Source organism: Copadichromis virginalis, linkage group LG3 (genome assembly GCF_057382275.1).
Source record: "Copadichromis virginalis isolate Kocher_CV1m ecotype Utaka linkage group LG3, C_Virginalis_male_GT1.1, whole genome shotgun sequence".
NCBI classification, from domain to species: Eukaryota; Metazoa; Chordata; class Actinopteri; order Cichliformes; family Cichlidae; genus Copadichromis; species Copadichromis virginalis.
The window spans coordinates 22956292-23202753 of NC_140620.1; the positions used below are offsets into that span (position 1 = coordinate 22956292).

The following is a 246462-nucleotide window of genomic DNA, read 5'->3' on the forward strand; positions in this document are numbered from 1 at the left end:
CCCCTTCTCACTGTCTCTTCTCCCCTTTGGTTTTCTTTTTCTCTCTCCCTCTCTTTCTTTCATTCTTTCCCCCTGTCCTATCCCACAGTCATATCTGTCCCGTTTGTAGCAACTGAAAATAAAATAAATTCATAATTATAATAAAGGTCAATATGGCAAGGCCATGATGATCCACTTGGTAAAATAAATCCGCTTGGCATCTTTCTTGGCCTCAAGACAACAATTCTGATGGCTAAAGATCCAAACGGGACAAAAAAAAAAAAAAAAAAAAAAATGAATACCACCTTTTTAAACGGTAACTGTAACGGAATACAGTTACTCATATTTTGTATTTTAAATACGTAACGGCGGTACATGTATTCCGTTACTCCCCAACACTGCTCCTACTGCACAGCTCACCACTGTCACTGCCATTTTCATATGTCCAGCCCCAGGCTCAGCTGGTTCCCTTTCATGCCTGCTTTGCTCATGCAATAACAGAGTTCTTGTCTTGGGACACTATCATATGATTTCTTCAGACACACAAAGATTGCAACACCTTCTGACCTTCTCTATACTTCTCCATCAACACTCTCAAGGAAATCATTGTATTGATAATGTTTTTCTTAGCATGGAGAGATGGTGATTGTCACCTCTGTTCTCAACCTCTTAACGTAGTATTTAGATTATGATGATTGTAGATTTGTCAGATTACAACCATATTGAAATCAAATAGTGACTGATATTGAAGAATGTGGATTTTCATGTGAGAATGACCTGATGAGAAATCTAATTCAAGTGAAGGTACACTCTCAGAAATAGAGGTACGAGAGAATAACATTTTTGTACCTATAGGTACATTTTTTTAAAATGTTCCCTTAAAAGTACAATACTGGTCTTTAAAAGTCCAGAAATGCCCCTTTAAAGGTTCAATTTGAAATAAAGTACAAATCTGTACCATTTTGACCTGTACTGCAGTGGCAGAATGTGGTAATGGGTCAGCATGGGAAAATCTGGATGGGCCTGGTTAATTGTAAAATTCATATGAGATGTGAGTGTGCTCATAAAAGCTACATGTTATAATCAAATCTGTTGGTCCTCTCCTCTGTACGTAAATTATCCTATGATGCAAAGAATATCTGTAACCTACCTTTGTGTAAGTTATGTTAAATTATATTTAAAAAAAAAACCACACACACAATGACATGCAGGCACAACCAAATGATGTTAAAAAAAACTGGTCCATTTCCATTTTATTAAGTTCCAGTTATAATTTTTTAATGTTTTAAATCTTTCAAAAACGTGAAATCATTTTACTGTTATGTTTGGACTTTACTTTTTTGCTTTAACTACATCCTAGAATTGTTCATTAATTGTGAGGTTTTTATGGAATTTGCAACATCAAGTTAAACCGAGGTTCTTTGGAAGTTAAAATGTCAAGCAGATTTTTATGTTACGGTGACTACATTTTGTAAGTTACAAATATAGTTCGCCAAGACAGCATAACGGTTTCTAAACAACTGCGCATTAATACCACAATGTTGTATTTTCATGTGTCAAGTTCGCAACGCGCATTAATCCCAAAGGCCGAAAAGGCAGCAGTGATGAGTGCTCCGCCTCCGCGCTGACTAGCGTTGACACAGAAAATGACTCTCAGGGGGTTATCCACGGAGGAGCTCCTTAAAAGGTTGATGGAAGAAGGCATTGATATGTCAGACGACGAGGCGCAAAGATTTAGAGGTAAGTCGGGTGTGATTTTGTGTTTTTATAAAAATTACAACGTGTAATTTTACAGTAGAGTTAGCAAAAGTCCGAAGAGCTAGATTTAACATGGGCGAAAGCTAGCAGTTAGCTAAGTTTTAAACAAAGAAAGGTACAAATGTGGACTATTTAGACTGTTGGTGGAATGTTCAACGTCTGTCTGCCCGCCGTATTCGAGTGTTTTATCAATAAATAGTGTCGAACCGTGTACAAAAATGTAAAAAAAATCAATAATTTCTCAAAACATGCTAGTATGTAAATATAGCTATTAACAAAATCGTTTTCTAAGCAAAATTTATCCCATCTAACTTGTTTCCCGCTCAAAGGGATTTTAAACAATGGAAGGTACACATTTGTACCATTCCACCTACTTAGTGGGATTTTCGAATATGAGAGCTGTAAGCTCTGTGCAGGGACACGTACACTTACTTACATTTTTATATTACCAGTTAATTTATATTAACAATTAATCAAGAGAATTAATTGTAACTTCCTTTTGGGGAATATAGACAGATTCACAATGATAGCTTATTGTTATTATTATGTTATTAAGTTTGGGAGAGATGTGGCTGTTTGTCCACGCCCATTTTTAAAAAATTAAAATCAACTTTAGCTACATTGATTTGACATTGGTCTACAACATACTATTTACGGTAATAACAATATGATTAGAAGAATTGAAGAACAGAAAAGCCCCCAGGAAAGGATAAGAGTAATCAGTGCACTGTGGGTTGTCTTTCTTATGTTTGAAACAGGTACCCAACCCCAGAGGCGGAGCCAGACATTTGAAACACCCGGGGCTTAGCCCAAAGAGTAGTATGCATGTGGGATTTTTTTTTTTTTTTTTTTTTGGGGGGGGGGGGGGGGTGTAGAAATGACTAAAAGATTAATAGGCTCTGTTCAAAAAAGAATGACTTCATATAGGGAAAAATATATATCACATGTGCAGGACACCTTAAACTAGTTTTTTAATTAAGCAGCAAGGCAGAACAAGGTCAGGGCTGTATCAAGACACGAGGACTAAACCCCAATTCAACCAGACCCAGAACTGATCCAGAATTAAAACAGGACTACAACAGTTCAAAATCAGGACTACTGAGGACTTAACCAAGACAGAACCAGAATCAGAACTAGATGATAGTAGCACTAAAAATCATCATAGACCTGCACTACACTTATTTTTTAATTCTACCAAAGTACAATATTTAGATTGAGAAAAGTTTATATAATTATTTAGCCTTGTTGTGCAAACAAGCCTGCAGAACTTAATAAATACAGAATTTGAAAAATAACAAACCTAAAAAGAAACACTAGGTACAAGATACATGAGGACCTATGATACGGTGATACTTTTGGTAAACAACCATTTGACTAACATGTGTGTCTCACCTGCTCTTGTTCATCTGTTCTGTCCTCGTTCTCCTCTCTCTCCCTCTTTGTGCTGACAATCATCAAATATACAGTTGAAACCAGATATTTACAAACTCTTCAGATCAAAACACAAACACTTTTTTAATTGTAACATCAAATCAGACTAAATGTTTATTTTTTTTAGATTGATAAATATAAAAACATATTTGTTAACTTTAAGAGTAAAGAGAGAAACTATCTGTATTTCTTAATTGCAAATGGCACCAAATTGTATTCAAACTTGAGCCACATTTATGGAGCTCCACAGTTCTTTTCCTGGTGTTTTGGTTGATATCTCTTGATTTTCCCATGTCAAAGAAACAGGCTCTGTGTTTTGCCTTATATGCATCCACAGCTGTGCCACCAGTTTACTCACATGGACTCTACTAACCTATCAGAAGCTTCTTCAGCTCAGAATGGAATCGTCTGGAGTTTTCTTATTAATTAACAATAAATTTAGTGTACATGTACTCCTAAATTTGATGAAAGTGATAAAAATAGCTCTGTCTCTCTTTATTCTGAAATTTAACTAATTCAAAATATATTTCAATATTTATCTAAAACAAAAATTTACTCTAAATTGATGTTGTACAGTAAAAATATTTTATGTTTTCTCCCTAAAGTGTAAATATCTGGTTACAAATGTAAATATCCTGCTGTGTCCTGAAATCCCTCTTGTTTTGCATAGAAATATACTGAACAACATACAAAGCATAATATATAAAATAACATTTACCTGAGTTTTTTCTTTGAAAGAACCCTCGAATGTCCATTCTTATGTTTCAGTACATAACTGAAACCGATTTAGTCGGGGAGGGTAAGAACTGAAAATATGAAATAAACACACGTAAGCTAAGACTCTCTAAAAAAAAATAGCATTTGTTCGGCTTTTCATTTTGCCATTTGTTGATTCACTTGAAGAGCAAGTAACGTATTATTGGTCAAGTGATCAGTTTGATATCAATCTTTCGTGATGCACCGTCATATTTACATTATTTGTACGGTACGAATGATTTGCTTTGGTACCTGGTCAAACTTAAGCTCTCCTTAGTATGGCTGGCTCCGTCTCTCCAACAGCGCACTCACGGGCAGCAGCTGCCCCGCCCCCTCGCTCAGTCGCTTAGTGCCTGAGCTTGGATCATACCAATATCAGGGGGGGATTCACGCACAGTCGTAAATTCCCACAGTGTGCACTATGTGCTTCGAATATTGTGTGTACTTTTTGTTTTATACAGTTGTCAGCCAGGCATCTAACTATGAAAAAATTACACTCCAAAATACCCCGGGCTTCTGACAAAACAACCCGGGCTTAAGCCCCGTAAGCCACCCCCACGCTCCGCCCCTGCCCAACCCACTCAGACTACATCCAGGTCATCAAAGCCCTGATTGTGAAGTATCCTTTAAGAGATGTACAATGAAATGGTTATGTGAGTACCTCTCCTTTTTTGTTTCTTTTATAGATTATATTAATATAAAGTAAGCATAATTAACTACTTATATACATTTGAAACAACTAGGACACCTGGCACAGCCAACTCAAGAGAAAGTTCAAAGCAGAACGGGCTCCCCTAATCAGCAACGAAGAAGTGAACCGGGTTAAAGAAAAGTTTGGACGCACGCAGAAACATCGGACCACAGAGGAATCCAGCAGCTCCTGTCTGAAGAGACTGAAGCCCTCTCTCGTAAGTCCTCACACCCTCAGCCTTTAAGAGCTAAGGTAACATATGTAGTCTTATTATGTTCACTGTAAAGCTAAAAGTAAACATTAATTGAAAGAAACATGTTAACAGATAACATTAACATAGAAAAAGGAACTTCACAGTTGATTTAACAAAAGTCAGCTCAACTTGCAATTCCTATTCAACATTTTTGCATTTTTTTCAAAGCATTTGGTGTACAAATTACCGCATTTCGAGTAACATTAACTTATCAGATTTTACTTATGATAATACTGATATCTGTTTTGACAAAGGATTCGTGCTTTGTGGGGGAAGATGCAGCCTCCGTTGATGCTCATATCAAGGTGCTAAATGATCAGCACAAGAAGCTACATCCTGACACAGCACTGGTGAAAGACCGCATGACAAAAACCTTTGCATGGAGACGTCGAGAGGTAGCTGAAGGAATGTGTACTGTGGACCTATTAAAGAGATATCCATTCCTGGGGACATCTGCAGGGGTAAGAATTGTTAAGATGATTGGGGAAACAGCTAATGATTTTTTTTGTCTCTAAATCTGATTATTATTTTCTGTACTAACTGATTAATCAATCTGTTCATTATCTTTAGAATTTTTGTTCAAGGGTTAAAGCACTTTACATTTATCTCCAGTCTGTCTTTAAACATGTCAAAAGTTTAAATCCTCAATGTAAAATGTCATTCTTTTGTCTATTCTGCTCTTTTCATTTCCAGTTGTGTTATGAGGTTGATTTAATGCATCCCTGCCAAGACAACATCTGTCGCCGCTTTAGCGAAAACTTCACTGCTGTTCTTCAAAATGTTCTTCAAATGACCAAGGATTTGCCACTGAAGAAGGTCTCGCTGGATGAGGCCTACATCTCAGCATTCTCCACCTTCTTCATGTTCAACATGACCTACCCTGCATACTTCAAGAAAACACTTGTCTTTCTTCAGAACTGCATTGTCAACATAGGAGACCAGGGAGACAAACCCCTGCCAGTAAGTGTCACCAGGGTACTTAACCAACTCTATTAAATATGCCCCCACTCCACAAATGTTCAAAATGTTCAAAAAGGGCATTTACTCTGAGGAAGTTGATTATACATGTTGGGTTAGTACACGCACATGAGCCTCATTTCAGCATCACTTGTGGAATAAATGACTGCCAGGCAGCTTTTTCCAAGTATCACTCTTTTCGACGCCATGTGTATCGCAAACACAAACCCTCTGTTTTGAATAGCCTTGAGGTAGTTGAAGATGGATTTGAAAACCATGCACACAAAGAGGTTGAAGACCCACACACACACAGTTCAGACGAGACGCACACAGTTCAGCAGCCCACACCACCTAGTATGGACAGTTTGCTTGATAATTTAGGAGATCATTTATTTAGCTTTATTCTCAAATGTACTGAAAAAAATAACCTTCCACACTCTGTTCAGCAAGACATCGTTGATGATCTTAGTTTTCTTTTGTGTTTTTTTAAAGAAAACTACGACTCGTTTATTCGTTATCATTTGGATAAACATGGTTTCCGCCTCAGTGATTGTCCAGAACTTGAGCAGGTTTTGTCTACTTCAGATTTTTTCCAGAAAGCATGTGATTCAATTCGTTCACCATTTTTGATAAAAGAACACTGCAAATCAAAAATGAACATGACAGAACCTATCAGTTACACAGTAAGAGACCATTCTGGTGTGAAAATTGGTAGTTATTCGTATGTTCCAATCCTACAGGTATTAAACAAATACTGTCAGGTGGAGGATGTGTGGGAACAAATTGTTCTGGATAACCACAGAAATCAAGATGATGATGTTTTGACTGATTACAAAGATGGCATGTATTTTAAAGACCACTCATTTTTCAAAGACCATCCTCAAGCTCTAAGACTTCATTTTTATGAAGATGAATTTGAAATTGTGAACCCACTTGGTGCAAAACGAATTAAATACAAAATCTGTGCATTTTATTATACTATAGGAAACATAAGTGGAAAACATCGCTCAAAGTTGAGTCACATTCATTTAGCCTTACTGGTTCGCCATTCACATTTAAAAGAGTGTGGGCTTGAAACTATACTTCAGCCCTTGATAACTGACTTGAAGATGCTGTCCACAGAGGGTTTCACTATCTGTGTCGATGAAGTAGAGCACACAGTTCATGCTGCTCTTGCTACCATTTCATGCGACAACCTTTCTGCTCATATGATTGGGCGTTTCTCAATGTCTTTCAATACAGGCAGAATATGCCGATTTTGTATGGCATCGCACTCGGAGATACAACAGCACTTTTGTGAGGACCATTTTGTTATTAGAACAACCAAAGTACATGAGTACCACATAAACTGTGTGGAAAACAACCCAGAGAGTGCTGCTTTGTACGGTGTGTATGGTAACTGTACATTTGATGCACTGCCTTATTTTGATGTGACCCAGTCTCTTCCCCCAGATGTAATGCACGACTTGCTGGAGGGGGTTATTCCTTTGGTAATGAACTTGGTTATTTGTAAAGCTCACAGGGAAAAGCACATCACCATATATGAAATCAATGATGAGCTGAAAAATGTGAAGTTTGGGAGGAATGACAAGCCGAACAGACCAGTGCCACTGACGGAAAAGATGCTTCGAAATTCTAACATAGTTGGATCAGCCAGTCAAAAATGGTGCCTTTTCAGGCTCTTGCCTTTTTTAATGGCTCCCCATGTTCCACCTGGCACTCCATATTGGCATGTGTTCTTATTATGTTCAGAAATCGTAGATCGTGTAATGGCTACAAATGTGAGAAAAGATGAGCTTGCTCATTTAAACCTGCTTATTCAAGAATTTCTTGAAATGACTACAAAAGTCTTTGGAAATGTTTTAACACCCAAGTGTCACTACCTTATTCACTACCCAAGGCTGATTTTGATGTATGGTCCTCTTCGCCCTTTATGGTGTATGAGATATGAAAGCAAGCATCAATATTTCAAAAATATAGCGAGTAAATGCAAAAACTTTGTAAACATCACTGCAACTCTTAGCAATCGTCATCAAATGAAACAGTGCTGGGAGTTTTCTTCAGGTAGGTTGCTTGTTGACTTTGAACATTCACTCAGCACAAGTGTCAGTGTGCCATTTTCATCTCTGCCAGGTGACTTACAGAATGCTCTGGAAATGAACAAAAGTTTTACAGATGTGCATTTTCAGGATAAAGTGCTTCAGCGTGTGTCTGCTATATCTGTCAGCAGTGTCAAATATGAACTTGAGGATGTTTTTGTAGTTGGCCATGTACACACTGAAGCCATACCTATATTCTTTAAAATCAAGTATATTTTGAATGTTGATACTTGTTGGGTATTGTGTGGGAAAATGTTACTTCCTCGCACTTATGAATGTCATTTCCATGCTTACCAAGTGGCAGTTGACAATGACTGGATCCTGTTCAATCCAGGAAATGAATTAGATTTTCAAGCTCTAGACACCTATTTAGTTGATGATAGACTGTTTGTGTCCTTGAGGTATTCTGTGTGACGTGATTGCAAGAACATTTTCCACTTTGTCTATATATATGACATATATATATTCTGGCTTGATGAAGTAGAGCAAAACATTTGTGTGGACAGTTTTTTAAATACATGACATCTCTGTGATCCGTCAAAACATTGTGTTCAGGTGTTTAATGTCTTTATGTGATTGTTTACTTTTTTTAAATGAATGTATTTTTCTTAACATGTCCTATGGCAATGTATGAATGTAATCAAGGATGTATTCCTGTGGTTGTTTAAATGCTTTGATGTGATTCTATTATCGAAAATAAATGGTTAAATAACCAAATATTTTGGACTATTGGGGGTACATTTTTGTCTCTTTAGGTACGAAATAGGTTGTCGCTGGGGGGGTACCCTCATAGGTACCCTATTGTACCCTTTTCAAGGGAACATTTCTGTACTATAGTTTGAAGGTACATTTATGTCTTAGGAAAGTACATGATTGTACTTCAGATGGTACAACTTTATAAGGTACAAAAATGTACCAAGCCTAAAGGGTACAGAAATGTCCTTCAAAAAGGAACACCCCCAGCGACAAGCATTTGTACCCTTTTTGGTACACTTTGGTACCCCTATTTCTGAGAGTGTATATAATATGAGTGAACCATGAAATGGTTCGTGTTAGTTTTATTATTTATTACCACCACCAAGTAAACTCCTTAGTTTTATGTAAAACTTAAAACGAAGTCTGCTTTTGTTCAGTGAAACACTAGGAATGAACCATTACTTCATCTAAAGATTATAGACAACTATCACCACTTGGGGTCACAACTGTTCTAAAAATGTGTTGACACTGACCTGGTGCTGAGTTATGAATAGGTGAATAGGACATTGTTTTTCATAAAAAATGGAAAAACCTTGCTGTGAATCTCACGGTAATACTACAGACAAGGAAAAAAGAAGGGCCAGGAATATTTTTTTTTTCAGGGAGATCAAAAGCCCCATAAACAGGCGACTGTGTCTTCACTTCATGTATGTGACATAAAATTAATGATTCCTGGCGAGTAATTGGCCTAATTTGAATGGGCCAATAGGTGGACGTTATACCTGAAAGACAAGAGAAACAGAAGAGCAACATTGCCACTTATTGTGACATACAACACATAACATATTTAATCTGTTACATGTACAAGGTGTCCTGCATAGCTATCAGCCCAGCCAAAAGCCCAGCAGCTAATTATAGTCTATGTTCTCCAGACAATCAGTCACACGAGCGTCTGTTATGTGACTGTGAAATAGTAAGCAGCAACATGGCTGCAGCACCTGGATGCAATGGAAGGTAAAATATGCATTTCTGCCTTTGTTTCTTTGGAAAGAATAGTTTAAGAAGCAAATCTAACAAAATTGCAAAGTCATACAGAGTGTTATAAGGTCAAAGTCTAGTTGAGCAACTAGTTGTTTTTGTCACTTCCACAGACATTATCTCACTTGTGTGACTAGGCAAGATGAATCACTTATTCCCCAAAACCATGGGTCAGAGTCAGGTTCTTCCTGAGACAGTTCCTTAACACAGCAATGTGTTTAAGGAACTTTTGAAAGGGAGTATGCACTTGGAGCAAATCGACTACTGAACTTTCAAACATGATTTTACTTTTGTTAGACAGTCGTGAGACCACATTCACAACTGCCTGACAAAACTCATTTCCTGCTCTCTGCGTGTGCATCTAGAGTCTCACTCATCATAGTGAAACCATTGAAATGATTTGAGAAACAAAACAAAAACACTGTGAGGTTAATTAATAATAACCTAATATCTCAGTCAGTTTTGCTGTGCTCTTACACTGTTTGTAAAGACAGAAGAGGAAGGACAATCTATCTATCTGTATGTATAACTATTATAAGAGCATAAATGTCAGATCACTTGAAATCAACAAGCCTCTTATGTGCTTTTATTCATGTAGAAACATTTACTCATTTGACTGACATAACAAAACAGCCAAGCATGAATCACTTGACAGTGACAAATTGGCTAGGTGTCATTTTCATCAATAAAGTGAAACTTGGCATCAGGTCAGCAATCATCCATCAGGTCAACAGTCCCTGAATCCCCACCTGTTCATAGTCAGTAAGAAACACACACTGTAGAACCACGTGTAAATTTTCCAAATGGTTACCTTGATTTGAATTGACCACATACCAGTCTTTGTTTCCAGGGAATTTGAATCCTGTCAAACAACAACATGAGTCACTCTCAATAATGACCTACCTAACCACTGCATCATGATCTGATTGAACATAATATGAATACATTTTTAATGGCACAATGGAAACCTGGGGCGTGCAAAGTTCCTGTCCTGCAAACGGTAGGATGTGTCTTTGTTTGCCAACAAAAAGATTAGACATTGTGTAATGAAGTTTAATAAATCCTATATTGCTGTTTGGATGGTTGTTTTTGCCTGCATCTTGACCTGTCCTTAATAAACAAAATACTAAAAACACTGTTGCTCTGATGCATCCAGTTGTGTCTGTGAATAGTTCATTAAAAGTTATTTGACAAAAAAAAAAGTAACTTTACAGACTAGGTGAATGGACTGATTCTTTATATTGATTTTTCCTCTCCTGGAACACACAAATCAATTAATACAACATCCGTGATTCACATGCGCAGATAAGTGCTTTCCATCTAACCTTCACAGTTGGGGTTAGTATCTTGTGCAAGACAGACAGATCAACTGGGAGTTGAACAACCAACCTTGCTATCAGTTGATGCACTGCTGTTCCTCCTGAGCTACAGCCACTCCAACGTCTGAAAGAGGGTGAATGAGGCTTGTAGTAAAGAAGTGCTTTGAGTTTTTAATTTGTGAAGAAAAGTGCTCTATAAACAATAGTCAGTTTATCCTTTTACATAATTTCATTTTTGGAAGTGCAATCAGACCTATTGTGATTCACTTGACAAATAGCACAGTAGCCATAGTTACACTTGGCTGAAAACACTAAAAATGCAAAATAACAATTTGCTTATTATTTTATTCTTAACAGCCAGTATAATAAACACACTATGTAAACATTCCAGTGAAAGCTAGTACTTGCTTCCAGGTTATTTGAATCCTGTTAAACAACAACAATACGTTCCACTAGCAGTGAGACTCATTAGCAGCTGACCCTGTGCTCCAACCTACCAATTGACGCATAGTGTGAAACTACAATTTGCATTCCTAACTTAAGACCATAGGTTAATGCAAACTCAATCATTTGTTTGACTGCAAACAACAAGGCACCGTTGTGCAGGAGTCCACCTTTTCACCACACTTAGACATAAAAACATTTATGTCGATTTTTATGTTAATGAAGACAAGTTGGTGATTTTGGATTTCCAGGAGATTTAAATCAAACACCACAAAAGACAAGGTGGGGGTCATTTAGCTTCATAAAGTATTTCAGTTAATATTTGTACTTTTCCATTATGGTAACTGAACTATGTGCTAATTTTCCACAGACTATTATCTGAAGCTGGCGATACTAAAATGTTTAGCATTGGCCTACAGAGCATTTCAGACAATATTTTCTTTGAACTGTCTTCATTTCTTTTGTGAACTACGAAGGTGGACATAAAATGTTCTTCTGTTCATTACTGTCACAACTGCAGGAGTTGTTTAGCATTTTTTTCTTTGAACTGACATTAAATGGGAATGTCAATGTCAAACAAACAAAAGAAGTGCTAAAAAACAGTTCATTACTGTCACAGCAGCAGGAGTGAACTGTAACATCTATATCTAAACACAAAGAAAGACATAAATGGGATTTTTGTTGAAGTATTGTGGCCTCACTTCTTGTTTATTTCTCAGGGCAGAAGAAGCTGAGCTCAAAGCTACAAGAAGCATGTCAGACAACACTTCTTCGTTTACCTTTGACTTCTATAGCTCAAGTGCATCGTATATTGTCACCACCTTCTTTGTCACCAAGACGTTTATCATTCTCCCAATCTCCATCATCGTCTTGTACCTGGGGTACCAACGATGGCAGCGGCAGCAGCGTTCCTTTGCAGCAATGAGTCACTCTGACATATTTACCTATAATGTCACCATAGTTGAGCTAATATTTGTATTGGGGGCCACACTTGTCATATTTGGCTGGTGGTCTAATAACTTTGTGGCGGTTTTCATGGGTATGTCTGCAATCACTATCAGCTACCCTGGAGAGATGTTCTTTAACACTGTGACATGTGTGGAGCGTTACTTGGCTGTAGTTCACCCCATCACCTATCTGGGGCTGAAACAATCAGGTGGTGTCAGGATCAGAAATATCTGCATTGGGTTTGTCTGGTTGTTGTGCTTTGGGTGCGTTGGTCTAGCAGTTTCCTACTACCCTAATGTCCCATATATTCCATATTTCTGTATGATTCTGGTCTCCTTAGTTATAGTGTCTTTTTGTAGCTTCTCTGTTCTCTGTGTTCTCGTTCGTCCAGGGCCAGGGGAAATGGGAGGAGACAGGCAGCAGATGAATCGGTCAAAACAGAAAGCTTTCCGTACCATCACAGCCATAATGGCAGCTCTCCTTATGTCTTGCCTAGGAACACTTTTTACAGTTGCTCTGGGTACCACAAATCTGCTGAGTGATATAGACAGGTGTGCGATTCTAATGTTTTCATCCTGGGTTTCTCTGCCCGTCAGCCTGATTTTGCCTCTGCTGTTTTTACACAGAGCAGGAAAACTCTCACTTTGCCTTTTCAGCAATAAGTAAATGCGGCTATCCATGTAAATATTATTTTCTACTTGTACATTTATTTTCGGTGCAATTTTCATCACCTGTTATGTCATCAAATCTTTATTGTATTTGTATTGTAATTTTTGCATTGCTGTGAATACACACAATTAGACTCGACACCTCACCACTGTCGTGCCATTTTCATATGTCCAGCCCCAGGCTCAGCTAGTTCCCTTTCACGCCTGACTTGCTCATGCAATAACAGAGTTCTTGTCTTGGGACACTATCATATGATTTCTTTAGACACACAAAGGAAGATTGCAACACCTTCTGACCTTCTCTATACTTCTCCATCAACACTCTCAAGGAAATCATTGTATTGATAATGTTTTTCTTAGCATGGAGAGATGGTGATTGTCACCTCTGTTCTCAACCTCTTAACGTAGTATTTAGATTATGATGATTGTAGTCTTGTCAGATTACAACTATATTTAAATCAAATAGTGGTTGATGTTGAAGAATGTGGATTTTCATGTGAGAATGACCTGCTGAGAAATCTGCTTCAAGTGAAAGTAAAATGAGTGAACCATGAAGTGAAGTATAGAATTAAAAACATGTTATTTTAAAGTACAACATAGAAAAGAAGAACATGTATCAATGTGGTTTTAAAGTTTAGAGTTAAAATTTTGTTTTCAATCATATATGCAAAAAACATCAGTGTATGTGTGGCTGGACATCGAGTAATTGTAAGTTCACGATATGAATTGGATGTCCAGACAGGGGGAGGCAAAGGGAAAATGAGTATAAAAGAGGGTGCCAAGGAACATTCAGGGTTACTTGCTCTAGTTCTTGCAAGTTGCAGAAAAAAAATATGAACATGATACCCAGGGAGTCTATAGTTAGACATTATAGCAAGTAACGCCAGAGGAGCAGCCTTTGCCCCAAACCTTTCTGTTAGCTCATTTTTGACATGTTAGAAAATTAATTCAGAAAAATTTGGATATTCATGTTTTCCTGCTGCATCGGTGGGAAGCACATTTCTCTTCTGCAAACTCTCTCCTCCCAGATATTCGAACAAAATCAGCATTAAGTCAGAGTCGGGTAATTAGATAAGAATAATTAGAGTGATCTGATCACATTTGGACACAAAAAAAGTAACCAGAACTGAACAATACTATGATTTCTCTGTACCTTCAGGGAAAACTGCTGTCTAGATGGTAAACACAGAGGCACATTAAAATGAGAACAGGTGGATACTTCATTTAACAAACTGCAGAGAATTATAAAAAGAGAGAGAGAGAAGAGAGACTTATTGGAAAATTTTTAAAATGCTAATTCATGTTAATGCTCAGTTGATCTTTAAATTGTTAATTGATAAGCCTGAAATAATAACCCTGTTATAGGGCAGGGATAGCTCAGTAGGTAGAGTGGTGGCCCCATGATTGGAAGGTCGGGGGTTCGATTCCCCTTAACAGCTACCCTGAGGTACCCCTGAGCAAGGTACTGTCCCTACACACTGCTCCCTGGGCGCCCAATGGCTGCCCACTGCTTCACTGAGTGAATAGGTTAAAAGCAGAGAGGAATTTTCCCAACAGGGATCAATAAAGTATACTTTCTTTCTTATTTATAAATAACAGTTTAACAGTTTAACATATTAAAAAATATTTCAAGGTTTTGTTTTTGTTTTTCTTTGTTGTACTACAAATCACTGATATTAGTATCACACCCACAATGGCGATCCAAGAAACAGATAACCTCACATGTGCACGTTACAAGTCAGAATTGCTGCTGTTTCAAACAAACATTTTCAGTGCTATAAATCAGCGGTCCCCAACCTTTTTTGCGCCACGGACTGGTTTATGCCCCACAATATTTTCACGGACCGTCCTATAAGGTGTCGTGGATAAATACAACAAAATAAAACTAGTACCGGTACTGAAAAAAAGAAGATTTATTCATAACACATGTGAAAAGACCCAGGAAAACCGAGTTAACAATAAAAAACAATAACAAAACAACGCTAAAAAACGATAAAAACCCTGAAAACCATACATTTCACACCCCAGCCTCAACTCTCGCCACCCTGAACCAAACGACTCATGGACCGGTACTGGTCCATGGCCCGGGGATTGGGGACCTCTGCTATAAATCACACACTTTAACAGCTTGGTTCCAATGATTTAAAAAAACAAAACACACACACTTCTTAATTGCCCCGTGGGTTTAAATAAAGTATTGTGCATTTAAATTGAAAGTATTAAATAGTGTTAGCTCTGCCTTGAAATGTCAATATAAACTTATGTAACTGCAAAGAAAACACTAGAGAGTAGTGCTACTAGTACTACAGGTTGCACAGTTGGGACTTTTTCTTTAAAAGAAGGGATTCAATGAGCCCCTTCTCAAGATTTCTGGACAGAATTGGACAGACATGGACTAAAATTATCATAAAACATAACTTTAAATAGGATAATTTTATTAAGAATTGTAAAAAATGTCTGACGTGATTTCAGACAACCGATAACAAAAATGCAACATAACCCAGTATTTACTGTTCTGGAAACAGGGTGAATACTATTTAACAACATTTAGAACTGTAAGTAAAAACCTTTTAGAAACAGCTTCTTCTTTTTGACATTTGACATACCTTATCCCAAAATGGTTATATATAACTTCAGTAAAACTGTTTGACCTAGAGTACATATTTGACATTTCAGAGCTCATTTCGATCTTGATTTCTAGCCAACTCCTCGTGTGCAGCGTTGTTGATGTTTTTAGCTGCTCTAATAGCTGATTTCATAGATGTCTCAATCCAAGCATGAGGGAAAGCTGTGTGCTCCCCAGCAAAGTGGACCCTGCCTTCACTTCTGAAGAGCTCCTTTGCGTACTCTATGTGTTGGTATGGCGCGAAGAAAGCAAAGCCACCCAAGCTGTATGGATCAATGCCCCACCTTTTCACCACCACCCCAATGCAGAGGTCCCACACCTGCTCACCATGAATCTTCGCTAAATCTCTCAATGCTAGCTCTTTAAGGTCTTCATCGGTCGCACCTTGTAAAAACTGGGCGTCATCAGCCCAGGTGTAGGAAGCCAAGAGGACACCAATTGTTTGATTTCTTGGGAAACTGTGGCTGGGGTAGTAGATGTAACGAGAGGGCCGGTCTGTGACACTCTTTCCTCCATGGATGCCATCGTCCACCCAGAACTTCCTCTTGAAGGTGAGGATGATTTTAGTGGAGCATTCATAGTGGACAGCCCTCAATGCCTCCATTTTCTGGGTGGAGAGAGGTGGGTTGAAATCCAGGAAGAGGGCAGCTTTGGCTGTGGTTGTTACTAAGACGGCATCGCCAGTAATGTATGTCAAAGCTGACTCGCCCTTTCTTCTATATGACACAGTTACACCCTCATTTGACTGGCTGATGAATTTGACTTTGGAGTTGAAGAGGATGGGGCCATTAATGAAAGAGAGAAAAGCTTTGGGGAGGAGATCTGTCCCACCAGTTATTTCATCATACCTTAAAAAACAAACAAACACAAAAACACGAATGTCAGCCTGAGCTTTTGTACAGAATCAGTGCAAAGACCTTAGGACCATGCAGTGGTGACATAAACAGTTGAATTTAAGAGGAAATTAGTTAGTAGTCAGCATTTAGGAATAGGGGAACATTTCGCTACCTAGACGTGTAAGTAAATTATATTTACCATCACATTTCTTCGTTATTTACTTACTTTGATGTTACCCTATTCATGTTCAATTTTACAGCTGTAGTATTTTGTGGTGGGTGTATGACAGAGACATGGTTATAACCTCATATTTGTTTCCAGCTTGTTTGTTTTTAGTCTCAAATGTTACATATACAGCAAACTGGTTGCTTCCTTTGTGATTAAATGTTACAACATTAAACTAAGCGAGTAGCTGATATGAGTATAATTTTCAACAGGAATTATGAGAGATTCCCTAAGAATTTGCTTATAAGTAAATCCAATCAAGGAAATCCAACTACAACGTTGTACTGGGTCAGGATTGTGAACAAAACAAGAACAAAAATAAGATTTGATTATTCTTTCTTTGCATTGTTCACGACTACCATCACTTCCTTTTTAAGTCTAATAATCTTACGTTGTGCTATCGCTGACATCATTCTCGACGTAGAGCATCTCAGTCAGAGCCAGATGCATCATGCTCTGTTCATTCAGTAACTCTGCAATCATAACCACTGCCTCTGGACTTAAACCACCTTCCTCTTTCAGATACTCCTATAAAAAAAGAAGGTTGTACATGGTCTTTTAGTAAATTTATTTTTTTTACATTGTCCAATGAAGACCTAATATCATAACAGGCACTATTTCAGAAGATGATTCTGCACTTTACCTTCACTGAATAATGGTCATATTTCTTAAATGCAGCTTTGCATCCATGGGCTTTAATTTCGTCTCTCACCTTGAAAGAAAAGATACATACAAAAGTTATTTCCAGTGGTTCTGTATGCAAAGTCAGAGCACAGCTCATTTAGTATTGCAATTTTGTATTGCAATATTAATAACACCTCATCCAATAGAGTCGTTACAGGAATGGAGTCTGTTCCAGTTGAGTCTTGGTAAAACACTGGTACACCATTAGGAGCCTACAACACCTACAATTTTATTAAATATTTAATACCTACAAACATGAAGACAAAGCATTGCCCATTTGAATCTTAAAAAACTCAACAGCTCACATGTTAAGATTTGCATTTAATTGGTCCTTGAAAACTGTCAATTTGGTACATTTTCTTTGGCTTCTTGTGCATTTTAACCTTTAAGAAACTTAAAAAAAAATCTTTTGAGCTTTTTTGCCTTTATTTGAGAGTATGAAGTGACAAGAAATTGTTAACTTTAATTTTCAGTAACAGTGGGATAACCATGTGGAGTGTGTGTCTGCATGAATAAGTCAACACTTGGATTTAAGGCTTAGAGTCCATGGAGTGCATAAATGCATTAAATTAATATTTTATAGGACAACTGCTGAATCTGTTGTATTTTTAATAGACAGCTCTGCTATGGTATCACTCTGTATAAAAAGTGCCATGAATTCCTCCTACATCTTTACCTACCTTCTGCAAAGCCTGCCACAACAGGTCGTCAGCTGATTTCCCCCTCTCCCTCTCTGGCAGTTTATAATTCAGGATGTCGGGGTTTGCTGTCACTGCGTATGTCCTCGTCCTGTTCCGTTCATTAACCAAGTAAAAAGTGTTGGAGTCATACATGATGAATGGATTCAGCTTGAGCCCCATTTCTTTGATGTACCAGCGGATGATCCTGTTAAAGCATGAGGTCATTCGCTTGTTAATGTTTATAATGCAGTACAAAAACTGGTCCTTTGAGAGCAAAACTTGACAATGTTTGACATTCTTTTACTCACTGGTGGTTACTCGGTATCCTCATTGCACCCAAATCAGCATACCAGCCATTTTCTTCATCCCTGTAGGTCTCCACCCTTCCTCCCACACGAGGACTAGCTTCTATGATGGTTACCTTAATCAAACAGTTCAAGAGAAAAAGCAATAAACAAAAATATTGTGGAAAATATATACTTTTGCTGTTCTATCTTGGAACATCTAGAAACATACCATATTGTTATAAATCCAGAGAATTAGACACTTGTAATGCTCCTGGAGTGTTGTACATAAGCCATTAGGACTTTATTTATAATGAGTTTAAATGAAAGCTAAAAAAATATGAGAAAGGTTGATAGGTAATTGTGTTTGTTCTTGTCTGCAATCACTCTCAAATCACATTCTGATCTCAGAAGAATCTTAAAAATGCCTCATCCATGCCATTTCACTACTGTGCACCTTTTTGTTTTACAGAAACATGAAGTCCAAAGACGTTTGTATCAAATTCAGACATGAAATTACTTCTACTAGGGCCCAAAACACAACTTATGTGATTGATAACGTTTGTATGATTGTTAGCAGGCTCTTAAAAAATATATTTAAAGAGAATATTTACAAGAACTTTTTACCAGAGCCTTTCGGACCACTGCAAGACCGGACAAAATTTAAAATATTTATATATAATATAAATAGCAGATATAAGAATTCATTGTCTCAAGAAAATATTACAAACTATTCTTCTTATCCTTCTGGATCCAGAATCTCATAGTGTGAAGTGAGCAAAATTACAAAATTCTTGGGATTTGTGTTTTGGGGTTGGAGATGATTTTCATATAAAAGAAAATTGCATTGACTGGATACAATAATTAGGCATGAATAAAAAAAATGTGTTAAATGTTTTTGTCCTTTTAAAAGTAAGGGAAGATTTTTAAACACTTTTAAATATAAAATGATGTCATTGGAACAGATGTATTCTACTTTAAAAAGAAAACATTTTCTTGCACCATTTTTTAACCTGCAGATGGCAGTGTTTGCATTCACTGGATGGACAACATAACTAGGCATACACATATTCAAATCTTGCATGTACCTTGTGTCCTGCACCTTCCAATAGCTTGGCAGCCGTCAGCCCAGCGATCCCAGCCCCAACAATAATAACATGATGAGACTTCTTGATCTGAGGAAGGCCAGTCTTCACTGTGTCCATGAGCTGATAATTATCGTCATCTTCCAGACATTTAGCCAGCTCTTCATTCATGCTGGCAACAGCAGCAGTGGGATACAAAGCCAACAGCAGCACACTGATGGCAAATGAATGGACTGAAGATAAAAAGAGATTTTAAAACATTTATGTTATGAATAACACATAACATACATATTATACGTATTATATTACATTACATATTACATAATCCATATAAGTAAATTTAAGTTTGTGGAGTTACAATTTCAGTTACTAATAACTTTGAGCTATAATATATGATGAATGTGCAAAAAACTTATTAAAACTAAAAACTTAAAGTATTTCTATTTCCCAATTCTCAAATTGCATAGAACAATATTCTTGTATGAATCGGTGTGACTAGGTGAATGAGGTAAATCCAGTAAAAAGCTTTAAGTACTCAGGTAGAGTAAAAAAGCACTATATAAGAATCACTCCATTTACCATTTTGATAGTCATATTGACTTCCTGGGATTATAGAATGTCAACACCAAGTGTTTCAGGACAGCACGTGGTACGCACATTTTAATGATGATCACAAACTCAACAAAGAACAGCAAACTATGCAAGAAGAGCTCTGGAGCTCGGAATCATTACACATTAAAAAAAAAAAAACAAACATTACAAGAGTTTTTACATTTTCAAGACCAAAATTAAAGATTGCACCAGAATTACTCACAAAATTTCCACTTGGCAAATTGTGGCTTCATCTCACTTTGCTCAATGGTTTTCCTTATGCCTTTGGCAGCAAGTAAAGAACAAGACGAAAAACAGAATTAGAATGAGAAATAGAAACTGGGATCTCGATACAGTACCTTTCATCTTCATATTTGTGAATTTCAAAAAGAGGAAGCATTTATATCCCAAAATTTTACCACAGCAGCTGTAGTTTTACTTTCACTTCTGCCAGTGCTTTGTAATACCGCTGATTTTTTTATTCTATTATCAGAGAAAATTCATTAACACTATTTACAAAGAAATGTTGTGTTCTCTTTTCTTTCTAAGGACAGGAGAACACAACTATTCATATCCTATATGATATCCATCAACATAAACCCACATACATGCTCAAATCCTGAAAGAACAGACGGGAGTGCAGCAGATAACTCTAACCCTTGGAAAAATTCCTCAAATACTTTCACTTTTCTAACTGCTTTATTGTTTTTTTTTATCTATCTATACAAACTGATACATTTGGTGCTGCATTTATCTAATCCCTATAAACATTTTGTTTTACTTTGTAATAAAAAAGTCTAGAAAGTCATTTGTAGTCATCTTTTAAAAAGCATAAAAAATATGAAAAACCTGCACACATATAATACAAGTATTATTTTTACCAAGCAGAAATAAAACTATATTACCGTTTAAAAGAACTTGCTAATCCGATGTAACTCGTGTCTCCTCCTTGTCGTTCACTTCAGTTCACTCCTGTTTATACTACTCACCTGACTGCCCCATCCTAAAGGACAGGCTTGCCCCGCCTCTTTTGAAAATGAGGCTTCAGTTTTGGTTTCAGTTTTTCCCTGTCTCGTGCGGTCAGATGATATACATCCACTGTTTGGGTCCTATGATGAGAAAAATGTAACTTCCTTTAAATCTTTTATCATTCTGTCATTTGCTAAACAAACGTCTTTCCAGAAGTCACGTGTTTTCAGTGGCACCACATGCAGGACGTATATCTTTGAGCAGGTTTGATTATTACAAAGAAAAAAATGAGACTATAGACATTAACTTTGTATAACATTGCCACTTTATTGTGTGAAAATGCTACATCACAAAAAGTCTTTGATACAGATGCAGTTTTTAATAATATATCTCTATCACCACTAATTTACCAAGGCCTTTTATATGAAAAGTGAGTAGTACAGCACAAAAAAGAGATCAATTAACAAAAGGATAAAAAGCTGTAAACTCTGAAACAATAATATTTAGTATTGTTACTTAGCTAATTCATGGAAAAGATTGGTTTGTAATAAGTAGATAAGTGGTTTAAGGATCCTTCTTTTGAAGATTGTTGAAGACTAAATATGTCAGACCCTAGAGTTCATCTCTTTTTCGACATTTAGCTGACTCTGAATTCAGCAGCACAGCTCTGTTAATGTTTTTAGCTGCCCTTACTGCAGATTTCATGGACGTCTCAATCCAAGCATGAGGGAAGGCTGTGTGTTCACCAGCAAAGTGGACACTGCCTTCACTTTTAAAGAGCTCCTGAGCATACTCTAAGTGTTGGTAGGGTGTGAACAGAGCGAAGGCACCAAGGCTGTAAGGATCCATGCTCCACTTTTTCACCACCACCCCAGTGCAGAAATCCCAGACCTGCTCACCATGAATCTTTGCCAAATCGCTCAGAGCCAGCTCTTTGAGGGCTTCATCACTTGCACCTAGGAAGAGTAGTGAATCATCACCCCAGGTGTAGGAAGCCAGGAGGACACCGATGGTCTTATTTTTTTGGAAACTGTGGCCTGGATAGTAGATAAAACGAGTAGGCCCGTCTGTGATGCTCTTTCCTCCTCGGATACCGTCGTTCTCCCAGAACTTGTTGTTAAAGGTGAGGAGGATTTTAGTGGAGCTGTCATAATGGACAGCCCTCAGTGCCTCCATCTTTTTGGGGGACAGAGGTGGGATGAAATCCATAAATAGAGCTGCTTTTGTTGTGGTTGTTACTAGGACAACATCAGCCTGAAGATCAGTAAGAGAGGACTGTTGTCCGGTTTGGTATGATACAATGACTCCTTTGTGTGAGTGACTGATACGCTTGACTCTAGAGTTCAGGAGAATAGGGATATCAAGGACAGTAAGGAAAGCTTTGGGGAGAAGATCAGACCCACCAACAACTTCAAAGTACCTATAAAAAAAGAGCCATAAAAATAACATTTTATTATTATTGCAGTTAATATCTGTAGAAAATTATTTACATGTACAGTTTCTACAATTCCATTTTTAGGTTCTAATGAACTGCTCAGAGCAGGCAGAAGCAAACTTTATTGCGTGTGTGTGGCTGTTGGATCACATTAAATGTTTGCATCTCTTCTGCTGCATGTTCGAACAAGTTCAGTCATCACAATGTTATGGTATCGTGCTTCGTGATGATAAGTGCTCCATACCTTGCGGCAAAGGTAAGGCCCTCATGATAAACATAGTGAAGCGCTTACGTAAAAAAAGCAGGATATATCAAAACAAGTCGTGCCAAATGACTGTTTAACTGCTCTGTGTTTTCTGGATGTTACCATTGTTTATTGATATGCTTGCATGCACTGAAAACTCATAGATACTTTTTTATATTCTACATAAAGACATGAAAAATTGCAGTTGCTGTTTGCAAACACATAACATATATTTTATATTTGAAGCCTTTGCTGCTATATTAAATGGCTCAAATGATTAAAAAGCACATTTAAGCTATTATATATTATTACATTAGTTTTTTCTTGGATTAATCATGTGTGTGACGGTCTCTTTTTGTGACCAAATGGTAGAAAAGCACTCTTAATTTTGTTTAAGCTCTACTTGGGTGATAATAAAGACATTTTAATTATGTTTTTGCACATAAATGTAAACATGAAGAAGGTTTGAGGAGTTGTCAGGCCCTACTTGGTGCTGTCACTGATGTCAGTTTGGTCATAGATCATCTCACTAAGTGCAGTGTACATAAGACTCTGTTCGTTGAGCAGCTCTCCAATCATTCTCAACGCTTCGGGGCTCAGATCTCCTTCTTCTTTCAGGTACTCCTATTTGCAACAAACATTTACATTTTGTGAACTAAGGATGTACATTAATATCATCTGATTAAATGTTTTTGCTAGTTTTACTTGCACTGACACACATTTGTGCTGTAACAATTACAACCACCTCTTTCAGTTTTGTGGTTCATGGTGAAAAAGTAAAATGACGTAAGTAATTTTTTATTAAAATAAATATTTACTAATGTGTTTTTACTAGTTTATGTTATCCATATACCCTTATTTGTAATAAAATGTGGTAATCATTTAAATGTTTAACATTTAGAAATGCCAATGCAAGTACTCTGATTCTTCAGAATGTATCCTCATGATTCACTTAGTCAACAAGGACTGTTCTCATTTTACTATTCATTATCTCATTATGATTTATACCTTCACGGAATAATGGTCATATTTTTTCAGTGCAGCCCAGCAGCCATGAGCCTCCACCTCATCCTTTACCTACCAAAAAAGGAGAAAGAACAGTTGTTTATATGGAAAAAGTCCAGAACCTTACTTATTGCATTGATTCTTTTTGCAATGAGCAGTCAGAAATGTCCATATTAGTCTACAATATACTTTCATGACTGAAGGAGCAGGTGCAGTTGGTGAAATCAATTTTAATTTCTTGCTTTGACTTTTCAGAATATCTTCAGTCAAAGCATTTGTCATGTTACATAGTGTTGAGTAGACAATGGTAAATGGCCTGTATTTGTATAGCGCTTTTCTAGTCCATAGGACCCCAAAGCGCTTCACACTACATTCAGTCATTCACCCATTCACACACACATTCACACACTGGCGATGGCAAGCTACATTGTAGCCACAGCTGCCCTGGGGCGCACTGACAGAGGCGAGGCTGCCGGACACAGGCGCCACCAGGCCCTCTGACCACCACCAGTAGGCAACGGGTGAAGTGTCTTGCCCAAGGACACAACGACCGAGACTGTCCAAGCCGGGGCTCGAACCGGCAATCTTCCGATTACAAGGCGAACTCCCAACTCTTGAGCCACGATCGCCCACATAACAACAATGTTTAAATGCATTTGAGTGTGCTTAATTTAGTTTAACTGCTTTAATGATTTGAACAGTTTAAAATTCAAGGAAACATACATGTTGCAGTCATCACAAAAAACTCTAAGATTCACTTTTTTGTGCTAGTGGTCAGAGTTATATGGTCAATAATGATCTTTGAGAAAATGGAACAAAAGGGTTCCATTTTTGCAAAAGTTGTAAATTGAATAACTGGAGGAATTAGCTACTGTATGTTTCTCCATCCAACTCTTTTATGCCAGAGACATTTGACTCGCTTCCTTTTTTCTCACCTTCTGTAAAGCTTGCTGAAGGAGTTCATCTGCTGACTTCCCTTTCTCACTTGGCCACACATTGTACCCAAGAACATCAGGATTTGCTTGTGCTGCAAATGTTCTTTTCCGCTTTCCATTAACATGGTAAAAGGTATTAGGGTTATCCATGATGAATTCATTCAATTTGACCCCTAGGTCATCAGCAAACCATTGCACAATTCTGTAGAAAGACAAAGTCAGTGGTAGCAGAGTTAGATATATATGATCCCAGATGTTAAAGATAAGGAAAACACATGTTTGCGAGGTTTTCCTTTTGATTTAATGCACGCCTTCAGTGGATTTAATCTGTATAGTTAAAACTTACCGGTGAAAACTTGGGATCCTCATGGCCCCCAGTTCAGCATACCACCCATCTTTTTCATTTCTGTAGGTTTCAACCCGTCCACCAACGCGACCACTTGCTTCTACAATAGTTACCTTGACAACCACATGATTTAGAATTAGAAACACAATAGTACCACTAGAATAATGAGTGCAATGCAAATGTTTATCCATCATAACAGATGGACTTTAAGATGAATTGTTATGGTTGTTATGCATATGTTTTATCGGTTAAGTATATGTTTACACATTTGTGTAACAGATGAAATTCCTGGTTAGTTTTCAGAAGGAGTAACAAACCCTTTGGAAAATAACAAGCAAATGAATGATAAAAACAGCCAAACACTTGTGGAGAAAAAAGGATGGTGTTGTAGTGTTTAGGAAATATCAGTATTAATGGTATTTAGGAAATATTAATAACAATATTGTTACTGCTTCTGCTGGTACAGCTATTGTTAATGTCTTGATGCATGCTCACACATGTATGTAAATCTCAAAAGGTTGATTCTGTTTATAAGATTGGGCAAACCTGAAGTCAGCTGAGACTGAAGAAGTCACTTGGATGAGTGATGAAATGTTTCTTCCACTGAAAATGCTACGTCCAGATGAACAGAATCAACCTTTTGGGAACTATTGTTAATGTTTTTGCTGCTTGTTATGTGTCATTGCTTTCATTATATTAATCATACTGATAATGCAGTCATCTTTGTAGCCTCTATTCTAAATACACTTGCTAATGTTTGTTTTATTATTTACCATTTATTTACCATTAAATATTTACCATTACCATTTACCATACCACAAGTTTTTTCAAAAAGGTCTCAAAGACTTTAGAGTCAGACCTGTTACAGATCGTCAACTTTTCTTTAATGTCAGGTGTGTTTCCAGAATCACTAAAAACTGCTGTAATAAAACCCATACTGAAAAAGGACAATCTTGACAAGACACAAATGAACAACTACAGGCCGATCTCAAATCTCCCATTTTTAAGTAAGATCATTAAAAAAGCAGTTTCTCAACAGCTCAATTAGTTCTTAAAACAGAATAACTGCTACGATGCCTTCCAGTCAGGTTTTAGACAGAACCACAGCACTGAAACCGCTCTGACCAAAGTGTTTAATGACATATGTCTGAATACAGACAGTGGAAAAATGTCAGTCTTAGTTTTACTGGATCTCAGTGCAGCATTTGATACAGTTGACCACAACATATTACTCAAACAACTGGAGAACTGGACAGGTCTTTCAGGAACTGTACTAAACTGGTTCAAAACATACTTAGAAAACAGGAAATACTTTGTATCAATACGTAACTTCATATCTGAGCAGACAAGTATCACATGTGGAGTTCCCCAAGATTCCATCTTGGGACCCCCTCTGTTTAACATTTACATGCTCCCACTGGCACAGATTATAAAGAACAACAAAATAAACTATCACAGATATGCAGATGACACACAAATATATATCACACTGTCACCAGGAGACCTAGACCTAAACTTAGAAAAACACATTAAGACAATAACAAAATCAGTTTACTATCACCTCAAGAATATTTCAAGGAAAAAAGATCTGACGTCTCAACAGGACCTGGAAAAACTAGTCCATGCATTCATCTTTAGTAGGCTTGATTACTGTAACAGCATCTTTACAGGTCTACCTAAAAAATCAGTCAGACAACTACAGCTCATTCAGAACTCTGCTGCTCGAGTCCTCACTAAGACCAAAAAAGTGGACCACATTAGTCCAGCTCTAAGGTCTTTACGCTGGCTGCCTGTCCATCAGAGGATAGTGTTGGGTCTAAACTCAGACCCCGCTGTATCCAGGACTTATTTCCGTGAAAGAAAAACAAGGCAACAGCGATCGATCGATTTACTTGCAAGGGAGGCCTCGTCGGTATCTCAGCTCATTACGAATGACCCCGACGATGGCCTCCTCTCGGTGCCTTTTTTTGAAAAAGCTCCCACAATAAACAACAGTTTACAACAGGTACCTCCCCTCGTAACTAGGGATGGGTACCGGTATCCAGTGACATTATGGCACCGGTTCTGACATAAACGGTAGTAACCATACCGAAAAGCAGCGCACATTTTGGTGCTTTTTTTTCCTTAAATGTCATACACTTTGGATTCTAGCCAATCATATTACCTTTGTGAGCGTAGTAGGCAGGCCCAGGTACATATGTTCTTTTAGAGCAGAGCTACAGATTAAAAATGCCCAAGGCGAAGTGGTCAAAAGTCTGGCTGTACTTCACAGCAAAAGATGCAAACTGAGCAGCCTGCAACAAGGCACACACTTTGCAAACCTGTAGCTACAATCCACTGCACAGCACTCATTTTGCAGAACTGTAAACAAAACTCACTGCTTTACACTCAATTTCCAAATGATCAACGCACTGCTGGGAGAGGAGGACGAGGAGGGGGGAGAGGAGGACGAGGAGGGGGAGAGGAAGGGTAAGAAGAGTAAGAAATAGAATTGCTGATTACATCAGAGCTACAATAGTGGACCATGTAATCAACCGTGGAATGACCCTGAGGGAAGCTGGCCAACGGGTCCAGCCTAACTCGAGCCGCTACACTGTAGCAAGCATCATAAGAACATTTTGAATTGAGAATCAGTTAGTACAGTCACTTTGCACTTTGCCAATATGGCGATTGCAAATAATTAATAAATAAATAAATAAATAATAAATAAATAATAATAATAATAAAATAAATAATACTTGTAAATAAACACTTGTGTTTGTTTTGATGTGTGTGAATAAACACAAGTACTTGAAGTTTGGATCCCTCTGTGCTTACGGATCTATGACAAAAGTTTGAGCTCAAACTGACATGGCCTACCTTGTGCACAGTGTTGTGATATTTTGATACCATGGTAGCATTTACAGGATATTGTTTTGTAGTGATATTATACAGGAGAACTGTTACTCAATAAGGCCCATTTACTAGTTGTTTTTCTCTTTCTCTGTGACCCAAGAATTAATGTGTAAGACTCACAGGCTGGTACCTCAAGGTCGAAAACACCACAGAGATCACTTCCTTACTCCCATCCTCCCTTCTTTATCTCCTAGAAAAGAGCTCGTTAAAGGCCAGGTGGTTTGTTTCAGAATTCACTAATGAAAGAACTCTGTATTCTATGTCTAGGAGTGTATTTTGCTGGGATGATCATAAATTGTAACTGAAGAGATAAACTACACAAAGGATACTTCTTTGCTCACAAGGCAGGAAGACGTTTCCTTATTTGGTCTGTACCGGTTTGAACTGAGAACCTGCTGACACACGAACCTTTTTTTCCTCTATATAAGCTGTTTTGTACTAAATAAACCTTTGAGTTGGTTTGGGAAGGCAACCTGAAGCAGTCTGTGTTTCCTTGTTCTCCCAAGCTACTCCCGGCGCTGTAACTAACCCGCTGAACGGCATACCTGAGTGTTACTTTGAATAATTAGGAATCTTATAAGGAAAGGACAAAACTCTGCTTATCGGTGCTCACGCCTTGGAGGGAAACCGGGACGGAGATTTTCTCTTCAATTTGGTGTCAAGAAGTGGGATCGCTGACGAAGGTAAATATGCGTCTTTCATATTTATATAAAGACCGTATTATACCTCTCTCAGTGATCACCCATAAAAACTGGATATGCTGATGCAAGTTTCACTTAGTGATCCAGAGAGATACACTGACGACTTCTTTAGTCCCCGAATAAAGTAAATTAAAAGCAGAAAGACACAGGAAGTTGCCTGTTGTATTGCGAGAAGTTGCTCGTTAAGTGAGAAGTTGCTCGTTAAGTGAGACGTTGCTCACCCAAACAAAAATTGCTAGCAATAAATTTAAAGTAACCTCAGCTGTGCCACAGCAAAATACTAACATAAATCCTTCAAAGCGTGTAAACCCCTCTGGAAATCACTGAACATGGGTCAGAATAATTCAAAGACCACAGACAGGTCCGAGAAAAAATCGAAATCAACTGTAAAACCAAAAAAAATAAAATAAAATATAAAGTTTCAAATAACGGCTCAGTACGCCTCCCACTTCCGGTCACGTGCAACTCACGTCCGCGAATCGGTGAAGACTTCCATGATTACGTAACCAGAACATGCGGAAGTACTTACGTGACTGACTTTGTTTACAACTTAAAAACTGTAAGTTCAATGCATTCTAATTTATTTCCGGAGCCCTATCCCGAACGATTATCGCCAGAAAACAGGTCAGTAAAACCGAAGGCCAGTGCAGATACTACCACGAAAGCTAAAAGTGTTAAGATAATGTTGAATTTTGATGTTGAAGGCTCAGAGGAAAGTGAAAAAAATGATGTATGCAGGATCACCTGCTCCAGCGCAGCAGGGAGATTTCAGAAGGAAAGATAAGAGTAGAGATGTGTGTTTTTATTGTGGAAAAATAGGACACTGGTTTCGTGAGTATCGATTTGCAGTCTCCGGCAAAGCACGCACGCCTCGACCACAGAACGCAGTACAAGTTCCGGCCACTAGGTGTCAGCGGAGCTCTTCCAGTCAAGGTAACTGGCAACAACGGGAAGCACGCAATACTGGCTCCACATCTAAGCAGCCTTACAATCCACAAGGTAGACAAGCTAGAGGTGCAAATTTAGCTCAGTTTTCCAGCAGCCGCAGACACCCAGAGCAAAAATGAATTTGTGTATTTAATTTAACACAAAGTGTGAAATGTTTGCTGACACTGATAACAGCTTATGTTTTCTCTGCCCTTTGCATCGACATGATGGAGAAGGAACAGACTCTGTGTCAGCTGGACGCCTCAGCAGAGAATGAACTCAACACCTTTTTGTCTGGTATTCCACGACACACAATGTGCCAAAGACGTGTTCAAAAACCACTGCCAGGTAATCCCATATCTGGGAGCCACACTTTTGTTTCTCTCACACTGTTCAACAACATGATAACTGCTCACACAAGTGAAGGTCAAACAGTGGTTTTGTCACATAACTCAGACATAGGTTACGATAACTAAACCATGTCGACACATAGATCTACCTTATACCTTATATTGGCTTTATACCTAATCACGCACAGCTCATGAAAAACAACAAGCCAGTATATGTCAAGCAATGTCCCATTTCCACCGAAAAAGCCGCAGCTCTAGATGTCATCATAGGAGATTTATTGACTACAGGAGTAACAAAGCCCACACTCCTGTCAATTCTGTGCCAAAGCCTAACAAACCTGGCGTATGGCGTTTCACACAAAATTTAAGGCAAATTAATGCAGTCATTATGCCTTCCTGTCGTTCCAGACTTCGCAGGATATTGACATACATTTCCATCCACATTTTACTGTGGTGGATTTGTGTTCCGCCTTTTTCTCAGTACCTGTGCATGAAGACACAGCTGTTATTTGCATTTACACATAGAAATAAGCAGTACACTTGGACTCGTTTGCCCTAAGGCATGATGGACAGCTCTGCTGGCAGTGGCTACCGTCCAGTAGCCTTCTATTCAAGGTGCTGTCCGTGGTTGTTCAGGAATGCCGGCCTGCCTGAGGGCAGTAGCAGCTTGCTCTATCATGATAAGGGACTGCGAGAAGCTCACACTCTCACATGACACTATTCTACACACCAATCACCAGGTCACGACCATTCTAGCAAACATAACTACACAACATGTGCAAATCTCACTATAAAAGCAAGCAGCACACCTGATTCGCCAGCACATTTATTGATCCTATGCTGTGTTCTTCTGACCGACAGGATGGCTCAGACAGGCTTGATGTTCATGACTGCATGACGCGTATACAGGAATCCACAGCACCACATCCAGATTTAGAGCAAACACTTATTTCAGACTCAGCCACGGTTTATGTGGACGGGTCCTGTTCAAGGCCAAATGACAACTCATTTCTTTGTGGCTATTCAGTGGTGACATTGCCTGACATCATACTAGAGGCTCACTCATTACCATTTCACTCAGCACAAAAAGCAGAGCTCATGGCTTTAATACGTGCCTGTGAGCTACATTTGGATAAGCATGTGACAATTTACACAGACAGCCGCTATGCGTTTGGCGTTGTACATGACTTTGGCACATTGTGGAGACAAAGAGGATCTGGATCTGCTGATGGAAAACCGATTGCTAATTCTGATCTTGTGCAAAGACTTTTGCAGGCTATACAGCTGCCATCGGCCATTGCAGTTGTGAAAACGAAAGGACACAGTACAGCTGACACAGACGAAGCAACAGGTAATGCCCTAGCAGACGTGACAGCCAAGGCTGCAGCTGCATCACAGCTCCCACCTCCACAGGAAGTATTATCTGTGCCCGTACAGCTGCCACTTGTTACACTCCCAGACTATTTAGACACAAATGTTGATTTAAAATTCATACAAGAACAGGCCTCTGCATGTGATTACACCTATTGGGAGAATAATGACTGTACCTTAGATGACAAGGATGGCCTATACAAAATCTTGAGGGTTTGATTGCCCTCCCATCTTCCCTGCTGCCAGTCCTTGTCCGACATTTTCACGGTGAGTCATGTCGGACAAAGAGGGGTAATAGGGGCAATAAAATCAAGATCAAGATTTGTAAAATCAAGATTTATTTGTAAAATCAAGATTTGTAATTGAGAAAACATTGCATGCAGTAAAAAGCATATTAGCAACTTGTTTAACATGTGCACGAACTAATGTAGGAAAACCAAAAGCAGAACATCAGCATTTACCACAACCAGATTTTCCATTTCATACATTACAAATTGATTTTACACACATGCCAGCGCAAGGAAGCATCAAGTACTTACTGGTAATAGTGGATCAATTTAGTAAATTAGTAGAAGCTTATCCAACCTCAAAAGAAACTGCAGAAGTAGTCTATCAAAAGTTGAGCAATGAAATAATACCCAGATTTGGAATACCTCACCAAATTAACAGTGATAGAGGACCTTCATTCACATCAGAAGTAATTCAAAAGTGTGCTAAAACTTTAATGACCTGGATCAAATTACTTCCTCAAGTCCTCTGTCAGATTAGAATGACTCCATCTGCAGTAACCAAATTATCTCCATTTGAAATAAGACTATTTCCAACACCATGGTCAGCTTCCAGAGGGGCACCGCTATTAGAAGGTGATGTAGATATTGCATTGTCCGACTATGTCCACAATCTGGTAGAAACACTGAATAATAACTATCAGAAAGTTTGTCTCTCCCAGCCTCTCCCCTCCACAGTTCCACCAGTGGAGACCAGGAGATGCGGTGTTGGAGAAATCACTAAAACCAAGGACACTCTGGGAGGCCGCGCGTTTTCCAGCCCCCAGGCTGTACTGGCAGTGACGAAGAACCAGCATCCTCACAGACGGACAACCTCAGTGGATTCATGCCAGCAGGGTTAAGACCAGCCCAATCGGACCATCTCAGGCGTCGGATCAAGTAGACGACATCTCCGGCGGGCCAGCGCCCGGATCCAATGTACATACACACACGCAATTACTGATTAACACACAACGCCTGAAAGAGCCAAGACTCAGAGCTCTTTGATCCTTCACGTGAACAAGAACAAGGTACTCAACATCCAGCAGGAACAGAAAGCCGAGAGTACCACATGATGTCTAATCTGATAAAGCTAGACTCATTCCATCCTGATAATGGAGAAAATGAAATGCCCATTGTCATCATACGACGCTTATACAATGTCTCTCGAACCTGGGACCAGGCCAGGAGACGACTGAAGAACTGTGTTTTTTCTTATATATTTTCTTATATATTTAGGTTATTTATCATATCTATCGCATTAACTTTAGGATTTTTCTTTGCTATTTTGTTACGTTCCCTAAAATTAGTAAATGGCAACATAGACGCCACTAATAAACCATTTTATGCACCCCCGAGAGCAGGAGCTAACGCCTGGTATGAAAATGCCAGAATAGCCGCTCGTGACTTAGGAAACAGTAACTGTTATGTCTGTTCAAAAGGTAACCCAGAACAGGTTATAGTAGGATACCCCATATCCGGTTTCCCCCTCACTGAGGGACTAGAGAAAATCGGCGGAGATAATGCTCTCCTTAAAGACACTTTACAGTTGACTCTGAGCCCTCTCGACTGCCTACTTAGACACACACACACACCAACTAACCCTGAGACTCCATTAGGCGAATTATTGAAGTTATCTAATGACACCGCAGGGACCTGCGCCCCAATGAAACGCCCTAAGAATAGGTTAAAACCACTGGTGTGCACAGATAGAGACGAGGTGGTGCTGAAGCACTTGCCCTTTTGCCCTCAGTCCAAAAAAGTGCCCTTTTGAAAGACGTGATTTTTTTTTTTTTTTAAAGCTGCGCGATTTAAAAAGGTGTGAAAATAATGGCTTGATTTGTGCCCCTTCTTCAAAGACACCCGAACCCTGTCGCTTTTTCACTGTCACCGTGTCGCGTGAACACGCTTGCAGTTCATTTGTTGTGAGGCGTGTAGCAGCGGCATGACATAGGACTACTTGGAGTAGGCATAGTAGGCTAACTATAGCGACTGGGAGCCACGGCGGACAACACGGCAGCTCTTTCCCTTCCCAACCAGTCAGGTAACCCATGAATCGAGTGAAATTATTCTGTTTGCCCTCTAAGACCAACCTGCAATTGTTTTGTTGTGAAGTAGCCTGTCAGAAACTGCACATGACAAACTTTGCCAGCTTGCCCCCTCCATCCATCCATATGGATAAACAAAAAAACGACACATTTAAAATGTAACCTAAACCATTTAGGCAACCACTCTCCATCAATTCCGACCTTTTTGCATACACTATTGAAAATATCACGTTATGCTATAGGCTACATGCCGTTAGGCAGAGGGCTCTTTTGAGCCCATTTTTCGTTACAAATTTTAGGATGATCTCACAGAAATCTGTGAATAAATACAAAGTTTTCAAACTGAAGTCAGTGGCGGGAAGACATCACACTTTTTAGAGATGGAACTGCAGAAAAACCTAAAACCTTGACATGATTATGAATAATAGAATTATGGACGTTTCTCCATTTTTGTGGATTAGCCTTTCCATAACTAACGTCAACTACTGTCCTACTTTGGTAAGATTGAAATTAATGTCTTTGACTGTCTTTAGTAGGTGTCTCCTGTGAGAAAGTTAGAACACCGTCCAACTGTCTAAAGATGCAGTCTTTAGCCTAACTGGTTGTTACTGACTCAGCGATGCTCGCAGACATTTACGCACTGTGTTGTGACCTGATTGTGACAGAACAGTGACGTTGTTATTGGTAGTTTGAAGGGTACGGTGTTGGGGGTGGTGCATGTTAAAAGTTTTGAGAAGCACTGGTTAGACATGTTAATTTTTTTTGGTGTAACATATTGGCAACATTAACACATTAATTTGCTAAAGGAAAAATAGGCAGTTCCCAATTGCCTGTGAAAACGACCATTCTGCCCTGTTATTGTAATGACCACAGTCAGTCTTATTCGTTCTCATACATTTTGGTCTATTTATTTACGAATTTCAGCAAGCATAAGGCCTAGGAAAGAGAGGCTGAGAAAGGAGAAAGAAAGGGATCTACAACAGGCAGCCCAGGGAAGCAGTTCTCTGCTCTCCTGGATGAAAGCAAAGGAAAATGAAGATGAAAGGTCAGAGTCAAGGGCAGAGTCAGGTTCTATTTTAATGTTTTAATGTAACCTGCTCCTTGCAGTTAATTCTATTGGAAAATCTTAAAAGCTGTTCACACTTAGTTTTTAATGAACTTAATCAGCAGGCATTGAGCTAACTATTATTTTGTACCTACGAAAGTTATTTCTATGTTACAAGACTTGCAGTATGGGTTATTATTAAAACTATCTGTTTAAGCTTATTATTATGATAAATAATAATACTATTATTATTATTATTGTTCCATTGTAGTCAGTCACAGCAGGGAAGCAGCTCTATGCCATCTACCAGCATAGCAGAAGAGGGAGATATAGAAACAGATGAAGCCGCGACCAATGCAGCAACAGGTTCAGTTAGGCCTACAGACACTGATGTAGTGCTCTCTGAAGACCACAATGAGGAAGAACAGATCGATCACATAATGTCAAAGTTAGCAGCTTTACAATACCCAACAGATCCAACACACATCCATACATTTAAAATAAAGCGCAATGACAGATACGTTTCAATGTGCTGCAATGTGGGCCCATGTCAGCCTGATATACCTTACCCAAAAACTGAGGGGAGATCATTCCAGAAACAGTGGTTTTCTACTAATGTGTGGCTGGAATACTCACCCACTGCTAATTCAATGCATTGTTTTAGTTGTCGGCTTTTCCTCTCGGATGAAAAATATAAAAGCAGAACAGCCTGGACAACTGATGGCATCAGAAAGTGGAGTACTGCTCTTGAAAAAATCAAACAACACTCCAGCGCAGAGATGCACATGACAAGCATGGTTAGATGGATCAATTTCCAGAAAAAGGCCCTTCAGTCTGCATTTGATGTTTCAGACGTAAAAGGGGTGGAAGTTAGAGAGCGAGAGAGGCAGACAAACAAAGAAATCCTGACAAGATTAATTGACCTAACAGTGTATCTTGCACGTCAGGGACAAGCATTCCGAGGTCATGATGAGAGTGAGTCCAGTGATAACCGTGGCAATTTTCGTGAATTAGTCAATGTATTTTCCCGCTACGATAGTGTGCTGAAAATGCATTTGGAAAAAATTGCCACAGTTAAAGCCACCAAGACAAGGCCACATGTGTCACTGCTTTCCAACAGAAGTCAAAATGACATCATTGCAGCACTAGGAACTTACATCAGGAAGGAGATACAACGTGAAATAAAAGAGGCTGAAATGTATTCCATTCTACTTGATGAAACCTCTGATGTTTCACACAAAGAGCAAGTGTCATTTGTTGTGCAATATTTTCATCATATGCAAATAAAGGAGAGATTCATCGAAGTGTGCAATGTTGATACAACTACAGGCCAGGAGCTGGAGAATACAGTGTTCTTGCTTCTGCAAAAGAATGGCCTAGAGATGAAGAACATGTATGGTCAAGGCTATGATGGAGCAGCCAACATGAGTGGCATGTATAAAGGTCTCCAAGCTAGAATCCGTGCACACAATGAGAAGGCCCTCTATGTGCACTGCAAAGCCCATTGCCTCAATTTGGTACTAGTGGAGGCATCAAAGTCCAGCAAGCATTTTGTGACATTTTTCAACTTGGTGGAGAAATTGTATGCCTTTTGCTCAGGCTCCCCAAAGCGTCATGCTGCCTTGGTCAAATTTCAGGAGTCTCTCTTTCCTGGACAACGTGTTATGGAGCTCCAGCAGCTGTCAGATACTCGATGGGCTTGCAGGGAAAAAGCACTGAAGGCACTTCAGAGAAATTTGAAAGCCATTTTGATGCTCCTTGATGACATCAGTGACAGTGACCCACCTAACCTGGCCCAAGGTGATGCTCAGATGTACAGAAATGCCATTAATTTTATGTTCATTCTTTGCATGGAAATCACCACACCAGTATTCGAAGTCACTGCTTTGGCATCAGATTCTCTGCAGGAAGAAGGGTTGGACCATTCCACTGCCTACAAGGTAATTGATGGTGTGCTTCACACATTGCAAACCATGAGGTCTGAGGAGAAATTTGGAGAGATATTTAGATGTGCATCAGAGAAGGCAGAGAGTTTCAACATTCCAGTACCTACCGTGGTGCCTGGTCAGGAGAGAAAGCGGAAAGTTCCAGTGCGTTTCCAACACAGCACCACAGTGTCTCAAGTAGGTGCTCAGTTTGAGTCAGTGGAGGCATATTTCAGGAGTGGTGTATATTTCACCTTTCTGGACATCATGACTGGGGAACTGAACAGGAGGTTCAAAGGGGACAATACTGGAAGCCCAACGGCCAGAATCATTCAGTCCTTCCAGCCCTTAACTGTGCATGCTAACTGGGTAGGCCCACCAAACCCAGAAGCCATTGAAGCTGTCCACATCCTCTGTGAATTCTATGGAGAAGATGAGGACCAGCTCAAAACAGAATTAAAGGTCTTCCACTCCAGCTTTAGTTCAAAAGACCTCAGAGAAATATTTCTGATACTGAGGGAAAACAATGGCCAGCTGATCTTTCCTGCCTTTGTCAAAATGATTCAGATCTACGCAACACTACCAGTGACAACTGCGACAGTTGAAAGATCCTTTTCAAAGCTAAAAATAATCAAAAATAAACTAAGAAGTTTGTGTGGAGAAGAAAGGTTGTCTGATCTCCTCTTGTTGGCCATTGAGAAAGATGTGGAGATCAATTACAATGAGGTCATCAACATCTACAAAGACATGGCACCAAGAAGGATGCTTCTTTAGAGCAGTACACTCCATTTAATGGACACTTGAGAATATGTATGTATATAGTTTAGAGTTGGATACAGATTTTATCTTTTTGTGGTGTGATTTTTGATTTTTAGAGAATGTTTTGAAATAAAAGTCAAATTGCATTTAACCTGTGCGATTTTTTTATTATAAAAAGAAAAGGTTTTCCACATATGCAAAAAGTGCCCTTTTTTCCCCCTGGAGCATTTGCCCCCCAAAATGTCTGTGCACGCCACTGGTTAAAACCCTCACTGCCCTTAGGACAGATCCCTCTCCATTTTAACACTAGTATGATATGTCTGCGCAGACTAAAGTTAACTGGCCCAGACACCCATATAGATTATACAAAGGATAACTATACATTTTTCTCTGACTCCCCAGGTGCACGCTGTAATGAGACATGGCTAGCTGTCTCTGTGGCTGAAGTTTTATCATATCTGGAGGAACATACACACAGTTCAAGTTCGAGCGGAGAATCGATCATTGTTCCCCCAGAAGGTGTCTTAAATGATACTGACTGGGGGGAGTTAGTTAAATCACACATGGTCACGCGCCTAACTAGAGCAATCCCTAACGGTTATTGGTTGTGCAACAATACTCTTAGATTAGCTCTACCTGTTAATTGGACCGGTACCTGTGGTCTAGTAACCGTTGATGTATGCTGTACTTTCATTCCCAATAATACCGCCCCTAATGGTTCATTCACACAAGCTATGAATAGACTTGAAGCATTGCAGATAGAACTAATTGCCAATACAGGCCACGGTCAGTGGCTAGATAAGTGGCTACAGGACATGTTTGGAAAATGGAAGGAACTAATTGTAGCCTTTGTAACCTTGCAGCATGTTTTCGATGATTATTGTCTGTTGTGTGATACCATGTATACGCTCTCAGGATTTTTTGATATTAAGCTTGCTCGAAGGACCAGTTACATTTATGACTTGTTTTATGTTTATGATTTGTCTTTATATTATGTTATTACGTTCTGTCTTTATACTATGTTATCATTTCATGATAAAAGGGGGGAACTGTTGTGATATTTTGATACCATGGTAGCATTTACAGGATATTGTTTTATAGTGATATTATACAGGAGAACTGTTACTCAATAAGGCCCATTTACTAGTTGTTTTTCTCTTTCTCTGTGACCCAAGAATTAATGTGTAAGACTCACAGGCTGGTACCTCAAGGTCGAAAACACCACAGAGACGAGACCACTTCCTTACTCCCATCCTCCCTTCTTTATCTCCTAGAAAAGAGCTTGTTAAAGGCCAGGTGGTTTGTTTCAGAATTCACTAATGAAAGAACTCTGTATTCTATGTCTAGGAGTGTATTTTGCTGGGATGATCATAAATTGTAACTGAAGAGATAAACTACACAAAGGATACTTCTTTGCTCACAAGGCAGGAAGACGTTTCCTTATTTGGTCTGTACCGGTTTGAACTGAGAACCTGCTGACACACGAACCTTTTTTTCCTCTATATAAGCTGTTTTGTACTAAATAAACCTTTGAGTTGGTTTGGGAAGGCAACCTGAAGCAGTCTGTGTTTCCTTGTTCTCCCAAGCTACTCCCGGCGCTGTAACTAACCCGCTGAACGGCATACCTGAGTGTTACTTTGAATAATTAGGAATCTTATAAGGAAAGGACAAAACTCTGCTTATCGGTGCTCACGCCTTGGAGGGAAACCGGGACGGAGATTTTCTCTTCACACAGAGAAAGCAAAAGCCAGATATGGAGATGACTTTTACACACATTTCTACACTCCTCTCTGTGTGCGTGACTTCCTAATCACAACGGTTTCTATCAACATCCTGGTAGTCTCCCCCACACCCAATGTATGGTTTACCATAGATAACAAAGTGAAGCCATACAAAGGGCGGGAAGCTTACCAAACATCAAACAGACCTTCACAAGGATGTGCTTGTGATAAAACACTACAGCCCCCACTCAGAACCTCGAGAATCTGGGGAGGGGGACAAAATAATTCCTTTCATCACAGAGTTAAAACAATGTAGAGATGGTAAGCATAAAAATGACAAACATTTAACAATTCACTTTAACAGATAGACTTTAAAGTTCTGATACTGGTCTATAAAGCTCTGAATGGTTTAGGACCAAAATATACCAGTGACCTCCTGACCCAGTATGAACCTTCCAGATCCCTCAGGTCATCTGGATCCGGTTTTTTATCAGTTCCCAGATTCAGAACCATAAAGCTGCATTCAGCCTTTATGCTCCATATATCTGGAACAAACTCCCAGAAAGCCTCATATCAGCTGAAACACTCAGTTTATTCAAATCCAGGTTGAAGACTCACCTATTCTCAGCTGCATTTGAATAAAACATCAAATCCACTCTTTTAAGCTTAAATTTCAAAACTTACATTTTAACTACTGATTTTATCTACTGTTTTTTAATCAATTCTAATCATGCTTTTTATTTGTTTTAGTTTTTAATGTCTCTGTAAAGCACTTTGAATCACCTTGTTGTTGAATTGTGCTATATAAGTAAACTTGCCTTGCCTTACCATTTATCTTTTATTGATCTACTTTATTTGTACTACAACTACCAAGTTTTATGCAAAGCTTAAAAACATGGGCTGCTTTTTTTGCTCCTCCTGAGTGGAACATTAGCAACTAATGAACTATTACTTTATCCAAAAAAATAGAAAAAGAGATTTGGAGAATTGAAGTGCCCAATGTTATATTAAGGCTTTGACACTGATGGTGGTCGTCAGCCATGGATGGTTATTGTGAATATTGTTTTTGATGAAAACCTTTGCTGTGAATCTCATGGAAATAGTACAGAAAAAAGAAAATGGGGAAGTAAAGAATCATGATACCAATTCATGATACCAAAATCCCCATAAAGGTGATGAAGGTGTTTTTTTTAAAATGTCATAATTTTACACTGTTAGAAAAACGTAACTTATGTGGGATTTGCACTTTTTTTTGTTTTCTTACAGGTTGTAAATCTTCAGAAATCTCTTTGATTTGACAGCTAACATTGCATTTAGATTGTCATTATATTATATTATTCTTATTATCAGGATATATGTGTGATACATGTACCTTGTGTCCTGCATCTTGCAGTAACTTGGCAGCTGTCAACCCAGCCATTCCAGCTCCAACAATAACAACATGATGAGATGTATTTATGTGTGGAAGACCAGCCTTTGCTGTCAGCAGCAGTTCATTATAGTCTTTGTCCTCCAGACAATCAGCCAGATGTTCCTTCAGCCTGGCAGCTGCTGTGTGACTGTGGTACACAGTGAACAGTAACACAGTGACAGCACCTGGAAACACAGTGAAAGGTCAAATATTTCTTTCCTTCTTTTAAAACAAGAGGAAAGAAATTTTTTAAGCAACAGACAAAATTGCTAAATACTATCGAATCAAAGTCTAGTTGAGTAACTATTTGATTGCATCACAGACATTGTCTCATTATGTCAGTAGGCTAGAATAACCATTTTTTAACCCCAAAAGAATGGGTAAGGTTCCTCCTGTCACAGTGTCACATGTGTTTTATGGAAAGTCCAGAAAATGACTTCTGCTGAAGTAAGAATGGAGTGATTAATGTGAATGAAACCCAGAAAAAAACAGAAGTAGAATACTTTTCAATCATTGCCGCAGACAGGAATGTGTTTGAGGAACTGAAGAAGGGAATGTGCACGTTCAGCAGATTGAGTATTGTACTTTCCAACATATACTTTACAAGACAGATACCGGGATTCACAACTGCCTAACAGAACAGGTTTCTTGCTGTTGAGCAGCCACAGCCTCAGTCAGGTAAGCGATCACAATGAATTCAAATGAAATGAAGCAATAAAGGAAAAAAAATGTGAGGTTAATTTAGTACTCACCTAAGTTCCATTGGACTTTATCCATCTTAGTTATTGTTGCTATGTTCTTACGCTATTTGAAAAGACAGAAGAGGAAGAGAAAAACACAATGAAAGCTTGTAGCACTACTTTCAGTCTTGGAAAGTACTGAGTTCTCTTTCAAATGAAATAAATCATTCCCCCACCTAATCCCCTGCTTTCCCCTGAAACAATGCATAATAGCTTCAATATCTGAATTTGATTTAAACAAATGTCATCTATCTATTTATCTGTCACAGTCCTCAAGTGTGTCGCGACAATTTTCCTCCCGCCACTTTGTTTTCTCTCGCTCTTCCTTTTCATCAGTGTGCTTGCTGCTGTGTGTGGGTGTGTCTACATACCTTACAGGGGCAGGATCCTGCTGGGATATCAGCCCTATCCTGGATGCACCTGGTTCAGTCAAGCACTTGTGCTCTAACTGCGGAGTGTGCGTCACTTGGTGGAGATGAGAGATTCTTTTCAGGAGAAGCAGAGGACTCTGATTCATGGGACCTCCCTTCTGTTGAATTTCTAAATAATGGACTTTTTAACTGACAACCTCAGAAAGATTTTGTAAATAGCACATCACACTTACACTGTAAATAAACTCACTAAACTAAACTTGCATCTTTGAGTCATGAATTTGAGTCAGATGATTCATGACTCTATGTATCAAGTAAGTATACTAAATTCTTACCTGTTAGGAGCATAAACATTACATGCACAGCTGGAGTCACTTGAGGTGAACAAGCATCTTATGCAGTGTTGGTCAAGTTACTTGATAAAAGTAATCAGTAACTAATTACTGATTACTTCCCCAAAAAAGTAATCCCGTTACTTTACTGATTACTTATTTTCAAAATTAATTAATTACTTAGTTACTTAGTTACTTAGTTACTTTTTAAAAACACGATTTACAACATGAACAGGTGATAAAGTGATAGATCTCTCAGCCCAATTCTACTTTTTCTACATAACCCATCATACAAAATGTAATCAAATGGAAAAGTCTCTTTTTTTAACTTGTTTTATTAGTTTTAATCTTTTAACTTTATGCATCAAGCAAAAATTTAATTATATGCAACATTCTCTGACTTGAATAAATTAGTTTAACATTTAAACCTATTTTCTGCACATTCCAGCACAAAAATTAAAATATTTTTTGTGTTTACACTCACTCTTTCAAATAGATGCAAGTAAAACACAGCAAAAAATAAATAAAGTCAAATACTAGCGGTCCTTTTGCTCTATTTTCACCTGTAAAGCAGGACTAGGGTAGGCGGAGGTTTACCCTGGTGCAGGTGTGCCGCGGTCAGTTGAAGAATCCACGAGTGTCTCTGTGAGTTTCCCATTACATCGTTGCACACTCGGTGCTTGCTTGGAAGTTTAGGGTTTTTTTTCGCTGTAAAAAGAAGTTTTCTTCCCACGCACGATGGACGCTAATGTTTTTGTCACTTTTTATGGAATCAAACTCAAAGTAAGGTCAGTACTTCCACGCTTTAAACGCTGCACGCTCATACTCTCTCCCGCACTCGATATATGATCCATTGTTGATCTGCACACAGCTGTTGTCGCTAATGGCGCACTCGCTTACGTCATTGTCGTGAGACATTCTCGCAAAAAATCACGGTTTTAGTAATGCCGTAACGCAGCGTTCCTACGGGAAAGTAACGGTAATCTAATTACCGTTTTTGCAATAGTAATCCCTTATTTTACTCATTATTTGAAAAAAGTAATCAGATTACAGTAACGCGTTACAAGTAACCCGTTACTGCCCATCTCTGATCTTATGTGCTTTCATTCATCTGGAAACGTTTACCTATTTGATTGCACAACTGACACAAATCAGTTGGGCTTGACAAACTGGTTAGACCAAGTCATCGAGTAAACAATCATCCATCAGATCAACGGTCATTTAAAGTCAAAAGAACTGTGCCACAAATGGAGTGAAAGTAAAACAAACCTATATTTCTTTGATTGTTTAATCCAGGATTTTATGTGCTATATGGTTGTCATTCACTGTGACACATGTGCTGTGGTTTCCAGATGAAGGCATGACAAGTATATTTTTATATATCTTTATTTCTGCGCCATTTTGTAATTTCCAGTGGAATTTTCAAATTTTCTTTCATGGTGAGATTTGAAGGCAAACTTACAAAATAAAATTTTTTAAAAATATATCACCCAAATAAAATTTAAAAAAAAAAATAGAAACTGCTCCACAAAAAAGGGCATCAGGTTGCAATAAAAAGTAGAGGATGCATAAAACAGAGGACTAAACTTTATTACCATATGAAAAAGGCATTTGGTTAATGCAGGACACATTACCTACTCACTATACTTATAAACAAGACTAAATAGTGGGCGTGTTTCACCTGAACTTTGATATAAAGCTTATAAGGTTCAAGGTTCTTTATTTGTCACATGCATAGTTAAACAAGTATAACACACAGTGAAATGTAACCTGAAAAATTAGCCAAAACTAATTGGCCAAAACTGGTTGCAATCCACAGTTGTTTCATTCGGGCAGTGTGCTTATTGAAATTTATGGCCTGAACTCCACTCCATTCCTAAATCATGCACCAACACCAAAATGTATTTTAGCTGATGGAGGACATGTTTTTTTAAATATCAAACAAAAGTTAGCCTCTACAGTGTGGTGGTGTAAGCACTTTTATGTTCTTACATCGTACATGTACCAAATACATACCAGATGATCTTACTTTCCGAACCTACTAACTGTGACAACAGTGCTTTCTGAGCTGTGTTAGCTCTCGAACACACACGGTATGGGTGAAAATAAAAATGGGTTCTTTACCTCTGAATCAGTCCTGGCCCTCTAAAAGCTCAATCAGGAGAAATATTAGCAGTCACACTTTGCAGGTATTGCACAGGGAACAAAGATTAGAAGTGTCACATCTCATTATTAACTCCTCAAGTGAGTACATAATGCAGATGAACTGTTATGATCAGTAGGAGAGTGATTTAATGGAAAAACAACTAGGCAAAAGTCACTAATAATAAATTTTGATAACATATACTGTGCTAACCTGGGATGGTGACGTGCCACTTAGATGCAATTTCCTATACCAGGGTGCAATTTTGTTCTGCTTATTCAATTCAGGGTCAACTTATCCAGTTGTCATAGGGCAAAAAGCAGAGGGTAGTCCATACAGGCTGTCATCTTGCCATATAGAGCAAACACTCAATGAAGAATTGTTAATTAACATAACTTTATGTGTGGAGAAAGACTGCAGAGGGAGGTCATGCAGACATGGGAAAAAACATGTAAAAGCCATACAAACAGACTCAGCCAGGATTTGAACCCAGGACCCAAGTGCTACACACCATGAGAATTCTTGGGGTTTCGAGGGTTTCGATATCTTACGCATGTGAAAACGAAAAACTCTGAAACTATCATTTTAGGTTGTGTGTGGTTGGTGTGGATGGTTAAGGATCACAGGATCTTCCATAAAACCATTTTTTCACTTCCATTTTCAATATCACTAAAATAGTTATGCACTGATGTAAATTTTTCTTCTGTCAGGTTTCATTGGTGATCAAGCTAGGATTTTTATTTTTAACTCTGCCAAAAGCAAAAACAATCAAAACTACAATATGCAAGTTTTTGATACAATTAACAAAGACACACCTTTATACACAGGTAACACAGGTAATCATGAAGCCATTGTTGTACACTACACAACTATATAAATGACAGATCAATCAAAATCACTGATTTGCAGTGACTTAATACATTAATTCTTATAATATATATTAATATATTTTCTTTAGCTGTTGAGTAGTCCTTTATATTTAGGCATGTCATGTGCAGATGCCTTATGAGAAGCTGCTTCTGTCTTTGCTGAAACCCACAGAACAAAACCCACTGTGAGACCAGCCATTTTCATGTCTTACGTCTGAGAAACAGGATATAAAACACTCACATGCTGACACGACACCTTCATCTGTAAGGGCACATCTGAAAAAAAAAATCATGATCTAAGCAGTTGGTGCAAGTAGGATTTTTTTTTTGCCATCTACCCTTTTTGTACAGACCAAATGACCCACAGTGCTTTCATTAAAATGTCAATCTGTTGAATCAAGTTTTACTTTCTCTTTCCCAGCTGCTAAACCTCAACTATATCTTGTTCACACTATCTTTTGCTTCTTTTATATGCCACTACACCCCATTAATCTACAACACTGAAACCACAGACAAGTTCAGTGAGTTACTTAGATACCTGGAATAACATCATAACGTTATATAACGGGATTCATGTGGATGGTACTTTGACACCTACCAATTATGTTAACACTGCAGACTATGCACAAGGCATTGCTAATAGGGAAACAGCCAAGCATACAAGAGGTTTCTGCCTTACTAGAGCGCAAAACAGGTTGATGAAACACAAAGAGCCCAAGGTGTTCACCCACCCTCCAAGCTCTGCAGAAAACCACTGTGGAAAATATTTAATTCATTGAAGCATCAATCTCCAATGTACACAATCTAAAGGATCCTCTGCTGACATGTGGCAGCCACCATAGAAGTTCCTTGTTCAGGCCCCAGTGGGTGTGACCTGATCATCTTAGTTATAGTTAGATCATGTGACCCTGAATCATCCCTTAGTTATGTTGCAATAGGTGTAGGCTGCAGGGGAACTCCCATGATGCCTTGTGTTTCTTCATCAGTGAACATTTTCACTCACTATGTATTAATAGACCTCTCTGCATTCAATCATGTCTGTTATTAATCTCTGTCTCTCTTCCACAGCATGTCTTTATTCTGTTTTCCTTCTCTCACCTCAACCGGTCACAGCAGATGGCCGCCCCTCCCTGAGCCTGGTTCTGCCGGAGGTTTCTTCCTGTTAAAAGGGTGTTTTTCCTTCCCACTGTCACCAAAGTTCCTGCTCATAGGGCGTCATATGATTGATGTTTTTTTTTCTGTATGTATTATTGTCTACCTTCCAATATAAAGTGCCACGTCTTAATACCTCTACTCATTATCAAGAACAGCACACTAGCAGACACTGTAACGTCCTGGAGAAGCCACAAAAAGACACAATTTAACTTACATTTGGAACTCAAGGTTTGGCATCTATTCTCTGTTTTCTTCCTGTGGGTTGAGGCATATCCATCCATCTTCAACCGCTTTATCCAAGGCCGGGTCGCGGGGGCAGCAGCCTAAGCAGAGAGGCCCAGACAGGGAGGAAGAAACGCTCCTTCTTGCATCTAGGATGCAGCAGTCTGTCACTGAAGAAGCTCTGCAGTCCAGCAACAAACTATTCAAACAGCTGTGTAAGTATCTACAAACTTGGTCAGCCAGACACCCACAGATGCAGGAGTTTTAAAGAGAAGTCTGCAGATGATGTGGCATTTTCCTCTTGCGCTGAAGAATTTCAGTAATTCTTCTCATCATCTGCAGCAATGTCAGTGGTAAACACTAGATGGCAGCATAGGAGAAGCTTCTTCACTCCGTGACGATCTGTGGTCATCAACTGAACAGCATGATGTTGATGTTTTATTTCTTCCTCAAACACATATTTTGAGTTAAAGTTTATGAATGGATAATAAAATTCTTCTAGCACAAACTGGCTTTATTTTGTTATAGGTGCAAATCCAGAAGAAAGCAGAGTTGTACTCATGTTCATAAAACATTATAATCAAACATTAAGTTTGAAGTACTGTACTTCTACTGTACAATATAAAGCATCCTGAGGCAACTTTTGTTGTCATTTGGTGCTATATAAATAAGATTGAATTGAAGTAAGTACAACCTGTTGACATACAACATGCTCTAAAATTTTAAAATTTCCTGTTTCAGAACAGTAAACCGATTATTTTATGCTCACGGAAATCATTCACGGCAGCACGGTGACACGGTCATTAGCACTGTTGCTGCACAACAAGAAGGTCCTGAGTTCAGTTCCAACATCAGGCCGGGGTCTCCGCCCGCCATCCAAAGACATGGAGCTTGTGGGGATAGGTTAATTGGAAAATCCAAATTGCCACTCTGTCAGTCTGCCCCAGGGCAGCTGTGGCTACAACTGTAGCTGCCTTCACCAGTGTGTGAATGTGAGAGTGAATGAATAATGGTATTGTAAAGCTTTGAGGGCCCTGAAAAGTGCTACATAAATGCAATCCATTATTATTATTATTATTATTATTACTAGGTGTGAATGTGAGTGCGAATGGTTGTCTGTCCCTGTGTGTTGGCCCTGGCGACCCGCCTCTCGCCCTATGACAGCTTGGATAGGCTCCAGCTCCCCCCGCGACCCTGAAAAGGAGAAGTGGAAGCGAATGGATGGATGAAATCATTCACACATCCTGACTTCTTCACTTTTCTTGTTAAGCATGTGCACACAAATGTTTCTGTCCCATCATGCTTTGCAGGAATGTCATTTTTTCAGTATAAGCAGTCTAAAAAAAGTACCCTGTGGGTTTTACTTTAGTGGAACCAGGTACAGTCACAGTACATCAAAGTAGTGCATGACTTCAGAGACTGTCGTGGTCCTGAGTCTGGTGACTCAGGGTTTTGTGTTTTTTTATTATGATCTTGTTTATTCTGATTGTGTTCTCCATTAAGATTTAACATCTGTTAGGTTTCTGTTCTGTGCCTGTCCTGGTCTCTCTTCTCTGTGTTCCCTCTGTCTGTCTATGATGTCATTATGTCTGCTCGTGAGTCTGTGTCTGTTTACTTCTGTGTCACGTCTGGGTCTCTGTGTCTGTCGTGTACTTCCTGTTTTACTTTGTAGGTCTGTGCCTTATGTTAGTGCATTCAGCTATGTGCTCTCCCTGTCTCGTCAGTGTGATCAGCGTCAGCCGTGTCTTCCAGCTGTTTCCTCGTTGCTCTGTTCACCTCTTGTATTATTTAGTGTCTGCATCTTCCCCTGCTGGTTGTTCCATCATACCCTCACTTTCACTGTGTGTTCTGTTTGCCAGCCTGTTTAGTTTGTTCTGTGTTCCCAGTTTAGTTAGTTGTTTTTTTTGTTTTGTTCAGTTTCTTTCCAGCAGTAAAGCTGAGCATTTTGAGTTACTTCTGCCTCCGTGAGTCCTGCGTTTTAGGTCCTCTCTTCCTGCCTGCCTGCACACATTCATGACATTAACCTTGGAAAACAAAACTCTTAATAATAATAATTATAATTTCCACATTTTTAGACTGTGCATCACTGTTTCAGTGATGCATTTTCTTTTTCTTACTTCCAACAACTAAGTTACATATGGTCTGTATGTCTTTCAGTTTCATATTGTTTTGTGATATTTGGCTGACAAAATGAAGTTTAAAAATTTTTTCTCTGACATAAAATGCACTTTTGGACATCCTGTATTTTACACACACATTTCAATTATCTACTACTTCTTTAAATGCACACATTATAAATGTAATTGAATTTATTTAATTACTTCCCTCTTTGTATATTGAGATTCATATCACTAAACATGATAGAAACATATTATTTTTAGATTTAGATAAGACACAGGAGGACAGACGCTTTTTATCACCTTTAAAAATCACCTTTAAACCTTATTTTTAGGAAGTAGTTTGGTGGTATTTAGGCTTGTTTCCTGTTCATCTTTCACATCGACTGCAAAGGTTCCACTCAATATTACCCCACTCTACCCTTTAGATTTTTGTTTTTTCTGTCGCATGCAAATCATGGCATGGAGGCATCACCAGGGCTCAGCTGGTGAAATGTTACAGCATGTACCATTTACAGCAAGGTGCAGCACAGTACAAACAAACAAATGTGGAAAGTCAACTCCATTCATTTGTACTTTATTTACAGCATGGTACACGCTTACACTTATGCTAGTACGTACGGTAGTAGACCGTGAGTACTACATTTCAGTTAGACACCTGCTCATTATACCAGTTCACAATTTTATTTCTCTGCTGACCACAAACAAGGTGTGTAGGCTTAAAAGTCATGTGGCATTTCATATTAGCAGCCGAGTTCTCCTTATAAGCATTCAGCAGCTCTTTTTCATGAACAGCATTTATAAACATGTAAAAGAACAAGGCAAATGGAAAAATTTAGTTTTACTTTCAATCCCTAAATAACATTTGTTAACTTTTGTTAGCATAGAAAGTTATAAGTACTCTCAGCTGTGTGGGTCAGACTGCACCTAACTGAACCTATGCAAGATGTAACAATTTAAAGACATGCACAGTATACCTATCTAAAATAACCTGTCTTTCTTCATTGTTTTCACTCAGACATAAGCAGACATCAGCGTGCCGTTTAACGATTTAACGATCCTCCTACTGTTAGCTCTTTCTCTCTGCAACCTGCAAAGCACACAGGAAGTAGAGAACATATAGAAGACCTTCTGGCTATTTAAAAAAAAAAGCATAGAAATTCATTGCAGTGGTTCATGTTAAAGCTTCAAATACTGACATCATCCAACAGTTTCCAAATGAGACTGAGTATAAGAGAGCCCGCCACGAACTGCAGAAGTCCATCAGAGCAGCAAAGAGGCCCCACTCGTAAAAACTTGATGGCTATTACCTCAACAACAACACGTGCAGCATGTGGCAGGGAATTCAAACAAAGGGGAACCTTTGGGAACAAAGGGCGCACTGACAGAGGCGAGGCTGCCAGACACTGGCGCCACCAGGCCCTCTGACCACCACCAGTAGGCAACGGGTGAAGTGTCTTGCCCGAGGACACAACGACCGAGACTGTCCAAGCCGGGGATCAAACCGGTAACCTTCTGATTATGAGGCGAACTCCCAACTTTTGAGCCACGATCACCCCATAATAAATGTGGCGTTATAAGTTGTTGCCCTTCTAAATCATTTGCTGTAATAAGTTTTGTTCATTTATGAAATGCAATTATGAAAAACATAATGTATCAAATTTAAAACAGTTACCGTATTTCCCGGACTACAAAGCGCACCTGAATATTAGCCGCACAAGCTAAAATCAGGGGAAAATCCTGTTTTGTACATACATTAGCCGCACCTGACTAAAAGCCGCAGGTGTTTCAATGTTGACTTATCATATGTAAGAGAATATGCACAAAGCAAATTGTCAGGAAAGAGATGGCTGTTTGGAGACACATCACTTTTATTAATATTTTGAAAAATAAGTTATGGGTACATATTTGCACAACTTTTTAGGTATATGTACAAGTAGCGGTAATTACAAGTACGAAACATGTGCTGTGCTTCATAAACGAGTAACAAATGTAGCACATAACAATAACCTACAGCACACCAGAAAAATAGATTCAGACTACCTTTTAGGCTCAGGTGGATGGATGGATGTTTTCACACTTTTCCACGCTGTCAGATTCCACCGGTGGAGTTGAGCATAACTTGCTTTTCGCAAGTTTATTGCTGCACACCATCCACGACTCCCGCTGAACGCGTAGCGCTACTTTGAAGTTTGTTTTTCGTGCTACTTGTACGGCACTATGTTGCCTGGCGGATGGACATGTGACCAACATACCACTCTTGAACACCGATACTGTGTGTCTGATCACATGCCCTTCCGCCAGGCAACGTAGTGCCGTACAACAGCGGAACAAACAAAACAAATCGTCTTACGATATGACAAAAATCAGGGACAATCCATAGAAAAGCCGCACCTGACTAAAAGCCGCAGGGTTCAAAGCTTGTGGAAAAAGTAGCGGCTTATAGCCCGACAATTACGGTATGTGTCCTGTTTGCTACTGTTGGTTTATATATTTTAAATATCCCACTCACGTGCAAACACACTGCTTGAGCTGTCAAGTAGCTGACCATGTGACCACCAGTTAAAAATAAATCTGAGGTGCACAATGCCACATAGCATTTTCATTATGCAAAACACCTTGAGCTCCTATATGTTGAACTGAAGGTGGTCAGCTGCATACATTTTTGTCTCTGGGTTTCAAGTGTGGTTATTGTCAGAGATGTTAAAAAGGAAGCTGGTTACGTGTGTCTTTCTGTCTGTGAGAACATCTTCAGCTGCTGAAACACAGTGTAACAATGACTAAATAATGACAAGACTTTCGAAAATGCTCCAAAACCTCAGATATATTTAAGTCTTACTCACTAATTTCTGTCTGTAGCACTTAAGTGATGGACTCCTCAACACATTTTCTTTTTCTTTGATTATTATTATTATTTTTATTCCACTAGCCTTTTAAGCAGCTAGGGATGTTATATTTTCAATATGTTCACATTTTAGGTAGAATACCTTTCATCATTCTAGGTTTTGTGATCGGTGTAATCATCACCTGATGAAAATTGTTTCCTCAGCTTCACTAGCACACATCAAGAACAATCTCAAAGTGCAGAGAGTGTAAAAAAAAAAAAGCATTTGTAACATTATGTATTATGTAAATATTTTGTAAGTATTATGAGGTTACTGTGTTGCATACCAGTCAATATGATCCAATTTGTAATGTTTCTGCTCCTAGAACTTCTTCGGTAATTTCATGACAGCAACATGTAATATTTATTCACAACCCCAACTATAAAAATTATATTATGACATTATCATTTTAAGTAGTAACCACCTAAGAACAGACTAAAATTACAGACTGAAAACATTGTAGCATGGGCATGTATTAATTAGTTTTCAGAATATGCTAAAGAGATGTGCAAGTCTGCATTTCTCCTCTGGATTGACATTGGAAAGGACAGGGAAACTAGTGCTTATTATTATTATTTGTTTTAAAGGCTAAAAAAAAAGTTCCATAATGACATACCGCATGGTTTTAAATTGTCGATAAAATATGTGATCCCATAATATACAATGTGACCTAGAATGTGACCCCATAAACGACTTCCCTAAACCGGCTGGTCTGGGACTCCAGCAGTTCATCTAAACAAAAGGCACTTAGACTAAAACAGATATACTTGTGTTTGCTATACCATAAAACAATAAAAGAAGGTACAACCTCTTCTTGTGACCCCAGGATGTGAGTGTGTATGTGTGTATGCCAGAAGGCATACAGAGCCTTTGCAGACTACTAAGGATCAGACCCCTATCAATATGACATCGATTATAAACTCTAAGCACATATGAGTAAATATTTCTAAGCATTTAGAAATGCTGAGGTGACTCAATAGTCAAAAGACTGTTGAGTCACCTCAGCATTCTTTTCCGCCCTGTTTGACATTTATGCTAGAAATGTTCCCAGTTCTGAACACCTTTTTTTTTTTTTTTTTTTTTGCCTGTCCCGTTTGGCTCTTTTGCCATCAGAATTATTGTCTAAAGGCGAAGAAAGATGCCCAACGGATTTACTTTACCAAATTGACCATCCCAGCCTTGCCGTAATGGTCCATTTGATTCACCTTTTATTGTTTATTTTATTTTCACTTGCTGAATACGGGACAGACTTGACTGGGGGAAAGAAGGGGAGAAAGAAAGAGAAAGAGCTGAGAAGAGGGACAGGGGAGAAGGGCAAAAAAACAAAAACCAACAGAATGGGCAGAAAAAGAAAAAAAATGCATATATCGATCACCTGGATCACCTGTTGAGAAAGAAAAAGGAAAACAAGCAGAAGAAAACAAGAGTAATAGAATAAACAACATCACAATGATATATGGGAATATGACAGTAAATACTAAATATTAAACATTATTGTGCAGCACATAAGATCAACAGAACACAGTGTGCTTTGAGGTAGGAGCCAAAAAGGGTGTAGTTTGTGGGTGTGATCACCCGTGTGTACACCTGTGAGCATGGATGCACTTGTTTTTTTAAACGGTTCCTTCATGTAATGATCTGCTAGAGGGTGTGGGGGGGCCACAGCCCCGTCCTCCAGGGCATGAAGCAGGTATGGAGGAGATCAAAACTCCAGACATCCAGAGGCCCCCAGAACACAAGAGACCAAGGAAGACCAACAGAGGGGCAGCTGCACCACTGTCCCAGAAAGAGCTGAGGAGTCCCAGATGAGGGCTCATTCAGCAGCCGCAGAGCAGAAGCCAGGGGGAGTTGCAGTGACGCGCCCGTGAGCTCCGTCGGCAGCCAGCTGTGCCTGAGTGACCGAGCCCCAGGCCGAGAGGCCGGGGGCACCCCACCTCCGAAGTGGCCCGAGCGAGCCCCAGGCTCCAGGCCCCGATAAGCGGCCGCCAAGGAGTGAGCCGGTGTGTACCCGGACGCCCATCCCTAGAACACCTTATTTCTGACAGGTTCACTGCAAAGATTTTTATACTCAGCATCTGTTAATCACCCTAAATTAGTGTAGGAGTACACAGTTGACAAATGTATTAACAGTCATCGTATTCCTCATTGATCTCATTCAATGGTAAACTGCATCCTACGAGCAAACAAATGAACTGTTAACAGTCAAAAGAGAAATTAACATTTTCAAAATCATTCCAGTTTTGCGGTGATCACACTTCTTCTGTGCAGAATGGTTTGAGTTAGGCAGGGCATCATAAATGTCTCTTCCAGTTCCTTCCATCACTGTCCATAGGACTAGAGTCCAAATGTATGTAGAATAGGAATTCAAACATACCAGGTGGTTTTGTTGTTTGGCGACATGGCTTTCAGCTATCTTCAAAGCTGCAGGCCTCATCAGCACTCCTGTTTTAAGGCCTCTTTCAACCCCCATCACCTCACTTCAGGCCTTCGTCCTTTTGGGGATACTTATAACTCCTCTATTGTCCATTCATCTCTGCAGAAAACCCCTTTGTGGAAAGGAAATTGGATCCAGTCTTCTTATTGCTGTTATGATCCCACCTGTTGAGTCATCTCAGCAGTCTTGTAGAAGTGGTCATGATGCAAATGACAACAGCAATGACACAAAGGAAGACCCTCTTCAGAGTGTCACTGCATGTATAGCACAGTGACACAGCATTAGGTGATGTTGTGATGCCCTCACAGTCTGTTCTCTAAAACCTAAAAGAGAATTATGGATTTGATCAACTGGTCTCTGAATGCAATTGACACCTCTTCTCAACGAGAAGTTTGGGCTCGGGTGAGCCTGACTGCTGAAGATATCTACCTATTCGGAACCGTGATAACAGGGTTCTTGCTGATCTGAGCTGGCTTGGCCCTGACTTATCGAAGAATTAAGGAAGCGGAACGGGCTGTTCAAACTCCCACAAGGCTGCCCGCTGGGATTGAAATGATGGGACGAGGCGTGAGTTTCTCAAAATGGGCTCATTGAGTGCAGCACGGAGAAGATCTTGGAGAACGCACGGCTGCCGTGAATACTCAGAACAAGACCTCTGAGTGAAAAACTGGATTACATCTGGAGAGGCTAGCTCAAACAACACCTTTGAGCGCAAATTCGATCACATCTTGGGGAAGTGCACTGCGGTCGTGAGTTCTCAGAACCTGCTCTTTGAGCAAAAAGAACGACAACATCACGGAACGTAAGTTTTTAGAAAGATCACGGCTCTCCAACGGGAGATTGAGAGACCAGTGTTGGACTGTTAGAACAGCTTTGAAATTCATATGAGCTGTTCGAACTAAAGTAAAAACCATCATCAATTCGGCGCCAGCTGCGGCCTCAAGGGTGGAGCTGAACAAAACACCCTGATAACGACTGTGTTTAGACTGTTCCCCCCATTCCATGCAAGGCCACCTGGGTTGGCTGGAAGACTGTTTACTTAGCCTGGCAGGGCGAAGGACACTGTCTCAGCTGAACTCTGGACACACACATGCACACATACACTGATATGCACACACTGATCCCCCCTCCCTTTCCAAACGCCTTCGATGCTTGTCCCCTCCCGGGGAAGATGGCAGTTGACTGGACCAGCGCAAACATGCTGCAGGACCAGATGCGCTGTCTACACCGGCTCTCTCTTACCCTTTACCCGCCCCTGTTGCTTGTCTTGTGTTTCTATGGTGTATTGATAGTCACGTGCTTTTTGTGCTGAGGTGTTTTTTCTGTTATCAAACTGTTCTCCCACTAGGAGCTCAGTCTGAGTGGAGATTTTTTTCTCCTCCTTTTACCTCATGTTATGTATTTTTGTTGTTTTTTTCCTATCAGCCTACCTTTCTGACATGTCTCCCCAATGTGATGTTTGTGTAAAGTTGGTCAGAAGGTTCCTTTGTAAGTGCGCATGCGCCATTAGCGTGCTGCCTGCTGTAACCCTAATTTCCTTCGGGATTAATTAAGTATCCTGATTCTGATTGTGCAAGGCCATGAAACCAATCATGATTTAATTAACATAGGAAAAAAACACTTCTTGCAACAGCATACTGAGGGGAGTGAGTTCACTCTTTGCCATTCTGATGGGACCAGGTGGAGTAAGGAGGACTTGCACAAGGAATACACAACCGTTTCTGATATTACACTGTGGCAGCAAGGACGGACCACACTTCAACACTTTTCAGCATCTTTATGACAGTTGCTTGTTTAGACGACTCCTGGCTGCAGCTTTTCAGCTCACAGATATTCGTACACATGGCTTCATCTTAAGCTGAACCCTCAATGCAGCTTTCCAACGTGGCTGACACTCTTGTAGTCATAGTACTCTCTTGTAGTCACTTGTCAGTCCACGACACAAGTTTGTCCACTTAAAACATCGCTCTTTCAGATATTTTTTGATGAACTGCCAAAGAGCCAATTTTACCCCCCAGTACAGAAGACTCTGCATGTGGATCTGATCCAGCACATGTCAGGAGAGCGCACAAATGATTGTGAAGAAGCTACGGACATTTGATAGCAGGTCTTAGATAATCGTGAGTTATTGTGTCTGATGGTGAAAAGCACAAAGATTTTGGAAGAGCCATACAGGCACTGTGGAAACAGTAAAGATGTGCATGTTCTCCAAAACTGTTTTGTGAGATCTTTTTTATTTCTTGTTTTTTAAAATGTGACACATTTAATGTGATCTTCAAAGAACATTATTTTAATAAAACTTTTATTCCTAATCTTTGAAAGTATCTCAGATTTTGTCAAATCGATTTTTATGAATAAAGTGATATCAATTCATTAAATCCTGGATCCATTTTTTAAAATAAATGCATTTTGCCAGGAATACCAGAATCTCATATCAGAACCTCACAAAACTATTTCAGCAACCACCAAACAGCTAACACATAAATAGAATAGAATAGAATAGAATAGAATTCAACTTTATTGTCATTGCACATGCACAGGTACAGGGCAACGAAATGCAGTTTGCATCCATCCAGAAGTGCTTTAGTGATATAGATATATTACAATATATATTAGCAATAATATAGATATGTGAGTATATTACAGAAATGGGTCTATTATGGTATGTTATAATGTACACGGTATGAAGTATGTTGTGAATATTCTATAACTATAAGTATGTACAGGCTGTAGTGAGTACAAGCTATGTACAGGATATGAACAGGATATAAATATGAAAAACTATACAGAATATGAAATAAATAACTTTACAGAATCTGGGATATACAGCTATACAGAAATGGGAACTATGCAAGTTGTAAACAGTTGTAGGATTAAAGATTATCGAATGTACAGAATGATTATTTACACAGAGCTATACAGTAGTGCAGTTAAGATAAGTGAGGGTGTAGATAGTTTCTACAGAGGCTATATAAAGTGCTAGTGGTTGTGAGTGGTGGTTCAGTCCATGTTATTATTGTGTTTGAGGGTACAGTTGTCCATTGTGGGTGTGTGTATGTTCAGTCCATGAGTTTAACGTGGGTCAGATGTCAGGAGGCAGAGTTCAGGAGTCTGACAGCTGTGGGGAAGAAGCTGTTCCGGTACCTGGTGGTCTTAGTCCGGAGGCTCCTGTGGCGCCTCCCAGAGGGCAGGAGGGTGAAGAGTCCATGTGATGGGTGACTGGGGTCTTTGATGATTTTCCCAGCCCTTTTCAGACACCGCTTCCTGTAGATGTCTTTTATGGCAGGAAGTGGTGCTCCGGCGATGCGCTGGGCAGTTTTCACGACCCTCTGCAACGCCTTCCGGTCCGAGGCAGAGCAGTTCCCGTACCAGACTGTTATACAGTTGGTCAGGATGCTCTCGATGGTGCAGCGATAGAAGTTCACCAGGATGTCTGAGGACAGGTGGTTCTTCCTCAGAGTCCTCAAGAAGAAGAGGCGCTGGTGAGCCTTCTTGACCAGCTTGGAGCAGTTGGTCGTCCAGGTGAGATCCTCGGAGATGTGGACTCCCAGGAACTTGAAGCTGCTCACACGCTCCACAGCCGTCCCCTTAATGTGGATGGGTGGATGTGGGTCAGCATTCCTCCTGTAGTCCACGATGAGCTCCTTGGTCTTCTCGGTGTTAAGCAGCAGGTTGTTTCTGTCGCACCACTCAGCCAGACGATCCACCTCCTCCCTGTTGGTGGCCTCATCGTTGTCACTGATGAGGCCAATCACCGTGGTGTCATCTGCAAACTTAATGATGGTGTTGGAACCATCAGCAGGTCTGCAGTCGTGGGTGAAGAGGGAGTAGAGGAAAGGGCTCATCACACAGCCTTGTGGTACACCGGTGTTCATTGTGATGGTAGATGAGCAGCGGTTATCCAGCCGGACATGTTGGGGGCGGTTGGTCAGGAAGTCCAGTAACCATTTGCAGATGAGGGAACTGATACCCAGGTCTGTCAGTTTCCTGATGAGTTGTGAGGGGTGGATTGTATTGAATGCTGAACTGAAGTCTATAAACAGCATTCTGGCGTAGGTGTTGTTGTTGTCCAGGTGTGAGAGGACAGAGTGCATTGCGATGGAGACTGCATCCTCTGTGCTCCTGTTCCGGCGGTATGCGAATTGGTGGGGGTCCAGGGTGGGGGGGAGACAGGATTTGAAGTGTGCTAGGACCAGTCGCTCTAAGCACTTAGTGATGATGGGGGTGAGTGCTACTAATCATTGAGGCAAGATGGGTTGGAGTTTTTGGGTATCGGGACGATGGAGGTGGATTTGAAGCAGGCCGGTACCACAGCGTGGGCCAAGGACAGATTGAATATGTCTGTGAGCACTCCTGCAAGCTCCCCAGAACACGCTCTGAGAACACGCCCGGGGATGCCATCAGGGCCTGCAGCCTTGTGGACATTGATCCTGCTCAGCACCGCTCCTACATCGGTGGGGGAGAGAGTCATAGGTTGGTGGTCTGGCGTCATGTCTGCTTTGGTTGTGGTTGTGGGGTTCCCTCGCTCAAAACGAGCATAAAAGTTGTTGAGCTCGTTGAGGAAGGAGACATCAGAGGATGCGGGGGAGGGTTTGGTGGTCCTGTAGTCTGTGATGGTCTGGAGTCCTTGCCACATGCGTCGGGGGTTGGAGTTGGAGAAGTGTTCTTCTACCTTCTTTTTGTAATGGTGTTTGGCTTTTTTGATGCCCTTCTTTAGATTAGCCCTGGCTGTACTGTAGGCGTGTGCATCTCCTGACCTAAAGGCAGTGTTGCGGGCCTTCAGGAGGAGACGAACATCCCGGTTCATCCAAGGCTTCTGGTTGGGGTACATGGTGATCCGTTTCTGGGTGGTGACACTGTCTGTGGTTTTGGAGATGTAATCCAGTACAGATGAGGCGTACTGGTCCAGGTCTGTGTGGGTGAACATATTCCAGTCTGTGTTTTTAAATCTGTCCTGGAGCACTGCGTCTGTCCCCTCTGGCCACACTTTAATTGTCCTCACAGCAGGTTTCACACGTTGGATGAGTGTGAGGAACAGGGAGAGATGGTCCGATTGTCCAATGTGGGGGAGGGGTGTGGCTTTGTAGGCTCCAGCCAGGTTGGAATACACATGGTCTAAAGTCTTGTCTCCTCTGGTGTGGCAGGAGACATGTTGGTGGAATCTGGGGAGGACTGTCTTTAAGTTGGTGTGGTTGAAGTCGCCAGCAACAATAAAAGCAGCCTCGGGGTGTTTATTCTGGTGTTTGTTAATGGCTGCAGAAAGTTCTTTCATGGCCAACCTAGCATTAGCGTCGGGGGGTATATACACGGCAGTGAGTATGATCGAAGTGAATTCTCTGGGGAGATAATAAGGTCTGCATTTGACCATTAAAAACTCCGCATTAGGTGAGCAGTGACTCTCAGTAGTAGTGGAGTTCATGCACCAAGCATTGTTAATATAAATGCACAAACCTCCACCTCTGGTCTTGCCGGAGTCATCTGCTAGCCTGTCGGCTCGGTGTGTGTGGCGTCCTGCTAACTCGATAGCATTGTCCGGGCAGCTGTTGTTCAGCCATGTTTCGGTGAAAAACATGACATTTGAGTCCATAATCCGTCTGTTGTTAGTGATGGAGAGCCGTATCTCATCCATTTTGTTTGCCAGAGAACGGACATTGGCGAGAAAAATACTGGGTAAAGGCAGCTGGTGTGGTGTTAGCTTTAGCTTAGCCTGTAGCCCTCCGCGCCTACCTCGCCTTTGTTTACGATCTCGGCGCCGTCTGCGTGCACTTCCGCCCAGCCGGGGAGAGTGGGCAGCCTCCGGTGTTCTGGAGATCTCTGGGATGAGTCGGAGATCGGCGATAAAACTGTTGGAGTTGTGAGTCCAGATGTCCAGAAGCTCTTGTCTGCTGTAGGTCAGCAACGCACAGCAATTCTGGACGAATAATCCGGTTAAAAGTAGATAAAAAACCGCTAAATAGCAGATTCTGGAGAGACACGCGCCGCCATCTTGGATCTGAAAAAAAAAATAAAGCATGGACCCGATGAGAATCTGCGAGATGTTGGGTTTCTCGCTTAATGGCACGTACCTGGACGCGCCGTTGGGGCTGAAAGCTCACTGATTCCGAAGCTGCAGGTTTTTGTTTCTCTCTAACTCGACCCCAAGACCCAAGCAGCCACAAGAAACAAATCCGTTAGATACAAGGTGATTTATTTACAATGTGAAATAAAGGAACCAAAACGGGAGCGTCAACACTTCAGGGTGAGCCAAGGCCAAAACAATAAACAAAACAAATCTACACAAATCCATCAAAGTCAAAAATAAAGACAGAGTCTGACCTCCTTAACTAACTCAAAACAGGAGAAAACGGGTGATCAAAAGAAACGGCAGCTCACCCCTACCCACTCCACTTCCACAACTTTTAAGTGCACTGCAGCCAGCGGCTGCCACAGAAATACTGCTGGGCCGTGAGGGGAAACGCGAGGACCTCCACCGCTGTAGCACTACAGCCTCCTTTTAATGGGTGGGTCCTCCAGCTGGAACCAGTCACGTCGGGGCAGTGTATCCACGCACCAATCGGAGCAGGGGCCTGGCACAGCTAAATTAACATAAAAAGACACAACACCTGCACAAAACAAACACATGGACATGCAAGTTCGTAACACTAACCAAAATTAGTTTTTAAAAAAGAACTTACTTCAAGATATTTCTTTAGGTTTGAGGTGGAGTCTTATGATGCTGGCAGCAGCTTGGTTGCTGGCAAACAGGGTGTGCATTTAACAGTCAAATTCCGATCCACTGCAACCCCCTCTGGCCTCTGCTCTGTAGCTGCTGGGTGACATCTCATTTGGGGCTCTACTCAGCTCTTCCCAGGAGGGTGGCACGGTTTCTCCCCCTTTTTGTGGTCCTCCTCGGGTCCTCGTACTCTGGGGCCTCTGGATGTCTGGGGCCTGGATCTCCTCCATACCTGCTTCATGCCCTGGGGGACGGGGCTATGGCTCCCCACACTCCCTAGCAGATCGTTACATGGGGAAACCTTTGGAATACAAGCATGCTGATCCACACAGGTATGCACACAGGTGTTCACAGACGCAAACTACACCTTTCTTGGTTGCTGCCTCAAAGCACATTGTGCACTGTTTATCTTGCATGCTGCACAATATCGTTTGATATTTAGTATCTACTGTTATCTACTGCTAGCTAGTTTATTGTGATGGTGCTGTATTTATTATGTTGCTCTTTTTTGTTTGTTTTCTCTTCTGTTTTTTTTCTCCATACAGGTGACCCAGGTGTTTTGTTTGTTTTTCTTTCTTTCTTCCCCCCTTTCTCATCGTCTCTTCTCCCCTCTGTTTTTCTTTCTCTCCCTCTCTTTCTTTCATTCTTTCTCCCTGTCCTATCCCCCAGTCAAGTCTGTCCCGTTAAATAAAATAAAATAAATACATAATTATAATAAAGGTCAATCAAGTGGACCAATATGGCAAGGCCATGATGATCCACTTGGTAAAATAAATCCGCTTGGCATCTTTCTTGGCCTTAAGACAACAATTCTGATGGCTATAGATCCAAACGGGACACCAAAAAAAAACAAAAAAACAGTCAAATTCCGTGCATCCCTTCCTTCTTTAAATGTAAGTTTCCAAGTAAGAAATGAATCCCTGTATGTGCACTGCTGGTTCTGTTGTGCTGGCTCCATCGTTTAACTGACCATCATTAACAGAATGCTGGAACCCCTTATTGTGTGTTTTGTTTGGGTGTTGCAATGCGTTTAATTACACATTTAGAACGGGGGCAGAGAGGGGATAGCCTAACATATCAGAATCAGAATCAGAATCAGAATACTTTATTCATCCCGAAGGAAATTAGGGTTACAGCAGGCAGCACGCTAATGGCGCATGCGCACTCACAAAGGAACCTTCTGACCGGTATGAAACCGGAAAAGGCGCCATGTAATCCATTTATTTCAACAAAGTATCTATGTTTGGTCACTGTAACTAAATAAAGCTACTCATATTTTGTATTTTAAATGTGTTTATTTGTAGCATACTGGCATATACATGGTGGAAGTGGAAGAGATGTTTTTTAACATGAAAAACACAAATTTCCGTAATGTCTAAATTTCAAGAGTTAATGTTTTTAAAATGTGGAATGTTAATCCTTTGCATATTTATGTTTTTTTGCTATGACTTAAATATGCTTGATAAATTAGTACCTTGTTACAATCCATATTGCAGTTCATCATGAAATGTAATGAAGCTTTGTAACTTTAAAAGAAAACTTGAAGCCACAGAGTTGTGTTTACTTCCCTGGTTTGTGGGGGGGAAGTGATTAAATGATGGCTCAATTTTATCCTTATATTTATTCTTGGCTTATCAAGTATAAGCTTAATATAAATAATTAAAGTAAAGCACAAAAGAGCTGAGCATCACCTCTCAGCATCTTAATCATATCCTCTTCACACTTCTCAAGGCACACAGTCTGACCTAAAAACAATTGGTTAGTTTTCTTTGACTTTAGTGAACAGTTTCTGCTGACAAGCCACAACTTATTCAGTCTGTGCACTAGACCACACTGCACACAGAGTCATGCCCAGTAAACTTGTAGGTATAGGTGTATTTCACTGCTCTGTTTTAGAAAATAAAGAAATGCGACACATTTACATTAGTGGTTGACCACAGTGAGTGCCTGCTGTTGAAAAGAAATGAGCTGCATCCGCTTTTTTCTTTTGAGAAGCATTCATGCACAAGCAAAAAGAGCAGAAGCAACAACAGGCTTAATTTTAACTTCTACATAAGAGACAGAAGTGTTTGTCAGCATGCGAACTTTGTGAGTACTTATGATCAGCCCCATCTGGCAGCCAGCTATTTCTGAATATACACAAGACATGACATTTTACACACTGACATTCACACCAAGCCCAGCAGATGATGTACAGCTTGTTCAATTGCGATAAATGTCTTCACTTTCACTCAGATGTGATTTTGTCTTTGTCTTTTTTTTGAGACCTTTCAAATATACAAGAAGTACAGAACAAAAAATGTGCTTATTTTTTTTAAAGCATAGAAAAATGCTATTGTTCATATTACAGTTCTTCTTGATTACTTAAACACCCAAAACAGTAAAAACAAATACATTTAATATTTACGACCCATCACATATTACATTTTATCTGAATGCAACACATAAGGAATCATAGTAAAAGGCCCTAGAACATAACATGTCGTCATCTAGTGATGAGATACAGCCATAATCAAATCAAATCAAATCAAATCAAAATTTATTTATATAGCACATATTAAAAACAACAGTGTTGACCATAGTGCTTCACAGTCAATAAAAACATGAGACAGTTAAAACAAGCAATAAAAGAGGACAACAACAATAGGTAACAACGCAACAAGCTAAAACAGCCAACTAGACAGAATCAAAAGCCAAAGTAAAAAAATAAGTTTTAAGACGTAATTTAAAAGACTGGATAGACTCGGCAGTGCGAATATGAACGGGGAGGTTATTCCAGAGTCTGGGTGCCACGGATGCAAAGGCCCGGTCGCCTCTCGACTTCATTCGAGTCCTAGGTTGTGCTAGGAGCCTATGGTTGGATGATCTAAGTGCCCCGTTGGGATTGTATGAATGGAGTAAATCAGAAAGATAACTGGGCGCTAAATTATTCAAAATATTAAAAGTGAACAGAAGAATTTTAAAATCTATACGATATTTAACAGGGAGCCAATGTAATTTGGCTAAGATTGGAGTTATGTGTTCATGAATTCTCGTACCTGTTAAAAGACGCGCAGCTGCATTTTGAATTAACTGGAGTCGGCAAAGAGAGGAGTGTTGAAGGCCCGAGTAGAGGGAGTTACAGTAGTCCAATCTGGATGTAATAAATGCGTGGATAAGCTTTTCAAGGTCCTTTAAAGGAAGGAACGGCTTTGCTTTGGAAATCTGACGCAACTGGTAAAAGCTGTTTTTTACCACAGTGGACACCTGTTTCTCGAGTTTAAAAGAGCCATCCAGGAACACTCCGAGGTTTCTTACAGTGGACGAAAGATGGCTAGCGAGAGGGCCTAGGGCATCAGCTAACTGGTCTAGTGGAGTGTGGCTACCAAAGAATATGATTTCGGTCTTATTCTCGTTCAATGTAAGGAAATTATATGATAACCAAATTTTAACTTCATGCAAACAGTTGAACAGAGGTTGCAAAGAAGCAGTCACATCGGATTTCAAAGGTAAATAAATCTGGATATCATCAGCATAACAGTGAAAGGAGATGTTGTATTTACTAAAAATTAATCCCAAGGGCAACATGTACAAAGAGAAAAGAGCAACAACAATAATGAGAGGGCAGACAACGGCAGTAACATCAGTGATGATAAAGACTATTTGCTATTCACTGTATTCATTAGGTCTAATTTGAAATCTTGGTAAAGTCTGACAATCGGAAGAAAACAATGTCACTCTTACATCAGAATATTTTTTTTCTGCAGTTTGATCTTAATGACATAAATATTAGCTGCTCCAAACAGCTTCTTGATTTTTATCCTACATTTCATTGACATAGCTAGTTAAGTTTTAGCGTTGCTTTCCTAGCATAAAAGATATGAGGAATAAATAAAAAATTATACTTCACAAATATATGTATTTTTCTCAAAACTGAGATATGTAAAAAGTTTTTGGCTATTTTTCTTTTGAGCCTCTGCACTTTGCAAAGCAACAAGTTACTTTGCATGTTGTAATTGATCACAAAACATGACAAAGCTTTGTAACTTTATAAAATGACTTGTAAAGTGACAAAGTTTTTGTGGATTAAAAAACAGAAAAAGGGAAGTCACTCTTTTTTAGCCATCTTTTAAGAAGCAGCTCGATAAGGTTTATTCTGACCATTCTGACATTAGGGAACTGATATATAGCCTATCAAGTATGTTGTCTAAAAACAGTTAGAAATGAGCTGAGCACCACCTCTCAGCATCTAAATCCAATTTAGATGCTGAAATAACAGCGTTACACTTATTCAGCTTCTGAGTTCTGCTTTCACAAAGTCTCACAAAAAACATGTAAAATAAGACAAAATCAGCTTATTTTGGGTGACTCAACTGAACAGCTACTGTGACAGCATGAGATAAGCCACAACTTATTCATCTATATAACTTTTTACGTGTAGACATTCTGAGGATAAAACTGTGCAGTTATATTTCACTGCTTGCCACAAATGTGGTTCATCTGTTTTGAAAAACAAAGTGACACATTTACATTAGTGGTGAAAAGAAATGAGCTGCAGCAGCTTTTTTCTTTTGAGAAGCATTCATGCACAAGCAAAAAGAGCAGAAGCAACAAGTGCTTTAAATTCAACTTCTACATAACAGACAGAAGCATTTGTTAGCATGTGAACTTTATGAGTACTTATGATCAGCCACATCTGGCAGCCAGTTGTTTTTGAATATACACAAGACATGACATTTTACACAATGACATTCAGATCAAACCCAGCAGATGATGTACAGCTTGTACAATTGCAAAAAAAAAAAGTGATAAATGTGGATTTATGCAGTGGACTTCACTTTCACTCAGATGTGATTTTGTCTTCAGTCAGCTCTCTTTCTGCGACCTGTCAGATGTACAAGAAGTAAAGAACTAAAACAGTATTTTTTAAAGGGGGATTCATATTTCACACCAACATTAACTTCACAGGACATCAGCAAAACAACCATGAACCATTAGTTATCTTAATATTATAGTTTGTATTTAATATTTACCACCACAGATTAAATATTATTTGAATGCAATACATAAATCAAAGTTGCTCTCACCCTTGAGTTTAGTCTCATCCGGCCGTACGGTGGTGTAAATGGCTCTAGAAGATAACATGTCATCATCTAACGGAGAGATACAGCCAGAGTGAGAGGACTGACAGCCACAGTAACATCAGTGATGATCAACACTATTTTCTATTCACTGAATTCATTATATCTAATTTAAAATCTTAGGAAAGTCTGACAATCAGTGGAAAAAAAATGTCACTCTTACATTAGCCCATTATTTTTCTGCAGTTTCATCTTAATGACATAAACATCAGCTGCTCTAAACAGCTTTTTGATTTACACCTAATAGCTTGGTAGCATAGCTAGTTAAACTTTAGCATGGTTTTCCTTTTCCTAATATAGCTTTTATTTAATATTTAAAACCCATCATATTTAAATACAGCACAGTCTCATTCAGGCTTAGGGTGTAGTAAATGACGACAGAAGACAATATGAGCAGGAGTGAGAGGACAGTTATCCACAGTAACATTAGTTACAATAAATAGTATTTGCTATTCACTTTATTCTGGTAGTTTTATTTTGATGACAAGCTGTTCTGATGAACTTCTTGATTTTTAAAATACAGTGGTACCTCGAGTTGCATTCCAAAAATAATCCGAGACAGGTATAATCCTCGTAATAGCGAGGGACCACTGTAAAACAGAACAGCTTTATTGCCATTGTAAATCAGAGGTCTCGAAGTCCTCGAGGTCCGGTGTCCTGAAACTTTTCCATGTGTTGCTGTTGCAACACACCTGAATAAAATTAGTAGGTTATTAGCAAACGTATAGAACTTGATTGCATACTGAAGTGGTAACCACTAACCCTATTCTAGTAAATTTAATTAAATGTAAGTGTTTGGAAAAATGTACATACTTTTTTACATACTTTTAAATTTAAGTACTTTAATTGCACCGTGTTCATTCACTCATGAGCTGCTATACAATTAATCCAATGGCTACCTCAGCATACGGACAAGTTCTATAGAACTTGGGACACATGGGAAAGTTTCAGTTTCAGCCCTGAAGGACTGGATAGCGAGACAAAAGAACCATACAATTAAAAGTGTCAACACACTAGGTTAAAAAACGTCATTTGTTTCACATTAGTTACATGCGATTAATATTCCCAAAAAAGATTATTATGCCTGATATATTTTGACATCTGCATGTTGACTAATAACAACTAGAGATGGACCGATCCGATATTATGTATCGGTACCAGTCTGATACTGACTTTAATTACTGGATCGGAGTGAAATAGAAAATGTAATCCGATTCATTAAATATCAAAAAAGCATCTCACAAAACTTGCGACACGGCATAACTCGGCTCATAACCGTAGCACATCGGAGCAGCATGCGTCACGTGATAGAGCAGCTGTGGCGTGCAAGACGGTCGGGTCTGGTTGAGCATTTGGAGCCTGGCTACCAACCCGGCATTTCATCTCCGAGAAAGTTATCCCAGAAAGAAGTAAAGCAAGTGAGTAAGTTCATCTCTGAATGTTTGTAAAGCATTCCCGCGTTAAGCTTAACAACCGATATATGGAGCGACTCCCTCTCCTGCTGCTACTTCAATCATGAAACTGATCAATGATCAGCTGATCGTCTCTCTTGTTTGGTTTTGGCCCACTTTGCACCAGAAAGAGGAAACCAGCGGCTGAAAAACAGCAGCACGTTTAAGCTTGATAAGCTTTTGTTAGAATTTATTTAATATTACTTTCTACACCAGGATCTTTTTCTATGCAGCTGACGGCTGATAACTGTGCAGAGGCGGATCTAGCAAAGTTTAGCCAGGGGGGCCGATAGGGCATGAACAGGGAAAAGGGGGCACAAAGACATACTTTTCTTTCTTATTCTCATTTAAAATGTCTAGCTTTTAATAAATAATTATCTGAATCTTACAACCAAAATTTTAATCTGATGTAAAATGTATAGAAGTCCATTACTGTATATAGTAACTATTAAGTCTAATATACCCTAGTAAGCTATAGTACTTTTTCCTTTGGGAAGGTACCATCTGTGCAGTCAGCAGTTCTGTTGAAGAAAGATGTTAAATCTATTTAATTATTCTTGAAAACAAATGTATTTCTGTGCATTTTTTTTCCACACTGCATCGAATTAAAGTTGATTACATTGATTTAGCATCATGAGGTGGAGGGTGGTTCCCCCTTTTTTATATGCTGGGAGTTTGCAACCCTGTTAGTTAGGTTGCTTAATATTTCTGCTAAGTACTCTTTAAAATACCAGAATATGGAGGATGGAGTAGGTTTAAGTTTATTAGATTGATCAGTATTGCTGAACTATGAAATATTTTGGGTGCAGTGTATTTTTTGCATGCAGGTATAACAGAATAGCTTTAGTGTTTTGTTTTAAACTTGAGTATGAACTTATACAAAATGCAGCAAGATATTAAAAAAACTGTTTTATTGATTAAAAAACACACTATATCGGATTCATATCGGTATCGGCAGATATCCAAATTTATGATATCGGTATCAGACATAAAAAGTGGTATCGTGCCATCTCTAATGACAACTAGTGTTAATTTAATTGACCAGTCTTGCTTGCATAGTAAGGTTAGACTCAGAAACAATACAGCAGAGTGGGAGGTAGATCTAGCTCTCATGCTCCCTGTTTCTCATGAAAATGTGACAAAATCTTAAGAGCAGATATCAACACTGAAAAAAGCTGCCGAGGGACTAAAATCACAGACCAAACAATAACATAACAAGGAATATCCTAGTGTATATAATCTACTAAAGGACTGTGTTTCTACTTTGGATTTCTGTGATGCTGTAGATTTAAAGTTCATGTTTTTTTTTTTTATTCTTAAAGAGATGTTGGCTTTCTTGACCTGTTTGTGCAGAAGAGGGAGACTGGGAGGAAGCAGTAGAATTTTTGGCACCTGCTTATGAAAAAGACAAAATAAACAAGAAAAAAAGTTATTTGATGACAGCCACCAGGAATCATTGAGCATGCTTATTGTTATAAAATAAAAGTTCATGTTTTGATGAGCCAACTGTCAGCATACTTGTTTTCAAAGAAGTTTCTTCTGAGTGACTTCTGATGGTTTGTTGATGTTTATTACATTGAATCAGTCCTGCCAGTATGAGCAGAATGACCACCAATAAAACACCCAAACCAATGCACAGCCCCAGGTAGCGCTCTACGTAATGCACTGTAGGATGACCTGCAAGAAAGATAATTGCACTGTGTATTAGAAATAATTAAAATGATGTTGTAATTTACTCTAAATATTTTTATATTTATTTCATGTAAACACTCAGATAAATCCCATTCAATACAATTATGTACACCCAATGTTTAAAAAAAGGTGTTGTTGAAAAAACGGCCACATTTGGACTACACATAGCCTGTGCACAGAAGTCTGATGGACGTCAACACCAGACGTTCAGTAGAGATTGAATAAAAAGTCCTTGCCTTATGTTACAAAACAACCTCTTCAGTGGACCAAAACTGAACGTCCAAAAAATGAAAAATAGATCATCACTCTGACATCGCTTTGCGCAATGGCTATGTTCATCATAGACCATATACTGTTTCCCACTTACACACTTTTTAATGAAATGTTAAAATTTATTTAGTTAGAAAATATTGATGCATCTTACCTTCAACACTAAGCCAGCTCTCTGGTGATTCTCCAGCATCAGCAATACTACATTTGTAGAGTCCTTCATCAGATTTGGATACAGTGGGAATCATTATGTTTCCTGATGAGCTGCTCCCAGTGGACACGCCATTTTTATAGAATTTTGCAGTGTAGTTGGAGTTTGCATCCTTTTTTCTACAATGCAAGGTCACATTTTCTCCCTCCATCACAGGTTGGACAGGAATCTCCAGGATCACATGACTCTCTAAATCTAGATGGCAGAAGATATGACAGTTACCCACATGGAACAGGTATATCTAAATCTTATAAAGTTTTTATCTATCTTGTGTGAAACGTGTATGAAAAGCATATAAGAGTGAAAACAGATATAAGATCCCTTGAAAAATTATATAAATGTTTTGACTAAAACAATATATGAAAGGAATGAGAAAGTGGACACCTTCATGAGTAAATCATGTCTTATATGATTCACTATATGAAGCAAGCCAAATCTGATGCAAGTCTTTTATACCTTTTTTCTATTTCTTTTCAATATGGGTAACTTGTGTAAAATGTGATTTTTGTTAAAATTATACAAACATAGAAATCATTAATTATGACAGATGATAGCTCACAAGGTTTGCTCAAGTTGCAGTAAATATATGTTATTAAGTTATTATATTTAGCATATATGTTATTTTATTATGATTGTGATGCATTTTATCAAGAAAAAACATACCTTACAGCCAATGAAAACTACAGTACCAAATATGACACTATGCATTGCTGTAAGTGATGTACTAAACAGAAAAAATGGTGAATGGACTAAATATGTTAACACATAATTGCTTTTCTATGTACATACCAGTTACAGTGATGTTGACAGAGTTGCTTTTTTGTATTCCTCCATGTTCACACCAGTATTCTCCACTGTCAGCTGATGGGTATGCATTAATAATTTTGCAAGGTCCAATCGATGTTTCCCAGTTTGAAGCACATGGTCTAACACCTCCATTTATCTTTTTCATCACTCTCCATCCAGTCAGCCCATTTAGCCGTTCACAGCTGATAGTGACACCCTCTGATTGAAAGAACTGCTGCCTGTTTGGAACAACTTGAGGAAAACCTGAATCTGAGACAGAAAGTCAAATAAGTTTTCAAAGCATGTAAGCTTTCAAATGATAAAGATTTATACAAGCATATTTACTGTAATAGTGAATATACATATGCATGTGGTTATTTGAGAAGTGTTTTACAGGTTTATGTTGTAGCTAAACCTCTAAAACTGGAGAATAACAACTGCAGAAGTTTCAGAAACTTTGTATTGTTAAGAGATATATCAAAACTATTACACACACTATTATACACTTAAAAATACAAGCCCGCCCCCCCCCCCCACCAATATTTAAAAACTTACTATGTGTTTGAGAATCATCAGCTACTGTAACCAACAGCAACAGAACATTCAGCACTGAAAAGATTGAGAATGACAGTTTTAATATTTAACATGTTTTTAATGTTTTTGCAGTAATAAGTCCTTTGCATTTGTTAGTGAGTTACAAATATCCAAAATGAATACATGCAAATATATGGGTGCATTTTGTACATATTAATTTCCCTTGCGTACATTTCCTCTGTTACAGACTTAATATCTGTTTTATAAAAAGACAAGGTCAGTACTCACAGAGTCTGATGGTGGCAAATCTGACCTCCATGTCATCTTACTGCTGACTGCGTGAGTGTTAGACTGAACTGAAGATATATTTTTTGTAAGAACCTCCTCTTCCTGTGTTTCTGTGGTGACTGAGGCCCAACAGGGTTCGACTTCAGTCACTATGATTTCTTTTATGCCCTTTTTAATTGAATTGAATGTTTTATTAATTCTAAACTAGATACATACATACATACATATATGTATTTTTATATATATATATATATATATATATATATATATATATATATATATATATATAATGATAGGGAAGGCTTAGCCTTTCAGGCCACTTATACCAACCGTCCCTGGCATGTAAGCTCATTTGGCCATCTGCTCTTTTTTGTACAGAGCAAATGATTGTTTAAAATGTCAATCGGTTTCTTAAATCAAGTTTTATTGTTTCTTTTCGAGCTGCTAAAACTAAACTAAATCTTGTTTACACTGTCTTTTTTTATACCACTACATGCCAATAGTTCGCAAAACTGAAAGGATGGATAAGTTGTCACGGCCCATGGCTCAGCATCCAGGGAGCCGTGGGAGGCTGCGGTGGCCACACCCTCGGGCTGGGCCGCCTCCAAACCACCTGCGTCCCATCTGAGGCAATCACCGGAGGAGTACTTTAGCCAACTCTGACGGCTTCTCTTCGCCAGTCCGTAAGTTTCCTCCCAGTGTGACCAGCGTTCGGCATGGAAGCCTGTGACCTGCCTGTCCTCCTGCCTGCCTCCCTGGCTGCCTCCCTCCCTACGATTCTCTTGACGGGCACCTCTCCCCTCCAATCTCCACGGTCCTGCTCTACCTGTAAGCCTCGGCGATTTATGAAGTCTAGCTGTTTCTCTCCTGGCAACCTGCGTGCTGTTAACTGTGTCTCACCTTTTGTTGCAGTTTCCCCACGATCCCGATTATGGCGCTCCTGAGCTCCACACTCTTCGTTCCCCCTTTCTTATAGAAAAAAAGAAGAACAACATATTGCTTTCTTTACCTGCACACCTTTGTGGTCTTGCTACCTAATTCTGCTGTGCAAGGAACTGTACAATGACAATAAAAAAGGTTCATGGTAATTCTGGTGAATAGGAGTAGATGTTAAGTTTGTTTAATTTGAGCAATGGCTCTTAAAATAAAATTTCTTAAAATACAGATCTCTCAAGGCTTATCTTCACTGTAATGACTGCAGAGTACAAACTTTACTAACTGCATAAGTATGTACAAACCTGCTCAGCCGGACACCCACAGATGCTGGAGTTTTAAAAATAAGTCTGCAGACGATGTGGCATTTTCCTCTTGCGCTGAAGAATTTCAGTAATTCTTCTCATCATCTGCAGCAATGTCAGTGGTAAACACTAGATGGCAGCATAAAAGAAACCTCGTCACTATGTGATGATCCGTGGTCATCAACTGAACAGCGCAATTTTTTCTTCCTCAAACACATATTCTGACTTAAAGCCACTTTGTTTAGAATGGTATTGGTCGTTCATATGTGGATCTTTGTGACTTAAACATAAACTTTGTTTATGAAGGGATAATAAAATTATTCTAGCAAAAACTGGATTTATTTTATTACAGGTGCATATCCAGACCAAAGCAGCATTGCAGTCTGCTCATAAAACATTTATAATCAAATGCTAAGTTTGAAGTTAGTGCAACTAATTTAAATGAAGTCATCAAGTGAGTACACAATGCAGATGAACTGTTATGATCAGTAGGAGAGAGATTTAATGGAAAAACGACTAGGCAAAAGTCTCCAATGACTTATAATAACATATACTGTGGTAACTCTGGATGGTGACGTGCCACTGAGATGCAATTTCCTATACCAGGGTGCAATGTTGTTCTGCTTATCCAATTTATGGTCAAATTATCCAGTTGTCATAGGGCAAAAAAGCAGGGGGTAGTCCATACAGGCTGTCATCTTGCTGTAGAGCAAACACTCAAGAAAAATTGTTAAAGAAAGCACTGTGCGTAATTTAGTCTGCACAAAAATGGTAAAAAAAATCCTACTTGCACCAACTGGTTAGATCATGATTTTTTTTTTTTCAGATGTGCCCTTACAGATGAAGGTGTCGTGTCAGCATGTGATTGTTTTATATCCTGTTTCTCAGACATAAGACATGAAAATGGCTGGTCTCACAGTGGGTTTTGTTCTGTGGGTTTCAGCAAAGACAGAAGCAGCTTCTCATAAGGCATCTGCACATGACATGCCTAAATATAAAGGACTACTCAACAGCTAAAGCTTGGAGCAAAGGAGTTTGCAAAAATATATTAATTCACTGCAAATCTGTGATTATGATTGATCTGTCATTTATATAGTTGTGTAGTGTACAACAATGGCTTCATGAGTACCTGTGTTACCTGTGAATAAATTTGTGTGTATTTATAGTATCAAAAACTTGCATACTGCAGTTTTGAATGTTTTTGTTTTTGGCAGAAGGAGAGTTAAAAATATAAAGAAAGAAAAATTAAATCAATACATAAAGCTCTGTAAATTATCTGGTGAATCTAAAAATTTTACTAATTGATATTACATGGAGCAGTGGGTGGTGTGAGGTGTTGGTATTAAGCCTGTTTTGGGCTAAACACAATGGCTGTTTCACTGGATCAACCTTACCAAGAGAAAAACAGAAAAAATGATGTTGAAAATGGATTTGGAAAAAAAAAATGGTTTTATGGAAGATGTTGTGATCCTTAACCATCCAGTGGATGGTTTTTCGTTTTCACATGTGTAAGATATCGAAACCCTCAAAATCTCAACAGAAGGAGTTTTTAGTTTCTCAGCTTTAAGTTTAAGTTCAAGTTTAATTACTTTAAATTACTAGTCTTATTTGGAGTATTTTTTATCAGTTAAAAATTCTCATGGTGTGTAGCACTTGGGTCCTGGGTTCAAATCCTGGCTGGGTCTTTTTGTATGGCTTTTACATGTTTTTCCCATGTCTGCATGACCTCCCTCTGCAGTCTTGCTCCATGCATGAAACTGTCTTACTTAAAATGTCAATCAGTTTGTTGAATCAAGTTTTATTTTCTCTTTCCCAGCTGCTAAACCTGAACTAAATCTTGTTCACATTATCTTTTGTTTCCACTACACCCCGTTGATCTACAACACTGAAAGCAGTTCAGTGAGTTACTTAGATACCTGGAATAACATCATAACGTCCTTCTAGGAAACCTTGGATTATGGTATTCATTTGAATGGTACTTTGACACCTACCAATTATTTTAACACTGCAGACTATGCATAAAACATTGCTAAAAGGGTGTGGCGGAGGTGTGGTCCCTGGCGTAGCTGCAGGGGAGGGGTGGAGCGGTGAGCTCATGGGGGTGGTACCGGGAGGCAGGTGAGCTACAGGTGGTGGCGATTGTGTCATGAGTGCTTAAAGAGAAGTCTGCAGATAATGTGGCATTTTCCTGTTGTGCTGAACAATTTCGGTAATTCTCCTCATCATCTGCAGCAATGTCAGTGGTAAACACTAGATGGCAGCATAGGAGAAGCTTCTTCACTCTGTGACGATCTGTGGTCATCAACTGAACAGCATGATGTTGTTTTATTTCTTCCTCAAACACATATTTTGAGTTAAAGTTTATGAATGGATAATAAAATTCTTCTAGCACAAACTGGCTTTATTTTGTTATAGGTGCAAATCCAGAAGAAAGCAGAGTTGTACTCATGTTCATAAAACATTATAATCAAACATTACGTTTGAAGTACTGTACTTCTACTGTACAATATAAAGCGGACTATATAAATAAAATTGAATTGAATTGAATTGAAGTAAGTACAACCTGTTTAGATACAACATGCTCTGAAGTTTTACAATTTTCTGTATCAGAACAGTAAACCGATTATTTTATGCTCACTGAAATCATTCACACATCCTGACTTCTTCACTTTTCTTGTTAAGCATGTGCACACAAATGTTTCTGTCCCATCATGCTTTGCAGGAATGTCATTTTTTCAGTATAAGCAGTCTAAAAAAAGTACCCTGTGGGTTTTACTTTAGTGGAACCAGGTAGAGTCTCAGTACATCAAAGTAGTCCATGACTTCAGAGACAGCTCAAACTTCATACCAGGATACTTCGTTATGCGTCCATGCTGGTGTGCAGGGCCTCAATAGGGGATGTATGGTGAGGCTCTTGATATCTCTCTCTATATACTTTTTAACTGTCGTGGTCCTGAGTCTGGTGACTCAGGGTTTTGTGTTTCTTTAATATGATCTTGTTTATTCTGATTATGTTCTCCATTAAGATTTAACATCTGTTAGGTTTCTGTTCTGTGCCTGTCCTGGTCTCTCTTCTCTGTGTTCCCTCTGTCTGTCTATGATGTCATTATGTCTGCTCGTGAGTCTGTGTCTGTTTAGTCCTGTGTCACGTCTGGGTCTCTGTGTCTGTCGTGTACTTCCTGTTTTACTTTGTAGGTCTGTGCCTTATGTTAGTGCATTCAGCTATGTGCTCTCCCTGGCTGTATCCCAATTCAGGGTCTGCAGCCTTAAAGGCCGCATTTTAAGGCCGATTACGTCACAGTGGCACTCCGAAGGCTGTCCCAATTCAAAGGCTGCTCGAAATGCGGCGCTCAAATGCGTCCTTCATTTCCCTGAATTTTAACGCTGTGGCAGTGTAGACTTCGTGGCCCAACATATCCCACAATTCATAGCGCGGCAGTCGGTGTGGATAATTTTGCCGCAGACGGCAGAAGCGGAGCAGCCGAAGAGTAAACTGTGAAAAGTAAGTACTGAATATTATTTCACTTATTTATGTGAAATGTTTAATAATGAGGAACAATAAAACATTACTGTTGGCCACATGTCGGCAAAGTTATGTGACATTAGCGATGTTTGTACGCTCAGCTTTTACTTGCCTTTAAAGCCTTTAAAATATAATAATACAATAGTCGACCTTAATCTTACAGAGAATATGATGATTTTGTGGATAATTAAAGTCAGTCATTTATCCACAAACACAACAAGCTGAAAGTCAGTGATGCTGCTCGGTTTGCAGTCCTGAATATCACGGCACAAGCAGGATTCACTGCACTGTTAATGTTAGCTATGTTATATTGCTGCCTCTGTTCGGTGGTGTCGAGCCAAACGGACTTTAACGTGTGTTTGAACGAGCTGACGGTTCACTCGTTAAGCTGAAAGAAAGATGCTTTAATCACAGGAGTCACACATGTGTCCACTGTACCATCTGGGAACTCTTCTTGTTTCGTAATAACACAAACACTAAATCCTCCTATTTGTAGCAGTGTATACACCTGAGACTGTCACCTGTCTGTCCTGCACTCTTTCTCTGTTTCTTTCTCTCTGATTGTGTAATAAAAGTATGAACATGTGTTTATAAGTTACACTTGTGTTTGAATCCTGCAGCTTATCACACATTTGATTTCCATGTGTGACATCTGCAAGTGTCCAGAGTGAGGACAGACTGAGGGACACACTGCTGCACATCATCTGCTTGGAGTCATTTTTGACCAGGACATGTCCTTCAACGCACATATTAAACAAATATGTAAGACTGCTTTCTTCCATTTGCGCAACATCTCTAAAATTAGAAATATCCTGTCTCAGAGTGACGCTGAAAAACTAGTTCATGCATTTATTATTTCCAGGCTGGACGACTGTAATTCATTATTATCAGGATGTCCAAAAACTCACTGAAAAGCCTTCAACTAATCCAAAATGCTGCAGCAAGAGTCCTGACAGGGACTAGAAAGAGAGAGCATATTTATCCTGTTTTGGCTTCCTGTTAAATCCAGAAGTGAATTCAAATCCTGCTCCTCACATACAAGGTCCTAAATAATCAGGTCCCATCTTATCTTAATGACCTTATAGTACCATATCACCCTATTAGAGCGCTTCGCTCTCGCTCTGCAGGCATACTTGTTGTTCCTAGAGTATTTAAAAGTAGAATGCGAGGGAGAGCCTTCAGTTTTCAGGCCCCTCTTCTGTGGAAGCAGCTTCCAGTTTGGATTCGGGAGACAGACACTATCTCTACTTTTAAGATTAGGCTTAAAACTTTCCTTTTTGCTAAAGCATATAGTTAGGGCTGGACCAGGTGACCCTGAATCCTCCCTTAGTTATGCTGCAATAGACGTAGGATGCCGGGGGATTCCCATGATGCACTGAGTTTTTCCTTTCCAGTCACCTTTCTCACTCACTATGTATTAATAGACCTCTCTGCATTGAATCATATCTGTTATTAACCTCTGTCTCTCTTCCACATCATTCCAGTGTTTTCAGTGTGGGAGAAAGTACTCAGGGCCTTCAAGTTACACACTATGAAAGGCAGCAACAAGTGTAATATTCAGAAACCTAAAGTATGTATCAGCAGCAGAATGGACCTAAAAATAAATGTTTGTTTCAGTTCTATGAAGCTTTGAGTATTTTGGATCAGTAGCACTGCTGTGTTTGTTGCATCATATTGCTGTAATTGTTTATATGCTTTAAATATTCTGAGGTAAGTTGATCTATAGTGTTACATCATACTGTATACTTTCTGCCCAGTTTGATCCATTTAGCAGACGTCAGCCTGTTTAAGGCTCTGATGTCTATTCTGTATGACTTAAAGCAGTTATGACATGGTCTGATTTTCTCACCCAATAAAGGAATATTTCATATATCAGTCTACTCTTCATTCTATCAGAAACAATTATCACAGCTCGTACATTTTCTTTTTACACATATATGTAAGCATTGAGCCAAATTTAGTAATGCCAACATACTGAAGGAACAACATTTGTCTCTTATATATGATACACCTATATATGCACTGTCAAAGATACTTGTCTTTGAGTGAAGATTTTGAGGTGATAAGACATATAAATAGCTGCAAATTGAATCTTTACTGAAGCAAAGTATTTGACACAGAGTTCACTCACATGTGCTGTACCAGTGTACCTGCACATGTGATGTGACAATAGAAGTGATTTGATTTGAGAGTTCAAACTCACTGCTGTAATAACTAATAATGATTAATAAAATAATTATAATATTGGCCATATCATATTTACACTGACTTTAGTCTCATGAACAACATTAACTATTTGTTATTTACTAGTACAGAAATGAAGCCCAAAAATCATGTTTTACAGTCCTGTAGTCTCAGCCTCAGATACTTATTAAATCACACAAAGCTCATGTAGAAACAAACAAACAAAATATATTCTCCTTCATTTCTTTCAACCACACGTTTCCCGCTATCATGGTTGGTTGGCAACCTGGGCAGCGCGACGGAGGCTAGACCGTCCCATTTCACAAGCCTCACACTTCCGGCCTTAGCGGTCTTTGAGTATGCGGCCCTTGAGGACCATTGAGGCTGCGTACTAAGGCTGCAGACCCTGAATTGGGATACAGCCCCTGTCTCGTCAGTGTACTCAGCGTCAGCCGTGTTTCCCAGCTGTTTCCTCGTTGCTCTGTTCACCTCTTGTATTATTTAGTGTCTGCATCTTCCCCTGCTGGTTGTTCCATCATACCCTCACTTTCACTGTGTGTTCTGTTTGCCAGCCTGTTTAGTTTGTTCTGTGTTCCCAGTTTAGTTAGTTGTTTTTTTTGTTTTGTTCAGTTTCTTTCCAGCAGTAAAGCTGAGCATTTTGAGTTACTTCTGCCTCCGTGAGTCCTGCATTTTAGGTCCTATCTTCCTGCCTGCCTGCACACATTCATGACATTAACCTTGGAAAACAGAACTTATGTCTTGATAATAATTATAATTTCCACATTTTTAGAATGTGCATTACTGTTTCAGTGATGCATTTTCTTTACTTACTTCCAACAACTAAGTTACATATGGTCTCTATGTCTTTCAGTTTCATATTGCTTTGTGATATTTGGCTGACAAAATGAAGTTTAAAATTTTTTTCTCTGACATAAAATACACTTTTGGACATCATGTATTTTACACACACATTTCTTTAAATGCACACATTATAAATGTAATTGAATTTACTTAATTACTTCCCTCTTTGCATATTGAGATTCATATCACTAAACATGATAGAAACATATTATTTTTAAATTTAGATAAGACACAGGAGGACAGACGCTTTTTATCACCTTTAAAAATCACCTTTAAACCTTATTTTTAGGAAGTAGTTTGGTGGTATTTAGGCTTGTTTCCTGTTCATCTTTCACTACTATGGAAGAAATATAGTATCATCAGAATTCAAGTATTTTTAGACATTGAATTTATGACACTGAATTTTTATCCTCCAAATTTCCCTGCAAAAATATTCACCTGCAAAAATTCACGTGCAAAAAATTCACCTGCAAAAATTCACCTGAAAAAAATTCACCTGCAAAAATTCACCTGCAAAAATTCAACTGCAAAAGTGATGAACTTTAATGACCCAAGCCAGAGCAATCAGCACCAGATCGAGTCGAGTGGCTCTCAGCCAATTAAATTACGCTGTTTGATCACATGACACCGTTAGCCAGCAGTGTGTCTCCTGAAAGAGAGCTGTTTAAAGGTGAGTGATTAAGTTTTTCTCCTAAATAGAGATCATTACAGAACGCCTAGTCCTACTTAAAATCCCATTTATTTATTTTTTATCATCTACTGGAACTAAGGAAAACGTTTGACTAACTCAAAGACAATTTCCACGCCTCCCCTGCCTGACTGCAGAGGCAGTTTTGAATTTAGGAGCAGCAAGATGGAAGCGGCAAACCCTGGCGATTCTCCGGTAAGTATATTGTTTTTTTATCTTCAAGTTTGTCTTTTGAAACGTTAATGTTATTAAAATCTGTTGCTCACGTATAAAGTACACAGACGGTGTCTTTGCTCAACTCGTCTGAGGCGTGTCTCACTAAGCGCTACATGCTAGCATCCTGCTAACCGAGCTACCCTTTACATGCTGGGCTTTAGAAAATAGGATACTCGTTAAAAAAATACTCCGCAGATATTGATAGATAGACGAACACTGCAAATATAATGTTGTAAACGAAAACGGCCTTTGGTGAAGTGGTAAAATACACCATGAATAAAGCCATAGAGTGACTTGGCTGCCATGGTTGCAGAACGGCCTGATTTAATGACAAGAATGGGGAAGAGTGAGGCGAAGTGAACCAAAGCCACAAAACACGGTCAGACAAGGCGGCAAAAGGGCAGTGATCTGTCCGTCAGTATGAAGTTGGTGTGTGCTTTGGTGAACAAAAACTCCAGACTGGTAGCAGGAAGATGGGAGACTCGTGTTTCACTGGAATAGTGGTGAATTAAAACATCCTTTGTTGGGGACATTTCGGTGTAAATGCATCCATACAGGTGAGACAGAGGCAGACCAGACAGTGAAGAAAACAAGGCAAACATTAGAAATATTAAAACGGAAATATAGGATTAATATAACATACAATTTGGGAAAATGTAAGGAACGCAATGTAAATGATATTGTAAAGTCATTAAAACAGCATACTCTGATTAAAAGAAACATGTAATTGGGTAGGATAATAATGTTAAAAAAACATGTACAAGATGGGTATGTATACTTGTAGCCAGAATTTAACAACTATAAAGTTGTAGCATGTCAGTACCTTACCCCATCCATTATATCCCCACTTTCAGAAAAGGATATGGTCAATATCTTTACAAATACTATCTAAACTTAAACTGGATATTCCCTCTGCTTCTTCTGCTTCTCGTATACACCCTCAGGGTTTGTGATCAGCTAGCGGCTGATATGATCATTAATCCTGTAAAATAATATTTTCGGTTTATGAATCTGTTAGCATGGATTTCTTAATCAGTTTCCACTGTTAGCAGAAGTTGTGCATGCAGTTTTGGTGTGCTGCTCTCCAAGACTACAAGCTGCGTTAAAGTTGGAAGTAACTGCCCGATGTTCCACTGTTGAAGATCAGCTGTGCCCATTTGTTGCACATTGTGGGTATGGAGAAGTTGAGGCCCTTGCAGGCTACCCACAATTTCCCCAAACTGAGCGATTATACATCTTGCTTCCATATTTGTATCTTGTGTCACTAAAAATACATTTTATTTTGGTTTTATACATTGATTAATGACCTGCAGAATCTCCTTATCATATTAAGTGATTCATAATTGTCACTTTATGCTTTCTCCATCTTGAAAGTGATGACATCCTTGCATTACATCCTTTAGGTTCATTTTCTGCAGGCAGGTTTCTGACAGAACAGGCAGATTTGCACTATAACCTGCAGCAATGGACACATAAAGAAATGAAAAATTACATGTATGTGCTAACTTTCTAAACACTGCTACATTAATGATTAAGTAGATAAAACATTTATGTCAGCCTTGGCTCATAGTTCATTTAAAGACAAGAACTTTGTGTGTGTTTCAGGTCCTGCACTCTCAAAGACTGAATGAACCAGCATTGCAGCCATGGGTCACTGTGAGCATCACAGGGAAGGTTGAAGCCGCCCACTGCAGCTGTAAGGCCGGAGTCACGGAGACCTGCACCCACGTCACTGCTCTTCTGTTTAATGTTGAAGCAACAGTGTTGATCCGTGGCACAAGGACTGTTACAGATGAACCTGCATACTGGGTTTTGCTGGGTAATATGACCAAGATACAGTCAGTGGTTGGCCATAGCATAGACTTCTCCTCTTCAGCTGCCCAAAAAAAGGCTCTTGATCAAAACATAAACAGACCATCTGTAGTGACAGGTAAAAGGAGCAGTCCTCAAAAAAGAAATCCCACCTGCTACTGTGGAGGAGTTGTCACTGCTATAATGCCATCATGTTTTATCTAGGGGTCTAGATTTATGTCTATAGTGCACTGCCGTGTAAATAATTTGCATTTACTGAATGAGTATCACTGTTCAAAAATTGAATAAAGAAACAAACTAATTTTTGCCTTTTTATTTTATTAAAACCACTTTATAGAACATCACATCAGTTACAATGTAGAATCCATGTCACTGGAGAATTTTGATTCAATAAACAGTAAAAAGGTGAGCTGTGAAGACCAAGGACAAGTGCAGTTCACAGGTTTTCTATCCAAGGAATCCCAGAAGATTGCATGGTGTCATTGCCCAACAGTTGTTTGCAGGACATATGGACTCAACCTCAACAATCCCTCACACTGAGCAGCATGAAGTGACAGTGCAGAGGAAAAACTCCCCTTTAACAAGAAGAAACCTCCAGCAGAACCAGAACCCGGTTGAGTACCAGCAGCCATCTGGGTTTGGAGGAGAGAGACAGAGACACAGAACTACCAAAAGTATAATTTTTTTATGTGATTGACTGTTGTTGTAATTCAAGCCCTGAGTGTAGAGCAGGTAAGATATAAAGTTGCATCCTAAATTCCATGCTCATGCAGAGTGTTTAGTTTATGACTTTTTCACCTGGTCATTTCTTAATGAACAGATGGTCTTTTAGGGTTGACCAAGCTGGTACCTTGACTCTGTTCTCTGCAAGATGTTGCAAAAAACAAAATCATATGGAGACAATATTGGACACAAAAAATATATAACAATTTAGTTAAATGTAGCATTAACTCATAAGTCTTGCTAAAGTAAACCTTGTATTCTGATTCATCACAGCAGCAGTTAAGTTGGATGATGTCAGCAACTGCAGCAAGTGTCTTGCTGACTGAATAATTTCATCTTGCATAATCTGAAACAAAGACAGAAACAATTTATAAATTAACGTTCGATAAAATCTAAAAATTAATCATTTATTAGATACCAATATGAATATGTCTACCATAAAACTTGTGTGGAGTGAAGTTACATTCAATCAAGATGGTCTGGCATGCTACAACTTTGTAGTTGTTAAATTCTGGCTACAAGTATACATTGTGTTCTGGGGGCCTCTGGATGTCTGGAGTTTTGATCTCCTCCATACCTGCTTGATACCATAAAGGACGGGGCTGTGGCTCCCCACACTCCCTAGCAGATCATTACATGGAGAAACCTTTGGAATGCAAGCATGCTGATCCACACAGGTATGCACACAGGTGTACACATGGGTATTCACAGACGCGGACTACAGCTTTCTTGGCTGCTGCCTCAAAGCACACTGTGCGCTGTCTATCTTGCGTGTTGCACAATATCGTTTATTATTTAGTAACTATTGATATCTATGGCTAGCTAGTTTATTGTGATGGTGCTTTTTTTTTTCTATTATTATGTTGCTCTTTGTTGTTTGCTGTCTCCTCTGTTTTTTTCTCCATACAGGTGACCCAGGAGTTGTTTTTTTTTGTTTGTTTGTTTTTCTCTCTTCCCCCCCTTCTCACCGTCTCTTCCCCCCTTTGGTTTTCTTTCTTTCTCTCCCCCTCTTTCTTTCATTCTTTCCCCCTGTCCTATCCCACAGTCATGTCTGTCCCGTTTGCAACTGAAAATAAAATAAATTCATAATTATAATAAAGGTCAATCAAATGGACCAATATGGCAAGGCCATGATGATCCACTTGGTAAAATAAATCCGCTTGGCATCTTTCTTGGCCTCAAGACAACAATTCTGATGGCTGAAGATCCAAACGGGACAAAAAAAAAAAAAAAAAAAAGTATACATACCCATCTTGTACATGTTTTTTTAACATTATTATCCTACCCAATTACATGTTTCTTTTAATCAGAGTATGCTGTTTTAATGACTTTACAATATCATTTACATTGCGTTCCTTACATTTTCCCAAATTGTATGTTATATTAATCCTATATTTCCGTTTTAATATTTCTAATGTTTGCCTTGTTTTCTTCACTGTCTGGTCTGCCTCTGTCTCACCTGTATGGATGCATTTACACCGAAATGTCCCCAACAAAGGATGTTTTAATTCACCACTATTCCAGTGAAACACGAGTCTCCCATCTTCCTGCTACCAGTCTGGAGTTTTTGTTCACCAAAGCACACACCAACTTCATACTGACGGACAGATCACTGCCCTTTTGCCGCCTTGTCTGACCGTGTTTTGTGGCTGTGGTTCACTTCACCTCACTCTTCCCCATTCTTGTCATTAAATCAGGCCGTTCTGCAACCATGGCAGCCAAGTCACTCTATGGCTTTATTCATGGTGTATTTTACCACTTCACCAAAGGCCGTTTTCGTTTACAACATTATATTTGCAGTGTTCGTCTATCTATCAATATCTGCGGAGTATTTTTTTAACGAGTATCCTATTTTCTAAAGCCCAGCATGTAAAGGGTAGCTCGGTTAGCAGGATGCTAGCATGTAGCGCTTAGTGAGACACGCCTCAGACGAGTTGAGCAAAGACACCGTCTGTGTACTTTATACGTGAGCAACAGATTTTAATAACATTAACGTTTCAAAAGACAAACTTGAAGATAAAAAAACAATATACTTACCGGAGAATCGCCAGGGTTTGCCGCTTCCATCTTGCTGCTCCTAAATTCAAAACTGCCTCTGCAGTCAGGCAGGGGAGGCGTGGAAATTGTCTTTGAGTTAGTCAAACGTTTTCCTTAGTTCCAGTAGATGATAAAAAATAAATAAATGGGATTTTAAGTAGGACTAGGCGTTCTGTAATGATCTCTATTTAGGAGAAAAACTTAATCACTCACCTTTAAACAGCTCTCTTTTAGGAGACACACTGCTGGCTAACGGTGTCATGTGATCAAACAGCGTAATTTAATTGGCTGAGAGCCACTCGACTCGATCTGGTGCTGATTGCTCTGGCTTGGGTCATTAAAGTTCATCACTTTTGCAGTTGAATTTTTGCAGGTGAATTTTTGCAGGTGAATTTTTTTCAGGTGAATTTTTTGCACGTGAATTTTTGCAGGTGAATTTTTGCAGGTGAATATTTTTGCAGGGAAATTTGGAGGATAAAAATTCAGTGTCATAAATTCAATGTCTAAAAATACTTGAATTCTGATGATACTATATTTCTTCCATAACTTCCTTCCATGGACTCTTGTTGAGCCGCAAATCTTAAAATTTGTTCAAACTTTGCTCAGGTTAGAAGGAGTTGATTTCTGTGTCCAGATGCCAATTAAAATCTAAAACTCAAAGATCACAGGAGAAGAGCAGAGTTCTTTGCCAGTTGGTTTATTGAACGGTCAAGTCCTGTCACGGTCCAGCAGATCTGCCAGAGAAAAATTCTGCTATTGTGTTTTCTCTCTTTCCCCTCTCCCCCTCTCACTCTCTCTCTGTCGCCTGGGCGGAGTTCAATGTGGGCTCCCGCCTATGGCCTACATACCTGGGAGATGAGTAACACCTGCGTCTTATTAAGCAGCTTCTACGTAAGGGAAGAAGCGAGACAGCTCTTCGCTGGATCGTTGCTTGGCCTGTGTCAGTGAAATCCTGGCTAGGACACTGCTAATCTAGTTCCCTTGGTTTTTCTGCTTGTGTTAACATGTCGTTTCCTTGTGTACAGACACCCTAGATCTGCCCTTGTTCCTTACAGAGATTGTGGTGCGAGAGAGGAGTGAAAGACTGATGAGACACCAGAACAGACAGATGAGGAGTAAGGGTGTTCCCCTGCTTTCCCCTGTGGATTCCCTGGAGCCCTGATCCCTGCACCCTTGTATATAGCACTTTGTCACTGTCACACATTTCACCTGGTGTTTGTGAATAACCCCTCTGTTCTTCCTTTGAACAAACAAGTCCTGCGTTTGAGTCCTTCCTGTTACCGTAACAAGTTCAGCAAAACATAGGAAAAGCAAAAAAGTTCCCCTATGGTGCTCACCGTGAGACATGCAGATCAAAAACCAACACAAACAGACAAATAACAAAATCCATCCGGGTGCATCTGACCCATCTTTGTTAGTGTCAGTGACCCCTGCTTCTGCTGGTGGGTATTTTTCCATTGTAATATGTAATATTAATTACATATTAATATGTAATATGTTTTCAATACTTTCCCCCAATCAGCTGTCAATTTGCACAAAACTACAAATATCAAACATATTGCAAAGAGAAAACAATTAATCCTTCTGACAGCTTTGTCAGGTTAGCAGCCAGTGGTGAGTGGTGACGCTTCACATTTGATAAATATTGTCATGCTATTTATCAGGCTCACCATCCATCCAGCTCACCGTCTGCTCAGACACAAAAGCTGTACGTACAGTCTAAGACACAACAGAGTGGACAGCATCATCACACACAGAACAAGGTTTTTCAACAGCTCTTCACCGCAACTGTCAGACTGATGGCAAAACAAAACAAAAAACAACTGAAAACCTAAAGTAACACAGCACTACCTCACCCACTTCGAATGTACAACAGGATTAAATCACTGACTAATGTGCAATATCATGTGTGCCAATACTAGAAAGTGTATTACCACCCTCTCTGTGCACTGTTTTTGTATATAGTAAATACTATGATTGCTCCATTCTTTGTTTTATTTCTATTTTCCTTTTTATTTTGTTGATTTGTCGTTATCCTGTAAAAAATGTAACTGACCCTGAGAGCTCTGCACAAGAATTCCCGTGTGGATGGACTGTTGGTCCTTTGCACAAATGGCAAATAAAAATCTTGAAATTTGAACTAAAACACTAGTTTTTTAAAGGATAGAAAAGAAAAACTGCTATTGTTCGTAATACATACCAATACTAACATCACAGGGCAGTTATGGGAAGTTCTCCAACAGGCATGGGAAAAACTTTCCAAGGAATATTTTGATGTTTTTGTAGAAAGAATGTTTTATGTTTTTTATGTTTTTTCAGGTGTTATAGCTACCAAATGTGGCTACTTCGATGATAAATTTCTGTCTATAATTTTGTTTTTAACTCCAATTGCTTATTTGTACTATATTTTCATTTAAGAGTGCAACGAGACAGTAAACTGGATCTTTTTCAATTTAAAAATGAAAAATTAGGGAACAGTATTGTGTATAGTTTTTCTGTACTCACTCAGTGTCATCATGCAGAACATCAAACATCACATGGGAGGAATGTAATCCTGTTTTACACACAGTAGAGTTAATCAGTCACCACACTACACTATCCAAAAGCAGCTTCCCTGTGATCTTCGTGAAACATACATGTCTGGTGAAGTCACGTGACTGATTTTTGTTATTGTGAATGGATGAAAATGAATGATCAAGCGTTAATAGAGATAACATGACACAATACAGTTTTAACCTCAGCCCTGAGATTCATTTTAAATGAAAAAATTAAAATATTTTCTCTTTTAAATTATAGCAGGTAGCCGGCTTTGCAAAGTGACATAACGACCATCTTGTGGAGGAAATGATGATTCCTTATTGTCTGGTTGTTTACTTCTAACTAAAATACTTTGTGGGTTAGTGGTTAACATCTTAAAGTTTGAAATATGATATAATTGCTAGAAAACATTTATTCTTTTTGAAAATGTAGAATTTATACATCGACAAACATTTGACATACTTGCTGTTCGTAGCATTTTCAGTGGGAGAAAGCTCCAGCCGATCCAGGAGAGAAGGACAACTGCTGACTAAGTGAAAACCTGTAGTGATCCCATATGTGTCAGGAGTACCGGAACAGCTGAGACACATTTTTCTAAACACCGTGTCTCTGTGGCTTTTAAACCCCAAAGCACACTGCGCCAAAATCGTGGACAGGGAGGAACGCTAGCTTGAGCGCAGAGTCAAGGAGGCCATTTACATGAAAAGGGAAAGACCATCTCTGAATCGAGGAGGGTTCCTAAGGGTACATCGCCATCTTGCAATGCTGTGATTGCAGCCATTCCCCAACTCTCTGTGAATGGTACTCATGGCCATTGGTCAGTGGTTGTTGTTCAATGGTCATGAGAATTTGCATAATTAAGATTAAGGAACTGACCTCCCAGCCCATTATTCCTTCAGTGGGCTGGTTTCAGTCATTATGCAAATGTACTGTTTATAAGATTTGGGGAAACCTGCAGTCAGCTGGTTTTATTTTTCCTACATCTGGCTTTTTTTTTTTTTTTTCAAATTGATTAAAAATGTATTTTGCAATTTATTTAGATTTTTCAAGGGAAAAAATACAACCGATGACATGTCTTAAAAACTCAAAACAAAGAAACGGTTTGTATCAAAAATGACACAAAGGGGTTAATGCATTAGCTTTGCAAGAACAAGAACTTTATTAATAAAATATATGTGGGGTATTTTGTGGCAATATATTTATAAACCTTTTTCTCATACTGTACATATACTGAAAGCAAAAGTCATGTTACATACATTTATTTTAGAATTATATTCCCCCAAATTCAATATTCCATATAAGACAAGTCTTGTGTTGACAACATTATTCAGAAACACCATTTTTACCATAAATGAACATTGTGTTGATGGCTTATGACATTATAGCTTCATGTTTAAGCTAGATTTGTCACATTGTGTTGCCACAGACGCCACAGTGAATATATTTTTAAAAATTGCAACAGCACTCTCATACCTGCAATGCGGTTTATGGTTCAATTTTAACACACTGCTACATTTTAAATTAGAAGTGATGATGTGAGGTTGGTCGAGGTCATTTTTATTTCATGCAAACTGATAACGTTTCATCAATTATAAATTAACACAATCACTCTTTATATAAAAGTAAGTAGCCTGTACAACCTAAAACATTAAAATCATGTTAATAACCTGATAAATATTCATTGCCTTCTGTCTAAATGTAACTCTTTTCACAGTTCTTTTCCATAGCTCTCATAGCTTCAGTAACATTAAAACTGGAGACTAGTATATCCTTCATTTGTGACTTTGGATTGTACAGTAGAAGTGATCCAAATCCTCTTCTTCCTCTGCTACCTGCACAAACTGTTTCCATTCAGCTGGCTACTGCCGATTCAGTTTTAAATACAAATTACATTTCAAAATACACATTTGTTATTTTAAATGAAAGCTGAATCATTCTGGGAATTACACTTGCAACAACAAATAATTTATAAATGGTAAATGGCTTCACTAGTCCCTAAGGACCCCAAAGCGCTTTGCACATCCATTCACACATCCATTCACACAACAATTCACACGAATTCGCACACTGGTGATGGCAGCTACATTGTAGTCACAGCCACCCTGGGGCGCACTGACAGGGGCGAGGCTGCCGGACACTGGCGCCTCTGACCACCACCAGTAGGCAATGGGTGAAGTGTCTTGCCCAAGGACACAACGACTATAAATTGTTGCCCTTGTAAATAATTTACTGTAATAAGTTTTGTTCAGTTATGAAATGCAATTATGAAAAACATAATGTATCAAATTTAAAACAGTTATGTGTCCTGTTTGCTACTGTTGGTTTATATATTTTAAATATCCCACTCACGTGCAAACACACTGCTTGAGCTGTCAAGTAGCTGACCATGTGACCACCAGTTAAAAATAAATCTGAGGTGCACAATGCCACATAGCATTTTCATTATGCAAGTGTGGTTATTGTCAGAGATGTTAAAAAGGAAGCTGGTTACGTGTGTCTTTCTGTCTGTGAGAACATCTTCAGCTGCGGAAACACAGTGTAACAATGACTAAATAATGACAAGACTTTCGAAAATGCTGCAAAACCTCAGATATATTTAAGTCTTACTCACTAATTTCTGTCTGTAGCACTTAAGTGATGGACTCCTCAACACATTTTCTTTTTCTTTGATTATTATTATTATTTTTATTCCACTAGCCTTTTAAGCAGCTAGGGATGTTATATTTTCAATATGTTCACATTTTAGGCAAAATACATACATACGAAATACATTTCATCATTGTTGGTTTTGTGATCAGGGTAATATGTCTGTGAAGGTTCTCAGGCATCCTTCACAGACATATTACCTGGGCAGGGTAATCATCACCTGATGAAAATTGTTTTCTCAGCTTCACTAGCACGCATGAAAAACAATCTCAAAGTGCAGAGAGTGTAAAAAAAAAAAGCACTTGTGACGTTATGTATTATGTAAATATTTTGTAAGTATTATGAGGTTACTGTGTTGCGTACCAATCAATATGATCCAATTTGTAATGTTTCTGCTCCTAGAACTTCTTCGGTAATTTCATGACAGCAACATGTAATATTTATTCACAACCCCAACTATAAAAATTATATTATGACATTATCATTTTAAGTAGTAACCACCTAAGAACAGACTAAAATTACAGACTGAAAACATTGTAGCATGGGCATGTATTAATTAGTTTTCAGAATATGCTAAAGAGATGTGTAAGTCTGCATTTCCCCTCTGGATTGACATTGGAAAGGACAGGGAAACTAGTGCTTATTATTATTATTTGTTTTAAAAGGTAAAATAAAGTTCCGTAATGACAAACCACGTAGTCTTAAATTGTTGATAAAACGTATCTCCAACAGCTAGACAGCTCTTTAGTGATTTTTTTTTTTTTTTTGTCTTTGAGATGTTACATTTTTCAAGCCCTTCACCAGACTTGGAAACTATGAGGCTCTAGCTTTAGCTTCCTTTTGTAGCTCTATTTTAGTCCAAAAATAAGTGCAATAGTGGCCGAACCTTTCAAGTTATCTTGAGATAATATTTAAACTATTATATTTTTGTTAGAAATACATAAATATACATTTTTAACTACTTTCTATGTGTTTGAGTCACTGAATTCAGCTACTGTAACCATCATCTACAGCACATTAATCACTGTAAGGATTAAAGATGACAGCTTTTTAAATTATATTTTCCTCATCATAAGTGTTGAGTCCTGTAACTCACCAACAGGTTTTGGTCTTCCTGAGAGAGAGAAGGGTGGTCTGTGTTTAAAAAAAACATCTATTTTGTAAAGTATATAATCTGGCAACACTGCCTAGTAAGTTTCTTCTTTATATAGTGTTTTACTAATATACTATTAATAATACTAGTTGTATACTGTAAGTTTACTATGTAAGTTTTGACAGTGGTAGCTACATGATGTGAATCAACACTTAGTCTGCTAAACTAGTTGTTACTCTACAAAAGGTAAAAGGCAAAATGTATTTTTTTTCTGTTGTCATTTAAATCTGTCACTGGTGGTTACTTTGGTTAGCCATAGGTGTATGTGTGACCATGCATACAGCCGAGGCCAACGCCATAGCATATGTCCGTATCATGATGGGCGCAACATTTGACTGAATTCTTATCGAAGTAGAGGTGTGTTTCCCCTAGACTGTGTTCGGTGAGTTAACTAAGCACTGAGTTCTAAATAGGTGAATCGCAAGTTCCGGGTCCAAACTACTCTGCATTTATTAAGGCTGTTGTGTTTTTAAATTGTTTTAATGCTTTATATCTTGTTCTATGTAATCTGAACAAGCCCCTAAAACAGTCAGTGATCACTGTCAGCCTCTCTCTTTTATCGAGTGGAAAAAAGTTAGCATTCATCCTCCAGATTCACTGTGTTTATGTTAACATATAACATATGCTAACATAGCTGCGTAGCTAGCCACCACAGAGCACATCATTATATACAAGCTAGCCCAACTTCAGTAACCCTACAAACATCACTGTTGTTCAGTTGTCTGTCTTCATTTATGTCGTTAGTGAAAGCAGAGCTGTACGTTTTAATTTTTGCTGTGGATGTTAAGCTGTGGATTTTTGGCTTCACACGTGGTTCGTGCACGTCGAAGCTCAGTTTGCGCTTCATGCCGTTTCAGCCGCCGACACGAAATACCATCATGCAGTGGCCTCACTGGATCTGCTGTCCACCCACCGTGTGATGACTCTCCTCCGGGATCCCCCCACCCAAGGGAAATAGACCGCTTTCATAAATAAAGAAAATTGAATTGAATTGAAAAAGCCAGCCCAAGGGTAATGTCTCTTAATTACAAACCTGTGCCGTGAAACAAATGTGAATTAGACTGTAGTTTCAGTTGTGCCTCTTCTTATGTTTTATTATGCATTCATACATGAGTGTAGTTTTGAGAGTTCATAATACATATAAGACTTTGGACTGTTGCGTTGTTGAACATTAAAATATTTTGTCATTTCCTTGATTCTGTAATATTTACCAAGTTGATAAGTTAAAGTTTAACATAATAAGCAGATTTGCAAAAAACAATTGCATTTTAGAAGGGCATGGCTTAAAATTATTGTAATTTGGAAGACTTTATATATTTATTGACCACTTTATTTAATATGCCTTTACAAATCTTTATAATGGTTCTCAAAGTCGGTAATCAGGCCCCACTGCTCTGCTTGTTTCCCAGCTATTAATACACTATACTCTGTTGATTGCCTGGTGTGTTCAGTCTTGCAGAATTAGAAGACTCCATTGTAGAGTGAGGAAAACAGTGAATTGGTATGTTTTAGCTTCTGATTCACTAAATGTGCCTTGTCCAGGTAATGAACATGCTACATTTTCTTTTGTTACTGACGTTGTTTGTGGAGGGATTGTAATGAAATACATTATTGTTTTGCCCACTCATTCATAATTCAATGGCTGCTGTAATGTTTGATTTATGTTCTATGACACAGAAGTGCATTACTTGGAAAATGTCTTGCATTGTTTGTTTTTTCTTATTTTTGCAGAAAAGTTACTCAATATTACCAGAAAATCTAAATTAACATTAGGTTGCTTAAACGTAACTATGCTTTTAGATCTCAAAGTAAATAATACTGGTTGGTTTAACCAGCTGAGTTAGCCAAAGCTGAAAAATAATAGCTGGATTTACTTAATAATATACAACGCTTATTACTTAAAAGCTGATTGTAAATTGTTGCAACAAATTTTTAAAATTGAGCTGACAAAACATTTTTTAGAGTGTGAGATGATATAATAATCATGTATACAATAATTAAAACAAAATTTAAACATAACTATGTAGCCTGTGTTAACTTTTATCCTTTTGATCCACTGAGTTATGAAAAACAGATACATATATAAATGATTATTGCTTTACTAATGCACTTACCTAACAATATTTCCATTTATTCACTGTAAAATTTAATTAGTTCCCAGAACTACAAAAAACAAAAAAACAAAACTATGCAAACTCATTGCCTCAAACAAAATTGAGTAACGCTTACTTGAGATGACAGTTAGGCAACTTTTTCTTTGCAAGTATGCAGTATTAAGAATAACTTGATGTTTCAGACTGGTCAATACTAATTGTTTACCCACTGACAAACACTCAAAGTTCTACTAAATTAGAAACAATTTGTGATTCAAAAAGAATAATTAACAACACTTCTTGTAATTGTGTTAAAATCAGTCCAACTTTCATTTTCAAATGCAAAAAAGTATATCAGCCAACATACTGGACACTGTTCTGCTGAACAACAAAAAATTATATTGTTACAATCTTACAGTGAAACAAAGTCTCATATTTAATTATTCTGAAACTAAGCTTAGGCTTTACACAACTTTGTTTTGCAAGTTACATTACTTACATAATCAAAATAAAATATACTTATTGTTCTGTCACAAGTGCAGTCTCTGGTTTAAACAAGACATTTGTTTTGCATTCAAACACAGAAGCTGGTATGTTGTAATATTTTAAGAATGGATTGTTTCCAGTCCTGGTATTAATGCCGGAATGACTGTCATGGGTTTAGGCGATCCAAATGTAAGCGCAGAAGAAAGTCTTTAACTTCCCTTAAGTACAGTGGCACTGAATGTGAGTTGGAGATCCAATGAGCTGTAACCTGCAGGTGACCATTTTCACTTACCACACCATCTGTGATGGAGGACTCATCTCTCCTGGTGCCCTGCAAGCAAATAATCATATTTTGGCATGTTGGGGGAGCAGCTAGTTATTTCCCATCATGCCTTGGGACATGTTCTTGTTTTACTGTTTACGGTTACATGACTTTTAACTGTTCTCTTAACTGTTCTGCTTATACTGCGTTACAAAGTCACTGACAGTTAATCATAATGAATACAAAGTTTTATTTGGCTATCTGTCATTCAGTCAGTGTTTTCTTCTGCTTGTACATGATCCCTGAAAAAGAAATTAATAGAATGAAATGAAATGGAGGGATTTGTGTGTACCAGGGATCCCAGGGTCTATGATGTCTTTCAGGCTGCCCCGAACTGATTCTGGTAAGCCATCAGGAAGGGAAAGTGGTGGTAAACCCACATGTGTATAGTGCAGGTGGAGTGCTGCTGATGCCCAACTAAGGATATTGTCAGGGGGTGGGAGGAATACTTGAGGCCCTCCTAAAGTTCAATGATCTGTCTTCTATAGAGCACAGTATGGAAATAAGGTAGATGACTCATCCACTCTGGGGTGAGGTCACACAGGCAGTACACAAATCCTTGATGGCAGAGCCTTTGGTCTGGATTAGACTCGCACAGTGTTCCTGAATGCTCTGTAGAGGCGTGTCAACCAAGACAGCTCTACAACATCCAATGTTCCATGGAAATCGGGCGGTACCTCTGGATTGGCAGATCAGGCCAGGCTGCTGGAAAAGAGAATTAGTCCATTAATTGAATCTCAGATACAAGAGGAACAATGCAGTTTTCATCCCAATCGCAGAACATTGGACCAGCTCTTTACCCTTTAGAGGATATGTGAGTGTGCATGAAGGTTAGCCCAACTAGTCTACATATGCTTTGTGAACTTGGAGAAGCCATTCGACTGTGTCGCTTGTAGTTTTCTGTAGGAGGTGCTTCAGTCTGGGTTTTCTGGCCCGTTACAGTACGAGACATTCGGTCCTTATAAAACCATTGCAAAAGCTTGGACCACATTGTCAGCAATAAGTTGAACTCATTCCCAGTGGGTGGTGGATTCCTCTGGGACTAGACCTTGTCAGTGATTCTGTGTATATTTTTAAGGACAGAATTTTGAGGCCTAAACAAATGGCAGAAGACTTCGACTTGGTTGGTCTCAGGATCTCGCATTTGATTTTTGCAGATACAGTGGTCCCTCTCTAAAACATGGCTCGCCTATCGTGGCTGTTTCGTGGATTTTTTTTTAGTGCAATTTTGCATGCCCTATTTTTTTATTTTATTTTTAAAGCGCATTGTGTTCTGCGTCCTGATTGGCTGTAAACCATGGTCAATCAATCTCCTCTGTGCCGTGTCTCCTGTACAGAACAGAATGCGTGAAATTTACATAAAACTTCAATTGTTAGAAGTGTGACTCTGAAGTGCACAACTGTATGTTTGTAAGTTTTCTGCCCAACAAAAATAATATCGACTAAATTTTTTGCACAGTCAAAGGCACCTGTGGTAGCCCTAAAAGGCAGAGGAGGATGCTAACCATCGCACAAAAAGTTGGACTTCTGGGACACCGGATTATAAGGCGCATTAAGCGAAACAAAACAGTCAGATAAGTCAAATCTCACTCAACTCATTCTTCTTGCTTTCTTTACTTCCATACCATTGAGTCTGCCACCTGGCTGTAGCTCAGGTGGCAGAGCAGGTCAGCCACTAATCAGAAGGTCGGTGGTTCGATCCCAGGCTGCCTCCTGGCTGCATGTTAGTATCTGGCTTGCGCAAGATACTAACCCCGTGTTTGCCTACTGGTGGTGGTCAGAGGGCCCGGTGGCGCCAGTGTCCGGCAGCCTCGCCTCTGTCAGTGTGCCCCAGGGCAGCTGCCAGTGTGTGAATGAATGGGTGAATGACTGAATGTAGTGTGAAGCGCTTTGGGGTTCTTAAGGACTAGAAAAAGCGCTATACAAATGCAGGCCATTTACCATTCATTATGTTGAATTCTCTCGCAGCTGCTCTATTCCCATGTTCTGGACCTGAAAACAGGGTCTGGACTTATTTTTCTACGGAGGTCTGACATGTGAGTGTGTTTAAACAAGGGAGAAAATTTTCAATTGTCTGTCTGAGAAAAGTGTATGAAGTGTGTAGTGAGGGGTTTTACAGCTTATAGCCTTAAAATACAATAATAATTAAAATAATAATAATTAAAAAATAAAGCTTGCTACTTGGCCACGCAGATTTCACCTATCGCGGGTTATTTTTAAAACTCCCGCGATAAATGAGGGACCACTGTAATGTGGTTCTGTTGGCTTCATCATGTGGTCGTCTCCAGTTCGTGCTGGAGTAGTTAGCAGCCAAGTGTGAAGCAGCGGGAATTATAATCAGACATCCAATGAGTTTAAGTATCTTTTGGTTCATGAGTGAGGGAAGAGGAGAGCGGGAGATTGGTAGACTGAGACAAATTGGTGCTGTGACTGCAGCTTTGTAGTGAAAAGAGAGCTGAGTGTAAAAGTGAAGCTCTCGATTTGCTGCTCACTCTACACCCCACCTTTGGTGATGAGTTCTGGGTAGTGACCAAAAGAGCAAGATCACGGATACACGAGCTTTCATGGAAGGGTGGTTGGCTTCTTCCAAGTTAGGATAAGGACTTAAATCATCCAGGATTGGCTCAGAGTAGAGCCACTACTCCTTCATATTGAAAGGAGCCAGTTCAAGTGGATGAGGCATCTGACAAGGATGCCTCTTGTGGAGGTGTCCTGACATGCCCCACCCAGAGGACGCTCTGGGGCAGAACCAGGAGAGACTGTATAATCTGTCACTAGTCTGAGAATGCCTTGGTGTTCCCATGGTCAAGCTAGAGAAGGTGGCTTGGTAGAAGGAGGTCTGGGCTTCTCTGATTAGGCTGCTGCTCTTACAAAAAGTTTCCTGAATAAAGTGTAACAAAATAAAATAATCAGACATCTACAAAAACTCACATTAGCTTATATAACTTTTCAGGAGCATTTGTAGAAAAATGTTTTTCAAACAGTTAAGATCTGCATGCTGGTTCAAAATGTAAAAATAATTGTCTTTCTCTTCTTTAAGTTGAGAAAGACAGGAACGACACAGGAAATCTTTCCTGCCTGTGGCCATCTCCCTGTACCACAGCACTTTACAGGAAGGGCCAGAGTCGTCTCTATTTTTTGAGGCGACTGAGGTCCTTCAACATCTGCCAGAAAATGCTGAGGATTTTCTATGAGTCTGTGGTGGCCAGTGCGATCCTCTATGCTGTTGCATGCTGGGGGAGCAGGCTGAGGGTCGCAGATGCCAACAGACTTAATAAACTGATCCGTAAGGCCAGCAATGTTGTGGGGATGGAGCTGGACTCCCTCAAGGTGGTGTCGGAGAGGCGGATGCTGTCCAAGATAAAGACAATGTTGGATAACACCTCCCACCCACTCCATGACATGTTGGTCAGTCACAGGAGCACGTTCAGTGAGAGACTGAGATTACTGAAAAGCACCACTGAACGACACAGGAAATCTTTCCTGCCTGTGGCCATCTCCCTGTACAACGCATCCACTTAACACACTGTTTGCTGCTACAACTACACATGTTTCTTTTCCAAATATTTATTTATAAGTGACTTATGTATGTATGTATGTATATATATGTATATATTGTACTATTCTTAGTTAGCGTATTGTCTGTCTTGTCTTAATGTTGGTTTAAAATGGAGCACTGTAACAAAAAATAATTTCCCCCAGGGATCAATAAAGTATTCTGATTCTGATTCTGATTCTGATTATGTATGTATATATATGTATATATTGTACTATTCTTAGTTAGTGTCTTGTCTGTCTTGTCTTAATGTTGGTTTAAAATGCAGCACTGTAACAAAAAATAATTTCCCCCAGGGATCAATAAAGTATTCTGATTCTGAATTAAGTTCTAAAGACAAGTCAGTGACATACTGGAAACATCCACTAGGGAACTGCCCTAGTGAATTATAGCTTTCACCCTCAAATTAAAAGTTGTGCCTTAATTTTTAACTTACCAGTTTATTGTTTCTACAAATTACACTTCATGATGTCTAGTCACAACGCATTAATTTTTTTTATTAATTATTGTTTGTTTGTTTTTTGTGTGTTGATAATGTAATAACTAGAATTTAGATTGCATTGGCTTGATCTAGCATTCATATGTTTGATTTTGTTATTTTAGATTTATACACAAATGTATAAAATGATTCAGTTTTCTGTCAAATTTATTAACGATTTAGATAGACAAACTGTTTCACACCAGAGAGCATTCAAGCAACATGTGAAAAAGCAAAGGTTCAAATGCAGTCTTCCATTTTATATATGCCATTATTTATAAAATGACCATCTTACATAATTAGTAAAGACTTTGCTAGCTTAGATGGTGTAACATTGTTGTTGAGGGATTCATGTTGTCATTTTTATCTGTGCATTTCTAGGTCTGATTCTAAAATGCTTATGAACACTTGTATTCTCTCAGAAGACACTCTCCGACAATCTTAAAAGGAACAAACATTAAAACATGTTCTACAAAACCATTTTCTGGTTTTCACATTAGAGCAGTCTGATCATCAGGATTAACAGAAACTATAACTGAGAGGAGATGTGATTTAATGTTTAGTTCTATGTACAGTGGTCCCTCGCTATAACGTGTTTCACCTCTCGCGGCCTTGCTGTTTCGCAAATTTTTTGTGTGCAATTTCCAACAAAAACTATGTCGATGAAACCTTTTGCACCCAAAAGGCAGAGGAAGATGCTGACCATTGCACAAAAAAGTTGGACTTCGGGAAAGACTAAAGGAAGGTCAAAGCCGCAGTATTTTTCGGACCATAAGGCACACCGAATTATAAGGTGCATTAAACGAACCAAAACAGTCAGATAAGTAAAACTGTACTCAACTCATTGTTCTTGCTTCCTCTACTTCTGTACCATTGATTCATTGATGTTGAATTCTCTGGCAGCTGCTCTATTCCCATGTTCTGGACCTGAAAACAGGGTTTGATCTTTGGTTTCATTCTATAATACTGGACTTATTTTTCTACAAAGGTTTGAACTTTGAGAGTTTTTAAACAAGAGGAAAAAGTGTGAAAATGTTCATGCCTTTGTAAGAAAAGTGTACAGCCTTACAACATCTATAATAATTGTAAAAAATAAAGTTGAATTGCATATGGTGTCTGTGGAGACAATGAAAAAAGTGTTAATCATTGTTGTTGGTTGGTTATGAACATTGACAATTATGAGGTAGATATCAATAAAGTTTTCCCTAAAGTAACTAATTAAGCAGTAAAACAGAAATTTTGTCAAAAAAAAGTTAGTTGTGGATGTACTAGCACTGTGTCAAGGTTATTAACGAAGGATGTCTGTTATAACTGAACAGTTAAAATGTAAATGTAAAATTTATAAAACTTTATTTTTCTGTTTGAGTACCTCTAATGACAGTTTATGTTTCCAATATCGTGGCAGTCCCACCGACAGAAGACAAGTCACCAACAAACACATGAGACCAAGGGAGCGCAGCACAATAAGTCCGGTGGGTTGAGAAAGCCCATGTCCTTGAAATGAAATGTGATTCTTATTCAACAGTTGAATCAAATATATTTTCATTTACAATATTCTAAAGGTTACGTAAACCACATTAACAATTAAAACCAGCTAGGAAAAACCAACAGTCAATATCACATTAAAAAAATATGTTTTTCTTTACAAAATCTGACTTTAGAAAGCCTTGAGTCTCAAAATGCTACAGTTGTAGGTATTATCAGGTGTCTGATAATTAGTTTCAGCTAAAACAAAATTAAAACAAAAGTATCACAGGTATAGCGCACCTTTGATGTTAAGCCAGCTCTCTGGTGAGTCTCCAGTATCGACAATACTACATTTGTAGAGTCCTCCATCAGATTTGGATACAGTCGGAATCATTATGTTTCCTGATGAGCTGCTCCCAATGGAGATGCTATTTTTATAGAATTTTGCAGTGTAGTTGGAGGTTGAATCCTTTTTTCTACAATGCAAGGCCACATTTTCTCCCTCGATCACAGGATAGACAGGACTTTCCAGAATTACATGACCCTCTAAATTTAAATGGCAGGAAATACGACAGTTATTTTGTCTGTAAAAGTGTTTTCTGTTTAAATTATACATACATATATATACATACATATATATATATATGTGTGTGTGTGTGTGTTATTTTATTAAGGTTACGATGCATTTTCTGAAGAAAAATTATCACTTACTGCCAATGAAAACCTAGAATACAAATGGACTAAATAAGTTTTTTTATGTGCATACCAGTTACAGTGATGTTGACAGAGTTGCTTTTTTGTATTTCTCCATGTTCACACCAGTATTCTCCACTGTCTGTTGATGTATATGCATTAATAATATTGCAAGGTCCAGTGGGTGTTTTCCAGAATGAAGCACATCTTCTAACATCTCCTTTTGTCTTTTTCATCACTCTCCATCCAGTCAGCCCATTTAGCCCTTCACAGCTGATAGTGATAGGCTCTGTTTGAAAGAACTGCTGTCTGTTCGGAACAACTTGAGGAAAACCTGAATCTGAGACACAAAATCCAATAAAGACTCATTTTTCAATTTGAACAAAATAGTCTTAAACTTAAGGTTAATGCACATGTGCGCCTTCTTATTGTTGTTGTTTTTTACTTTTTCAGACAAAGACAAAAGTATACACATTAAGCATGTAAGCTTTCAAATGATAAACATTTATGCATATATATATTTACTGTTATGGTAAATATAGATATGCAACTGTTTCAGAGGTTTATGTAGTATCTCTATTTTTATCTAGAAAATAATAACTGCAGTAATTTACAATAATTTCAGATTGTTAACAGATATATTAAATCTATTACACACACTATTATACAAACATGCAGCCACACACCTAAAAATCCACACAAATTTTTTTTAAAAGAAACTTACAGTATGTTTGAGAATCACTGTATTCGACTACCATAACCAACAGAGTCAGAACATTCCTCACTGAAAAGATTGAGAATGACAGTTTTAATGTTTAACATGTTTTCATTTTTTCTCCATCAGTAGTAATAGGTCCTATGCATTTATTAGTGAGCAGTTACAAATGTGCAAAATGAATACATTGAAATATATGGGTGCATTTTGGATATATTAATTTCCCTTGTGTTCATTTTCTCTGTTGCTGACTCAATATCTTTTTTTTTTATAAACAGACAAGGTCAGTACTCACAGAGTCTGATGGTGGGAAATCTGACCTCCATGTTGCCTTGCTGCTGACTGTGTGAGTGTCAGACTGAACTGAAGATATATATTTTTTGTCAGAACTTCCTCTTCCTCTGTTTCTGTGGTGACTGAGGCCCAACAGGGTTCCACTTCAGTCACAAGTGGTAGCGTCTCTCTGCAGCCTACTATTTGTTTTAGCCCTTTCTCACACACACACACACACACACACACACACACACACACACACACACACACACATATATATATATATATATATATATATATATATATATATATATATATATATATATATATATATATATATATATATATATATATAAGAATATATATATATAAAAGAATATAAAAGAATAGACAGGAATATATAAGAATATAAAAGAATACATTTAAAAAAAGAAATGAAATCAATATTTATATCAATACACACACACACACACATATACATATATATATACATATATATATATACATATATATATATATATGTGTGTGTGTGTATTGATATAAATATTGATTTCATTTCTTTTTTTGTGGTGCCCAAATTTCTGCACCTGCCTGATTTTGTTGAAACAATTATTGGACACTTTCTGTAAATCCAATAAACTTCATTTCACTTCTCAAATATCACTGTGTGTGTGTCTCCTTTATCATATCAAAACTGACATTTTTTTTATTGTAACAACCAACGATTTATACAGGAAAATCATGATTATTAACAAGGTTGCCCAAACTTTTGCATCCCACTGTATATATATATATATGGTGCATGGAGGCCAAGATAAAGGTAGCATCAGAGCTATTGAAGCTGCAGAAAGTTGCACAAGTAAAGACTCACTTGAAGAGACACACCAGAGAGACAAAGGGCAGGAGAATAAACCAGCTGGTCTCCACAGAACCATCCAAGGTGTACTCTCAGTGGCAAGGGGGCAACATGAGGACAGCATCACCAAGGCTGGAGACGGCCTGGAAGAGCATATAGGAGAAGGATGCAACCCATAACAGCAATGTTCAGTAGCTAGGATGGCTTTTCTATGAAGATGAATAGTAGATGAATACAACACTGAAATCACAGACAAGTTCAGTGAGTTACTTAGATCCCTGGAATAACATCATAACATTCTTGTGACATCTACCAATTATGTGAACACGGCAGACTATGCACAAGGCATTGCCAACCATGCAAGAGATTTCCCCCATATCATATTGCAAAACTGCTTGATGAAGCACAACAAAGCACCGAAGGTGTTCACCGACCCTTCAAGCACTGCAGAAATCCACTGTGGAAAACACTTAATGCACTGAAGCCCCACTGCGTAATGCACAGAACCCAAATGATCCTGATAACTCCTGGTGGCACACACCATAGAAGTCCCCTGTTTAGGCCCCAGTGGGTTTGACCTGATGGACACCCTCTAGAAACATGTTAACTGATGTATCACCTTTGTTTACTTTAACATCCATTTAAGCAGGAAGGTAGGCCAGTTGAGTGAGTATATACCAGTCTTTATTGGGCAACTTGACATTTTGGTAAGCAACAGTTTCAGTGTAATGCAAATTAAGAGTGTGAGCAGACCTCCCCCGTACAATCATTCTCTCACTGCTATTGATTATGTTGCTGCCATTTCCTGTGCAATATTTTGGCAGATTTGCAACTTCCATCCCTATCTTCAATGACCATAGCCCTTCCAGCCTTATTTATTATTTATTATATGTACACATGCCCTTGTACACCCACACAATGCTTCCTGTAACTCACAAATTGTGTATATAGTGTTCTTATATTGTTCTTCCTTTTTTGTATATTGTTTTCTTTATTTGTGCACCTCTGTGGTGCAACCTAATTTTGCTGTGTAAGCAAATGTTCAATAACAATTCAAAAGTTCAAAGTTCTAATGTAATTATGATAATTCTGATGAATAAGAGTAAATCCTAAGTTTTGCAAAAGCTTAAGTTTTGCCAGATTTGCAGAGTAACTTTACCAACAGCTACATGAGTATGTACAAACTTGCTCACTCAGGCACCCACAGACGGTGGAGTTTTAAGAAGTCTGCAGTTGTTGTGGCATTTTCTGGTTGCACTAAACAATTTGTTCATTCTCCTCATCACCTGCAGCAATGTCAGCGGTAAACACTAGATGGCAGCATAGGAGAAGCTTCTTCACTATGGTCTGTGGTCATCAACTGAACTGGAATTTGTATTTGTTAATTACCCACTCAAACACATATTTTGAGCTAAAACCACTTTGTTTATGAATGGATAATACAATTCTTCTAGCACAAACTGGATTTATTTTATTATAGGTGCAAATCCAGAACAAAGCAGAGTTGCACTCCTGTTAATACAACGTTTATAATCAAACATTAAGTTTGAAGTAACTACAACATTCGTAAATACAACTTTTTATTTTATGCTCACTGAAATCATTCACAGACCCTGACTTGTTCAGTTTTCTTTTTAAGCATGTGCACACAAATGTTTCTATCCCATCATGCTTTGCAGGAATGTCTGTTTTTAGTATAAGCAGTCTTAAAAAAGTCCCCTGAGGGTTGTACTTTAGTGGAGCCAGGTACAGTGTCAGTACATCAAAGTAGTCCATGTCTTCAGAGACAGCTCAAACTTGATATCGTGATACTCAGCTATGCCTTTATGCTGGTATGCAGGGCCTCAATAGGGGATGTATGGTGAGGCTCTTAATATACCTCTCTATCTCTCCTTGTAGCTGGCACTTATATACTTTTTGACCTCAGAAAACAGAACTTATGTCTAAATAATAATTATAATATCCACATTTTAAGATTGAATTCATTATTTTGATTTGATTTGATATACCTTTATTAGTCCCACAAGGCGAAATTTCATAATTTCATAAGGCTGCTGACCTGTTGCACGCAATGGCGGCGCCATCTTACCCTCCAACCATACATATATGACACAAAACATCACATGGGGAAGACAGGTCAGAGAGGTATAACAATGGAAAATGCACCACATGAGGAAAGAGAAGGAGAAAAAAATAACTCCCCCCAGACTGAGCTCCAACAGGGAGATCAGTTTGAGAACAGAAAAAAACACCTCTGCACATAGCACACGAAAAAACTTAATACACCAAAGAAACACATGACAAGCAACAGGGGTGGGTAAAGGGTGAGAGACAGCCGATTTAGACAGTACATCCGGGCCTGCAGCCTGTGTGCTGGTCTCCTTGATCCACCGTCAGCATCGGAAGGGAATAAGCGTCGAAGGCGTTTGGAAAGGGAGGGGGGATGAGTGTGTGCATATCAGTGTATATGTATGTGTGTGCGTGTCCAGAGTTCAGCTGAGACAGTGTCCTTTGCCCTGCTAGGCTAAGTAAACAGTCTTCCAGCCAACCCAGGTGGCCTTGCATGGAATGGGAAGAACAGTCTAAACACAGTTGTTATCAGGGTGTTTTGTTCAGCTCCAGCCTTGAGGCCGCAGCTGGCGCCAAGAGGGTATCTGCATGAAGTGATGGTGCTTTTTACTTTAGTTCGAACAGCTCATATGAATTTCAAAGCTGTTCTAATAGTCCAACACTGGTCTCTCAATCTCCCGTTGGAGAGCCGTGAGCTTTCTATGATGTTATCCAAACTTACGTTCCGTGATGTTGTCGTTCTTTTTGCTCAAAGAGCAGGTTCTGAGAACTCACGACCGCAGTGCACTTCCCCAAGATGTGATCTAATTTGCGCTCAAAGGTGTTATTCGAGCTAGCCCCTCCAGATGTAATCCAGTTTTTCACTCAGAGGTCTTGTTCTGAGTATTCACGGCAGCCGTGCGTTCTCCAAGATCTTCTCCGTGCTGCACTCAATGAGCCCATTTTGAGAAACTCACGCCTCGTCCCATCATTTCAATCCCAGCGGGCAGCCTTGTGGGGGTTTGAACAGCTGGTTCCGCTTCCTTCATTCTTCGATAAGCCAGGGCCAAGCCAGCTCCGATCAGCAAGAACCCTGTTATCACGGTTCCGAATAGGTAGATATCTTCAGCAGTCAGGCTCACCAAAGCCCAGACTTCTCGTTGAGAAGGGGTGTCAATTGCATTCAGAGACCAGTTGATCAAATCCATAATTCCTCTTTTAGGTTTTAGAGAACAGACTGTGAGAGAGTGTTCCAGGGAAAAGTAATACAAAAAACACAAGACTAGACAAGGACATAAGAGGCTAAGCAGGGAAGCTACGGGAGAGGAGGAGGAGGAGAGGAGAAAAGTGCGACCGCCTTCATCAAGAGCAAGAGCAGAGATTATTTTCTTTACTTACTTTCAACACACTAAGGCACATATTACATACTGTCTTTCGGGTTCACATAGTTGTGTGATATTTGGCTTAAAGTTTCATAAAACAGTTTATTCTGTCCCCTGCGTGCGTGGTTCTGGTACACGAAGTGACAGATAGCTAAACATATGCAGGCACTGAAAGTGTTGAATGATGAGTCAGACGTGAAATAAAGTTGAGGGCTGTTTACTTGTTTGTCTTCACCAATGTATATCTTACAGTGCTTTCCCAGAACTTGTGAAACTACAAAAAAGAAATATGCTCAACAAAAATAAAGAATTATGCATTTGCATAATGTACATATAGGCATGTATATACAAATACTTTTGATTTTACCTCTATATTTCACCTTTAAAATATGTTTTTCTTGCCTTGTTTGATATCATTATTTTCAGCACAACCTCAAATATCTGAAATTTGAGTTATTTTTTCATTTTAGTATACTATATTAGCACAGTTGACCTAAATTCAGACAAAGAATTCAAAATCCGAGTAGAAAACAGTTATATTTCTTACTGTAAAACCCACAAACATGTTTAATGAATCATTTTCACAACTTGAAATGCAAATAGAAATTGTACATTTCTAAAAATTATGCACAAGTTTTGCAAACAACAAAGTTATATGGTACTATTTACCTGGAAATGCAGCCAAGGCCTCAGGCCTTTATATAGCCATTTAAATCTATTTACAGAACAATCAGGTGTGCTGCATCAAATAAGAAGGCACACAAATTATTTGTGCCAGTCCAGAAAAATAGTTTGTGTTCAGTATAAGACAGAGGAGAACACCACAGGCCTAAACCCTGCAGGTCTGACAGCAGGAGGTGCATCAGTCCAGTTTTCCATGTGGGAACAGCGTTTACACTGGAATCTGCCTTTGACGGCTTTTTTTGGAGAAAATGTGAAATTCAGCAGTATAACTGACACACAATACAAAACAATAATTGCACAACACACTAACTACAGCCTCCAAACACGCTAAACGTCACTAATGTCTCACATATGAAAACTCGCTCTCTCTCTGTTTCGCTGGCCTGCTTTCCTTTGCGGGTGTCACTCCTAAAAACTTCCCCCTCTCCCTAAACAACCAAATGTCACATGTTGCCATATCATTTTTTTTGATTGGCTGACATGGTAAACTCACACCAATAGGGAAGGGGTGTTTTTTCTTTTTCTTTTTTCACTCGCCGGCGGAGACAGTGTTGCCAACTTAGCGAGTTTTCAGACCCCTTAGCGACTTTTTTTCTAAAGAAAGTTGCTAAAAAAAGACGTGAAAGCGCATATCGCTTTTACTCTCAACAAGCAGCGGGTGCTGTAACGCAGTCAGTTCTTCTTTTACTCTTATGCTGTTTTGTGGATCACAAGGTTTAAAACTACTTATAAACACACACACACACACAAAGTAACTCCACCAGAGCGCCTATTTCGGGTCACTTGCCGGTCCAAGCCCGGGTAAAGGAGCAGGGTTGGAACTGTTACATTAAAAAAAACCAATAATTGCTGTGCAGAAGAACTGAGATGCAGCAGCTCTTTTCTTTTGAACGGCGTTCAGAAAAAAGATTACAAGAAACAAATAGTTTCATTTAGAATCCTACATAACAGACAGCATGTGAACTTTATTGGTACTTTACACATTCGTTATAAACTGTGACACAGATACCTGTGACAAACAGATACAGGCTGCGAGACAAAGACAGAGATCAATTTCATGTTAGGAGTGATAACAAATATATCAAAGCTAAATGTTTTAATCTATTTTCTGTAACTTTTCTGAATAGCTGCTGCTGCAGTATGACATCAGCCACAGCTTATGTAGCCTGTGCACTATATAAGATTTTATGTAGAGACATGCTCAGTACCAAATTGTGCAGTTATACATACTTCACTGCTTACCATAAATTTGGTTCATCTGTTTCAGAAAACAAAGCAATGCGACACATATACATTTATGGTTGACCACAGTGAGTACCTGCTGTTTAAAAGGAAAGAGCTTCATCAGCTGTTTGTTTTTTTATAACGCCATTCATGCACAAGCAAAAAGAGCAGAAGCAACAAGTGTTTTAAATTAAACATGTAAATAACAGACAGAAGTTTTTGTTAGCATGTGAACTTTATAAGTACATCAGCCACATTTGACAGCTAGCTATTTCTGAATATACATTGGACATTACATTGTACACACTGACATTCACACCAAACCCAGCAGATGATATACAACTTGTTAAATTGCAATAATATGTGATGAATTTGGATTACTTCATCAACTTCACTTTCACTCAGATGTGATTTTGTCTTCAGTCAGCTCTCTTTTTGTGACCTGTGAGATACACAATTAGTTGTTCATATTACACACCAATGTTAACGTCACAGGGCAGCTACTAAACAACCATGAACCTTTTGCCATTAACCATTATATATGTTTTGTATTTAATATTTACCACACATCACATATTACAGATTATCTGAATGCAACAGTTAAAGATTTATTAATCAAAGTTAATCTCACCTTTGAGTTCAGTCTCACCCGGGCGTAAGGTGGTGTAAATGGCTTTAGAATATAATGTGTCATCATCTAATGGAGAGATACAGCCGGAGTGAGAGGACAGATGACCACAGCAACATCAGTGATGATGAACAATATTTGCTATTCACTGTAATTTTTAGGTCTAATTTAAAATCTTAGGAAAATCTGACAATCAGAAGAAAATAATGTCACTCTTACATCAGAATATTATTTTTCTGCAGTTTCATCTTATTTATTTGTCATATTTACATAAATCTTCGACTGGTAGCAGTGTGACTCTGAAGTGAGGGGTTTTATAGCCTTAAAACATCTATAATAATTGTAAAAAATAAATTTGGCTACTTTGCGGATCTCACCTATAGCAGATTATTTTTGGAACTTAACTCACGCGATAAACAAGGGAACACTAAATAACAGAATTAAAACTGTCAATGCCATCAGTGTGCACTGGGGAAAAAAAGTCTAAAATGTCATTAATAATAATTTAAAAAATTAAGACGTTCAAGCGATAGACACATACATTTTGTCCTGTTGTATTGCACCCATCCCTAATTGAACATACTCATGTTATTGAGTATTAAAGCACTTTCTCTATATGATAATAATCTCAAAGTGAAGATAGGTAAATGAAAGAGAAATAGCAAAACTGAAATGATAATGAAAATGTTTTGTTGTTGTTTTTTGGTCAATAAGTTGAAAAAGCTTTAAATTGAATCTTACTAAAATAACCAAACTTAACACATATATTACTTAGATCTTACGACTCTGAAGGTTTTTATCTCTATCAGTTACTACAAATATTATCATGTTGCGGGCTAACATTAGGGGAAGGGAACATTATTTACTAAAGGGCTGTGTTTCAGATTTCCATGATCCTGCAGATTTGAAGTAAATGGTTTTTATTCTTAAACAGATGTTGGCCTTCCTCACCTGTTTGTGCAGAAGAGGGATGGCCACCAGAAATCACTAAGCAATCTTATTGTTATAAAATAAAAGTTCATCTTTTGATGTCAGCATACCTGGTGTCAAAGACATTTCTTTCGTGTGACTTCTGATGGTTTGTTGATGTTTATGATGTTGAAACAGTCCTGCCAGTATGAGCAGAATAACCACCAATAAAAGACTTAAACCAGTGTAGAGCACCAGATAGAACTTGAAGTAAGGCACTGTAGGATGACCTGCCAGAAAGATAATTGCACTGTGTATTAGAAATTATTAAAGAGATGTTGTCAATCTTTCAGTCAAGTTTCCTGTAGACTCCTGGTGAAACATACAGCAGAAATGATGTTGTAATTTAATCTAAATATTTATATATTTATTTCATGTAAAAACGCAAACAAATCCTATTCAGTACAATTATGTACACCCAATATGATTTAGTCCTCTTTGGGAAGGTGCACGCTGTTCCAGATAATTTTCCAAAGATTTGGCTGAGCTGCAGATGATAACTGGAGATGCATACAAAGGTGTAAACAAATCTAAATAAAACTTAACCTAAGCTAATAAAAAAGACAAAACAGGGACTACAGAAGGGGTATAAAAGCAATTTTAAAAAAAGATGTTGCAGAAAAGATGTCTACAACGACCACATTTGGACTACAAATAGCCTATGCACAGAAGTCCTATGGATGTCAACACCAGATGTTTAGTAGATGTCGAAAAAAAGATCTTGCCTTGTGTTACAAAACAACTTCTCAGTGGACAAAAACTGGATGTCCAAAAATGACAAATGAAAGTACCACTCTGATGTCACTTTGCACAGTGGATATGTTCATGTTTATCTATCTATATATATATTTGTATTTATATATATCAGTGTTCGGGAGTAACGGAATACATGTACCGCCGTTACGTATTTAAAATACAAAATATGAGTAACTGTATTCCGTTACAGTTACCGTTTAAAAAGGTGATATTCAGAATACAGTTACTTTGTTGAAATAAATGGATTACACAACGTCATTTCCTGTTTAATATGTTAGGCTATGCCCTATCCTGGTAATTCCATGCCGGTGGAAACCCAAACAAAACACTTTAAGAGGCTCTAATGTCTGTGTTTCAATCTTGCGGCCCATGTCAGCTCTACTTGCAGCGTTATGTGTCTGTGAGCGCGAGGGAGGGAGAAAAAGGAGAGTCGAAGTTTGCGAGTTATCACCAACCAGAAACCGGAAATGGAAGCATCTAAATATGATAATAACCACTGCAGCCAAAAAGAGTGCCCAAGTGTCTAGTTGTAAGTAAGCTATTAAGACTCGATTGTACACTGTGTTCGTATTTTCCTCCTGTTTTCCACCCTTTCAACGCCTCTCTCTGTCTCTCGCTAGCAAAGTTGACGCAGACAACAAAGTAAAGCTAGTTTTCAGCTACAAGCCTGACACAGAACCCGAAGTTTTAGCCAGAGTTCCCTTTACTACAGTTCAGAGCCGCTAACCTGTTTTAAATACGCGCAGAATAGTTTTCTATACGAGATCGCAGCAAAAAGTGCAGCCTTACCGAATGTCCACCTACTGTTACACATTTTATATTAAGATTTTAAATAGTTACTGTATGTGATAAACCAAACAGATTTGATTGACTAAATATATAGTAATATGTAATATAACGCATATTTTTTCCCATGTACATACCAGATACAGTGATGTTGACAGAGTTGCTTTTTTGTATTTCTCCATGTTCACACCAGTATTCTCCACTGTCAGTTGAAGGATATGCATTACAAATATTGCAAGATCCAATCAATGTTTCCCAGGTTGAAGCACATATTCTAATATCTCCATTTATCTTTTTCATCACTCTCCATCCAGTCCGCCCATTTAGCCCTTCACAGCTGATAGTGATAGGTTCTCCTTGAAAGAACTGCTGTCTGTTTGGAAGAACTTGAGGAAAACCTAAATCTGAGACACAAAATCCAATAAAGACTCTTTTTTTTTTAAATTGAATCTCTTCTATTTAAAAAATAACAATTTTAAAGACAAGGTTCTTGCACATGTGCTTCTTTTTATTATTGTTTTTAGTTTTTTTTGACAAACACCAATATATACACATTAAGCACTAAAGCTTTCAAATGATATCGATTTATACATATACAGTTAATTTAGCAGTAGCATCAGTCTAACATCACTTTGCATAGGGGATATCGTCATCGTAGACCATACAAACTTTGTTAGGACAATTTTAAATCTTTTTAGTTAGAAAATATTGATGCATCTTACCTGCAACACTAAGCCAGCTCTCTGGTGATTCTCCAGCATCAGCAATACTACATTTGTAAAGTCCTTCATCAGATTTGGATACAGTGGGAGCCATTATGTTTCCTGATGAGCTGCTCCCAATGGAGATGCCATTTTTATAGAATTTTGCAGTGTAGCTGGAGTTTGCATCCTTTTTTCTACAATGTAAGCTCACATTTTCTCCCTGCATCACAGGATAGACAGGAATCTCCAGGATCACATGACTCTCTAAATCTAAATGGCAGAAAATATGGCAGTTATTTTGTGTAAAAAGGGAATTTTACACAATAGTCATGGTCAACAGTCATGACATAATAGCTCACATCATTTTTAAGTAAACATCTGTGTCAAATATATGCTTTTTCTGCTTATTACAATGCACTTGCAGCTTGTGTGTGTGTGTGTGTGTGTGTGTGTGTGTGTGTGTGTGATATTAAAACTACCATGGTACAACAGTACCAAATATGACACCATCTATTGCTGTAAGTGATGTACTGAACAGAATTTTTAAAAAAAATTGTTGATGGAATAAATGTCAACTTATAATTTAGGATTTTTTTCTATGTACATACCAGTTACAGTGATGTTGACAGAGTTGCTTTTTTGTATTCCTCGATGTTCACACCAGTATTCTCCACTGTCAGTTGATGGATATGCATTAATAATTTTGCAAGGTCCAATCGTTGTTTCCCAGGTTGAAGCACATGTTCTAACATCTCCATTTATCTTTTTCATCACTCTCCATCCAGTCAGCCCATTTAGCCGTTCACAGCTGATAGTGACAGCCTCTGATTGAAAGAACTGCTGCCTGTTTGGAACAACTTGAGGAAAACCTGAATCTGAGACAGAAAATCAAATAAAGACTCTTTTTGAAAATATCTAGCAGCAGGAAATCTCTCTCTCTCTCTCTCTCTCTCTCTCTCTCTCTATACATTTTCTGTGCTTAAATAATGAATTGGAGAAAGTGAAGTGGCTTCAGTTAATTTCAAAATAATAATTTCAACAAAATAGTAAATAAACATATGCAAGTGGTTATTTCAGAAGTGTTTTAGAGCTGTATTATAGCTCTATTTTAGCTGGAAAATAACAACTGCAGTAGTTTCAGAAACTAAATATTGTTAAAAGATATATAAAATTTATTACACACCTACACACACAAACACACACAGAGTTAAAAATACGTAAAAAAGACTTAAACTTACTATATGCTTGAGAATCACTGGATTCAGCTACTATAACCAGCAGCAACAGAACATTCATCACTGAACAGATTGAGAATAACAGTTTTAATATTTAACATGTTTTTTGGCCATCATTACTAATAAGTCCTATGCATTTATTAGTGAGCATTTTCACATGTCCAAAATGAGTACATGCAAATATGTGGGTGCATTTTGGATATATTAATTTCCCTTGCATGCACTTTCTCTGTTGCAGACTCAATATCTTTTTTTTATAAACAGACAAGGTCAGTACTCACAGAGTCTGATGGTGGGAAATCTGACCTCCATGTTGTCTTGGTGCTGAGTGCATGAGCATCAGACTGAACTGAGGATATATCCTCTTGTAAGAACTTCCTCTTCCTGTGGTGACTGAGGCCCAACAGGGTTCCATTTCAGTCACATGTGATTGCATCTTCCTGTAGCCTGCTTTATGCCGTTGTATTTATTGAATTTCATTTTTTATCAATTATATATAATCGGGGTGCAACAATACATGTATCGGTATTGAACCGTTCGATACAGTGCTTTCGGTTCGGTACGCATATGTATCAAAAATACAACTTTTTTTAAATTTATTGTATCAACTTTTCTTCTGACGAGGCTGTCTGTGTTGAGAGCTCCCTGCGTTCGACTTATCCGCCTAGGCTGCACTGTCGAGCAGTGTTGCCAATTTAGCGACTTTGTCGCTATATTTAGCGAGTTTTCAGACCCCCTTAGCGACTTTTTTTTTAAAAAGCGACTAGCGACAAATCTGGTGACTTTTTCTGGTATTATTGGAGACTTATTTATGACAACTTTTTGACGTGATAGCGCGTATCGCTCTTACTCTCAACAAGCAGCGGCGCTGCCGTGGGCACTTCGCCCGTGCCAAAGCGCTCAGAGGCGGAGGATGGTCCTCCCCCAGCTGCTATGAGGGCAGGAGATGTGCACACCTATGTGTTCAAACTGCAAATGAATCGCGCATGAAGCCGCTGCTCCCGCACTGACTGTAACGCAGTCAGTTCTTCTTTTACTGTTGTTGCTGTTTTGTGGATCACAAGGTTTAAAACTACTTATAAACACACACACACACACAAAGTAACTCCACCAGAGCGCCTATTTCGGGTCACTTTTACCGGTCCAGCCCTGGTTAAAGGAGCAGGGTTGGAATTGTGACATTAAAAAACAATAATTGCTAAAATAAATTTAATTTGTAGTTCTAAATAAATTCTAACTGCATTTAGTACATTTTTGACTCACTTTATGTCTCTTCCACGATGTTATTTCTCTCTCCAACAATGTAGGTTACAATTACATTAGCATGACCAATTATGCAAATTAGGCGATGATGTCATTTAGCAACTTCTAGCGACTTTTAGGACAGCCAATAGCGATTTTCCTTACTGAGGAGTTGGCAACACTGCTGTCGAGCGCAGATCCACTGAGGGCAGCGCAAGCTAGCGAGACAGATAGTGACGGAATTTCCAGCTCTTTTTAGAGAACCGGCTCTTTCGGATTGTTTTATTGCTTTAATTAATTTATTATTAACAATAATATAAAATTATGCACAAAATGAATTACTAATGGAAAAAAGTGGTTATATTTATATATGTTTATATATAAATATATGTGGTGGCCCCTAAAGACAAAGCACGTACAAACTCCATCAATCCTGAAATATCGATTCCTCTGATACCAATCATTTATGTTCTAGAATCGATTCTCACATTAAAATATCGATATTTTAGTAATTTAGAGTAAATTTGTAGTTTATCATTAACAGGAACACTGAAAGAAACTATAACGTTCGGATTGTCTACATTCAAAGGAACTACTTCCTCTTCCGCCTTTCATAGTGTTAGGAAATCAGTTTTACCCCGGTTCTTTTTATTCTTCGAGCATCCAGAGATGGCACCGGACTCAGTAGTCATTTTCACAAAATCTTTATTCATCTTTATTCATCTTCATTTAAGCATGCACTTCTAGAAGGGAAGACGAGGCCGGTGTCCCTCTGCAAAAATTTTCACCCCTTTGTTCGTTACAGCCAGCTTTATAGAGGCGTCCCCATCATAAAACCCCCATGGTGTGCTGCAAACTCTGTGTCTGTGTCTATGTGCACGAGCACATGAATGCCTACATGTGCGCGTTCCCATGTGTCTATGTGAGTGCTCGTGTGTGACTGTGTACGCATACCTGTGTGTATGTGTGAGTGCACATGAGTGAGTGTGCGTGTGGATGTGTGTGTGTAACAGTTAAAACACTGTGGGTGTAGGTAACTCCCTAGAGGTCATAAAACCCCTCTCACTTCCAGACCACAGTTACAAATGTTGAGACCCCCACCCTAAAACATCCTCTGGGGAATTTCCACTCAGTGGGGGAGAGGCCTCCTACAATCTACTCCTAAGTTCTCGACACAGTGAGCCTTTATTACTTTAAGGGCAGTGTCTCTACAATAGTTCTACATTCTATGTTAACACATTTCTAAACTCTAAAATCAGCTAAACATTTTACAATAGTCATGTGCGAAATACGGCTGTATAACATGACCTTTTCTTATTAGTAACTGTAATGGTGTTGTAAGGATAGAAATAGTAATTAGTTAGATTATTCATAACTGAAAAAAGTAACGCCGTTAGTAATGCTGTTACTTGTAACGCAGTTATTCCCATCACTGCTAATCGCAAATTGAAAAGGAGGGTTTGGCTAGTGTGTGGGCCTGCGAGAAGTTTGACAAGTATCCATGTGGCTTAGATTGCTTCAGGCTTGAGATTAATAACAAAAAATTTATCAATAGTTGTTTTCAACCTTTCTTATTACCCACAGCTACATCCACTTCTCTCGGGTCTAGGCTACTCACTAGGGCAGGGTATCATCACTGATTTCTATAATCCATTTGATTCTGATTCACGAGATTTGATTGAATTTTGCCTCAGACAGTCAGAAATACTATAACTGAGGATAAAACACAGAAAAACATGAAGGAGATTTTCCTGGCCTGGCTTTTTATAGCAGATAACCTTAAAAATGTTCTGCAATATTGCATAATTTTAAAAAGTATACATTTCTTCAGTATTGAACAGCAGAAATTAGGCTTTGTTGTCTGAGGACATTCAAGTAAAAAAAAAAAAAAAAGACAATGGTAGACTGGAGGGTAGCAAGTGAATGATGAATAATGCTGAAAACAAAGATTTGATATGGGACACAGAGAGAGAGCTTGAAGTGCATGAAGTGTGATTTTATCGTGGTGGAAGCAAAACAGCAAAATTAAGAGGGAATTAATGACGACATTTATCAAATGTGAAGCGTAGTTTGCAACTTATTTTGCTGCTGGTTCAGTGAATTTTGGTTGGAGGGAGACAAAACTTGCAGCTCAGAATCTTGTGCAAAAAGACGTGAACACAAAGCGCGGACCCGACGCATCAGAATCCCTGTACGTGCCAAACTGGAGAATGCACAGAGAGGGGATAGTCTAACATATGAAACAGGAAATGACCGTTGTGCATTCTATTTATTTCAACAAACCGTATTCTGATTACCACTTCTAAACAGTAACTGTAACGGAATATAGTTACTCATATTTTGTACTTTAAATGCGTAACACCGGTACATGTATTCCGTTACTCCCCAACACTGCCTGTACCGCTCCAACTCTTAACTACATTAGCTCTTAAATGGTAAATATATTATAGCATCAACACAAACAAAGGCAAAATACAACTCAGGTTAATACTCACTTATCATTCACACACACATCACATCCCACAGGAATCACCAACACTGATCATTTGACACTAAAGCGGCCCACCTTACTAACTGGATGAAGTGACCAGACAGTGGGCTGGCTCAAACTAACAGAAGGTTAACTACTAAATGAACAGTATATAAACTTATATAAACTTACAAACACCTGTGTCAGAACTCAAAAAGAATTGTCCTATGAACTTTGGGGCCTTTTATAAATTTATTGTCTTTCCCAGCTGCTAAACCTGTAAAGACAGTGTCAACCTTGTTTACACTGTCTTTTGTTTCTTTTTGATACCACTACATGCCAATAATTCACAACACTGAAAGCACAGAGAAGTTCAGTGAGTTACTTAGTTACCTGAAATAACATCAGTGTGTGAATGTGTGTGTGAATGGGTGGATGACTGGATATGTAAAGCGCTTTGGGGTCCTTAGGGACTAGTAAAGCGCTATATAAATACAGGCCATTTTTTTTTTTTTTACCATCATAACGCCCTTGTGGAAAACCTTAGATTATGGTATTCATGATTATGTGACAACTACCAATTATGTGACCACTGCAGACTATACGCAAAGCATTGCTAATAGGGCAACACCCAACCATGCAAGAGATTTCTGCCATACTACAGTGCAAAACTGCTTGAACAACAAACACCAAAGAGCCCAAGGATGTTCACCCACCCTCCAAGCTTTACAGAAAACCATTTTGGAAAAAAACTTAATCCACTGAAGCACCACCCTGCAAAGCGCAGAACCCAATGATCCTCTGATAACTCCAGGTGGCAGACACCACAGAAGTCCCCTGTTCAGGCCCCAGTGGGTGTGACCTGATCAACACTCTATAAAAACATCTTAACACCTCTTCTCATTAACAAGACACAGCACACTAGTTGACATTAACATCCTGGAGAAGCCACAAAAAAGACACAATTTTGCTTGGGCTGGGAACTCAAGGTTTGGCATCTGTTCTCTGTTTTCTTCCCGTGGGCTGATGGATTACCTTTATTAAGTTCAGCATCCCTTTAGGGAAGGAAGTGAAGCTAGTAAAGTGGGTATATACCACTCTTTATTGGCCAACTTAACATTTTACTAAGCAACAGTTTAATACTAAATAACAGTAGATTTTAATTTTGTTTAATGTGAGCAAAAATTTCTTAAAGCCAGATCCGTCATGGCTTTTCTTACTGTAATGACTACAGAGTACAAACTTTACCAACAGCTAGATAAGTATGTAAAAACATGCTGAGCCAGACACCCACAGATGGGTTTTAAAGAGAAGAAGATGTGGTATTTTCCTGTTGCACTGAACAATTAACGGGTGTCAGAATCCATGGGCTGTATTCTCCTGAGGCCACATTTGTAGACCGATTACGTCGTTGTGTCGCTGTGTCCAGATTCGCAGACTCCTCCAAATGCAGCTGGCAAAGGTATCATCCTTTTTCCTGAATTGGGTCGGGTGTATCCTTTGTGGCCCACCATATCCCAGAATTCATAGTGCTGCCCAGACAATTCCAGTTTTCAACAATGGCTGTCGCTACTAAGTTTTAATATTACTCTTATTACTCTTTCTGTGTTTCTGGTAAATAAACTTTTAAGATATTTTTAGGCGAGAATGTAGTTGTTTAAACTTCACATATCTGCTCGGTTTATCAAGACATCACATATTTGCAAAAGTGCTCCGATGTTTTCGGCGATATCTGCTACCCACCAGCTCGATAGGCAGCCAGGGCGGTGACGCAAAACTGAAGTCCAATTTCAAATCCGCTTACTTCCGGCCTTCAGAGGTCCCGGCAGATTTCCTATCAAAATTGCTTAATAAACATTTATTTTGTTTATTTTTATTTTATTAGCATTTTCCTTAAATGTGTTAAATATATATTTTCTCATCTAAATGTCCACTGAGCTGTGAGCCAGGGGGCGGTAATGCACCTTAATGAGTAAATCACCTGTTCTGAGGAGCTTGCAGGAGTGCTCACAGACATATTCAATCTGTCCTTGGCCCACGCTGTGGTACCGGCCTGCTTCAAATCCACCTCCATCGTCCCGATACCCAAAAACTCCAACCCATCTTGCCTCAATGATTAGTAGCACTCACCCCCATCATCACTAAGTGCTTAGAGCGACTGGTCCTAGCACACTTCAAATCCTGTCTCCCCCCCACCCTGGACCCCCACCAATTCGCATACCGCCGGAACAGGAGCACAGAGGATGCAGTCTCCATCGCAATGCACTCTGTCCTCTCACACCTGGACAACAACAACACCTACGCCAGAATGCTGTTTATAGACTTCAGTTCAGCATACAATACAATCCACCCCTCACAACTCATCAGGAAACTGACAGACCTGGGCATCAGTTCCCTCATCTGCAAATGGTTACTGGACTTCCTGACCAACCGCCCCCAAAATGTCCGGTTGGATAACCACTGCTCATCTACCATCACAATGAACACCGGTGTACCACAAGGCTGTGTGATGAGCCCTTTCCTCTACTCCCTCTTCACCCACGACTGCAGACCTGCTGATGGTTCCAACACCATCATTAAGTTTGCAGATGACACCACGGTGATTGGCCTCATCAGTGACAACGATGAGGCCGCCTACAGGGAGGAGGTGGATCGTCTGGCTGAGTGGTGCGACACAAACAACCTGCTGCTTAACACCGAGAAGACCAAGGAGCTCATCGTGGACTACAGGAGGAATGCTGACCCACATCCACCCATCCACATTAAGGGGACGGCTGTGGAGCGTGTGAGCAGCTTCAAGTTCCTGGGAGTCCACATCTCCGAGGATCTCATCTGGACGACCAACTGCTCCAAGCTGGTCAAGAAGGCTCACCAGCGCCTCTTCTTCTTGAGGACTCTGAGGAAGAACCACCTGTCCTCAGACATCCTGGTGAACTTCTATCGTTGCACCATCGAGAGCATCCTGACAAACTGTATAACAGTCTGGTACGGGAACTGCTCTGCCTCGGACCGGAAGGCGTTGCAGAGGGTCGTGAAAACTGCCCAGCGCATCACCGAAGCACCACTTCCTGCCATAAAAGACATCTACAGGAAGCGGTGTCTGAAAAGGGCTGGGAAAATCATCAAAGACCCCAGTCACCCATCACATGGACTCTTCACCCTCCTGCCCTCTGGGAGGCGCTACAGGAGCCTCCGGACTAAGACCACCAGGTACCGGAACAGCTTCTTCCCCACAGCTGTCAGACTCCTGAACGCTGCCTCCTGACATCTGACCCAGGTTAAAACATGGACTGAACATACACACACCCACAATGGACAACTGTACCCTCAAACACACAATAATAACATGGACTGAACCACCACTCACAACCACTAGCACTTTATATAGCCTCTGTAGAATTATCCACATATCTCACTTATCTTAACTGCACTACTGTATAGCTCTGTAATAATCATTCTGTACATACGATAACTTTTAACCCTACAACTGTTTACAACTTGCACAGTTCCCATTTCTGTATAGCTGTATATCTCAGATTCTGTAAAGTTATTTATTTCATATTCTGTATAGTTTTTCATATTTATATCCTGTTCATAGCCTGTACATAGCTTGTACTCACTACAGCCTGTACATACTTATAGTTATACAATATTCACAACATACTTCATACCGTGTACATTATAACATTCCATAATAGACCCACTTCTGTAATATATTTACATATCTATATTATTGCTAATATTTATTGTAATATATCTATATCACTAAAGCACTTCTGGATGGATGCAAACTGCATTTGGTTGCCCTGTACCTGTGCATGTGCAATGACAAGAAAGTTGAATTCTATTCTATTCTATTCTATCAACATTGGTTGCCAACCAAGAAGAAGAAGAAGCTGTGAGCCAGGAGGGAGGGGGTGAGTGATTCGTTCGCGCTACGATTCAGCACAGGAAGGGAGGGGGTGAGTAGCTCAAATGTGCTGTTAGCATGTTAGCGGAGCGATGCTACTGTGAACCGAGGAGTTATTTTCTTGATGTGAGCTTCTACTCAGGGTTTTTTCTTCCAGTTCAGAGCAGAAATTTTTTTGTTAAGATACTGGATGTTGTGTTTTTCTCCACAATTTTAATTATAAGCTAGATATATTCCTGTTAACAGCAACAGGGATGAGTCAGTTGGCCTTGTCAGTAAAGTGATTCTCGAGTATTGAACGATTCGTTCATGATTCGCGCATCACTAATCTGCAGCAATGTCAGCAGTAAACACTAGAAGGCAACATACCAGAAGCTTCGTCATTATGTGATGATCTGTGGTCATCAAGTGAACAGTATGTTGTTGTTGTTTATATTTCTTCCTAAAAAAAAACATATTTTGAGTTAAAGCCACTTTGTTCATGAATGGACAATAAAATTCTTGTAGCACAAACTGGATTTATTTAATTATAAAATATTTATAATCAATCATTAAGTTTGAAGTAAGTGCAACTCATTTAAATATAGCATCATCTAAAATCTTACCATTTTCTATTTCAGAACAGTAAATTGATTATTTTATGCTCAGTGAAATCATTCACAGACCCTGACTTGTTTTTTTTTTTCATCTTATGCATGTTCACACAAATATTTCTGTCCCATCATGCTTTGCAGGAATGTCTTTTTTCACTAGAAACAGTCTCCTTAGTAGGGATGGGTACCGGTATACGGTGCCATGATGGCACCGGTTCTGACATAAACGGTAGTAACCAGACCGAAAAGCAGCGCACAGTTTTTTCCTGAGCTGTGATACACTTTAGATTCTAGACAATCATTTTACGTTTCCGAGGATAGTAGGCGGGGTCAGGTACGTACGTTCTTTTAGAGCAGAGCTACAAATTAAAAATGACCAAGGCAAAGCGGTCAAAAGTCTGGCTGTACTTCACAGCAAAATATGCAAACTCAGCAGCCTGCAACAAGTGCTTTAACCCTGATGCACCCGCCAGGGGGAGAGCGGCGGGGTCGGGGGATGCGGGTCCCCCGCGGAAGGAGAGAGGGAGGGAGGGAGGAGGTCGGGGTCGCGAGATCCCCCAAGGGGATGGGATGGGATGGGAGGGCGGGGTCGGGGGATGAGGGTCCCCCGCCGAGGGAGGGAGGGAGGAGGTCGGGGTCGCGAGATCCCCCGAGGGGATGGGATGGGATGGGAGGGCGGGGTCGGGGGATGAGGGTCCCCCGCCGAGGGAGGGAGGGAGGAGGTTGGGGTCGCGAGATCCCCCGAAGGGATGGGGCGGGATGGGATGGGATGGGAGGGCGGGGTCGGGGGATGCGAGTCCCCCGCCGAAGGAGGGAGGAGGTTGGGGTCGCGAGATCCCCCGAGGGTATGGGATGGGATGAGATGGGAGAGAGAGAGAGAGAGAGAGAGAGAGAGAGATATGAGTTTGACAGAGAACACACGTGCAAGCGTGGACGATAAAGTCTTGTAAAAGGTGGTCGAGAAACACCCCGGAGAAAGCACAGCGCGTCGCGCGGCGAGATGATAAGAGCGTGGATGGCGGGTACTAAGCGTGTCGGGGTTACAGGTTACAGAGGCGGTGTCCGGGCGCGTGCTGTACAACAACAACAACAACAACAACAACAAGGTGCCAACGAGAAAGAAGAAGACGAAGAAGACAATGTCACGCACTAGACCGTGGGAGCCAAAGAGCACTAAGGTCGGTACAGGCGGATCGCAATCGCCGGCGGTGTCATCGTCGTCCTCCTCCTCCTCCCGCTCACCATCGCCATCGCCGTCGCAATCGCCATCATCATCACCATCACCGTCGCCAGCGCGTTTGGTGTACGCGGCGGGGTCGGCTCCGGTGGCTCCGTTGTTGCGACCGGCCACGTTTCGCTATCGAGGGCTAGGGGTCGAGGGAGACCAAGAGCAGCAGCAGCAGCAGCAGCAGCAGCGGCGGCAGCAGCAGCAGCTACAGGAGAACTTGAAGGAGGACGAGAGCGAGGAAGAGGAGCAGGAGGCCGAGGGGGACAACGACGACCCGACGGCCCGAACGCTCGCAGACGAGGAGCGCTACTCGGAGGAGCAGGAGGACGAGAGCGAGGAAGAGGAGCAAGAGGCCGAGGGGGACGACGACGACCCGACGGCCCGAACGCTCGCAGACGAGGAGCGCTACTCAGAGGAGCAGGAGGACGAAAGCGAGGAAGAGGAGCAAGAGGCCGAGGGGGACGACGACGACCCGACGGCCCGAATGCTCGCAGACGAGGAGCGCTACTCGGAGGATCAGGAGGACGAAAACGATGGGGTGGCGGACCATAGGTATTTCGCGGAAGAGGATCACGGTTACGAAATAGCGTTGCAACTCTGCCAGGATAGCGGCTCGCAAGGCGAGTCGAACCGCCGAGAGGGAGAGGAAGAAGCAGGCGCCGAACCGGGGCGGCGGACTTCGGAGGTTTGGCGAGAGGACGACGCCGACCGTGCTGCAGTTGGCGTTCATGATCTTGGGCGCATACGTGGTGCGTGTGTGTGTGTGTGTGTGTGTGTGTGTTGTGTGCGTGCGTGACTGGGGGAAGAGAGGAGGAATAGGAGCGGGAACGGCGAAAACACTCTAGCTCGCTTTGTTGTATACTCGTGTTGGGTTCCGCGTGTGTGCTTTCGCATGACTCTTTATGTCTTCCACGCTTGCAAGCGCGTTCTCTGTCAAACTCACGTCTCTTCTCCTTGCGTTTCTGCCCCAATCTCCCCCACACTTTCCCACATCGCTCTGGGCGACGAGAGGAGGAATAGGAGCGGGAACGGCGAAAACACGTTAGCTCGCTTTGTTGTATATTCGTGTTGGGTTCTGCGTGTGTGCTTTCGCATGACTGTATATCTTCCACGATTGCAAGCGCGTTCTCTGTCAAACTCACGTCTCTTCTCCTTGCGTTTCTGCCCCAATCTCTCCCACACTTTCCCACCTCTCTCTCTCTCTCTGTCTCTCTCTCTCTCTCTCTCTCTCTGTCTCTGTCTCTCTCTGTCTCTCTCTCTCTCTCTGTCTCTCTCTGTCTCTCTCTGTCTCTCTCTCTCTCTCTCTCTCTCTCTCTGTCTCTCTCCATCAGGACGGTGTCCGTTCAGACAGTACATGCCCAGCAAACCGGCCAGGTACGGGATCAAGATATGGGTGGCGTGCGACGCGCGTTCCAGCTACGCGTGGAAGATGCAAGTGTACACCGGCAAGCCCGACAAGCGCGGCCCTCCCAAAAAGCACCTGGCCACTCGAGTGGTCGTGGACCTCACCGAGGGATTGACGCCGGGACGCAACGTCACGTGCGACAACTTTTTCACCTCGCGCGAGCTTGCCGACAGGCTCTATCGCGAGAGAGGCCACACCGTGCTGGGCACTCTGTGATCGAACAGACCCGAGATCCCCAGAGAGCTGCGCTGCGTCAAGGGCAGGGCCGTGGGCTACGTCGAATCGGTAGTACTCGGCGGCTCCGCAGGACGAGGGGGAGGAGGAGGAGGAAGACGAGGGCCCGACACGATCATCCTCTCCTACGTGGCCAAGAAGAACAAGAACGTGCTGCTCCTCACCACCGCTCCTCGCTACCACCATCGCTCCGGCCCCGAGCCCCGGCCTAGCCGCCGCATCAGCAACATCATCATCAGCAGCAGCGGCAGCAACAGAAGCAGCGGCAGCAACAGAAGCAGCGGCAGCAACAGAAGCAGCAACAGAAGCAGCAACAGAAGCAGCGCAAAACCGCCCTTGGTGCTGCATTACAACCGCACCAAGGGAGGCGTAGACAACCTGGACAAGGTCGTGAGCACGTACAGCTGCAGGAGAAAGACCCGCAGGTGGCCCGTGGCCCTTTTCCACAACATGGTCGACGTCGCGGACTACAACGCGTTCGTGCTGTGGAGGGAAATTCACCCCGACTGGATGGCGGGCAAGCTCAACAAGCGAAGGCTCTTCCTCGAGCGACTGGTCAAAGCGCTCGCGCGCCCCATGCTCGAAGCCAGGGCGTTAGCGCAAGGAGGAGGAGGAGGAGGAGGCAGAGTCGCGGCCCGAGGCACTACCGCCGAGGCCGACGGTGCCGATGAGCGAGATGCTCGTGCCGCCGCCTCTAACGCTACGCCACGCGACTCCTCTCCGGTCAAGAGGCGAAGGTGCCGCGTGTGTCCCAGGAGCAAAGACGTCAAGACCAAGATCCTGTGCCGCGAGTGCCGAGTGCACGTGTGCACCAACTGCGCCGTCACATACTGTCCCAACTGCGCCGCTTCTTCCCGCGCCGCTGCTCCCCAGACGCCACCGACGCCGTAATAACACTAGCGCCCCGCGGGGGTCCTAGCGACCCCCACCCTAATCACCATAACACACATATGCCCCGAGGGGGTCCTAGCGACCCCCACCCTATCATCATCATCATCATCATCATCACATATGCCCCGTGGGGGTCCTAGCGACCCCAAACCTATCATCATCATCATCATCATCATCACATATGCCCCGTGGGGGTCCTAGCGACCCCAAACCTATCATCATCATCATCAGCATCATCATCATCACATATGCCCGAGGGGGGGTCCTAGCGACCCCCACCCTAATCACCATAAAACACACATATGCCCCCCCCCCCCCCCCCCCCCCCCCCAGGGGGGTTACCAAGACCCCCCATCACCATCACCATCATCATCATCATCACCACCACCACCATCATCATCATCATCATCATCATCATCAATACCATCCTAATAACAACACACACGCCCCTCGGGGGGTCACCACGACCCACGCCCCGAGAACAGGCGGGCGCACAAGGGTTAAGCTGATACTGTGATACTGTCAAAGGAGGTAACACCTCAAATACGATGAAACACCTGGCTACGCATAGCGTTTTTTTTAAAAGCCGAGAAATGCGCCGTATTTGATAGCTTGCTGCGAGACCTCACACCGAGCACATCTACTGCGGGTGTGGTGCCTGTTATCGGACCTGGTCCTGGCCCCTAGCCCTGCCAGTGTAGCAGAAATGATGACGGATGATGACGGCAGCAGCAGCCGTTCTTCTCTGCGTGAGTAGCTTAATGTTGTTCGTGTGTAATTTACGTTGAGTAGGCTAACCACGTTTATTACATTAATGCATTGTTGAAATCTCAGTTCTTTGAATCTTTGGGCTGAAGGAAGGACAATACTCGGTGTATAAATGCTCAATCAACAATCATTTATTTCCATACAATTCAACACATAAGAGCATTACAACGTCCGGACGGGAGAGATGTCAGCCGAGGGTCAGCCACATGTCTCAAAATGGTGACAGGTTGCTCAGCTTTTTATAGTCTCTAGTGGCCCCCCTCCTAGTCATAAAAGTCTAAACATTCACATTCTTTCTCTCTTACTAAATTATGACCTCGGCTCCCTGTCTTCTCTGCTCCCTGCAAAGGTGGGGCTATGGAATGTTGTCTATCTCCCTAGACACCAAGTCTCCTGCTTACAACCTTCTCTTGATGATTCAGCAGTAAAACATGTCAAGAAACAATGTAATACATTCAACAGTGTTGAGTAATACAGGTCAATCCAATAGATCGAATAATTTTCACACTCTTTTAAGTCAGAAGTATAATGCAAACTAAAACTACATACTAATCACACACTCTATGTTAAAGGGTATAATATGATCTACAGCAGTTAACATAATTCAACTATTTTGATTACATATATAAGGTAACATATAATAACAGAATAATCTCACAATACCCCCTTTTGATCTCTTAAAAAAGAGATCACTTACTACATACACTCCAGCATTACAAGGTCCAGGTCTTCTTGATCCTGAGGCCCTCTGTCCCCCTTTAACGGGTGGACCATCTGTGGGATGACCTCTGTGTTCACGCAGTTCAGATGCAAGCAAAGTTAGATTTACAACCATACCATCAGTTACAGATGACACTCCCATCACTCCCCAATTTTCCCACAGCTTTATTTTGGTGCTCCAGTTTTCCACCCCCTTGATGCCACCTAATAGCTTTCAAATGTACTTAGACTAGAACCTCTGTCTAAGGAGCTTTTAACTTTTATTTTTATTGCTGCAGCTACCAGTGTCTTCCAGTTGGGTGATTCTCAGCTTCTTTCTTCGACCTCGGGGTTAGACCACCCTTTAGTCGTTGCACAATTCTGGGGATTATTCTGCCCCGATTTCAAACAAAGATCTATGTGTTTGGGGTCACCGCCGTGTCCCCCTTTTTCCCAAGAGCTTCTCGAACCTCGTTGGTCTGGTGTTCCTGGTTTCCGCCAACCCCTTCATGGTTATTGCTGTGTTCATGGGATCCATCTTCTCAAGGAGCCCAAACGTCATGACACTTGACCTCAGTTCCTGTCTCGGCCGTCCCTACATCTGCCTCTGCTGTGAAGGGTCCTCATAACTCCGTGTCCCCGTCTGGTGTCTGTTCCTTTCGCTGCAAGAGACAGAAAAACAAAACACCTCTCTCCCTAGCCTTGATAATCTAATATTGTTATCCATTGTTCTTCTAATGATTCAAATTTGGTTTAAAATATTATGTTCAGGACTTATTCTAATCATAATCTATGTGTGTGTAAAAGAAATCAAAAATCAATGAACCATTTCTAAGTCTAACACATTATAAGCTTAAGTTTTACCATAGCTAAATTATTAAACACACAAATAAACTCATGTAAATTTTCATATCACCAGTGTTTGATGTTCAAACTCAAATTCCACTTTTATTAGTATTCCTCCCTCCAATATTTGCAATTCCCCTCCTTTCCTGTGAAACCTTTTGGTGTGGTCAAGTGGGTGCTATAAAAAACAAAAGCTCCGGACAGAACAGTTTTCAGTCATGTGCTTCATACAAAATTGGCATATCTCTATTTTGAATATGGCAAGTCTACCATTCCCCTGTTATTCATAAACATTGTTAAGGTTTTGGCGATTTTCCTCTATAAACTTTAACTGACTTTTTTTTTACAGTGACCTTCTATGGTCAATAGTAACATATTCCAATCATGAGTGATATCAAAAGTTTTTCCACTGTAGCATTTGGCATTCCCAATAATATAACATGATACCTTAATCAAAACAAAGCTAATATAGCACAGTTTTTCTTAATGCAAACATCAGTAACTCAAAATTAACAACCAACGGTTTAAATCTGCAGTTCCACACTTGCCTGTGAAGCTACAGTCTCCTCCTCCAGTCTCTCTTATCCTCCTGCTCCTGCAAAAACAAAACAAAACAAAGCGAAGCATCCACCCTTCTCTTGCCGGCTGGGTGAATTGTTTGTTGGCATTTACTAATCCTAAAGTTGGTCCAGTCATTGTCTCAGTATCAAGTCAGTCAAAACTTTTAGTCCGTCCATCACAGTCCAGTCACATGCATTCATTCACACACATTCATACCAGATGTTGCTGATAATGGAATCTCACGCGCAACCTATTCGAGCCTCCATCACCAGCAAGATGACGTCATCATTTTAAAAGGAAAACAATTCCTTGTTTTTTCTTTTTGGACCGGATTGACTCGCTGCAATCCTTTTAGACTGAGTACAGTGTCCCCTATAAGTGAATTTCTCCCAAGCCAATTACAATCATGGAGAAGCACACTTTGCAACTGTTTACAGTAATAATATTTTATAGCGCTTTAAATCTCAATCTTTCAGGCCTGGTTTAAAGAGCTGATTGTTAAATCATGAACTCACAAAATATCACCACATCACCACCGGTGGATCACACCTCTCATTTGTCTTTTCCTCAGTGCACTGTAACAAAAACAAAAACAGACCTAACAAACAAAACACTAATAAAAGTAACACAAACTAGGGCCCGTTGCAGACATGTCCAAGCATAAAACTATCCTCTCTCGCTTACGAGAAAGAACACAAGCCAAAGCTCACTGATAAAATCAAGCTAGCGCTAGGCCAAACCAAAAAATCAACCAGAAATTCACAGGAACGTTTTGCTTCCTGCCAGGACAATATTGTGTGGGAATGAGAACTTCCGGTGCCGTAACACCTTTTGTTCCTCTTTGAATTAAATCTCAATCACAGAAAATGCCGTACTCCTAAAACTTACACCACTAATTCATCATCTTCACTCTGTGCCACTGTTCCTCCTCAGTGCTGTGTGAAGCACAGCAAAGAATTCAGTCAAGGCCTTGAGCCATAAACAGACATCACGCACAGACATTGTTTTCATAACCAAACCGTTTTAGACCTTATTCCTACCTAAATGCCCTCTAGGTGTCATGTAACACATTCTAAGTAATCAATGGTAATCAATGGCTCCTCATAAAAATTATGTATTGGGATGTTTGTGTGCAGCATTTTGCATATCAGCATAAGCAAAGCGTTCTTCATTGCATCAGCGTGTATGTGTGTGTGTGTGTGTGGATCACTTCTCAGTGAATCAGCATTCCAATGTGTGTGTGTGTGTGTGTGTGTGTGTGTGTGTGTGTGTGTGTGTGTCATTTCTCACTCAATCAACGAGTGCACATGTGTTCATGTGTGTATTTTACTTCATTCTGAATCTGTGTGTGTGTGTGTGTGTGTGTGTGTGTGTGTTCATCACTTCCCTGTTCTGGTGTTCTGGGTAAACCACGGCCTGAAGCATGCCCTGGGGTCCTGCCCTCCTCCTTTTCAGTTCGTTTGCGACCAGTGCTGCTGCTGCTGCTCAAAGTTCTGTCCGTCCTGGTTCTGACCCCAATTAAGGCAGTCCATTTCTCCAGTGTCCATGCTCACCGCAGGTGAAACCTGCATCTTCTTCTGTGTTTTTTGTCCATTCTGAGGTGCCTTCTGACCTCAGTTACTCCTCCTTTCTCGGTCACGCCCTTTTTGCTGCCCGATCATCCGTGTTGGTCCATCACTGTCCTGCACAGTGTTAATGCAGAGTTATCAAGGTCAGCATTCTTTTGCTCGGCCTTACTTTTCATTCGGGCTTGGTGGGCGTCTCGTCACCGCTCTGTCAGCTGAAGCTGACTGAGAATCTTCCCCCGTGTAGTGAAACGGGCCTTGGGTTTAGTGCTCTCCGTTTCTGCTGCATGAGATCGCATTCCTGCAGCACTGTTGACATTTTCCGGTCGTTGTTGTGGGTCCAGCTTTTGCAGCATTTGGTCAGGGTCACGTAGAGGGGAGAGCAGGAGTCCAGTTCAGCCTCGGCTTTCAGGGCCGCAAAGCAGCCTGTAATTAAATATGTATAGAAAAAACAAAAACAAAACAAAACAAAAACAAACGGAAAACAAAAACAAACGAACAGGAAAATGATGTTGTGTTGGCTGTGTTATTCAGAGGGGGAAACAACGGGACCAGGCCCTGTGTCAGCCTTCTCTCCCCCTTTTTTTGTTTTGTTTTTTCTCACCATATAATCCACTCATGACCCACCAAGCTGACAGGACAACACAGGTACATATTAAAATTCTTAAGATCATGTTCAAAAGCCCAAAAATGGACTTCTCTTTCATTCAGAAATCACTTGTATTAATCAATCAGCAGAAAACATGTCACAATTTGACTCTTTTTACCACTAAATTTGTTGTGTCTTGCCTGGTTGGTTAGACCAGTGCTTCTTTTTTTTTTTGTTAAATTGTTGTCCTGCAACCCAGAGGGTTTCTTTGTCAGTCATGTATAGACTTCATCATTTAAGTATGTTAAATTTTTCTTTAACTTTGCTGGAAAATCTTCACGTATTCATGAGTTTAAGCTGTTTCTTCATTGCGTGTATGTGCGTTTGTAGGCAAGCAGGTTAATTTTAACTTTTTCTCAAACTAGGCGTTACCTTAAAAGGAGCCTTTCTCTCACACTTCTCTGCTTGTGTGTGTTTTTGTTTCACCTTTTGTTGTGATGCTCCGGACGCCTTCCCAACCTCCACAAGTCCGTTGGCCCCAAAATTCAACCCAATTTCATGTGCTCTTAAAACCTTCATTTCTCCTCTAATTCTCTCCTCGCTGCTGTCTGTTTCACAGCTGCTGATTCGTGCTGGGTGTGGTTCCCATTACCTATAATTTCGCTTCGGCTGCTGTGCTTGTGGGGGCAGTTGGTCCAGGTCCGCAGCTTCCTGTATTAACACACTAAGAGATTTATTTAATTTCATTTTCATCACTGTTAAACAGATAAGCAGGCAACACGCCTACCTTGACAGCGTAAACTGCACGCCAGTCTCCCAACACATTCCTCTCTCTGCTCCTCCATAATTCTCCACTACACACCTCTTAGTATCTCTCCTTTTTATTTTTATTACACCACAGAGTAATACACCCAATTATGCCCGTCTATCTCTATGTGGCTCCAAATTCCCTCTTTATTTAATTTCACACTCGTCAGGGGACAGGCACACAACAATTTCAACCACTGAAACGAGGAATTCAACCTTTTTTATTTCTTTACTAATCTAGACTCAACCTTTGTTCGCAAAATGTGTCTTGTTCTAGTCCGGAATAAATGTGAACCCGTGATTACGCTGCGGTTCCAGTGTTATTCCGTAGCTAAGCGGGAGTCCTCAGTTCCCAAGTCGCCACCTCGGCACTTAACCTGCCTGCACGTCTACAGACAGGGGGGTTGCCAAACCATGAACAAAATTAGTTTCCACAGGTACACTAGGCATCAACCTTTGATCCTAAAATGTGTCTTTGCTCTAATGTCCTCCTATTCAAACACATCAACCGCCACTGTGACTGTGTTCACACTTCACACTCACAAAAACACTCTCAGAGCGCGCCTCACTCCCACTCAAAACAGCACCTGGAGCGCGCTTTACACACAAAACAGCACCCAGAGCGCGCTTTACACACAAAGCAGCACCCAGAGCGCGCCTTGCACACACTCACCCACAGTGAGACACACAGAGAGCGCTCCTCATCAGCAGAAATTTGCACAGAAACCTCTGAGCTCAACTGTTAAAATTCCTTTGAAACACAACAACAAAAGATCAAAATACCCCTTTCTCTGCGTTTATGGCCACCACAACAGGGCAAAATCGCATCATAAAAGTGATGCCTGCGTCCCCAGAAGTTATACCAGACACCATAAACCAGGTTTTGCTCTATGTACTTCTTGGCAAGTAAAATTTTACTTTATTTTATGACCGCAGCCCTTAAACTCGACAGACACCATAAACCACCGTCAAACCTCTATTCAATGTACTGAAACCAGCACCAACCACTACTGCACTTCACGGCCGTACCACCGGAACACGGCCGTATCATAAACCAAAACTACGGACGTGTTGCGCTTTCGGCGTTGCCAGCGTTCAACTGCACCATGAGCCAGTATCTGCTTTTCCTTAAATCAACTTCTATTTCATAGCCGGCAAAGAGCAAGGGCTTAACAGACACCATAAACAAACTTCAAAACCTCGACTTCAATGTACTGAACTTATGGCCGCGTCACCAGAAGAAATTCTAATGTATTATTGCTACAGAAGCCAGTTTTAGACAAAATTAAATGTGGAAGGTAAAGTGGGCTGCAACTAGACCAACGTAGTATGTTATTAGTATCTCGGTAGAAGCAGTTTACTCAACACACTGGAATTTAGCCTCAACTTATGTTGTTAGTATCTTGCGCTAAAAACCAGACACCGACAATTTAATGTGACAATACGTGTAACTCAGTGAACAGATTAATTTGGAAAGCCCAATATGCACATTTGGTATTTATAATACAACAGGCTGTGCTTACCTTTCTGTTTTAGGCCGGCCCTCTGTTCGCCTCGCCTCACGATCTCACCAAAGGCCAAATCTACACCTCCTCAGCACGCCAAAGATCTGGGTCACACGGCACCAAGTTGTTGAAATCTCAGTTCTTTGAATCTTTGGGCTGAAGGAAGGACAATACTCGGTGTATAAATGCTCAATCAACAATCATTTATTTCCATACAATTCAACACATAAGAGCATTACAACGTCCGGACGGGAGAGATGCTACCAGAGGGTCAGGCACATGTCTCAAAATGGTGACGGGTTGCTCAGCTTTTTATAGTCTCTAGTGGCCCCCCTCCTAGTCATAAAAGTCTAAACATTCACATTCTTTCTCTCTTACTAAATTATGACCTCGGCTCCCTGTCTTCTCTGCTCCCTGCAAAGGTGGGGCTATGGAATGTTGTCTATCTCCCTAGACACCAAGTCTCCTGCTTACAACCTTCTCTTGATGATTCAGCAGTAAAACATGTCAAGAAACAATGTAATACATTCAACAGTGTTGAGTAATACAGGTCAATCCAATAGATCGAATAATTTTCACACTCTTTTAAGTCAGAAGTATAATGCAAACTAAAACTACATACTAATCACACACTCTATGTTAAAGGGTATAATATGATCTACAGCAGTTAACATAATTCAACTATTTTGATTACATATATAAGGTAACATATAATAACAGAATAATCTCACAGCATGTAAGGTGAACTAGCAAACATCATCATAGCTACATGCGGCTGTCTTCTTGTTTGATGGCAGATACTCCCTTCACCCTGGCCAAAAAGGCTAAAATGACCAAAGAAAAAGTGGAAAACAGTTAAACATGAGAGGTTTTTGGACAAAGTTTGTGTTTTTTCCATTGTTTAAGCACTGCTTCCAGCCAAGAGTGATGCCATAAATCCCCTATAGCTGCAGAAAAGGCTAACATTGTTATCTTTTTACAAAAAAACAGCTGAACATGAGAGGTTTTTGGACCAATTTTGTGTTCTCCATTCTTTAAGCACCGGTTCGAGCACCGTTTGAGCACCGGCACCGTTTCAAAAGTACCGGTTTGGCACCGGTAGCGGATAAAACCTAAACGATACCCATCCCTACTCCTTAGTGGAACAAGGTACAGTGTCAGCATATTAAAGTATGGAGGACCACAAGAGCCACACGCATCGAAAAAGATGCGTGACAACTAAGAATTCTGTGCTTAAGTAATGAATTGTAGAATAAATTATGCATTTGTCAATCCTTTTGCTAACATGTTGTCATATCTATGTCGGGCAGAGTGTAAATCCCGAGGCTGAACGGCCTTTGTACAAGCACACACGCTTCTTAGCGGGTCAAAGCTATGAGCTGATTTTGTCTCTATCTGTCATTCTGCAATTCATTTCTTTTTTTTTCTTTTTTTTTAATTTTCTTACATTTTTTTATTCATGAAGAATTCATGGCTCCTTTTTTTTTTTTTTTGCCTGTCCCGTTTGGCTCTTTTGCCATCAGAATTATTGTCTAAAGGCGAAGAAAGATGCCCAACGGATTTACTTTACCAAATTGACCTTCCCAGCCTTGCCATAATGGTCCATTTGATTCACCTTTTATTGTTTATTTTATTTTCACTTGCTGAATACGGGACAGACTTGACTGGGGGAAAGAAGGGGAGAAAGAAAGAGGGAAAGAGAAACAGCTGAGAAGAGGGACGGGGGAGAAGGGCAAAAAACAAAAACCAACAGAATGGGCAGAAAAAAAAAAGAAAAAAAAATGCATATATCGATCACCTGGATCACCTGTTGAGAAAGAAAAAAGAAAACGAGCAGAAGAGAACAAGAGTAATAGAATAAACAACATCACAATGATATATGGGAATATGACAGTGAATACTAAATATTAAACATTATTGTGCAGCTCATAAGATCAACAGAACACAGTGTGCTTTGAGGTTGGAGCCAAAAAGGGTGTAGTTTGTGGGAGTGATCACCCGTGTGTACACCTGTGAGCATGGACGCGCTTGTTTTTTTAAAAGGTTCCTTCATGTAATGATCTGCTAGAGGGTGTGGGGGGTCCACTGCCCCGTCCTCCAGGGCATGAAGCAGGTATGGAGGAGATCAAAACTCCAGACATCCAGAGGCCCCCAGAACACAAGAGACCAAGGAAGACCAACAGAGGGGCAGCCGTGCCACTGTCCCAGAAAGAGCTGAGGAGAGTCCCAGATGAGGGCTCACTCAGCAGCCGTGGAGCAGAAGCCAGGGGGGGTTGCAGTGATGCGCCCGTGAGCTCCGCCGCAATTCATTTCATGTAAACTATAACATGGCGCACAGAACGAGGTGAAAAAAGGCACATACCTTTGACTTTGCGTGACGAACTCTGTATTCCTCGTCCACACATAGTCTTAAAAAAACCTGAATTTTCGGTGGTTCGGCGCACCGTTTACGTGTGGATGAAAGGCCCAAACGCATAGAAACAGCTGCGTTTTCAAAAATACACTTGTAGGTGTGGACGTAGCGTAAAAGAGTTAGTAGTTTATTTTATTACTACCTTTAATTTATTGCAGATTACTTGTATTTGCTTAATTGTTTACTAAATGTTTGAGGTGTGAAATAAACCGCAATGTGGCTGGAGGATATGTTTGTGCGCGCAGGGGGCCTAGCAAAAAACGGTTGGGAACCACTGATCTAATTGAACATATGCAAGACAACAATTTATAGACATGCACACTAAACCTATCTAAAGTAACCTGTGTTACTTTTTCACTCATGAAAACAAGTAACACGTGAGTGTGCTGTTTAACGCTCCTCCTTCATCAACTCTTTCTCTCTGCACCCTGCAAAGCACACAGGAAGTACAGAACAAATATAGATACAAGACCTTATGATTAAATCAAAACTGAACTTGAAATTGAACTTTTCCACATTTTGTCACATTACAGCCACAAACATGAATCAATTTTATTGGAATTCCACGTGAAAGACCGACACAAAGTGGTGCACACGTGAGAAGTGGAACGAAAATCATACATGATTCCAAACATTTTTTACAAATAGATAACTGCAAGCCATTGTGTGTGTAGTGAGACCTCTTATGTCATTTGATACGGCCAAATGGATTTGGACTCACTAAAAAAGTGAAATGAGTAATGGGTCCAGAGGTGGACCCATTTTACAAAAACTCTTTAAATGCTTGCAACTTCATTGCCATTTGAGCCAGACAGAAAATACAAAGGCCACTTTACAGGGCATCTACAATGTAACACAGACATCATAACAATCAGATGATCAGGATAATGGCTTATCACCACTCTAAGATGATCAGTAGTGAAACAGGCTGGCCTTCTCTGAACTGCTGCCTATTTGCTTCTGGTCCTTCTGATGAGCAGCAGGATCATGGGTGGTGGACTGGATTTGCAGCAGTTTCTCAGTTTTTCCCGTTCCAGGCAATTTCTTTTTGCAAAGTACAATCTTACTGGTTTATCCATAACCATGGCTTACTGCACACAAAGAGATGGAATTAGTTAGAATTAGCATCTTTAAGTGGCAGGCAATTTCAAATGCAGCGTTTCTATCAGCCCAGCAAACACACAAACTGTTTTTGTTTTTGTGGGGTTTTTTTTTTCAAATGTCCTAATGAGGAGCTACTTTTTACTTTATTTTTAAATACATTTCCAAGCCTGTACTTTCAGTAAAATAACTTCAGTAAAATAAGTTGCCAACATTAAAAGTACTTTTTGAAAAGTAATAATCTATTGAAATCTGTATTAACTGTCCACTCTTTAGTATCCATCACATATTATCTGCAATATAACACCACTGCCTCAGTCTTACCTCTTGTAATACAGAATAAAAAGCGTCATCTGGCACAAGTTGATAGACATGTGACGAAGTTCTTCTTGCAGTGGACTTTTCTGGTTCTGTTTTGACAACAGAATTAAATCAGTCGATAGCAACAATTTCTACTCAATAAAACACTTATATTGCCTTACATTATTATAAGTTAATTGATAATGTATTTAATAGTGGTTGATCTGAATACAAATGGCTTTTAACAAGTCATAACAAGTCTCACCTTCATTTACTTCAGCGTACTCCTGTTCTACGAGGTAGTAACAGGGTCCAGAAGACAATCCATCTTCATCTAAAGGAGACACAGAGTGAGAGTAAAGAGAGGATATCAATATGTTGAAAACAATGAAGTCGAATTTGACATTTTCGAAATGCCTAATATACATATAAGGCAATACCTGCAGTTTTATACATTTTTATGCTACATGCATTGTTTTTGTCATTTCCAAATGAGTAAGATGATTGAATATTGATTATATCATGTTCCTATTCTTGTTTTGTTTAATTTATAGTTTATTATATAAACTTAATACAAAATTTCAATACAAAACTTTTAGTTTTGAGCTGTACAAAGCAAATTCACACTTCTCACTCTAGATGCGCGTCTAAAATACATGCTTGAACTGTATTAGCACTGTGGTTTTTATTTGAAGCACAAGTCCAGGAAACTCATGTTCTCACCACCGCCTACACATTTAGCAATAACAGATACACATCACAAGAAAGGGTAAGGCAATACCAGACAAACAAGTCTTGTTTGACTTCATAAATCAAATTTGCGACAAACGTTATATCAACTTAAATTCTGTTAGTGTAAACTTAATAAGTTATTTTTTAACAGGAGATAACTATAATTTACATGACATTACCTGTTTTTTTCCTGTTTTTATTTACAGTAGCATATGTTGCTCTGCTTGCAATAGGTGCACTGGCCTCTGTGATTAAAAAAACAACAACATAAAACATCACAACAGTAGTCTTGAGACAAAATAGTCTAAACAGAGTTTTTTTTATGTCAGGACATTTAGCTTCTGTTTTTCACAATTAAAAATCTTTTAATGTATATTACTTTAACCAAGTATTTATTTCATGTTGGTCAAGAGGACACAAGTTTTTATTTATTAATACAATAACAATTAAGAGCACATCCTAATAAATAGTTCTTGTCTTTCCTGTGTGGTGACTGTTAATGCTTGGTTTAAAGTACTTTATAGGTTCCAAGTTAAATTATGTTTGCATAGTTAAGTCTTTTGCAGGATGCCATACACATGGGTAATTAAACAGTGTTTGTGTTCTGACCTGTTTGACGCTCTGTTGAATCTGAAGTACGCACCTTAGTTGACAGATAGAGCAGTGCTATAGTACAAGGAAGAAAAACAACGTCACCAGTGAACAACATGGAAAAAATAAAGGTATTTTTTAAAACTTTAGAGAACAACAGTGCTATGAAAAAGTTATGAGCCACTGCTATTTCTTTGTATTTTGTTAAAAGAATGAGCACAAAATTCTACATGAAATGTAATGTTTGTTATTTTCTTTACCTCTGTCCCAGTAATCTTTCCCAAAGCGACGCAGTGCCCCCACCACCAACACAACACTCAATAAAACAGTGACAATAATCCAAGGTGTGGCAGGATGGCTTTCCTTTTCGGAACTATCTGTAAATATTTTTAAATATATTTGTAAATATGAATAAAGTCGTTTAATTTATGTTTTGAAAAAAATGGAAAAAAAGCAAAAAAAAAGGTCAAACAGGAAGATGAAAATAAGTCAGAGGGTATGTAAAAGTTTAGTACACCTGTTCCATTTCCTTAAAGTGTACCTTTAATACTGCACACTGGAAATTCCACAGTATTTCAAAAAGCTACAGATTTGAATGACAGCAATCAAATGTATCTATGGGATTTATTTTAAAACTTTGTTGTTTCTCACCTGTGTTCTGACCTGTGACATTCAGCCAGCTCACTGGTGACTCTCCAGCTCCTGAAATGCTGCATTTGTAACATCCTTCATGAGAATTTAAAACTCTGCCGATGGTCATGTATCCTGTGGAGCTCTTCCTGATGAGGAGTCCATCTTTGTAGAACTCAGCTGTGAAGTTGGAGGAAGTTGTCTTGTTCCTGCAGCTCAGAGTCACAGCTTCTCCCTCCATCACAGGAACAGCAGGACTCTCCAGGATCACAGGACCAGCTGAAAACCAACATGTATAAATCTATTCAATGATGTGTTTGATTATGACAACATATTGCTTACTAAATGGAAACTTACCAGTAACAGTGATGTTGATAATGTTGCTTTTCTCCCCTCCTCCAGTCTCACATATGAACTCTCCACTGTCTTCTGTATAAACATTTTTTATAGAGCAGGACAATCCTGTTGCTGTTTTCTCATTAGTGTAGCCGCATGATTTCATTTTCCCTCTCAGCTTATGTACAATATTATAATGAGAGACGCGCTCACAGTAAAAAGTTACTGACTCATATTCAAAGAACTGTGATCTGTTTGGAACAACACGAAGAAAAACTGCACCTGAGATAAGGAAAAGGAGAAATTCAGTTCAGTTTTATTGTTTAATAAAAATGTTGTCAAACTATACAGAACAAAATAACAACAGATAAAAATAACGGCAAATATGTATCAAATATACATGAGGGATGAACACATGTCCTACATCTAATTTCTAAATTATCTACTTCTCCATCAAACAATTGCAAAAAAATAAATAAATACTGATATCAGTGAGCAGGTAGCTGGGACTCACCAACGTTGTCATCATGTGCACACAGCAGGATCTTGACAGTTATCACTGAAGAGAATTAAAGAGCTATTAAAATAAATACTTTATTATGATCTTAATAATTACTGACATTTTGACAGCATCAGTACCTTTAACCTTTATATTGCTTAGTTTTATTGCGGATGTAAGACCGTACTCACACAGCTTGATGCAGGTAGCTCTGAACACCATGATGTCGTGCTGCAGACTGAATACTAAGTGTGAAAACTGAGAGCAGGGGCGTCTTCTTGTTTGTCTTCCTGTTCCTAAAGCAGTTTTACTACCACTACTACTTTCTACTATTTCTGTTACAACTCAATGCTAATTAATGTAATCATTTAACTTTACTAAAGTAGTTTCCACAGTAACCAAGTTGATCTTGTGTCAACTTAGGAAACTGAAACACTGAAGCTTATCTGTGGGTGGAACAAGGAACTGCTTCAGTGTCTGAAAAATGGTGGTTAGACTCCAATGGCCCATCACAGCATAATGGATTCCTATCAGTGATAGGGATTAGGAAACCCCTGGTGGTTGTGGTGGTGGTGGAGCCCGAGTGACATAGGAGGGGTGATGATGGGGAGGAGGTGGGTTACACAAAGGTGTCTGCAAGAGAAAGTCTTAGGTGTGAAGGAGTAAAAAAAGTGCCAAGTAAAGACCGATTGGCCAGCTAGATGATTTGAACCAGACCAGTGATGTTACAGTCGGCCTGACAGTGTTGTAACCACTTTAGATATACTTTATAGTCTTTAGTGATACTTGTCAACAATCAGGAGTCCTATTTTAAAATGTCTTAGTAGTTTCAAAACACATGAACCAAAGCAAGGCAAGGCATTTAAATATGATCGATATATTATTGAAGCGGAAGCAATACTCCAAAAACAACCACACAACCAGGTAAAAAACAGAAAGACAAAATTAGGGAAGCACATCAGAGAAAAGTTACCACAACACAGCTACAGAGATGCTTCTGCAAAAATAAAGGGGAATACTGGGCTATGTACACTGAGGAACTGAATGGAGGTGTAAGTAATCTCCAAACACAGAGACATGACGGATAAAACTCATGCTAAACACGACAAACATGACACAGACTACACAAAAATACTCAGTCTGAGGCAGGATCAAAACTCCATATTACTAGACCTGAAAACCAGTAAATCAGCCTCTGTGTCACAATCAGCAGGGCTGGGGCTGTGTGTAGCGTGAAAGGTGGACCCAAATGCAGATACCAAATGTACTCAGAGCACTAGGTCAGAGACCCAACCTGTGATACTTTGCAGTAACGTCGGTTAACAACTGTAAAACTCTGATCCCTGCGATTCATTACCCAGCAGTCATTTCATTCAGTTTTTTTCTTATCACAAATAAAGTTTTTCTTTATTATTTCAAATATATTTATTTCAACTACATAAAACGCAAAGCGACCTTAAACCCAACAAGTGATAGGAGAAATACACATTTCAATAAAGAGAAAATAACCACATAATCTATGAGTGTAGAAATAACAATGCTGTGGTTGGGTTGCACATCTCATACATGCACACGTTTGAGATCAGCAAGTTAGAGGTGAGGCGTGTGATTGGACTGACACATGGTTTAAGCTGGGAGAAAATTAGGTCAGGTTGAGAGATGAGGTCAGGCAGGAGTTTCGGTAGATGATGACTTTCACAAACCACAGTGTGATCGGCAGTAGAGCTGATGTTTATCACGTATGTTCAAAGTGACAAAAAGGAGTATAAAAAAGTTTTTTGTAGAAACAACAGATCAACCAGTTCATTTCTTGAGACAGTCACTATTACCAGCAAAATTAATGAATCAGTAAGTTATTCATTAACTACAAGAAGTATGATGGGATAATTGGTTTTATTGCTCTATTTTTCACAATTGCTTGGACTATTATCCGCTTCATGGCAATTACACTAACACATAGGTGAACACGAGTTAGTTGGTCTAGCTTTGACTTTCTATCAGTGAAGAACAGCAGCAGAACCACAATCACAACTATGAAAAGTGTCTATAAGATGAGGTGACCGCTGTGCTCTGAGGCATGATCTCACTCAATGTGTCTGCAGAGATTATTTATCATGTATAAAGGACACGGGCAGATTTAAATGTGTTTTTCTGATCAAAATATATTAAACATATTTGTTTTTAAATTATGTAATAATATTGGATGTGTTAAATCTGCCCCCTGCAGTAAATCAACCAGCATTACAACACTGGCAGAAATAAAAGTTACACACAGTTTGACTTTGAGTTGATTTCAATATTTCTTCAGTGGAGGTTTTACTTAGTGCAGTGTCAGTGCCAGCAGCTCTTAATGGCAGAGAAAGTTGAGTCTTTAACTCATCTGACTCAGGTACAGCCTCAGGCTGGCATTGAGGGCTTCACCATATAGAGTATCGTAACTTGTAGCATACTGGAACATACATGGTGGAATTAGAAGGGGATGTTTTTTGTAACATGAACAACACACATTTCTGTAATGTCTAAATTCCAAGAGATAATTGATTTAAAAAAGTAATGGTAATACTTTGCATACTGATATGACTTAAATATTTTAAATATGCTTGATAAATTATCCATATTGCAGTTCACCATAAAACATGATGAAGCTTTGTATCTTTTAAGAAGACTTATCACTCACTCACAAGATTCTATTTACTTCCCTGCTTTGTGGATGTTTTTTTAAAGAAGACAGAAAGATTAAATAAAGGCTAATTTTTATCCTTCTTAGTAGTAGTAGCTCAGAAAGTGACCTTTTGAGGCCCATCATATATACTACAAACAATTAAGGTCAAGCTGAAACAAGCTGAGCTCCACCTCAGCATCACATCCTCTTCTCACTTCTGCTTTTACAAAGTCTAACAAATAAAACAAACAAACAAAAAAAAAAAAACCCAGCTTATTTTCTTTACTTTACTGAACAGCTGCTGCTACAACATGAAATAAGCCACCAGATATTTAGTCTGTGCACTAGACCACAATTCACATAGAGACATGCCCAGTAAACGTTGCAGGTGTATTTCACTGCTTACCACAAATTTGGTTCATCTGTTTTGGAAAACAAAGCAATGCAACACATTTACATTAGCGGTTACCACGGTGACAACCTGCTGTCTAGAAGAAATGAGCTGCAGTTGTTCTTTTCTTTTAAACAACATTCACACACAAGCAAAAAGAACACAAGAAACAAGTGGTTTAATTTTAACTTCTACACAAGAGCCAGATACATTTGTTACTATGTGAACATTATCTGTTCTTATAACCATGTGAGTCTGACAGCTGTTTCTAGCTGAAGAGGCACATAACAGTTTGTTGACTTTCACACCAAACGCAGCAGATGATGTACAGCTTGTTCAATTGCACTATTAATAATACGTGATAAATGTCTTCACTTTCACTCAGATGTTATTTTGTCTTCATTCCGCTCTTTTTTTGAGACCTGTCAAGAAGTACAGAACAAAAAAATATTTATATATTTATTTTGTTTAAAGGATGGAAAACATGCTGTTGTTAGTATTAACTTCACACCAATATTAACTTCACAGGGCAGCTACTAAACAAGCATTAACATTTTGTCATGGACTATTAGTGTTCTTAGTATTGCTAGAATTTGGGCGACCGTGGCTCAGGGGATTGGGAAGCTCATCTGTAACCGGACGGTTGCCGGTTTGATCCCCCTGCTCTCTTTGTCCTGGTCGTTGTGTCCTTGGGCAAGACACTTTACCCTACCGCCTACTGGTGTTGGCCAGAGGGGCCGATGGCGCGATATGGCAGCCTCGCTTCTGTCAGTCTGCCCCAGGGCAGCTGTGGCTACAACTGTAGCTTGTCTCCACCAGTGTGTGAATGTGAGAGTGAATGAATAGTGGAATTGTAAAGCGCTTTGGGTGCCTAGAAAAGCGCTATGTAATTTAATTTAATATTTACCACACATCACATATTACATGTTATCTGAATGCAACACATAAGGAATGATTAATAACGGTTAATCTTACCTTTGAGTTCAGTCTCACCCGGGTGTAAGGTGTAATAAATGGTTCTAGAATATAACGTGTCATCATCTAAAGGAGGGATGCAGCCAGAGTGAGAGGACAGACAACCACAGTAACATCAGTGATAACACTATTTTCTATTCACTGAATTCATTTGAAATCTTAGGAAAATCTGGTAATGACAAGAAAATAATATCACCTTTTTTTCAGATACTTATAAGGCACCACTAAAACGACAATGCACTATAATCTTTAACCAAGTCTGGGGCTTCATCTTGATACAAACAGTATCATCTGCTTTGAACAATTTCTTAAATATCTGCACTATATTTCATTAATCTAGCTACTGAAGCTTTAATGTTGCTTTGCTAGCATCATAGAGTTAATTACAACACGCAAAAGCAGATTTGTGTGTGTGTGTTTTACTGTTTTAAAATGCATTAGAAAAATGTATTCCTTTCCTGCAAAAATAAAATTAAATAAATAAGAGAAATAATAGCATGCAAAGAAGAGAAGTCACTGAGTAGCCATAGTTTATTTCTTAATTTAAGTTATTTAGCTCAGCAGTCCCAGACCTTTTTTGCCCCACGGACCGGTTTAATATCAGACAGTATTTTCACAGACCAGCCTTTGCCGATAAAGCCAACAAAATAAAATGATATGAGAGACAAAAACTGTGGAATTTTGTAAATATAATAGTAAACACGAATTCACTGTGTAACTGTGTAACTTTCTTAGCAGCGTCATCCTGAAATGTGCCAACAATATTGAGAGTAACATCCTCCTCTGTGCCCCTTAATGCTCTCTGGTCACTATTGTAACGCGTAAATATTTCTTTCAAAGACCCAGTGAAACCTAGTTATCTGATTCTGAATGATAAAAACCCTGAAACCCATACATTTCACACCTGAGCCTCCACTCCCGAGGCCCGGTGCCAAGCGACTCACATGCCAGTACCGATCCGTGGCCTGGGGTTTGGGGACCACTGATTTAGCTTACAGCAATTACCTTTCTTCTTAAACTTTGAAAAAAAAATTACAGCATTGCCAAAATTTCCTTGTGAAATTTGTCTCATAATAGGTAATATTGTGTTTCTATTTCCAAGTTTGATAACAATTAATAGGAAATATTGGCACAACATTCATGTTCTGACTTGTCGACAGACAGAGTAATGCTGCAGCACAGGAGTTCCATTTAAAAATACTTGTGGTGCAATGATTTAATAAAGCATGATGAGAACGCAATGAACACAAAGATGTGCAAAAAATATTACTTTGTACTTTCTTTTACCTCTGTCCCACGAATCGTTGCCAAGGTACACTCCAAATGTCAGCACCACAGCGCTCAAGAAAGCAATGGCAATAAGCCAAGGTGTGTCCTCAGAAGAGAAAAGGTTCGGCTCTTTGGTATGATCTGGATTAAATGTTGTATCTAAAAAAATTCAAAGGGAAGAGAAAGCTAAAATACATCTTGCACATGCATTAAAAAACTGTCTTTGATATTGTGTAACTGTGATTAACTTATATCAGTCAGTACAACAACAAAAAATTGCATACTACTTAAACCTACTGGACTGTATTTTTTTTTATGAAAGAAACAAAAGACTAAATAAAATAAACAAACAAAACAAAAGAAAAACTGCATCACAACTCCTCTGATCATTAAGAAATGGACAGAGAACCTATTTCCCACTTTTTTTTCTTGAATTGTTTGCTCCTCCAAATTGGAAAATGAAGTTCATATACGAATATAGCTGGCACTCACCAACTCTCTGACCTTGAACCCCCAGTAGTAACATAATCGTCATCACTGAAGAGATAAAAAAGCTGCAGATTTATGAAGGGACTTACAGCTAACAGTAACGCATGTCAAAACTCTCAGAAAAAAATCAGAAAAATGCAGTTCTTTCACTTCTCACAAAAAAATGGCACATTTCCTTTTTAACTTTGATTAAAAATTATTATTTATTTTTGTATAATTTTATGTTGTTATTCTTTAAATATGAAAAATACTTACAGAGTTTGGTGCCGAAAGCTTTGACTTCCATTGTTTTGCTGTTGTTTCACTGCTAACTGAAGACTGAAGTGTTACAGCAGTGAGCACAGGTGTCTTACTGCTGCTTAAACAGTTTTAATATCAAATATTTTTAAAACTTCATGCAATTAAACAAAGTAGTTTTACAAAATTAGCTTCCACTGAGTCTGATTTGCTTTTGTGACAAGTCAGTCCTCAGTGATTAAGTTCACTATCAGTGGGTGGAACAAGTAACCACTTATGTCTAACGCTGCATTTGACGTAACTAGCAGGCTGGTTCATGTTTTCTGTTGTTAGTTTGAAGTTTATCATGTTAATACAGTACAACTGATGGTAGTGTCATCAAAGAAGTACAAGACACACTTAAATATTTATTTTGTCCATAGTTTACGGTCCATAGACTTTACAGAGTGTAAACTATACCGAATTCTTATTTAATGAGATACTTCAATGAGATATATGCCTAAATGTACTTATTTTGTTGTCATGTGACCAGCTTACAAGGTGTTTGCATTGTGGATTTTTTTAAGAGAATATCCACTTTGACCTTTTAAGTCTGATTTGTGTGGAAAGTATTAATATCATTATTATTATTATCATTATTATTGTGACCTTTGACCCATTTAGCATGACCTATTTTTTATTAAAATAGCAATAGATTTAAAAATGTAGTTTAATGTAGGGATGGACCGATCCGATATTACATATCGGTATTGGCACAACACCATTAATGAGCACATGTGAATGAAAGTACAATACTTCAGATTCTTTTGCTGGTTTTTCACACCAAAGACCAAAGAATCAAGTTTTATGAATACTTGTAATGGTGTCTAGGGTAGATTCAAGTCGTTGAGTAAGTGTTATGTGAAAACAGCAAATCATGCATTTCTTAAATTTAAAAAATTGCATAAATATCAGGATTATTATATAGGCCACATATGTAGTTTTATAACTTGTTTTCTTTGAATTTTGTATTTTGCAAGAGTTGCTGTGATATCTGCCCTTTGCAACAGGGGGTGCTGCAGCACCTTTACTTCACTGTGCCTTGCTCTGATGTGTCATCGACATGGTCCTCTACCTCTAAAACATCACACAATTTTGACAACGTAATTTTAACAAACTCTGTAGTTTAGTTCTTTTTTTTATATGGAAATGGAGACAAAGCTCTCAGAGTCTGATGCAGAAAGCTTAACAGTCTCAACAGTCTCTTCCTGTGTAGGTTTATCCTGGCACTGAAGCAATACTTAATATCCAAAAATAGCTTCAGGGTTCATTTCTCTATCAGAGGGTAAAAAGACACAGTTTAATTTTGATGCATTTTAATAAACCAATATTAGTTTATTACCACTAAGCCCAGAGTAAAGATCTGGATGGTGGGAAAGTCATTATTATTATCAACGTCAGGGCACAACTTCATTACAAGCAACTCTTGAGTTAAAGAGAAATTTAACTTTTGAGTAAGTCCTAACTACTAAAAATTTAAATTCTTGTTAACAAGTAATATAGCCACACAACTGTAACGAATGCCTGTACACTTATCAGTTTTAAAGCTTAACTTGAAGATAAGAACAACAAGGATACACAACTGGTTATGGAGATGTAAGTATATCAAAAAAGGCACAAATTCAAACCAATACTTCAGAGTTGGCTGTAATTTAGACATTTTTTTTACACACTAAATAAACATGTTTACATGTGTACTTGTTTTACAGCTTTGCCCAGATATACTACAAATAGTACATATTATTGACACAATACAAATGCAAGAAAAAGTATTCAGTACTTTTCAAAAGGATTAGTTTAACAGACTGTGAATACTGAATAGTAACATTATGAATAAGAATAAGAAATGAGCATGAATAAATAAAAAAATACACAAGGTGGCAGAATGAAATTTTTCAGCTCAATTAAACTAACATGTTTGTCCAAGCACACCCAAGTAATAAATTGGTCAGAGCATGCTTACCTTACATCCGTAAACAGCTCAGCTCTGAAGAGTCAGTGAATGTGATGAGAGAATCTGTTTAATCACACAAAGCTAGAGATTGAAGTGAGCTGTAATCTTTGGACTAGAATTTCTGACTTTGTGTGAAAGACTGGAAACTCAGTTACGAGTCATTACACGATGCAGTCGTAATACTGCTGCCATTACAAAAGGGAAAACACAAAAGGAAATGATAAACACTTCTTCAGGGTATCACACGTGACAGTCAGCCAGCTCTCTGGTGATTCAGCTCCTGCTGCACTTGTAAAGTCCTTTATCTGCCTTCAAAACTCTATGAATGATCATGCTTCCTGTGAAGACATTCTGAATTTCGGTTGTCTTTTGCACTGTAAATAAACGCACTGTCTTCATTCAAAGAGTCTCCTGCTCCTGTATCTGCAATTCTGACATCAGGTCCTTTATTCAGGTAGAAATTTGCCTTTGTGTATGCTAAATCTGAGTCTCATTGTCCTTATTATAGCCTCATCAACAGTTACTTGGCTAGCGACTTCAGCTTTTACACAATCTGGCCAAACAAGTGTTGAAAGTTAGCTCATTTCCTTTTTTTCTCAAACACCTAAAACAAGCTACAGTACTGTGATTTGAATACATTCATGGTCTCTGGCTCTAGGAACTACATATAGCCAATGTTGGGAAGGTTACTTTTAAAATATAATCCACTACAGATTACAGAATACATGTCCCAAAATGTATTTTGTAATGTATTCCATTATGTAACATATTCTGAATACTTTGGATTACTTAATATATTATCTAGCTTTTTAAAACTAAGTGACTGTACTATTGCTGTGTGATTTATTACTATTGCTGAAGGGTACTCGCAAAACAAATACCAACTAAATTTTTAAATCTTATTATAAAATGAGTAACAGTAGGGTGGACATCATGTAAGGCTGCACTTATTGCAGCGATCTCGTATAGAAAACTATTCAGCGCATATATAAAACAGGTCTGCGGCTCCGAACCGTAGTAAAGGGACCTCTGGCTAATATGTCGGGTTCGTGTCGGGCTCGTAGCCGAAAACTAGCTTTACTTTGTTGTCTGGGTCACACGGCAGTAAATGTTACTATAGCTAAAGTAATGCCATCCTGAGATCAGATTGAAAAAATTGTAATGATAAAAATACTGAATGTCTTAATCTTTATAAAAAACAGAGGAAAGGTAATGAGATAAAAATATAACAAAAATAATAAAATATAGAAAACCATGAAATTTCTTTGAAATTATATCAACAAAACAATACCTCATTGTGCCTAAATATGGTTAAAAGTTAATAGAAACTTTTCTCGTTAACCTCTCTCCCCTTATTCTCATGCAAAGCTCTGTAGTGCCTGAGCATGGATGAGGTGTTGTTGTTATAGCCCAGCTCCCTGGCACATAGCAAACACTTCACCTTGTACAAAAGTACAGACAGCTTAACATAAATTGTATTGCACCATCAGTATTATGAAAATACATCTTCTGTAGAAATTCACATACCTTGTTGGGAGGAATGAAATCAAAATGTTCCCACACAGGGGAGGACATCCTCCTCTTCTTAGCTGGCTCCATTCTCTCCTGACTTTCTCTCCTCACTCTCATAAACCTCCAAACTGTCTCCAAACTCTCACTAACCGCAACTCTCCATCAAACACTCACATTTTGAATGAAGTCTGAGGGGTTTATATCTGTCATAGCCAGTGTTGGGACTAACGCGTTATTAAGTAACGCGTTACAGTAACTACGTTATTATTGTGGTAACGAGCACGGTAAATAGTTATTATGCCAAAATCAGGAACGCGTTAGTCGTTACTGGGATTTAGATAGGGTCGTTACTCGTTACTTCGTGTGGTGGCTATCGCGGAGCTTCCACAGATTCAGTAACATTAGCAAGTGGTGGAGGCCAGCAGGTGGATGAGAGAAAGCAACACGTTCTCGGGCTGGAGAAAGGGGACGCAGAAGGAAAAGAGACCCGAGGCGGCCGCCGGTCCAAGTGTGAACTGAACTTCAGGTAAGAAGTTATGACCTGCAGTCTCTCTGGGTCAGATATGAACCGAGTTTAGGTGGAGTTTATTTTCGTTATGCTGACTTTTTCCGTACTGCGTGCTAGCTAGCATGACGGAGTTTCTATACAGCTGGGTGGGTGCTATGAAGTTAATGATGTTGAACTTTATTTTGTTCATAAGTTATTAGAGTTGTCAACCGTCCTGTGTGGTATTCAGAGAAAATATTACGCGTTTCTTATTGAGGTGAAAAGGAACAGTTTGTCCCGTAATTCAGCTACAATGAAAAAGACACAAAGCTGGAGTTATTCTGTGTCTTTGCTGTACAGCTGCCTCTTCTTCTCTCATTCTCCCCCCTCCCTCTCCCGTTTCTACTTCAATCATGAAAACTGATCAATGATCAGCTGATCGGCTCTCTTGTTTGTTTATCGCCCACTTTGCGCCGAAAGAGGAAACCAGCCGATGTCGCGCTAAACAACAGCAGCACGTTTAAGCTTCATCAGCTGTTGTTAGAATTTATTTAATATTAATTTCTAGTATCAGCTGATGTTTGCTGGAGCCACAGCTGCAAAAAAGCTGCTGGTCATGATATGGTTTGGTTATCTGGTGAGAGGGAAACATGAAGATGAAACCAGGAGATGTCCTTACTGGATCATCAGAGCTGAACAGGTGATGGAGAAACAGGTTTACCTTTTAGGTGACATGAATGAGTTGAAGGGAAGTTATGAACTGTTTCTGAGAGACAAATAACACCAGGATCCTTTTTTAGGTAGCTGACAGCTGGTAACTGTGCAGGGGCGGGTCTAGCAAAGTTTTGCCAGGGGGGCCAGGTAGGGCATTAACAGGGAGAGGTGGGCACAAAGAAATACTTTTCTATCTTATTCTCATTTAAAATGTCTCGCTTTTAAAAAATAATTATCTGAATCTTACAACAAGCGATTGATAGATTGATGCATATATACCATCAAAACAGTGTACATCACTGTCACAACAGCGTTTGTTTTCATTCAAAGGCTTTATGATTTTTCCTATAATGGTGGGCCAGTCTCTAGTCAAAATGCCCGGGACAATTTTTTTGTCCCAGTCCAGCCCTGTATGCAGCTCATCTGCAGTCTGGTGTTACCTACATCTTCCTATTCAGAAGGCAGAATTTCCGAGTTCTGAGTACAATCGAAAGCACCACGACTGCAGTTTTTGTGTTGGATGTAAAAGGCGCACATGACGCTGTGACGTAGGCTAGAATCATGGCAGCAGTCAATGACAGTCCAGGCGTGGGATTTCTCTCGTGGAAATATGCACATTATCTTTTCCTTTCTATTGGTAGGTGGCACAGTGCACTTGTGGCAAGTAAACAAGCTAGAAGACTGGCAAAGTTATGGAAGCAACACATTAACAAGAGAATTCTGAGTAAAACCAAAGTTACTTTCCCTAGTAACTAGTTACTTTGAAAGTAACGAGTAACTTGAAGTAACTGAGTTACTTTTGAGAGAAGTAACTAGTAATGTAACTAAGTTACTATTTTAAAGTAACTTACCCAACACTGGTCATAGCTCGCGGCAAAGTTCGAATCATTTCATGAACCAGTCACGTGGTACAGCGGGGCAGCGAGGCTTCGGACGTCATCATTTTCAGCTCCTCCCATAAATGAAGAAAGGCCTCGATACGCGCATCGCGGAAACGCCCCCTCAATTACTCGACACAAGCTTTGAAGTCTCGATACAGAACGTCACATCACTACTATACACTGGCTGCAGGTTTTAAACTGTTAGACACACTAGGTTATGCAGTTGATGCCACTTTTGTATGTTTTCACTAACCTTTTGTCTAGTAGCTAGATAGGCCTTTTGTTTTGCGTTTTTGTTTCAGTTAGGCCCTGGAAGCTATCGACCTCTTTTTGTTTTATTAATTTCTTTGATTTGGCTCAACGACCCAGTCCTCCTCCCCCACCTTTTGTTTGTTAAGTTTGACTATCAAGGCAAGCAACCAATAAATCCTGCCTGATTCTTAACTGTCCTGTTGTCTCCTCCTTCATCGTGGCTCAAAAGTTGGGAGGTCACCTTGTAATCGGAAGGTTGCAGGTTCGATCCCCGGCTTGGACAGTCTCGGTCGTTGTGTTCTTGGGCAAGACACTTCACCTGTTGCCTACTGGTGGTGGTCAGAGGGCCCGGTGGCGCCAGTGTCCGGCAGCCTCGCCTCTGTCAGTGCGCCCCAGGGTGGCTGTGGCTACAATGTAGCTTGCCATCACCAGTGTGTGAATGTGTGTGTGAATGGGTGGATGACTGGATATGTAAAGCGCTTTGGGGTCCTTAGGGACTAGTTAAGCGCTATATAAATACAGGCCATTTACCATTTCATTGATTGTGGTTGTCCGGTGTTGCTGTCTCCTTCCTACCTTTGCCTCCACCATGATGGTGGGTGGTGGTGGGGGGGACGTAACACCTGGTAATGAACTAATGATTTTATTCAGGTGTATTGACCCAGGGTGATATCTAAAACCTGCAAGACACCGGCCCTCGAGGCCTTGAATTTGACACCACTGCCACTGCCTTAATGAATACTTTAACCTCCTAAGACCTGAACTCTTCCATCGCATGCATTTTTAATTTCTCTCTGATATTTGGGCTGATTGACACCTGATAAATGTAAATACAAAGAATTTTTTTTAATCTAATTTTTGTTTCTGAGAAAAATGAGATCCACATGTGAGCATATTTGTTTAAAATTTCAATAGAACAGTGGCAGTATGATGTCCTCGTAAGTGGATATCAGGCCCTTGTAGAGCAAAATGCAGCATTTTGGTATAGACAATGTGATGTCCACATCTGTGGACCCCAGGTCCCATGAGGTTAAGTTTAGGTTACTCACACCTTAATTAATAAACATGAAGAAAAGGCTTCACAAGGGTGGAATGGACTCAGTTGAATTTAGAATCAAAGTCACAAGTTAAATTGCAATCACACCAGGTGAAATTATATACAGTGCACGGGACTGGAGTTTCCAGGAATCCAGGGATGGAAGGAGAACGGGTCCAAAACACACTCCACACTCCACACGTCCACTTTAATAATCCTTTTCAGCACTCATGCTAACATCCTTTTCACACCTCACTGCCATACTCAGGGGAACAGATCAGGAAACAGGGACGGGTCAAGGAATTTCTATACTAGGAAACGCAGTAAGAACAGACTGGAACTTCACATGGAAAACAGAGGTTAATAGAGCTGTACTGACTAGAGTTACTCAACAATCCAGCAAAGAAGCATTCTGAGCCATCATCTTAATTAAATAGCAGCTCAGGCAGATTCCCAGCAGGTGAGTGATTACAACAGGTGCATGGGCCAAGGGCGGGAGCCCAGCTTAGCTCAGGTCAGGCAGATAGGAGACACAGGAGAGTTAGGAGTGTGGTTAGTGTGTGTGTCATCTCTCTGCTAATTGAAGAGATCCAACAACTCACCTGTCACAGACAGTAACTAATTACTGATTACTTCCCCCCAAAAAGTAATCCCGTTACTTTACTGGTTACTTATTTTCAAAAGTAATTAATTATTTAGTTACTTTTTAAAAACACGATTTACAACCTGAAGAGGTGATAAAGTGATAGATCTTTCAGCCCAATTCTACTTTTTCTGCATAATCCATCATACAAAATGTAATCAAATGGAAAGGTCCCTTTTTTTTAACTTGTTTTATCAGTTTTAATCTTTTAACTTTAATCATCAAGCAAAAATTTAATTATATGCAACATTCTCTGATTGATATAAATTAGTTTAACATTTAAACCTATTTTCTGCACATTCCAGCACATAAAATAAAATATTTTTTGTGTTTACACTCAGTCTTTCAAATAAATGGAAGTGGAACACAGCAGAAAATAAATAAAATCAAAGACTCAGCGATCCTGTTGCTCTATTTTCACCTGTATAGCAGGAGGAGGTTTGCCCTGGTGCAGGTGTGCCGTAGCGGTCAGTGGAAGAAGCCGCGAGTTTGTCTGTGAATTTCCCATTAGGTGGTAACGTACACGGTGCTTGCTCGGAAGTTAAGGGGTTTTTTTCGCTGTAAAAAGAAGTTTTCTTCCCACGCAGTGAACAGCGGACACTAACAGCGGTCACTTTTTACGGAATCAAACTCAAAGTAAGGTCAGTACTTCCACGCTTTAAACGCTGCACTCTCATACTCTCTCCCACACTCCATATATTATCCATTGTTGATCTGCACACAGCTTTTGCCACGAATGTCGCACTCGCTTACGTCATTGTCATGAGACACTCTCGCAACAAATCACGGTTTTAGTAGCGCAGTAACGCAGCGTGCTTACGGGAAAGTTCGTAACTCCGTTGCATCACTGTGATGTAATCGTCCCACAAATGTGGCCTTAGAAGGATGCAGCCCATGAATTTGGACATCCCTATTGTGTAAAACTAATGGCATAGGGAGAGGAAATTCTGCTGAAATAAATCATATAGTCACTGACCTTATTTAGCCTCTCAAAATATAATCTACTGTAACCTATTGAGGCCAAGCCCACAGGAGTTGAGCACTTCCTCCCTCACTCAGCTCCTGACTTCTGCTTTTCACACAGTCTGACCAAACAAAAGTAGAAATTCACATAATTTCTTTGGCTTTATTGAAGAGAAATTGCAGAATGAAATAAGACACCACTTTTTTGTTTCGGTACTAGACCACACTTAAAGTCAGTTAAAGTCATTCTCAGTATCAAACATGGCAGTTATATTTGATTGCTGACCACAAACTCAGTGCATCTGTTTTGGAAGAAAGTAATGTGACACTTATTAGATTAGAGGTTGACCTCAGTGAAAAGCTGCAAAAGCTCTTTCCGTGTAACAGCATTCATACATGTCTAAAAACAGAAAGAAGATCAAACAAGTTGGCTAAGCTTCAACGTCTGTATTTCAGGCAGGTGCCTTTGCTTGTGTTCAAACTTTATATATACTTATAACCAAATAGGAATGGCAAATAGTTGTATCTGACTAATTAAAGAAAAGCTATAACTGTCCATACACTTGTACATCAAACCCAGTTGACAATAACAAAAACAATATATGATAAAACCGGGTTACTTCTTTGTTTTCGCTCTCACTCAGAGGTGATGATGTCTTCAGACAGCTCTCTCACTCTGAAAACCTGTAAGACACACAAAAGAAGAGTAGAAGATAAAACAGAATAGAAAAAGTTAACAATAGTTTAATAATAAAGTAGTAATAAGATAAGCTAAGACAATTTTTTTTGTCAATGTAAAGTCATAATTAGCACAATAGCACAAAGATATTGGAAGGTATAGTAGCGCAACAACGCAGAAACAAAAACATAACAATGTTCTAAGTATTACCACCCAATTCCCAAAGTAGTAACCACTTAATGTCCAATTAATATCATAGTACAATGGAGCTATACTACATTAAAAATGCTTCTTGATCTTGTAATGAAGAAGGACAGTGGGAGTGATGGGAATAATAACCACATCAACATTGGTGATGATGGTCTCTGTCTGTTATTCAATCTGTTTCTTAGGCTTGATTTAAAATTTTAGGAAAATCTGATATTGAGGGCTACAAAAAAATCATTCCTACATCACCCCATTTTGTAAGACTGCTAACAGAACAGTGAGCTAATGAAAACCTTACATTTCTAAATGAATTTTTGCTGTTTGCCTGATAACTCTCCATCAGTCACAAGAATATCAGCTATTCATAACTGTTTGTTGTATTTAATGTTGCCTTTGTACGAAACTAATAATAATAATAATGGATTGGATTTATATAGCGCTTTTCAAGGCACGCAAAGCGCTTTACAATGCCACTATTCATTCACTCTCAAATTCATACACTGGTGGAGTCAAGCTACAGTATTTGTATTAGATTTACTGTACAACATATCCTCTATGCCCTAGAAATCTCAGTTCTAATATATTTAACTTTTTTTAAAATATATGACGACCTCTACATCATATATTTTTTTGTTTTATGGGTGGTCCAATGGTAAAATTCTTAATTGTATTCTATTTTTTTTTTTCTTCTGTAGTAGAACGATTTGCTACTCACTGAATATTATTATTTAAAAGTTATTGGGTTCAATTTAAAGTGAATTTTAAAACTGAATGCATGTTTGAAGTTGTACTTCATGCCACATGTAACTACTGTATCTTGAGCTGTCTGAGATACAGTATGTGTCTAAAATAAGAGCTTTAAAATTGCATTTATAGTATTTATTTATAGTTGTGTGGTTTTCATTTACGGTCTACATTTTGGAAACTCAAATTATCACTCGCATCTATACATAATAAATACATAAAAGTCAAACAAAGCTACAGACAACATCACATGAGAAAACAAATGCAATCCTTTTCTTCACAGAAGTATTTTTGTGATATTGTTGCTCAGTAAAATACCTCCTGTCTTTCCTTACCTATTATTTCTTACAGCTTTCACTTTTATTTTAAAAACCTTTGGGAAAGAAAATCAGACACAGTATCTGCCTTACAGGCTAATTTTTAATATAATGATTATAATAATAATAATAATAATAATAATTTTAATTACCTCTCTTCCAGTAGCCTTTGCCAATGTGATACAGGCCCGCTGTCACCAACAGAGCACTGACTAAAATGGTGGAAATTATCCGTGTGGCAGGAGAGGAGGAATGGCTCCCCTGTTTCTCTGGATTGGTTGTGTAATTTAAATTTTGAGAATCTGAATGATGGTTAGCAAAATAACAAAGGTTTAAATGAGGCAAGAATGGTAAACCATGAAATGTTAATTTCAACTTCTTCATAAAGACATTACACAACAGCTTTGCATAAAGAGGATCAACTTTTATTCATATTACAATTATAAATAAACCTTATTTTAAAACATCCCAGTGTCTCACCTGTGATGTTCAGCCAGCTCACTGGTGATTCTCCAGCTCCTGAGATAACACACTTGTAAAGTCCTTCATCTGACTTGGAAACTCTCGGGATGGTCATGTTTCCTGTGGAGCTTCTGTGGATGAGATATCCATTTTCGTAGAAATCAGCTTTGAAGTTGGAGGATGGAATTTGGTTTCTGCAGCTCAGTGTCACAGTTTCTTCCATTAACACAGGAACAGCAGGACTCTCCAAGATCACAGGACCAGCTAAATGAGATGCATTTATCAATTAAATACAGGAAATTAAATGTAATTATAATATATCATAAAATATTGTCCTTCTTTAAAAGTAGGCTACCAGTGACAGAGAGGTTGATAATGTTGCTCCTTGTCCCTCCTTCAGTCTCATACCAGTACTCTCCACTGTGGTCTGTATAAACAATTTGAATGGAGCAGGATGATCCTGTTGGTGTCCTCTTGTTAGCTTTACTACATGATTCTACTTTCCCATTAATTTTATGCACAACTTCACAATAATTGACTCCTTCACAGTGAAATGTCACTGGTTCATATTCGAAGAATTGCAATCTGTTTGGAACAACACGAAGAGAAACTGCATCTGAAACAAAGAAAAAAGTAAGACTGTTGAGAGTTTCAGTACTAAAACTGGCATACTGCACTTAAACATTGAACAAATAAAAAGGTCAAAACAAGTAAAGTTCCTCCCTCATCCGCAACATGTATTAATGCAAGCAAAACCATTGGTACTCACCAACTTTATGATCCAGTACACACAACAGAATCATGATGGTAATCACTGAAGAGAGATAAAAGAGTGGAGTACTGTATAATTACTAAATATACTAAAATTAAAGTATTACTACATCTTATACATAGTCCATAAAAAAACCATAGCCTACTTTTCTTACCTAAAACATAAGAAATAAAACTGTCATGTTTTTAATCAGAATGAATGACCTAAATTTTATAATGATGTAGAAATAGAGCAACTACTCACACTGTCTGATGCAGAGAGCTCTGATCTCCATGTCGTCTTGATGTAGATGGAAGACTTAACAATAGTGAGCACAGGTGTCTCTTTCCTACTAAAAGTATTTTTAAAATAATTAAATATTTTTCAGACGTAATGCTATTATATAGTTTTACAAAAGAAGCGTTCCCAAAGAAGCTGAGCTGTTTTTGTGTCAAGTCAAGCCTCACTGTTTCAGTTCACTGTCGGTGGGCGGAACAACAAACCAGTTCAAGATTAATACTGTGTTTGATGCAGCTTGTTGACTGGTTTATGTTTCCTGTGCTCAGTTTGGTGTACGGTGCTGAGATATAGCACAAAAGTAGAAATCTCGTCTAGATGTACTCAGCCCACTCAGGGAATCACCAAAGTCATTAAAGTTATTTTCAATCACAGGATAGCAAATGTTACTATAGTGTGTGATTGGATGGATAGATAAAACAGCAGCCATTGCATTCTCCATCCCAAGACCAAATAAACAGATGTATGGTTTTGCCATGTTATTGGTTGAATAGTTATTTGCATTAATGAGAAGCTGAACAAGTGCGAAGTAGCTGATAAATGTTTATATAAATATCGTTAGGGTGGCATAAAGAATTTCCATCTGATTTGTTACTTGTTGCTAAAGTGAATAGTGTATGTAATATTTATATAAAATGTTAAATGTTGTACCAAATAAATAAATAAAAATAAAAATAATGGCTTCCATCTTTCAAACAATAGCTGTTCGTGATTTAGTATCTTTCTCATCTTTAAAACTGATTACTTTTACTTTTCTCATTCTGATAAGATCCTGTCAGGTTCTTTAAGGAGCCAACATTTCCTTCTGCCAATCAACTTCATAAATAATATGTAAAATGTTTCACAGTCAAAAAACTTGTTTTTAAAATGTAACTTTACATTTTCTTGATTATGTTCAAGTAAAGAAAGAACTGCAGCCCTGAAACTGAAAGTAAAATCAATGACACTTTTATAACTATTTTGCAATCATGTGAAATAAACTGACAAATGAAATTATAATAGAAGACAATTCACCAAAATGCAACAAATACAGGTTTTAAACAGCTGGTTTTGCAGATTGTTGTTTACTGGGAACATTTACAAATCGTGTTGTGTTCTAGAGCAGGTTGATCAAACTCACTCACAAATTTAGTTTTAAAATTATCTACCCTCAAGTCCAACGTGGTATGTGTGTGTTTGATATCCACCTTGTATTGTATGAGTAATCCTTAAAATATATAATAAAATCTTTGTTTTTTGTATTTATTATTTCAGTAATATAAAATACAATCAGATAAAAGTATATATCAATATATACAAAATCATAGGTCACACGGTGTTCACAGATGTTTCCAGATGTTTGTCAGAATTATGTTTGTTTTAAAAATTGCACTTACAAATATGACTTTTATTTATTTATTTATTTTTTAAATATTGTCATTTCTTAACACAGTCACAGAACATGAAGCATCTGCTTCTAGAAGCTTAAAAAGACAGAACACAAAGTAATGAGTATCTGGATGAAACATGATGGGATACTAACTATTTAGCTTTCATGTTTCCATTTGTCATCATTAGCTGAATCATGTTCTCTCATCATCTCTCATCTGTAGATTTGATTTTCCCAAAGTGAAGACATCCCAACAAAAGCAGAAGCAAAGCCAACATCATGATAGTGAGGGCAGTTCATAAGATGAGGTAAATATGGCAGCTGCGTTTTTTCTGTCTCTGTGTGAGGGGATTCAGAGATGATAGAAATAATTTGTGAGACACAATTAGCTTTCAGTGTGTTGTATACATTTTGTATAAAGGTCTGGATACAGCAATATTTAGTAGACAGAAATGCATAATATGATTGTCTTTTTTCACCCTGGTTAATTATGGACTGTCCTCATTTATAAATTGTTGTATATGCACCACTGGAAAAACTGACTGCTAAAAAAGTAAGCTCGAGTTTCAAAGGGTCTCTCTAACTTTCACAGAATGATCACAGAATTGGCAGAATAAACCTGTTATTCACAGGTTGGTGTAGCGACATGAGTTTAATATAATTTTTTGGCATTTAATAAATACTATTATTAGGTTTAATAAATCAGTTGTAGTTTAGTTTTTATGTGGAAACAGACACGTGCACAGTTTGATACACAGAGCTCTGACCTCCATGATGCTGTGGTGCTGACTGCGTGGACAGATGTAAAAGAAGTAAGCATGGGCTTGGCCCTTCTCTTCTTAGCAGTTACCAACCAATCTGAAAATTGCTGTTCAATGGTAAGATTTTAGAAAGCGTTATACCCAGTGGCGTGCACAGACATTTTGGGGGGCAAATGCTCCAGGGGGAAAAAAGGGCACTTTTTGCATATGTGGAAAACCTTTTCTTTTTATAATAAAAAAATCGCACAGGTTAAATGCAATTTGACTTTTATTTCAAAACATTCTCTAAAAATCAAAAATCACACCACAAAAAGATAAAATCTGTATCCAACTCTAAACTATATACATACATATTCTCAAGTGTCCATTAAATGGAGTGTACTGCTCTAAAGAAGCATCCTTCTTGGTGCCATGTCTTTGTAGATGTTGATGACCTCATTGTAATTGATCTCCACATCTTTCTCAATGGCCAACAAGAGGAGATCAGACAACCTTTCTTCTCCACACAAACTTCTTAGTTTATTTTTGATTATTTTTAGCTTTGAAAAGGATCTTTCAACTGTCGCAGTTGTCACTGGTAGTGTTGCGTAGATCTGAATCATTTTGACAAAGGCAGGAAAGATCAGCTGGCCATTGTTTTCCCTCAGTATCAGAAATATTTCTCTGAGGTCTTTTGAACTAAAGCTGGAGTGGAAGACCTTTAATTCTGTTTTGAGCTGGTCCTCATCTTCTCCATAGAATTCACAGAGGATGTGGACAGCTTCAATGGCTTCTGGGTTTGGTGGGCCTACCCAGTTAGCATGCACAGTTAAGGGCTGGAAGGACTGAATGATTCTGGCCGTTGGGCTTCCAGTATTGTCCCCTTTGAACCTCCTGTTCAGTTCCCCAGTCATGATGTCCAGAAAGGTGAAATATACACCACTCCTGAAATATGCCTCCACTGACTCAAACTGAGCACCTACTTGAGACACTGTGGTGCTGTGTTGGAAACGCACTGGAACTTTCCGCTTTCTCTCCTGACCAGGCACCACGGTAGGTACTGGAATGTTGAAACTCTCTGCCTTCTCTGATGCACATCTAAATATCTCTCCAAATTTCTCCTCAGACCTCATGGTTTGCAATGTGTGAAGCACACCATCAATTACCTTGTAGGCAGTGGAATGGTCCAACCCTTCTTCCTGCAGAGAATCTGATGCCAAAGCAGTGACTTCGAATACTGGTGTGGTGATTTCCATGCAAAGAATGAACATAAAATTAATGGCATTTCTGTACATCTGAGCATCACCTTGGGCCAGGTTAGGTGGGTCACTGTCACTGATGTCATCAAGGAGCATCAAAATGGCTTTCAAATTTCTCTGAAGTGCCTTCAGTGCTTTTTCCCTGCAAGCCCATCGAGTATCTGACAGCTGCTGGAGCTCCATAACACGTTGTCCAGGAAAGAGAGACTCCTGAAATTTGACCAAGGCAGCATGACGCTTTGGGGAGCCTGAGCAAAAGGCATACAATTTCTCCACCAAGTTGAAAAATGTCACAAAATGCTTGCTGGACTTTGATGCCTCCACTAGTACCAAATTGAGGCAATGGGCTTTGCAGTGCACATAGAGGGCCTTCTCATTGTGTGCACGGATTCTAGCTTGGAGACCTTTATACATGCCACTCATGTTGGCTGCTCCATCATAGCCTTGACCATACATGTTCTTCATCTCTAGGCCATTCTTTTGCAGAAGCAAGAACACTGTATTCTCCAGCTCCTGGCCTGTAGTTGTATCAACATTGCACACTTCGATGAATCTCTCCTTTATTTGCATATGATGAAAATATTGCACAACAAATGACACTTGCTCTTTGTGTGAAACATCAGAGGTTTCATCAAGTAGAATGGAATACATTTCAGCCTCTTTTATTTCACGTTGTATCTCCTTCCTGATGTAAGTTCCTAGTGCTGCAATGATGTCATTTTGACTTCTGTTGGAAAGCAGTGACACATGTGGCCTTGTCTTGGTGGCTTTAACTGTGGCAATTTTTTCCAAATGCATTTTCAGCACACTATCGTAGCGGGAAAATACATTGACTAATTCACGAAAATTGCCACGGTTATCACTGGACTCACTCTCATCATGACCTCGGAATGCTTGTCCCTGACGTGCAAGATACACTGTTAGGTCAATTAATCTTGTCAGGATTTCTTTGTTTGTCTGCCTCTCTCGCTCTCTAACTTCCACCCCTTTTACGTCTGAAACATCAAATGCAGACTGAAGGGCCTTTTTCTGGAAATTGATCCATCTAACCATGCTTGTCATGTGCATCTCTGCGCTGGAGTGTTGTTTGATTTTTTCAAGAGCAGTACTCCACTTTCTGATGCCATCAGTTGTCCAGGCTGTTCTGCTTTTATATTTTTCATCCGAGAGGAAAAGCCGACAACTAAAACAATGCATTGAATTAGCAGTGGGTGAGTATTCCAGCCACACATTAGTAGAAAACCACTGTTTCTGGAATGATCTCCCCTCAGTTTTTGGGTAAGGTATATCAGGCTGACATGGGCCCACATTGCAGCACATTGAAACGTATCTGTCATTGCGCTTTATTTTAAATGTATGGATGTGTGTTGGATCTGTTGGGTATTGTAAAGCTGCTAACTTTGACATTATGTGATCGATCTGTTCTTCCTCATTGTGGTCTTCAGAGAGCACTACATCAGTGTCTGTAGGCCTAACTGAACCTGTTGCTGCATTGGTCGCGGCTTCATCTGTTTCTATATCTCCCTCTTCTGCTATGCTGGTAGATGGCATAGAGCTGCTTCCCTGCTGTGACTGACTACAATGGAACAATAATAATAATAATAGTATTATTATTTATCATAATAATAAGCTTAAACAGATAGTTTTAATAATAACCCATACTGCAAGTCTTGTAACATAGAAATAACTTTCGTAGGTACAAAATAATAGTTAGCTCAATGCCTGCTGATTAAGTTCATTAAAAACTAAGTGTGAACAGCTTTTAAGATTTTCCAATAGAATTAACTGCAAGGAGCAGGTTACATTAAAACATTAAAATAGAACCTGACTCTGCCCTTGACTCTGACCTTTCATCTTCATTTTCCTTTGCTTTCATCCAGGAGAGCAGAGAACTGCTTCCCTGGGCTGCCTGTTGTAGATCCCTTTCTTTCTCCTTTCTCAGCCTCTCTTTCCTAGGCCTTATGCTTGCTGAAATTCGTAAATAAATAGACCAAAATGTATGAGAACGAATAAGACTGACTGTGGTCATTACAATAACAGGGCAGAATGGTCGTTTTCACAGGCAATTGGGAACTGCCTATTTTTCCTTTAGCAAATTAATGTGTTAATGTTGCCAATATGTTACACCAAAAAAAATTAACATGTCTAACCAGTGCTTCTCAAAACTTTTAACATGCACCACCCCCAACACCGTACCCTTCAAACTACCAATAACAACGTCACTGTTCTGTCACAATCAGGTCACAACACAGTGCGTAAATGTCTGCGAGCATCGCTGAGTCAGTAACAACCAGTTAGGCTAAAGACTGCATCTTTAGACAGTTGGACGGTGTTCTAACTTTCTCACAGGAGACACCTACTAAAGACAGTCAAAGACATTAATTTCAATCTTACCAAAGTAGGACAGTAGTTGACGTTAGTTATGGAAAGGCTAATCCACAAAAATGGAGAAACGTCCATAATTCTATTATTCATAATCATGTCAAGGTTTTAGGTTTTTCTGCAGTTCCATCTCTAAAAAGTGTGATGTCTTCCCGCCACTGACTTCAGTTTGAAAACTTTGTATTTATTCACAGATTTCTGTGAGATCATCCTAAAATTTGTAACGAAAAATGGGCTCAAAAGAGCCCTCTGCCTAACGGCATGTAGCCTATAGCATAACGTGATATTTTCAATAGTGTATGCAAAAAGGTCGGAATTGATGGAGAGTGGTTGCCTAAATGGTTTAGGTTACATTTTAAATGTGTCGTTTTTTTGTTTATCCATATGGATGGATGGAGGGGGCAAGCTGGCAAAGTTTGTCATGTGCAGTTTCTGACAGGCTACTTCACAACAAAACAATTGCAGGTTGGTCTTAGAGGGCAAACAGAATAATTTCACTCGATTCATGGGTTACCTGACTGGTTGGGAAGGGAAAGAGCTGCCGTGTTGTCCGCCGTGGCTCCCAGTCGCTATAGTTAGCCTACTATGCCTACTCCAAGTAGTCCTATGTCATGCCGCTGCTACACGCCTCACAACAAATGAACTGCAAGCGTGTTCACGCGACACGGTGACAGTGAAAAAGCGACAGGGTTCGGGTGTCTTTGAAGAAGGGGCACAAATCAAGCCATTATTTTCACACCTTTTTAAATCGCGCAGCTTTAAAAAAAAAAAAAAATCACGTCTTTCAAAAGGGCACTTTTTTGGACTGAGGGCAAAAGGGCAAGTGCTTCAGCACCACCTCGTCTCTATCTGTGCACACCAGTGGTTATACCTGACTAGCTAACAGTCGTCTTTGACAAATATTTTACTTGACACATTTCATTTTGGTTTTCATAAATCTCATGTTCTTTCTAGAGTGTCAGGTGACATTTTTACCCAAAGCGATGCAACTGTATTTTGCTGATGTTGGAGCTGACCTCCGTTAATCAACACACTTTTCTTAATTTATTAATTAATGAAATAAGCAAAAGTGTTTTTGGATCTGCTTTGGCCTGCATCATATCTGTAAGCATGTGCACCATCACGCAAATAATAATAATAATGGATTGGATTTATATAGCGCTTTTTTTAAGGCACCCAAAGCGCTTTACAATGCCACTATTCATTCACTCTCACATTCACACACTGGTGGAGGCAAGCTACAGTTGTAGCCACAGCTGCCCTGGGGCAGACTGACAGAAGCGAGGCTGCCATATCGCGCCATCGGCCCCTCTGGCCATCACCAGTAGGCGGTAGGGTAAAGTGTCTTGCCCAAGGACACAACGACCAGGACAGAGAGCCCGGGGATCGAACCGGCAACCTTCCGGTTACAGATACGCTTCCCAACCCCCTGAGCCACGGTCGCCACACACACACACACACACACACACAGATATATGTATATATATATATATATATATATATATATATATATATATATATATATATATATATATATATATATATATATATATATATATATATATATATATATATATATATATATATATATATATGGCCAATGAACTTTTTGAAACAATGTGATGTTCTTGATGATAATGTTTAGAAACATGTAAATATTATAAGTGACTGGTAACCCAGATGGTACCTGTAATTTGAAAGTGAATACAGACTTCGTAGTCATGCTCGTAGGCTAGAAGTGAAGCAGCACATGGCAGGGAGAAGTGAGGAGGAGAACAGACACAATTTTGCACCGGAGGCTTTCGGAAAGCTTTTATTTTGGTATTTCCGCTGATCCGTGCAATAAATTTGCATGTTAGCCTAAACATTTAGATTTAACATTTAACATTTAGCATTTAGATTTAACATTTAGATTTAGATTTAAATATAATATTTAGATTTAACATTTAGATTTAGATTTAAATATAATATTTAGATTTAACATTTAGATTTAGATTTAAATATAATATTTAGATTTAACATTTAACGTTTAGATTGAATATTTAACATTTAGATTTAACATTTAAAATTCTGTTTTAAATATGAAAAGTTACTAATATTTTACTAAATGTTGTAAAAAATGACTTGTTTTGAGCTAAATGTGGAAAAATGTTGCTGTTAATTTCAGCATGTGTCACTTTACAAACGGCGCCCCATAAAGCTTTGGTTAGAGGAAAAACTAAAGCTCAAAGCTGAAAAAAGAAAAGAGTTAGTAATATTGACCTACTGAAGGCTTCATTATTTACCAAGAGAAAAAAAACCAAACAAAGCTTGACCCGTTATTTCTTAGCAGTTACCGACTTAGCACGTACCTACCAATCTCAAAATTACTGTTTATTGCTAAGATTTTAGAAAGGCTTGTAGCCAACCAGCTAGCAGTTGTTTTCGGCAAATACAGTGTACGTTGCAAATTTTCTTTTCTTCTTCAAATTCAAATTGATTTTAGAATTTTTGTTAGAATTCTTGTTTTAACATATAGAATAATAAATGGCCGGGTCCCACATTATTTATCCAAGCTTCTTATAAAATACACTGCTGCTCATTGTCTCTGCTCACAGACTCAGAGTTTGTTGGTTGTTCCCAGTACAGGACTGAAGACGAAAGGGGACAGAGCCTTTTAGTCTGTGTCACCAAGGCTGTGGAACAGTCTACCACCAACCACAACTATCTTTGGTTGACTCTGTGGAATCCTTTAAAAAGCAGTTAAACTTTTCTGTTTAAACAAGCCTTCTGTTTATCAATGCTTTTGAAATTTTACATTTTGTATTTACCTTTAACGTTTTATATTGCGATTGTTGTCTATTTTGTTACTCAACTTTCTGTTTATTTTAATCTTTGTGTACAGCCTATCTATGAAAAGCGCTTAATAAATGAAGTTTACTTACTTACTTACTTACTTAAATTGTCTTTTCCTCAAGGTATTTTCTGCTTGTATTTTGTTGTGAAGTAAATCCACAAGTGAGCCCTGTGTCTGCCAGGCTTGGTGAACAAGTTTTAAATTATTTTGGATTTTTTATAAGCCACACAGGGTCAAAAAAGCGTAGATGCTCCTGATATAATTTGGTCTGGATACTTGACCACTCTTCTTGCCAAAATTAGTAGTTAATTCAAACTGGTTATTTTCCTGCCACAAACTTTGATTTTAAGCACAGTCAACAAATTTTAAGTAGGGATAAGGGAAGCAGGCTTTAGAAAGTTCATACAACAACTTTTCCACCAAGCCCAGAGTAAAGGTTTGGCTGGTCAGAAAAATCAGTATGATCAGCGTTGCAAGTTGCCTACAGAGAAATTTTGCATTTGACAACCAACAGTTGAGTGAACGTCTGCAGCACATTTCACCAGTCCTACTCTTCCCCCTGCTGTGCAGTATTAAATATTGCAGCATTTTCTCCAAGGCAAGTACTGTAGTAAAGTTACTTAACGTTAGACACTGAATTTATATAGATGGTATTTTTTGGCTTTTAACAACAGTACTGGCTAAATCAACAGAACTGACCTCCCAGCCCATTGTTCCTTCAGTGGGCTGGTTTCAGTCATTATGCAAATGTACTGTTTATAAGATTGGAGAAACCTGCAGTCAGCTGAGACTGAAGAAGTCGCTTGGATGAGTGATGAAACGTTTCTTCCACTGAAAACACTATGTACTGATGAACAGTATCAACTTTTGGGGATATACATAGATGATTAAGCACAGGTGGATAATTCATTATCAAAGCACAAAAAACAAACAAACAAAAAAAAACAAAAACAAAAACAAATTTAAAAAACTCACTAATTACTATTTCACTTTCTTCATCATTAATAATGATTATTCTAATATGGGAAACTAAGGTCAAATATCACCTGTACTCATACAATGCACACTTTCATCTTCTCTATAACATATCCATAAATTTAAAAAAAAGAAAGAAAATGTTGAATATTTAGTTTATTGATGAATTATCAAACTGACGATCTTTAACTGTACAATAACAAAATTAATTTTTAAAGCATGATAGGAGACCAGAGGCATTTTTAGCCTATTTTGGGGGTTAAAAGAATCAAAGCACCCCAAAAGATTTCTTACTGTTTTGAGAATATTAGGTTGAAACTTAATATTTTACCAACCCATTTCAAGGACTCTTCTATTTTTGGAGTGTATTTTTTATGTATCTGTATTATATTATACATACACATTAAAAGTGAATCTCTGTCCAAAAAATGCACTCAGTTTACTTGTTACTCACTATGAGCATCATGCTTTATTCTCCCCCAGTAATTAAGGTTAGGATATGTATTTTTTTTTTTTTTTACATTCCAATCCATTCTTCATTTGCAGTAGTAGTCTTTGCAGTATTTAAATAACCTTTATCAGATTTGATGGTTTTGTTACAGACTTTTCAAAAAAGTGTTTTGCTTTTCTTTCACAAATGTGGGGATTAAATTGTGTTAAAATGTACAAAACAGTGTGTCTGTAAAGGTTCTCAGTCATCCAGGTCATCGTAGTCCAAGGAGCTTCCACTAGGTTTAAATCTGGGACTCCCCACCCTTTGACCTTAGAACTGAAGAAGCTTCTCGGATGAGAGATGAAACGTCTTCAAGCAACTTAAAGAAGTCCAGACAAACCATGTTGGACCAGTTCCTCCCTCCTACTACATGCGGGACCATGTGAAAGTGGATTACGAGCAGTCTGTGACCATCAGCCGAGTTTCTTCAGAGCAACTGGACTTTGAGATCTTGTTCCCCGGCTGTGTTCTCAGGTGGCAGTTTGCCAGTGACGGTGGAGACATCGGATTTGGGGTCTTTCAAAAGGCCAAAAAGGGTGAATGGAAGAAGGCGGCTGAGATGGAGGAAATCGTGCCCAGTCAGCGATACAACGCCCACTTAGTACCCGAGGACGGCTCACTGACCTGTGAGCGTCCAGGAGTCTATGTGCTGAGATTCAACAACACCTACAGCATCTTCCAGGCCAAACGCATCAGCTACAGTGTTGAGGTCCTGCTTCCTGATCATTTACAGCCTGCGCAGAACAACGGGAAGTCTGGCGACCACGTGGAAGTGGAGTGCGACAGTCAGTTATAACAAAGATGATGTCATCAGATCAGCGATGTTTAGCCGCTCAGAAAGCACAGCCTGACATACTTGATTTGAACATGTCGTGTGGATTAATAGTGTTATATCTCAGTGCTGGGTGACTCGTATTCATGTGGCATCTATTTAGAAACTCCACTTCACCCACTCTCCTCTCAGACATCACGGATCCCAGATTTTCAGCCCATTTTTTCAGCCTGTTTATCTTTACTCTGTTATTTTTGTTCCACATCAGCACTGGTGTTTCAAACAGGCGCCAAATAAATGAGCTGGTTATACCACAGCGTGTTACGGTGTAAACAAACAACTGAAACCAATAATGTTCAATTAGTATCAAACTTTGTCCACGTGCAAAGAAGTATTTTCTATAGACATTTTCTGAGTAGATGCAGTAAAATTAAAGTAAAACTCTAAATATTTGAATTTAAAAAAAAAAAAAAAAAAAAAAAGAAGTCCAGACGCTTTTCTTTGCAAGCTCCTTTGAGTACAAAACAGTGATGTCATGTTTTGTGACGAGGACCCAGGCACAGAGAGACTTGATGAATTTAAGAATCTTATTATTTAATAAAGAAATTTGCAGACATGCACAGAGATGTTAAAACTCTGATGACTCTGATGATGATCCACAGCATGTCTTTATCCTGTCTTCCTTCTCTCACCCCAACCGGTCGCAACAGATGGCCGCCCCTCCCTGAGCCTGGTTCTGCCGGAGGTTTCTTCCTGTTAAAAGGGAGTTTTCCTTCCCACTGTCGCCAAAGTGCTTGCTCATAGGGGGTCATATGATTGTTGGGTTTTTCTCTGTATCTATGAAGCGCCTTGAGGCGACTTTTGTTGTGATTTGGCGCTATATAAATAAAATTGAATTGAATTGAATATGGAGACGAAGACAACAGACGACAAGGACAGGAAGAAACAGGGGTTTAAATGCACCAAAGAGACAGTCAAAGAGAACTTGGGACAACTGGAGACATTTAAGGATGCGGGGACCTAAGGGATCTAAACAGGGAATCACAGATAACTGAAATTTTGCCACATGTCCACAGACACTGGATCTTTACAGTTTAATGAGTCTGCAGATGACGTGACATAATTTGTGGTTCTGGTATCCTCACATTTCAGGACCAAGAGTAACCACTAGATTGCAGCAAAAGAAAGTTTTTTTCTCTTCACTACATAATGATCAGTGACCATCCACAGATTATCACTTATCAGTAAAACAGCTAAAGAAACTTCTTTAGTACTTTATTACTTAACGCTTCTGTGGTGTTTATTTTTTATGCTACTCAAGTAATGTTGGTGCATTAGTTTCTTTACTTACTGGCTCTTGTTTTTTTATGAAGAATGTTTGGCCGACATAGTCCATGTACATTATTCTCTGTGCAATTGAAGAATCAAAGCAATTTTTCTAAGATGAAATACAAAAAGTGCAACATTAAGACATCTTTCACATGGATATCTACTTTTTTGTAGAAACTTGTGGGTTTTTTTTGTCAACTACTTCAAATTCAAATTTTTTAATGAAATTTGAATATGCAGCGTAACAATTTACTTTGCATATTGTCAATCATGACAAAACATGATGAAGCTTCGTAATGTCATAAAAAGACATGCAAACAGTGCAACAAAGGACTGAACAGAATTATGCAGACACAAGACAGTGCCTGCAATAGAAAATATGAATAATGACAGTGAGCTGTGCAACAATGAATGTAAAAAAGGTATTTGGTAATTGGAATGTATAAAGGTGTGTGTGTGTGGGTGTGTGTGTGTGTGTGTGTGTGTGTGTGTGCGCGCGCGCGCGTGGGCGTGCATGTCAGTCCAATCACTGAGTATTCAGGGGTCTGACAGCTTGGGAGAGGAAACTGTTTCGCAGGCTGGCAGTGAGGCCCAAATGCTCCAGTACCTCTTGCCAGAAGACAGCAGGGTGAAGAGTGTGTGTGAGGGATGTGTGGGGTCCTCCACAATGCTGGTGGCTTTGTGGACCAAAGTTGAGTCCAAAAGTCTGCAAAACTACAGATAACAATCCAGCTGAAGAGCAAACACAATTAATCTTTCAACTTTGTTGGGTTTGCCGCCAGAGGTAGGCTACTGTATTTGTTAAGGAAGGGCTTTTCACATATTTGGGCAGTGGAGATGGGCAAAGGGAGTCTCAGCTGCATTCTCAGCAGGGAAAAGATTGATTACTATATTTGTTAAAGATATAGCATTCATCACATTAAGCAGCGAAGACGGGGCAAGAAACTCCCATGAGAATCTTTAGCAGTGCCACATTCAATTAATTATTTTTGGACTTGTCACCGTTGGCCATAACCCTAACCCTAACACCATAACCCTAAGCGTCCTGATGACACTCGGTTTATGCTCCAGTGGATGATGAGAATCAGACCTTAAATACTGATCTGTATGCTTTGATTCCTGTACTCAACTTTTAAATGTCCCCCATTACTGATGGAAATCTCACAGTCTACGAAGGCTAACCTGACACTTTTCATATCTTCACTGGAGAATGTTGTGTTGGTCCACCGAGTTAATGTGATCAGCAAATTGTGGTACGTCCTGAGATTTGATTTTCAGCGAGGTGTCATCCACATCTGAATCAATAAATTGTGGTGTTCCAGGGTAGATAACACAGCCGTCTTTCCCAAACACACGTTTCTGTCTTTAGTACTGACCCTTGTATGTGAAATATGTTGAATGAAAAGACATTCTCCATATTTTGCTGTGTTTTCCAAAGCACAACAAGTAATTCAAACTATCATGCAGTTCCAGCTGGACCACACTTAAAGTCAGTTAAAGTCATGCTCTGTTACAGTTCTTGGTAATTTTGACCGAGTATTTTGAGGTGGCTGTTTTGGTTTCTGTTTGTTTTTTTGAGCCCCTTTGTTCTGTGCCTACTGTGATATTATTCTGTTATCATATGTTACCTTATATATGTAATCAAAGTAGTTGAAGTATGATACTGCTGTAGATCATATTATACCCTTTAATATAGAGTGTGTGATCTGTATGTAGTTTTAGTTGTTCATTATACTTCTGACTTAAAAGAGTGTGAAAATCATTAGATCTATTGGTTTGACCTGTATTACTCAACACTGTTTAATGTGTTATACTGTTTCTTGACATGTCATACTGCTGAATCATGAAGAGAATGTTGTGTGCAGAGGACCTTGGGCAGATAATAGAAGAAACAGACCACATTCCAGACCCCCACCTTTCAGAAGAGCAGAAAGACAGGGAGCCGAGGTCATAACTTAGGCGCCGTAAGAGAGAAAGAATGTGAATGTTTAGGCTTTTACGACTAGGTGGGGGCCACTAGAGAGTATAAAAAGCTGAGTAACCCGTCACCATTTTGAAACTTGCTGTGACCCTCTGCAGGCAGGTCTCCCCATCATGATGGTTCTAATGCTCATAAGTATTGAATTATATGGAAATAAATGATTGTTGATTGAGCATTTATACACCGAGTATTGTCCTTCCTTCAGCCCAAAGACTCAAAGAATTGGGAGATTTCAACACTACCCTGGACCCTCCTGTGGGTCCCCTCTGTCAAGTCAGTCATACTGTCTCCTCATGAGTCTGTTCAGCATACATACTTAACTGGATAAAAAATAAAAAATAAAAAATAAAAATAATCTTAATTCTAACCAATATAAAAACCATCTAATAGATCACATTAGTCTTGATACAGCCTCTGCCATCACATTTGATCAATCCCTTTGGGCTCCTATGATCGGCTTCATCACCTAGTGGGGGTGGGGGGTCATGGTTTGGTCCTGCCTTTGCTATTGTGGTTGATATGGGGCCTGGATCTCCTCCATACCTGCTTCATGCACTGGGGGATGGGGCTATGACTCTCCACACTCCCTAGCAGATCATTACATGGAGAAACCTTTGGAATACAAGCATGCTGATCCTCACAGGTGTACGCACAGGTGTACACACAGGTGTTCACAGACACGGACTACAGCTTTCTTGGCTGCTGCCTCAAAGCACATTGTGCGCTGTCTATCTTACATGCTGCACAATATCGTTTAATATTTAGTATCTACTGTTATCTACTGCTAGCTAGTTTATTGTGATGGTGCTGTTTGTTATTATGTTGCTCTTTTTTGTTTGTTTTCTCTTCTGTTTTTTTTCCTCCATACAGGTGATCCAGGTGTTTTGTTTGTTTTTCTTTCTTTCTTCCCCCCCTTCTCACCGTCTCTTCTCCCCTCTGGTTTTCTTTCTCTCCCCCTCTTTCTTTCATTCTTTCTCGCTGTCCTATCCCCCAGTCATGTCTGTCCCGTTTGTAGCAACCAAAAATAAAATAAAATAAATACATAATTATAATAAAGGTCAATCAAATGGACCAATATGGCAAGGCCATGAGGATCCACTTGGTAAAATAAATCCGCTTGGCATCTTTCTTGGCCTTAAGACGACAATTCTGATGGCTAAAGATCCAAACGGGACAACAACAAAAAAAAAATAAATAAATAAATAAATTAGCGGCTGACCACAGTGGGCTCTTTTAAAAGCTGCAGTACCTCTTTTATTGTAACAGCATTCATACATGTCTAAAAATGGAAAGAAGATAGACCAAGTTGGTTAAAGATAAACTTATAATTATCAGGCAGGTGCCTTTGCTTGTCTTCAAACTTTAGATCTACTTGTAACAACATAGGAAAGGCAACTAGCCGGATCTGATTGAACAAAAAAATAAGCTAAAACAGTTTATGTACTTGAACACCAAACTAAGATGATAATGTACAAATTTCTTAGCAACAAAAACAATATGTGAAAATGCTTCTTTGTTTTTGCTCTCATTCAGATGTGACTATTTTTTCAGGCAGCTCTCTCTTAGCAACCTGTAAGACACAAAAAAAGTGTAGAAGACACAATTAAAAACATGGAACAAACAAAAAATGACTATGGTGCATATTACACACCAATATTCACTCCTTTGAGAAGTTCCCAAACAAGTATGTTCAGTGTAACAAATTACTTTTCTTATTCTATGTAGTGAAATCAGCATATTTACATATATACATCACCATAAATTGAATATTATGAAGTTGTCAGTTTTACCAATCCCAGACTTATACATCTCTATTATCCAACACATATTGTGTGAATGGATCACATAAGTTATCTGTTACCTGTTCCCAGTCTTACCTGTGGTTTAGTGGAAATGAGGGGATACTCTGCTCTGGGTTTGCAGGGACCTGCTGAGGACATCTCTGTGCTGGTTCCAGCTTCTGCTTTGACACATGATGGAAATAAATGAATTGATAGCAAAAAGACTTTACATAATTTAAAAAAAAGCACTTATTTGTCATTTCAATTTTTTTTCTGATGTCTCAATGCTATAAAGGAAATGGCTTTAAATCACAATTAGTCTTACCTTGCGGCTGAGTATCACCAAGGCCTACGCTGTGGCAACTAGGTTTAGAGGGCAATGCATCTTCATCTTGTAAAAAGGACAGTGGTATGAGGGAAATAATAACCACAGCAATATTAGTGATGATCCCTGTCTGTTATTCAATGTATTCATTAGGTTTACAATTTTTTGAAAATTGGAAATTCAGGGTTGGAAAGAAAAGAAAATCAGTGTTGTTTCTACATGGGCCCACCATTATGCAAGGTAAGAAGTACTGAGTTAACTAAAATTTTAAATTTCTATTTGAATTTCTGATGTTTGTCTGGTAATTCCACTTTCAACACAAGGATATCAGATGCTCTTAACAGCTTCTTGGTTTTTTAATTCTGCCTTTTTACAAAACAAAGATATTACACTTTACACTTCTGAGTGATTTGTATTAGATTTAATGTACAAAATATACTCTTTCTCCCAAAAAGTCTGATATTTTTTAATGTCTTTTATTTTATTATGTTTTAAATTTATAACTACTCCATCATATATTTTTTGGTTTAATTGGTTGTCAAATGGTAAAATTCTTGGTTGTATTCTGCATTTTTTTTTTCTCCTGCAGTACAACACTTTGTGAGAAACTTAATCCTAGTCACTGAATGTTATCGTCAAAAAGAGAAAGTAATATGATTCAACTTAATTTTGAAGCTGAATTCAAAACTGAAGTTGTCATTTATGTCACATGCAACTATTCTGAACTGTATGAAATACAGCATGTGTCTAAAAGAAGAGCTTTAAAATTATATTCTATGTGGTTTTCATTTGAGGCGCAAGTTTTGGAAGCTCAAATTATCACTGACATTTATACATAATATATATGCGTTGAATAAAGGTACAGACAACACCACATGAGAAAAGAAGTGTGAAACTTTTCTTCACAGAAGTAATTTTGTGATATTGTTTCTCAGTAAAATACCTCCTGTCTTTCTTACAGCAGCATATGTTTCTCTGTCTGCATCCTCTGTGCCCGTCTCTATCAAGATACATAAAAAAAGAAAAAGTTTTGTGTTTTGTTTTTTAAACACAAAAAATAAAAGGATTTCTTGTTTCAAGTCTTTTAGTCCATGACATTCACTTTTATGTAAAAAGTTTCCACTTAATAATAAAAACAGTAATAATAATAATAATAATAATAATAATAATAATAATAATAATAATAATAATAATTTTCATTACTTCTCTTCCAGTAACCTTTGCCAAAGTGATGCAGTCCCACTGCCACCAACAGAGCACTGACTAAAATGGTGGTAATGATGCAAGGTGTGGCAGCAGATGAGGAATGGCACACATTCTTGTCTAGATTATTTGTGTATTTTAAATTAAAAGAATCGAAATGATGGTTAGAACAGATAGGAAGGCTTAAATGAGACAAGAATGGTAAACGATCAAATGTTATTTTTAGCTTCTTCATAATGACATTAAAAACCTTTCAAAACAACTTAAAGCTTCTAAAAACCCATGGAAAGTTTGGCACACCTGTTTTAGTTGTTTAAATTTGCATTTTAGATGTGCACACTGGAAACTTCAAAGTATTTCAAAAATTATCATACAAACAGATTTAACCTCTTTGTTTAAAGAGGTAATTCTTATACTGTACAGAGCTTTTCTACTCTTCTGGAGCTTTATACAATATGTCACATCAACTCTTTCACAATAGCAATTCCTCCTATGCTTTAAAGCTAACATTCACATTTGGTTTGATGCATCGGAGAGTTATCTTAAGCTTATGCAGACTGGGGGAGCCAGAAATAGAACCAACAACATTCTGATCAACAGATAACCTGCTCTACCTACTGTGCAACAGCCTCCCCCAAATCATATGTTATTTATGTAGAAACACATTATTTTAAAACATCTCAGTGTCTCACCTGTGACTTTCAGCCAGCTCTCTGGTGATTCTCCAACTCCTGAGATAATACATTTGTAAAATCCTTCATCTGATTTGAAAATCCTGTGGATGGTCATGTTTCCTGTGACGCTTGTATGGATGAGACGTCCATTTTTGTAGAAATCAGCTTTAAAGTTGGAGGAAGAAATTTTCTTTCTGCAGCTCAGAGTCACCGTTTCTTCCATTAATACAGGAACAGCAGGACTCTCCAGGATCACAGGACCAGCTAAATGAGATGCATTTGATAATTAAATACATGATATTAAATTCTATTAAAATAAATTTCATAAAATGTTTGTTTAAGTACCAGTAACAGAGAGGTTGATAACATTACTTCTTCTCCCTGCTTCAGGCTCATACCAGTACTCTCCACTGTTGTCTGTATAAACAATTCTAACACGGCAGGATGATCCTGTTGGTCTTGTCTCAGTAACTTCCCTACATGATTTTATTGTCCCTCTGAATTTATGCACAACTTCACAGTAATCGACTCCTTCACAGTGAAATGTTAGTGATTCATATACAAAGAACTGCAATCTGTTTGGAATGATGCGAAGAAAAACTGCATCTGAAGAAAAAGAAAAAAGTAAAAAACTATCAGTTTAGAGTTTTACTAAACTCTACTACTAAAACCACCATAATGCATCTAAACAATGAATGAACTGATATAGATGATCAAACAGCTGGTACTCACCAACTTTCTGATACTGTACAAACAGCAGAATCATGATGCTCATCACTGAAGTGAGAACAAAAAGAGCTACATAGTAACTATACACATACTGTATTATTTGCTAAATGTACTAAAAGCTTAAAAGTTAAATTAAAATAATAATTATTATTACATCTCATACATAGTCCAACAAAATGCAAAACCCTTCTTAGTATAGTATAAAACAAAACAATTCATATTTTTTATCAGCATGAATAACCCTAATTTTATTATTAGAATAACGTAGAAATAGAGAAAGTACTCACACAGTGTGATGCAGAGAGCACTGACCTTCATGTCGTATTGCTGTATACAGAAAATTGTAGCTTAACTGAAATGAACAGGGGTGTCACTTTGCTGATAAAAATATTTTAATTTTAATTAGTTTTTTGTCTGAATGCAATTATCTAGCATTACAAAAGCCGTTCTAAAGAAGCTGAGTTGCTTTTGTGTCAAGTGAAGCCTCACTGTTTCAGTTCACTGTCAGTGGGCAGAACAACAAACCTGTTCAGACTAATGCTGTGTTTGATGTAGCTTGTAGACTGGTTCTTGTTTCCTGTGCTCAATTTGGTGGACGCTGCTGAGAAAGGGAACATTTGAAACATCTTCTAGGTGTCTTTCGCCCACTCAGGGAATCACCAGAGACACTGAAGATATTTTCAGTCAGTAACAGTAAATGTTACTATACACAATGGTACTGGCAATAATCAATAAAAACATCACTTTAATGGTAGTGTAACATTTCAACATTTATTTAATCTTTGTCACTGAAGTTGTTAGGGTCCCTGGGTCGTTGACCCAGTGTTTTGTGTTTTTTGGTTCTTTGATTTTGTTATTTCATTATATTCTAGCTTTGCTTTATGGGTTTTAGGATCATTCTTAGTTTAGGTTCTCTGGGTGGGGTTTGGTTAGAGTTTTAGTGTTCTGGTTTTCTGTCTGTGCTCCATGTTGCTGTCTCCCCTGTCTGCTGTATCCCCGCATCCAGTCAGTGTCTGTGTCTGCCCTGGTCCCACGTCTCTGTTCCCTTTGTTATAGTGCCTGCCTGTGAGTCTGTGTTATGTTTCCTGTTTTACTTTGAAAGTCCATGACTGATGTTAATGTGTCTGGTTTTTCTTCCCCTGGTCTCGTTAAGCCTGATTTGCCCCAGCTGTGTTTCCCTCCTGTTACTCATTCCCTGATTGCTCCCTCTGTGTATTTAAGCCTTGTGTTTCTCTGTGTCCAAGTGGCGATCTACCGTTTATTTAGCTGTGTGTTCTGTCAGTCTGCCGGTGTAAGTTTATTTTGATTTTCCCCAGTTATGTTACTTTTGAGTTTAATATTAAAGTTGTTTTGAGTTCTCATCTGTCTCTGGAGTCTGCACCTTGGGTCCTATTCCTGTCCGCACACAGCCGTCACTTAACAGAAGTGTACTCAGTGGTGATGCTATTTGATAAGAATTTGCTTTTTTGTTACAAATACTAGCAAAAAAATAATAGTGAGGAAAATACTGAAAAATATTTTTAGTATGTTTTTGCAAAAGAGAAGAAGGTTAAGAAGATCAAAATGTAGGGAAAACAAATTCTGTTAGTCTTAGTAACACTACAACTGAAAATATTGTGATTTAAAAAATGAAAAGTTAAAAAACAATCACTCAATTTGAAATGATTTAAATTGATCATATACAGTGACTGCTTTATTTGATACTTTAAATCTTGATAGTGTCATCTTGGACCAATTTTTGCCTCCAGAGCAGTTTTATACCTCGTTTTATACTTTTATTTACTTTTATACCTCGTGGTTTAAGAAACATTCCTCTGAATGTTTTAGTCCATATTGACATGATCAATTAGGCACTGCTTGGGTTTTCAAGACTTAAACAAGGGATTTAAACAAGGGATTATAGCAGAATTCAATGTCAAAAAATGGACTCCCTGTGGTTCATATCAATTTGCCACACATCTGTTCAGTTTGTTCAGAGCCCTGAACATTCCTGCACCTCGTGAACAGGGTGCTATATTCACGTGCTTCACTGCTGCTGCGCACCTGGATGGATCAAACAGCAACCATTGCATCCTGCCTGTGTCCCAAAGCTAAAACAAAAAAAAAGGGAGATGAAGTCGTTCTTGGGGCTAGTTGTTACTACTCCTTTTTCATTCCTGGCTTTGACCAGTCCTTTAATTGGTCACAACGGGCGACCGTGGCTCAGGGGGTTGGGAATCGCATCTATAACCAGAAGGTCACCGGTTCGATCCCTGGGCTCTCTGTCCTGGTCTTTGTGTCCTTGGGCAAGACACTTTACCCTACTTGCCTACTGGTGTTGGCCAGAGGGGCCGATGGCGCGACATGGCAGCCTTGCTTCTGTCAGTCTGCCCCAGGGTGGCTGTGGCTACAACTGTAGCTTGCCTCCACCAGTGTATGAATGTGAGGGTGAATGAATAGTGGAATTGTAAAGCGCTTTGGGTGCCTTGAAAAGCGCTATATAAATCCAATCCATTATTAATATCATTACAACCAAAAGGGTGCCCCAGATCTGGTCCAGTGGATGGTACAGTGCCAGGTGGCATTAGTGTCAAGTCAAGTGGCTTTATTTTCATTCCAACCATGTCTTCACAGTGAAACAAGACCATGGTGCTACATATGACATATACCATATGAAGGTATGCGTGTGTGTGTGAGTACAGCCACTGAGTGTTCAGGAGTCTGATGGCCTGGGTGACTAAACTGTTTCACAGTCTAATAGTGAGGGCCTGAATGTTCCAGTAGCACTTGCCAGAAAGCAGTGGGGTGAAGAGTGTGTGTTAGGGGTGTGTGGGGTTCTCCACAATGCTGGTGGCTTTGCCGATTCAGTGGGTTTCATTAAGGGTCTGGGATGGAGATGCTCCAATTATGTTCTCAGCTGTTCCCACTATCAGTTCTACGGTATTGCGATCAGATGCGGTGCAGTTACCTTACCAGACAGTGATGCGGCTGCTCAGGACACTCTCAATATTCCCTCCGTAGAAGGTAGTGAGAATAGATGGTGAGAGATGGGCTTCCCTCAGTCTCTGCATCAGTAGAGATGCTGTTGGGTGTTCTTAGTTATGGAACTGGTGTTGAGGGACCAGGAGAGATTCTCCACCAGGTGGAATCCAAAGAATTTGGTGCTCTTGATGACCTCCACAGAGGATACATCAATGTTAAGTAGACAGTGCTCTCTCCATGCTCTCCTGAAGTCAACAATAATCTCTTTTGTTTAGTCCACATTTATAGACAGGTTGCTGACTCTAAAATAATCCATTAGCTGTTGCATCTCCCCTTTGTATTCTGACTCATCATCCTTGCTGATGACACCCACCACAGTTGTGTCAAACTTAATGAGGTGGTTCAAACTGGGCATTGGTGCACAGTTGTGAGTCAACAGAGTGAACAGCAGTGGGATGATCACACAGACCTTAGGGGCTCCAGTGCTCAGTGTGATGGTGTTGGAGATGCTGTTAATGATCTGGACTGTCTCTCAGTATCTTAGTCATAAAATCCGGGATCCAATTGTAGAGAGAGGTGTTCAGGCCCAGCAGGCTCAGTTTTCTCATCAGATGCTGAGGAATGATTGCACTGAGTGCTCAATTGAAGTGTGTGAACAGCATTCATACATATGTGTCTTTATTGTCCAGGTGGGTGAGGGCAAAATGTAGGGTGGTGGCGATGGCTTCATCTGCTGTTTGGGCGATAGGCGAACTGCAGTTGGTCCAGTGTGGGTGGCAGCCAAGTCTTAATGTGCTTCATGATGAGCCTCTCAAAGAACTTCATCATGATCGGTGTGAGTGCAAAGGATGGTAGTCGCCTCAGGCAGGACACTGAGGACTTCTTTGGTACAGGAATGATAGTGGTGACCATGAGGCATGTTGGGACGACAGCAGTGCTCACGGAGAGGCTGAAGATGTCAGTGAGGACATCTGTCAGCTGGTCTGCGCGTTCTCTGAACACTCTTCCAGGGATGTTATCTGGACCAGCAGCTTTCTGTGGGGTAACGAAGAGTTTTCCCTACATTAGCCTAGGTCAGACACAGAACCTGGTTGTTGTGAGACGGGGTGGACCTTCTCACCAAGGTCATTCTGAGCGTCAAACCGTGCATTGAAGTTGTTCAACACATCTAGTAGGAAAGAGTCACCCTTGCAGGCAGGTGTCGTCTTCCTGTAGTTGGTGATGGCCTGGATGCCCTGCCACATGTGCCATGCATCACTGCTGTCCTGGAAGTTAATGTACATTCTTCTGCAATGTGTGCGCTTTGCTGCTCTGATGGCTCGAGATAGTTTGGCACTCGCTGTTCCCAGCCGCCTTGTTGCCTGCCAAAAAATGGCCATCACGCTACCATTGAAATGATCTATGCACTGACTGAGGCATGTGTGTGGGAATGTATGTAAATGTTTGTACATACAGTAAGATTTTTAGATATTAGTACTTTAAGTATTTTATTTTATTGATTGTATTGACATTTTTTTATTTTTACGGATGATGCACTGGTTGGAGACCACTTCTAATTTCGTTGTACCTGTGACAATGACAATAAAGACATTGTGATTCTGATTGTTACTGGTAGCTGAAATGAACATTGTATGTTATATTTATATAAAATGATAAATATTCTACCCTGCCAGGTTCTGCAAGTGGCCACCATTTTCCTTCTGGTAACCAACTTCATTAGTAATTATTAAGATGTTTCACGGTTGAAACAATTTTGTTTTTGTTTTTTACTTTATCTTTACAGTATATTTCACTTGATTATGTCCAAGTAAAGAAAAAAACTGCAACTAAAACCTGAAAGCAAAATCAATTAGACTTTTCACAGAGAGCCTCACAAAGCCTGGAGAGAGATTTCAACACTGGACAGAAGAAAACAAAAGGCTTTAAAGACACAGGGAATGATGAGGGAACATGAAACACATGGGGAACACTGCTGGGGCAAATTACACACGAGGCAGAGAAGGCAAAGCTAATCATAATACATGAGACAAGGTACATTCAAAGTAAGAGAAGCAAACCAAAACATGGTGCACACAGACACCATATTCACAGACACACACAGACACTACCAGAGTAAAACAGGAAGTAATGGGAACACGCACAGAGGTGCAGATAAACCCAAAAACAAAGATAAACATGACAAGCAGGGGGGAACAGAGTGAAACACGTGGGAAGTAAGAACAACACAAGAGGGAATCTAATAATCAAAAGCAAAACAGAACAATCTCGGCACTATAAACTCACGACTAACAAAGTGGATTTAAACATAAATCATAATTCAAAATGACAAAAACACATGCAAACTCTAAATGCTTAATAATTCAATTTTAAATAAAAACACTATTTTTCAAAATGAATTATTAATACATAAATAAATACTTTTGAAAATGAATTTCACAAAAAAAAGAAATAAACTCTCAATAAAAACCTCATTTCAAAAAACAGTTTCTAATTTCAAAATTAAAAATTATTTTTAAAACACATTTTAAAAAGATAAATAACTCAATGATTTTAAAAAGTCAAAGATTTAGTTCTGACATTCAAATTATATTAGCTATTGGATTAACTACTCTTTAGCTATCTCATTTCTGAAATCCCAAAGCAATACAAACTAGCCATGTAGTGCGATGTAAAGAGCTCTTTGATTGGTTGCTCAGACACTGAGTAGCTGCCTGGATTTTCTACGCTGCCGTTTGTGGGCATAGCTTTGCCCTGAAGGGTGTGTGCTTGTACAATACACATTAAGCTCCTGAATTTACACTCAGGTCAATACAGATATGTTAAGAATGAAGGGACCCTACAGTGAAAAGGAGAACTGAACCACACCAACTTGGTAGGAGTACAGATCATCTGTGACCAGCTGCATCAGGGAGCGCATCAATGATTCTTTCAAGTTGCTAATGTGTCTCCTGTTGCTTAATCTCAATGCCACCGTTAAATAGCTTTTAATCACAACCAGGCTCACCTTGTGGGTGAGTATCAGCCTGGGCTGAGCAGTAGTAAATGGGTGTAGAAGAAAGTCTATATTCATTGGATGAATGAAAAACAGTGGGAGTGAAGGGACAGATAACGAAAGTAATATCAGAGTTTTCTTTACCTCTGTCACACTAACCTAAAATAATACTATTATATATATATATATATATATTGTAGCGGGTCAGGGCTGTCCGGGGTTCTGTTTGTACAGTTATGTTTTGTTTATGTTGCCATAGTGATGAGTGACGCCTTCTCGCTGCGACGGTGTGTCCTTCCGGGGTCAGAGGGCGCCCTGTGTGTTGTTGTTGCCGCGCTGAGCAGTTAGCTAGCGGCAGTGTTCTTCTGCAAATGTTAATAAACGGCTGTGCTCCCTGGCTAGCTCACGGGAAGCAAGACCAAACGATACCTCTGTCTCCTCCTTGTCTGAGCTCGCCACAATAGAGACATTTTTATTTTTGACTACTGCCAACAGCTGAGATTAAAGCTAAAAAAAAAAAATCAACTCTATTCGCCTACTTGCATTAATGTATGTAGAGCATGTGGCTTTTTTAAATTAATTGCACATTAATTAATTTATAAATGCATTAATTATATCTTTAAATTGAAGACACATTATACTTGCACAAAATTGCAAATATAGAGCTCCTGATTTATGCTTTTCACAAATGAACAAATGTAAGGTAGAAATTCAGATCATTTTCTTTATTTAAGATAAGTTTTAGAATGAAATAAGACACCACTTATTTTGTCTGTGTATACCCAGACAAAATAAGTGGTGTCTCTAATAGACTTTAACTTGAAGTCAGTTAAAGTCGTGCTCAGTATCAGACTTGGCAGTTATATTTCATTGCTGACCACAACCTCAGTGGGTCTGTTGTGTAATAAGTAATGTGACATTTTGGCATTAGCAGTTGACCACAATGGGTGTTTTTAAAAGCTGCACCAGCACTTTTATTTTAACAGCATATATACTTATTCATACATACATGTGTAAAAATGGAATGATCGAACACTTTGTTTTAACTTCAACTTCTAAATATCACGCTGGTACCTTTGCTTGTATTCAAGCAAAGGTTTATATATACTTATGACCACACAGTAATGGCAAATAGCTGTATCTGAAAAAAGAAAACATATAACAATTTATAGACATGTAGACAAAACTGAGATGACAATGTACAACTTGGTTAATTACTAGAACAATATGTGATAAAACTGAGTTATATTTTTGTTTTCACTCTCCTTCAGATGTGATTATTTCTTCAGCTCTCTCTCTCTCTCTGCAACCTGTGAGACACACAAAAGAAGTGTAGAAGAAAAAATGTAAGATAGATGACAAGAAAACTCTTTATTGTCATTGCACAATCATACATAGTAGAATAGTACAATGAAACTGGAATATTGTCCCAAGTTGCCACTACATACAACATGGCACAACATGACACAACACAACACAACACAGTAACTTTATTTAAAAGAAGAAGTGCATGTGTATTGTTGTGTATTATTATTGTTGTTGTGAGTCTCTTCGTCTGAGACCTCAGCAGCCTTAATCTCCTGCCAGACAGCAGCAGCTTAAACCCGGTGTCCTGGGTGTGTACAGTCCAGTAGGATGCTGCGTGCCCTCTTGAGACAATTAGTGCTGTACAGGTCCTTCAGGTAGGGAAGAGGATGTCCAATTATTTTTGGGGTCCATATTAATGACTGTCTCAAGTGCTTTTTTGTGTGCTGGAGAACCACACACCGATGCAATATGTCAGCACACTTTCAATGGAGCAGCGGTAGAAGACGATCAGCAGCTCCTTCTTCAGGTCCATTTTTCTGAGGATTCTCAGAAAGTGGAGACGCTGTTGGGCCTTCTTTAAAACCACTGAGGTATTTGAGCTCCTTTGGAGGTCTGTGTCTATGTGCACACCCAGGAACTTAAAACTGGACACCCTTAACACACACTCTCTGTTGATGCTTAAAAGCTGCAGTGAATACTTCCACCTTCTGAAGTCGACTACCAGTTTTTTTTTTTCTTGGTGATATTGAGGTCCAGGTTGTTGTCTACACAACAGTCTGACAGTGTCTAACCTTCAGCTCTGTTTGCCGTCTCGTCTCCCCCAGAGATGATCTCCACCATGGTGGTATCAACTTAACGACTGTATTGTCTGGGTGGGAATGAACACAGTCATGTGTGTACAGAGCGTACAGTAGGGGACTTAGCCTTAACCCTGACTCACTACAAGGTGGTGTACTGAGGGCTGGGGAAACATGGGGCTCCTCTCTAACTCTCTCTACATAGTCTGAGAGGAAGTCTCTAAACCAGCGGCAGGTGGTAGAAGGAAGACCAATATCACAGGTACTCAGTATGGCATGTTGATCGTTAAAGATCCTCCAGGTGCATTAGGGATGAATGTTATTTGGAAATGTTACCACAAGCTTTTTGGGCAACATGGTGAAGCATTGTTTAGTCTGGGCTCTGTCACAGAGGCCCCTAAACTCCATGTCCATGCACTACAAAAGTGCCATGATGTTAGTAATAATAATAATAAATAATAATAAGATCAGTGATAATTGGATCAGATTCAAGGAATTGATTTGTCTAAACTGTCAGCAGAGGAACATGAGTAGGTGATGTCTCTCCTTAAGAAATACAGCTCGGTCTTTTCTGCTTATGAGACTGACTTGGGTTGCACTAACTTGATCTCCCATGACATGACTGCTTGGGGTGGCAGCCCGTGCAAAACGAGGATAGATGCATTCCACCTGCTGCACATTGAGGACTCCCTAGATGCTCTGACTGGTGCCTGTTGATTTTCCACCATGGATTTAGCCAGTGGCTACAATCAAGTCCCAGTTACGGAAGAGGATAGACCCAAGACTGCGTTCTGCACTCCCTTTGGGTTATTTGAATGGAACCGAATGCCGTTTGGGCTCTTTAATGCACCTAGCACCTTCCAGAAACTAATGCTATGCATTTTTGGTGATCAACAATGCCAGTCTCTGCTTCTCTATCTTGATGGCATTGTAATCTTCTCATCAACAGTACAGCAACGTCTTGAGCGACTGTATGTAGTGCTAGGTCAGCTCCAGCTGGAGGTTTAAAAGTTTAAAAGCAAAGTTTGGTAAATCTGCCTTTTTCTAGCGGGAGGTTTGCTACTTGGGCCACGTCATCTCTGATCAGGGTGTTTCCACAGACCCTAGCAAGGTAGAAGTAGTGGCTAACTGCACCCCCCTAGGACTGTTTCGGAACTGGAACCTGCAAGCTCAATAGCCGAATCCAGAATTAATGACTGCCGCCAAGTCTCTGTACAATGCTGCTGTCCTGTACATACTTTTGTTGGTTATGGGCCTGACGTTTGAGAGAAAGATACTTGGAAGCAGTGGCTTAAATCGTTGTTTTGTTAGCCATACTAGCAGACTTACCCTGCAGACAAACTTTTGCCTTCTTTGTTTACATTTCTTCTTTGGCTTGCCGCTGGGAAGACCCTGGAGTTCTTATTATTTCCTCTGGAATGCCGTGGAATTGGTGACATGCTACGCAATGAATATTACGTCAGACTAATTCCAAATTCAGAAGGTCTTGACGACTGTAAGTTGGCTCTACTCAATGTATAGTAATAGAAAACACATGCACCCACACATATATCCGTATATATGCTATATATATATCCGTATATATCCGTATATCCACATATATCCGTGAGCCGCTGCATCTGTGCACGCCACCATCTTTGCTCATACATGTAAAACATAGAATAGAAAAAAGAATGACTATGGTGCATATTCCACACCAATATTCAGGTCTTTGAGGAGTTCCCAAAAAATATGTTCAGTGTGAAACATTAGTGAAATCAGAGTTTTACATATGCAAATCTAGCAGTGAGTTATATGTGTGAAAAAGTATAAATATTCCATGTATGAAGTTGTCAATTTTACCAATCCTTAACAGATGCCTTAATGCAGCACATAAGGCATCCGTGTCCATAGTTTTACCTTTTGTTTAGTACAATAGAAGGAATCCACTGCTACGGGTTGCTGGGGACCTGCTGAAGACATTGCTCTGCTGGTTCCTGCTTCTGCTCGGACGAATGCTACAATTAAATAAATTGGTAGACAAGAAATTTTAAATAAAAAAACACAAATTCTTCTTAGTTCATTAACACTTACTTGGTGATGTTTCTGATTGTCACGTTCCTAGGTCTGTGACCCAGTTTTTGATTTTGTAGTATTATGTTTCTTAGTCTGTGGTTTCTTCTTGGTTCACGTTTGTTAGTATTTTGGTTTGGTTTGGTTTCTGTTTCTAGTTCTTAGGTTTTGGTTCCCTCTGCTCCTCATGTCACTCTGGTCCCTGCACTCTGTGCTCCCTCTGTCGCTGTCCCTTGTGTCGCTGAGTCTGTGTCTGTAAGTTCAGTCTGTGGGTTTCCTGTTTTACTTTAAAGGTCTGTGTCCTTTGCCCAAGTAGGTTCACCTGCGTCTATATTGTGTATTTGCCGTTGCTTCCTGTTGTTCCGTCTGTGTATTCATGCATTTCATTCTCCATGTTGCCCTGCATCTCTGCTCTCTGTCTCCTGCATTTCAGGTTTGTTAGTTTGGTTTGTTGTTCCTTAGTTTTTCCAGTTCAGGTTTCCCTTAGTTTCTGTTTATGCCATGCTCACTTCTTTTTGTGTCCTCACCTTTGTAAATGAACACTCACTCGCATCAAGCCGGTGCCTGCATTTTGGGTCCATCTCTCATCTCCGCTATCATGGGCATGCCTTTTTATCACAATTAATATTACCTTGTAGTTGAGCATCACCAAGGCCTAATTGTTAGTAGATACAGGTCAATGCATCTTCTTAATATAGTAAGGAAGTAATAGTAATATGTTGCTATATTATTCATATAGTAATATAGTAATGAAGCAGGATAGTGGGGATAATAAGCACAGCAATATTAGTGATGATGATCCCTGTTTGTTTTTTAATGTATTCATTAACATTTTTGGGGAAAATCTGAAATTCAATTTTAGAAAGAAAATCGATGTCATTCCTAGATGGGCCCATTATGTAAGGCGATGGCATACGGAACACTGAGCTAACTAAAAACTTCCTTTTCAAATTGAATTTTTGCTGCTTGCCTGATAATTTGACAACAATATCAGTTGCGCTACTTTTGATACTGCCTTTGCACAAAACCAAGATATTACACTTTACAGCTCTAAACATTTTTTGTTAGCTTTTTTAATGTCTTGTACTATACTAGTCCATTATATATTACTTTGTTGTTTGTGTTATCAAATGGTAAAATTCTTATTTTGCATTTTCTTCTCCTGCAGTAGTGTACTTTATGAGACAGTTAATGCTAGTCACTGAATGTTATTGTTAAAAAACACTAATTACATTTAAAGTTAATTTTGAAACAGAATGCATGTCTGAAGATGAACTTCACATTTTGAGACGTATGAGACACAGTTCGTGTCTAAAAGAAGAGGTTTAAAATTGTTTCTAAGTGGTTTCCATTTGGGGCGTAAGTTTTGGATGCTCAAATTATCACTCGCATCTATATATTACATACAAAAATATTACATACACGTCTAACAAAGATACAGACAACACCAAAAGAGAAAAAAAATCCTTTTGACAGAAGTAATTTTGTGCTACTGTTGTTGAGTAAAGAACCCTCCGTCTCTCTTACAGCAGCATGTGTTGCTCTGCCTGCATCCACTGTGTCGGCCTCTATGAAGATTAAAGGAATAAATGACAAAATAATTTTTAATTTGCTTTTTAAACACATATAAAAGGTATAAATGTTTTTTTTTTAGTTCAAGTTTATGACATTAACTTTTATTTTTTAAAAAGTTGTTTAAAGTTTTTAAAAAAATAATAATAGAAATAATAATAATTGTCATTACCTCTCTTACAGCAAGCTTTGCAAATGTGATACAGTCCCACTACCACCAACAGGGCACTAACTAAAATGGTAGAAATGATCCGTGTGGCAGCAGAGGAAAAATGGCACGCCTCTTCGTCTGGATTAGGTTTGGAATTTTTATTTTGAGACTCTAAATGGTGGTTAGAAAAAACAGGAAGGTTTAAATGAGACAAGAATGGTAAACCATCAAAAGTTAATTTTCGCTTTTCATAATGACATTAAAAATCTTTCCAATGAAATTAAAGCTTCTAAAACACCACACACCTGTTTTAGTTATTGAAATCTGCAATTTAGGTTTGGAAGCGGGAAAGTTATCAGTATTCAAAAAATGTACACACACACATTCACACCCATTCATACTCCGAAGCATGCATCGAAGATCTACTTAAAAACAGACTGTGGGAGGGAGGAATGAAACCACCAACCTTCCGATCAGCAGATAACCTGCTCTTACCTCCTGAGCAACAGCCTCCCCCAAATCAACTGTCATTCGTATGTCTAAATCTTATCTTAAAACATCTCAGTGTCTCACCTGTGATGTTCAGCCAGCTCACTGGTGATTCCCCAGCTCCCGAGATGCTACACTTGTAATGTCCTTCATCTGACTTGGAAACTCTCTGGATGGTCATGTTTCCTGTGGAGGTTTTATGGATGGAGCGTCTATTTTTGTAGAACTCAGCCTTAAAGTTGGAGGAATGAGTTTTGTTTCTGCAGCTCAGAGTCACAGTTTCTTCCATCAACGCAGGAACAGCAGGACTCACCAGGATCACAGGACCAGCTAAATGAGATGCATTTGATAATTAAATACATGAAATTAAATTCTATTAAAATGAATGTCATAAAAGTTTTGTTTATTCAAATATACCAGTAACAGAGAGGTTGATAATGTTGCTTCTTCTCCCTCCTTCAAGCTCATACCAGTACTCTCCACTGTTGTCTGCATAAACAGTTTGAATGGAGCAGGATGATCCTGTTGGTGTCCTCTTATTGGTTTTACTACATGATTTTATTTTTCCTTTGAATTTATGCAAAACTTCACAGTAATTGACTCCTTCACAGTGAAATGTCACTGGTTCATATTCAAAGAACTGCAATCTGTTTGGAACAACAAGAAGAGAAACTGCATCTGAAACAAAGAAAAAAGAAAGACTCAGTTTACTAAGTTTTACTACTAAGACTGCCATACTGCACTTAATCAGTGAACAAATAAAACAGTAATAAAACAATAACAAATATCACAGAAACAGTTCTTTCTCTCAGTTTTTCTGATAAATCCTTATTTATCCAAAATGTGAACTTTGATATCAAAAAAATCAAACCGTTAGTACTCACCAACTTTCTGATCCTGCACATCCAGATGAATCATGATGGCCATCACTGAAGAGAGATTAAAGAGGTACAGATGAACTAAAACATGCACTGTAAAATTTTTCAAAAGTATTATTACATCTTATATGTCCACAAAAATACAATAGCCTACTTTTCTAACCTAAAATATAAAACAAAGTAAACTGTCATATTTTTAATCAGAATGAATAACCTATATTTTATAATAATGTAGAAATAGAGAAAGTACTTACACAGTTTGATGCGGAGAGCGCTGATCCTCATGTCGTCTTGATGTAGACTGAAGGCTTAACAGTCGTGAGCAATGGTGTCTGTTTGCCACTAAAAGTATTTTAATATCAATTAAAAAGCATCTAGTTTTAGAAAAGCTGGTTCCAAAGAAGCTGAGTGTCTTTTGTGTCAAGTCAAGCCTCACTGTTTCAGTTCCCTGTCAGTGGGCGGAACAACAACCAGTTCAGACAAATGCTGTGTTTGATGCAGCTTGTAGACTGCTTCATGTTTCCTGTGCTTGGTGAACTGTGCTTATTTATGTCACAGAACTATTGAACATTTAATCCTCTTCTAGGGGTACTAAGCCCACTTGGGGAAAGTCATTAAAGCTATTTTCTCTTACAGGACAGTAAATGGCATATATAATATTGCCACTCTGACATAATTCATTCTTATATTGATCTGCCCAGTGATTTGTTCATGTGTGATAGTTGCCATATCTGCTTAAAATATGTTGATCTAGTGTCAACAAGCAATAAAAACATCACTTTAATGGTAGTGTAAAACATGAACATTTATTTAGTCTTTATCACTGAAGGGTACTCCATTGTGATGCTACATGATAAGAGAAAGTAATGACTATGGACTACATGAACAGTTTTAAAGAGATATAGAGTTGGTTGTGTGTTGCAAATGCTAATAAAAACTTGAATGTTGAATGTTTTTATCTTTTTTAACACAAAAGAAAGTTAATCAGATAAAATGTGGGGGAGAGAAATTCTATTGAAGTATGTGATGCTGAAAATATTGTGATTTAAAAAAAATAAAAAAGTAAAAAATCATTAAATTTGAAATAACATCTATAAAACAATGCCTTTTTATGCCTAAATTTACTTTAAAGGTTAATGGAGCCCTTTCCTCTTTAAACTATCTGCAATCTCCTCAGAAAACCAATGTATCTGAGAACAATACAGTTTGTCTATAAAGAAGCTGAAACAAATGGCTTCATCATGCAACACACAGTGAGACTATCACATGGCAAAAATCATTTTAATTTATCATATACACTTGGTGGCTTCTTCATTAGGCTTCTTCAAACATGGTGAGACACAGACTGTGAAACCAGACATGCAGACATGAAACACATGACCGACTGGGGAGAATGGGTGGAACACAAGAGGGACACGTGAACAGGGGAATAAAACATAGACACTCCTAAGAGGGCAAGGGAAGAAAGAAGGGGGAAAGGGCGAGGGAACCCGAGAGAGCATGACAGGGAGAGAGAGACCTGACATGCTGGGAAATATGGACACACAAGATAGGCAAGGGGAACATGGAATGTCACACATGGGAAACCAGACGAAAGAACTCACACAAACACCCGCAAACACAGACGAACAGGAAGGGACACAGAAGACAAAGAGACAAGGGGAGCATTAGTTTTTTTCTTTTTCATATAAAGCAAACATCATTCTTTATCAGTTTTTTTTATCTACATCAAGTAAAACTTCCTTAACAGCGCCTACCCGGTACAAACACAGTTGTCATCAACAGTTTGTTATGCAACTGCAACATTCAGTTCTGTTACAAGGATTACAACAGTTAGAATCTCATAGAGAAACATAGCTGAGTGCATGCCAGAGAGCACTCAAATAGCTAACTAGTATTAGCTTAGCATGCTAACCAAAAATGCTACTCGTGAATAAAGTTACTATTGATGCACGAAAATGCCTGTAACTTTCAGGGCACGTGTTAGTACTGCTTACAATAAAAATACATATTGACAATTACCACTGTGAGAATGTTTTCACTAATATACCTACAAAATGGACAACAGCATTGCTCACGTGCACCTAACTCCAGCTTGGGATTATTTTCCTTCACTCAGGAATGCACTGTGCAGCAATTTGGAACCTTAACAATGCAGTTGCGGTATTTGTCCTCCAGGTAGCTCTAACTATTCATAAAGCACATCAATTATGTAGAAATTCATTAAGCTTTTTTGTAACTCTGTTATTCCTAATAGTTATATTAGTTATATAATATTAGAGTTAGACCTCTAATGGGTTGATATGGTACTATAAGGTTATTAATAATAATAATGGACTGGATTTAAGCACTTTTCAAGGCACCCAAAGCGCTTTACAATGCTACTATTCATTCACTCTCGCATTCACACACTGGTGGAGGCAGTTACGGTTGTAGCCACAGTTGCCCTGGGGCAGACTGACAGAAGTGAGGCTGCCATATGCCTCGCTTCTGTCATCGGCCCTTCACCTACCACCTACTGATGTTGGCCAGAAGGGCCAACATCAGTAGGTGGTAGGTGAAGTGTCTTGCCCAAGGACACAGCGACCGAGACTATCCGAGTCGGGGCTCGAACCGGCAACCTTCCGGTTACAAGGCGAACGCCCAACTCTTGAGCCACAATCGCCCCAATATTACCCCTTTTACTATTTATTTTTAAAAAAATATTGAAAAATTCACTTGTCAACCTGTTTCTACTAATCATGGAACAATTTCAGAGTAAAAGTGCAAAGACTTTGAGTTCTCCTTCAGTAGCGTCTTCTCTGTGGGATTATTATTATTTTTAGGCGGAGGAGGACTAATCTGGCTGCTGCAGTGAGTTTCTTCCTCCTGCTGATCCTGGGTGGAGCAGGTGGATACTGACTTAGACAGAGGTCAGTTTCTATCAGAGCACTTTCATCAGATCTTACAGTTTCTGTTTTTCCGTCTCTGCTTCGAAGTTTCTTAAACTTGTGATATTCAGTTGTGTTTTGTTTTAAAGAGAGTGACTCCTGCTCACACACCAGTGTAGAGGCCTTGATGAAGAGAGCCTCAGCATCTGGACACCAACAGCTGGACACAAAGAGTCAGAAGAAGAGATCCTAGAAGCTGCTGAAGAGAAAACCTGAACATTTCCTATTGAGCAGAAGTTTGGATTTCAGCTTGAATCTCAACACCTGTCATTCATTAGAAGCTGGGAAATAAAGGAAGGAAACACAGAGCCTGATCTGATTACAAAGACCTCTGATGTTTGTATTTAAAGGTCAGAAACTCTGCAGCCGACCTGGAGCTACAGGCCGGTTCACCTGAAGACCTCAGAGGCTGAACACACAGAGCTCCAGCTGTGCTGTGTCCTTTCAGTGCAGTAACACAACTGGACACTAGAGGTCACAATTTGATTTAATGAAAAAACACTGTCCTGTTTCACACATGAGTGGGAGCCTCTGCTTCCAGCATACAAACATGTCAAAGAGTGTTTTAAAACTAATCTTATATAATTTACATCATTTTGAATATATTTATTTTCTGTGACTACATGTGTAGCATACATTTGATTTTTAGTCAAATTCATATAACTTAATATTAAATATCAAGTGAAAACGTTTTTGATAAGAAGCAATTTAGGAGTCCCAGGCTTCTACCTTTCTACCTTTAAAAAATATTCAGGCACGTTGTTCATGTACCGTTTAATATTTAAGTGGTTGTAACCTGTTACTTTCATCCAGAAAACACACAGCAAAAATGCCAGTGTTGATTTTTCAGTGTTAGTAGAATTCAACAGAGTTCCGAGTTAGTTCAACACTGAATCGAGTTAAAATAACACATCGGGAGTTGATTCCTGAAAAGTGTTAGAGTGGATTTTAGTCGTTACTGCATTTTAACACTGTCGGTGTTAAATTAGACCACACCTTCATTTCCTGTGGAGGTTCGCATTCCAGAATCTTCGGTCGCCATTTTTTCTTGCTGATGCGGTAAGTTTTATTCGGTTAAATATTAAGTTTTAGATTGATGTTAGAACAAAATATATCAAAATACATCATCTTTAAGTGTCATATTTGAATTTTAACTGTTTTTGTTAAGCTGGGCTACTGCTAGCTAGAACTCTGCAAAGTACCAGTTTCTTTCCTAATATTCATTTAGCATAATCTGGCTATTGGCAGACTGTAATGAATATTACATGTTAATATATTTCACAGTTTTTATTAAATGCCTTTTATTTATTTTCGAATTAAACTGCCAAAGCCTTAGGGTCAGTGGTCTCAAACTCGCGGCCCAGAGGCCACTCGCGGCCCAAAGGCCACTTGCGGCCCACGTCAGGTGAGGTGAAGAAGTATAATGCAATTTGGCCCTTAAAGTGACTTTTTTTTGTCATTAGCCAAAAATGATTTAATATGAAGGCAATAAGGACAGAGTGTTACGGGCCCTCATGGGCAGTGCAGTCCGTGCTGCGGGGAGAACGTGGAACTGCCCCTCCTGTTGTGTGTTTGAGCGCGAGAGAGGGAGAAAGTAAGAGCTGTTACCGATGAGAAATGGAAGAAGAAAGCATGTAAATATAATAATAACCACTGCCGCCAAAATGAGTGCCTGGTTGTAAGAAAGTTGTTAAGACTCGACTGTACACTGTGTTCGCTGACAGTAAAGCTACAAGCCCGACAACCCAGCATATTTGCCAGAGGTGTCATTACCACGGTTCAGAGCCGCGGACCTGGCCGAGGTAACAAGAGAGTACAAACATGTGGAGGGATTGGCTTTGTTAGTTCAGTGAGAGTCAAAAACTAATGTGTACACTTATTTCTGCATTTTTATTTTGTTAAATATGAACAAAATTACAGCAGAAGTGCTGCAAAGTGTCTGACCAGAAAGAGAGGACCATTGTGTTAATTTGGTAGTTCAATTAAAGGCATCGGTTAGTTAAGAGTGAGAGGGGGGGATGCGTTCATATTTGCAGTTTTGTCTTGTTATACAATATTTGAAATTTAAAAACGAACAAACCAAACGCTACATTGTCAGGAATATTTGTGGGTGTTTTCTTTGTGGTTTCTTTCTTTCTTTTTTTCTTTTTTACTTCTTGAACACTGAAGTAGCCCTCCAATAAGATGACAGCTCATTTAAGTTTGAGACCCTGCCTTAGGTGAACTAGGATGTTTAAGGGTAACCTGAGAGTATTTTTACACTATAATGGCCCCTACATCTTGTAAATTGTGGAAATTTCATTATAGTGCGCATTTCTGTAGCCAGTAGGTATTTTTCTTTTTTTTTTCTTTTTTTTAGATTTACATTTTTTTGTGGTAAATTAAGCATTTTCTAGTCTAAAAATGAATAACAGGGTTATATTAGGGTTTGTTAGAGAGTGGGGAGGGTTTTTATGGCTTAAAATATATAAAAAATAAAAAAATAGAAATATGGTTTCTACTAACCCCTGTGATAGTTGAGAGAATACTGTATTGCAGTCATGTTACACAGCTTGTACTACTTAAAAATGGATCAAGGATGTTTTTTCTTAACAAAATTAATTTTAACTCAGTCTAAAGAGACTAGACATGCTAGATGTTTTGCAAAGAAATGGTGTTATATGCTGGACCTTGTTCTACTCTTGGAAGGTGGTGATATGCTGGTTCCCGAGAAGAGATGAAGTAATCAAAGTCAGCTTTTCAAGACAGCCCCAAGACTCTTCGCAACTTGTGTTCAAATGTGAGGCCGTTGTCAGGTGATAAATGCAAGGAAGAGGCACTCAACTGACATGAAACATGTCAAAGACAACATGAAGGTGACATTTCAACATGGGCAAAAAGTGGTTCAAGAACCTGCCACAGCTTCTACTGTCCTGGACCTTTTCCCAAGATTTCTGGATACACCTGGCTTGGTAAGGCAAAAAGTAATTTAATGACTGCTTTGTGGTTCCTTTGTTTGTTTTCTTGTTAATGTGTTGTTTCTGTTGTTACACTTTGTGTTTAAGATTGACCAAGACTACACAATGCTGTTTTTTGGGGAGGAAGTGTCTGGTAAGTTCCTTGCAAAGTGGCCAACATTCTTCAAGCCAAGGATCATCAAAGATTGCAAAAGTCTGTCTCAGAGTACAGAATTGGATGAGCTGCTCATTTCTGCACAGAGTTACTCTGACGAGGCTGGTAAGTGTAAGTTGGAAATGGTAGATTTTGAATACATTTACAGCATTTGCTTAATTCCCACAACACAATATATCACTCATTTCTGTATGGTATGAAAAGAAGCTTACAAACATGTTAAACCTGAAATGACATTTAATGTACCGTAATTGTCGGGCTATAAGCCGCTACTTTTTCCACAAGCTTTGAACCCTGCGGCTTTTAGTCAGGTGCGGCTTTTCTATGGATTGTCCCTGATTTTTGTCATATCGTAAGACGATTTGTTTTGTTTGTTCCGCTGTTGTACGGCACTACGTTGCCTGGTGGAAGGGCATGTGATCAGATACACAGTATCGGGGTTCAAGAGTGGTATGTTGGTCACATGTCCATCCGCCAGGCAACATAGTGCTGTACAAGTAGCACGAAAAACAAACTTCAAAGTAGCGCTACGCGTTCAGCGAGAGGCGTGGATGGTGTGCGGCAATAAACTTGCGAAAAGCAAGTTATGCTCAACTCCACCGGTGGAATCTGACAGCGTGGAAAAGTGTGAAAACATCCATCCATCCACCTGAGCCTAAAAGGTAGTCTGAATCTATTTTTCTGGTGTGCTGTAGGTTATTGTTATGTACTACATTTGTTACTCGTTTATGAAGCACAGCACATGTTTCGTACTTGTAATTACCGCTACTTGTACATATACCTAAAAAGTTGTGCAAATATGTACCCATAACTTGTTTTTCAAAATATTAATAAAAGTGATGTGTCTCCAAACAGCCATCTCTTTCCTGACAATTCGCTTTGTGCATATTCTCTTACATATGATAAGTCAACATTGAAACACCTGCGGCTTTTAGTCAGGTGCGGCTAATGTATGTACAAAACAGGATTTTCCCCTGATTTTAGCTTGTGCGGCTAATATTCAGGTGCGCTTTGTAGTCCGGGAAATACGGTAGTTTGAACACAAAAAAAAGTTACATAATCTTACTATTGTTATGACTCGATATCTACTTCACTTGGTGGCCAGAAGATTTTAAGTCTCTGGAAAACTGCCTTGTTTGAAAAATTATCAGGTGTCTAAAATGTCATCATGGTATTACATAACGTGGAAAAATGGCTGCTGTGGTCCTTTAAATGACAGTAATTGTGATGATCTTAATTTCTATTCTGTAGTTTGGGACTGTGAGGCGGCTGCCATCTTTTGCTGCTTAAGGGAAGGACGTCTTCAAAGATTAGCACATCAGATGCTGCTCACCACCTAATGAAATTCATCATGGTATGCTTTTTAGAATTGTATATTTCTCTTTTGATGAGAACAGATGCTAATTATCAAGGGCTGATATTTTAAGATGGCAAGGTGATCCAACCTGCAGCAGATGTATCTATCGCAGACAGGCTTGGTGTTGCAGGACTGACATGTCATTGTTTCTATTAAAACTAAATGTACACATTGAAACAAAAATAATTGTGCAGCGGAGTGAAACATTTTAATATTGTCATAATTTCAAACAGCAATGCCTCAACATCAGATTATCAATTTTGTTTAATGTGAATCACTTGGTTTCTTTCTCTCCCTCAGGTGGGAGGTAGCACAGAGGCTTTTCAGCCATTCGTCCTGTGTGTTGGAGAAAGAAAGAACATCATCCAAAGTTTCTACCCAAAGTTTCTACAATGTCCTAGATCAAAAGGTCATTCCCTGTGTGACACAGATGGGAGATGCAGGTTTTGACAAGGCAAAACTTTTCAAGGCACATTTTTTTTATTTGCCGTGTCCTTTGATAAGGCATTGGACAACTTCTACACATTCATCCAGACCACCGTGTATGGCATTGATGTTGGCAGCTTTGAAGGACAGTCCTCAGGTCAGGGAAACAAGAGGAAGTCTTCACTGTACGGTTTAAAGATATCCACTATTCAGCACTTTGACTGGAAATGTTCATCTGTTACATTTGCAAGATACACCACACAAGTTGCTCAGTGTTATTTAGACATTTGAAGTTCCAGCATGGTTTGTACCCAGGAAAGTTTTTACGTTTGACCTGTGGAGAGCCTGGATGTTCATTTATCTTTCACACGTACTATGGTTACAAGCGGCACTTATTCCGAGCACATGGAGACTGCGTTCACTCTGAGGTCAGAGCGTTCTCACTCCCGAGGCGTAACATGTCGACGTTTTGTCACGTCCCGCGGCGTTCCTGAGGAACGCGAAAGGAGACCTTCGGCGTTCTTATGGTACGCGGCGGGTTATGGCTGGAATCCAGTGCAATGACGCTCCCGCGTTAATAGACGTTCCAGCCCTGTATTCCAGCCCTAAACCTAACCTTATCCCTAGCCCTGACCATAACCTTATTCCTGACCTTATCCAGGACTTTAATGATGTTAAATAGCATGTTTCTAAGCGATTTGAAGAAAAAGAGCGAACATGTGTAGGTTCAGTCCAGACGGTTCTCATATTCCCTCTTTTTCCGAGGTCGTCATTTAGGAACGTGGTGGGTAGCCGAAAACGTAATATGGTGACGATTTGTCACCTAGCGTAAAATGTTACGCTTTGGGAGTGAGAATGGGTTGCTGAGGTCATCAACAATTTTGAGCCCGTACCTAATGATGGAACCTCTGTTTCACAGCCTGTAAATGTGGCTCATCCCATGACAATAACTACACAGGTTCCAGTTGAAAAAAGGCAAATACTGAACATGTGCAGCTCTGTTATTGCTCAAGTACAATCATCAGGAGTTCCTGAAAGTACTGTGCAGTGTTTAGTTGGTTCATTGGAGGAACTGGTTAATGACATCCATGCACATGCAAAACAATCTGTTGTCGACTGTTTGTCAACTGATACATCAAGAGAAACCTTAGAAAAAGTTGAGGATTGCTTTGATCAGCTTGAAAATCCATTTTCATGTCTTAACACAGAATCTAAAAGGATAAGACATTTTGAGCAAAAATGGAAAATAGTTGAACCCATAGAGCATGTTCTTGGTGTGCGTTTTGATGTACGCAAAGATAGAACAACAGGGACATACAGGCAAGTTCCTGTCAATGATAAATTCATGTACGTTCCTATCATGGGATCCCTTTCATCTATGTTTCGAAACAGTGAACTTTGTAGCAGTTTCCAGAAAACTAAACTAAACATGGAGGGATTGTACAGAGATTTAAATGACGGCTCCTACTTCAAAAATCACAGTTTATTCTCACAACAAGAACATGCTCTCCAGATCCAGCTCTACTATGACGATTTTGAAACTGCTAATCCTTTAGGCTCAAAAAAGGGAGTGCACAAACTTGGTTGTATTTATTTTGTTTTGAGAAATTTGCCACCCGAGTTAAATTCTGTGTTGATGAACATTCATCTTGTAGCCCTTTTTCATTCAGAAGACTTAAAAAAATATGGGTTTGATCCTATCCTAAAGCCACTTGTTGATGATCTAAAGATTTTAGAGACTGAAGGAATGCAAGTGCCCTTTTCAGCCACACCTGTGAGAGGTTCGCTTTTTCAGATTACAGGTGACAACTTGGCTTTACATAGCATTTTTGGTTTTGTTGAATCATTTAGTGCAAACTATTGTTGTAGATTTTGTTTAACTGATAAGACAGAGTTGCAGTCAGTTTTTAGTGAAGATCATGTAGGCTTAACACTGCGTTCCAAAGAACTTCATTACAAACACTGTGGTGCCATTCAACAAAATCCTGCTTTGGCCTCAACATTTGGTGTAAAAAGAAATTGTTTACTCAATTCACTTCGGCTGTTCCATATTTCAGATAACTATGCTGTAGACATAATGCATGATCTACTAGAGGGAGTGGTGCAGTATGAGTTAAAGCTTGTGTTTCAGTACTTGATTAAGACCTCTTTGATATCCTTGAATTCATTGTCACAGAGAATTATAAGCTTTAACTACGGATATGCACAGAGAAGGAACAGGCCAGGTGGGCTAAAACTGGATGACAACAGCACAGATCTTGGGCTTAATGCTGTGCAGTCATGGTGTCTTTTGCGGAATAGCCCATTGATTTTTGGAGATATCGTTTGCAGAAATGATGGACATTGGAACTTGCTACTTTTGTTAGTTCAAATTGTGAACATTGTTTTTTCACCCATTATAACTCATGGCATGACTTGCTATTTGAAACATCTGATTGCCAATCATCACAAGGCTTTCAAATCTCTCTTTCCAGAACTGAATTTGATTCCAAAGCACCACCTAATGATCCATTTCCCATGCTGCATTAGAAAAATTGGGCCACTCATACATATGTGGTGCATGAGATTTGAAGCAAAGCACAAATTCTTCAAAAGATCTGTAAAGAACTTTAAAAATATCACAAAAACACTAGTAAAAAAACATCAGAATCAATTAGCCTTTCATTTTGAAAATTTTTATTTTAAAAGATTACAGTTTGGCCCCATTAATGAAGTCTTGGCCAGCAGCTTAAAAGGCAGTGAAGCACTGAATAAAATCTTTGATGTTTCTTCTATTGTTTCTACAACTTCCTGGGTCAAAAGTTATGGTACAGAATATCAAGTTGGGATGTATGTTTGTTCTGGTGTTGAAAATGAGATGCCTTTGTTCAGTAAGATTGTCAATATAATTGTTAGAGATTTCAATGCTTATCTTCTAACTTGTAAGGTCTCAACAGTATATTTCAATGATCACTTAAATGCATTTGTTATTGAGGATGGATTAGATGTCTTTGCACTGATCTCTGTAGATGATCTGGTGTACTATAGACCTTATGATAGGCAATTTTCAAATGGCACTGATGACAAAATGTACATTGTCCCATACTGTAATTTTGTATGACTTGTTTACTTGTGGTGTATCTGAATACAAAGTATTTTGGAACGTTAATGTCTTGTATTTCTTTGTGATGGGTAGATGTTGGGGGTTAATTGTAGCAGTAGAGATATCAGAGATTAATGGGAGTTTATTGTAATCTGGTGGTATTAATGATTTGACTGACACTAGTGTTAGTATTAGAAAATTAACACTATTCAGAGTTGAATTTTTAAACACCAGGGCTAGTGTAAAGTACTACCAACACTATTCGGTGTTAATTTTTAACACTTAACACCAGTGTAGAATATTTTTGACACTGGTCAGTGTTACTCAGTGTTAATCTTTAACTCTGTGCAGTGTTAAAATAACACTAGCTCATTGTTAAAAATATAACACTTTGAAAAGTGTTAATTTAACACTCAAAAGAGTGGACACATATAGACACTTTTCTAGTGTTAAATTTAACACTCACAGTGTTAATTTCACACTAGCGATTTTGCTGTGCAGAGTCATTAAACATGCCACCAATATAAAGGCAGATGAAAATAATTAAAATAAATAAATTAAAATAAAGTCTGCTGACTCCGGCATTTATGGGAGACACCCATCTCCCATAAATGCCTAAGAAGCCAGGATGAGTTTTTCTTTAATATATTTCTTGCTAAAATCGCATGTACGAACTGCTGTGTCGTGTTCAGTTTACATTGTCAGTGTCCCTCCTTTTTTTCATTAGCGAAGGACAGAGTGACACAACAAATAAAACATGGGTTGTTTTTATCAATGCAGTCATTTTACAATGTGATGCCTGGTATTTCTATATTTTTCTGCTTTAAATTTATACTATATACATTTAACAAGACATGCATTTTGACTAAATTTCATCACACGAGAATATTTTATTTTGTTTCTTTAGAACAAAATAGAAGAGATTCAGAAGAAACTTGCTTGATGAACATCTGTCTAAGAAGCCAGACATTTATTTTACTGATTTTCTTTCTCTCTGTGTGTTCAATGAAACTAAAACACAGAGCAAGACTCACCAATTAACTTAATATGCATACAGGAACAAGGAAAATTTTCAAATGCCACATGAAAATGTTAATTCTATACAAGCCAAGACAATAAAATATGGAGTATGTTGAACTGTAAACCTTTTCTTCGGCTAAGTTTGAAGGCATTTTTGAGACTCAAAATGTGGTTTTAGTGACTGTGTTAGAATTGGGTTTTGGTTAACTTTAAGGTAAGGGGCTAGGGAAAGCATAATGCCAACTAGATGTCCCCAAAAGATATGAATATACATATATACAGGGAGTGCAGAATTATTAGGCAAGTTGTATTTTTGAGGAATAATTTTATTATTGAACAACAACCATGTTCTCAATGAACCCAAAAAACTCATTAATATCAAAGCTGAATGTTTTTGGAAGTAGTTTTTAGTTTGTTTTTAGTTTTAGCTATTTTAGGGGGATATCTGTGTGTGCAGGTGACTATTACTGTGCAGAATTATTAGGCAACTTAACAAAAAACAAATATATACCCATTTCAATTATTTATTTCTACCAGTGAAACCAATATAACATCTCCACATTCACAAATATACATTTCTGACATTCAAAAACAAAACAAAAACAAATCAGCGACCAATATAGCCACCTTTCTTTGCAAGGACACTCAAAAGCCTGCCATCCATGGATTCTGTCAGTGTTTTGATCGGTTCACCATCAACATTGCGTGCAGCAGCAACCACAGCCTCCCAGACACTGTTCAGAGAGGTGTACTGTTTTCCCTCCTTGTAAATCTCACATTTGATGATGGACCACAGGTTCTCAATGGGGTTCAGATCAGGGGCCCGTTCTTCGTACCTCGCTAAGTAAGTTAGCTGGATTAGATTGTTGACGATTTCGCGTGATCCTGGATCGTTCGGTTCCCCGAAGCTCATCCGGGACTTGCTGTCATAGCAACAGAGCCGTAAGCGTAAACCTGCTCGGGAGCAGGTTTACTTTATGTAAACAGGATTAGATCGCGGCCACGCAGGTATGTCCGCTTCATTTATACGAAAGCAACAGCGATATTTTTCCACTGTTTCACCATAAATAAATATTATCAATGTAACTAAAGATAATGCAGCACTTGATCCTTTTATTGATGTCACACAGATACATACAGGTCATTTCCTAAAAAAGGGAAATGAACTATTAACATTCTATTACATGTATGTGATTATTACAGATGTAATTCATATTTCAGAGTAGTAATTGCAAATTACTTCGTGTAATCAAGATGAGAGACCACGGCTATAAAAGCGAAGGTGGATTTGGGAAGCCTGTCGCAGCCATGTCCTGTCCGTATACGCGACCAACCCATTGCGGAAGGTGCAAGATTGATAAGGAGAGTCCTCAGAATTCAGCGTATATTGCGGGATAGACAGGATCCTTTAGCTCAGCGCGACAGTGTGCTCATAGAGAGATATCGATATTCCCGTGAGGGTATTATTTACTTAACCAACTTGTTGACGAGGGGGTGCAGGACCACCACCTGTCTTTTTTTCCTCTGCCCTTTTCTTGGTTGCTGTTATGAACAAACTAACAGAGTATTACAGGCCAGTATTACCTTGCCAAGAGACGCAAAGCAATCTAAGAGATAAATAGTACCATTCTGTAGAATACTCCTGTATTCCACTTTTACTTGTTCCCATGTTCTTGTGGGTCCTGTTGTGGCTCTAATGTGAAAGGGGATATAATATAACATATTATAATATAATATAATGCCATATGATATTGGACAATATAGTGTCATATGATAGATCTACCCTACCGCCTACTGGTGTTGGCCAGAGGGGCCGATGGCGCGATATGGCAGCCTGGCTACAACCGTAGCTGCCTCCACCAGTGTGTGAATGTGGGAGTGAATGAATAGTGGTATCGTAAAGCGCTTTGGGTGCCTTGGAAAGCGCTATATAAATCCAATCCATTATTATTATTATTATTAAATTACCTACGAGTTTGATTTGTCAGCAACTTTCTGCCAGCCCTCTCTCCTTGCTTTTGCAGCCTTTGCAGTGTTTCCTTGCGTTTTAATTAAACTCTGAAACTCCTGTAATCCCTCACTCATGAGTTCTTGCTCTGCTGCCGGAAAATACCGAGCACGCCCCTTCGACATTTTCGCCGACCAATCAGCGGGTTGCCGATCAATGTTTCTACTATCGATGCGTAGCCCCTTTTACGACACCCAGTGATGTCACATTCCTGCGTCCAGCTGTAGTAATCGTCAACAGCAGGTGTGTTCGGGGAACTGGATTAGCGAGCTCACGGTTAGCGCGATGATTTGATCTTGGATGTGTCATTTGATCTTGGATGTAGTAAGCGACGTACGAAGAACGGGCCCCAGGTGAACAAGGAGGCCATGTCATTAGTTTTTCTTCTTTTATAGCCTTTCTTGCCAGCCACGCTGTGGAGTACTTGGACGCGTGTGATGGAGCATTGTCCTGCATGAAAATCATGTTTTTCTTGAAGGATGCAGACTTCTTCCTGTACCACTGCTTGAAGAAGGTGTCTTCCAGAAACTGGCAGTAGGACTGGGAGTTGAGCTTGACTCCATCCTCAACCCGAAAAGGCCCCACAAGCTCATCTTTGATGATACCAGCCCAAACCAGTACTCCACCTCCACCTTGCTGGCGTCTAAGTCGGACTGGAGTTCTCTGCCCTTTACCAATCCAGCCACGGGCCCATCCATCTAGCCCATCAAGACTCACTCTCATTTCATCAGTCCATAAAACCTTAGAAAAACCAGTCTTGAGATATTTCTTGGCCCAGTCTTGACGTTTCAGCTTGTGTGTCTTGTTCAGTGGTGGTCGTCTTTCAGCCTTTCTTACCTTGGCCATGTCTCTGAGTATTGCACACCTTGTGCTTTTGGGCACTCCAGTGATGTTGCAGCTCTGAAATATGGCCAAACTGGTGGCAAGTGGCATCTTGGCAGCTGCGCGCTTGACTTTTCTCAGTTCATGGGCAGTTATTTTGCGCCTTGGTTTTTCCACACGCTTCTTGCGACCCTGTTGACTATTTTGAATGAAACGCTTGATTGTTCGATGATCACGCTTCAGGAGCTTTGCAATTTTGAGACTGCTTCATCCCTCTGCAAGATATTTTCGTTTTTTTAGTTTAGTTATCCAAAACAACGATTGTGTCGTCAGGATCTGCTTTTAAATTAAACATAGACATCTCTGATTACGATGCATGTAAAGGTGGTGGGTGGTGGGTAGGGGCCAACAGCATCCGCTCCCTTACACCTGACACATGGAAGCGCTGTGTGGTTCTAGAGGGAATGGAATGATGGATAAATAAAACAGGAAACCCAGACTGACTACAACCCAAGAGCTTGACACGGACAAAAAAGTAAACAGACTTCATATGGAGACACACAAACATGCATAGACTAAATACAAGAAATTGAAAAAGGAGGAAGGGAACACAGAATAAAAGAAAATCAATTAAACACAAATAAGTGTCATGGTCTGGGTGTGTGGCTGTAAAATTCCATTGAAGGTCTGGACCTCCCTGGTATCCACCCATGGGCAGGGCCTACAGCCTCCCTCACCTGAAGCTGATTGAGGCAATCAGGTTGGAGATTTAAGCTTCAGACTTTTTTGGAAGAAATCTCAGGAGAAAGATCTGTCGTTTAAAAAAAAGATTTCATTTGCTTTGGCAGTTGAAATTATAAGTTTACACAGTGCTGGTGACCTCTGTGTGAATCGGCAGGATACTTCATAAAAAGGACAACGCTCAAGTGCGCTGCGCAACATAGTGAGACAAAAGCATAGATTATAGCAACTATCCTCCTACTGCACGGATGTGGCAGTCTTGGTGTCTGCTGCGAAGCATCCTCATATTTCCATGACCTCGTCTGGTGTCTTCGTCTTTCTCTGTAAGAGACAGAAAAGGAGTACACCTCTCTGCCTAGCCTTGATAATCGAATACTATTATCCATTTTTCTTCTAGTGATTCAAAGTTGGTTTAGAATATCATGTTTGGGACTCTCTGACCCAGAGACTTATTCTAACCATTATCCATGTGTGTAAGCGTCTTTGCAATCGAGAGTCTGTGGCAAGATCTGAAAGCTGCTGTTCACAAACGCTGTCCATCTAATCTGACTGAGCTGGAGCTGTTTTGCAAAGAAGAATGGGCAAGAATTTCAGTCTCTAGACGTGCAAAGCTGGTAGAGACAGACCCTAAAAGACTGGCAGCTGCAATTGCAGCAAAAGGTGGTTCTATAAAGTATTGACTCAGGGGGCTGAATAATTACGCACACCCCACTTTGCAGTTATTTATTTGTAAAAAGTGTTTGGAATCATGTATGATTTCCGTTCCACTTCTCACGTGTGCACCACTTTTGAATTGGTCTTTCACGTGGAATTCCAATAAAATTGATTCATGTTTGTGGCTGTAATATGACACAATGTGGAAAAATTCAAGGGGGCCAAATACTTTTGCAAGCCACTGTACATGTAGAAAATATAGAAAACAAAGCACCGAACGTGAAGAGCAGAAAACCACTGCATCAAAGCACATCGCCATCTTTGATTTAATGACAGTTACAATTACATGATGTTGAACATGAGTTAGTTGTTGTAGCTCCAACTTTCGCATAGTGAAGTAGACCCATCAGCAGCAGCAGAGCCACCATCATCTTGATGAACACAGTCTGCAAGATGAGGTAAACATTATGGTAGGGCTGTGGTGAATCTGAAAAACACAAAAATAACCAAAGTAAGTACAAAAATGTAGTTTTTAAAAGATGATTAGATTATTAATGGAAATATCCAAACCTACCTGGCCCTATGCAAAAAAGAAATTGGCCCACTTTTTTTTGCAAAATTCTTTAAGCAGCATCTTTTTTTTTTCTTTTTTTTTTGCCACACTGGAGGGGTTTCAAGCATAAATGGCTTGTTTAACATTATGTCAAGCATTTCAAACAGATTTAGGTCCAGAGTTTGACTAGACCACTACAAAATCTTTATTTTGATGTCAATGACTTTGTTGCTTTGAGTGTCCTACTTTTTTCCCCCTTGTCTATTATTGCTTGTTGAGATCTTTTAGCGTATTTCACTTCATCAGATGAGTTCTATTTAAGTGAGTCACCAGGTCTAACTGCAATGAGGGATGGGTGCGTCATGTAAACGCAAATCCTGTTTAAATTTAATGAATCATTTGTTGTAAAGTTTTGTTTGTACAACACTGTGTTTTATCTTTTACTAGACCATATTTCAGTTAGAGACAAGCTTGTTAGGCTCACCCAGAAGGTGATGCGTCTGTTTGGGAAAAAAATGTAATGCAACAGTTTTAGATTAGTGGTTGATGGGTTGACTAGGTCAGGAGTTGGAGAATCTCCAGAGAGCTGGCTGAAAGTCACAGGTGAGACACTGAGATGTTTTAAATGAAGGTGATCTGGATGACAGCTGATGCTTTTCAAAGCTGGTAAATCTCTTTGTATTAGCATTTTTGAATGCTAAAACTAAATTGCAGATTACACCCATAATTTTGACAATAAAGGGCTATTCTATTCTATTCTATTCTATTTTTTTTTGGCAAGATTCTTCTCCATGTTGTTATGCAAGAGCTAAAATGATGGTTTACCATTCTTTTTTCATGTAAGCCTTTCTGTTTTTTCAGACCATCATTTAGTCACTCAAACTACAAAGTATACAGTCAATCCACACAGTCACAAAGAGGCATGCCATTCCTCCTCTGCTGCTACACCTTGGATCATTGTCACCATTTTAGTCAGTGCTCTGTTGGTGGTAGTGGGACTGTATCACTTTGGAAAAGATTGCTGGAAAAGAGGTAATGAAAATTATTATTAATGTTATTATTATCAGATGGAAAATGAGTCTATCAGGCAGATGCATTATCAGATTTTCTCATCCAACGTTTTTTAATACAATTGAATGTCATAAACTACTGGGCTTGAACTAAGAAATCCTCTATACCTGTTTAATGGGTTTTAAAACAACAACAACAACAAAATAAAACTTTTTTGAAATGTATTTCTTTAAACTTCATAGAGGCCGGCAAGGTGGATGCAGGTTGAGTAACATATGTTGTTATAAGAAAGACAGGAGATATTTTACTGAACAGTAGAACAAAATTACTTCTTTGAATAAAAGGGTTGCTTTTTTTTTTCTCAGGTGGTGTTGTCTGTAGCTTTGGTAGAGTTGTATGTCATATTTATAAATGTATAGATGTGAGTGATAATTTGAGCCTTCAAAACATACGCCTCAAATGAAAACCACATAGAATATAATTTTATAGCTACTGTATCTCAGACAGCTCAGAATAGTAAAATGCTGCATGAAGTACAATTTCAGACATGCGTTCAGTTTCAAAATTAACTTTATATTAAACCCAATTACTTTCTTTTTTGATCAATAATATTCAGTGACTAGCATTCATTGTCTTTTTTTTGCCTATGGTAATTACTTATTTCACATCTGCCAGGATATTTCACAGAGACCAAAATATTGCACATAAAAAGGGTAGAGCTGAGTGTAAAAGTGTAAAGTCTAATATTTTAGTTTAGTACAAAAATAGCAAAAAGCAAGAAGTTGAAGAGCAGCTGATATTTTTGCAGTCAAAGTAGAAGTGACTTGCAAACAGCAGAAATTCAATTAGAAATGTCAGTTTTTGTTAGCTCAGTAGCAACACCTTACATAATGGGCCCATGAATGGCTTCAATTTTCTTTCTAATCTTGAATGTCATTTTTTTCTAAAATTTAAAATCAAATCTAATAAATGCATTAAATAACAGACAGGGATCATGATCACTAATATTGCTGTGGTTATCATTCCCCTCACTCCCACTGTCCCTCTCCATCACAAGCTGAAGATGCATCACTCTCTAGACCAATTTCCAATAGCTTAGGACTCTTTGACACTCAGACTGGATTGTATTGTAAAATTGGATTGTAAAATTTAGAAGTTATCTATGCCTTTATTTCCCTCCCTCTAAAATAAAGTTAAGAGAGATCCTTCAGCCCTATCCACTGTGTCGCTAAAAGTGGTTGAAATTGTATGTGGTTTTGTTTAATGACAAAGTCTGCTGACTGACTGCTTATTTGAAAAAAAAATACTGATGAATTGATAATGTAAAAATGAAAAATATGTGTCAGTTACAGATTCTTACTGACATCAACGTGAACTTTTAAAGTAGAAAAAGTGAAGAGAAAATAGATAATTTTGGTTTTGTGAAAATTTATCTACTATTTTCCTTTTATGCTTTATAAGTTAATTGCACAGTTAAAGATTGGTAGTTTAGCAGTTTGGTAATTTATCAGTAAACTAAATTCCCCACCTTTTCCTTGTCTCAGATTCATTCCAAACACACTGCAGTTGTTTGGAAATGAATTTGTGCCTGTATGACTATTCATTTATTTAGTTTATTTTTTTTATGCTTGTTTTATTTATGGACACGTTGTACAGAATTTTAGAGTAAAAATGGTGATATTTACGCTACTTTTTCTTCTATCAAATGCACAAACATGTGTATTTAATAACAAATGTTTTCATCACTGCTATTGTATCAAAAACTGGAGCTGATGACTTTGTTTTAATCTCTACATTAACTAAAGATTATGGAATAAATATTAATGATAGTCTTCACACAAAGTTCACAACAATAATGATTATTATGATTAAAACATTTCATACTCACATAGGTCAAAGGTCAAAGTGTGGAAAGTCTCTTAAAACCCCAATGGAATGAATTTATGAACAGCACACAGCAACACTACATATGAGCGGGCGGAGGGAGGTTTGGGGTCTTCACTCACCCCAGTTCTGTTAGCCGTCAGGGCTGGGGGGCTGGGAGGAGGTGCTGGCCGTCAAACTGGGGTCTGGGATGCGGGGCCTCCCTGCTACTGCAGATAAGGAGGTGGTCTGCTTGCCTCCACCCCAGAGAGAAGGGTTACATCTCCTGGGTCTAGGTGCGGCTTGCCCCTCTGAGGGCGGGGTTACCTGGACCTGGGATATAGAGCATGTTTGGGGAGTGCGACTGTCTGTGCAGTGTCTATTTGTGTCGGTCTACATGTTGGGTGAGTGCCGAGTATTTGGTTGTGCATATGGGGTGGGAATGCACGTTTGTGTCCACGTGCGCCTGTTTGTCTGTGTCTATATGTCAGGTAGACTCAACCTCTCTGGGTACATCTCAGGCCCTCCAAAGTACGGAGGCCTATCTCCCCTCACCACACTCCCTGCCGGTGGCTGATGCCCTCAGACGTTGGTGTGTTGGTGGTCCTTGTCATCTGGGGCTGGGCGCTCATGTATGTACCGGCTCACTCCCAGTGGCCGATTGGCGGGGCCGGGCACCTGTGGCCCGGCTGGGCTCCTTCCAGGGGTTGGGATGCCCTCAGACCTCTGGCCTCTGGGCCTGAAGCTCGGTCCTCTCTGGCACAGCTGGCTGCCGGCAGAGCCCGCGGGCACGCCACTGCAACCCCCTCTGGCCTCTGCTTCGTAGCTGCTGGGTGACCTCTCGTTTGGGGCTCTACTCAGCTCCTCCCAGGAGGGTGGCACGGTTCCCCCCCCTTTGGTGGTCCTCCTCGGGTCCTTGTACTCTGGGGCCTCTGGATATCTAGGGCCTGGATCTCCTCCATACCTGCTTCATACCCTGGTGGACGGGGCTATGGCTCCCCACACTCCCTAGAAGATCGTTACATGGAGAAACCTTTGGAATACAAGCACGCTGATCCACACAGGTATGCACACAGGTGAGCACACGGGTATTCACAGACGCGGACTACAGCTTTCTTGGCTGCTGCCTCAAAGCACATTGTGCGCTGTCTATCTTGCGTGCTGCACAATATCGTTTATTATTTAGTATCTACTGCTAGCTAGTTTATTGTGATGGTGCTGTTGTTTTTTATTATGTTGCTCTTTGCTGTTTGCTTTCTCTTCTGGGTTTTTTCTCCATAAAGGTGATCCAGGTGTTTTGTTTGTTTTTTTTTTTTGTTTTTTTTTCTCTCTTCCCCCCCTTCTCACCGTCTCTTCTCCCCTTTGGTTTTCTTTCTCTCCCTCTCTTTCTTTCATTCTTTCTCCCTGTCCTATCCCACAGTCATGTCTGTCCCGTTTGTAGCAACTGAAAATAAAATAAATTCATAATTATAATAAAGGTCAATCAAATGGACCAATATGGCAAGGCCATGATGATCCACTTGGTAAAATAAATCCGCTTGGTGTCTTTCTTGGCCTTAAGACAACAATTCTGATGGCTATAGATCCAAACGGGACAAAAAAGAAAAGAAAAGAAAAAAAAAGATTAGTGGTTGACCACAGTGAGTGTGTGCGTTACAAGCTGTAATGATTCTTTTCTTGTAAACAGCATTCATACACATAGAAGACAACAGACAGGTCAAGTCAGGTGCTTTTATTAGCATTCAGCCTCATATTTACTTATAACCATGTGGGTCTGGCAGCCAGCTGTGTCTAACTAAGTAGACAAAAGTTATCACAATTTATAAATGTAGAAACCAAAAATCTCTCACTGAGATGTGATTATGTCTTCAATAAGATCACTCTGCAACCTGCAAGATAGAATGGAATAGAAAAAAACTTAACTAAAACAAACAAAAAACATAGAAACAATTTTTGTATTCTGTACATTGTAAGCCAATTTTAATGTCAACGAGTAGTTGCCAAACATGTATTATCACTTTTGATGTAAAGTATATTTTTCTTGTACTGTAACAAGGTTTCTTTTCTACATACGTATTATTTCATGGCAGCATCATTTAACACAAGTTTGGGAATGAGTATATAAGCTATATACAGTGATGTGAAAAGTGTTTGCACTCTTCCAGATTTTTGAGTTGGTTTTTTTTTTTTGTATTTTTGTTACACCTGAATGTCTCAGATCAAAGAAATTTAAATATTAGAGCTAGATAACACAAGTAAACACAAAATGCTGTTCCTAAATACAGGTGTTCATTTTAAGGATGAAAACAATCCAAACCTACATGGTATTGTGCCTTTTTTTTTCTTAAATTTTATTTTTGCTTTTAAATTAAACATAACATGCTTATACAAAATCAACCAAGAACAATTACTGTTTTTAACATTTATGAACTTATAAGCATGAAAGGAAAAAAAAAAGAAAGGAAAAAGGAAGAAAAAGAAGAGGAAGAAAAAAAAAAGAAAAAAGAAAAAACAAATAAAATAATTCACGCGTAGTGTGAGGCATGAATTATGATCAGTTATTTTTTTAAGAATTCTAGAAATGGTTGCCAAATCATACAAAAACTCGCCAGTTTCCCCTCTCTATCAAATCTTATCTGCTCCACCCTGGCCACAGACACCATCTCATTAAGCCACCTGTTAAAACACGGGGCCGAAGAAGACCGCCACTGTAAAAGAATACGTTTCTTTGCAGCCAGCATACCCATTGTAATTATCTGTTTTTGTGAAAAGGAAAAAGATTCGACTGATGCAAATGATCCAAGTATAGCCAATGCCACGTGGTACTTTTTTCCTAAATTGGTTTGAAAACCACATAAAAATCTGGCTCCAAAAAGCATTCAAAACAGGGCAATGCCAAAATAAATGTGCAAGGGAACCTTCACCGACTTTACATCTGTCACATAAGGGGGATACAGAATTATAGATCCGGTTAAGTTTAAGTTTAGAAAAGTGTAGTCTATGAATGACTTTAAACTGGATTAGTTTATATCTGGCATTTATTGTATTGTGCCTTTTTAAGGTCATGCAACAGCAACTCAGTTTAGGTCAGTATTGAGGTCAGGACTTTGACTGGGCCACTCCAAAATCTTCATTTGGACTTGCTAGTGTGTTTTGGACCGGCTGTAAAACGCAAGTCTGCTTTGCTGGAGGTCACAAACAGATGACCAGACATTCTCCTTCAGGATGTTTTGGTAGAGGTCCTGAGACAGGAAAACAGCCCAGACCATCACACTACTACCACCATATTTTACAGTTGCTATGATGTTTCTTTTCTGAAATGCTGTAGGTTTTATTACAGATGTCATGTGACTGAACCCTTCCAAAAAAATTAACTTTTGTTTTGTCAGTCCACGAATATTTTCCTAAAAGTCTTGAAGATGTTTTTGGCAAATGTCAGACATGCCTGTATGTTCTTTTTGTTCAGAAGTGGTTTTCTCCTTGAATTCTTCCATCATTTTTGCCCAGTCTCTTTCTTATTGTTGAATCATGAACTCCGACATTAAGTGAAACACGAGGCCTGTGGTTCTTTAATGTTGTTCTTTGAGTTCTTTTGTGACTTCCTGGATGATTCGTTGATGTGCTCTTGAAGTAATTTTGGTAGACCAGTAACTCCTGGGAAGATTCACCACTGTTCCAGGTTTTTTCCATTTGTGTACAATGGCTCTCTCCGTGGATCATTAGCGTGCCAAAGCATTAGAAATGGCTTTGTTACCTTTCCAGACTGATAGATTTCAGTGACATTGTTTCTCAGGTGTTTCTTTAGATGATGATGATATTGTTTTTTTGACATATTTTAAGCAGATTCACTTTGTCAGACAGGTTCTGTTTAAGTGATTTCTTCATTCAACAGGTCTGCCAGTAATCGGGCCTGAGTACTGTTAGTGAAACTGAGCTTTCCAAGCTTTCCGAACAATGTGATTAATCACAGTTAATTCCTGATTTAACAAAAAGGGCAATCATTTTTTCACACAGGACCAGGTAGGTTTGTATAACTTTTCTCCGTCAATCAATGTAATCGTTAATTAAAAACCGCATTTTGCATTTACTTGAGTTATTTTTGTTATTAAAATGTGTTTGATAATCTGAAACATGTTATTATGAAAATGCAAAACACTAGGAAATCAGGATGGGGCCAACACTTATTCACACCACTGTATATCTATATTATAACACTGGAGTTAGCATTGGAGTGTCTACACTATGAAACCCATTTATTCATCTTCATCACATATTATCTGAATGCAACACGTAAGGCATAATTGCCCCCAGTCTTACCGTCTGGATTGGAGAATAAAAGGGATCCTCTGCTATTGGCTGGTTTATACCTGGTGAGAGGATTTTTGTGGTGGATTCTGATTCTGCTTTGATAATAGATGGAAATAAATTAGTTGGTAACCCATATTTCTATATAATAAAACACTTGTTAGGTGATGTTTCTGCTGTTGCTTAATCTAAGCATCACTATTAAATGGCTTTTAATCACAATGAGTCTCACCTTGTGGCTGAGTGTCACCCTGGGCTAAACTGTAGTAAAAGCTTCTAGAAGACAGTTCACCTTCATCTAATAGAATGAAACCGAAAGAAACAGTGGGAGTGAAAAGATAGGTAACCATAATAACATTATGGCTTTTAATCACAATGAGTCTTACTTTGTGGCTGAGTTTCACCCTGGGCTAAGCTGTAAATAGCTCTATTGGACCGTGCATCTGATGGAGAGAAACAGTGAGAGTGAAAGAATAGAGGACCAAAGTAATATCAGTGACAATGACCAAGGATTGCTAACCTCTATATTCAGTGGTTTTAATTTAAGTTTTTAGGGAAATCTTGAATATGTTGTTCTATAATAAAATGACATTAGTTTGAAGCCCATTTTTTATGTAATAACACACTTATTTACCTTAGATTGTTTCAAATACTAGGTGATATTTCCTTTTTTTCTTAATCTTAGTGTCACTATTAAATGACTTTTAATCACACTGAGTCTTACCTTGTGGTTGAGTGTCCCCCTGGACTAAGCTGTAAATAGGTCTATTGGACCGTGCATCTGATGGAGAGAAACAGTGAGAGTGAAAGGATAGATGACCAAAGTAATATCAGTGACAATGACCAAGGATTGCTAACCTCTATATTCAGTGGTTTAAATTTAAGAAAAATGTTGAATATATTCTATAATAAAATTAAATTAGTTTGAAGCCAATTTCTTATTTACCTTATTTGCACTAATAATATTAACACTTATTTACCTTCGATTGTTTCAAATACTACGTGATATTTCTGCTTTCTTAATCTTAGTGTCAACAACAAATGACTTTTAATAACACTGAATCGTACCTTGTGGTTGAGTGTCACTCGGGACAAAGCTGTAGTAAATGGATGTAGACGACAGTGCATCTTCTTTCATCAGAGAGAAACAGTAAGAGTGAGAGGATGAATAACCACAGTAATATCAATAACAATAATCTGTGTTTGCTTTTTAATATATTCATAGATTTTCATTTGAATTTAGTAAAATTTCACATTCACAGTTAGATAAGAATGCAGCTTTTTGGTTAGTTAGAAATAAAATAACTAACCAACAAATATATGTTTATATATATTTCATCAGATTCATCAATCATTAATCTATGTTATAAAAGCTAAATCCTAAAGTTAAATTAGCAAAATAGTTATATATGTTGAGTGACTGCTCTATCCGCCAGTAGCTGGGGAATTATATGTACATGTTTATCATAGCGAGAGCAGTCGCTCTAGTAGCCATCATGGAAGGACAAGCCCTGCATGGTATGTACCACTGGCAGATGGAACAAGTGGTTGACATCCAAAAATCCAACGAGTGGCTGTACAAAGCTGGACTGAAAGACAGAGGCACTAATCATAGCAGCACAGGAAAAAGTTCTGATCACAAGATCCATAGAGGCTGGGGTCTACCACGCCAGACAAGTTTGTTTCCAGATACAGACAGACAAACTGTTGATGGCTAACCAACATGACATAGTAGTGGTAGACATAGGTTAAAATTTCTAGAGTACATGCCAAACAAGCCTGTCAAGTATGACCTTGAGATTTTCTGGGTTTGGGATTCACACATCCCCAATGCAATATCTAGAATGTTTTCACAGGGATACAAATAAGGAAAGAAGTTCAGAAGAATTTGAGGGAAATCACTGTCCAGCATTTGTGCGCTGATAAAAGCCACAACTCAGCCACATGAAAACAGCAGACAGGACAGGTCTAAAGACAACAAGATTTCAGTTCCAAATAACAAAGATAATTTGTTAAAGTCAGCAGTCCATGTGGGAAATACAATGTATATATGTGCAGTGATTAAAGCCAAAACTCAAAGCTCCAAACAGTGAGGGGACAAAGCAAGAAAAGATAACACAGACAGGAATTGTGTAGACAGTTACACACACGCTCTCTCTCTCTCGCACATACACACAGACACACACACAAATGGACGTTGACATCATTCTATTGCTGTTGTGTCACTTTATGACATAAATTTGACTGTGTACCACGCTATATACCACAGGTCTTCAGGCTGGCAGTAGTTTAACCGTTACTTAAAAAGCCATCTCTAGACCCAGTGGTCATAATTAATTATTGCCCAATCTCTAACCTTCCTTTTATTCTCTGGATACCATTATTTTGGCCTCCAGTAACACTGTGAGGAATCTTGGAGTCATTTTTCAACAGGATATTCTTCAATGCACATATTAAACTAACACTCTACTTTTCAGATCAGGCTTAAAACTTTCCTTTTTGCTAAAACATATATTAAGGGCTGGATCAGGTGACCCTGAATCCTCCCTTAGTTATGCTGCACAATAATGTTTAATATTTAGTATTTACTGTCATATTCCCATATATCATTGTGATGTTGCTTATTCTATTACTCTTGTTCTCTTCTGCTTGTTTTCTTTTTTCTTTCTCAACAGGTGATCTAGGTGATCGATAGATGCATTTTTTTTTTTTTCCTGCCCATTCTGTTGTTTTTTTTTTTTTGCCCTTCTCCCCCGTCCCTCTTCTCAGCTGTTTCTCTTTCCCTCTTTCTTTCTCCCCTTCTTTCCTCCAGTCAAGTCTGTCCCGTATTCAGCAAGTGAAAATAAAATAAACAATAAAAGATGAATCAAATGGACCATTACGGCAAGGCTGGGATGGTCAATTTGGTAAAGTAAATCCGTTGGGCATCTTTCTTTGCCTTTAGACAATAATTCTGATGGCAAAAGAGCCAAACGGGACAGGCAAAAAAAAAAAGTTATGCTGCAAAAGGTGTAGACTGCTGGGGGATTCCCATGATGCACTGAGACCTCTCTGCATTTAATGATACTTGTTATTAACCTCTGTCTCTTTTCCACAGCATGTCTTTGTCCTGTTTTCCTTCTCTCACCCCAACCGGTCGCAGCAGATGGCCCCGCCCCTCCCTGAGCCTGGTTCTGCCGGAGGTTTCTTCCTGTTAAAAGGGAGTTTTTCCTTCCAACTGTCGCCAAAGTGCTTGCTCATAGGGGGTCATATGATTGTTGGGTTTTTCTCTCTATGTATTATTGTAGGATCTACCTTACAGTATAAAGCACCTTCAGGTGACTATTGTTGTGATTTGGTGCTGTATAAATAACATTGAAAATTGAATTAAAATTAATTATGTTATATGTGTTCATGTTTTCACCTTTCATTGAGTTTTTAACTCCTATACTTTTTAAGTGCTCAATTAAAAGCTGTGTTAAATATTTATGTTGAAATGAAATGCATATCAGAAGTTGTACTTCTTGCCACATGTAACCTTTCTGAGCTGTATGAGGAAACTCAAATCTCTCACTGTAGATACAGTTCATATCTGAAAGAGACTTGGAGTCTATGTGGTTTTCATTTGAGGCGTAAGTTCACTAAGCTCAAATTAACACTACCATCTGCACATTTATAAATAACACATACCCACTGACAAAACGTTCAGACAGTGCACTTTTTTTCTGCTTACGACTTCATAGAAAAAGTATTGTGCTACTGCAGTTGAAAACTCATAAACATACCTTTCTTCCTGTTTTTTCTTACGGCAGCACATGTTGCTCTACCTGTGTTCACTCTACTGGCCTCTATGGACACGGAAACACAAAACATAAAAATCATTAAAATGCTGATAAACTACGTTTTAGAGTAATGATGTTAGTGTAATGCACAACAGGCATGTTGATTTCAAAACAATGCATAATCTAATTAGGCAATACATCTCTTGGGCTGAGAATAATCTCCTAAATGCTATCATCATAATTATTTCAAATTCTGACATAAAATAATTTCTCAAATATAAGGTACAGAAAGTATTTATTATAATTATTAAATTTGTTCCACTGAACAATAAAAATGAACAGAAAATATTAACACAGTATCTCTGTTCTGACCTGTTTGAGCTTCAGTTGTGCCTTAACCATCTACGTTTAGAAAAATGAACAAAATATTTTTCAAACATTATATGTGACATGCAATTATCACTTTTAATTTGTCCATGTCAGAACACCTAAGGTGCCTCGATTCCAGATTAATGTTGCAAAGAAAACATATATGTTTAGTATGTACAGCAAAGCAAAAGCATTGAATCCAAAGTTTTGCATGAAAAGAAAATATTTTCAGTATTTTCATTACCTCTGTCACACTAACCTTTGCTAAAGTGATACAGTCCCATGGTCACAATCAAGAGAAAAAGAAATAAAATCATAGCAGTGATCCAAGGTGTGGCAGCAGGGGAAGTGTGGCTCGTCTCTATGTGACTGTCTGGATTAGTAGTTGAATTCACAATTTGAGAGTCCAAATGACAGTTTGAAAAGAGAGAAGAGTTCAGTTAAGACAACAAAAACCCCAAATGTTCATTTTCAGATGTTCAGTGTTTATTCAGACTGACACATTTTAAATAGTGTGTCAGGCTCAACAGTTTTGCTTCATTTTCATATATCTTTGTGTTTCACCTGTGACTTTCAGCCAGCTCTCTGGTGATTCTCCAACTCCTGAGATGTTACACTTGTAAAGTCCCTCGTTTGATTTTGAAACTCTGTGGATGGTCATGTTTCCTGTGGAGGTTCTATGGATAAGACGTCCATCTTTGTAGAAATCAGCTGTAAAGTTGGAGGAAGCAGTTTTGTTTCTGCAGCTCAGAGTCACAGTTTCTTCCATTAACACAGAAACAGCAGGACTCTCCAGGATAACAGAACCATCTGAAACAACAAACATTTGATATTTATTTAATGTAAATTTAAATAGAAAGCAATATTAAATTATAACCAATATTAAGTAATTAAAATTTATCAAAAGTTGTTGTTCTTTCTTTATTTTTCTTCAAACGTACTAGTGACACAAATGTTGATACTGTTGCTTCTTATTCCTCCTTCAGTCTCATACCAGTACTCTCCACTGTCGTCTGTATAAAGATTTCTCATTTTGCAGGATGATCCTGTTGGTGTCCTCATGTTAGTTTTGTTACATGCATTTATTTTCCTTTTAAATTTATGCAGAACTTCACAATAATCGACTCCTTCACAGTGAAATGTTGTGGATTCATATTCAAAGAACTGCAGTCTGTTTGGAACAATATGAAGAGAAACTGCATCTGAAACAAAGAATAAAGAAAGATTCAGTTTAGATTCTTATTACTTAAACTGATGTACTAGACTTTAATAATGACAGAGTAAAAATATATATATTTTTAATGTGTATCATAAGTCATATGATGATTAATCATCACAGGACGCGTTTTGCTAAAATCACAAAAGAACAAGAAACAACAACTTTTCTTCTGAATTGCTCTCTCCTCCAAAATGTTTAACAATTTTAATATAGATGAGAAAATAGCATGTACACACCATTTTTCAGATCCTGTGCACCCAGCAGAATCATGCTGGCCATCACTAAAGAGACACAACAAAGTTTCATATTTTCTTTTTGACTTTTACAGCTAAGAGTAAACGTGTCATCACATCTTATAACTGGATCACAAAAATGCATTCGGTTACTGTATCTTAAGGTAAAAACAAAAAAAAATGCAATATGGTCAAGTGGAAATGAGAAAGTACTCACACAGTCTGATGCACAGAGCTCTGACGTCCATTTTGTCTTGCTGCAGACTAAACACTGCAGAGTAAACTGAAGTGTTACAGCAGTTAGCAGAGGTATCTTCTTACTAATAAATCTATTTTAACATTAAATATTTTTGTGACATTGAATACAATAATCCAAAGAAGTTGAATGGCTTCTGTGTCAAGTCAAGCCACCTTGTTTCAGTTCACTATCAGTGGGCGGAACATGAAACCAGTTCTGTTTGGTGCAACTTGTAGGCTGGTTTGTTATGCTCACATCCTCAGTTTAGGTGTAGTATGTGCGTCACTGGGAACTTGTTCTTGTTTTTAATAAGACAGGAAACATTTTTTTGTTATTTTTAGATTTCTCTCTTGTAAAGGCGACACTGAGTGTCAGTGCGATTACTTGTAAAAATAAAGGTTAAATAAGTAAAATGCTGAGATATATCACAGAAGAACACACTTTTTTTGAAGGGGCAGGGATAGCTCAGTAGGTAAAAGCGGAAGGTCAGGAGTTCGAATCCCCTGAACGGCTACCCTGAGGTGCCCCTGAGTAAGGTACCATCCCCACACGCTGCTCCCCGGGCGCTGCACTGGTGGCTGCCCACTGCTTCACTGAGTGAATGGGTTAAATGCAGAGAAGAATTTCCCCACGGGGATCAATAAAAGTGTACATTATTATTATTAGAAGTAGTGAACATTTTAAATCTTTTCTGGCATTCAGAAAATCACTGAAGTTCTTTCAGCCATAAGACAGATAAGACAGAGAACATAAAATAATGCATTCTGCTATTTAAACATAGTTCTTGTACACATGACCGCACATGATGATTTCATTTAGTTAGAAAGTGAAATGTGAAATACCTTCTCTTTTCATCAAAATGATGTCCACAAAAGTGGTGCCTCATTATTTCTAAATTTTGGTTGAAAATGGTTCATCTTGATGTCTCCCTAAAAACATTGATTTGCTAGCATGTTGTAGGTTCATTAGATGTTTGCATTAATGAGCAGTTGAACAAGTGTACTGTTGAAAAATCCCAATCCTTTTAATCTTTGGGCTGAAGGAAGGACAGTGCTCGGTGTATAAATGCTCAATCAACAATTCTTTATTTTAATACAATTCAACAATCAGAGCATTAAAGCGTCCGGACGGGAGAGATGCCTGCAGAGGGTCAGCAGCATGTCTCAAAATGGTAGCGAATCACACAGCCTTTTATAGCTACTGACGACCCCCAGCTAGTCATAAAAGCTGCATCTTCACATGTTTTTCTAATTCTTAGCGAGACTGGCTCCTGACCTTGGCTCCCTGTCTTTCTGTGTGAAAGTAGGTGGGGGTATGGTATGTGGTTTTATCTCTGTTCCCCAGACACCAAGTCTCCTGCTTGTAACCTTCTTCTATGATTCAACAATAAAGCATGTCAAGAAAACAGTGTAAGACATTCACAGCCGATCAAGGATACAGAGTGATGCACACTTTATCTAATGGCCTACAAAATGATTATGTTCTTTTACTCAAGAGTATAATAAAGACTAAACTACATACACAGCACACCATCTAAACTAAAGGATAATATATGTCCTACAGCTGTTATCATAATTCAACTACATTGACTACTGGTCATAAACTAACATATGTTTTACTACTGGTCTCAACAATACCTCTTCAAAAGGCTACCAACTCCTTTGACAACCATGAACTAAAATCATTAGATAAATTGGAATTGTAGAAATGCTTCAGGGTAAAAAAAAAAAAGGTCAAAAAAGGTCAAACGTTTTGCTGGGGGCAATGTTTTAAAAATTCAGTGTTACTTATTTTCTAAATTTCAATTCTAATGAAGGCACTCAGCTTGAATCGTTTTATTACAGCATAAATGAAAAAAAGTGATTTTTTTATTGCTCTATTTTCTGTTGCCTACATTGTAGATGAACTTTACCTTCACAAATAAAGAGGGAAATGAGAACAGTCAGAGCTTGACGTAGGATTCTGGTGCGGTAAAACTAAAATAGGTTGCAGGTTGACAGTTTACTTTCTTTATACTGGACATTAAAGGTCATATGAAGGTGGAATGAATCTAAGCATCATCACATTAAATTGAAATTTATTAAAACCCTTAACATGAGTAAATGTAATGTCAAAATCACATATCAGTGAAGAAAAATTGAGGCTGCTGTGCCCAGTGCTAGTTTTCTGCAATAGCTCAACTCGTTCAGAGTGATGCAATCACTTAATTTGCTGATTGGGTTTTATTTTTGCTTTCCTGTAATGTTCTGCTGTGTGGCAGGCAGGACTTTAAAGTGGCAGCTTTATTGCTGGAAGTCATTATTACCAGTACAAAACAAAACTAGAAACAGAAAACTCAAACTAAAACATTAGAAAAAAAACAGGAACTGAGAACTACAGTTACTTGGAACACAGAGGGAAGAAACACAGCATAGTGAGAGAGACATGGCAACTTACTGAGAGAAACACAGGGCCTAAAGTACACACAGGCAAATCAAACCTATCGAGACAAAAGAAGCAATGCAAAAAACACTGACAAAGGACACAGATTATCAAAGTAAAACAGGAAGCATGATACCTACGTAAAGACACAGACTCAGAGACAGGGGCTTCACATTGAGACATGACTGACTCTGGAACAGAGGGAACATAGGCACAAGGGTGACTAGACATGAGACAGGACAGGCACAGAGAAAACATGGGAACTGAGGCTAACCACAGACTAAGAAAAAGACAAAGAAAGGAACTAAGATCACTAAACACAAACGAAAGATTAAAACAAACAGGAATAACAATCATCAAATATCAAATCAAGATCTGAAAACACAAATACTGGGTCGTACACCCAGTTCGTGACATTTCCAAAAGGAAATGTGGATTGAGCAGCCATTTTAAGGTCATAAATAATCAGGCCCCATCTTATATTAATGACCTTGTAGAATCATATCACCCTATTAGAGCACTTTGCTCTCGCACTGCAGGCCTACTTGTTGTTCCTAGAGTATTTAAAAGTAGAATGACTGAGTACATGAAGGCTCATTTTTATCCTGATATTTGGACTGATATGTCACGGTTTGCCCTGGCAAGGACCCAAACACAGGACTCTGTGATGCAAACAGTGCACTTTATTTACAGTGAAAGGAAACAAACAACAGTAAATCCCCGTGCTCTCCCATGTCGTGCCTTCCTTCCCAATAAATCCATGTCTTGTGCTCTCTGGTCCTGTGTGTCTGCACTCCCCGTGCTCGCTGCTCTTCTGGCTTTCCATGCTCCTCCTGCAGGAAACAATAGCAGCACTCAACTATAGCAGGCATGCACTCAAAACCTAAACCTAAACTGGAAGACTAACATGGAGTCTCACGCAATGATCCCGCGTCGGAGGAAGCTCCATCGCTCTCCTAAATAGCTCCCCAACGAGCCCAGATCAGCAGCAGGTGTGTGGCAAGGCTTCGGGTGTGGCCAGACCCACCAGGTCTGAAGGTGCCTGTAACTTGGCCACAGAAAACAGCTACAGACACATGCACACACCAACTAATAACAATAATAATAACAACAACAACAACAACGATAAGAGTCCACACTTCTCACGGACCCCCGAGTCCCCAGAGCCGGGTCCGTGACAGATATAATTTTAAATATTCAAGTAGAAAAGAGCTCCGTTTCTCAGCGTCTTAATCATATAATCTTTTCACTTCTCAAGACACTCAGTCTGACCTAAAACAACATTTTAAAATGGCTTGTTTTCTTTGACTCTACTGAACAGTTTCTGGTGCAGCATGAAACAAGCCACCATTTATTCAGTGTGTGCACTAGACCTGACATAGAGACATGCTCAGTAACCTTTGCAAGTGTATTTCACCTACCAAAAATTTGGTTCATCCTTTTTGGAAAACAATGCAATGTGACACATTTACATCAGCAGTTGACCACAGTACCTGCTGTTTAGAAGAAATGAGCAGCAGCAGCTTTTTCTTTTTCTTTGAACAGCATTCATGCACAAGCAGAATGAGCAGAAGCAACAACTGGTTTAATTAAAATTCTACATAACAGACAGAAGCGTTTGTTAGCATATTAACTTTATTGGTACTTATAGTTCTTTATAGTTTTGTTATATGCAGAGTAGATAACATACAGCTTGTTCAATTGTAATAACAATGTGTGATAAATGTCTTCACTTTCACTCAGATGTGATTTTGACTTCATGCCGCTATTTTTCTGAGACCTGTTAAATTTACAAGAAGTACAGAACAAAAATGTATTTATTTTTCTTTAAAGGGTAGAAAAAAAGCTATTGTTACTATTGCAAACCAAAATTAACTTCACAGGGCATCTTCAGTACAAACATGAATTTTTTGCCATGAACAATACGTTTTATTAATATTGCTAGTATTTAATATTTACTACCCATCACATATTACATGTTATCTGAATGTAATGCACAAGGAATCATTAGTTACAGTTAATCTCACCTTTGAGTTTAGTCTCACCCGGGCGTAAGGTGTAGTAAATGGCTCTAGAATATAACATGTCATCCTCTAATGGAAAGATGCAGCCATAGTGAGAGGACAGACAACCACAGTAACATCAGTGACGATGAAAACTATTTGCTCTTCACTGTTCATTAGGTCTTATTTAAAATCTTAGGAAAATCTGACAATCAGAAGAAAAATATATCACTCTTATATCAGAACATTATTATTCTGCAGTTTTATCTTAATGACATTAATATCAGCTGCTCTAAACAGTTTTTTGATTGTTATCCTACATTTTATTAGCATAGCTAGTCAAGCTTTAGTGTTTGTTACTTTTCATAATATCACTTTTAATTGATATTTAGAACCTATCATATTTAAATAGAGCACATATGGAATCATTAATCTCACCTTTAAGTTTAGTCTCACCCGGGCTTAGGGTGTAGCAAATGGCTCTAGAATATAACATGTCATCATCTAATGGAGAGATACAGCCAGAGTGAGAGGACAGACAACCACAGTAACATCAGTGATGATGAAAACTATTTGCTCTTCACTGTATTCATTAGATCTAATTTGAAATCTTGGGAAATCTGACAATCAGAAGAAAATAATGTCACTCTTACATCAGAAAATCATTTTTCTGCCATTTCATCTTAATGACATAAATATCAGCTAATCTAAACAGCTTCTTGAGTTTTATTGCACATTTCATTAACATAGCGAGTCAAGCTTTCCGTTGCTTTTTTAGCATCAAAGAGTTGAGAAATAAAAATACATATATTTTACGCAATTTGTGTATTTCTTCCAAAACTGAAATTTTGAAAAGTTTTGGAATATGTTTCTTTTGAGTCTCTCAGGTTTTTGAAGAGCTTAATTATTTTAATTAGTTTCATTCAAATATTAGAGTGAATGTTTCTTTCTAAATAATGTGTACATATTTAACAAAGATGTAGGAAAAACAAGACAAAAAAGGAGAATGTTTCATTATTTGTTTTCATTTATTTAAATTGTTTTAATTTATTTATAAATGAATGTATAAATTATAAATGTATTTATTACTCTGGTATTATTACTAAAAAGATTTTATAAAAAAGATGCCTGGTTAAATATATTTCCTCTTTCTGTTGTAATATACATTGTTTTTATTTTTCCAAATATAATAACAATTAATAGACACAATATTCTTGTTCAGACACAGTTTGATTCTTGGCTGAGCCTGAATTATGTGGTTTTATTGACAGACTAAAGCATCTCTTTAATAAAGAAATAAAGATATTAAATGTGATTTCGCAACATTAAGCATGACATAAATGTAAAACATTTTTCAGTTAACAATATTTATGGTGCAATGATTCCAGATTGCTTTTGGTTTAACAAAGCATAATGTGAGTGTGCAAAAAGCAAAAGCAATTAACACAAGGTTTCATGGCTTTTAATGTACAAATTATCACAATGCAGGGACTCCAGCAACACTTGTGGCATTCATCAGGATCATGCCCCTGATGAAGACCTAGACCCGTTGGTCAGTTGATTAAGTTGTTCCTCTTTAATTTTAAGTGTAGCTAGAGTCCCTGCGTTGTGAGTTTTTCATCCTCTCCATGTACATTTGAAGTAGGAGAAGTTGTGCCAGAAATTTTTGCAGCAATATACAAAATATTACCTTTACTTCTGTACAAGCAATCGTTGACAAGGTACATTCCGAGGAACAGCAACAGAGCGTCCAATAAAGTAAAGACAAGGATCCAAGGTGCTTCCTCAAAAGCTAAAAGGCTCGCCTCTTTGAAGCAGTGTGAATGTTGAATGTGAAAAAAAAGTTAAAAGAGAAAAGGAAGATAAAATACCTGAAGGTTACGCAAGGTTTTAAAAAATCTGGGATATTTTGCGCATCTGATTAACTTACTTATATTTGATTGATGAAAGAAATAAAACACTAAGTAAAATACAAAAAATTGAATTCAATTGTTTGCTCCTCCAAAATGGAAAATTAAGTTTAAATAAACAAGAACATAGCCGGTACTCACCAACTCTTTCAGCCTGAACACTCAGTAGAATCATAGTGGTCATCACTGAAGAGATAAAAGAGATGCAGACTTTTACAGCTATGGGCTACTTTGGTTTTAAAGTAAAACAAACTAAATCACCACATTTTAGACAGAATTTATAACTTTAACCTTTTTCTACTGTGGATTAAAAGAATGTGACAAAGAGGACATCTAATAACCATTTAATAAAATTGCAGTCCTAGTAAAAAATGAACAAAATTGACATATTTTTAACAAGACAAATAAAAAAGCTTTTATTTATTGCACATTTACCTATTTTATTTATTATTATATATGATATGTATATTTATTACTTCTGTGTATTTATCTTTTTTATTTACATGCATAAATTTTTTTAAATATGGAAATTGAGAAATTACTCACACAGTCTGATGCCAAGAGCTCTGACATCCATGTTGTTTTGCTGCAAACTGAAGACTGAGATGTTATGGCTGTTTTAATATCAAATATTTTTACAACTTCATGCAATGCAACAAAGTTTAATGAAAGTAGTTTCCACTGAGACCGATTTGCTCTTATGACAAGAGGAGTGATAGTGACGTTCACAATCAGTGGGCGGAACAAGAAACCACTTCAGACTGTTGCTGCATCTGACACAATTAGCAGGCTGGTTCATGTTTCCCATGCTCGCATTGTTACTTTGATGTTCATCACTAGCTTATAATGACCTAACTGATGGTACAGTAGTATCATTACAGAAAAACAATATAAACTTAAATCTTGTTCATAGTTTACAGTCTCTAACTCTATATCAAATTTATATTTTAATAAAATATTTCAACACATCAATAAACAAATAATATAAATGAACAGTTTTCTTGGTGGCACAAGAGAAACGTTAAGGAAGGATATGAAAGCCATCAATAGTTACAATCTTTAAATGATTTTTGTGGTAATCTGTTCAATCGAGGACAGAGCTGGACTGGGACATAAAATTGTCCCGGGCGTTTTGACTAGAAACTGGCCGGTATTATAGGAAAAGCCATAAAGCCTTTGAATGAAAACAAACACTGTGACAGTGGTGTACACTGCCTTGTTGGTATATGTATGATTTCTATACATTTTAATCAGATAAAAACTTTGGTTATTTATTAAAAACTAGGCATATTAAATGAGAGTAAGAAAAAAAGTATTTCTTTGTGCCCCCCCCCCTTTCCTGTTAATGCCCTACCTGGCCCTCATACCAGCTGTCAGTTACAGATAAAGGATCCTGGTTTTATTTGTCTCTCAGAAAGTTCATAATTTCCCTCCAACTCATTCATGTCACCTAAAAGGTAAACCTGTTTTTCCATCTCCTTCTCTCACCCCGATCGGACGCAGCAGATGGCCGCCCCTCCCTCCCGCTAAATAAATAAAATTGAATTGAATTGAACTGTTCAGCTCTGATGATTCAGTAAGGACATCTCCTGCTTACATCTTCATGTTTCCCTCTCACCACATATCCAAACTGATATCATGACCAGCAGCTTTTATGGCTGTGGCTAAGTTACTGAAGAGTGGGTTACTGTAGGTGTACTGCAGGATGATGCTATGTGATAAGAAAGAGAGATTGCCATGAGTCTGCAAAATCTGCAGATACCTTGGTGCATGGAATGAGGACATGGTCATGGTCATGTTCTGTCATGTAGAGTAACTGTCATTGCATTCTGATGGTAAAGGCAAAAAAAATATAAATACTACAGTCTAAATATCAGCAGAGCAAATCAATATGCTTTCAGATGTGTGGCTACATGTTGGTGACCTTTACCTGGATTCTGACTCCACTAACAGGTGAGTCATGACTGGTAATCTGAGGTGGGACACAGTAAGACAGTCATTTGGAATTACTTCAATGATCTCAGCGTTATGGAAAGAAGTCAAGTGGAAGACCCAAAGAAATTTTCACCAGCACTGAGCTGGAGGATCCAACTGGCTGTCTGCCAAGACACTGGATTATCCTTGATCCAAATAAAGGCCGTTACTGGTGCCGACTGCAGCCCTATAAACATCAGACGGCATCTGAGACTGAAGGGCTTCAAAAGCACAAAAGGTCTTCAAAGGCCTTGTCTCCTTGAACACCACAGGACTCCCTGTTTGGACTGTGCAAGAGTGCACCAAACATGGGAGATTGAAAGGTGGAAGAAAGTTTTATTCTCTGATAAGAAATAATTTAACTTTGATGGACCTGATGGTTTCCAATGTGAGACGTCCCTGAGACGTTTTCTGCATGTCACAGTGGAGGGGGCGCAATAATGTCCTGTGGTGCTTTTTCCTCCAGTGGAAAAATGGAGCTTCAGGAGGTGCAGGGGCATCAAACACCACTAAGTCCAGATATTGCAGAGCATCCCTCATGACTGAGGGCCCTCGTGTATGTGGGATCGACTGGGTTTTTCAACAGGACAATGCTACAGTAGACAATACCCACGGGACAAGGGACTTCTTCCAGAAGAATAACGTCAGTCTTTTGGACTATCCTGTGTGTTCCCCTGATTTAAATCTAATTGAGAACCTTTCAGGATGGATGGTAAGGGAAGTTTACAAAAATGGACAAGATTTCCTGACAGATGTCCTTCGTGGGGCTGTCTTCAATATTTGGAGAAATGTTCGCAATCAACTCATGGAAACACTTGCATCAAGCATGCCACATGAATTTCTGAAGTGATCAACAATCATGGTGGAGCTACTAATTACTGTGTTTATGGTTTGAACTGATTTCTGTTTTGGAGGGTTTATGCGTTGTTTTCCTTCCCAGTGTCGCCAAACTGCTTGCTAGAGGTTCATATGATTTTGGTTTTTTGTATTATGGCAGGGTCTGCCTTACAATATAAAGTGCCTTCAGGCGACTACTGTTATCATTAGGTGCTGTATAAATAAATTGAAAATTAAATTAAAATTAATTATGTTATATGTGTTCATGTTTTCACCTTTCGTTGAGTTTTTAACTCATATACTTTTTAAGTGCTCAATTATTGTTTACCAGAATAGATTAAAAATAAAACTAGCATTTACTTTCAACTTATGTTGAAATGAAATGCATGTCAAAAATTATACTTCATGACACACGTAACCTTTTTGAGCTGTACAAGGAAACTCAAAGCTATCACTGTTGATACAGTTCATATCTGAAAGAGACTTAGAGTCTATGTGGTTTTCATTTGAGGCCTAAGTTCACTAAGCTCAAATTATCACTACCATCTGCACATTCATAAATAACACATACACACTGACAAAACATTCACATAGTGCACTTTTTTTCTGCTTATGACTTCATAGAAAAACTATTGTGTTACTGTGGTTAAACGACTCCTCGGAAACATACCTTTCTTCTTCCTGTTCTTTCTTACAGCAGCAAATATAGCTCTACCTGTGTTCACTCCACTGGCCTCTATGGACACGTAAACAAAAACATGTATCAATGATTTAAAACATTGTTTTAAAAACATCAAAACATTGGTAAACTACATTTTAGAGTAACTAGATCTTAGTGTAGTGTACAACAGGAACGCTGATTTCAAACCATGCCTAATCATCATAATTATTATTTCAGCTCCTGACTTAAAATAATTTCTCAAATATAAGGTACAGAAAGTATTTATTATAATTATTACATTTGTTCCACTGAAAAACAGGGTTAGGAGAGATGACCCTTTGTGTTCAGCAGAAAGACACGGACAAAGGCACACACACACACACTCACACACACACACACACACACACACACACACACACACACACACACACACACACACACACACTGCTTTAACTGTTACAACACACCATTTAAGGTTTTAAAATGGGAGTTGTGTCATTTCAATAAAGGCTGCAGGGAAGGCTGGTTCTTTGGAGTTGGCTGGAAACAGGTGGAGGAGCTTTCACCTCCAAGGTCTGTTCCGACCAGACTTCCCTTGCAAGTTAATATGGATGGCTGTTTGTCTTGCTTTGTTAAGAGGTAATAAGTCTCTGAACCAGCAGGGCCTGCAATCGCAGACCCAACACTGACACATTTTAAATAGCTATGTGTGAGGCTCAACAGCTTTGCTTCATTTTCATATATCCTTGTGTTTCACCTGAGATTTTTAGCCAGCTCTCTGGGGACTGTCCAGCTTCTGGGATGTTACACTTGTAAAGTCCCTCATTTGGTTTTGAAACTCTGCGAATGATCATGTTTCCTGTGGAGTTTCTATAGAATTGACCTCCATCTTTGCAAAAATCAGCTGTAATTTGTAGGAAGAAGTTTTGTTTTTGCAGCAAAGAGTTACGGTTTCTTCCATTCAAAGGAGCTTGCAAAGAAACACTGTGTGGCGTGGGTGTGGTCTCTGACCAGCTGCAGAGGAGGGGTGACGCAGTGAGCTCCCGGGGCGGCGCAGGGGCGGGGTGAACAGGTGTGTTATATATTGGCAGTGACAGTCAGTAATTAGTTACTGATTACCTTTTTCAAGTAACTTGACCAACACTGTGTACTAGTGACACAAATGTTGATAATATTGCTTCTTATTCTTCCTTCAGTCTCATACCAGTACCTCCACTTTCATCTGTATAAAGATTTCTCATTTTACAGGATGATCCTGTTGGTGTCCTTATGTTAGTTCTATGCACGACTTTCTCAACTTCTCAAGTCTCAACTTTCTCCCTTGTTGTTATATTCAGTTTGAACTCCAGCAGGTCGTCTTGATGTCTACCTAAAAACACTGATTTGCTAGCATGTTGTAGGCTCATTAGATGTTTGCATTAATGAGCAGTTGAACAAGTGTACCCAATTAAGTGACTGACGAGCAAAAAAACAAAAAAAAAGAATCAAATTTTGTATTAATCTTCTGTGGAGCTAGAATAAACACTGTATTGTGCAGTTTTATATAACATTAAATGGTATAAAATGTAATAACAGAAACCAGGTTGCTCAATGAGACAAGATGATGACAGGTTCTTCAAAAGGCTACCAACTCCTTTGACAACCATGAACTAAAATGACTAATTAAATTAGAATCAGATAAATGCTTCATGGTCAAAAAAATTTGAATGCCTTGGCAATGCTGCGTGGGGTTTTGTTGGTGGCGAGGTTTTTTTTTTTTTTTTTTCTTAAAAACATCAGTGTTACTAATATAACTTTTGTTTTTCCAACTTCCAAGAGGGACCACTTCCAGGGGCCACTACATGTATTAGTATTAGTACATGTTCAAATTTATTTCGTTCTACATTTTAATTCTAATGAAGGCACTCAGCTTGAATCGTTTTTTTTACCGCATCAGTGGAAAAAAACAATGATTTTTTTAATTGCTCTATTTTCTGTTGGCAGTGTTGGGGAGTAACGGAATACATGTACCGCCGTTACGTATTTAAAATACAAAATATGAGTAACTGTATTCCGTTACAGTTACCGTTTAAAAAGGTGGTATTCAGAATACAGTTACTTTGTTGAAATAAATGGATTACACTGCGGTACTTTCCTGTTTCATTTTGTCGCAGGTCAGGACTGTTTGGGTTTTGTTTGACAGCTACGTTCTGTTGTTCCAGGCGGCAACGTTACGGTTGCCATGGTTACAGGGCAACGCTCTCTCTTTCTCTGCGACTGTGTGTTTCCTGGGTGAGAGAGCGCCTTTTCGTTGTTGTTGTTGTGCTAAGCTAACAGGCAGAATGCTACAAGCATAGCTCTTATGGGTCTGTGAGCGCGAGGAGGGAGAAAAAGGGGAGTGGAAAGGTACGAGCTGTCGTCGAGGAAAAACGGGAGCTGGAAGCATGTAAATATAATAATAACCACTGCAGCCAAGAAGAGTGCCTGACGAGCCCAGCTGTAAGTAAGCTATTAGGACTCGACTGTACACCGTGTTCGTGTTTTCCTCCGAAACAATAAGTTCCGTTGGAGCAGTCTTTCAACGCCTCTCTCTGTCTCTCGCAAGAAAAGTTGACCCACACAACAAAGTAAAGCTATTTTTCGGCTACGAGCCGACAGGGACCCCGCCGTATTAGTCAGAGGTCCCTTTACTACAGTTCGGAGTCGCGGACCTTCAGTAATAGTAATAAATCACACAGCAATAGTACATTCACGTTGTTGTAAAAAGCATGATAATATATTAAGTAATCCAAAGTATTCAGAATACGTTACTCTCATTGAGTAACGTCACGGAATACGTTACAGAATACATTTTGCGGCATGTATTCTGTATTCTGTAATGGAATACATTTTAAAAGTAACCTTCCCAACACTGTCTGTTGCCTACATTGTAGATGACCTTTACCTCAACACATAAAGAGGGAAATGAGAACAGCCAGAGCCTGAGTTAGGATTCTGTTGTTGTTGTTTTGTTTTTTTTAACTATACCTCCAGTACATTACAGTCCATTACAGTACAAACATCTACTACTACTACACCAACAGTAACTACTGTGTAATATTATTTAAACAAGATGCTATGAGTCATTCCATTATTCTTGAATTTGAGCTATTTATTTGTGCAGGAGGAGACACAAGTCCCGTTGTTGTTGTATTGGGAAGGGCATCTTTCTGGCCTAAAAATCTGTTAGTTAAATCACATGGAGACCGATTGTGACAAACGGGGTTTATTATCATACAGTATTAGTTCATAAAGAGGTTTCCTTTTTTTTTCTTTTTCTTCTTTACAAGGAGTGATGTAATGCCTGCTTTTTGCAACAGGGGGCGCTGCAGCACTTCTACTTGACCTTTCTCTGAGTCGTCACCAAGTGATTCCTCTGCATGAAAAACACATTAATATCACATTTGAGAATTATGTATGTTTTAAAAAAATTGAACTCCATAATTTTCTTTTAATTCAGAAAAATATTCACACAATCTGATGCAGAGAGCTCTCACCTCCATGATGTCTTGCTGAATAAAAACCACTGTGACACATTTCTTCTGCTGAAACAACACTTTATATTTTAAAAAATAGCTTTGGTGTACAGTTCTCTTTCAGGGGGAGGAAACAAACAAATCCTGTCTTAAAGAAATCTTGTAATCATTTTTTATTCTCTATGTCCACTCTGACTCTGATGTATTAATATGCTAAAATATGTGTATTACTACTAAGCCCAGAGTACAGGCTTGGCTGGTAAGTAAGGAAGTTACCCTTTTGCTGTAGAGGGATTTTATTTTTGACTACTGCCAAAAGTTGAGCTGTGCAAATATCATATCATATCCACATACCTACAGTAATCCTTGTTGCTGGTAGCAGTGAATACACTCATGTTAAACTGAAGGTAAAAACAGCAACAATGACACATAACTGTTTGTTGGGATGTACATCAAAGTACACCAAAGAAAGGCACAAATGCAAAACAATGACTCAATTCATCTGTGCTCACTTTTATTTGAACACAACTCAAGGTGCTTTATATTGTAAGCTAGACTCTACAATAATACATACAAAGAAAAAACCACTGATCATTTGACCACTTATGAGCAAGCACTTTGGCAACAGTGGGAAGGAGAAACTCCCTTTTAACTAGGGATGGGTACCGGTATCCGGTATCATGGCACCGGTTCTGTCATAAACGGTAGTAACCAGACCGAAAAGCAGCGCACATTTCGGTGCTTTATTTCGGTGCTTTTTTTTTTTCCTGAGCTGTGATACACTTTAGATTCTAGCCAATCATTTTACGTTTCCGAGGATAGTAGGCGGGTCCAGGTACGTACGTTCTTTTAGAGCAGAGCTACAGATTAAAAATGCCCAAGGCGAAGCGGTCAAAAGTCTGGCTGTACTTCACAGCAAAATATGCAAACTCAGCAGTCTGCAACAAGTGCTTTAAGGTGATACTGTGATACTGTCAAAGGAGGTAACACCTCAAATCCGATGAAACACCTGGCGATGCATAGCGTTTTTTTTTTAAAGCCGAGAAATGCGCCGTATTTGCTGCGAGACCTCACACCGAGCACATCTACTGCGGGTGGGTTGCCTGTTATCGGACCCGGAGTTTGCAACATCCCCCAAAAACCCGAAGAGGAGAGTCCTGGCCCCTAGCCCTGCCAGTGTAGCAGAAATGATGACGGATGATGATGGCAGCAGCAGCTGTTCTTCTCTGGGTCAGTAGCTTAATGTTGTTCGTGTTTAATTTACGTTGAGTAGGCTAACCACGTTATTACATTAATGCATGTAAGGTGAACTAGCAAACATCATCATAGCTACATGCGGCTGTCTTCTTGTTTGATGGCAGATACTCCCTTCACCCTGGCCAAAAAGGCTAAAATGACCAAAGAAAAAGTGGAAAACAGCTAAACATGAGAGGTTTTTGGACAAAGTTGGTGTTTTTTTCCCATTGTTTAAGCACTGCTTCCAGCCAAGAGTGATAGCATATATGCCCCAAGATGGCGCCTGTGTGTTCGGCACGCCGTCTATCGCTCTCCCTTATTTGTTTTGTTTTATTGTTTTTAGTTAACTTAGTGTGCCATGTGTGTTGTACTTTTTCTGGCATTCCCTACCACCGTTACCGGATCTGCGGAAGCGACGCAGGAGACGGGGTAACCGTGGAGGTCGTCTTGTGAAGCTGAAATCCTGGTTCTCTCATTTTCCCCATGAGCTCCGCTGCATCCGCCGCTTTTGTCCGCGACTATTGGTGCCATTGCATGCCTTGGATCCGGTGGACTCCTGGCTGGTTCCTGTTGTTGGATCTTTCGAAAATGGTCCAGCAAAACTCTCTCCTCTACGGCATATGCGCTTCGACTGGTGGATCTGGTTGCTAATACCTCGGAAGTTTTGGACCCAGTCCCTCTCAGGCTGGGTCTAATAAATACCAGGTCGGTGGCCAACAAGACCTTCATATTGAAGGATTTTTTTCTCTCTCGTGTTCTGGATTTACTCTTCCTGACTGAAACCTGGATTTCTCCCGGTGAGTTAAGCGCCTTCATTGAACTAGTACCCGCTGACTGTACCTTTTTTAATGTTCCGAGAGCTTCTGGTCGCGGAGGAGGGCTTGCTGTTGTTTTTAAGGCTCACTTGGACTTGAAGCAGCTTTTCCCCTCGTCCCGCTACACCAGTTTTGAACTCTGTTTATGTAAACTGGGCCACTCGCCTTCGTTGTTATGTGCGATTGTTTATCGCCCACCGAAATATAACAAGGTGTTCTTATCAGAGTTCTCAGAGTTTCTTGCGGATTGTGCATCACGATATGACCAGATCCTCCTGGTTGGTGATTTTAATATTCACGTTTGCTGTCCGGGGAAGCCCCTGGCCACGGACTTTCTGGACTTAGTGAACTCTTTTAATTTTGTTCAATTTGTTAGTGGTGCCACTCAAGAACGTGGTCACACACTGGACTTAGTTTTATCTCATGGTTTATCTGTTTGCAATGTACGGGTTGAAGATGCAGTATTTTCTGATCATATGCCTATCTTATTTGATATTGCTCCTTCTAACGCTTTTGCAAATCAGGCTGCACCTGCTCGATGTTATCGTGCCTTTGGCTCGGATTCTGCCGAACGGTTTTCTATACTGTTTGACAAGTTTATGTCTTATGCCCCTGAGTTGCCCACTGCAGAAGACCTACTTTTGTATTTTGACTTTGCTTGTAAATCTGTGCTTGATGTTGTTGCCCCTTTGAGACTAAGAAAATGTAAATCTAAGACTAGTCCTTGGTTAACAGAGCGTACCCGAGCTATTAAAAGACAATGTAGGAAATGTGAAAGACAGTGGAAAAAAGACAGATTGCATGTCTCCCTGGAAGCCCTAAAGATTAGTTGGAAAACTTATCAGAAGGCAGTTAAGGCCGATAAACACTCCTACTTTTCTCAACTTATTTCGGCCAACTCTCACAACCCTCGTGTTTTATACAATACGATTAATTCTGTACTTAACTTGGAGGGTTATAACCTTTTGCCGTCCTCTGAGGCTATGTGCAATAAGTTTATTACCTTTTTTGTGGACAAGATTGCTAGCCTGAGGCCTTTGATTCCACCTATTGTCGATCCGGCCATGCATGCTCCTTGCTCAAGCCTATTCCCTGCTTTTGCACCGATTTCTCTGTGTGACTTAGAGGAGTTGGTGCTACATGCTAAGCCCTGTGGCTCCCCAAATGATGTTGTTACTCCCCGCTTTCTCCAAAAAGTATTTCCCATCATTGGACCTTATATCCTGAAAATTATCAATACTAGTCTGTTAACCGGTCAAGTTCCTAGTGGGTTTAAACATGCAGTCATACACCCCTTACTTAAGAAACCTGGCCTTGATAGTTCTACTATGTCAAATTTTAGACCCATCTCCAAACTTCCCTTTTTAAGCAAAATCTTGGAGAGGATTGTACATACCCAACTGTTGGATTATTTGAGCGACTCGAAATTGTCTGAACTCTTCCAATCTGGTTTTAAGCCCTTTCACAGTACAGAGACAGCTCTTGTTAAAGTGATGAATGACATCCTTGTTGCTACTGATCGTGGTAAATATGCTGTTCTTGTGTTATTGGATATGACAGCTGCATTTGATACAGTGGACCACGACCTGCTGATCTCCCGCTTACATCACTGTGTGGGAATTTCTGATCTGGCATTGTCATGGATAAAATCATATCTTTCCGAAAGGAGTTTTTGTGTCAAGCTGGGGCTGGCCGCTTCCTCTGTGGCCCCTCTACTTTGGGGTGTGCCCCAGGGATCTATCCTTGGGCCATTATTTTTCTCGCTGTATTTACTCCCCCTTGGTGCGATTTTTCGTAAACATGGAGTGTCATTTCATTTGTATGCCGATGACTGTGAGCTTTACTTACCTTTTAGTCATTTGGATACCTCCCCATGTCAATCACTGCTTGACTGTCTTAGCGATATTAAATTATGGATGGCAAATAATTTTTTGAATTTTAATGGTCGCAAAACGGAAGCAATTTTATATGGCCCGCATCGTTCTACTGATTCTCCAGATGTTGATTTTGGTGATTTGACCTGTCATCTGAAAAGTTCAATCACTAATCTTGGTGTTAAACTTGATTCTGCGCTTACTTTTGAAGGCCATGTAAATGGGGTGGTGAAATCAGCTTTTTATCACCTCAGACGCCTGTCGAAGGTTAAGCCCTTCCTTTCCAAACCCAATTTGGAAACTCTTATTCATGCTTTTATCACCTCACGTTTGGACTATTGTAATTCCCTTTTAATAGGGGTCGGGTTGGGCACCTTGTCACGCCTGCAGTTAGTACAAAATGCGGCGGCGCGATTTTTAACCGGTAGTAGGAAATTCGATCACATCACTCCGGTTCTGGCTTCCTTGCATTGGCTTCCCATTGAATTTAGGATTCGTTTTAAAGTCCTTTTATTGGTTTTTAAATCTTTAAATGGTCTGGCTCCTGTCTATTTCAGAATCAGAATCAGAATCAGAATCAGTTTATTGCCAAATGTTGAGCAGGTTTACAACATTAGGAAATTGCTGCGGTGCTTCAGTGCAAACATAGTGTCATAAATTGCGATTAAATAGACATGAAAAAAAATAAAATAATAAAATAATAAAAGTAGGAATAAGAATTAAAAGTGCTATGTAGAAAGATATGTGCATGAGATATTCATGAGATATATACATGAGAATAAGAATTAAAAGTGCTGCATAGAAAGATATATACATGAGTGCAGGTGGTGATCAGTGCCAAACATGTAATGATGCAGTGACACAGCGTAGGGTCATGTGTTTGTGGCGGGGACAGTCATATGGTTATTGTTCATGTGACCAACAGCAGAGGGGAAGAAACTGTTCTTATGGCGAGAGGTTCTGGTGCGAATGGACCGGAGTCTCCTGCCTGAGGGGAGCAGGTCAAACAGACTGTGTCCAGGGTGAGAAGGGTCAGCTGAGATCCGAGCTGCACGCCCCAGTGTCCTGGAGGTGTACAGGTCCTGCAGAGATGGGAGTCTGCAGCCAATCACCTTCTCAGCAGAGCGCACAACACGCTGCAGTCTCTGTTTGTCCCTGATAGTGGCTCCAGCGTACCACACAGTGATGGAGGAGGTGAGGATGGACTCGATGATTGCGGTGTAGAACTGCATCATCGTCCGTGTTGGCAGGTTGAATTTCTTCAGCTGCCTCAGGAAGTACATCCTCTGCTGGGCTTTCTTGATGATGGAGGTGATGGTGGGCTCCCACTTCAGGTCCTGGGTGATGGTGGTACCCAGGAAGCGGAATGAGTCCACAGAGGTGATGGGGGTGTCAGTCAGGATGATGGGGGGGAGTGGGGCTGTGTGCTTCCTGAAGTCCACAATAATCTCCACTGTCTTCTGGGCATTCAGCACCAGGTTGTTGTGGCTGCACCAGGACACCAGACGTTCAACCTCCCTCCTGTAGGCAGACTCATCCCCGTCCGAGATGAGCCCAATAACGGTGGTGTATCTGCAAACTTAATTAGCTTGACAGACTGGTGGGTGGAGGTGCAGCAGTTGGTGTACAGGGAGAAGAGCAGAGGAGAAAGAACACAGCCCTGAGGGGAGCCGGTGCTGATGGTCCGGGAGTCCGAGACATTCTTTCCCAGCCTCACATGCTGCTTCCTGTCCGTCAGGAAGTCAGTGATCCACCGGCAGATGGGATCAGGCACATTCATCTGGGAAAGCTTGCCCCGGAGATGGTCTGGAAGGATGGTGTTGAAGGCAGAGCTGAAGTCCACAAACAGGATCCTGGCGTAGGTTCCTGGGGAGTCCAGATGCTGCAGGATGAAGTGTAGGGCCATGTTGATGGCGTCGTCTACAGACCTGTTGGCTCTGTATGCAAACTGCAGGGGGTCCAGGAGGGGGGCCGTGAGGGTCTTGAGATGGGAGAGAACTAGGCGCTCAAATGACTTCATGACCACAGATGTCAGAGCCACGGGTCTGTAGTCATTTAGTCCAGTGATCCTAGGTTTCTTGGGGACAGGGATTATGGTGGAGGACTTGAAGCAGGCAGGCACATGACATGCCTGCAGTGAGGAGTTAAAAATGCCAGAAAACACTGGGGCCAGCTCGTTTGCACAGTGTCTGAGGGTGGCAGGAGACACGCCGTCTGGGCCGGGAGCTTTCCGAGCATTCAGATTCTTAAACTATTTTAATTTCTTAAACTATTCTTAAACTTAAACTATTTATCTGATTTGCTGAAGCCACATGTTCCTCCTCGCTCGCTCCGTTCAGCTGAGCAGCTGCTGCTGTCGGTCCCTAAGTCGCGGCTGAAATGCAGAGGAAACCGTGCCTTTTCAATTGCGGCTCCGATGCTCTGGAACAACCTTCCCTTCCAAATTAGACAAGCGTCATCAGTGCAGGTCTTTAAGTCCAGATTGAAAACCTATTTTTATTCCCTGGCTTTTAACTCTGTAGGAAACTGACACTTTCTTATTTATTTTATTGTATGTAATGATTTTATGGTATTTTTAATTTGGTTGTTGTTTTTGATCTGTGTTGTTCAGCACTTTGGTCTGCCTGCTGGGTTCGTAAAGTGCTATATAAATAAACGATGATGATGATGATGAATAGCTGCAGAAAAGGCTAACATTGTTATCTTTTTACAAAAAAACAGCTAAACATGAGAGGTTTTTGGACCAATTTTGTGTTCTCCATTCTTTAAGCACCAGTTTGAGCACCGGCACCGTTTCAAAAGTACCGGTTTGGCACTGGTATCGGATAAAACCTAAACGATACCCATCCCTACTTTTAACAGGTTAGGGTGAGAGAAGTAAAACAGGATAAAATCCATGTTGTGGAAGAGAGATTAATCTGATAATATGGATAATATAATGATCATATTTAAGACTGAAGCATTCATTAATGGCAGGACTTCTTTGAGCAGTCCTGTAGGAATGGGGTCTAAAAGACATTCTGATGGTTTGGAGGAAGTAATTACAGAAGTTAACTCACAAATATCATTTTGAGAAAAAGACTAAATAAATATATATGAATGACAGTGAAAGAATCTGTAGATAATATTGCATCTATCAGATGATTATGACTAATTTAAGTTAAAGACATAAAATGTAAGTACTATCTGCTTTTTAAGATGATATGTTTTATACAAACAAAGTTATAGGTCACATGTGTGTCCCCAAAAGGCTCTGCAGTCTTCTATAGAGAAGAATAGTGTGGGTACTTTATCAGAGTTATAGTACGATGTTACAGACATTTAAAAGTATTTTAAGATCCCCATTTCTTAAAACTGTCAAAACACTTCATATGAATTTGTGATCCAGAGAAGGATGTAACCATTGTGTCCAGTTCGTATACACACAAGTAACTAGTAAGTGCATTATGTCACAGAGAAAGTAAATTCTGCTGAAATAATTTGTCACGGTTGGACCCAGTATTTTGTGTCTATTATATTTCGGTTTAATTCTGCTTCATGGATTGTTTTCTTATTCTCGTAGTGATGATTAGTATTAGTTTCTTGTTTCTGTTTATCCGTGCTTAAGGATTTGTTCTCAGTTATATCTCACGTTTAGTTTAGTTCAGGTTCCATGTGTCATTCTCTGTCTCTCAATGTAAAGTCTGCATGCTTGTTTAATAATTCATGTTTCCTGTTTTATTGTGAAAGTCTTTGTCTTATGTGAGTGTGTGCAGCTTGGCTTCCCCTGTCTCGTTAACCCTGATCTCTCCCAGCTGTGTCTCCCTCCTGTTGCCCATTTGCTGATTACCACCCTGTGTATATTGGCCCTGTGCTTTCCTGTGCTCAGTGTCGCGTCGTACCCTCAGATTATGCCTGTGTGTTTCTGTTCTCCATATTCCGTGTTCACTTCAGGTTTTGTTTTCGTACCAGCAATAAAGCTGAGGTTTTTGAGTTTCACGTTTGTGTCTGAGTCCTGCGTTTGGATCCTCCTCTCCGCCTGCCCGCACACAGAGCCTTGACATAATCAATATTCACTGACTGAAAAAATAACTGACTGTAACCTATTCTGTTAAGGCCAAACCAAGATGAGTGTTGCTCCCCTCACTTAGCTCCTACATTCTGCTTTCACACAGTCTGACCAAAAAAGAAGCTGAAACAATAAAACAAAACACCACTTATTTTGTCTGGGTAATAGACCACACTTAAAGTCAGTCACGCTCTGTATCGAACATGGCAGTTATATTTTATTTGCTCACCACAAACTCGGTGCGTCTGTTTTGGAAAAAAAGTAATGTGACACTTTGAGATTAGAGGTTGACCTCAATGGGTGTCATTGAAAGCTACAGCAGCTCTTTTATTGAAACAACATTCATACATGTGTAAAAAAACAGAAAGATCAAACGTGTTGGTTAAAGTTCAGCTTTAGCAAAGACGCTTATGTTCAAACTTTATATATGTGTATAACACCGTGGGAATGACATGCAGCTGTAACTGACTGAATGAAGAAAAACTCTAACAGTTTATAGACATGTAAACCAAACCTGTCAGAAAATGCACAGCTTGTTTAATTACACAAAAAAAAAAAACAACATTGTGATAAAACTGGGTTGCTTCTTTGATTTCATTCTTACTCAGATGTGATTATGTGCATCTGTCTCTCTGCAACCTGTAAACAAAAGAATTGTAGGAGAAAAAATGTAAAGCACAACATAAAAAAAGTCATCAAAAAATCAAAGAATTAATCTGCATACTTTTTACAGTATATCATGGCTTTTAATACACAAATTTGGGTGTGAGTGAAATGTATGACAAACTATACATATTCCACTGTCAGGTAATAGTAGGTAACTGTCTATATAGAAAATCCCAAATTTACTAATTACTATTACCTGACTGCAGCACATGAAGCATAATCTCTACTTACTGTATTGTAGAATAGAAGGGATCCTCTGCTATGGGTTGGCAGGGACCTGTTGAGGGCATCTCTCTGCTGGTTCCTGCTTCTGCTTTGACAACAGATGGAATGAAATCAGTTGGTATCCAAAGCATTTTACATAATAAAACACTTATTTGTCTTAGATTATACCAAATTACTTACTGATGTTTTGGATTTTTAAATGCTAAAGTTAAAATGGCTTTTAATCACAAGTAGTCTTACCTTGCTGTTGAGTGTCAAAGAGTCCTAAGCTATTGGAAATTGGTCTAGAGAGTGATGCATCTTCAGCTTGTGATGGAGAGGGACAGTGGGAGTGAGGGGAATGATAACCACAGCAATATTAGTGATCATGATCCCTGTCTGTTATTTAATGCATTTATTAGATTTGATTTTAAATTTTAGAAAAAAATGACATTCAAGATTAGAAAGAAAATTGAAGCCATTCATGGGCCCATTATGTAAGGTGTTGCTACTGAGCTAACAAAAACTGACATTTCTAATTGAATTTTTGCTGTTTACAAGTCAACTCTACTTTGACTGCAAAAATATCAGCTGCTCTTCAACTTCTTGCTTTTTGCTATTTTTGTACTAAACTAAAATATTAGACTTTACACTTTTACACTCAGCTCTACCCTTTTTATGTGCAATATTTTGGTCTCTGTGAAATATCCTGGCAGATGTGAAATAATTAATTACCAATTACCACACCATAGGCAAAAAAAGACAATGAATGCTAGTCACTGAATATTAATGATCAAAAAAAGTAATTGGGTTTAATATAAAGTTAATTTTGAAACTGAATGCATGTCTGAAATTGTACTTCATGCGGCATTTTACTATTCTGAGCTGTCTGAGATACAGTAGCTTTAAAATTATATTCTATGTGGTTTTCATTTGAGGCGTATGTTTTGAAGGCTCAAATTATCACTCACATCTATACATTTATAAATATGACATACAACTCTACCAAAGCTACAGACAACACCACCTGAGGAAAAAAAAGCAACCCTTTTATTCAAAGAAGTAATTTTGTTCTACTGTTCAGTAAAATATCTCCTCTCTTTCTTATAACAACATATGTTACTCAACCTGCATCCACCTTGCCGGCCTCTATGAAGTTTAAAGAAATACATTTCAAAAAAGTTTTATTTTGTTGTTGTTGTTGTTGTTGTTGTTGTTGTTGTTGTTGTTGTTGTTGTTGTTGTTTTAAAACACATTAAACAGGTATAGAGGATTTCTTAGTTCAAGCCCAGTAGTTTATGACATTCAATTGTATTAAAAAACGTTGGATGAGAAAATCTGATAATGCATCTGCCTGATAGACTCATTTTCCATCTGATAATAATAACATTAATAATAATTTTCATTACCTCTTTTCAAGCAATCTTTTCCAAAGTGATACAGTCCCACTACCACCAACAGAGCACTGACTAAAATGGTGACAATGATCCAAGGTGTGGCAGCAGAGGAGGAATGGCATGCTTCTTTGTGACTGTGTGGATTGACTGTATACTTTGTAGTTTGAGTGACTAAATGATGGTCTGAAAAAACAGAAAGGCTTACATGAAAAAAGAATGGTAAACCATCATTTTAGCTCTTGCATAACAACATGGAGAATAATCTTGCCAATAAAACTAGAATAGAATAGCCATTTATTGTCAAAATTATGGGTGTAATCTAATAATAAGAGATTTACCAGCTTTGAATATCATCAGCTGTCATTCAGATCACCTTAATTTAAAACATCTCAGTGTCTCACCTGTGACTTTCAGCCAGCTCTCTGGTGATTCTCCAACTCCTGAGATGCTACACTTGTAAACTCCTTCATCTGATTCTGAAACTCTGTGGATGGTCATGTTTCCTGTGGAGCTTCTATGGATCTGACCTCCACCTTTGTAGAAATCAGCTTTGAAGTTGGAGGAAGCAGTTTTGTTTCTGCAGCTCAGAGTCACAGTTTCTTCCATCAACACAGGAACAGCAGGACTCTCCAGGATCACAGGACCAGCTAAATGAGATGCATTTGATAATTAAATTACATTTAATTACAATTTATTATAAAAAATCTGTTGTTGTTGTTTTTTTTTTTTCAAAAGTACCAGTGACAGAGAGGTTGATAATGTTACTTCCTTTTCCTTCCTCAGACTCATACCAGTACTCTCCGTTGTCGTCTGTATAAACAATTTTAAAGGTGCAGGATGATCCTGTTGGTGTCCTCTTGTTAGCTTTACTACATGATTCTACCTTCCCTTTGAATTTATGCACAACTTCACAATAATCGACTCCTTCACAGTGAAATGTTACTGATTCATATTCAAAGAACTGCAATCTGTTTGGAACAACACGAAGAGAAACTGCATCTGAAACAAAGAAAAATCAAAGACTCAGTTTAGAGTTTTACTGCTAAAATGGGTATACTGCACGTCAACAGTAAAAGATTAAAAAAGTAAATAATCCCATTAAAAATATGACAACCAAATTTTTCTTTCAAAAAAATTCTTGTTCCTCCAAAATGTGAACTAATGTTGATATAGAAGAGAGAACTCACTCACCAACTTTCTGATCCTGCACATGCAGCAGAATCATGACAGTGATTGCTGAAAAGAGATGTAAAAGCTACAGAGTTATTAAGACACATATAATTACTAAATATACTAAAAATATGAAAGTAATGCTAAAAAATATTACATCTCATATAGCGATGGAAATCGAAAACCAGTTCTTGTTGAGAACCGGTGCTCACTGTTTCAATTAATTGGAATTGCTTGTCATTTTTGCAATGATGGAAATACTACGAATATGCAAAAGCAAAATACGATGACCTTAAATGAATGTCGTGTTTTTAATTCCGCTCCGGACTCGTGAATCTCAACCCAGCAGCAGCGGTAACGTTTGCACGTCCTCTCCCGTTAATGCGGCAGGTAAATAATCAACAGTGCATATTATGTTAGTGAGATCTGCCTTATTACAAAACCTGCCATTACTGTGCATTTAGGTGACCATGATGAGAGAGACAGACAGAGTCTGGCTCAGATGCTGGCAGGATAGACGAATGTCAGAAGAATATTTATTTTATTATTTTACATTTACAATTTTTTCCCCGGGGACCCTGTGACACCACATTGAAGAGCCGTAGGCTGGATCTCTTAAGATCTCACTGTTGGGTTTGTAAGGCCATGTTACTCCTAAATTTCTATCTTGTTTAAAAAGCAAAAATATAACAAAGTTCTAAGCTAATCGACCTTAGTGTTCTCCTTTTTTAAAAACAAGAATCGATCAGAGAATCGATAAAGAATCGAATTGTTAAACAGAATCAAAAATGGAATCGGAATCGTGAAAATCTAATCTCATAACTAGTCCACAAAAATACAACGGCCTAATTTCCTATATAAAACTGTTATATTATTAATCAGCATGAATAACTTTTGGTATTGTGGAAATAGAGAAAATACTCACACAGTCTGATGTAGAGAGCTCTGACCTCCATGTTGTCTTGCTGAAGCGTAACAGTACTGAGCAGGGGTGTGTTTGTCCTACTAAAAGTATTTTAATATTAATTATAATGTTTTAGGGATTAGTGCAATTATCTAGTTTTACAAAAACTGATTCCAAATAAGCTGAGTGTCTTTTGTGTCAAGTCAAGCCTCACTGTTTCAGTTCACTGTCAGTGGGCGGAACAACAACCAGTTCAGACTAATGCTGTGTTTGATGCAGCTTGTAGACTGGTTCATGTTCCCTGTGCTCAGTTTGGTGTACGGTGCTGAGATATGTCACAAATGTAAATTTAAACCTCCTCTAGAAGTACTCAGGGCACTAAGGGAATCGTCAAAGTCATTGAAGCTATTTTCAGTTAGAAGACAGTTAATATTGCAACAGATAAATAGTTATCTATGCATGCAGATTTGTTAACCATCACTTTAATATATTGTGACTACAGTTTCAAACATTTATTTAATTGTAAACAAGCTTAAAGAGACACAGATGTTGCATGTTGGGAATGGTAAAAAATGGAAGTAAAAAAATTAATATCTTAATCCTTAAGATAATAAGATAAAATGTGGAAATAAATGTATTGGGGTCTTAGAGACACAATGGCTCACCTGTCAAAGCTCTATTGAAAGACAAGCCCAACTTTGCCAGATGTACAACAATATGGAGATTTAAAAAGTTTAAAAAGTTTAAAAAAAACCTTTAAAACTTTAAAAAAACTTTAAATTTTAAACTTTAAAAAGTTAAACATGAAAAAATAATCTAATATCATTGAAATGACATCACAAAACGATGCCCCTCCATGCCTAAATTATGTTAAGAAGTTAATGGACACGTTTCCTCCTTAACATCTCTGCAATCTCCTCAGAAAACCAGAGTCTGTGGCAGTAATACAGTTTGACTATGCAGAGTCACAAAGAAATTAACCCACCGTGAAAAACACACTATCACATAACAAACATAACTATAAACACGTTGTGGTTTCTTTATTAGGTGTCATATATGCGTTTACTTTAGTGTGTAGTGTAAGCCACAGTGTATGGAAGCTTTACGTTGCATAGGCAGTTGAGGGTGGAAGGGAGTGACCAATTTTCCTTGTGGTGTTCTTACAACTGATTGATGCTGTGTCACGGTTCGGGGTCATTTTGACCCAGCATTTTCAGTTTCTTATATTCCTTTGTATTATGGTTTGTATTCTGATGCTTTTGTTATGCTTTGTTGTTTATTATTATAATCCTATCTTTCAGTTTATTCTGGTTTGGGGTTTAGCTCTTATGTTTTGTTCTTATGCCCCCATGTTTAGTTTAGGTTTAGTCCGGTGCTTAGTCTTTTCTGCCTGTGTTCCCTCTGTGTAAAGTCAGTGTTTCCTAGTCCGCATCTTTGTGAATTGTTTCCTGTTTTATTTTGAAGGGTTATGTCTTGTGTCAGTGTTTCTAGCTTTGTTCCCCTTGTCTCGTTAGCCCTAATCCCTTCCAAAACAAAAGGATGCAAGGACACTGGACAAACTAGAAAGCTGGCTTTGTAATTGGAGCCAGACTGAACCCACTGGGGAAGGTGGTGGAAAGACGCACACTAAAGATTTAAGAAGCAATCCTGAACAACTCCACTTTATGACATCTTTATAACATCAGCGATCAAGCTTTTCAATTCTGATACAAGAGCAGATGAGCAGACATGTGACGTTTCCTCTGAGCAATAGTTTTTTAATTATTATTATTATTATCATGGGGCGATCGTGGCTCAAGAGTTGGGAGTTCGCCTTGTAATTGGAAGGTTGCCGGTTCGAGCCCCGGCTTGGACGGTCTCGGTTGTTGTGTCCTTGGGCAAGACACTTCACCCGTTGCCTACTGGTGGTGGTCAGAGGGCCCGGTGGCGCCAGTGTCCAGCAGCCTCGCCTCTGTCAGTGCGCCCCAGGGTGGCTGTGGCTACAATGTAGCTTGCCATCACCAGTGTGTGAATGTGTGCGTGAATGGGTGGATGACTGGATATGTAAAGCACTTTGGGGTCCTTAGGGACTAGTAAAGCGCTATATAAATACAGGCCATTTACCATTATTATCTGAGATGTAAAATTCCTCTACCACCAAATCCCAAAGGTTTTATTTTTAATTTATATCTGGTGTCTATGGAGACCAATTCAATACAGTTAATTGTCATATTAAAGAAACTAGTGTGAGCTGATATGAGCCTGAGAGACATCATCACAATATTCAAGTAGGCCATGGTGTTCAAATGTTCATTTCTGTATTCTGTAACTTTGTGCGACTAAAATCCCAGTAAATCAGCAGTTTCTCAAAAGGTCAGAAAAAAACCCCTCCAATCCTAGTAAACCTTCTACATTCAGAGTCACTTAAATCACTTGTCGTGCCAATTCTGATACTCTGACCTGACCATGTACCTTCACCTAAATGCATTTTGTTGCTGCTGTGTTATTGGTTGATTAGATATTTGCATTAATAAGCAGCTGAGAATGTGTGAAGAAGTGGCTGATAAGTGTTTATATAACTACCATAACTGTGGCATAAAGAATTGCCATCTAATGAAATTTGTTCCTTGAAGCTGAAGTGAACATTGTATGTTATTGTAGCACCCCAACCGTTATACTGAATCTAAACCCACTTACCTCAGTTTGTACCCCCTAGTTGGGGTATGAGGTTCGTTGTAACCAAGATACCACAAATGGTTCTGGTATAGACAGGAATCAGGGAAACTAACAGTAAACCCCTTGCCTGCAGGTTAGACTTAACCAGTAGTAAAAGAAACGACCCCAGGCAACTCTGTAACACAAAACGGAACGTTTACTGAACATAAAGGCAGGAAAAATGTACAACACGTGCCGTTTTTACCTCAAATGATATTCCAGTTCCTTAAACAAATTAAATATAATTTGTAAATAAAATGATTCCCTTTTGTCACATGGAGTCACACAAACCACCTGCAACTCAACACCTCAAAGACTAAGGAACTGGTTCTGGACTTCGGGAGGTCCAGAGAAGGTCCACTGCCAGTTCAGATAGAGGGAGAGGAGGTGGATGTGGTCAACACATACAAGTACCTCGGGCTGTGGGTGGACAACAAACTGGACTGGTCATGCAACACGCAGCACCTGTGTAATAAAGCCCAAAGCCGACTGTACTTCCTCAGGAGGCTGAGGTCTTTCAACATCTGCAGGAAGCTCCTGAGGATGTTTTACCCGTCGGTGGTTGCACGAGTCCTTTTCTATGGTGTGGTGTGCTGGGGGAGCAGCACAGCAAAGAAGGACTCATCCAGGCTGGAGAAACTGATCAGGAAGGCTGGCTCTGTGGTCGGCATGAAGCTGGACACTCTGGTGACAGTGGCAGAGAAAAGGACACTAAAGAAACTGCTGGACATTATGAACAATACTGGGCATCCTCTGCACACGGTCGTAAACAGTCAGACGAACCTATTCAACGACAGCTTGCTTCTCCCAAAGTCAAA

General features: G+C 39.1%; 14 protein-coding genes across 16 annotated transcripts; 1 reads left to right on the forward strand and 13 right to left on the reverse strand.

Moving 5' to 3' along the window:
* The first annotated feature begins 4557 nt into the window (after positions 1-4557).
* Positions 4558-8650, forward strand: LOC146713482 (sterile alpha motif domain-containing protein 3-like). The gene is made up of 4 exons (XM_085438259.1): positions 4558-4572; positions 4668-4832; positions 5123-5329; positions 5562-8650. The coding sequence occupies exons 1-4, from the start codon at positions 4558-4560 to the stop codon at positions 5862-5864; spliced, it is 690 nt and encodes a 229-aa protein (XP_085294385.1). The 3' UTR covers positions 5865-8650.
* A 6282-nt stretch (positions 8651-14932) lies between these two features.
* LOC146713483 (L-amino-acid oxidase-like) lies at positions 14933-20995 on the reverse strand. 2 transcript variants are annotated; one of them, XM_085448344.1, is made up of 8 exons: positions 20955-20995; positions 20273-20332; positions 19462-19691; positions 18398-18510; positions 18090-18294; positions 17369-17437; positions 17117-17253; positions 14933-16511 (listed from the first exon to the last, which is right to left on the reverse strand). In XM_085448344.1, exons 2-8 carry the CDS (start codon positions 20301-20303, stop codon positions 15710-15712), a joined length of 1587 nt encoding a protein of 528 aa, XP_085304470.1. In that variant the 5' UTR covers positions 20304-20332; positions 20955-20995; the 3' UTR covers positions 14933-15709. The 2 variants fall into 2 exon arrangements, with proteins under 2 accessions (XP_085304470.1, XP_085304477.1); XM_085448351.1 differs by lacking the exon at positions 20955-20995 and having other exon boundaries at positions 20273-20359.
* A 336-nt stretch (positions 20996-21331) lies between these two features.
* LOC146713484 (L-amino-acid oxidase-like) lies at positions 21332-41616 on the reverse strand. 2 transcript variants are annotated; one of them, XM_085448360.1, is made up of 8 exons: positions 41514-41616; positions 41155-41206; positions 40364-40587; positions 24984-25096; positions 24638-24839; positions 23706-23774; positions 23185-23321; positions 21332-22438 (listed from the first exon to the last, which is right to left on the reverse strand). In XM_085448360.1, the coding sequence occupies exons 2-8, from the start codon at positions 41177-41179 to the stop codon at positions 21631-21633; spliced, it is 1578 nt and encodes a 525-aa protein (XP_085304486.1). In that variant the 5' UTR covers positions 41180-41206; positions 41514-41616; the 3' UTR covers positions 21332-21630. The 2 variants fall into 2 exon arrangements, with proteins under 2 accessions (XP_085304486.1, XP_085304493.1); XM_085448367.1 differs by lacking the exon at positions 41514-41616 and having other exon boundaries at positions 41155-41270.
* A 23575-nt stretch (positions 41617-65191) lies between these two features.
* LOC146713485 (uncharacterized) lies at positions 65192-74120 on the reverse strand. The gene is made up of 9 exons (XM_085438271.1): positions 73964-74120; positions 71466-71703; positions 71222-71358; positions 69916-70182; positions 69070-69321; positions 68472-68630; positions 68295-68345; positions 65449-65514; positions 65192-65246 (listed from the first exon to the last, which is right to left on the reverse strand). The coding sequence occupies exons 1-9, from the start codon at positions 74118-74120 to the stop codon at positions 65224-65226; spliced, it is 1350 nt and encodes a 449-aa protein (XP_085294397.1). The 3' UTR covers positions 65192-65223.
* A 7467-nt stretch (positions 74121-81587) lies between these two features.
* On the reverse strand, positions 81588-84380 carry LOC146713486 (uncharacterized). Its single transcript, XM_085448388.1, has 4 exons — positions 84230-84380; positions 84017-84129; positions 82231-82325; positions 81588-82120 (listed from the first exon to the last, which is right to left on the reverse strand). Exons 1-4 carry the CDS (start codon positions 84276-84278, stop codon positions 82066-82068), a joined length of 312 nt encoding a protein of 103 aa, XP_085304514.1. The 5' UTR covers positions 84279-84380; the 3' UTR covers positions 81588-82065.
* Positions 84381-92762: 8382 nt separating this feature from the next.
* On the reverse strand, positions 92763-100540 carry LOC146713487 (Fc receptor-like protein 5). Its single transcript, XM_085448377.1, has 7 exons — positions 100459-100540; positions 100173-100232; positions 99522-99788; positions 99056-99301; positions 98658-98782; positions 98130-98215; positions 92763-93959 (listed from the first exon to the last, which is right to left on the reverse strand). The coding sequence occupies exons 1-7, from the start codon at positions 100487-100489 to the stop codon at positions 93947-93949; spliced, it is 828 nt and encodes a 275-aa protein (XP_085304503.1). The 5' UTR covers positions 100490-100540; the 3' UTR covers positions 92763-93946.
* Positions 100541-107050: 6510 nt separating this feature from the next.
* Positions 107051-112021, reverse strand: LOC146713488 (Fc receptor-like protein 5). Its single transcript, XM_085438284.1, has 8 exons — positions 111991-112021; positions 111713-111772; positions 111083-111349; positions 110493-110744; positions 108300-108458; positions 108211-108255; positions 107263-107328; positions 107051-107073 (listed from the first exon to the last, which is right to left on the reverse strand). Exons 1-8 carry the CDS (start codon positions 112019-112021, stop codon positions 107051-107053), a joined length of 903 nt encoding a protein of 300 aa, XP_085294410.1.
* A 22006-nt stretch (positions 112022-134027) lies between these two features.
* On the reverse strand, positions 134028-137850 carry LOC146713489 (uncharacterized). Its single transcript, XM_085448400.1, has 10 exons — positions 137816-137850; positions 137640-137684; positions 137147-137407; positions 136811-137068; positions 136420-136536; positions 136178-136234; positions 135748-135813; positions 135102-135170; positions 134861-134946; positions 134028-134526 (listed from the first exon to the last, which is right to left on the reverse strand). The coding sequence occupies exons 1-10, from the start codon at positions 137844-137846 to the stop codon at positions 134524-134526; spliced, it is 993 nt and encodes a 330-aa protein (XP_085304526.1). The 5' UTR covers positions 137847-137850; the 3' UTR covers positions 134028-134523.
* A 14936-nt stretch (positions 137851-152786) lies between these two features.
* LOC146713490 (low affinity immunoglobulin gamma Fc region receptor III-B-like) lies at positions 152787-155598 on the reverse strand. The gene is made up of 6 exons (XM_085438298.1): positions 155553-155598; positions 155307-155351; positions 154893-155153; positions 154556-154801; positions 154228-154344; positions 152787-152812 (listed from the first exon to the last, which is right to left on the reverse strand). Exons 1-6 carry the CDS (start codon positions 155581-155583, stop codon positions 152787-152789), a joined length of 726 nt encoding a protein of 241 aa, XP_085294424.1. The 5' UTR covers positions 155584-155598.
* A 2503-nt stretch (positions 155599-158101) lies between these two features.
* On the reverse strand, positions 158102-160006 carry LOC146713491 (zinc finger MYM-type protein 1-like). Its single transcript, XM_085438311.1, has one exon. The coding sequence runs from the start codon at positions 160004-160006 to the stop codon at positions 158102-158104; it is 1905 nt and encodes a 634-aa protein (XP_085294437.1).
* Positions 160007-170947: 10941 nt separating this feature from the next.
* On the reverse strand, positions 170948-174824 carry LOC146713492 (uncharacterized). The gene is made up of 8 exons (XM_085448420.1): positions 174721-174824; positions 174437-174481; positions 174050-174310; positions 173725-173968; positions 173031-173185; positions 172788-172827; positions 171599-171697; positions 170948-171291 (listed from the first exon to the last, which is right to left on the reverse strand). The coding sequence occupies exons 1-8, from the start codon at positions 174749-174751 to the stop codon at positions 171261-171263; spliced, it is 906 nt and encodes a 301-aa protein (XP_085304546.1). The 5' UTR covers positions 174752-174824; the 3' UTR covers positions 170948-171260.
* Positions 174825-181347: 6523 nt separating this feature from the next.
* LOC146713493 (uncharacterized) lies at positions 181348-188036 on the reverse strand. Its single transcript, XM_085448433.1, has 8 exons — positions 187888-188036; positions 187640-187684; positions 187173-187433; positions 186840-187085; positions 186288-186437; positions 186071-186111; positions 184391-184488; positions 181348-181696 (listed from the first exon to the last, which is right to left on the reverse strand). Exons 1-7 carry the CDS (start codon positions 187916-187918, stop codon positions 184423-184425), a joined length of 840 nt encoding a protein of 279 aa, XP_085304559.1. The 5' UTR covers positions 187919-188036; the 3' UTR covers positions 181348-181696; positions 184391-184422.
* A 20906-nt stretch (positions 188037-208942) lies between these two features.
* On the reverse strand, positions 208943-216772 carry LOC146713494 (uncharacterized). Its single transcript, XM_085448411.1, has 10 exons — positions 216588-216772; positions 216211-216456; positions 215906-216019; positions 215281-215343; positions 212585-212647; positions 212241-212297; positions 211903-211959; positions 211749-211814; positions 211529-211611; positions 208943-209100 (listed from the first exon to the last, which is right to left on the reverse strand). The coding sequence occupies exons 1-10, from the start codon at positions 216706-216708 to the stop codon at positions 209089-209091; spliced, it is 882 nt and encodes a 293-aa protein (XP_085304537.1). The 5' UTR covers positions 216709-216772; the 3' UTR covers positions 208943-209088.
* Positions 216773-240602: 23830 nt separating this feature from the next.
* LOC146713495 (low affinity immunoglobulin gamma Fc region receptor III-like) lies at positions 240603-243002 on the reverse strand. Its single transcript, XM_085438322.1, has 6 exons — positions 242972-243002; positions 242068-242112; positions 241615-241875; positions 241278-241523; positions 240889-241014; positions 240603-240628 (listed from the first exon to the last, which is right to left on the reverse strand). Exons 1-6 carry the CDS (start codon positions 243000-243002, stop codon positions 240603-240605), a joined length of 735 nt encoding a protein of 244 aa, XP_085294448.1.
* Between the last annotated feature and the right edge of the window lie 3460 nt (positions 243003-246462).

Excerpts from the sequence above, each read along its gene's own strand:
- LOC146713483 (XM_085448344.1), bottom strand. The coding sequence starts at position 20,303 with ATGAAGCCACAATTTGCCAAGTGGAAATTTT. Across the intron at positions 19,692-20,272 it reads ATTTGCCAAGTGGAAATTTT|TCCATTCATTTGCCATCAGT; the intron begins GTGAGTAATTCT and ends TTTTATCTTCAG. Across the intron at positions 17,254-17,368 it reads ATGACCATTATTCAGTGAAG|GAGTATCTGAAAGAGGAAGG; the intron begins GTAAAGTGCAGA and ends CTTTTTTTATAG.
- LOC146713488 (XM_085438284.1), bottom strand. The coding sequence starts at position 112,021 with ATGGAGGTCAGATTTCCCACCATCAGACTCT. Across the intron at positions 110,745-111,082 it reads TGTCAACATCACTGTAACTG|ATTTAGAGAGTCATGTGATC; the intron begins GTATGTACATAG and ends TCTGCCATTTAG. Across the intron at positions 108,256-108,299 it reads AGAAATGTCTTTGACACCAG|ATTGCTTAGTGATTTCTGGT; the intron begins GTATGCTGACAT and ends TATAACAATAAG.
- LOC146713492 (XM_085448420.1), bottom strand. The coding sequence starts at position 174,751 with ATGAAGGTCAGTGCTCTCTGCATCACACTGT. Across the intron at positions 173,186-173,724 it reads GAGAGCTGGCTGAAAGTCAC|CGATTCTTTTAATTTAAAAT; the intron begins AGGTGAGACACT and ends TAACCATCATTT. Across the intron at positions 171,698-172,787 it reads GACAGAGAAACATATGCTGC|TCATGTGTCAAAGCAGAAGC; the intron begins TGTAAGAAAGAC and ends CATTTATTTCCA.
- LOC146713494 (XM_085448411.1), bottom strand. The coding sequence starts at position 216,708 with ATGAGGACACCAACAGGATCATCCTGCAAAATGAGAAATCTTTATACA. Across the intron at positions 216,020-216,210 it reads GAGCTGGCTGAAAGTCACAG|ACAGTCACATAGAGACGAGC; the intron begins GTGAAACACAAA and ends CTACTAATCCAG. Across the intron at positions 211,815-211,902 it reads GGGTGAAACTCAGCCACAAA|ATGAAGGTGAACTGTCTTCT; the intron begins GTAAGACTCATT and ends TCATTCTATTAG.
- LOC146713495 (XM_085438322.1), bottom strand. The coding sequence starts at position 243,002 with ATGGAGGTCAGAGCTCTCTACATCAGACTGT. Across the intron at positions 242,113-242,971 it reads AGCTCTCTACATCAGACTGT|CAATCACTGTCATGATTCTG; the intron begins GTGAGTATTTTC and ends ATCTCTTTTCAG. Across the intron at positions 241,015-241,277 it reads GAGCTGGCTGAAAGTCACAG|ACAGTCACAAAGAAGCATGC; the intron begins GTGAGACACTGA and ends CAGTCAATCCAC.
- LOC146713482 (XM_085438259.1), top strand. Across the intron at positions 4,833-5,122 it reads AGAGACTGAAGCCCTCTCTC|GATTCGTGCTTTGTGGGGGA; the intron begins GTAAGTCCTCAC and ends GTTTTGACAAAG. Across the intron at positions 5,330-5,561 it reads TCCTGGGGACATCTGCAGGG|TTGTGTTATGAGGTTGATTT; the intron begins GTAAGAATTGTT and ends TTTCATTTCCAG.
- LOC146713491 (XM_085438311.1), bottom strand. The coding sequence starts at position 160,006 with ATGGTTAGATGGATCAATTTCCAGAAAAAGGCCCTTCAGTCTGCATTT.
- LOC146713487 (XM_085448377.1), bottom strand. The coding sequence starts at position 100,489 with ATGGAGGTCAGATTTCCCACCATCAGACTCT. Across the intron at positions 99,302-99,521 it reads TGTCAACATCACTGTAACTG|AGGGTCATGTAATTCTGGAA; the intron begins GTATGCACATAA and ends ATTTAAATTTAG. Across the intron at positions 98,216-98,657 it reads AACATAAACTGTCATTAGAG|GTCCAGAACATGGGAATAGA; the intron begins GTACTCAAACAG and ends CCCTGTTTTCAG.
- LOC146713484 (XM_085448360.1), bottom strand. The coding sequence starts at position 41,179 with ATGGATAAAGTCCAATGGAACTTAG. Across the intron at positions 24,840-24,983 it reads AGGATCCCAAGTTTTCACCG|AATTGTGCAATGGTTTGCTG; the intron begins GTAAGTTTTAAC and ends GTCTTTCTACAG. Across the intron at positions 23,322-23,705 it reads ATGACCATTATTCCGTGAAG|GAGTACCTGAAAGAAGAAGG; the intron begins GTATAAATCATA and ends TGTTGCAAATAG.
- LOC146713490 (XM_085438298.1), bottom strand. The coding sequence starts at position 155,583 with ATGGAGATCAGAGCTCTCTGCATCAGACAGT. Across the intron at positions 155,154-155,306 it reads TGTACTGGATCATAAAGTTG|ATGCAGTTTCTCTTCGTGTT; the intron begins GTGAGTACCAAT and ends TCTTTGTTTCAG. Across the intron at positions 154,345-154,555 it reads GAGCTGGCTGAACATCACAG|AGAAACAGGGGAGCCATTCC; the intron begins GTGAGACACTGG and ends CAACCAATCCAG.
- LOC146713485 (XM_085438271.1), bottom strand. The coding sequence starts at position 74,120 with ATGACACAATCGCCACCACCTGTAGCTCACCTGCCTCCCGGTACCACC. Across the intron at positions 68,346-68,471 it reads AGAAACTTCTTTGAAAACAA|GTGCCAAAAATTCTACTGCT; the intron begins GTATGCTGACAG and ends TTTCATAAGCAG. Across the intron at positions 65,515-68,294 it reads TCCCTCTTCTGCACAAACAG|ATGATGACATGTTATCTTCT; the intron begins GTCAAGAAAGCC and ends TCTCTCCGTTAG.
- LOC146713486 (XM_085448388.1), bottom strand. The coding sequence starts at position 84,278 with ATGACACCGTTAGCCAGCAGTGTGTCTCCTAAAAGAGAGCTGTTTAAA. Across the intron at positions 84,130-84,229 it reads TAAAAGAGAGCTGTTTAAAG|GAAAACGTTTGACTAACTCA; the intron begins GTGAGTGATTAA and ends ACTGGAACTAAG. Across the intron at positions 82,121-82,230 it reads GTGATGAATCAGAATACAAG|AGAACAGAGTCAAGGTACCA; the intron begins GTTTACTTTAGC and ends AACATCTTGCAG.
- LOC146713489 (XM_085448400.1), bottom strand. The coding sequence starts at position 137,846 with ATGGTGTTCAGAGCTACCTGCATCAAGCTGT. Across the intron at positions 137,408-137,639 it reads TGCACATGATGACAACGTTG|GTGCAGTTTTTCTTCGTGTT; the intron begins GTGAGTCCCAGC and ends TCCTTATCTCAG. Across the intron at positions 134,947-135,101 it reads GTACGCTGAAGTAAATGAAG|AACCAGAAAAGTCCACTGCA; the intron begins GTGAGACTTGTT and ends TTGTCAAAACAG.
- LOC146713493 (XM_085448433.1), bottom strand. The coding sequence starts at position 187,918 with ATGAGGATCAGCGCTCTCCGCATCAAACTGT. Across the intron at positions 187,434-187,639 it reads TGTGCAGGATCAGAAAGTTG|ATGCAGTTTCTCTTCTTGTT; the intron begins GTGAGTACTAAC and ends TCTTTGTTTCAG. Across the intron at positions 184,489-186,070 it reads GCAGAGCAACACATGCTGCT|CATTCGTCCGAGCAGAAGCA; the intron begins GTAAGAGAGACG and ends ATTTAATTGTAG.